The sequence below is a fragment of the Capra hircus genome, chromosome 16 (assembly GCF_001704415.2).
Source record: "Capra hircus breed San Clemente chromosome 16, ASM170441v1, whole genome shotgun sequence".
In the NCBI taxonomy this organism is placed as follows: Eukaryota; Metazoa; Chordata; class Mammalia; order Artiodactyla; family Bovidae; genus Capra; species Capra hircus.
The window spans coordinates 19,685,937-19,974,294 of record NC_030823.1 but is presented as its reverse complement, the minus strand read 5'-3'; the positions used below and the strand labels follow the sequence as shown (position 1 = coordinate 19,974,294).

The 288,358-nt window shown below is 38.9% G+C and overlaps 1 protein-coding gene across 1 annotated transcript; it reads right to left on the bottom strand.

Annotated features, from left to right (window-relative positions):
- SPATA17 (spermatogenesis associated 17) lies at window positions 83,433-286,524 on the bottom strand. The gene is made up of 10 exons (XM_018059937.1): window positions 286,469-286,524; window positions 283,837-283,926; window positions 281,889-281,970; window positions 267,083-267,133; window positions 244,786-244,889; window positions 206,358-206,481; window positions 167,414-167,617; window positions 162,552-162,700; window positions 138,600-138,735; window positions 83,433-83,513 (listed from the first exon to the last, which is right to left on the bottom strand). Exons 1-10 carry the CDS (start codon window positions 286,522-286,524, stop codon window positions 83,433-83,435), a joined length of 1,077 nt encoding a protein of 358 aa, XP_017915426.1.

Below are 288,358 nucleotides of genomic sequence, written 5' to 3'. Positions count from 1 at the left end.
AGAAAAGAATCTAAGGAAAAGTGGGTATATGTATATGTATAACTGGTTCACTTTGCATATGTCTGAAACTAACACAACATTGTAAATCAGCTATACACCATTACAATTTTAAAAAATAAAATTCTTTTCTCTCCCATGTTTCTTGATCCTGAATTCAGCAAAAATTTTGTTTTTCATTTTGTTCTAAAACCAGGGAAGGAGAAAAGTAAGAAGGGAAGAGAATTGTTCTAATCATCCAGCTATACCTTCCAAACTCTGGTTAAAGTGAACATTAAAAAAAAAAAAAAAAAACGCTTACACAGATGTAGTTCTTCTGATAAATCACTATTTAATCAGTCATAATTTCAAATTAAGTGCTGAATAAATGCCCTTTGTTTCATACTTAAACTGTCAGTGACTAACACAGGGAGGGCAGACTAGTGCCTATCATTAGAACAGGGAAAAATCAATACCATTTTTAATTAAAGGCAGGCTGAGCTGAGCTGTGAGACAAGCAAATCTCCTTGTCAGTTCATCTCCCCTTTAAACTCTTTCAGAAGTTCAGCTCAGAAGTGAAAAGACGGCCAAATGCAGGCACGGAGTGACACAGTGCCTTATGGCTGGAGGTGGGGGTGGGTGAGGCTGGAAGGGAGGCAGACAAAGAAAGAAAACAGAGGGAAACACGCAGACGTGTTTGCTTTTCCACCAGCCAGGCCCTTAGGGACCATCTTGCGTGTTGTATGCGTGCTTCGCTGCTCAGTCATGTCTGACTCTTCATGACCCCATGGACTGTAGCCCACCAGGCTCCTTTGTTCCTGGGACTCTCCAGGCAAGAGTACTGGAGAGGCATGCCATTCCCTCCTCCAGGGAGTCTTCCTGACTCAGGGACCGAACCTGGGTCTTCAGCATTACCGGCGGATTCCTTAACATCTGAGTCACTAGGGAACCCCAGGGACCATCTTTAGGTGTGATAAAACTGTGGATACTTCCATATGCTACGGAGATGATCTTTTTACTCGCAAGCTAGAAGAGAAATAAAAGACAGCCAAACAATTCTCATCAGTCATATTTTATTATGGTTTAGAGGCAGCACTTGGCATTTTTAAAATAATCCCATATCTATTACATTTTACAACTTTGGATGTTCTTCCTCTGTAGAGCAAGAGTCCAGCAAGAGAGAAACTGCAGTCTTGTCTCACTGAAGGCAGAAGTGACCCTCCATCCCTTTGGCTGTATTCTGTGTGTTAGAAGCAGGTCACCAGGGAGCCCACCTTCAAGAGGAGGGAATTACGCACAGTTATAAGGAAAAGGAAGGGGGTCATTGAAGACTTGCCCTGAAAGCTACCTTCCACAGACCCTGGTACAAGATAATTGCAATCTATCTGAAGAAAGAATACATGTAAATTAGAGCCATATAAGAAAAAGAAAAGATAACACTTAATCCTAAAAGATGATGGTGTGAAAGTGCTGCACTCAATATGCCAGCAAATTTGGAAAACTCAGCAGTAGCCACAGGACTGGTAAAGCTCAGTTTTCATTCCAATCCCAAAGAAAGGCAATGCCAAAGAATGTTCAAACTACTGCATAGTTGCACTCATCTCACACGCTAGCAAAGTAATGCTCAAAATTCTCCAAGTGAGGCTTTAACAGTACGTGAACTGTAACTTCCAGATGTTCAAACTGGGTTTAGAAAAGACAGAGGAACCAGAGATCAAATTGCCAACATCCGTTGGATCATAGAAAAAGCAAGAGAGTTCCAGGAAAACATCTACTTCTGCTTTATTGATTACACTGTGTGGATTACAACAAACTGTGGAAAATTCTTAAAGAGATGGGAATACCAGATCACCTTACCTGACTACTGAGAAATATGTATGCAGATCAAGAAGCAACAGTTAGAACTGGACATGGAACAACAGACTGGTTCCAAACTGGGAGAGGAATATGTCAAAGCTGTACATTGTGAAGCTGCTTATTTGACTTACATGCAGAGTACCTCATGTGAAATGCCAGGCTGGATGAAGCACAAGCTGGAATCAAGATTACTGGGAGAAATATCAATAACTTCACATATGCAGTTGACATTACCGTTATGGCAGAAATTGACAAGGAACTAAAGAGCCTCTTGATGAAAGTGAAAGAGGAGAGTGAAAAAGCTGGCTTAAAACTCAGCATGCAAAAAACTAAGATCATGGCATGTGGTCCTGTCACTTCACGGCAAATAGATGGGGAAACAATGGAAACAGTGACAGACTTAATCTTCTTGGGCTCCAAAATCACTGTAGATGGTGACTGCAGCCATGAAATTAAAAGATGCTTGCTCCTTGGAAGAAAAGCTATGACAAACATAGACAGTGCATTAAAAAACAGAGACATTACTTGGCCAACAAAGGTCCATCTAGTTAAAGCTATGGTTTTTCCCATAGTATGGATGTGAGAGTTGGGCCAAAAAGAAAGCTGAGCACCAAAGAATTGATGTTTTTGAATTATGGTGTTGGAGAACTCTTGAGAGTCTCTTGGACAGCAAGGAGATCAAACTAGTCAATCCTAAAGGAAATCAGTCCTGAATATTCATTGGAAGGACTGATGCTGAAGCTAAAGCTCCAATACTTTGGCCACTTGAGGCAAAGAACTGACTCCTTAGAAAAGACCCTGATGCTAGGAAGTGGGAGGAGAAGGGGATGACAGAGGATGAGATGGTTGGATGGCATCACCGACTCAATGGACATGAGTTTGAGTAAGCTCCAGGTATTGGTGATGGACAGGGAAGCCTGGTGTGCTGCAGTCCATGGGCTTGTAAAGAGTCAGACATGACTGAGTGACTGAACTGAACATTTAATCAAATTCTGAGAATTTCCCTAGTGGCTCAGGGGTAGACAATCTGCCTACCAGTGAAGAAGACACAGCTTTGATCCCTGCATTGGGAAGATCCCCTGGAGAAGGCAATGGCAACCAACTCCAGTAGTCTTTCCTGGGAAATTCCATGGAGAGAGAAGCCTGGCGGCCTAATAGTCAGAAGGGTCACAAAAGGGTCAGACATGACTTAGTAACTAAACAAGAACCATCAAATTCCCAAATAGGATTCAGTCAATGATTCTTGGGAGAGTCAGGAAAGATAAAAATGACAGGGAAAGTAAATAATAAAGGCTGATAGCACTTTGATAAAGGTTCAAGGATATTCAGAATCCTCATTTTCTTCTGGATAAGTCAGAGTGATTTTTCTAGAGGATGCTCAGGGGCCTCTCCCTAGTTTTCAGAGTTTTTCTCAGCTGCCTATTCACTTTCTGGTTATTTCTATTTTCTTCTTAGCCTGAGAAGTCCAGCTCTGCGTGCTTTACAGTCAATGCTTTTACCAATGAGGTTCTCTATGTTTTTTCTTTTTATTATTATTTTAAAATTTATTTGTATTTATTTTTGGCTGTGCTGGGTCTTCTTTGCTGTGCGGGCTTTTCTCTAGTTGCAGCAAGCAGAGGCTACTCCCTAGTTGTAATGCACGGCTTCTCATTGTGGTGGCTTCTCCTGTTGTGGAGCACAGGCTCCAGGGCACAAGGGCTTCAGAACTGCAGCTTGTGAGCTCAGCAATTGTGGCTCCTTGACACAGGCTCAATAGTCACGGTGCATAGGCTTAATTGCTCCACAGCACACAGTATCTTCCCAGACTAGGGACTGAACCTGTGTCTCCTGCATTAGCAGGCAGATTCTTTACCACTGAGCCATCAGGGAAGTCCTCTACATGATTTTATGTAATGAAACAAATACATCTCAAACTGGTTTAAGGATTACAAAAGGATCCAGGGGCAGTTTGTATAATTCAAAAGTCTAGAGATAAGTTAAAACATGGCCTAACCAAGAAACAGCTCCTGTTTCTAGAATTTTTTGAGCTCTGTCCTCCTTAATGTGTTGGCTTTATGTTTCGGCAGCTTCATCCTGGGGTTCAGATGGCTGCTGACAGCAACCAGGGCAACACATTCCTCAGTTCACATCCAGAAATCCTTGTTTGCTCGTCAGCCTGACTTGATGTATTGTTTTTGCATTAACCACTCATTTCTGCCCAGTTCCCAAAGTTTCTGTGAAACCCAACAAAAATTGGCCCTATTTACAGGTTAAATTAACACCTTCAAACAGAAAGAAATCCATTATGAAATCGACAAATCAGTAGCGCACTATTTGTTACTGTTAAACTGCTTTTTTTTAAAGGTGGTTGGGAATTTCAGGTTTGGAATTTCAGATCCAGGCAAGGGAACCCTCATCCCCACCTAGCCCTCAGCAGTCTAACATTCGCCACCTGTTCAGGAAGGGCTTTCTTCAAAATTTTCAAAGTCTAGCTCTCCTATCTGGGAGAGAAGAGGAGCCCAGAGCCCATGCAGGGACCTGCGTGTTTCTTCTCCCTCTGGGGCACTCTCTGATGAAAGTGAGACCTGTGAAACTTGTCAGCCAAAATGGTGATGACCTGCTGAGTGCAATGACCCTCACTCACAAAGGACACAAGGAGGAATTAAGGATTCCAGGCTGCAATGGGGGCTCTAGGCTGCAGGACAGATCTCCTGTGTGCTCCCTGCTGTCAGCAACCAGGATGGTTACCCACCTCCTTACAAGCTTCATGCCACATGCCAGGCAGTCCTGGGGTGGTCCTTGCCCAGCCAAACCAACAGGCTCTTCCAACAGCATGCCTTCTCCAGCCAATCTTCAAGAGAGAGACAGACAGAAAATATTCCTCGTGGGCATGGAATCAATCACTTTTCTCACAATGGCCAACGGGTGGCAGCGAGAAGGCAGGGGTGTGCTCATCACTGAGGAATACAGAAATGATAGCCAAAGGTTCAAGAGCAGTCGTGATCAGAAGATCTGTTCCTGTGTAAAATTCTGATTGCACAATCTCGCATAACCTGAAAATAAAACATTGTTCACGTTTTCCTGCCCACAGTTTATGTCTTGCATTCATGGTCATCCTTGGAAAAGCAAAGTAACAACCTCTATTCGAAAAGCAAAGTAACAACCTCTATTCTATTTGAGAGTCACCATTAACTGACATTCATGGATGGCACCATGGATGCTGGTATTGAATAAATGGTATCACGGAACTGCAGAAGCAAAAATGACCTGTATTGTTTCAAAACAAATAGATTCTGAAAAGTCATGGCATGATGAGTAATAACAGTATTGCTATGTTTTAGTAAATTAGCTCAAATGGAGCATTTGACAATAAGGAAACAAAGGGATGATTTCTGGGCTTGAACAGGAATTGATGATAACTTCACAGTAAGGAGAATCTCCATGGGCCCTGATTGAATGGTCAGCGACTGTGTAAGTGCCTCTTCCCTCTTCATTATTCTAAATCTTCATTGATAAACCACTATATCTCACCTGACTCATGAATTTTCTGGTCAAATTGTTTATATAGACAGAAACCCTATAAAATAAAACATTTGTCCCAGGTTCTATACACTTTAGGAACACCCTATATATCAGAGTGCTATCTCTGGAGTGGCTAGTTAGTTGCCATGGAATTTAATGTGATATAACATAATATATTATATTATATCTCAGGAAATGGCCACCTACTCCAGTATTCCTGCCTGGGAAATCCCAGGGACAGAGGAGTCTAGTTGGTCCCAATCCATGGGGTTGCAAATAGTCAGACAAAACTGAGCAACTGAAGATGCAAACACTCATGATATTATTCTGTTACATGATATTATATTCTATCCTAACATATTATGTCATATGATATTATATTATATCGTAGAATTTCTGAAGATTGTTCACCCAAATTATTAAACACACACATATATCTATATAGTTGTTGTTTAGTTGCTAAGTTGTGTCATACTCTTTTCTGACCCCATGGACTGTAGCTCTGCAGGCTCCCCAGTCTATGGGATTTTTTACAGGCAAGGATATTGGAGTAGGTTGCCATTTCCTAGTCCAGGGGAAATCCCAACCCAGGGATTGAATCTGCGTTTCCTACAGGCTCAACCACAAAATTCTTAATGCTACAGTGCTGGTATTTTACTGATCACAAATTCTAATTCCCAGTGCCTACACGATCATTAGAACTTCCTGGTAGACCCCATGATCTCCTTTCAATACCAGCTTTACCTGCCCATTCTTACATGTAGGTACCCCCTCTTCAACATACAGTAGTCTCTCCTTCTTATGTTGCCCCTTCCCTACACCTTTGCCATACTTTCCCTCAGCTCTCAGTTTCCCACCTTATTCAAATCCAACACTCTTTCAGGGATTGGCTCAAGTTCATCTTTTTTTTTTTTTTTTAATGTAAAACTTTGAATTGAGAAGTTGCAGTCCCCCTGAACAACCTAGAAATGGTGCTTTCTATTGGTTATACCAGTTCTGGGAAGATGAACCACAGAAGTGTGCCAATTCCTGTTCTGTCTTAGGGCTTTCTTTCTCGATTCCCTCTCACATTGCTCTCAGCAACTGCACAAAATTGATCGTCAGTATGTGTCTACTGACGTGTAGGTCAATGGATTGTCTGGACTTTTAGATGGGCCTTTGACCCAAGAGGTGATTGGGATCAACCACAATTATCTTCATGGAGTCGGGTGAAGAGACTGGGGATAAGATGTTATATGTGTGAATGTGTGAGTGAGTGAGAAGGAGGGGAGAGAGAGAGAACACATGTGGCCACTGGATAATATTGGGTTGGCTAAAAAGTTCATTCTGGCTTTTCCATAATATCTTATGGACAAATCTGAATGAACTTTATGGCCAACCCAATACTATCCAGCATTTGCTGATTTGTGAAGCGTGTCCCATTAATAGATACACAGTAAAAGAAGACCTACACACAAAAGCAAACTAACCAAAATAAACTTCCTCCTTGGATTTCTTATCATCTTTCCTCTGCAGTTATAGAATAAGATAATAGTTTCAGATAATGTCAATAGTAACTAGTTCCTAATTGTTTCAATTTTAAGATTAATTTCCATTAAGTTCAATCTGGCAATACTCTAGTGGTTTGATTTTCTGATGAGCACCAACTCTACTAGGAAAGGAATTTAGTATAGAGGTCTCAGGGATTATTTTCCACTTGATTGAAAGTTCTTTGAGAGTATGGCCATGTTATCCACTGTTTATTAGAGACTTTACTTTTTAAACCAGTTTTAGGTTTATCGCAAAGATAGTACAGAGCTTTCCTATATACCCAAGCATGGAATCTTCTCGATTATTAATGTCTTACATTAGGATGGTTCATTTGTGACAAATAATGGACCAATATTCATAAATTATTGTTAACTAAAGTCTGCAACCTAAAACTTGGCACTTACCGTCTGCCTCTAGAAGGATTAAATCACGAGCTACTGACTTTCAACACAACTGAAAGGTATTCAGGGTGGAGATTAGGAGAGAGGCACATGGTGCTCTGGGGAAAACCTGCAGAGAAGATTTTCTGATCCCAATTCTTGTATCTTCTCACATCTAGAAAAGCACCCAAATCACTGACAGACACATCGCCTGTTATTTTGCTGTTGTTGCTGCTTTGTTTTGAGCATTTTCTTAGTTTCTGGCACCTGTCATACAATTCTGTCTTCCTCCAACTTCTCAGTTAACTCTTATGTACCTGAACATAGCGTGTGCTGAATCATGGTGCTCTTTACTTTGCTGTCATATTTCCCTGTAGTTTAATTTGCAAAAACGAGAATGTTTCTGGCTATATCTCTTGTCAAGATACACATGCCACCAATTTTTTTGGCCAAATATGTTTACATTTCCCTTCCTGAACATTTCTCCTTCTCCATTTCAGTGGCTGACAAAGAAGTCTAGAGACATTTGGGCCAAATGTATTTACTTAAATAATGCAAAGGGCCTTCTGACATGTCAGAAGCATCAAAGCAAAACTCCCAAAGTTCAAATGACTCAAGGGCCAAGTCGGAGGCATGGACACTGATTTCTCTCCTCTCACTTTAGGCCTCCCTGTCCCATCTCTCACCACCAACAGGAAACAAGACATTGACCTGGGAGCTGGACAAGCAAAGCAAAGGACCCAGCATCAGTGTGGGTAGATGTATGAAATTTATGTCTTGGGTCAACACAATTCACCACTGCCTCCTCCTCCCAGTTCTCCTCAGCCCCCCTAGTCTTGCTTGAATACACAATGAATTTCCAGGGAGTGTTTTGCCTTTTGATCTCCTCACTGATCTAATGCAATTGTCCACCGGCAGAAGCGCTGTGAGGTGCAGAATAAAGTAATGAAGCTAATTTGATTTGCACTTCACCCCCACCCTTAAGATCTACATGTCTTTATTGTATTAGATTCCTAATGAGATTCTCTGTCTGCACTCCGGCAGGGACCCTGGAGCACAGTGGCTGTGGGAGGGGTTCCTCTTAGGAGATTTTTTTCCCCATTTACATCCCATCTTTAATGGATATGGACCTGCCGGCCCTGGAGTCAGCAGTTGATGGTGTTTTCCTTGCTGGACTCTCCTGGGTAGGAAGTAGGGGAAGTGGCCACTGCTACAGAGAAGAGTGGGCTTCACCCCTTCAATTCCAGGGGGAGAAGCAGGATGAAAAGTTAGTCCTGGGCTGAACAGCTCACAGCAAGAGCTCCAAGCAAACTTTCAGTCTCAAACCGCACTTCAGAAAGAGATTTACTCCTGGGATGGAAGCCCTCCCTCTTCTATGTTACCACCAGCACGATAAACAGTGAACAACAAAAAGAGCATTTCAAAGGGTCTTCCCCAGGGCACCAAATTCCCTGAGCCATTTCTGTTGCTCTTGAGGTGGTTCTGTGGATGCCATATGACTCCTGGCCAAAATCTGTCTGGAGAGGAACCATCTGAGCAAGACACACATTTGAAGCGTATTTAGGAGAACCCTGCCCCTCGTTCCTCCCCGCCACCCATGATGAGCTTTAAACCATTTCATGAATGTCTATTTCTCTAGCCTCTCTTTATATTCAGCAGGATTTTCTCAGTGCCATCAACATTACTCTTTTCCTCTTCTTCAGATCCAAAACGTTTGATTCACCTGTCTCAAATTATAACCTATGGCCAAGAACAGAGCGTGACGTCATTTTTTTTTTTTGCTTTTTTTAGTCGGAACACTGCTCTTGAACTGGCTGGCAACCTTGCTGGAAACTGATTTAATTAACAGAGCACACTTAATGATACAGTTTAGTGAATTATTTTAAGAGCTGAGGTGGGGGTGGGAGACACACATGGGTAATTCATCATTCACAAGTTTATTGTTCCAACATAAAAGGGTTTTGGATGGTTTCAGAGAAGTAGGGGGAAAAAAGAAACTGGAGTGCTGGCTAAAGAATCACTTTTTTAAAAGCAAACTTTGCTCGGTTTTGTCTTAGGCCTCTCTCGGATCCTTTTGAAGTCACGGGAGGAAAGGAGAAGGGAGGTGATTGGCATCAGGATGACTTTTCTTGGGCGGGAGTGGTTGGCGGGGGGAGTAGTTTATGTCTAATCTAAGGTCTTTAAGAAGAATCTATCAGCTTTGGTTTGGCTCTCAGTGGACAGGTGTCTGTATCATAGAAGCACCATACATAATTCACCACCAGAGAGCCCCAGAACTTAGCGAGAAGGCTAAATTACCTGTCACTTCCAGAGGAGGTGTTCCCTTCAGGTCAAGGTTGAAAGCTCTGGTAAACCCGTGTGCGGAAGCGCACAGCAGCCCCTGTTTAAACATCAACACCGTTTCTCAGTTGTGGGAAATGCAGGCTGGCTATTTACCCCTGAAATTTGCCCAGCTCCTTCCTGGGGCCAATTAACATCCGATCACTCTGAAATCAGATGGGAAAGAAGGAAGTGAGGTTGCTTATTTTAATGATCAGAGACCACTCTGTTTATGGCACATCGCTGAATGCCGTACTCTGTTCACAGAGGGCTGAGCTAGAACTTCCCGTGTGAGCCATTACCGCTTACACTGAATACAAAAACATCTCTTCATTACTGGGGGTAGGACACCGAGCCTAGTCCCAGGCAGACTCTGACTTCCGAACACAGTTCATGAAAGGCAGGTGCCATCTGGCTGTCATTAAGCTGCGGGTTGTGCCTCTCTCCTTGATTGACTAGTGAATTGACTCCTTGATTGACAGGTGAAGTGGAGCCGGATGGAGCCTGCGTTAGGGACACCAGGAGAGCTTGTGTTTCACCTCTGTAGTTTTAGGGTACCTGCTGGAGGCATCATGCATGCATGGTTTTCCCCTCAGATTTATCACCTGTATTTCAGGAACTTTGTTTTTGAGGCAAGAAATACAAATAAAAATATATTATAAAACATGGACCCACCACACAAGTTGGGCAGTTGGGGAGGAAGCTTATTTCCTGTAAGAAATATTTTCTAGGTTTAATTTTCAGGGCAGCAAAAGAAGGCTCATTGTATAGTATTTTGACCTTTTCTGTTACTTTAAAATGTTTTTATATTTATGAGGCAAATTTGTAGTTTCAATTAAGAGTTTAGTTGTTAAAGTTCACTTCTAGTAAGATAAAAGGGTGAATGCTCAAGATTTCTGAGGTGTTTTTATATAGAAGAATGTTTTGTTAATCAAATTAATAAAAATTGAATTTAAGCATCCACTCTGCAATACTCAAAAGCAAACTTTGCTCGGTATTTGGTAAGGCAAAGTTATTGTGTTTGTTAATGCTGGAAGGAGAAAAATCATAGTAACAAACTTTTTTTTAAAGGAAGAAGTAAAATGCAAGGCATTTTGGTGCCAGAAATATCAGATATTGCTTGATAAGCATTTGCTGGATTTTGTAATTGAGAACTATTTGCCCCAACTTTGAAAAATCTTTAGTGATTAAATTCAGATAGCTCTTAGCAGAGAAAATTTTCTTAGCTATATCTCAGTAAAAAATAGTGTTTTCAAATTGTGTGGGGGAAATTGTCATTTTAATTTGGTAAGCTCAGGAGAGGCAGAAATTAAAAACATTAATTAATTCAACAAATAGTATTTCCATGTTTTCTAGTGGTACAAATTAATACTCTCTTCACAATATTATTTTGGTATGATACACATAAAATTAATGACTTTAAGAGCTAGATCCTCACCCAGGGATCGCACCCAGGTCTCCTGCATTCCAGGCAGATGCTTTAACCTCTGAGTCACCAGGGAAGCCCAAGTCTTTAATAGACATGTCTAATTTAGAAAAATGAATTAAATATTAAAAAATTCTTGTTAACTTGATTTGAAAGTAAAAGCTCTTTTTTGTCATTTACATATACCATTTGTGTGAGTATATACTTTATACAGTTATACAGTATAAATTTTGTTTATATGCATATTCTAAGCTCTTGCTATATTTTTACTTCTAAACAATTCTGTATGTAACCAAATGAAAATCATTTTAATTAAAAATTTTCTGAAATCAAACATCCCTTCTATGCATATATGTATCTAGCTAGATAGATATGGCGCATATACGCTGCAGTTTCCTAGATTACCTCACAATAAAATCACTTCTGGGTATGGGCATACCTTTGATGTTGTTAATATGAAGTATTTGTAATGGGGATTATTACACAGGATCATCTCAGGAGGTAGGATATGAAAGAAGAAGTTTCTATTTCTATCATTTCAATACTAATTTCTCAGCTTAAAGTTAAATGTTTGGAAAAGCTCACTTGATGCTTCTTGTTGCAATTTCTGGGGGTTAGAGGGTAAGTATACAGCAGCTCAGATCTGCTTTCTGTTTTGCAAGGGTGCCTGCAGCTCCTTTGTTTGGAAAATGACTTGACTGGATCTCATAACTGAAAATACCGTCTGCATATACTGACAATACCCATATTTATATTTCCTCTGTGGATTTCCCCCCCTGAACTCCAAACTCATACATCCAACTATTTACCAGACATCTCCACTTGGAAGTCCACATTTCAAATGCAACAAATTAAAAAACAAACTCATATTGTGAACTTACTTTCTCTTCCAAACCTGTTCTTCCTATAGACTTCCCCACTATAGCTAACAGCAAACCCATCAATAGACAACATACAATATACAGCAAATAATATTTAGTTAGCATCGGTCCAACCTTGAGTCTTCCTTGATGCCTCTCTCACACTCTGCATCTTCAGTGATGGAATCCTGTTATCTTTAATTCCAGATCTGTCTAGAATCCCATCACTCTTCATCAGTTCTCTACTACCACCTCAGCCCAGGTCACCCCATCTCTTCATGGATTGTACTCATCTCCTGATTGGTTTCCCACTTTTGTTTAATACCCCCACACATATCATACATTCTGTTTTACAACAGCACCCAAACTGATCTCTTTTTGTTGGTGAGTCCAAGGTCATACTGCTCACCACATAATGGGCCAGGAAATTGAGAGATGAGTTATTGGGGCAAGAAGTAAAGATTCCATTTGGAAATCTAGCAGACTGAGAAAAGGGTGGACAAGTCCCAAAGAACCATTTCACCTGAGTTAGAATTCAGACTTCTCTTATACCAAAAGGGGAGGGCATGTGGTTAATTGCTGTAAACATCATCACATCAGAATCGTTTGTTATTGCAGCTATCCATGTAGGTCTGATCATGATGTTTCTGTAAACCTCCAACAAGACATGTTATTCTCTTTTCTGCAACTTTTTTTCTTTATATGAATGAAAAATTGTTATGCCTTTAAAGGTCAGAGCCTTGAGAATGAATTTTCCTGCATATTTCAAGCTAAAGGCAACATCCTTATCTTGTAGCAAAAGCAATAGAATACAGAGTTTAAAGTAAAAGAAACAGATCTAATATGGAGTAAGATTTGTTTTCCCCTATTAATTTTCAATGTAAATTAAGCTCATACTGCTCCTCTCCTCAAAACCCTCCAATAGCACTCCTCATGCAGAGTAGAGGCAAATCTCTACATTTGTCTAGAATCCTCACCAGACCCACCTCCCTTCCCCTCTGACCTCAGCTCCCACTGCTCTCCCTCCCAGCCCTCCAGGCCAGCCATCCCTTCTCTCCTTGGTTTGCACCGAACACAGCTCTCTCTCTGGACCTTCAAGCCTTTCTTCCATCTTCCCTAGCTAGATAGCTACAGAGCCCATCCTCTCATCTCCAAGATTTTGTTCAAATGTTATCTTCTCAGGGATGCCCCTTCTCTCACACTGTTCTCTGCTTTGCTTTGCTCTATAGCACTAACCATGATCTAACCTAACTTGGTTATTTTCCTTACTGTCTTCCCTCACTAGGATGCAAGCTCCCTGAATGCAGGTATTTTATTCATTCATTGCTCTGTCCCCAGGTCCTACCTGTGCCTGGAATATGACTGCTGATGTTGCTGAGTCACTAAGTCATGCCTGACTGTTTATGACTCCATTGACTGTAGCCCACTAGGTCTCTCTGTTCATGGGATTTCCCAGGCAAGAATACTGGAGTGGGTTCCCATTTCCCTCTTCAGGGGATCTTCCCAACCCAAGGATCAAACCCACGTCTCCTGCATTGGCAGGCAGATTCTTTACCGCTAAGCCACCAGGGAAGCCCTGGAATATGGTAACACTCAATAAATTATTGTTGAATGGATAAATGCATTTCCTTAAGCAAGTGTAAAACTGAGATCTGATTACTTCTATGGTGTATACTCTTTTGAATAGTATTTGAATATTTCTTTTTTAATGGACATAAAGTCAAGTCTGTTCTTTTTAGTATGCAGTTTTATGCATTTGGCAAATGCATATAGTCATGCAACCCCTGCCTCAATCAAAGTACAGAACAATTCTCTTATACTTCAAAAAAAAATCCTTCATGTTTTCTCTTACTAGTCAAACTTTTCCTCATCTTTAAACCCTGGCAACCATGGGTCTGCTCTTCATTCTATGGTTTTGCCTTTAGTAGAATGTTATATAAATGCAACCATACTGCATGTGGCCTTTTAGGTCTGGCTTCTTTCATTTAGCTTGCTACATTTGAACTTCAACCACGGCACTTTGAATATTGCTTGCTTGTTCCATTTCAGGATGAGTAGTACGAGAAGGCAATGGCACCCCACTCCAGTACTCTTGCCTGGAAAATCCCATGGACGGAGAAGCCTGGTGGGCTGCAGTCCATGGGGTCGCTGAGGGTCAGACAAAACCGAGCAACTTCACTTTCACTTTTCACTTTCATGCATTGGAGAAAGAGATGGCAACCCGCTCCAGTGTTCTTGCTTGGAGAATCCCAGGGACAGGGGAGCCTGGTGGGCTGCCAACTATGGGGTTACACAGAATCGGACATGACTGAAGTGACTTAGCAGCAGCAGCAGTACTCCAGTGTATGAATAAACCAGTTTGAGTTTTATGTATTTCCATGGGACCATGAGTAAAGGGACTACATCATCAAGTTCTATATCACAAAATCAGTTCTCTATGAGAAGACACAGACTTTTGTAAGGATTATAGAACTAAATTTAGTGCTTGCTTTAAAAACCAAGTATGGAAAAAGAGCTTAAGAAAATTAACAGTGATTTTCTTTGGTAAAAAACTTATTTTCTTTCTTCTAATTTTGTTGGTCTAGTGTTTTTTTAATAAAAGGCACAAACTGTTATAATATAAAACTGTACTTTTGAAAAAAGATGGTACATTTTTATAGATATTAAAGTATTCAGGGGATATGATTTGGAGAAATGAAAACATACACTGTTTCCTTCTAAGTGGTATCAAATAATCTCAGTCAGCTACACTTTTAAAGAGGAATGAGAAAAAAAAAAATGGGTTCAGCAAAAAGTTGACCGAACCCAAAGGAGATAAATGGATGTTCATTTTAAGATTAAATTTACGACTTTTTTCAGTAACAGTTTTATACCTTGCAATCAAGAACACTGCTGCTTCTTTAAGAAAGGAGGGTCTCCAAACAGTTTATGAAGTAATAGATCATATATAAATAGGTTGTTTGCTCTCGGTACAGATGCCATCATTACTAACTACTTTCAGGCTCTTTGAGAGCTAAATAATTCTGTAATGCATCATTGAACATTTAGTTGCTTCATAGCAGATGGTTTCAGGGGTCCATCTGCTCACAGCAATGTTTTCAACAAGCCCCCTTCACCTTCACCAAAAGGTTCGGAAGCATTAGAATATTCATTCTCCACTACAGGTGCGTTTCCTTGGTTCCCCTGAATTAAGGAAAGGAGCCACTGTCTCCTTTATCCTCCCCTTAAAAGGAGATGTTGCTTTGTGTAAGTGTAAGAAGTCTTACTGTGAGTGTCAGGGAAACAAGAGAAAGAGTATCTTGATTTAGAGAATTTTTAAACTCAGGTATCATGTTATAGACTAAGTTATGTGTGTGTGTGTGTGTGTGTGTGTGTGTGTGTGTGTGTGTGTGTGTTTGTGTGTGTGTACCAGCGCCAGTAAATATGTAGTGATTGCTTTCCTGGGCTGTGTTAAAAATGGATACTAGGCAGTGAACTTTGTTTCATTGTTTCTGCCCCTAATAAGTTCCTGTAGAGAATCAGCTGCTTTAGAATTTTCTGGGGGGATGGTACATTCTTCTGCCTTTGAGGCCATGGGGAAGTCCCTTAGGCAAGGTCAGGGTGAACACAGGAAATGCATAAAGGAGCTCTAGCTAAAACCATCTGGATAAGAACAAACTGAATATAATATCAGAATGCTGAGGCAATCTGGGAAGACGAGTTATGGGGACACAGCTAGTTTTATTCCAGAAATCCCAAATGCCCCATTACCTATGTGATCACTGACATTTGCAGTCAGACTGCTGGAGAAACAGAAGGGTGGCATGCAATGAATAAGACATGTTTTGCAGCTGCTCCCTAAATATGTAGGATTTTCTTTTCCAAATTGGAAAATACTAAGGAAAGGCAAAGTTGGTGGTAAGGAAACACAGAACATTAAGTAGAAGACTTTTAAAAGAGCACCAGAAAGTTAACAGTGCACTTAACGCCGATTGGGTCAATAGACAGTCCTGACCCAAATACACAGAACATGTGGATTCAACACCGTGAACTATGTAAATATCTTTCTGATCTTGAATCATTAGAAAGGTGTCACTTTATCACCCATTTGTCAGAAAAAAACAAACAAACAGTGAAGAGCCTGTTGTTTCAGAGAACTGTGTAAACGTAGAGAAGCATTCAGAGCCAAGAGTACTCTGTGTATTCTGTTCAAGTGGCTGTATTTTAATTTTCTTTCTAGAAGGAACAAATGGATTCAGTTTAAGAGATTAAAGAAAATTGTCGGAGCTTTCCAAGTCAAATTTCAGAGAACTGTTTGAAGGCAATTTAATTATCTATCCTCATTTTTAAGAATACAAAATATTAGAGAAAATAACCTTTGTCTTACTAAAATGAATGGTACTTGGTCTGTGCAATTATCCTTGGTGGAAGTTCTGGTCTTATATTCATCCATGTGTTGTTAACATTTATTAAGTACCTACTAGGTGCTTATAATTGGACAAGGTTTACAGAGGAGACTCTTGATTTCCAACCTTCCGGATCTTCCTGCTTTCTAAAATGAGGCTCCTCTGCTAAATGCTTGGTGTCACAGGTGAATGATTTATTACCAGCCTCAAGTCTGAAGGAGTGGCCTGTGTTGGAAAACCGGAGTTAGCACATGGCTGATATTGACGTCCATCTCATCTTGATGATCCTGTCAAGAATATCCACTGAAATTGACTTTGCCATCACTCCTACTTTTGCCATGAAAGCAGAAATACTACACTAGACATGCTTTCTGCGTGGTGAAACTTCAGAATTCAGTTAATTTAATCCAATGTTCTTTTCTAGGCATTCATTGAATACTAAAGCGTAGTATTAGCTGTTAGCTCTACGAGGAACCCAAATGAAGGCCAAGACCTGTTCCACACCCTCAAGTCATTTATAATCTGATTGGAGAATTAAGATAGACCTCCCTGAAACTGAAAGAAGCAACTGTAGGATGCGGTAAGGACTGGGGATATTCTAGACCGGAAAAAGGGGAAGGGCAGTGGAGGGCGGGTGGGAAAAGCATCCTCTTCTCATGTTGTCATGGACTCTGTCAAACATTTGACTTCTTTAGAGAAGAAAGGGGGCAGACAAAGAAGCTTGGGTTCACCTTAAGGAATTTGGGATTGAGTTTTTAAAATATAGAAGGAGCTGTTGATCAGTGTGTTTGATCTGTATGTAGGCAGAGCCCTAAGTGAATACACAAAGTCAGGAATACATGGAATGAAGTCAAGGAATAGTTGAGGGTGGAGAGAGGGACCTGGTTGAGGCTAAAGGGCCATATTTTAAAGAATCGGGAAAGAATTGGAATCTGAAAGTGGTTGGCCTTATATCATAATGATTGAATGTTGGGCACAGCTCAATATAGCACAACTGTTTGATACAGTCAAGACTGGCTGAGAGTCAGATCCATTCAGGTGGTGAGCAGAACACCAGGGGCCCTCGTTATAATCAGTGTTTATTACATAGTCTTTTAGTTTAAACAAAGAACACTGATCGCTAAGGATCTGAAATTAACACCTCAGAAAGCAGATTTGGTCTTAAAATATACAAATGTTATTTAAGGTTAGAAGGAGGGAAATCGTTTACTAGAAAACATTTTTAAGAAAGGGACAATCGATGAGTAGAGGGTTCACAGAGCCAGGCGATCCTTTTGTTTTTCAGATCAGAAAATAAATATACCAGCAAATGAATTTAACTCTTCCAAAAGGTTTGAAGGCAATAAAACCAGTGATATGAGTAGCAGAAGCATTCATTCATCAGCGTGGATTTAGATATGTCCAGACTTTCATCCAGTGATTTTAAGGGATATTAGAAATTGAGTGATCTAAAAAAAAATGATATTTTAATTAACTTTTAGATTGCTCTACCTACTTATCTAACTAAGGCCTATAGCTCTGTAGGGCTGGCAGTTCTGAAGAATAATGGCAGGAAACAGTGCCAAAGAAATGGTTTCATTTATTTAAAGCAGCTCAGTCCCATTTTGAAAAGAAAGCTTATGCAGGACTTCTGTCCACGAAAACAGCTCTAAAACAGGAGCTGCTTTAATTGATTCAGAGGAAACAAGCTTCAACCTTCACTGCCTACTCTTAGCTCCCTTCCCGCAGACATCTTCCCAGGAACCCCAGTGCCATCCAATAAGCACACCTGTATTTTCCTTTTATTCACCTTTGCCATAAAAGATTATATCTTGCATCATCTCTAGTAAAATATTCAGTCCAGGGCTATCATTAGCATTCAGTTTATTTGCAGAGTACAAAAAAGACATGACAAAAATGGCTTTTCCTTAAGTACTCTAAAATTAATATGTTTTCTTTACAACATTTGTATAATAATCCGAACATATGTATCTTTGTGCCAGTGAGAAAAACAAACAAGAAAGACACCGTTTTCCTTTTTGTTGTAAGTTGAGACAGAAGCCATTTAATTAAAGGCCATTGTGTAGAAATCCTATGTAAGCCAAGTGTATTTGTTTCCTAAAGCTGCTAGAAGGAAGTACCCACAAACTGGATAGCTTTAAAAAAACAGACATTTATTATCTCACAGAAGTTTGAGATCAAGGTATGAGCAACACTGATTCCTTCTGAGGGCTTTTGCAGGGGACTCTGCCCACGCTTCTCCCTTAGCTTCTGGTGGCAATCCTTGGCGTTTCCTTAGATTGTAGAGGCATCACCTCCTCTCTGCTTTCCTCTTCATTTAGCATTCACTTATGCATATCAGTCTCTGTGATCAAACTGTCCCTCTGGACATGAGGTGATGGGACTGGATGCCAAGATACTCATTTTTTGAATGTTGAGTTTTAAGCCAGCTTTTTCACTCTCCTCTTTCACTTTCATCAAGAGGCTCTTGAGTTCCAATTCACTTCCTGCCACAAGGGTGGTGTCATCTGCATATCTGAGCTTATTGATCTTTCTCCCAGCAATCTTGATTCCAGCTTGTGCTTCATCCAGCCTGGCATTTTGTATGATGTACTCTGCATAGAAGTTAAATAAGCAGGGTGACAATATACAGCCTTGACATACTCCTTTCCCGATTTGGAACCAGTCTGTTGTTCCACGTCCAGTTCTAACTGTTGCTTCCTGACCTGCATACAGATTTCTCAGGAGGCAGGTAAGGTGGTAAGTCCCATCTCTTTAAGAATTTTCCATTGTTTGCTGTGACCCACACAAAGATTTTGGCATAGTCAATGAACAGAAGTAGATGTTTTTCTGGAATTCTCTTGCTTTTTCTAGGATCCAGTGGTATTGGCAATCTGATCTCTGGTTCCTCTGCCTTTTCTAAATCCAGCTTGAACATCTGGAAGTTCTTGGTTCACATACTGTTGAAGCTTGACTTGAAGAATTTTGAGCATTACTTTGCTAGAGTGTGAGATGAGTGCAATTGTGTGGTAGTTTGAAAATTCTTTGGCATTGCCTTTCTTTGGGATTGGAATGATAACTGACATTTTCCAGTCCTGTGGCCACTGCTGAGTTTTCCAAATTTGCTGGCATATTGAGTGCAGCACTTTCATAGCATCACCTTTGAGGATTTAAATGGCTCAGCTGGAATTCTATCACCTCCACTAGCTTTTTCATAATGATGCTTCCTAAGGCCCAGTTGACTTCGGACTCCAGGATATCTTGCTCTAGGTGAGTGATCACACCATCATGGTTATCTGGGTCATGACAATCTTTTTTTGTATTTTTCTTCTGTGTATTCTTGCCACCTCTTTTTAATATCTTCTGCTTCTGTTAGGTCCATACCATTTCGGTCCTTTATTGTGCCCACCTATGCATGAATTATTCCCTTAGTATTTCTAATTTTCTTGAAAAGATCTCTAGTCTTTCCCATTCCATTGTTTTCCTCTAGTTCTTTGCACTTATCACTGAGGAAGACTTTCTTATCTCTCCTTGCTATTCTTTGGAATTCTGCATTCAGATGGATATATCTTTCCTTTTCTTCTTTGCCTTTAGCTTCTCTTCTTTTCTCAGTTATTTGTAAGACCTCCTCAGACAATCATTTTGTCTTTTTGCATTTCTTAACTCCAAATTAGCCTGAACATTTTTAAATGTTTTTTTCTTATAATTGTATAGTATTTTAGGATACTATATTATATATTTATATACACATACATATAATTTTTCCTATTTTTTAAATTGAAATATACTTGATTTATAATGTGTTAGTTTTAGGTGTATAGAAAAGTGATTCAGTTTATACATATATATTACCTTTTTTAGATTCTTTTCCATTATATGCTATTATAAGGTACTGAATATAATTCCCTTAGCTATGCAATATGTCCTTGTTGCTTATCTATTTTATATACAGTAGTGTGTATCTGGAGAAGGCAATGGCAACCCACTCCAGTACTCTTGCCTGGCAAATTCCATGGACAGAGGAGCCTGGTAGGCTGCAGTCCATGGGGTCACTAGGAGTTGGACAAGACTGAGCGACTTCACATTCAATTTTCACTTTCAAGCATTGGAGAAGGAAATGGCAACCCACTCCAGTGTTCTTGCCTGGAGGATCCCAGGGATGGGGGAGCCTGGTGGGCTGCCATCTATGGAGTCGAACAGAGTCGGACACAACAGAAGTGACTTAGCAGCAGCAGCAGCAGCAGCGGTATGTATCTGTTAATCCCAAACTCCTAATTTACCCCACCCTCCTCCCTTTCCCCTTTGGTAATCATAGTTTGTTTTCTGTGTCATCTTAACCTGACTCCATTTGCACTGACCCAATTTTCAAATAAGATCACAATGACCGATACTAAGGATTAGGACTTCAGCATACTTGGGAGTGTGGATACCATTCAACCCATAAGAAAGAGTTGTCTATTTCACTGCTTCTCTGTACATGCTGCTGCTGCTGCTGCTAAGTCGCTTCAGTTGTGTCCGACTCTGTGCGACCCCATAGACAGCAGCCCACCAGGCTCCTCTGTCTCTGGGATTCTCCAGGCAAGAATACTGGAGTGGGTTGCCATTTCCTTCTCCAATGCATCAAAGTGAAAAGTGAAAGGTAAGTCGCTCAGTCATGTCCGACTCTTCGCGACCCCATGGACTGCAGCCTACCAGGCTCCTCCATCCATGGGATTTTCCAGGCAAGATCACTGGAGTGGGGTGCCATTGCCTTTTCCGGATCACTATATATCCACATGCGAAGGGAGACGCAGGTGCCTGGTCACATAAGGTGGGACTTCCGGTGCCTAATTCAACAACAAACAGAAACGTGCTTATTTATCTAGAACATTCAGTTAACAAAAGATGCCCCACGGCGCTTACTAGGTTGGCTAACAGATAGTGAGTTGAGAAACACTTACAAAAATGAGAAACTGACGGAAATGAGCCTTAGACAAAGAGCTACAAACTATCGTGTACAGAATAAGCTACAAGGACAGATTGTACAACACCAGGAACATAGCCAATATTTTATAATAATCATAAGTGGAGTATAACCTTTAAAAATTGTGAATTGGTATACTGTCCTCCTGTAGCTTATATAATATTGTGAAGCTACTATACTTCAATTAAAAATTTAACTTAAAAAAATAAAAATTAAAAGATGAGAAGTTTATAGAAATGAGCCCTAGGATATGAAAATTTATAAAGTTCTTACCTATAAGGTGGCTATATTTTGCCACATAGAATTTTAGTTACTTATCACACAATGAAGCAAAGAGAAACCGTTGAAACCAAATGGAACTTAGTGCCCTGAAAAGCCCGCCATTGGCCAGCCCAAAATATGAGCGTGTGTGAATTAATCACAATTTCAAAACAATCTCTCCTCAACTTTGTTAAACAGAAGGTTTTCAAAAACCAAGGTCTCAAATAATAAGACAAAGTTGTACTTTCAAAGCTACAAAACATGTCATGGGCAAATGACATCATTATTATTGTTTGATTCAAAACCACATTGAGTTCCTAATCTGCAATTCTACTACCAAAGAAGAGTTTCAATTCCTCTCTTACCCAGGAGAAGCTAATTCACCTCTGGCCTCCCAAAAAGAAATGAGTCTTTGCAAATTTAGGACGATACTGGTGAGCTGGTGATCTGATTTGAAATCTTACTATTTCTCTGTTTCTAAAATGTGAGTGAAAGAAATGGAAAGCAGTATAGGCATTCGCATTGTAATTTGTATTAAGACACATGGATTTTAATTCTTACTCTGCAACCCTGTGTACCTCGCAGCTCTGTGTGGCTCTCTATGTAACCACAAAGCCAAATGAATGGTTTCAAAAAATATCCAGACAAGCAACCCTTAAACTACCAAGATGATATCTCCTCTACTTGTATTCTGCTGGTGGCAGTGATGGTAGCAGGGGTAACTTTTATGACATAATCTGGTGATAACATAAGAAAAAGAAAATCACGAAATGAAGATAACAGGTTTTCACAGTTGCTGCCAACACCCAAGTCACATCTGTTATAACCACCACTTCATTCTCAGTTACTAATGCAGGCACAAACAGAGAGGACTCGATCTTAAAATCAGGCTCAGAGAACTCTTTGTAGATGGTTTCCCTTGTGCTGCATATAAGGAGATCTAATTATATTTATGCTTCATTGATCAGTCTCACTTCTTTGGAATACATTGGCTGCAGATTTGAAGGTTGTTAGTGGAAAAAAATGCTCTTTAAATAAGAAAACATCACTGCCAACAAATGGCTGACCTACATTCACAAAATGACTAAATTACAGTGATTAAATCTGAGGCAATTTAAACATTGCTGTTACAATAGGAAAGTGAGCTTCTCCCCATGTTTATTTGGTGGGACTAGCTCATTTTAGCTTTTGACTCCATCTCTTTTCTCTCTAAAATTAGCAGGGCTTTGTTGTCTTAGAATAAGTAACAAAAAGGATGCTCACAGCTGAATTAAAACATTTTCTTCACTCAAAACAAAGTTTGATCCAGTCGGATGTGTGTGTACACTCCAAACTGCGAGAGATGATTGCCTGGCAAGCCTGCATGGACATTCAGGCAGTCATGTTTACTATTTGGAATATGTGGGTAAGTGGAGTCACTTGGTTTCTACCATCAGGCTTTGGATAATTCTGTAACTTCTTTCAGGGCCACAGTCAAAGGAACCTGCCTCTGGACCCTAAAGTAGGATTTAATCTCCTTTTAAAACCTTCTCCCCTCTCCCTGCTGCTTTTCATTTATGTTCAGAGAATGCCCAACAGGCTCTGACCGATGCCGCTTTTCTTAACGTTTGCAGTCGACCAGTATTAGTGCAGACGGAATCAGAGCCATTTCCTTTTCAGTCTGCAATGCCCCTGGTGCCAGACCAGCTGGAGAGGGTGACACGGGCGAGGTGCCGCTAATCTCAATGGCCCTTGGGTCTTCTCTCTAAAAGACATGGCAAGCAAACCTGCCAAACGCGATCTATAAAATGGTGCGGTGTCACTGCGGCAGAAAAGCACTCATGGTAGCATGTCTGCCACCATGATTTTTGAGATCACGTAAGACTTGGAAAAGCACCAGTGGCAAGAACATTTGCCACTCTGAATCACGGGTCCCCTTTTTACAATACGGTGGGGGAAGAACTAACAAAGCTTTTAATTCTTCTCTGCAAATGCATGCAGACAGAGGTCTAAGTCGGAACCATACAAAACGGATCATCTTAATTATTGTCTAAGTGGAGAGACAGGCAAGTCCAGGAGAAAGTCACTTTGGAGACCACTAAGGACCAGCTCTCTTTCCAAAAATAGTAGCAAAGATGAATTGTCTTCTTTATGATAGATACAATCCTTAGCTAGGTGAGGTAAATAGAAATCCTATAACTAATATGATAAAACCAAATGTGCTCTGAAAACCTCTGAACACCGCTGATCCTTAGAAATGGTCATCTCCCTCTTTATTTTTTTAAGTGATTGTTTCTATGAAATTAGGCTATTTTCATTATAAAAAGTATGAAAAACTTTAGCTATGCTTTAAAATATTAATTGCAGAACTGCTGTAGTTGTTTAACTATCCTAGGAGCTGTACCAAGTCTTGTTTCAAATAAGATAAAAGTAGGTGAATTTTGAAGTGAAGTCGCTCAGTCGTGTCCGACTCTTTGCGATCCTGTGGACTGTAGCCCACCAGGCTCCTCCGTCCATGGGATTCTCCAGGCAAGAATACTGGAGTGGGTTGCCATTACTCCATCAAAAAAGCATGCAAATATTTTCATGAATAACACTGTCACTCTCTTTTCTAAGATTCACTCATAAAATTGAAAGATTTTCATTTAAATAGCATCCCTTACACTAAATATAATAATGAACTTCTTTTCGCCTTTCTAGTGTGTTCACAAATTACTAAAAATGAAACATTATAAATGAATTCAAAGTAAAAAGTCATAGTTCATAACAATTACAAAATAAATTAAGTTTGGAATTATGAACTTTAAAGGAGTAATATTAGCTTTTACAAAATACTTTGTAATCTCATGAAAAAATTAACAAAAGAGAAATTGAGAAGATATAAATTAGTTTGTATTTTTAGTTATTCAAAGTTTGCTTTTTCATATAAAATAGTCCCTTTCTTGAATTACATGATCACTTTCAGAATTTCCAACTATGTTCACAAGAAAATCATGTTACATTTTATCCTTACTCTAGCTAGTTGAAAATTTTTTATAATTTACTTTGTGATAAGTTATTATTTTGTAATCACTCGATGTGATATTACAGAACAGAGTTGCCAGCCTCATAAAACCATTTCAATTGGAAATAATGCAATTTTGATTTGAACAAAATTTGAAAAATATTTTATAGTTAAGTTTTTTACTGTGCCTCTCGGCTCATTTACACAGAGTAGAATTTCTAAAAAGAAAGTGATAATCTTAATTAAACTACAGTACTATGTCAGTTACTTGAAATATACAGGATGCTGGCTTTAAAAAAGAAAGTTAGGATGACTTAAGGTTTCAAACACTTAAATGATGTGTAAGTGTGCTTTTTTCTTGAATGAATGCATTTAAAAGTTTGGACTCTTTATAGTAGTCAAGAAAGGATTTATTGCCCAGTTAATATAGGCGGCAGCCCTTGTGAGCAGGTGCTGGGGGAAAGGGGCGAGGACTGAGGGAGATCTGTTTTCATTTCCTTTTATTACTTGTGAAATGCTGTTCACCTTTAGTAGCCATCACTTTCGGTCTTAGATAGTTTGGCCCAACAACATCTGAAACCCCATAACCTCAATTTTTAAATGGTGTGCTTCTCTGGCCTAGTTGGGCTGTGACATTATTTCCTCTGCCTTCTGAGTTCAGAAAAATTACTTCGAGCAGGTCCTAGTCAAGTCGGGATTATTACATAATTGGAAGGAGCATGTTCCATTTTTCAGGAACCAGACGGTATTCTCGGGGTGCGTGTGTTTTCCTTCCTCTTCCCCCATTTATACATGTGCCCTGTGTTCCTTTTGGAGAAAGACAAGACTTCTCAGCACCCAGTTCGCTTCCCATTTAATGAAGTTGTTAAAGTAGCAAGACTGACAGGTTAATTATCCTTTATAAAAGGGGGACAAATTGAACTGTGTCTTTCCATCATTTTTTGATATATCAAGAAGCTCGGAGGTGCCCAGATGCGGCTCCGGTGAATAGCGCAGCTAATCCACTCGGCAACTCTTCGTTGACCCTGCTCTGCCCGCCGGGGCCTCCCTCCATCGCAGCTGGTTTTTGTTTCACATTCAACAGATTCCACTTTATTATAAATTCAGAAGGATTTTTTTCCCCCTTCTCTCTCCATATGTTGGCTGACAGCTCCCCTGAAATAACTGATGGCTAAATTTAAACTCTGATGAAAATTAACCCAAGTGTTAAATGCAAACAGGAGCTGCTTGGAAGAGAAAAGAGTTATCATGGTAGATGCCAAACAGTGGAAAATGTGTGTAAATTAATGGAGCCTCGCTGGTGACAAGCCGTCAGGCAGTTTGATGGCTCTTGCGAGTGTTTTAGTCCCACTGAAGTTGGCCAGAGGGCAGCACGGACAAGTCCTGCTTTTCAAAAAGACCGCGGGAAGCTTGACAGTAACGCTAACTAGATCATCGAAAGTTCATGGTCAAATAAGAGATTTTTTTTTTTTTTTCTGCAAAGCTTTGCACTAAACGGAGTTTGCAGACAAGAGAGCCAGGAGTGAGACATCAAACTGCAAGTGAAGCAAAATGATCAAAAGAGGGAAAGGAAACCAGGGAGAAGTGATTTTAAAAACCAACTGACGAATTTGCTGATTTTCGAGTTAATACTGAGAAATTGGTTTCCTTAACAGTCATCAGCATTTGACTTGAAACAGTTCCTGTTTAGAGAGCAATGCTTTGCTTACTTTAGGTGTTTTCACAGGAATTACATTCGTATGTCTCAATTTTTCGTTAAAATATGTAATTTTAGCAAAGTCTGTTGAAAAGAAATGAGAATCTAATAAAATAGAACTCTGTTTTGTATTAGGATGTATCTGCGACACTCACAAAAGTCTAAGGAAAACAAGTTCAGGTAGCCATCCATTTTTCCCCATGAATAAGGCAGTATTTTACTTCTCTAAACATATAACATTAATAATGTGCTCCTACGGCTTACTATTAGCAGGATAGAATGGCGAGGTCACCACACCATGAAGCAGAAAAACTGCTTTCAGTCCAGGCTTAATGTCTTAATAGTGATTAATGTCTTAATAGTGACCTGAATTGAGTGCACCTCAGTCTACCCATTTGTAAAATGGGAACAATAGTCACTATAACAAATAGAATTCAGAAGGTGAAACCTAACTTTTCACCAAATGAGCCACAGGACACTTGAATCAACCAAAGGCAAGCTTTTGGACATCAGAGAAGAATCCTGAGCATGGGAGAATGAAATGAATGCGAGATTTAGTCAGAAAAGTCTAGGCTCTGTTGCCGCCAGGCTGCTTGACCTTGGTCAATAGCAGAAAGGGGTGTCTAGCTCCCTCCCAGGTTATTGTGAGCGCTGAGCGTGCTAATGCGTGTAAAATGCCTCCTCTGTAAACTGTAATCTTCCATAAAGCTATTAGCTCTATTGTATTGCCCCTCCTTCTAAACTTGCCCATCAAAGGAAGGCAGAATTCAAAGCCCACCTTCCTCACCTCCTAGCTCTCCAAACTCCTTTGCTGTGTGTGCCTTCTTTCCCCAGAACTCAGCAGCCTGTGATTAGAAGGAGAAAATTTGGAAGACTGAAGTGGGTAGGAGGGAGGTCCATATATATATGTGTGTGTATATTTATATACACATACAGCTGATTGACTTTGTTGTACAGCAGAAACTAACACAACATTGTAAAGCAAATATACTCCAATACAAAGCAAATTAATTAAAAATATAAAAAAAGATTGAGGTTTTGAAGGGTCAGCACATCAGAAAGACAATGCAGTGTGGTAAGTGAAAATTTGAATTCCCAAAGCTGGTATGGGACAAGATACATATTTTTTTCCTATAACTTAATTCAGTTTGTATCTTGAATCTCTTATTCCTTTTTTATGGCAAGAAACTTGATCTCATAATTCCAGGTCAGCTCATCAGATTTGTTCATGTATAGATCATGGTCACTTTAGGTCCAAATTCAGGTAAGTTTAGGATTTTTTTTTTTTTGTCCTTCTTCCTCCTGTTCCTGGAGTTTTCACAGGGTTATGGCAGCCATACAGTAGAGTTGGGGTATCTGGTCAACATTTGGGATCTTCAGTTCAATGTTGTACTACACTGAGATGTAACTTGTCCCAGCTGTTTCTGTTTTTTTAAGTCTTTTTTTTTTTTTTTTTTTTTTTTTTTTTTTTTTTTTTTTTTTTTTTTTTTTTTATTTTATCTTTATTCTTACAGAATTTAAGTCTTTTTTTTAAAGAGTAGTTTTAGGTCATGGCAATACTGAAGGAAAGGTCCAGAGATTTCCCATAGACTTGCTGTCCCTACACAACATCCTCCACCAGGACGGAGCATTGCTGACAGTTGATGAACCTACCCTGACACATCATAATCACCCAGACTCCATAGTTTACCTTACGGTTCACTCTTGATATTGTACACCCTATGGATTTGGGCAAATATATGATGACATTTGAAGAAGGCAATGGCACCCCACTCCAGCACTCTCGCCTGGAAAATCCCATGGATGGAGGAGCCTGGTAGGCTGCAGTCCATGGGGTCGCGAAGAGTCAGACACGACTGAGCGACTTCCCTTTCACTTTTCACTTTCATGCACTGGAGATGGAAATGGCAATCCACTCCAGTGTTCTTGCCTGGAGAATCCCAGGGACGGGGAAGCCTGATGGGCTATAGTCCATGGGGTTGCAAAGAGTCAGAGTGACTGTAGCGACTTAAAATGCATGCATCATGACATTTATCTATCATTATGAAACCATTCAAGTACAAGAAGTCTCTGCATGACTTCCCTGGCGATTCAGTGGCTAAGGCTCCGTGCTCCCAGTGCAGGGGGCCAGGGTTTGAACCCTGGTCAGGGAACTAGATGCCACATGCCACAACTAAGGGTTCACATGCCACAATTAAGGGATCCTGTGTGCCACGACTAGGATCAGGCACAGGCAAATAAAGGAAATATTTTTAGAAAAGAATCCTCTGTGCTTCACCCGTTCATCTGCTCCCACCCCTAACTGTTTTTCAGGGGTGATATCTCCACATGGCATCTGTTGAAATAACATCTGATCTTTCCTGGCTGCCCCTGGCTGTGTCTTCTTTTTCAGCCTCTGCTCACGTTGTTTGCCTGTGCCCCTAGAGAACTACCAGCCTAGCTCAGCTTCTTCTGGGGCTAAAAGGGGATTAGGGAATTTTTGATGCTTTCCTGCTAGTGGCTGCAGAAGACCCCAGCCTCTCACTACTCCCTAGTAACACTTCAGCTAACACTATTCTAGTGCTCTGAGGCCATTCTGGTAGCAAGTTTCCTATACAAGACTCACTTCCTCTAGGGATCTAGATGGAAACTGAGTATTTACTCTATGCCTTCAGATCCCCGAACAGGGAATTATTACCAAAGAGGCTACTACCTTGCTTCTCCCAGGACACACACATGTCTCATTTCTCTGCTTCCCATTCTTCTCCTCTCCAGATGGAATTTCCACCCCCCACCCCCACCCCACCTTGGGTAAGCAAAAAAAAAAAATTAAACAAATTCTAAATCATCATATATCTTTCCCACCTTTTCCTATCTGATACTTGTTGTTGTTTTCTGTTGCTAAGTCATGTCTGATACTTAGATTGAGGCTTCTGAACAAACAAGAAAAGAATCTGGTGTCTTCATTCATGAGAGGTTTCTCATGCAGTGGTTGACCATCTTATCCTGCTGCTTACATTGGGGAAGGTCACAAGCAAGCAGATCAATTAAATATTTTATTTATAGGTTGAAGTTTTAATGTTTCTATGCCTGCATTAGACACAGGGGCGAGACTCTAGATGACATAGTATTGAATAAAGGTAAATAAGAACTGGTTATAGAGAGAACGGGTTGAAGACAGAAGGAAAGAAGATTAAGAAGTTAAGAAGACACAAAATTCTCCTTAAGACGAGTGTAGACTAAGCTGTGCAAGAGAAAGATAACCAGAGGGACTGAAACTTGTGTTAAGACAGTGGTGAATTTTAGTTACTGCATCTAAAATGGAAGCGTTCTGAGTATTTCAGGCAAAGTGGATTCCTGAAAATGGAGGGGAGGTAAGTCATGGAATGGATGAAGTCACTTAATGTGAGGTTATAAAGTTAGAAAGTTGGTAATCCTCTAGACTTTGAGTGTGTTTGATTTATCACCCAATTCCTATGGTACCAATTATACATGCCTTCAAAACTTGTCTTTTCTTGTGTAGTTAGTGTCATTTTATGAGTTAGGGAGCTATACAGTGTCGTGTCCCTTAGAGTTAGAAACCATGCCTTTTCTTGTTCCCCAGATAAAATTATAAGATATATCTATGAAGGTGAAGTCGCTCAGTCGAGTCTGACTCTTTGCGACCCCATGGACTGTAGCCTACCAGGCTCCTCCATCCGTGGGATTCTCCAGGCAAGAATATTGGAGTGGGTTGCCATTTCCTTCTCCAGGGGATCTTCCCAACCCAGGGACTGAACCCAGGTCTCCCGCATTGGAGGCAGATGCTTTAACCTCTGAGCCACCAGGAAAGCCCAGATATATCCATATCCATATCCATATTCATATCTATATCTGTATCCATATCTATCTATCTTGCCAGGGAGTAAAATAAACCATAAATATTACATTTCATGTTGCAACACACTGCATTTGGAGTGTCTATTTGCCCCGTATCCACTGCTTTGAAGTATCTATTTCCCCATGTAACAAAGTTAGACCATCCACTCAGAGCTGCCAGCCTGATCTTGCTTCCTTGAGTTTCTAAACCACTTCACCTCCCAGTAGAGCGGAAGTGTGCTCATAAGTGTTGTTGGCTTAGTCAAGTGAGAGCTAGGAAGGAAGTTTGTTGCTTGTTGTTGTTCAGTCACTAAGTTGTGTCCGACTCTTTGTGATCCCATGGACTGCAGCAGGCCAGGCTTCCCTGTCCATCACTTTATTTGCTGCTTGCCAGATCATTAATATATTCTTGCACTTGACAAAAGGGTTTTGAATTCATGGCTTTGTTGGATTATATATCCATTTCTCAGTTCAAAGGAAATGAACAAACTGAAGAGCTGATGAAAGGGGAAAAAAAAAACACCAAACACCACTAGTCTTCTGGTTATTTCACCTATCAGCAAATTCTATAGAGAAAGTCTTCTGTACAAAACAAGTTCTCAAAACAATTTTTATGGGGACTTCCCTGGTGGTCAAGCAGTTAAGACTCCATGCTTCCAAGGGACTTGGGTTCCATCCCAGGTCTGGCCCACATGCCACCTGGTGTAGCCAAAAAAAAATTATGTATGTGAAATATTTGACATCTCCTATTGTATCTTGCAATTTATAGGTAATTTTGCAGGACAGACCTGATCATCTACCCACATTGGGAGAGTTATAAAGTAATTCTTTTTTGAACTACGTAACGAAATGATGCATGGACAGATTTAAATGCCTTCTTTCATTCAGAGGCTCTCAAGACAAGAAGTTCCATAGTATGTCAAGGGCATTTCCTCATTCTGCAAATGGCCAGAAAGACATGTTTATTTTATGAAAGTGCTTCCCTCCACTTCTGGAGCCCTGCCTTGAATTAAAAGAGGCCAGAGTAGCACTTGGTTCTACATCCAAGAAGGCTTCTGGAGGACCGGGCAGCACGAGGGCGTGAGGGCTCTAGTGAGCGATTGTGGAAGAGGCCAGAGAGTGGTCCAGATGCCAGCAAGCCCCTGCAACCACGCCTCACTCCCCGGCCCACAGGAGCGATGGAAAGCTGTTGACATCTGACGGCCCTTCCAGCGGCCTCTGCCAAGAGAACGGGGAGAGCCTTCGGTCCACATCACAGCTTGCCCTGATTGGTCCTCTCGCTGGTCTCCCGGCGGCATCTGTGCGGCTGGCAGTGCGCGTAGAGCTGCGGTGGGGCAAGGAATGCAGCAGACCAGCGCTGACTCCGCCCTTTGAAAAACAGAAATCCGCATCGTCTACGTTTTTTTTTTTTTTAAATAAAGACTTTGTTTTTCTCATGGAGGGTCTTCATTGTCTCAAACTTCAAACTTGGTGATTCCCACCTTCTCTCAGAACACTGACTATCCATCGGTTTCTTGCAAACAGTGTAAATTTCTGCTTATAGATTCATTTCAGTTACTTGTGTGACCTCTGTATCTTGAGTGATAAAAATGTCATGTCTGGCTCATGTGAGATTCGAAATTCGGCGTCTGACTTGGATTCCCACCCCTTTCTGAGGAGGACTAAGAGGAAGTCAGTACTTCAGATGCTCACCAGGGCCGAGGTTGCTGAGTGGCTGTGAATTCTGCCCTCTTTTCCACCTGTGGGCATTTTCTGAGGACCCTGGACTGTGCATTTTCCCTTACAGACTTACAAGCCCACACATGCACACACCACCAGTCCTGGCTGCAGACGTGAGAAGATGGAAACCCACTTACTTGTGTTTTTGTTCTTTTCAAAAAAATTTTTATTTTATACTGGAGTATAGTTAATTCACTATGTTGTGTTAGTTCCAGGTATACAGCAAAATTATTAGTTATACATATATATATATATATATTTCCTCTTTTCCTGTATAGGTCACTAAGGAATATTGGGGCTTCCTTGGTAGCTCAGATGGTAAAGCATCTGCCTACAATGCGGGAGACCCAGGTTCAATCCCTGGGTGGGGAAGATCCCCTGGAGAAGGAAATGGCAACCCACTCTAGGAGTCTTGCCTGGAAAATTCCATGGACTGAGGAGCCTGGTAGGCTACAGTCCGTGGGGTCGCAAAGAGTCAGGCATGACTGAGCAACTTCACTTTCACTTTCACAAGGAATATTGAGTAGAATTCCCTGTGCTACACAATGGTTCTTTGATAATTATCTATTTTATATATAGTAATGTGTATATGTTAATCTCAAACTCCTAATTTATCCCTTCCCTCGGTCCAGTCTTCCCCTTTTAGTAACCCTAAGTTTATTTTCTATGTTTGTGGGTCTGGAACTGACTTACGACTAATTAGTCATACTATTGTCCATTTCTAGAAGGTCCATCCCATTCAGGGAACTTAATAAAATGAAAGTTAAATACATTATGCTACAGTACTCTTGCCTGGAAACTCCCATGGACGGAGGAGCCTGGTAGGTTGCAGTCCATGGGGTCGCTGAGAGTTGGACATGACTGAGCAACTTACCTTTCACTTTTCACTTTCATGCATTGGAGAAGGAAATGGCAACCCACTCCAGTGTTCTTGCCTGGAGAATCCCAGGGACGGGGGAGCCTGGTGGGCTGCCGTCTATGGGGTCGCACAGAGTCGAGCACGACTGAAGAGACTTAGCAGCAGCAGCAGCAACATAGTCATATAGTAGAATACCATGCAACCATTTAAAAAGAGCAGGTGGCTCAGTGGTAAAGAATCCTGCCAATGCAGGAACTGCAGGAGATGTGGGTTTGATCCCTGGGTAAGGAAGATCCTCTGGAGGTAGAAATGGCAACTCACTCCAGTATTATTGCCTGGAATATCCCATGGATAGAGGAGTCTGGGGAGCTATAGTCCATTGGGCCATGAAAGAGTTGGACACAACTTAGCCACTAAACAACAACAGTCGTAGTGGATTAAGGGTCTACCCTACTCTAAGATAAACTCATCTCAACCAATGACATCTGTAATGGTCCTATTTCCAAATAAGGTTGATAGGAGAGGTACTGGATGTTAAGATTTGAACATATGAATGTAGGGGGCTGGGGATGTAGTTCAAACCATAACAGTATCAATATCTGCCTGTGCTCCTAGCGCTGGATATGGTCATAACAGCAGACAAGGTCAGGGTTGGAGGGAGGACCTTTGAGTGTCCAGAGAATCCAGGCCAGAGAGGACCACCCTTGCATGGCCAGAGAGGGTCAACTACAGTGGCCTGAACATGTAGATCTGGGTGCTCCTTAAACCAGCTGTCCCTCCTTCCAGGGACATCAGGGTGAGAGAAAGCACAACAATAACTAAACTTCACAAACCACCCAGGGAGGCAGTAAGGAGGAGAAGCTGGTGAGTAGTTTACCATCCTTACAGGCATCACAATAACATCAGTATTGGGAAGGTGAACTAAATGAGGATGTGAACCGCTAACACATTGTTAGCTCACTGTTTCAATGCAGGCTGACATTTACTTTAAAAGTCATATAGAAGTGGTTAACAAATTTTATTACAACAATTTTTATAACAATTTTATTACAGAACTTCACGCAGCTGCTCTTCCCTGAAAAGGAGGCTCAAAGACACTGAGTGGATCTCAGACTGAGCCCTGAGATGCAGTGCTGGACAGTGGTTGAGGGTCTAAGTGACATAACCTTTTAGAGCCCACTGTCCTCACCTGTAAAAAGAGGATGACGGTAATTCAGTAACTCATGCATTGCTCCTTCTAGCCTATAGGGGAAAGAGCTGTGCAAAAATAGGAAAATATTCTAAAGGAAAAAGTTATCTAAACCAAGATCATTGAATTTGCAAGTTCTGGCTTTTTCCCCCTGAGCCCAGACATCTGTTGCACCTCAGTTTCTCCTTCTATCTGAATATTCTGAGGATTAATAGAGGCCAAAAGCCTTTCATTTTGGGATGGGAGATCATTTTGCAGAAACTGGTGTGCATATAAAGACATCCACCAGTATTTATACTTTACATGCGCTCCAAAAGGATTAAAGAAATGGGATAATTTCTATATAGTTCTTGTAAAAGGCAAAATGGAGCTGGTGTCTAGCAGCCTGGTCAGTTTCTCAAAGACCAGAGCCATTCCAAAGATGTTTAATAAATGGAAAGAACTGAGGCCACCTTAGGACTCAGCTTGAGTGCAGTACATTCACATCCACAGATCAGGAGTCAGGGACCAGGAAGGATTTTCTCACTAGATAAAAGCTGGAGAAGGTGTGGAGAAAAGGGAAACCTTTTACTCTCTTGGTAGGACTGTGAATTAGTCCAACTATTTGGAGAACAGTATGGGGGTTCCTTAAAAAAACAAAAAATAGAGTTACCATATGATCCAGCAATCCCATTCCTGGGCATCAGTTCAGTTGCTCAGTTGTGTCTGACTTTTTGCGACCCCATGGACTGCAGCATGTCAGGCTTCCTCACCAACTCCCGGAGTTTGCTCAAACTTCTATGTCCATCAAGTCAGTGATGCCATCCAACCATCTCATCCTCTGTTATCCCCCTTTCCTCCTGCCTTCAGTCTTTCCCAGCATCAGGGTCTTTTCCAATGAATCAGTTCTTCCTATCAGTTGGTCAAATTATTGGAGCTTCAGCTTCAGCATCAGTCCTTCCAATGAATATTCAGGACTGATTTCCTTTAGGATTGACTGATTGGATCTCCTTGCTGTCCAGGGACTCTCAACAGTCTTCTCCAATACCACAGTTCAAAAGCATCAATTCTTTGGCACTCAGATTTCTTTATAGTCCAACTCTCACATCCACATATGACTACTGGAAAAACCATAGCTTTGACTAGATGGACCTTTGACGACCAAGTAATGCCTCTGCTTTTTAATAAGCTGTCAAGGTTGGTCATAGCTTTTTTTTCCAAAGAGTAAGTATCTTTTAATTTCATGGCTGCAGTATTCACTATGGGCAGTGATATTGGAGCCCCCGAAAATAAAGTCTCTCACTGTCTCCATTGTTTCCCCATCTATTTGCCATGAAGTGATGGGACCTGATGCCATGATCTTCGTTTTCTGAATGTTGAATTTTAAGCCAGCTGTTTTCACTCTCTTCTTTCACTTTCATCAAGAGGTTCTTTAGTTCCTCTTTGCTTTTTGCCATAAGGGTGGTATCATCTGTGTATCTGAGGTTATTGATATTTCTCCCAGTGCTCTTGACTTCAGCTTGTGCTTCATCCAGCCTGACATTTTGCATGCTGTACTATGCATATAAGTTAAACAAGCAGGGTGACAATATAGAGCCTTGATGTACTCCTTTCCCAGTTTGGAACCAGTCCATCGTTCCATGTCTGGTTTTAACTGTTGCTTCTTGACCTGCGTACTCCTGGGGATATATCCAGAGAAAAACATGGTTCAAAAGGATACGCGCACTCCACTAATATAGCACTATTTACAGTATCCAGAATATGGAAGCAACCTAAATCTCCAGCAACAGATGAATCGGTAAAGAAGATGTGATACATATATACAATGAAATATTACTCAGCCATAAAAAAGAATGAAATTATGCCATTTACAGCAACAGGCATGGACCTGGAGATTATCCTACTAAGTAAGTCAGACAAAGACTAATACCATATAGTATTGTTTATATGCAGAATCTTTAAAAAAAATGATACAAATGAACTTATTGACAGAATAGAAACAGACTCACAGACTTAGAGAATGAACTTAGAGTTACAGGAGGAAGAGTAGGGGGAGAGATAGATTGGAAGTTTGGGATGGACATGTACATACTGCCATATTTAAAACAGATAACCAACAAGGACCTGCTGTATAGCAGTAGAGAATTCTGCTCAATATTCTGTAATAACCTAAATGGGGAAGCAATTTGAAAAAGAATAGATACATATACATATTTAACCAAATCACTTTGCTGTACACCTGAAACTAAATAACACATTATTGTTAATCAACTATACTCCAACATAAAATAAAAATTAAAAAAAAAAAAGATCATGCCAACACAATGAGGTTTGTACAAACTAATGTAATAGGAAGATAAGAAAATCTGGGGCCCATGATTTGGGGTGGGAGGGAGGAGGCAAAAAGAGAACCCAATCCAGGAATAAGGACACCCAAGAAGCCCAGCTGAGCCACTGAGGACTGGCCCTGGGCATTTTACATTTTATAACACTTCTGCTTTGTTCCTGGCGTTTGAAGCAACCCTATTTCACTGAGGTATTATGCAAACAAAATAAGATAATCAGAGCAAAGGTGTTACAAGATGTAAACGGCTCAGTTCCGTGGAAAGGAATGATTGTGGGTCTCTGGAAAGCCTTTTCCAGGCTTTCTATAATCAGCATGATGATTTGAAGGCCATGCTTAAATCTCTGCATCAAGCCCCACCTCCCTTCTCCTCTCCCTGCTTCCAACTATGTCGTCCCTGCAGTTTGGGCTGCATTTAATATTTTCAGGATGTTACATCCCAATCCTGGTATAAATTGAAGCCCAGGAATCCCATGCTGCGCCCCAGACTAGCATGTCATTGAAATCTCCCAGAAGGGAGCCCTCTGAGAAAGTATACAGACAGTACCAGAAACAATAGGGTAAGCAAGGTGGCCTCACCCCACCTAACATACCCCATCAGCTGACTAACGAGGTCAAGGAGACCTGACTCAGACTTGCCTGGTGGCCCTCACTCCTCATGCCCATCTTTTCCTCTTTTCTATAGAAGTCCATACCTTTGAAATACCAACCATTCTCTTTTGGATATTTGTTTTCTTTCTTTCTTTCTTTCTTTTTTTTTTCTCTTGAATACAGGTCTTGGGTGAAATCTTGGGAGACTACAGAAGGAGCAGAAAGTGGTTTCTGGCCCAGGGTAGATGAAGATGTGCTAAGGAGACCTAGTAGGCAAGGTAAAGCTGTGGAGGTATTGATGGAACATGCCCCCAACTTGTACCCTTGAGGAGAAAAAAGGGCAGAGACAGAATGATCCCTAGGAACCCGTGTCAAAAGCCATAGACAGCTGATGGAGTTTCCCCAACCCGGCACGGCCCTGGCACACTGGACTGATGGCTGCGTGTGACCTGCGAGCAAGAAGAAGAAATGGTGCAGCCCATGGAGGCCTTGTCAGCAGCAATCAGTATGGACCCATGACCGGAAGCTGAAGGGGAGAATGACGTCTCAGCAGAGAGCAGTGTTGACACTTGACGTGAGGACTAACGCCCCTCCATGGGAGGTCTAAGTCTCCTATGCTTAGTTAACTCCAGAGAAAGGGAGAATCTTGAGTGAAAGAATGTCTCCATCACTCCATCAGGGCATGACCAGAAAACAAAAACCAAATTCAGTTACAGAAAGAGAAAACTGGGGTGTCTTGCCTGCTTGGATTTGCAGACTGAGATTTATTCAGGGTAAATGAATGAATTTACCTCCCCTTCCTTCTTCTTTTATCTCCATCTCTAACTACAGTTTTGGGAAAAGGCAGATGTTGAGAACAGACCCAGGAAAGGAAACAGGCCTGGAGGCTAGGGCAGAGGAATACCGGTTGCCATGGGCAGACGATGCCAGTAGCCTGCATCCTGGGCTCGGTTTGCCCTTAAGTAGGTGGCGGTGTGTAAGGACCGTCCTGTGTGCTCCATCTGACTGCCCGGGCGACTGACACGCCACCTTTTCCTGGTGTCTCCAGCACACTGGGCTTCTCCACCTTGTTCCCCTCCTGGCCATCTGTTCCTGCTGCTCTGGCAGCCTCTCTGCTGTCCCCCCGCCGGGGCCTGTCTGGGCAGGAGGGTGTGAGGGCCTCTGATGAGGTGGGCCCCGGCCCCTCCATCACTCTGAGCCGCGAGGAAAGCACCAGCTGTCTGGCTTCATTTGCATTTTTCTCTCCCAAATAATGAAATTAGCCATGAGTTTCCTGAGGTGATGCAAGACGCAAATTTCGGCGAGATGTGTCAGTGCGTGATGGAGAGGGAAGGAGAAGGTCAGGGAAGCATTCTGATAACAAATTCGCAGCCCGCAAACAGAAAGGGAAAAACAATAACAAATTTCACTGGAGACATACCTTTTAGCTCCGAGGAAAATGGACCATTTTCGCTCTGAGAAAAGTTTGATGAGGCCTTTAAAAGGTAATTTTCCCCCCTCTGGGAGAAAGGCACAGACATTTTATGAACACACAGCAAAAGATGTCAGCCAAGGCTGAAGCAATTCTCAGTTACTGAACACTTCTTTGGCCACAGACAGCATTGTCTTACAATGACAACATTTGCTGATGTGCACCCGCCCAGCAGCCAGACAGGGCTGTCAAATATTGGTGAGGTGCAGAAGCTAGTTTCTCTAAACCACCATCCATGTGAACCCTTCTGATTACAGATAAGACAAGAGTCTCCTCACTGGGGATGAGGGCCTTCTGCAGGGTTCCTAAGTTTGTCATCTCCTTTTCATATTTTCAAGCTAATTAACTAGGTATCATCCCTGAGGAAAAATACAGTAACTCTTGGAGAAAGGTAGACAGATGTATAGATAGGTAGGAAGATAGATAGACAGATAGATAGATGGCTAGATAGAAAACAAATAGATGGTTAGACAGATGATATTAATAGATAGGTGATAAACAGAGATATAAAGCAAGTTTACGTACAAAGATCATTTAAGATTCCATTGGTAAATTCTCAAGAGTTCTTCAAACAGCCTTCTTTAAAGGCAGGGAAAATTGGACCACACGAACTCCTCAGACAGGTGGAGAAAAATTGAAATTCTTCACCCCAGTGAGATGCATTTATTCTTCTCACCTGGAATGAAATTTAAATCCATTCCAGAATTTAAAAGCCTTCCCATAATCCAGCCCCTGACATCTCTCTAACATCCTTCTCTACTACTTCTCATCCCCTCATTCATTCATTCATTTACTCATACAACAAATATTCTTGAGTCCTTTCTATGTTCTGGGCACCCTACTATGTACAGGGCGTATATCAATGAACACAATAAAGATTTCCGTTCTAGTGCGCAGGGGGTTGGGACCAACAACACATTACTATTTTAGGTTAGCTTAGAAGATGATGATTGCTATGGGGTTGGGGAATAAAGCAGAGTAAGAGAGAAAGGAAGTGTGTGTATGGGGGGCAAGATTTTAATTATAGTAGTTGAGAAGGTGACTTCTGAGCAAGGGCTGAAAATAAATGAAGGAGGGATCCATGAGGATATCAGAAGGGAGAAGCATGCAGGCAAAGGATGAAGCCAACTCAAGAGACTGGAAAAGGGTGGAAGGAGCTGGAAGCAACTGAAAGCAGGAATGAGGGGTAATGTGGAAGGCAGTGCGGCCCGAGCAGAGTGAGAAAAGGGACACAGAGGAGGAGAGGAAACCAAAGAGGCCCAGGGCCCAGAGTTTGGAGGGCTTCATGGCTATTGTTAGGACTCTGGTAAGGGGGCTCCAATCTGCCTTGATCTTCACATGCTCTTCTTCTGGGTCTCTATGAGTCCTTCCCCTTTTCATAAGGTTACCAGTCACTGGATTCAGGGTCCACCCTAAGGCCCTGTGGACTTATCCTCAATGAATTACATCTATAGAGACCCTATTTCCAAATTAGGTTACATTCTGAGGCCCTGATGGACATGAATTTCAGAGGGTGGGGTGGGAAATCCTATTTAGTCCACTGTGGACAGCCAACAAAGTTTCAGACAGGATGAATGAGCAATGTGAGAGAGAGAGAGGGATCAGAGATGATTCCCAGGAATCTAAACAGCTGGAAGCAGGAATTCTCCACTTACCCAGAGGGGAAGGTTAGAGGAGGAGCAGACTTTCAGTGAAGGTGGGGTAGCGTTTCCTCAGCTCATAGCGAGGTTAGACCCTTGGTCATCCAAGTGAAGATGTCAAGTCAGCAAGTAGATTTAACAGCTAGTCTTGATGCCTTCATGAATTTCCCATTACCATTTCATGTAGAATAATTGTTTGAAAATGCTTTATATTTTGGAAAACTGAAAGTACAAGATGTGTTTGGAATGCCCTGTAAGCCACTCTGGCCTCCACCACATCCAAAGACTGCCCAGTTTGCGTACATACTTCAGGTCTATCACCACTGAGCACTTTCAACTTCTGCCATTAACTGTCTGACTTTAGGCAAGTTATTAACTTTCATCTCAGTTTCCTTTTCCAGAAAAAGAGAAGAAAAGTATACTTATCTTAGAAGAGTGTTAAAATGGTAATAGATAAAATTATATATGTGAAGTGCTACCAGGAATTACATAAAACGTCTAGGATTACACTCTGGCACGAGGGAAACGTCGGCTTTTGCTGCACACAATGAATCCTTCATTGAGTCTGCTTCCGTCTTTTCTGAGTTGTTTTCAGGAGACTCTTTCTCCATGGATCCTCAGAATCTAAGTGCCTTAATAGCTGCCTATACTCTAGTCATGTGGTCTTTTCAAAAGGGGAGCAGATGAAGGGCCTGGCATAGATCAACTATCAGCATATACTCAAGAGATAAAATATGGTGGAGCAAATAGGCTACTCCTTGTTGATAATGATAAGCTATGACAAAACTGACAGCATATCAAAAAGCAGAGACATTACTTTGCCAACAAAGGTCCATCTAGTAAGAGCTATGGTTTTTCCAGTAGTCGTGTATGGATGTGAGAGTTGGACCATAAAGAAGGCTGAACACTGAAGAATTGATGCTCTTGAATTTTGGTACTGGAGAAGACTCTTGAGAGTCCCTTGGACTGCAAGGAGATCAAACCAGTCAATCCTAAAGGAAGTCAATCCTGAATATTTATGAGAAGGACTGATGCTGAAGCTGAAGCTGCAAAACTTTGGCCACCTGATGCGAGGAGCTGACAAACTGGAAAAGACCCTGATGCTGGGCAAGACTGAAGGAGGGAGAAGAAGGGGACGACAGAGGATGAGGTGGTTGGATGGCATCACCAACTCAATGGACATGAGGTTGAGCAAGCTCTGGGAGATGGTGAAGGGCAGGGAGGCCTGGTGTGTTGTAGTCCATGGGGTCTCAAAGAGTTGGACACAACTGAGCAACTGAACAACAAATAGTCTCTGGGACGCTCCTTTCCAATCCCAGGCCTGACTACCATCAAGCTTCTAACTAGTCTTTATCCCTCTGGGATTATCTTCTGACTGCCACTGGAAGAATCTCTTTGAAATAAAAACTTGACCATGCCATTCTCCCAAGTTATATATTTGAATGGCCTGCTCTTGCCATATGGCAGAGTCCATACTCAAGTCCTTCCCTCCACCACCAACTCACAACCTAAAACAAAGTTATATCAGAAAGCAAGTACATGAGTGTCACTGGCTCAATTATGTCACCTTCTGAGGCATAGTTGCCTTGTCTATAAAGCAGTGGTGACAAGCCTGACCTCACAGGGTTGCGATGAGGACCAGAAGTCAGTGAGAAAGACAGTGAGCACAGGGTCTGGTTGGGGAAGAGGCGTCTCTGTGGCAATAGCAGCCAGTAAGCAAAGGACAGTCTGAGTTCCTGCAGCATCATGATTTGACAATTAAATCCTGCTGTCCGGATGTCAGGACAGGGCATCAAATTCAAAAGTGAAAAGCTGAGTAATAAAATTACAGCTCGTGGATATGTGAAGGCACCTAAAACTCTGCAAGAATCAGTTAAATTAAAATAGAGAATCAGTGATATTTCAAAAATAGGATACATTGAACAACATCCTTCTGAAGAAGTCATATGCCCAAACACTAAAATAGGAGAAGCACAGATATGGGAGCTTCTGAACTAGTCTTACATCTCACTGCATATTCCGATTCCAGGCTGAAACTTTCCTACATGATCACACAGGAAAATTTTGCTTTAAATTTAATGTTTTCTTAGAGTTATTCTGAAAAAGAGATGTAAAATAATGAGTGATGATGTTCTGTTTGACTGAGACAAACTCTAATTTCTTCCAAGTTTCCTGCATGGGATGCTGACTGGACTCCTCTAATCCTTCATCCAGAGCAGGTGCTGAATGTAATCATCAGACAGGCAGTTGCCTGGGCTGTACCAGGGAGGATGCAAATATGTCGAGCAGGGAGTCAGGTCCTTCTCTGGGTTTCCCTTTCCTCTCTCTCCTCTCCTCCTGCCTCACTGTCATCACTGGCAAAGATGATTTCTTCTTGACAGCTCTTCATGTCAGTCACAAGTCTAGGTCAGACACTTATCAATTGACCCAGTGTTAAAGGTAGACACTCATTTCAGCATCTGTCAATAGCCTCTTTTGATTCATTTAGACCAGAGCCTGCATCCCTGTAGTGATTTATACCGACGCGTGCGTGGACTTTTAAAGACAGGGAAACATTTCCAGAACTCTAGGAATCTGCTGACGTGTATACCCACTGCTTCTGTTGCTTTCAAACAAAGAAAGTGAAAGAGTTAGTCACTCAGTCGTGTCTGACTCTTTGCGACCCCATGGACTATAGCCCACCAGGCTCCTCTGTCCATGGAATTCTCCAGGCAAGAACACTGGAGTGGGTTGCCATTTCCTTCAAACAACCAACCCTAGAGAAAAGGTGAGACCTGGGGAATAACAATACCTAAGACCTTCAAAGATCCTGACTACCGTGTCTGCCTCTGAAGCCGGACTCTCTCCAAGGCCAACATTCAAGTTTTCAAATGTTGTGTGGCCTGAGGTCTCACACCCATCAGGCTGGGGAGGTCTCCATCAAGTTAGCTGAGCTAATTCCTGAGTGACGAGGCTGTGGAGCTGCATTTCCAGGGGGCAGAGGCCGCAGTGAACCTCTACACTCCTTTGGAAAAGTGCCCGAAAATAAAGGACAAGGGGCCGGTGGGCCACATCCCCCAGGGCTAATCCAGCCTGCTCTTCCCTCTGATCTGGCAAAATATCAGGAGAACCTTCCCACTCGAGCTCAGGTGTCTTTCCCCCTCCTCACCCCCCTGGTTCCTAACGGGGATAATGCACATTTCTGTTTCCCAGGTGTTTGTCACAAAGCTGCCAATCCCTGCCTACTTGGGAGACAGGGAAAGAGATGAGAACATGTAAGAAATTCAGAGGGGCCGAGGAAATTTTCCTGACGTGCTCCTGCTGTGACACCACGGCAGTTGAAGAAGGCCTGTCATTGGGCTGTCAACCTTTAACCTCCCCCAGACATATTCTGAAATGATGTGAGAAGCATTGCTGTGCTGTATCACCAACCCCTTCCAGCTCTGCACGTCTGTCCTTGATGTCAGTCAAGAGTAGTTAACTGGTACCCACGGTGCCTTAAAAAAAAAAACCAACCCTCTGCGAAATATCAGTAATGACTTTAGTTAGGGAGACTAGCTCTTGTCAAGTAATGACTCTTTGACATAAGGTATTGTTTACCTAGGCAACGTTCTCTTACTTGCATTTTAATGAACCTAATTAATAATAAGTTAGGAGTCCTCAGCTATTTCTTCACAGCTGGACCATATGCACTAATTACACTGTGCCTACAAACCTAAAATAATCCATTTGGTCAGAAGAGATGGTTTAAATATTCAGAAAATCTTGATTCCTCTCTATTTTTGCTTCCACCCCCTTAAGGATGTCGGCTGTGATATCAAAGCGATCTGCAAATAATGAAGACCCATATCGCCTTGGAAAATGTAGGGTTTGTTTGTGTTGTGTGGGTGGAAGTTTTCATTGGTAGAAATTTCCAGAATTTGTGTGAACTGAGACCCTGGTTTCGTGCCTCCTATGTGTGCATGTTACGTGGAACAAACCAGAATAGCACTCAAGCGGAAGACTGAACATCAGTGGTAGTAGACAGCAATCTGCAAGAGGAACTATTTCACTCACAAAGCATAAATAAGGGACCTCCTTGGTGGTCCAGTGGTTAAGTCTCCAGGCTTCCAATCCAAGAGGTGTGGGTTCAATCCCTGCTTGGGGAGCTAAGATGCCACATGCTTCATGGTAAAAAAAATATATATATATATAAACAACAGAGTCAATATTGTATCAAATTCAATAAAGACTTAAAAAAAAAAGCATAAATAACACCCAATGGCCATTTTTGGAGCTTAGGAAAGTCTTTCCTGTGTTATATAAAGCATGTTTTTTATTGGCTTCCCTTAGTATTGTTTCTATTTAGCTTTTGCACGTTCCTGTGTAGAATCTTGGGAACTAAAATAAGTATTTGGAATTAGGGCAAAATGACAAATCCAAAGAAGGCAAAATGTCCGGCCACTTATATTTTCCAAGGATGGGACACCTCTGCTCCCCACATCCACCTAGCTAGCACAAGGTACCCCACTGACAACATTCCTCGGGAACATGCAAAAAACTTTACCATCTCCGAGTTCAGTCCTATTGGCAATCAGACACAGAGCTGCTGAAACTTCTGTGTGATGATCTGCCTCTTAGGGGCACAGTCACGGGGACTGTCGCAGGGATACGATGAGCTGAGGTTCAGCTGTTAAAGGAAAGATAATCTATGATATATCATTGATCACTTGAGCTCAGAGTCAGTTATTTTTTTCCCAAAATAAACCGTGCCATTCAGCTCTTAGGTACAGAAAGATCCTGGAGGGAGCAATGCTTCAGTGAAGGCATTGCTCAGAATGCCTACAGAGATTCTTCCAGAAGTCACACTGACAATTTAAAACATGAAGACCTCTAAGTACGTTAAGTGGAAGGGAGATTCCAACAAGAGGGCTGTATTAGGAGGCTTGGTTCTCTCAGAGTGACTTCCAGACTTCACCAGGTCCCCATCCACCCATGTTTTAACAAGACATAGTTCAAGGCAGTCAGAGACGATTCGAGCTAATTGGTTGATTCAGCAAGAAACCTGGGAAAAGGTGATGCTGAGGTTGTAAGGCATCAGGCTGGCAGGGTTAGCAGATGCTCTCCACAAAGAGCCTTGGAGTGGAGGTGCACCCTGCCAGGCACCATATGTGTGAGGGACGCGACGGTGAGCGCGGATGCCTGAGCGAAGGTGACAGACCGGCTCTCATTTGCACCGAAAGAAACTTCCCTTGGAGTAGACACAAGTGAAATAATGTCCACAAATTGGGCACCATTTTAGGCTGCTGGCCACTTGGCAGCATTTTCCCTGGTGCCACTTTCTCCAAGGAGGAAAAAAGCCTACACTCTTCACCGTGACAGGACACCTGCCTCTGTGTCCCCTGGGGCTCTCTGCAGCGTGCAGAGAGGCGATCACCGGGCATGTTTGTGGAGCATCCCGTAAGCACACACACATGTCTCCTGGAATCCTCACGGCTTCCCAGTTGAAGCAGAGGTGCCTTAGTGGACAGTGGAACGAGCACTCACATCTCACCCGCGCCACAGCCAGAGCTGGTTTCACTCTGCCTTCTGGGGTTTAAGACAGAGAAACTCGGGAACATATCATCACAAAGTGTTATATTGAAAAGTGCTCTTCCTTTCTCATGGGACAGGGGCCCTTCTCCGAGGATGTTTGCTGGGTCTCAATTATCACCTGCCGCAAGCTTCCCTTCCCTGCCTCTGCTGGGAACTTCTTTCCGTCTCTGCCCCTCTTGCCTGATCTTAGTTTCGTTTTTGTTGCGTGTGTGTGTGTTTTTTTAAAAACAATTTATAGATTTATTTATCTGGCTGTGTCAACTGTCTTAGTTGTGGCATGCAGGATCTTCGTTGAGTCATGCAAATCTGTCGTTACCATGCACAGACTCTCTAGCTGTGGAGCATGGGCTCTCTCCACTTGTGTCCTACAGGCTTAATTGCACCACAGCATGTGGGGTCTTTAGTTCCCTGATGAGGGATTGAACCCGTGTCCCATGCATTGCAAGATGGATTCTTAACCACTGGACCACCAGGGAAGTCCCCTGATCTTTGGTTTGAAAGCTGACTTTTTTGAGACCCCACCACATAAACACACACTCAGTTCTATCTCTTGAAAAATAGAAGATGCTTAAAAATCTTCTCCAGTGTCACACAAAAAATGTCATGTGAATGCCCACAGATGAATAGTGAGCAGCTATGTGGTTTTAAACACTGAGCTCAGCAAAGACCTCCAACAATTTGCTGGATGTGGCTTCCAAGTAGAAACCACTGTGGTCTTATTTATCCCCATCACAATCAGAAGACATGTTTCAAACTCCTACGTGACTGTAGAGGAAGCTGCTGCTGCAGCTGCCAAGTCACTTCAGTTGTGTCCGACTCTGTGTGACTCCATAGATGGCAGCCCACCAGGCTCCCCCATTCCTAGGATTCTCCAGGCAAGAACACTGGGTTGCCATTTCCTTCTCCAATGCAGGAAAGTGAAAAGTTGACCCTCACTGACCTCATGGACTGCAGCCTTCCAGGCTCCTCCATTCATGGGATTTTCCAGGCAAGAGTACTGGAGTGGGGTGCCATTGCCTTCTCCGGTAGAGGAAGCAGATGACAGCAAAGTTTCAGGAGCCCAGGAGATCTCTGACTTCCCTTGGGATGAAAGAGGCTTGCATGGGTAGTCAGTTGTTGGTCGTCTCAACAAGGACATTACCATCTGTTGTTGCAGGTGACTGGGCATCAGAAGCACCCCCTGAGCCATCATCTCACTGCTCAGCATTGACCTGTGTCATCTATGCTGTCCACCTCATTTAGGGTTACAAATTGCCATTCATTCGCAGATCCAAAGGCACCAACTGACTCTGCACAAGCAGAAAATGCTCATTTTATCAGTTTGATCCCCCAGTGTACTTTGCAGGATAGCAGCACAGTGAGAAATGAGTGGGTGCTGAATATTATTTACTGAGCTGAAAGTCAGGAAGTTAGAGCCCAGTTGGTATAGGTTCTAGCTAACCTCTTCACCGAGCCACACGGAGCAAATCCTTTGGCTTCGTTTCTTCACTGACAAAAACATTTTATTGAGCATCTATTATATGCCATGCCATAAATCACTGTCATCTGGTCACTCCTAGACCCTCTCTCGATGGACTAACTCTTAAAATATACAGTTGATTCTCATTATTTTTTGTTATGTTTCATAACGTCACCAGGAACTAGTGTTCTACATCTGTTAGATGGAATGCTATGTGTGTGTGTGTGTGCGCGCGCGCACGCGCTTCGGATGTCTGACTCTGCAACCCCATGAACTGTAGCCTGCCAGGTTCTTCTGTCCTTGGAATTTTCCAGGCAAGAATAGTGGACTGGGTTGACATTGCTTACTCCAGGGGATCTTTCTGACCCTGGGACTGAACCCGCATCTCCTGTGTCTCTTGCATTGGCAGGCAGATTCTTACCACTAGCACCACCTGGGGAGCCAGGAACACTCGTTACTATACAGCAAATATGGAATCTTTGCTTCTAGGGGAAATACAGGGTTCGGTTCCTGAGGGCCTATGACCACAACTTTTTCATCAACTGGCCAATACATAACCTTGTTTCATGTGTGTTTGTTTAAAGACACCGTCTTTAATATTGTTGATTCATAATACTACTGAATTTACAACCAAGAACACTATAACTCATATCTGAATGAAGCTTATGCAACACATGTATTTTCTACATGAGGTACATCACAGACAGCCTTCTTATACTTAGAAACACTGCACAGAATTTCAGCATGACACTTGGGATCCATTTTAAACGCAAAAAGCACAAGAATGTGGAAAAGGTGGCACTAAATAGACCATGAAAAGAACACTTGTTTATAGTACGTGGAATACAGGGGCAGAGCTGTCACTTCGTCCAAACGCAGGTGACACCAATTTTCATCCCTCTTGTGCATGTCCTTAAATGATCCCAAAATACTGCAAGAATTGATTTCAGGGTCACAAATAAATGTTAGCAAGTAGGCAAATTCACAAATACAGAATCTATACATAATGAGGACTGACTGTACTTTACATAAAAAGATATATAGAAAAAACCCATTGAGAGGCATTGTTGTTACAGGTCCTCAAAATGTAATTTCTGGGGGGAAGCAGTGCAAAACAGTATCATTTATGTCTGCACAAAAGGTAACATTTTCAGGGACAGAATTAAGTATGCTGGAGATTTGGGTTCAGTAATGTTCACTTGGATATCTGAGGCTATTGATTACTTGTCTAATTTGTATCATTTCTCTGGCTCCTTAGACAAATTGAGCTGTTTTGCCATCTGATCTGCCCTCAATTATGCATTTTACATTCTCATTCTTTCAGCTTCTCCCAATGCACGGAAGTCCCTAAGTTCACTGAAACCTGCCCTAGCTTTCTCAGGGTGGGACTGCTGGAGAAATTTGAACCCTCTGTCGTCCTGATGAATTGCACCTCATGGGCCTTGCCTGCCTGGAACTCTGGCACTTTCCTAGCTCAGAGGGTGGCCAGCTACAGGAGAGGGATGCATTCACCCTGGGTTGAGCTTTTTTAACTCTAATGTTAAATGATTCTATTTCTGCATCTGTGAAATGAGAGTAACGGTAACTCCCTGCCGTCCTCATGGGGCCGCTCTTATTAGGCTGGGGTAGGTTAGAGCATATTAGAGGTACTTACAAACTGTAAATAAATATTAAAATGATTGTAACTTATCTAGATCCTTTCTTGTCTTCTTCTTTTTGGTCTATGAGGCTTTGAACCCTTAGAAAAATAGCAAGCACTCTAATAACCCCATAACATTTTTTGTGTGTGTGTGTGAATGGTTCTAGCAAAATTGAAGTGAATATAAATCTTCTGACTAACCCGGAGGTTTGGAGATTTTTCCCTTTCTCGTGCCCATAAGTAATGAATATTGTCTGGGTCTTGACTTCGCTTTCCTTATTTGTCAAACAAGCTTTTAGGTCTCGGAAGTTAAAAGCAGTGCTCTTTTGGCAGCCACATCTCATGAAGCAACAATTCAAACGAAACATTTGTCACCAGTAAGCATTTATTAAGCACACAGTGTGCAAGACCTATGCCTTGTGCTGCCGCAGAGCGAAAAGAAATGCTAAGTCATGATCCTGAACTTTGAAGACAACATGTCAATAAAATATCTAGAGAAGAGTTGCATACGCTTCTTAGTGGCCAGGTGGCACAGTGTTGGAGAATACCCCTGCCAGTGTGGGAGACGCAAGAGACACGGGTTCAATCTCTGGGTCGGGAAGATCCCCTGGAGGAGGAAATGGCAACCCTCTCCAGTATTCTTGCCTGGAAAATCCCATGAATAGAAGAGCCTGGTGGGCTACAGACCATGGGGTTGCAAAGAGCTGGACTTGACCGTGTGACTAAGCATGCTAATTTTATTATTATTATTATTTTAATGATTTAGGCAAAGGCAACAATTGAAGCAAAGCTTTTGGTGCCTCGGAGAACCCTTGATAACTTTTCGTAGTGCAGATTTGTCAGCCAGTGACCCAACAAGCACACCTCCCTGACACTTGATGTCTAAGGATGCAAGGGAGGCTGGTGAAATGAAGGAGCGCAGCGTTAGAATCAAGCAGTCTTGGGTGGAACCCCAAACCTCCCACTAAGTTAAGTCTGAGCTCAGGTTAGCTACTCAACCTCACTGAGTAACTTCCTCACTTATAAAAATGGGAGTTGTTATATCTCTTTCAGTAGGTTTTATGAGAATTAGATACCATTTTGTACTCAAGCACTATGAGCCTACAAGATGACCAAATAAATATAGATTCCTTTCTCTCCACAAGCCCCAGTAGAACTATTTAGAGTGACTTTGTTTTCATGGTCACAATCACTCATCAAAATTTTTGTTAACAGGCCCCCTACTAAGTATTGGGGATAAAGATAAAATCATCTATACATTCTGTCCTAAAGAAGTTTGCAACCTAATGAATTTAATCAAAGACAAGTCACACTCACAGCAAACTGAATAAAACTTTATTTGGAGAGGAAAACGCCTCAGAAAGTCAATTTCAGAATCCCATGCTTTAATCTTCTCTCCACGGAGATAAGTGGTGATGGTGGGAGTTCTTCAGTACATTTATTGTTTTCCCATGGAGATTTTTTTCTAAAAAAATCTACTGAGTTCTGCCAGAAGAAACTCATGACATGTTGTAAGTTTAATTATGTTCAATTCATTAACACAATTAGAGCTGTGAACAAATTTATTGACACAGCCAGAATCACTTAGGAACAGGCGGTATGTCATAGATTAAAAAAACTTATTCTTTTAGGCCTCTAAACCCTGGGAATGAGAAATGGGAAATTCATCTTTCGTTCCTTGGAACAGTTCTAAGAGATCTGACCAGAGGTTGCCACTAATAATTCATGGCAAGAATCATTCACATTTTAAGAATGGTTCTTACGTCCCTTGGAACATAAATTGAATCTCCTTGAAATGCTATACTTATCATTTTAACATAATAAGTGATCCGAATGGGGAAGATTGGATGAATATGGATTTGATTTTAGCTTAACTGCGCTGGCCTCCCTTACAATCAGGAGATGAAGGTTCACTCCCGCTTCTCTAGTGAAGGCCAAAGAAACAGGAGGGGTTGAGAAGGACCTGGTGATCCACTGCCTTTCTTTCTGAATTAATCCTTTCCAGCTACAATTTTGTCCTGCTGCTGCAGCTGATTTGCACATACAAGTGGTAAAGGAACCTGGTGCACATGTATGAAGCAAAATTCACAAAGCAGGATTTTACAATTGAGGATAGTTTTAAGAATTTTCTTTTGAATGAGAGTCAATATGCCCATCTCCAGGCCAAGAATTTTTAAAGAAGCCTCAGTGAAGTAGTACATTTTTATCGCTATTTACTGATAAGAAGTTAAAGAAAAACTTTTTCCTTAAACACCATGAATAATCAGAAGTGTTTTCCCACCGGAACCATCTACTTCCCTGAACAATCCTTAGTTGGCATAACACTGTTGGAAGCTTGACTGTCAAAGAAAGTTTCATATGTATATTTTTGAGAACCAAGGCTAGGGCAGATACTTCACAAATACTCTACCTGAATCTACATCTACTTCCCAAGGCTTATTTGTGACACTAAAAAGTAAACAGATCTTCAGGTCATTTAGCTGACTGTCTGGGTTTGAAAACCACTCTGAAAGTGAAAGTCGGGTCTGACTCTTTGTGACCCCATGGACTATAGAGTCCATGGAATTCTCTAGGCCAGAATACTGGAGTGGGTAGCCTTTCCCTTCTCCAGGGGATCTTCCCAACCCAGGAATCAAACTGGGGTCTCCTGTATTGCAGGCAGATTCTTTACCAACTGAGTTATCAGGGAAGCCTGAAACGACTCGACCAACTTAGTAACTATGGAAGCTGACTTTGAGTGTGTTTCAAAGTGTTTTTGTGCCTTAGTTACTGTATCTGTAAAAATGTCCATGCTATCAAAATTGTGTCTCTCACCAATTTTTGTTTTCAGTTTAAATGAACTATGTGGAGAAACCTTAGAAGAACAAGCAATACTTTATAAATAAACATTTACAAAATGGTAGCAATTGTCATCCTGCACAGCCTCTCACCAGTCCCACCCCCTTCATGACAGAGGTTACAATTTCAATTGCCCTTTCCCCGGATCCTGGAACCCAGTGACCTAACAATGAACCTGGGATTCTTGTGTTACTTCCTAGATATTCTTTGTTATTTATCAGACAAATCCTTCCCACATACAGCTAGCTTATCATCTTTGAAAATAGGACATTTTTAATTTGAAAAATGTCTGCATTTTAGTCCCCTATTAATGCTGACATTTAGTGCCTTTTAAAAAAAGAGATAGGAAAGAGAATTGTGGCAGCAAATTTAGACATGTGGCCTTAGACACTCAGAGAGTCATGACCTGGACATCGCACTAAACATTCAGTAATAGGAATCTACATCCTCAGCAGAATCTGAGTGAAAGAACACACAGGAGATACCACTCATGGGGAGGCGGCAAGGCGTTATAGTTCAATTATAATATATTTTCGAATCTCATCAAATGGTGGGAAGTGGATGTTCTGTGAGATCAAAAATCAGCTGGCATCCTCTACGTGGCACCCAGCTGAAGCTGAATCTCAAATGCTGAAGATGAGTAAAATAGTTCAGGAGCAGACAGGTGCCGTCATATCAGAGAAAATTCTACCGAGATCAATAAAAATGATTAAGGGACTCAGAGAATTGATTTTTGAGAAAAGATTAAGAAAAATAAATGTGCTTTTTGACACATAGCCAAGGAGGAATATGATAACAGAGTCATCAAATGAGGTATATAAGATGCTGCGGAGAAGACATTCTCTAGGAATTCCCTGTGGGCTCCGAGGATACAGCCTTCCTCAAGAAGTGATGGGAAGCGCTGCCACCACCAGAAGTATGGATCACTCAAGTGGCCAGAAGCTTCTAGAAAGTTGGTGGCAGGCAGTAGAAGTGGACGAGATGGCCATACATGTCTTTTTATTTTCAGTGTGATTTTAGTAATTGGGGGGGGGGGAACAAGAGGACGCATGGTAGCAGAATTATAGATTCAACCAACCTTCCTATTTTTAGGTTGGTGCCATTCAAACTATCTCAGACCATATAGTTACAATCAGGAAATGGGAAATTAATTGTAGCCTACAACTTGCTGTATCTCTGCCTGTCATGGGTATGAACAAATCTGACTCCGTCTTAGATTTATTGTGTTGTCTGTGCTGAGTCATGGTGGCTGTACACCCTTTGTAAAAGAATGTTGTCTATAGCCTGAAATAGGGAGAACAGCCTATTCTCAAGGCTTTGACATTCAAGCCCATTCATATGGAGATAAAAATTGCAGAACAGAGAACAACATTATTTTCTTGGCGGCTTACAGGAAGTGACCTGACGCATGTGGACAGCTGCAATAACAAAGAATTCCTACACCAAGAAGTTTGCAACTACTAACTACACCCCTCCCTCACCTTGCCTTTAAAAGAGTTCTGCTGAAACCCTCTGAGGAGTTTGGGGTTTGGGGGACACAGGCCACCTTGCATGGCCCTGCAATAAGCCTTTCTCTCTGCCACACTCTGACGTTTTGGCTTGTTTGGCCTCGCTGTGCTGTGTGTTGGGTACACAAACTTGCATTCAGCAATATGCGCTTAAAACAAATACATTCATACTGTATGTGTACATATAAACACATCTGTAGTATAAATATATACATAAAAAACAGATAGGTACATGGTATACACACATAGGTATAAATGCAAATATATCAGTTGGAAGGATTGTGTTTAGTGATGTACCATCATTTCCAGAGCGAGTTGGATGATGATGGAGCCTCTTAGTGAATCACCTCTGTTCTTTGTTCTGGCAGTTTCCAGAAGTGGCTCCTATGCCAAGTGTGAATCATCTTTTTCTGGCACTGGGAAAGCTATTTTCAGCTGAGCCACATTGCAGGGTCATTATTCTTAAGGCTGCGTTATAGGGCATCAGAGGAAATGACATAATCCAACTCAATTCTCAAAAAGTAGCAAGAGGAGGCAGCTTCAGGCTACATCATCCCACCTATGTAATCTCCCCACAAAGTCACAAACTCCTAAATGCAGTCAACAGGAGAGAAAAATCTAACAGTAAATAGGGGGAAATGGCCTGAGATATGCCTTATTGGTATAAAACTTCATTCAGGTATTTATTATCATAATGAATGCATGTAATAATATACACAAAACAATATAATACATCTTATTCCTATTATAACAATATATACTCTATGTTTGGCTGCTATTTTTTACACCTTCCACACAGGGCATGAGACATTTAAATAATAGAATCATATTAAAATGGGTAGAGGATAAAATGATTGGAAAAGCACCAGGGGAAAACATTGACCTAGGTAATTTTGATGTAGCCTCCCATTCACTATGAGGCATTACTTAGATTTACTTTCCTCATTATTGGAAGAATGCAGGGGGTTAGCATGTCACCTTTCACTGCTCAAAAACTGAAAGGGAATTTGATTTTCCTCTCACGTGAACTCTGTGTTGGCCTCCATCAAACAGTTCTCTGCAGGCCTCTTACTGGTGCGATGCCTTGAAGAGAGCTTTGCCCCAACTCAGCGTAGATGAAGATTGGGCTAAGTGGCCATGGTTTTAGGGATGCTTGTGCCAAATGCATCAAAGCCAAAATTTAACCCTAGACTTACTCATGTCATTTTTTAAAAATGCAGATTCTTCTATGATATTTTTTACTTTTTCTTCAAGTGATGTTATCACTGACATGTTCTGCGCTGAAAAGATCTGAACAATACAGTTTGTAATTAACAGCGTGTGCTGAATTGATTCGGTCGTGTCCCACTCTTTGCGACCCCCTGGACTGTAGCCCACCAGGCTCCTCTGTCTACAGGATTCTCCAGGCAAGAATGCTAGAGTGGGTTGCCATGCCCTCCTCCAGGGGATCTTCCCAACGCTGGGATTGAATCTATGTCTCCTGTGGCTCCGGCATTGCAGGCAGATTCTTTACTGCTGAGCCACCAGGGAAACCCAATTAAACCGTAATGAAACAAAAATAGCCATTCCAATCTAAAGTAGCTGGTGGGAGATAAACACTGTTTATTCTGTGAATAAACAGAACTTGGAAGGCAGGTCAATGATATCCAAAGCAGGAATGAAATTTAGAGTTCCAGAATTTGAGTTTTCAGACAGGTTCTGAGCCCCTCATGGTTTTGTTGATTTTCGTTATTTCAGCTTTGCTGAATCACATTGACACTTGAGCTCTTAGGAAGAATTACCCATGGCTGGTATAGTTCTGAAAGTTTTCATTAGAGTTACATTCTTTAATTCTCTTCTTTCTCCTCTATTCTTCATCTTGCTTCATATTTGCTTCTCTCCACCCTCTATAAAATCTAAAGTGAAAGTGAAAGTTGCTCCGAGGTCTCCAACTCTTTGTGATACCGTGGACTGTAGCCTGCCAGGCTCCATTGTCCATGGAATTCTCCAGGCCAGAATACTGGAGTGGGCTGCCATTCCCTTCTCCAGGGGATCTTCCCAACCCAAGGATCGAACCCAAGTCTCCCGCATTGCAGGCAGATTCTTTACCAGCTGAGCCACCAGAGAAGCCCATAATATTGAAAGTGGAGAAAAAATGGATACAATTGGAATAGAATCTGTAGGTTAGGGAGAAAAAAATCTTGATTCCTCCCCCTACCCCACTTTTAATCCCTTCTATTGTGTTCGAAAAATCAAGTATTTGTAATAAAATATTACATGATTTATCTATGTATGTATGTATGTATTCATTTTAGCTACTTATTCAGGGACAATTTTTAGATTTATAGAAAAGCCACAGAAACAGTACAGAAAGTTCCGACACCACTCAGCTTTCTTGAATGTTAACATCTTACATCGCTGTGTATGTTTGTCAAAAGTAAGCAATTAGCACTGAAATAACACCACTGACTAAGCGACAGACTATTCGGATTTCACCAGCTTTCTTACTAATGTCCTTCTCTGCTCCAACTCGGGATACCACAGTGCTTTCATTTGTCATGTCTCCGTCGTCTCCTCTGGTCTGCGATAAGTTTCTTCGTCTTTTTATAACCTTGACAGTTTTAAAGGGTTCTGGTTAGGAGTTTTATAGAATGTTCCTCAATTTTATTTTGTAATAGGGTTAAAGGCTTGGGGGAAAATACCGGTGAAGTAAAGCACGCGTTATATCAGGGAGCGCATGTGAGCCATGTAATTACCGCAAGTGATGTTAATTTTAATTATTTGGTTGAGGTGGTGTCTGCCAGTTTTCTCCACTGTGAAGTTACATTTTTTCCCCCTTTCCATACTCTGTGTTTTGGAAGTGAGTTATTAAGTCCAGCCAACACAGGGAAGGGGAAATTCCTGGGGCTTCCTAGGTGTCTAGTGGTAAACAACCCACCTGCTAACACAGGAGACATCGAGAGGTGGGTTCAATTCCTGGGAAGGGGAAAGGGGAATTAAGCTTCCTCTCCTGGATGGGGGAATATCTTGGGGGAGGGGGTGGATAGCTACCCATGTTATTTCAGATGCTCCTAAAGGGAAGGTGTGTTTGTTCTTCCCTATTTGCATGTTTATATCAGTATACACTCATATTTAAGTATTATACTCCTTGGATTATAGTCCAATACCATAAATTGGATAATTTCTCCTCCAATCATTCTAGTTTTGTTTCCTAAAAGCTCTTTTCTCCTCAAGACTAGAATCAGCTATTTTAGCAAGTAGGTGAATTCACACACACAGAATCCATGAATAATGTGCATAGACTGTACTTGGAAGGTGCTTTGGAAAAGATGCTATAAAAGAGTAGTGTTGACTTAATGCCTGCCTTGAATAAGGCATCTAAATGGGGGCAAAAGAGTTAAACAAATACAACAGTCCCTTTCTTGTCCCTCAATTTTGCTTTGTGGGATTCTACATTCCTTACAATACCAAAAAGTGAAAAGTGAAAGTGAAAGTCACTCAGTTGTGTCCGATTCTTTGCGAGTCCATGGAATTCTCCAGGCCAGAATACTGGAGTGGGTAAACCTTTCCCCTCTCCAGGGCATCTTCCCAACCCAGGGATTGAACCCAGATCTCCCACATTGCAGGCTGATTCTTTACCAGCTGAGCCACAAGGGAAGCCCAAGAATACCGGAGTGGACCCAGGAATCGAGACCCAGGGGTCTCCTGCATTGCAATATGAATGTTTTCTAAACAATGAAAATTACAATTCACTCTATTGTTTACAATTGCGTTTTTAACATGGACACGTTGAAGCACTGCTTATCTTAACAGGCATCTGGTCCAATGAATCAAAGTTCACATCTTTGAGGAGTAAAGGCACTCAGAGCGTCCCCCAATCCCTGTCTCTGTAGTCACAGTCTTACTTTTTAGGGGACTTGCCACCACGATGCTGCAGCGGCCAGATGCACTCCCTTGGCCTTTGGAGCCAGGACGCCCCAGATCTTTTCTCTTCCCCTAAGCCCCAGAATTACATCTATTAGTCGTGGAGTGACTGGGGATGACGCGAACGCAACCGAAGTTGATTGATGGAGCACGGTGCATCTCTTAATTAAGCAGAAGCTCCTAATAAAAATGAACTTCCTGGATGATTTGTGGGGTCCTCTCCACACAGCCATATGTGCCTCACAGCAATAGGAAACAAGAGTGGCCCCCAGCTAGTACCAGCTGATAATGGAGACTGACATTTTGTTGCAAAAGGAGGAGATTTTCGTGGCCCCTTTGGTTTTGCGCAAGGAAAATTGAGAGTACTTCATATAACAAGTTGTTCGCTGTATTCCCTATCCTTTGGCCTAAGGGGAGTCTGCTTACTGACTACAAGGCTTGGAGAGGGATGGGGAAAGTAAGGGAGCAGGAGTGGGAGGTGGGGAAGGAGGTAAACTGGCTGGTATGCCCTTAGTTTGCTGCCTATTAAAGTTTCAACTAAAGTAGTCCATGCAAAGGGCACCCTGTTTGTCCTGAGAAAATTATTATTCCAGACAAACTCTCGAGTGTGGTCAGATTACATTAGTCCTCTCTTCTTCAAGGAGCACCTCCAATCTCTCTTCCCCTCTGACACCATCATAATTAAGCACCTGCCTGACACCGACAGGCACTCCTTCGACTAAGGCCCTGGCTGACACCAGCACAGGGGGCCGACGTCTGATGCACCGCCCTGCCCTTTGCTCCTGGCTGTTCTGAGGGTCTCCGCTGTCACATTTGGGTGCCCGCCCATTCCTGAAGCAGTCACCACTACGGGGAGGTCTTAGGAGGTGGACTCCGGGCGTCCGCATTCCCAGCCAGACCACCCCTGACACCCTGTGTCAAATTCCAGCCCTTCCCTCCAGCCCCTTCTTCCCAGTTAGCATCTTCCCCCTCCTGCTGCTGCATTTCACTTGTGCTTTGAGGTCTCTCCCACTGAAAAGTAAGCTCAGTGAGATCAGGAACTGGGTTTACTTTTGTTAATTGGAGTATAATTGCTTTACAAAGCTGTGTTAGTTTCTGCTGTACAATGAAGTGAATCAGCGATATGTATATATATATCCCCTCCCTCGTGACCTCCCTCCCACCCCCATCCCACCCCTCTAGCTCATCACAAAGCACCGAGCTGAGCTTCCTGTACTATAGAGCAGCTTCCCACTGGCCATCTATCACCAGGGAAGCGCAGTGTAGACGCGTCAACGCTTCTCTCCTACTTTGTCCTAACCTCCCTATCCCCTCCTCCTTCCACACGGCCATTTTCTATTTGTATCTCTATTCCTTCCCTGCAAATCTATCTCTACTCTTTATCCAGCTTATAGACAGTACCGTTGGCCCTCAGTACATATTAACTGAATGTAACAAATGATCTTTCCTAGAGTAATTCACCAAAGGTAAAGGATAAGTCTCTTTAGCTCACACTACTCAAGTCCTTATGAAAAAGGTCTTTTCATAAATGTCTTCGGTGCTAAACATGAGGACTTGACTTTCACTTGTGGTGGTTGCTAAATATTTAGATGAGTAAGCCCGCTGCTCCTGGGCTGTCAGGATGGAAACACATTTTGTTTTGTTTTTCCTTTCCAGATCTTTTCTTTGCAGTGAAATCTTCAGCAAAGTCCTCTATTGACTGTAGGGCAGAAAAGGTACCTGAAAACCAAAGCCATCACAATTTTTTTTTTTTCTTCCAACCTTGAGATCAGGCTACCATCTGGCTGCCCAGAACATTTGGTGTCTGGAAGAAATCTTGAGCCCGTGTTAATGTCAATGTTGTTTGGATTAAAGCTTTCTTTTCTTTTTTTTTTGTATAGTGGTGGCTAACAAACAATACATATTCATAAATGCTGATGAGATGGTAGGTCTGAGCTGACATGCTCTCCAGAGAGCAGATGGACAAGCGTGGGTTGGAGAATGAATGGATGGATAGCCATGAAGGCCTGTGTATTTCCAACAGGGATTACAAACCCTACTCTATGGACCAGAATTTTTTTTTTTTTTTTTTAACAAAGACTGTACTTCCTGCAGTGTACCTATAGTGAAGTTTCAGCCATTTTTGACTTTTGATGGACTATTTTTCATTTAAAAAATATATATTTTTTGGCAAAGGATTATACAACACAGTTCTCTTCAATATTTATGCCATAAAGGGCACTGTGTTAGAGGCCAGAAAAACAGTCATACAATGGGCCCGCCCTCTCAACTGAGAATCAAGTATTAAATTTTACTTGGGGCCCAGGCAAGGATTAAAGAGGATGCTCCAAGAATATTAGTAAAATATTTAGCTTCAGGGGGTTTGCAGTCTTGGCAGGAAGCTGAGGTTGAATTCAGAACAAGAGAACAATGGGAGAACAATCCAAATTGACCACTGCAGTTGGTTGTGTTATTTAAAATTCAGAGTTTGGAAAAGGAAAAGAAACTGTATCTATGACACTATGTACACAGGGCATTTTAGGAACTTTTCAAAAGGGTAAATTATTGGTCTGTGGTAGTCAGTACCTTCCACTCTAATCTAGGAAACAAGATGACCTAAACAGTCAAATATTTTTGCACAATTTACTCTATATTGCAAAAGTTATCAAACTACTTTTAATCCTTTTCTCCACTTATCTTGAAATCTTAAAAGAAGTGAAAAAAGATAAAGGGAAAATGAGTAGTGCTTCTAGACATGAAAGGTGACTGTATTTAGATTAAGTGGGTTAATAAGGCTAAGGAGAGAGAGACAAGAAACATACGTGAGAGAAAGATAATTGAAACAAAGTATTAAGTCAAAGCTTTTCATAGCTGTGCTTGCACTTCTAGTCATCCAGACTGACCCAGGCTCTAGTTTCAAAGATAGTGCTATTTAATATTTTTTAATTTAAACTTTTTATTTTCTTTTGGGGTATAGCTGATCAACAATATTGTGATAGTTACAGGTGGACAGCGAAGGGACTCAGCCATACATATACACGTATCCATTCTCCACCAAATTCTCCTCCCATCCAGCCTGCTGTATAACAGTGAGCAGGGTCCCCTGTGCTGTACAGGAGGTCCGTGTTGGTTATCCATTTAAAATATAGCAGAGTGTACATGCCCAGGTAGCTCGGGGTGTTTTCCATTTTAAACACCACTCTTTCTTATTTTCAACTGATTTCACTGTCAGTTTCTGGAGAACAGGGACAGGATTAATCTACTCCTACTCCTTTGAATAAGTGACTCTGTTCACAAAAATTGGGGACCTTCTCTTAACCATAAAGTTGATATCATTCAAATAAATCATTGGAATTTGGAAGTAGGGAACTTAGCAGTGAAATGGGCTCTAATTTCCAGCAGGAGCTGGGAAAGTGGGGCCCTGCCACCACAGAGGCTCAGGAGGGCCCATCTGTGCAGAAACCAACTCTGATTCCAGAAACCCTCCGAGTCTCCTTCTGTCCTTAACTTGGTCTCTAGAGTACATTTGCCATCTACGGGTCTGCAGAGTGGAGTGATTTCTAAGAGTGAATTAGAAAGTTGGCTTTTTGCAATAATTGTGTCGTGGATGAGTCTGGGGGAACAGTAGCTCTCTTTTCCAAGGCGAGTTCACCCCCTGGATAAGCAGAACACTGAGGCTCTCAACTTCTTATGGGGTGAGTCATGGTGCTGATGAAAGGTAGCGGCTCTTGGAGTCAGACAGTCCTGACTTGAGGTCTGGTTCCACCACTAACTAGATTCGGGATCTTGAACTCATTGCAAAAAGATTATTATGGGAATTGAAAGTGAGAAAGGTATAAAAAGCCTAATCTAAAAGCCCCTGTGTTATCGCAGATAATAGAGAATAGTTCCCTTCCTGTCTCAACCAAACAAGGAAAGGATAATCTAGAAAATCTTACAGGGACTACAGGAAGAAGCAGATGTTTTCTGAAAGGGGCCAGATGGTAAATATTTTAGGCTTCGTGGGCAATACATTCTCTGTCACGAGTACCCAGCTCTGCTATTGTCCTGCAAAAGTAGCTGTGGACAAGACATAATCGAAAAAGCTTGGCTCAGAAACCTTTACTTAGAAAAACTGGCAGCTGGCCAGATTTGCAAGCAGTGCTTCTGAAACTTGAATGAATGGGCCTCTGAACTCCCGAGGATCCTGTGAAAATGCCGAGTCTGATTCTGTAGTCTCCACAGGTACCTGATACCGCATCCCTAACAGTCTTCCGGGGGCACTGCTGATGCTGCCATTAATTGGACCAGGTGAGGACAACCTAGGACACTTTTCTGATCCTCAAACTATAGTGTTTATTTTATTCGGCTGGTTAAGTGGTGTGCTGTTTAAATCCTTCCAGGATGCTCTAACAGACATAACATACACTGGTGGCTTAAACAACAAATATTCGTTTCTCACGATTCTAGAGATTGAAAAGTCCAAGATCAAGGCACTGGCAGACTGTGTCTGCTGGGAGCTTGCTTCCTGGTTCATAGATGGCTGTCTTCCTGCTGTGTCTTCACATGGCGGAAAGAGTGAGGGAGTTTTCTGAGGTCTGTTTTATAAAGGCACTAACCCCATTCATGAGGGCTCCACCCTGATGGCCTAACCACCTCTCCAAAGACCCCATCTCCAAATACCATCATGTTGAAGAATAGGTTTCGACATATGAACCGGGGGCGGGGCGGTGGTGGTGAGGGACACATTCAGTCTGTAGCAGCTGACAACCTCTCAAAATTAGTCACCTAGCTCATATTAAGAATATATTTACCATGGGGTAGGAGGTGGGAGGGGGATTCAGGATTGGGAGCTTGTATACACCCGTGGTGGATTCATGTCAATGTATGGCAAAACCAATACAGTATCGTAAAGTAAAATAAAGTAAAAATAAAATTAAAAACAAAATAAGGATATATTTACCAGAACTCCCTGGTTGCCCAATGGTTAGGAATCCACCTGCCAACACAGGGGACATGGGTTTGATTCCTGGTCCAGGAAGATTCAACATGCCGCGGAGCAACTCAGTCTGTGAGCCGCAACTACTGAGCTCATGGACCACAGTTACTGCAGCCCATGAACCGAGAGCCTGGGGTCTGCAGCAAAAGAGAAGCCACGGCAGTGGGAAGCCCACGCACCGCAGCCAGGCCGTAGCCCCACTCACGGCAACTGGGACAAGCCGAGGAGCGGCGAGGAAGACCCAGCACAGCCGTAAATAAATTCATTAAAAAAGAAACAAAAAGTAAAGGGAACACTTCTCGACACATTAACAGAAGGATATATTTACCTTTTCTTCCTCCGTGCATCTTTGATGATCTATCTGTGTTTGAGTCTGGAACTAAAATCTTAGTGAATTTAATGCTAATTTTGCTTAGGCCCAAAGAGGTTCTTCCCCGGTTAGGTTCTGTGTCATTGTCTCTCTCTCTCATTTTCATAATAGATGAGATCTTAACTTAATGGGATCATTCTGCTGCTGCTGCTGCTTCTAAGTCGCTTCAGTCGTGTCTGACTCTGTGCGACCCCATAGATGGCAGCCCACCAGGCTCCCCGGTCCCTGGGATTCTCCAGGCAAGAACACTGGAGTGGGGTGCCATTTCCTTCTCCAATGCATGAAAGTGAAAAGTGAAAGGGAAGTCGCTCAGTCGTGTCCGACTGTTAGCGACCCCATGGACTGCAGCCCACCAGGCTCCTCTGTCCATGGGATTTTCCAGGCAAGAGTACTGGAGTGGGGTTCCATTGCCTTCTCCGAATGGGATCATTCTAGAATTATACAAACTGTGAATTGGCCTTTGCCTCCCACTTTCCAAGATGATGTTTAACGATACACTGTCCTTGCCTACTCCCAGAGTAATGATTTCCTATAACAGCCTCCTACAGCCCCTAAAGATGCCACTCTATAAAACCAGGGAAGGGGATACCAGTCAGCTGGAAGTGATGGCATGTAGTGGATGTTAATTGGCCTCCCCCAAAGTGGAATTGGGGCTTCCTGGTGACTCAGATGGTAAACAAAATATGCCCAAAATGCGGTAGACCTGGGTTTGATCCCTGGGTGCGGAAGATCTCCTGGAGAAGGGAATGGCTACCCACTCCAGCACTCTTGCCTGGGAAATCCCACTCCAGTACTCTTGCCTGGGAAATCCCACTCCAGTACTCTTGCCTGGGAAATCCCATGGACAGAGGAGCCTGGTGGGCTACAGACCACGGGGTTGCCAAGAGTTGGTCACGACTGAGCAACTAACACACATCACACAATGTGGAATCAAACTTACCTGCTCACCCAGGTACTGATTGCCTTGCTCTTTGAGTAGAGAATTTCCTTCTCTGAGGGTATGGCAATCACGGCTTTCAAATTCACCTTGGCTTCCTTGGAACAGAAATCCGATCCTGCTCAAAACATACCTCTAATGTTTTAGCATTTCTTATCCCAAATAACTTAAATACAATACTCCACAATTAATCCACCTTCAACCTCAGCTGAAACTGAAGTGGGAAGCACTGTAAATATGTCTGTTTACTGAAACATTCTATTCTGCTTTTGCAGCCTGATCTGCTGAGTTTATTTTGGATGTGGTTTAGCTTCCGAGCCTAGGAGAACAATAAGAACAACAAACCCAACATCTTCATAAGCTCAGATCTAAACTTGAACTCTGCAGAAAATTAAAGGAATTCACTTTCTGATTTTCCCCCCAGACCAGGAGATTCCATAAACCTTGCTAGCTTTTTTAGTTTTCATGTTCTTCTTAGTTAGCAAATTGTCCTCAAATTATTTTTGCTGCAAAATAAACTCATCTCCGTTTTTCCTCTTATTTTAAACAGCTGCTAAACACTACTTATCCAGCAGCAATTAGCCTGAACTAATCTTCACAGTCTCCTGAGGGACACTCATTTTCCAGAGATTTGGGTGGGGATATTAGGCCGAGTGCAAGGGCCAGAAGGGAGTGTGGCTTGAAAAAAATGCCATTTGTCTTTATTGATTCAAAGATAAAGAGAACTATCACTTTACTGTAAGAAAGACATTTAAAAAAATCTTTGCTTTGTATTGACAGTAGTCTTTAAAAGCTTACTCTACTACTGTGTTGCTTAACAAAAATAAATAAATGAATCAGTGTGGTCCTTTAGAGCTAGATTATCTTGGTCCATCTCGCCTTAGTTTATAGATGAAGGCAACAAGGCAAAGACCAAGGTCAAATGATGAATAGTAAAGGATTTACTCAGGATTGGCCACACTGTGCACACCTCAAGGAAAGTCCTGGGTCTTTCCAGACTTCTGAGAGGTAACCCATAAGCCCTTGGATTATTGCGCCCGGTGGGACTGCCCTCGTGTATCTGGGGACTTTGGGCCATGGCAGAAGTGCTATATGCTAACATAGCATCACTAAGCAAACACTTTATGTTGGAGATCTTGGGCCCTGCAGTTATCTGATTGACCACTAGAGAGGCTGGAGGTCAGCCACATCTATGAGACTGACCCCCTAGTAAAGACCCTGGACACCAAGGCTCAAGTGAGCTTCCCTGATGGGCAGTGTGTGTACTGCCACATATCGTTACCGGGAAAAATAAGTGCTATCCTTATGACTCCACTGGGAAAGGACAACTAGAAGCTTGTTCCTGGTGTCATGTGGACACTGACCTATGATCATTTAGGGACAATTTCAAACCAGGGCAGGGGGTGTGCCTGTATTTAGAGATAGGAATGTGAAGAGCTGGATGGATTCACCAGCATGTTATAAATATATGCATATTGTATTTAACTTACATACACATATTTGGGTGAAGCTATCATCTATACTGGTGATACAGATGTGAACTTTGTCAAATGGTTGGAGGTGCTAGTAGAGGGTAATGTTCCCGAGCAGTCATTCAGGTACGAGCATCAGAAAGAACCCTTCACAGATGAAAGAACACTATCCCAAGTATAGGAGAGCTGCATTAAAGTATGTATTCTGCCAGTTATCATTTCATGACATTTCAGCTCCCACTTCCTTGCCCAGCCTGTAGGCTGTCTGCCTTTGTCAGCTGTCTGATGGGATGTTAAGTGTTGTCAGAAGAGGGCAATAGACAGTCATAGGGAGGAAGGGCCTTGCTTCCTGGCTTCATAGGCAGGTTCCTAGAGTGGGGGCTGCTCCTCCAACGTGGGTGACTTCTCCAGCACTGGTTCCTGTGGCCCTCCAGCCTCGGGCTTCCACAGCACATGCTACCGCTTCAGTGCCAAACTCCTATAATACATGTCGGCGTGTGCTGTGCTCCGTCGTGTCTGACTCTTTGCGACCCCAGGGACTGTAGACCACCAGGCTCTTCTGTCCATGAAATTTTCCAGGCAAGAATACTGGAGTGGGTAGCCACTCCCTTCTCCAGGGAACCTTCCAGACCCAGGGATCAAGCCCACGTCTTTTGTGTCTCCTGGATTGGCAGGCAGATTCTTTACGACTAGCACCACCTGGGAAGCCCCCTGTGGTATGAAGTGAAATGATAGTTGCTCAGTCATGTTTGACTCCTTGTGACTCCATGGAATGTAGCCCGCCAGGCCCCTCTGTCCACGGGATTCTCCAGGCAAGAATACTGGAGTGGGTAGCCACTCCCTTCTCCAGAGGAATCTTCCTGACCCAGATCCCTGACCCAGATCCCTGACCCAGTGGGTCTCCTAGATTGCAGGAAGATTCCTTACTGTTTGAGCTGCCTGGAAAGCCCCCTATGGTATAGGTGGCATCTTCAGCATCTGACTCCTGAAGGATGGGCAGTTTGGCCTCAACAGTATGGGCAGCTTTCTGAGCACCCAGCTCTTGCACCACAATCTTTCCAGTGTCTGGCCCTCGTAGAGTGTGGCAGCCAGCAGCACCGCCAGGAACCCTCACACCCCACGGCAGTTTTGCAGTCAGAGCAGCTCCAGAGAGCCACCTCCTGTGAAGAGCTTTCCCCAGCACCCTGAAGGGTAGACTTACAGCAACTTTCTGCTGGTTTCGAATGCTGAGCCAGAGTCAAGTCCTCCAAAAGCCCCAGCAGCCAGTTTCTCTTCCTCGCTGCTGCTGCTGCTGCTAAGTTGCTTCAGTCGTGTCCGACTCTGTGCGACCCCATAGATGGCAGCCCACCAGGCTCCCCTGTCCCTGGGATCCTCCAGGCAAGAACACTGGAGTGGGTTGCCATTTCCTTCTCCAATGCAGGAAAGTGAAAAGTGGAAGTGAAGACTCAGTCGTGTCCGACTGTTAGCGATCCCATGGACTGCAGCCCACCAGGCTCCTCCATCCATGGGATTTTCCAGGCAAGAGTACTGGAGTGGGGTGCCATTGCCTTCTCCGTTCTCTTCCTTAGATTTAGTGTATTAACCATGGGGCGAATGGCTGCTTTTTTGTCTGTTATTTCCTATATTCTTTAGAGTTCTTTGTACCTCTTACTGGGCTTCCCAGGAGGCTCAGTGGTAAAGAATCTGCCTTCCAATGCAGGAGTCGCAGGAGACACGGGTTTGATACCTGGCTCAGGAAGACCCCTTGGAGGAGGAAATGGCAACTCACTCCAGTATTCTTGCCTAGAGAACCCCACGGACAGTGGAATCTGGTGGGCTACAGTCCACGGGGTTGCAAAGAGTCAGACATAACCGAGCGACTGAGCAGGCACACACATGCAAATACTGCTGACGAGCCCACCCTTGGCACTTCAGTCTTACATTATGGTTACTATTTTTCTATGTGAAACTCACGTTCCAACTGCTACATGGTTTTGTATCCTGATTAGACCCTGACTAATACCTTCTGGTGTCTATGAGTTATTGCAAAGTAACTTATATCAGAGGGATTAGGGATTGCATAATTGTTTTTACTTTTTCCTATGAAATAAAGTAGCCATGTAATCTGTAAATTTTGTTTCCCTTGCCAAGCCTGCTATTAAAAATGCTCCTCTCAATGATAGGTCAGATTTATTGATGTATTACCACAGAGCTCTATTCAGAAAGCTCCTTCAAATCCATGGCTTTCACTAAGCACAGCACCAAAGCCAAAATGACTTCACTGTACAAGCCTCTTTTGGGAGCATTATATCAGAGAGCATGTAAAGCTTTGGGAAAGTGATCTCATTCAATCTCCTTTCTCCTTTTAATCACTCTCAGCTTACCAAAGTCTAAAAGAACTTTCAATGCCCTTTTCCATCTTCTGCCTCTGCGGGGCTGTCATCTTGGGCCTTTTTGAGCAAAGACAGGGTGAAAAAAAGGTGTCTAAATTCAACCTCTCAAAACATGACAGGGAGATTAGACACTTGAAAAATCTTCAGATTTCCTTGACAACTGTAATAAAGGTCTGAAGAAGAAGAAACAGCAGGAATGATGTGGTCACGTCCCCCAAAGCATCCTAAATATTAGTGAGTTTACAAGACCCCGTGCCTTAGAGACTCGTAGGGGCTGAAAGGTAGTTACATCCCACAGAGGCAGAAACAGACGACCTCTTCTAGACCTTGGGTTATTTGGAAATCTCCTTAAATGGGTTTAAATATTGTTTACTTATAAACTGCTATTGAATAGACAGCCTGTTTGATCAGATGCTTTAAATGATCTAAAGCCTTTTTGGAAGACTTATTTAATGAGGAAAAATGAATGCCAGGTTTAGAACATATTCCATAATTTACTACTGTGAATGATTTTGAAGTAAATATGTTTACTGTTAGAGATCCCAGGGTGATAGCTAGTTTTCTCTCTTTCAGTAACCTGTACTGATGCTAGCTTAGGCTGACAGCATGTCTGCATGCTTTATATTTGGCTGCATCATAATGCTCCATGGGCGTCTCAGGTGGCTCAGTGGTATGCAGGAGACGCAGGAGATGCAGGTTCAATCCTTGGGTTAGGAAGATCCCCTGGAGAAGGGAATGGCAACCCACGCCACTATTCTTGCCTATAGAATCCCATGGACAGAAGAGCTTGGCAGTCCATTGGGTCACAAAGAATCAGACACAACTTAGCAAAATGAACAAAAACATGGGATAACAGTGGTATGTTTGTAAACTTCATGCCTTTGAAGTCATCTTCCCATCCATTCATTCTTGTACGCATTCATTTGTGATTCATTTGCTTTTTAAAAATAGATATATTTTAAAATATTTTATATATTTACATAATGGAACCCTGTCAGGGTCCACTGTTTTCAAATGTTCTCTTAAGAGGATGTAAAACAAAAAACAAAAAACATAACTGAGCTTGAGTTACTAAAAATGGTATTTAAATAATGACTTGACTTGCAATGACTTGGGTGAAACCAGCCTGTAGCTTTGGATATTTCCATTCTGCTCTGGGTTGGTTTTAGAGTTTGTACCATGGGGACAACATATATTTTTTTCCTAATTCTTGTAGTGAAACACCTCTCTAAGCTCCTTGTCACACCAAGCATATCATTAGATTTGCTTTTTAAAGTGAATTTTGGATAATGAAACACCAGTGGACTTAAGAGAAGTTTGTGTCTGCTCCAATTTTTCTGTACCCAAGTAAAAAAATATTCCTGAGACTTAATATATCATATATGAGTTCTGCTGGATTTATCTGGTGGCAGTTTTAGATGTCTGAGAATAAATGCAAAACCACAAGCAAGCAATGGTCATTTGGCCAACCACTTGAGAATATATTCCTGATTCAGTTTTGCGACTCAAAGAATACGGGATATAAATCTGCTCCTTATTTTCAGAATGAACTCACTGCTTCAGTCCTTCCACATTGTTGGCTTTAATTAGCGTTTCTAATCAATCATCTCTGTGTATTGTTCCACGTCCAGAAGTCCATATTAATAACACGTCTGCTTACTTTATAAGAATTTGGTGAGAAGTTTAATTTCAGGATGTGACTCCATCTGGCCTTGCCAACTGTAGAACTATGGAGGGATGAGTTGGTAGTAAAGGGAACACCATCTGTTTCTGAGAATTTACTTGATCTCTGGCATGATGAACAGGAACTCAATTGCAAGACTGAAGAGCCAAGATGGAAAACAGAAAAGTGAAGAGTTTATTGGGTCTTCTGTGTTATTAGGAGCACAATTTTCACAAGATGGATCAACATCATAACCAATGAGCAAAAGGTTTACATTATTCAGCAAGTCACTTGGAAGAAATCACATTCCATATATTAATATTTGTCTTTTCTGTCTTCCTCTTTGCTAACAACCAGTTGTTAAAAGGAACTATATACATATATATATACACACACACACATATATATATATACATATTTCTTTAAAATAATAACCTGTTGATCCATTAGCATTGAATCAATCAGGCACATACAATGCAACTTGAATCAAATGTTTAGCTAGTTAGCTCCATCTATCGTGGTGCTATGTTAATAATCCCAAAGTCCTAAACCTCACTTTTTACAATCAAGTAATGTTACACAGGAAGGGATTTCATTTCATAACCAGAACTGCATTCTTATCCTTAGCTAAGGAGCTCAGAGATGCCATGAAATAGAGATGATGCAACCATCACATTTAGTCAAGAGGACTTCTAAGTTCAGGTCCTAGTTATGATGACCTAGCTGAATTATGGACTTGCCTCGTAGCTCAACTGGTAAAGAATCTGCCTGCAATGCAGGGTACCTGGGTTCGGTCACTGGGTTGGGAAGATCTCCTGAAGGAGGGCATGGCAATCCACTCCAGTATTCTTGCCTGGAGAATCTCCATGGACAGAGGAGCCTGGCGGGCTGAAGTCCATGGAATCACAGAGTCAGACATCACTGAGCAACTAAGCACAGCACAGCACAGCTGAATTATAGCCACGAACAGAAGCACATTACAAAAATCACTGAGAATGGTTTGGTTACTGGATGAAACTGGAAGCAATTGAAAGCATCAGTGATAAAGAAAATCAATTCAAATGAGCTTTTTCTCTCTAACCATCTGACATCATCTTCATGGATAGTGTTTGAAGGTGATGATACAGGCCTCTTTGAACTCTCTATTCCTCAGGCCTCTGTGACAGTCTACATTAGTCCACTTTTTTTCCTTTACATTCTCTTCTATCCTCTATTCCTAGGCTTCCTTTTTAACTACTTTGGTGAACTAATTCCCTGTCAGTAATTCAGACTTAATCTATATCCCGATTGATGCCTAAATCTATATTTTTGGTCCTGACTTTTCACCAGAACCACCACTTCATAACTTCACATTCTATAAGACATTTTCACTGAAATATCATATACTCACTTCAAAGTAAATTTATGACAGACTTAATCATCTTCCCTCCTAAACCAGGCCCTTTAGCAAGATTTACATGGTACCAACACTCTTTGAGTCAACAGGACTCTTTATCAAGAATTCTTACCCATTTTGCCACCAAGGCCTTCTTTCAAGCCAACTGGAGTTTTTTTCCCCCTCACTGGAAGATTTGCTTAGGTAATAGTTCTTCCATTCTTATTAAGCAAAGGCATTTCAGCCATCGTTCTAAGTAAACAAACTCTTGTTATAGTCATTTCTAGCCATAAGCAACGATACTTGATGTTTATTTGGTCTGGGCCACCAGCAAGCATATATGGAATATATAGACCAAGTGGGGAGAAATTGAGCACTTTGTTATTGTTTGAAGGCAACTTGACTATTAAAAAAAAATAAAATAAAACCTAACAAGTTTAACACTGATTTATCACAGATAGGCCCTGTATTTTCACACCCTAACTTCTTCCCAGAAACTTGCACCCAGAGAAAGAGCCACAAACTTGTATTCATAATTATCCATCCATAAATTGCAAAGGCTTCCTGGTGCTGACAGATGGAGAAATATGTACTCTGGGTGGCCTCTCTGAAGTTTGGCAGCAGATAAGCATGATCTCATGCAACAAAGAGAGAACATTCTCCAGTTCTCTTGGCAGAAGGTGACGATGAGTGTAAAAGGAGATTAAGCTTCTAAGCAATATCTTCTTCTAAAAACCTTCTTTCAGTATTTCATAAAGAAATAGCTCTCCTAATTGAAACCTGCTGTGAACAGAAAGCATATATAGCTGTCAAGGGAGGATATTCTGGATTGTGGGTGTTTGACACAAGCTGTGAAATATACGGACTTGAGTAAAAATGAATAGAAACTAATTAATCCTTTCTTAAACTAAGCCAAACAAAAGCTCTGACATAATGTTTACAGATACCACTCAGTCATTCACTTTTACTGCCTTCTTCTCTTAATAATCTAGCACCGAGAGTCTTGCCAAATGTGGATATTTTGCTTCCAATGATCTGCTCAGAAACAGTTATTTTTAATGGAATCTGCATCATCAAGGGCACGGTTGACATCCTACATAATTCCTTAATTTAATTCGAAGGAAACACTGACATCAACCTTGGACCAGTACCCAAACTACAGTGTGTTCAAATTAATAAAGAGCTTTAATCCACTCTTCAACTTCGTCTTCACTGAATTTTATCATATTGAAACCAAAATCTCAACAATAACAAATAGGGTTAAATTCATGGTTCAATTCACATTCCAAAGGCTTCCCAGGTTATTCAGTGGTAAAGATTCTGCCTTCCAATGCAGGAGACACGGGTTCAATCCCTGGGTCAGGAAGATCCCCTGGAGGAGGAAATGGCAACCCACTCCAGTATTCTCGCTGGGATAACCTCATGGACAGAGGAGCCTGGAATCTCTGAGAGTTGGGCACAGTTGAAGCGATTTAGCACAGCACACAGCACATTCCAATTCAAATGGAATAGAGGCTGTGTGGGGAACCCAGTGGAGAAGGATTCTGAGCTCTGGTCAGTAGAAATGAAGACTGTGATTAGCAATGTCTGCCATGGAGAGAGAATAGTAGAGACAAACTGAGGATGAAGTTCTGGAACCTACGGATATTTAAGAAGAAAAGAAATCTCAGGTGAGTCATGGTATCTTTTCCAAACGCCTGAAGGACAGCATATGAACAAGAAACTCAATTCATTCTAAAGCACTGAATTAGTACCGATACACGAAGTCTTAGACTTCAGATAACAAAGAAATCTTACATAATTTAAAAAGCCTAGAATGAAACATACTCTCTTGAGAGGCAGAGGTATTCTCAAGACTTAGGAATACTCAAGCAGGGATATGTATATCTTAAAAACAATCCCAGCAGGTGTGAGAAGTTAGAATCAATAATTTTTAGGAAATTTACCACAGGCCATCAAACCTCAAGCAATAAAAAAAAGAAAAAATCACCTTCAAGAGCAGGGTTACTTGTACTGAGCTAAAAATAAAGAAAAACATCTAACAAGTTCAGGTAAATATGTTTACTTCTTCCACTGAAATTTCATTCCAATTTGAGGCAATGTCTACACCCTGTCATAGTATTTTAAAATATTTTTTTTAATTAAAAAAAAACATTGAAACTGGACATCTTTTAAAATCTCAGAATTCAAGATCCTGGTACTTCCCTCATGGTCCAGTGGTTAAGACTTCACCTTCCAATAAAGGGGTTGTGGGTTCAGTCTCTGGTCAAGGAGCGAAGACGCCACATGCCTCAAAGCCAAAAACAACAACAACAACAAGAAAACAGAATATGAAACAGAAGCAATATTGTAACAAATGCAATAAAGACTTTCAAAATGGTCTACATTTAAAAAAATCTTTTAAAAAAGATTCGAATGTGTAAATATGGATATACCTGAATTAACAGTCCTTGCCAAAATGTAACTTATCAAAGGCCTTGGTAGCATAGATTTGAAACCAGTTGGTTGCCCTGGAAGGTTAACTATATGATCAGTTAGTGTCCCATCAGCAATCAGGGTCTCTGCCACAGAGTGAAGGAGATGGGGAGAAAATCACACAAGACAGAGATGAAAGCTGTGTAGTCAGAAGAAAAAAGCCTTCTTGATTATGCTGTGGACTTTCTGAAGTCTTTAATTCTCCCTCTAGCCCATCTTCAAACTGGCATGTGGGACGTACTGTAGATGGATGGTGATGCTCATCAGGAGAAGCACACACATATATCTTGTGGGTTGATTTTTTTATTTGCCAGCTCAAGAGAAGCAGGGAGATTTATTTGGAAGGATGGTAATGAAGGTGGGAAGGCACTAGTTAGACTGCAGTTTCTGTTCCCAACATGTTATTCTCACTTTTTTTCTCTTTTTGGTGCTGAGCTGGTCTCTTTATTTTTGCTTATTTTTCTTTAAAGGGAGGATATTCTGGTATAATAAGCCAGTGACTTGAGAGAGAAAGATGTGGGACCGTAGAATTCCCATGTGTAATTTTTGTCAAGCTACTTCAAGTGTTTTAATTGCATTCTTCATTTTTATCCTACACACATGTCCTTACACATAATTATGGACTGTTTGAAATGATTGTTTTCTTTATTCCCAAAATGAGAGTTCATGTTCCTTTTCTTGCTGTCTTGCTTTTGCCCTGCCTTATAAAATGAAGTCACTCGCTGCAATGAAAAAACAAAACAACAACACAACACTTTCTTCCTTCATAACAGCGGCACAAGGAAATGGGCTGGTTTTGCTGAATCTTAAAAAGTACAGCAAAAGAGATCACCATCACCCCCTTGATCTGCGCCAAAGAGTGGAACTGTTCACTAAGAGGAAGGAGAAGATTGATATATGCTCTCGGTTCCAGGATGCTGTTTCCTGTGGAAGAAACAAAGGCATGGTCTCTGGAGGACTGTTGGCAACCACCACGAGGGGTGCCGTTCCAAAATAACAGCTAAGAGCCTGAGCTGATCACTTGTACTAGGCCTGAGTCCAATCCCAATTTTGCTATTTTCCATATGACATTTGTTTAGTTACCTGTTCTGGCTTAATTTCATCTGAATATGGGGATAACAAATCCTACTCTTATGGCTTTGGAAATATTAATTAGAATAATTTGAACATTTGAACTACGCCATGCAAATGATGCGTATTGAACATCACTGATTTTCAATGTAAATATTGAGTCAAATAGCCAGATACATAAGTACATCAAAACACATCTTGAATACCTGAAATCAACTGTAGAAGGTTGAAATTTAGTAAAATAAATTTTTGATTATATAGGTGATTGTTATTTACTTTCTCATTTACCCTTAAGGTTTACATCTCTCTGTCAAGGCTTGTCTCTTATTTTTCTTATTTTCGCAGTTGAATATTATCAAAATGTAAGGTCAGGGATTTTTGAATGTAAAATGCTCTATTTCTTATGTGTGTTTGTAGCTTGAGTAATGAAAGCTAAAATGAAAATACAATTACATATGGGTTTTCACTTTATGAGATTACCCTGAACATTTTGTACATGTATGAAATTTAAGTCCTAATAATGTGGCACAATAAGTCCCATGTCAAAAGACAGGTATGTATCAAATTTTCTTTGAACTTGTGAATGCACCTACCTCTGAAAATAACTACATTATTTATTGTGGTTAGGTGTCCAAGGCTAGTCCAAAAAATCCAATCCAACACACATCCCAATTTCTCTAAAACGGGAACAAAACTTTAGAAACAAAGGACCAAGTTTCATAGTTGTTTCTATGAGAAAAAAAAAAAAAAGAGATTGGAGACTCAAAGTCGTGTAAGAGAAATAGAAATACATCTTCCAGCTGCCCTACTCCCATTTTTATTCTAAGCAACTGGTGGTGACTTCTGAGCCTTTCGCAGGGTGATAGCAGGAGAAGATTTAAGATGGGAAGTCAGTTAGAGGGAGAGGAGAAAGCTAGGGATGACAGGAAAATATGGGCATGGAAAGCAGTAGCTGTGTGTCCTTGTTTCAAGCTGTCACCCTTTTTTCTTTTCAGTTATCCTCAGGGAGTGCTCTAGCAATAAAAATAATAATAACGACGATCATTTATTGAGACACTTGCTGAATTAGAGGCATAGTCTTAAGTGATTTTAACACGTAATCAGTCCTCTTAATAACCCTGAGAAGAAAGTATTGTTCTTATAGATGAGAAAACTGAGGTTTAGAGAGGTTAGGAAATGATGCCAAGATCATGCAGAGCCAAGTGACAGAGCCAACCGGCAACAGCCATTGCTGCTGCTGCTGCTAAGCCGCTTCAGTCGTGTCCGACTCTGTGTGACCCCATAGATGGCAGCCCACCAGGCTCCCCCGTCCCTGGGATTCTCCAGGCAAGAACACTGGAGTGGGTTGCCATTGCCTTCTCCAATGCATGAAAGTGAAGAGTGAAAGTGAGGTCGCTCAGTCATGTCCGACTCTTAGCGACCCCATGGACTGCAGCCTACCAGGCTCCTCAGTCCATGGGATTTTCCAGGCAAGAGTACTGGAGTGGGGTGCCATTGCCTTCTCCGGCAACAGCCATTAGAGCTGCCCAAACTGCCAACAAAGGGAAGAACCCGGGTCTGGTTGCACTTTATACGATTTTCACAGTGTTTTGACAACTGAAATCTTCGTCAACACCTAAAGTAGCGAATTTTACTGGAAATATGTCCAGCTCCTCTTGTATTGGGTCTGCCTTCTCACAGGTGGGGCCGGGGAGTAGCTGCCATCTTCAGAGAGAATGGTGTCTGCCTCCCACCCCCTTCCACTCTTACAGGGGTTCCCTTGTACGGAACAAGTTATTTTTCTCTTGATGCTTTAAAGATTCTCTGTTTTTAACATCTGATTATAAATGTGTCTTGCTGTAGATCTCTTTGGGCTCATCTTATTTGAACTCCCTGGGCTTCCTGGATCTTCTTCCAGAAAGGTCAGGGAAGTTTTCAGCCATTATTTACTCAAATAAGTTTTCCGCCTCTTTCTGTCTCTCTTCTCCTTCTGAGACCCCTATAATGTGAAAGCTGTTCCTCTTCATGTTGTCCCATAGGTCCCTTGGGTTATCTTCACTTTTAAAATTATTTTTCTCTTTTTTTACTTTGTCTGTTTGTTTAGTTCCATTGCACTGACTTCCAGGTCACTCATTCTTTTTCTGCTTCCTCTGGGCAGCTGTTGAATTCCTCTGCTGCTGCTGCTACTAAGTCACTTCAGTCATGTCCGACTCTGTGTGACCCCATAGACAGCAGCCCACCAGGCTTCCCTGTCCCTGGGATTCTCCTGGCAAGAACACTGGAGTGGGTTGCCATTTCTTTCTCCAATGCATGAAAGTGAAAAGTGAGAGTGAAGTCGTTCAGTCATGTCCAACTCTTAGCGACCCCATGGACTGCAGCCCACCAGGCTCCTCTGTCCATGGGATTTTCCAGGTAAGAGTACTGGAGTGGGATGCCATTGCCTTCTCTGTTGAATTCCTCTAGTATTTTTCAATTCAGCTATTATATTTAGTTTTGTGACTTTCATTTGATATTTATTATCCTTTCTATCCCTTTGTTGAAGTTCCCTCCAAGTTCATTCACTCTTTCCCTGAGATTGGTTAGCATCTTTACGACCAGAATTTTGGACTCTTTATCAAGTAGGTAATATCTCTATTTTTAAGGCTTTTCCCCCTCCTAGGTTTTATCTTGTTCGTTTGTTTTTCATTGCATATATTCATTGCTTATGAAACATATAGTGACTCAAGATGCTCTTAAAAAAATATTTACTTTGGCTTCTGGACAACGGTTAATGGAAGTGCTAATTGCCTTAATCTACTGTGTGATAAAGTTGAAGACAGGTTTCCATCTTTGGGATGATGTTACAGACTGAATGTGACTTCTACTCCCTCCAATTCATATGTTGAAGCCCTCTCCTTAATGTGAATGCACTTAAAGAAAGAAACTTTAAGCAGGTAATTAAGTTTAAGTGAGGTCTTAAAGATGCAGCCCTAAACCAATAAGAACTGGTGTTCTTAATAGAAGAGGAAGAGATTTGGTGTGTGCATGTGCAGCCAGGAAAGGCCAAGCAAGGATACAGCAAGAGAGCAGTCTGCAAGCCAGGAAGAGATGCCTACCAGAAATAAACCATGCTGACGTTTTTATCTTGAACTTTATGCCTCCAGTACTCTGAGAAGTTGTTGAAGCCACGCAGTCTGTGCTATTCTGTTATGGCTACCTGAGCAAACTAACACAGATGATGACGTATATTTTGTCTGCTCTAACACTAGGACAGAACTTCACCCCATTCTGAATGCTCTCAAGGTAGCCTTTGAACATCCACAGTGCTCTTGATGTGCTAATAGTCAATATTCATACAAAGTTAATTTTGGTGAGTAAGATGGGTGATGGAGTTACAACCAGTTTTAATCAAACACTAGGTCTTGCTAATTTCCTTGAGTAGCTCATATTGGGAATGCAGGAAAGAAAGTATATATAAGTGGATGAATTGATAGTTAAGTAGTTTTTCAGAAGAAACAGACTGCTTCCCCCAGTTATATTCTCTAATAAGATGCCATATCTCATTCTTCTTTCTCTTCAATGTGAAGTCATATTTCGTTCATCTGGATACCTCTATAGTTATCAGAAATGTAAGTATGGGGTAGGCAGGGGTGTGGGATGATGAAAAATGAATATATTACATAGATTGGCTACAGAGCACTTGAATCATTCAAGAGTTTCGGTATCAGTGAGACAGATAAAACTGGCATTGTGAATCATGAAATACTTTGCAGGAATTCTTTTTCTTGGGTGTAGTGTTATAACACGAGAGAGAGAGAGAGAGAAGGATAGGGAGGAAGGTAGGTCACTACATGCGAAACTTGCAGACTGGAGCAGGCAATTCACAATTTTCTATTACCCACAATTTTGCTTCTGAATTTCCAGGACAAGGTAACTTTGGAGCACTAACGCTATACAATAGCTCATAATCTAATGCTGAAAGTTATTTTAAAAGAATGGATTTCCTGAATATTGTGAGTACAAGTAGCACAATTATAATAAGATTCCAGTCTCCTAAGATTATTAGAAAAGAACAGGAATTATGGATTCCATTACAATAAAGTAATAAATCCTATAAAAAAAAGAAAAAAAAATAATCGAGGTAGAGTGAAACTAGGCTTAGTAAAGTTAGAAACCATCACAACAAGAGGCCAAGTTATATACTCCCCACTTACCAATAACATCCTGTTTTTTTCTTTCATCAGTCGCTTCTAGAGTAAATGGAATTTGAGAGCTGAATCATCCATTTTGTCATCTGGTACAAATTCAGTGCAGGCTTCCCAGGTGGCACTAGTGGTAAGGAACCTCCCTGCCAGTGCAGGAGACATTAGAGACGTGACCCTGGGTCAGGAAGCTCCCCTGGAGGAGGGCATGGCAACCCTCTCCAGTATTCTTGCCTGGAGAATCCCATGGACAGAGGAGCCTGACAGGCTACAGTCAGTGGGGCCGCGAACAGTCAGACACGATGAAGCAACTTGGCATACATGCACGCACAGACTCAATGCATAAAATTTCAAAGGACTCTGATCTGTTCTGAATCAAGCTACTTCTACTCACACTTGTTACACTTCACAGCATAAAATAATTCATAACACCCAATAACATATTTTTCTATCCTACTTCTATTCCCCTATCCCCAAATGTAGAGAATCCCTCCTTGCAATAAATGTCTTATTTTTTAAAGTTTGTTATTATTACTTATTCGAGTTTTCTACAAACCTGCACTTATTATAATTCCCAACATATTGACCAAATGTGGCTCTAAATGAATGGTAATTGTTTTTTAAAAGAAAAGGGTTGATAATGCTTTTTATTTAAAATGAATCTTTTTGCAGATGTTTCTGTTGTTTGGTTGCTAAATCATGTCTGACTCTTTGCAGCTCTATGGACTGCAGCACACCAGGCTTCCCTGTCCTTCATTATCTCCCAGAGTTTGTTCAGATGCGTGTCCATTGAGTCACTGATGCTACCTAGCCATCTCATCCTCTGCCACTTCCTTCTCCTTTTGCCTTCAATCTTTCCCAGCATCAAGGTTTTTTCCAATGAGTCAGTTCTTCACATCAGGTGGCCAAAGTACTGGAGTTTCAGCTTCAGCATCAGTCCTTCCAATGAATATTCAGGACTGATTTCCTTTAGGATGGACTGGTTTGCTCTTCTTGCAGCCCAAGGGACTCTGAAGAGTCTTCTCCAGCACAATTTGAAAGCCATCAGTTCCTTGGCACTCAGCCTTCTTTACATCCAACTCTCACATCCATACACGACTACTGGAAAAACCGTAGCTTTGACTATATGGACCTTTGCTGGCAAACTGATGTCTTTGCTTCTTAATCCTCTTCATATAAAATGTCACAAATTATAAGCTCTTATACAATACTTCATAAAACCAAACAGTTTAAAAAATTCTAGCTTAGACTGTCATAATGAGAAGGGCAATGCTATAGACTGAATCATAAGACTTGTCATGTAACTTTGAAGTAGGCAATGTTCAGACTTTTTCTAATTCTAGCAATTCTCTTACAAGTTCATGCTAAGGTCAGAACTAACAAATATTGGCCCAGGATCTACAAAATACCTAGCAGATTGTTAATTGTTATTAAAGAGTCAACGGGTTAGGAGGAATACTCTAAAGTTTCATAATCTAATGAGTCAGATACTTGTTTTTCAGTCAGCAGTCACATACTAAGTGAAGACGATGAGCTGGATAGACACTCACAAGCAGATGCTCTCTGTTCAGCAAAGAGCTGCAAATGTCTTTTGTATCTGAGGGCGTCTACATATCTGCTCCAGGCTCACTGGTCTATGTCTATGTGTCTCAATCTCAACATCCCAGGAGGGTTCTAACTGGTCTGACAAATCGCTGTTTCCCTCAGAGCATAGCCTTCATACCAAACTACTTTAAACCACTCATTCTTCAAACCATTTATCACTCACTCTTCATGCTAGCTGCCCTTTTTCTTGGGCTCCCAACACTGGCTCACCACTTGAGACTAGGGCAATGGAGTCAGGCCATTTCAGTGGAACCATTTATGGTACTTTTGGTCACCAGGGGTTATGGTTGTGACTGACATTCTCAGAGGTAAAAGACCCACTACTATATATATATATATATATATATATATACATATATATATATATATATAGGTATGTATGTATGTATTTTTTTTTCCTCACTGGAGTGAATTCATGAGTAGTCAGCTATAAAATATTACATTTATTGAATCATAATAATTATGGTTTAAGTGTATTTTCTGTAGGATCCTCATTTGTATTTTCCTTTTAGACTTGGAAAGTTTTCAGAGATGGTTCCAATTAAGGGGACAGGAGAGAACAGAGAGAGAGAGAGACAGAAGGGAGAGAGAGAGAGAGAATGGGAAACACTTCAGAGGCTGAGAGATTTGAGTCAAGGTTATTCAGGCGCCATCAAAGTAGAATCCAGGATTCCATGCAGTGGGGTCTTCTATTCAATGCACTTCACACCATAATCTCATTTTTACATTTTGTCTTGTTGTCTAAAATCAAAACAGCAAAATCGAAAGAATAAAAATAACAGGAGTTCTCAAATTCTCTATTTAAATACTCCTCACTTAGAGGTAAGCTCAGTTAAGGGTCTGAGCTTAACTGGTCTGACTTGCTTCTAACCCTGCTAGAATCACCCTTTTCCCTGATCTCTGTCTACACCTCTGTAGGTCCTGGTCAACAGTATGGATGGTGTGTGCCATTAGTCTCAGGGAGCATTCAGCCAGCCTGCCTCAGTCATACAGGAACTACAGCAGAATGTCTTCCTAGAGGTAAGTGGTTTGTTATATAATCTTTAGTCAAAGGATAAAAACACTACAGATATTTTGATTTTTGTTTTTTCTTTATTGCCAGTTCACTATGACCAAACTGAAAAGGCTTATGAATTCACATAGTGCCAACCTGAATGGCCAGGTGCAGTAACTTTTCTTGTTGAAATAAAAATTTAACCCCAACAGGCACATATGTAGCTTCTACACCTGATTCTTACTCTCCCCTCTTGTATCATCCTTTTTCCTTACACAGCTGCTGAGACCTTATTTCCTTTGGAAAAAAAAAATGGGATTTCACCCTTTTCCCAATTCAGGTACCAACTAAACTTCTTTTTCTTAGTGATTTGAGTCAAGCCCATGCCAAATTCTTATGAATAGAGGAACCAAGTACACTGCTTTTCACACATAACAAATAATTCCATTAAAATTCATCCCATATGGCCTCACAATTGCACTTTTTAGCAGAATGATAGCCTGGGCCAAAGCCCATCACAAAAAAAAGACATGAGAAAAGTGAAAAGCTCATCATGCCAGAAAACTCACACTGATGTTGGACTAACCAATGAGTTCATCTTATGGTGCTAATTTTTCTCCATTCTAACCTTTAAAGAGACGCTTCCACCTGGAAAGATGACTGGAGCTTAAAAGACAGTGGAGTGAGCTGATGGGATACAGCACCTTCTGACTTAGACAAAGGTGCCTTTTGAAAACTATCAAAGTTTCCAAAAGTAAGTGGTTACACAGAACAATTAAAGAAATTAAATGGAATCATCCTAATCAGGGAGTAGATTTTAAAATATACGTGCAATATATGTGTGTTTAAAATCTAACTCACTCTGAGCAATTTCAGAGGCTGAAGTCTTACTGCATTAATCATAATGGTTAGGTGTAGGCTCTGCTCATCCTAAACTCAGAGATGCTAAAAGGAAGGGAGATTAATCTGATAAGGCAACAGTACTTCTAATCGGACTGATGGGAAAGTGTAATATGGGTGCATGAGATGAGACAATGTTGGGTGAATTATAGAGAAGTGATGAACTACCTTGAAGCTGAAGCAATCAAATAGATAGCTCTCACAATTACCAAGGCATCTTTATTCAACACTTCGGGACAAGTATTCCCAACTCAGCCTTCTTTACAAAGAGCAGAAGCACTTTGCTGTATTTGGTGAAATGAAATCTTAATAGAAGAGCATCGGCTAAAGCTGCTACCCATCACTTACCAAAATTAAATGCTAAATATTAATTTCCTTTCTAAAGGAGGAGATGACATTTTGATATTATTTTCAATTTACAAAATAGTTAAAAATCCCAGAGAAGAGTGAATGAACAGTTTTTAAAAATGTCTCTCACATATTTGTGCATTGCGCACTTTTTTTAATTAAAAGGAATGTGAAACATTTGTTGCTCATCCTTGTCTTATAAATAATTTAGCAAGCCATTATTTTGTCTTCAGAAGAAAAAAGATAATTGTCTCTAAATTATTATGATTGAGTAGAATAAAGTCGAGATATCTTTGTAATTGGTAGGGAAGAACAAGCAGTTCTTCTGGAGTGTTTTGTTTTACAATTTGCTCCTGTCTGACTAGATAAAAATTTCGAAAAATGAGACCATAAAGAAATATCCCCCTAAAAGCTACCCCTAATCTCACTCTCAAGAGATAACTACCATTAACAGTTTTGTCTTACACAAATGCATACATACATATGTAATATATAAATAAGCACATGCAAATATGTTATATACATATATATACCCATTATATATATGTGTGTGTGTACACATACATGCATGCACATACATACATATTTAATGAAATCAGACTACACAGTTATCTTGGAATCCAGCTTTCTTTTCTTAAAAATATATCGTAGGTATTTTTCAAATTAATAGGGAAAGATCTATGTTAACGTATTTAACATTGTCACAGTATTACATTTTATGTGTCTATCATTTAACTTAACATACTAGTAAATGCTTCCCCGGTGGCTCAGATGGTAACGAATTTGCCTGGAATGCAGGAGACCTGGGTTCGGTCCCTGGGTTGGGAAGATCCCCTGGAGAAGGGAAAAGCTACCCACTCCAGTATTCTGGCCTGGAGAATTCCATGGTCAGAGGAGCCTGGTAGGCTACAGTCCATGGGGTCGCAAAGAGTCAGACATGACTGAGCAACTTCACTCACATACTAGTGAATATTCAAGTTGTTTTCAACCTTGCCACTATGAACAGGATACATCTTTGATTTAAAACCTGAAGTCATACAAATATGAAAAATTTTATTTAGGCTACTTCATGCTGTGAAACATGAATACTAGATAAATACTCTAATGGGTAATGATACTTTATAAACCTTGAAACTGTAATCCCACTTGGCATTATATGTATGTTTTTCTATTAGCTCAGAATATTTCACATTTCCCCTTGTGTATTCCTTTGGAAGAGTCACAGAGTGGTTACTGCTCTCTGCATTTAACTATTGACTTCCAGTTGAAGCACCCAGTTATAAATGGGAGAGAGGCAACACTAACTAAATCTGAGGAACATAGTTGCTTGTATCTATTTTGTGTTCTTTCCAACAGACCGCAGCCTTCCCAGCTGTTCTTGGTGTGGGAGGACCCTGGGGAATTAACTAGCCTGATTCCGCATTTCTGTCTCTTTGCCTTCAACTGTAGTGCTCTATTCTGTCTTCATCCAATATCTCCTTTAACTTTGGCTGAAAATGTCAGAATACCTCTGATCAGGCTTCCTTTGATTGTAATCACTTCTCTACTCTGAAACGCCTTAGTAATTAAATGCAGTATTCATTGAGAGTTTATTTTGTGATCTTGAATTTTATGTGGCGATCTCTGTTCTCTAGCCTGCAAACTTTGCTCATCAGAGACCCAAGATGCTATTTACTTGAAATTCCCTAAAGGTACCTCGCAATTTAAATAACACATATTGAATACAGAATTTTAAACAATACTGTACCATAGAGTAATGAGAAATATTTTAGGCTGTGGATACCATCAATACTTTCTCGTTATATTATGTAAAACTATTTATCTACTGTTTTAATTAATTTAAAGAGGAAGGTACTTCAGGTGTTAGTTCTACTCTGAGTTTATTTTGAAGAGATCTGAAATATAAAATCCATGATTTTCAAATGTTGGAAACCATTAGACTAGCATGAAAGAAATATATGGAGCTATATTTCATAAATTATAGTAGTGTGGTGTTTTAAATGCTTCATAGTTAAGTCAATCTCATTTGATTTTTTATATTATTTACTATAGTAGTTTTGAAGTACCTTTTAGCAAAAATGCATACCTTTATACAATTTGTCCAGCTTTTGAATACATTTTTCCATACTTTGAGAAGAGATCAAATGATGGCAATACAGTTTGGAAATCCTAGGAGGAAAAAAATCAACAATTACCAAATAAGTCTTAACTGATTTACAGTATTTTGTTATGATTTATATTATATTAAATTGCTAGATAGATATCATCTAACTACACAGCAAACCTCCCATCACATCCTAAAAAAACAAAAACAAAAACAAAATAAGTAGTTATTTTTTATTAGTTGAAAGCCAGATACCTGAAGCTTTCTTAAGCACATAGTTTTGTTCTGTTTTAAGTTTTTAAGACTGCATGGATCACAACAAACTGTGGAAAATTCTTAACAAGATGGGAATACTAGACCACCTTACCTGTCTCCTGAGACCTGTGTGCAGGTCAAGAAGCAACAGGTAGAACTGAACACTGAACAACTGACTGGTTCAAAACTGGGAAAGAAGTATGACAAGGCAGTATATTGTCACCCTATTTAACTTATATGCAGAGTACATCAGATGAAATGCCGGGCTCGAAGTATCACAAGCTGGAATCAAGATTGCCAGGAGAAATATCAACAACCTCAGATATGCAGATGATACCATTATAATGGTCGGAAGCAAAGAGGAACTAAAGGGCCTCGTGATGAAGGTGAAAGAAGAGAGTGAAAAAGCTGGCTTAAAACTCAACAGTCATAAAACTAAGATCATGGCATCCAGTGCCATCACCTCATGGCAAACAGAAGGAGAAAAAATGGAAACAGGGACAGATTTTATTTTCTTGGGCTCCAAAATCACTGTAGATGGTGACTGCAGCCATGAAATTAAAAGATGCTAGCTAGCTCCTTGGAAGGAAAGCTATGACAAGCATAGAGAATGCATTAAAAAGCAGAGGTATCACTTTGCCAACAAAGGTCCATATAGTCAAAGCTATGGTTTTTCTAGTAGTGAGGAAAAAATGTGAAAATGTTAGTCACTCAGTTGTGTCTGACTCTGTGACCCTATGGGCTGTAGCCTGCCAGGCTCCTCTGTCCACGGAATTCTCTAGGCAAGAATACTGGAGTGGGTAGCCATTCCCTACTCCAGAGGATCTTTCCAACCCAGGGATCAAACCCAGTCTTCTAAATTGCAGGCAGATTCTTTGCCATCTGAGCCACCAGGGAAGCCCATGGATATGAGAGCTGGACCATAAAGAAGACTGAGCACTGAAGAATTGATGCTTTCTAACTATGGTGCTACAGAAGACTCTTGAGAGTCCCTTGGACAGCAAGGAGATTAAACCAGTCAATCCTAAAGGAAATCAACCCTGAATATTCATTGGAAGGACTGATGCTGAAGCTGAAGCTCCAATACTTTGGCTAGCTGATATAAAGAGCTGATTTACTAGAAAAGATCTTAATGCTGGGAAAGATTGAGGGCAGGAGGAGAAGGGAGTGACAGAGGATGAGACGGTTGGACAGCATTACAGACTCAGTGGACATAAGTTTGAGTATCCTCTGGGAGATAGTGAAGGACAGGGAAGCCTGGCGTGCTGCAGTCCATTGGGTCACAAAGAGCTGGACATGATTTAGTGACTAAACAACAACAGCCAAATAACAATGTTGTGATAGTTTCACAAGCACAACAAAGTGACTCAGCCATACATATACACGTATCCATTCTCCACCAAATTTCCCTCCCATTCAGGCTGCCACATAACATTGAGGAGAGTCCCCTGTACAGTAGGACCTTGTTCATTATCCATTTTAATGTAGCAGTATGTACATGTCCATACCAAACTCCCTAACTATCCCTTCCAGTAATCATAAGTTCATTCTCTAAGCCTGTGAGTCAAATACATAGTTTTTAAGAGTTGTAGATGACAGCCTGGAGAAGTTCTGAGCAACACAATGGCATGGGCCCCTGTTTGCCTAGAGCTCACAGGCTACATGTTTTACCTTGACCTTGACAATGGTGGATTTAGCTCCTTTGGTGACACAATTTTTCTTCTGCATTTCCCCTCAATGAATTGTCTCTAGCAAAACCTTTGTTTACTGAACATGTTACTTCTAAGTCTTTATACTTAGAGATGCCTCCACCTCAACAGCTTTATCTCTGTATCCTCATGGTTCATTCTTCCCTTTCATCACATCCCTGTTCAAAGAGACCTTTCATGACTACCTGCACATAAAATAATACCCCTGAAACTCTCTATTATTTTAATGGTTCTATTTTCTTCATAGCTATTGCTACTCTTTAATACCGTATGTTTATTTTGTGTCCTCCATGAGATTATAAGCTTCATACAGGTAAGTGCCCTGTTTTGTGCAAAACAGTATTTGCTGACTGAATGAATGAAAAGGGAAGGGTGTTACATCCAAATACTTAAAACAGAGGGACACTTGTGGTAAGTATCACAGAACTGATGCACACAAATGCTGAAGAAGTGCGGGAGGAAGAGAGGACAAATCATTTTTTGTTGAGTAATCAAAGAAGCAGCATTTGACTGAGAACAGAAACGAATGCTTTTCAGGTACGTTAAACTGGCAGTCATCAGAGAGGTAAAACCCTAAATCGACAGTGGATTTTGTAAGTAAGTGGTCAGACCATATAAAAGCATATGCTTCTCCTTTGCAAAGGATGTTTATCCTCAATGGAAATGATTTGGGATAATTTTATTTAAGAAAATCTCAGAAGGAAGGACCTCTGCCCAGGGTCGACCTCTTTAGAGGGTTCCTGCATTATAAACACACAGAAAATAAATGTATTGGAGAATATGCAGGAACCTTTGTCACTGCTGATCTGGCTCTCCCCTCTGGTACAATAGAGCCCCAACTCTTAAGTATCGACTTCTATGAATAACGCTATTCAGGCCCCAGGGAAAAGCCCCACATCTGTTGCTTTGTGTTTATGGAACAAAGCGTCTAAGCCCAAGTGACATGAAGGACAAGAGGTTGTAACAGACACTGCTTTAGAGTATGAAAAAAATCTGCGTGACAAAAATGCTTAAGTAAAAGACAAATTCATTAGTTTGAGCAAAATCCTTCCTTTTGGACAGCATGAATGCAACAGAACTTTATATAATGAAGTATTATATTCTTGGGGTGCTGAAATCCATACTCTGGCTTCCTTTCTATTTGATACTGTGATTCTAGGGGCACTCAGTAATCGACGCAGCATTTGCAAGAGTTGCACATGACATAGAGGGTGTATTTTGAGATAGTTAAGTAATTCATATTACTTTTAAACTTGAATGTCTGAAGGTAGGCCTATGTGTGAAGCATTACTGTGATTTTTTACTGTTGGCAATGATGAATCCTGAAGACGAGGATAATGAACAGCTTGTTTTATAAATATTTGTCTGCAACAATAATCTAGGTTTCAAGACAGTAAATGAAAAGGTTAGTTTTGTGCAAATGATCTTAGTTGAAACTTTTGATCATGTTAGCTATGTTTTTAATATGTATTTTTATAACTGTATTTATATATTTAGTTTTGGCTGTGCTGGGTCTTCCTTGCTGCACAGGCTTTTCTCTGGTTTCGGAGAGTAGGGGCTACTCTCGAGTTGCGGTGATTGGGCTTCACATTGCGGTGGCCTCTCTTGTTGTGGAGCGCAGGCTCTCGGGCGTGTGGGCTTCTGTAGCTGTAGCACATGGGCTCAGCAGCTGCAGTCCCAGGGCTCTAGAGCTCAGGCTCAATAGCTGTGGTTCACAGGCTTGGCTGCTCTGCGGCATGTGGGATCTTCCAGGACCAGGGATCGCACCCATGTTGCCTTCACTGGCAGGTAGATTCTTTATCACTGAGCCACCAGGGAAGCCACAGCTGTTTTTTATTTTATTATAATAAACAATTTTTGTTATTTTAAATTTTTATTTCTATTTTTTTCTCTTTTAAAAAAATGAAATATAATTGATTTATAATACTCTATCAGTTTTAGGTGTACAGCATAGTGATTCAGTATTTATATAGATCATACTTCATCAAAAGTTATTATAAGACACTGACTATAATTCCCTGTGCTATACAATATATCCTGTTGCTTATCTGTTTAACAACAGTATTTAGTATCTGTTAGTTCTATACCCCTAATTTTCCCCTCTCTCCTTCCCTCTCCCCTTTGGCAACCAGTAGCTGTTTTCTACATCTGTAAGTCTGTTTTTGTTTTGCATATACTTTTTTTGTATTATTTTTAGTTTATGCATATAAATGATACCACATAGTGTTTGTCTTTTACTGTCTGATATCCACTAGAAATTTATTTCTACATGAAATGAACAACATTAGAGAATAAATAAATGAAGGGAAAGATCTTAATTAAATAACAGCCTTGTTCAAAATAATAACAACAAAATATAATCAGTGATTATAGCTTACGGATAAGATAAACAAATGACAACAATATTATAAGGAATGGGAGGGAGGAGCTGGGAATAATCTGTTAAAAGGCAGTTGAACTGTCCATGAAATAATATAGTGTTATTTGAAAGTAGATTTGGATTAGTCATAAATGTATATTCCAAACTCTAGAGTAACCACTAAAAAATTTTTTTTAAAGAAGTAGAATTGATGTGCTAAAAGGAGAAAAAAACGAAATCATATAAATGCTAAATTAAAACTAGCAAAGCCAGAAAGAGTGGAAGGCAAAACCAAAACAAAAAACCAACAAAGAACAAGGTAATGAATGGAAAACAGATATAAATATGTAGATTTTAATCCAATTATATTATATCACTTTAAGTGTGATTTTAAACATACTAATAAATAGTATATTTAAATAAACTAATAAAAGGCAGAGACTGTGGATACGAAAACAAGACCCAACTATCTAGTGGGTACATGAAACCTGTGTGCTGTGCTTAGTCACTCAGTCATGTCTGACTCTTTGTGACCCTTTGGACTGCAGCCCACCAGGCTCTTCTGTCCATGGGATTTTTCAGGCAAGAATACTGGAGTGGGTTGCCATTTCCATCTGAGCCATCACGGAAGCCCATATGAAACCTACTTTAAATTGAAAAAAAAAAAACAGATTAAAAGTGAAGGGATGGAGAAAGATATACCATCTAACATTAATTAAAAGAAAGTTGAAGTAGACACATTAATTTCAGACAAAACAGACTTCACGACAAGGAGAATTATCTGGAATAAAGACAGGCATTAGATGATAAAGGGGTCAGTTCTGTAAGAAGACATAACTGTCCTTAATGTGTATGTACCTAACAACAGAGCATCAAAATATAGGAAGTAAAAACAAATAGAACTGCAAGAAACGATAGACAAATTCACTACTGTAAAGCAGTCTTCAATACCCCTTTATAAACAACCGGCAGATCCAGCAGGCAGAATGTCAGTAAGGATACGACTGAACTGAACAGCACTGTCGCTCAACTGGATGTAACTGGCATTTATAGACTTCTTCATCCAACAATGACCACACACTCTTCTCAAGCTCTCATGGAATATTCCCCCAGATATACCACGTCCTGAGCCATAAATCGTACCTCAACAATTTCAAAACAGTAGACATCATACGAAGTATGCTTTTAGACCATGATGAAATTAAACTGAAAATTAATAACAAAAAGACAGTGTAAAATTTCTGAGTATATTTGGAGATTAAATAACATACTACTAAATAGTATATAGTCAAAGAAAAAAAGGTCAAGAAAAAAATATTTTGAGTTAAAACTAAAATACAACCTGTCAAAATTTGTGGGATGCAGCAAAAGCAGTGTCTAGAGGGAAATTTATAACAATGAAGTCATATAGTAGAAAAGATGAAAGATCTGGAGTCATTAGTCTAAGCTTCCACTTGGAAACTAGAAACTAGTTTCTAGGAAACTGGGAAAAGCGTAGATTGAATCCAAAGTGCCAAAGAAAATAAAATCAGAGTCGAATTTGAAAACAGGAAATCAATAGAAAAAAATCAGCAAAACAAAAACTAGTTCTTTCAACAAGTGACAAATACCTAGTCAGGTTAAGAAAAAAGAAAGAAGATACGACTTACAAATATTAGAAATGAAAGCTGAACCATCACTACTGATCCCACAACATTAAGAGGATAATTAAGGAAATTTATGAACAACTCTGTTCGTACATTTGATAACAGGTGAAATGGACCAGTCAAGGAAGTCACAGGCTACCAAAACTCAAACAGGAGAAATAATCGGAATAGGTCTATATTTATTTGTAAAAAATGAATAAATAATTAAAAACTTTCCAAAACAGGCCCAGATGATTTCACTGGTGAATGATACCAAAGAAGGAATGATACCAATTCTTTATAATTCTTTTCAGAATACAGAAGCATGGGAAGCACTTTCTAATTCATTCTGCTTCATCATCTATAAAATGGAGATATCTTGCAGGATTGGTATGAGGATTAAATAGCATAAAACACTTGGCACTTGCCATTAGTTTCTTCCTCTGCCTTTCATTCAAGGGTAAAAATCTATTCATATTCTATCCAGCATGTGCTTTTAAAAGTTAAATAAACTCCATCTACACATATGAGAGACTGATTATGGTACAATAATGTAGTGAAACAGGACTAAAAGAGTTTTGATCATATCTTCCATCAGTAAAAATATTTTAAGCATCCTCAATATATTTTGCTTATCTGTTTGAAATTATATATGTGTAAATATAATATGAGATAGACATACAAATGAGATAAAAATAAATAGAAGCTGTAATATTTTCTTCCCTCATTCCTTTGGATATTTTTGTGTACTTAGTTCTGGGTCCTTCTAATATAATGAGTGAGGCAATAACGAATTCTGTGTTATACTTTAACCTGTATGTTGCACTAACATTTGAACATCTACAGTGTGTCAGCACCCTGCTACACAGCTTCCAACTAATGGTAAACCAAAGGGCTTCCCTGGTGGCTTGGCAGTAAAGAATACGCCTGCAATGTAAGAGACCTGGGTTCAATCCCTGAGTCTGGAAGATCCCCTGGAGAAAGAAATGGTAACCCACTCCAGTATTCTCGCCTGGGAAATCCCACGGACAGAGGAGCCTGGCAGGCTAAAGTCCATGGGGTTACAAAGAGTCAGACATGACTTTGCAACTAAACAACAACAATGGTAACCAAAATTTAGTTCTGTCTTCCCGGGATCCCTCACGGGGAAGTGGGAGAGTCAGACAATAGGCATTGAGAGTTTTGTAGATAAATAAGAACTGACTCTTCAAGTACCTGTACTTTATATCCTGTAATAGAAAATCTTTCACAAATTCTTTATCATTCTTATTTTATTTGAAACCCTACTTTCTTGTGAAAGTGAAAGTCTCTCAGTCCTATCTGACTCTTTGTGACCACATGGACTATAGAGTCCATCGAATTCTCCAGGCCAGAATACTGGAGTGGGTAGCCTTTCCCTTCTCCAGGGGATCTTCCCAACCCAGGGATCAAACCCAGGTCTCCTGCATTTCAGGCAGATTCTTTACCAGCTGAGCCACAAAGGAAGCCCACTTTCTTATCTGGCCCTATTGAACCAATGACTGTTACCTCTGATATAGAAAGAGCTGGATTCGCCATTAAGACAGCTTTGTTCAATCTTTAAGTCATGTTCAACTCTTTGTGACCCCACGGACTGCAGCACGCCAGGTTTCCCTGTCCTTCACTATCTCCCAGAGTTTGCTCAAACTCGTGTCCATTGAGTCGGTGATGCCATCCAACCAGCTTTGGTTTCAGAAAAAATCAGGTGCTGTTTATAATATGCCTCAAATATATAAAACAGACCACCCTGCCCTGGGAAACTATTTATTAGTTCAAGAAAACACCAGCACAACACTTGTACATTGTCACTTTTGAAATGGGGGGTGAGGGACAGCTTTTCTGAAAAATAACCTCATCAAGGAAAAACACTGGGGATGTAATTCTAAATCCTGCCACAGCCCTTGCTTGCCAGAGCAGACAGCTTTTGCCATTAGGATGCCCAGCCAAACACAAATAATCCACTGCCAAAATGAGCTCCTTGGGACAATTTAGGACTCTTTGGAAGTGAACGGCTCTTTGAGCTGGAATGCAGCCCAGGTCCATTTTCAAACCCAAGTCAAAATGACAAAGAGCAAATTTCCTGGGCCACTCACCCTCAAAGTGTTAAGATTACTTTAGGTTGGCAGCTGTGCTGTTTATCTAGTTATTTAAGGCTTTTCATCAGATACTCACAACCAGCTTCAATGTTGGTAAGCAGGGCAGAGCTGATACACTAAAGTAGAAAAAACCTCCAAGATTAAAAGGGAAGGATGGAAACCAAAGGTTATGCACACATTGGTCAGCTTAAAATATTCTTTTTACATATTCATATTCCAAAGATTTTCCTTAGAGCTAAACACGCACACACACACACACACACACACACACACACACACACACACACACACAGAAAAAAGGAGAATGGCAAGAACTTTCAGCTGACTAGTCAATACAGGAAAATAGTTCCTGAAAGAGACCACAGTTAAGTCTGGGTAGTACTTGGGATTTTCCACAGTCTATAAACAAGAGTTCATTGGCAGGTTGAAAGATCACCCAGAATTATTCCTGCATGATCAAACCATGCTCTCAGGACACGCAGAGAAATCTGTGATGGCCCGAACATCTCCACTGTTTTAACAAAGAACATACGCGCAAAGGCTAAGAGTTGTAAGAGTTACTCTTTTTTTTTTTTTTTTTCTGTCCACTATGAGTTTTCAGGAAGACATCCCAAAGCAGTCTCTATTACTGTGCTCTTTTCAGCTCCCTAGATTTAGGATTTAATAAGTATTCATTCAATTAAATCATTTGTATATGTTTCCAAACAGCTTTTAGCTGAGTTGACAATACATCTATCTGAACCTAGAAAGGTAACCAAGTTCATCTGTCTGTTATGTCATGCTCAGAGTCTCACCGAGGGTATTTGCAAGGGTTCTTTGAGAACTTTAGGAGTTCTGTTCTGAGGCAGGTTCGTTTTGGAGCTAAGCTGCCAGGGTGCTTGTTTTCTCATTTGAAAGACATAGATGAAATGATATAAAAATAATGACAGCCCACTCACAGGGCTGTTATTAGGATTACAAGAGTGCATAGGTAGGTTTAAAGATCCCTGTCATGTCTGACTCTTTGCGACCCCATAGACTGTAGCTTGCTAGGCTCCTCTGTTCATGGAATTCTCCAGGCAAGAATACTGGAGTGGGTTGCCATTTCCTTCTCCATTAGGATTACATGAGTTCATATTTACAAAGCAATTAAAACAGTGTCTGGTATATAGCAAGTACTCAGTATTAGCTATCTTCAGATAAGAAACTCCTAAAAACCCTTTAACTTTTATAAAAAGTAGTTGTGGAAAAATAACCCTAAACAGTTGCTTATTCAAAGGTCGTTTATATTTGGCTTCAGTGTGCATATTCTTATTTATAAGTAGGTGGATCTAAACTCTAAAGTTGTACATTTGAGTTACTTTTAATCCTTTTTCCATTTTTATATGTTTCTTTTCCTTAACAGTTTTATCTTGTTCTTATTTAGGTCACGCTCCTTTCCCACCTATAGAGTCTTGATTATAAATGCAGAAGTGGGAAATGGTAGGCCAATATGTAAGCTGAAGGACCAATAATGGGATTTCTTGTTCGACTTTTCCATTGTGTTATGGTGTATATGGATTACAGCCACAGTAAAAGAGACACAAGACAGAAAGATATGCAAAAAGTAATAGGCCTAGATGAAGAAATATGGATGTACAGATAAAATGTGGCCTTAACCGTTTAATTTCAACTATAAACAATAAGAACGTCATCTAAATAAAGCCACTGAAATGGAACACCCAACTGGAGACAATGTTGTAGTTAGAATCATCTGTAGCCTGTAAGTTGTTTTAATAACAGAGCTCATGAATGATATCAGGGTAGGAGGTTCCAGTAAGATAACTTTCAAACACAAAGGTAGCCCGTTTTAAGTAGTGAAGTGCAAGTAAGTGTCCGACTCTTTGCAACCTCATGGACTATAGCTTGCCAGGCTCCTCTGTCCATGGAATTCTTGAGGCAAGAATACTAGAGGGGGCAGCCACTCCCTTCTCCAGGGGATCGGAAGTAGAAGGAACCTAAAGGAGAAGGAATGCTTCCACTTTCAATAGAAGGAACGCTATACGGGACTGGCTCTAAAGGGAATGTTTGGGCTTACACCCAGTTAGTGTGCTGGAGAACATGCTGCAAAAACCTTCCAAGATGATATCACAATGGCTTCCAGAGAACCACTTAAGTGGGGAATACAACTGAAACCAGAATTGGGACATTATATGTCTAAACTAAGGGCTTCCCTTGAGGCTCAGCTGGTAAAGATTCTGCCTGTAATGTGGGAGTCCTGGGTTCATTCCCTGGGTTGGAAACATCCCTTGGGAACAGGCTACCCACTCCAGTATTCTGGCCTGGAGAATCCCATGGACTCTACAGTCACTTGGGATTGCAAAGAGTCAGACACGACTGAGTGACTTTCACTTTCTAAATTCTAAGAGTTTTTGTAGGAATGGAACTGAGTACCTGTCTCTAAGTAACTAGACATTCTAAGAAAATTTTCAACAGTGGAAATAATTTCTGAAAGACAGGACACACTGTGTTCACAGTTCTACTCCAAAGTTTTGGGGTTGTTTTGGTTATTATGTCCTATCTGACTCTTTTGCAACCCCGTGGACTGTAGCCTGCCAGGCTCCTCTGTCCATGGGATCCTCCAGGCGAGAATATTGGAGTGGGTTGCCATTCCCTTCTCCAGGGGACCTTCCCAACGCAGGGATCCAACCCACATCTCCTGCATTGCAGGCGGATTCTTTACCGCTAAGCCCCCGTGAAAGCCACTCCGAGGGTTTAGCTGGTACAAAATAGGGGCTTGAAAAGTATTACTTGACTGAAGGAATGACTGAATGATGGATAAACAGACTTTGGCCCTGGGGAAATCAGGCACCGTGGCCTGGTTGTATATGAACAGAGCTCCACTAATTCACTTCAACAGACACTGTCTCATATCCCAGTGCTGGAGTCACGCAGTGTGAATGGACACCGCCCCAGCTCCCAAGGCTTAGGCGTGCAAGAGTCAGCCAGTGAACGGGGCCTCGCCCATAACTTCTCATTTCCACTCATGCATTTACACCCCTTGAGAAGCACTGTCCAAGAGACATTTGGAGAAATAAAGAAGACTATTAATAATGATTACCTATTTCTCTCATTGATTCCACAAATGGTGTCTCATGTCAAAAAAGTAATTAGCTAGGAAAAATTCACATAGAAATAATTCTTGATTCATCGTCTGGGGAAGTGGCAGCTGGAAAATTTTTTTTAAGATAGCAATAACTAACTTTAGTCAAGGTCCAGTGTTTGTTTGTTTTTTCTTTAATTGTGGGATCCAGTGAGAAAACAGTGATCCTACTCCAAGAGGAGTACTAAGAGAAAATATTTTTTCCTCCACTTTTCTTGAAATTGTTCTCATCTAAATTTTTGTGATGGAATTTATTATTATTTCTTGGTTAGCTGGAGGGGGAGGACTCGGCATCACTTGTGTTGTTCATTTTCTAATTACCTCCTGAAAAAGCAAACATCCTGAAACAATACAATGAGTAATTTAAAAGGCATAGCTAGCTAAAATGAAGGGTAATTTTCTACTTATTTTAATGACTTTGAAAATACAAATTGTAGCCTTGAAATAAACTAGCAATCAGATCTTAAAATAAAAAAAGTAATATTGCCTTGCCTTCATAAAAGCCAGTTTATCTCCTGTATACCATTTTCATCAAACAGGGTTTTCTACTTGTAGGTTTATTCTTTTACTGTGAGAAAGTGTGTGATAATGTGGGGTAGAAAAATCAAGAAATTAGTCTCACAGCAGGCAGTCTGCTAACAACACCATTTTCATCTTATCCTTCAAGCAGTGGCAGAAAACATATTAATTGCAGTTTAATTTATGACCAAATATTTTATTTTAATTATACTTAATTTTTGTCAAGCTATAAAAATGTCAAGAGTTCTGACACAGTTTTTTTCTTACAAGATTTTTTAAATGAAAGAATTAAAATCAAATGCTGTTTCTGAAAGAAATTATGAAAGATTTCTAATTACTGCTTATGTTCTTGAAAAATTGCTAATCTACTAGCCCCAAAATAACATCAGGGAACATGTGAACTTGACACTTTATTACTCAATATTTGTAATTCTTAATAATATACACTCATCATGAATATGGTGGAATTCTCACAGGAAGATTTTTTTTTTTTTTGTAATTATAGGATATATCACTAACTGTCATTGAATGGTGAATTTTCTTCATAGAAATGTTTTTGTGAATTCCTCTCAAGAAAACTAAGATGAAAATAAATGAAACTGATTGCTGCTGATACACCACATTGAAGTAAAGGATATTTACCATTAACAGAAGTGGAAAGAAAAATGTCAAACCACCAAAGCTGAACAGTATTAATTATATTCAGAAAATATTTATTAAGCTCTTACTAGGTGCAAATCCTACCCAAACATTAAGCCTCATATAAAAATGCCACCTCCTCCTGGAAATCCTTGCCTCTTAAGATGCAAATTACATCTGCCAGGCACTGAATGCTTTTGGTGCATAAACACATCTTTCTCACAACCCTCTTATATTCTCTGTTTTGTGACAGTGACTCTGCTCCACATTTCATCTCCCCACTAGATGATAAAGTTTCTGGGGGTAGGACCCAGGCTGTCTGTGTTTATATCCTCCATCTAACACACCCAAAAATACTTGAAAATGAAAACCTACCAGTATTAATACAATGTTCTGGGTATTATGTTTTGGGAAGTAACATTATGACTTCAAAAGCCTCTCTATACAATTTGTGTAACCTGTATCATTTGAAAATATTCAGACGACTTCTAGTTTTAAAATGGCGGAGTACTGAATTTCTTGCCTTATTTTACATTTTCAGAAATGGTACCCCCAAACACAGAGAGCTATACAAATCTACAAAACTACATCTTTCATGAAATCAGGAGACAACAAAGACTTCAAATTGTAACTTATGTTGAGAAACAGATAAAGGGTGGTGAAAGTGAACGGTTAGTCAGTCAGTCGTGTCTGACTCTGCAATCAGTGGACTGTAGCCCTCTGTCCATGGAATTCTCCAGGCAAGAATACTGGAGTGGGTAGCCATTCCCATCTCCAGGGGATCTTCCCAACCCAGGGACTGAACCAGAGTCTCCTGCCTTGCAGCCACATTCTTTACCGTCTAAGTCACCAGGGAAGCTCCATGAAGGGTGGTATCAGACCTAAAAGGAATAGGGAACAGACACACTTTCTGTCTGGAGAGGGGGATATCCTTGCAATGCCATCCTAGTCTTCCTTCCTATACCTGGACCCTTCAGGCACTGAAATCATCAGACATCTCAGAAGGCAAAGGGGAAGCACAGGCTTGGCTGAAAGTCTCCATATGGAACACTTAACTATTATTAACATTTTTTCAACAAATATTAATTTAATACTGTACTAATTATTTCTTGATACTTAAAGAATGGCCACAAATCCAGAGGCTAAAATCAACACACATATATTATCTCTCAGTTTCTGTGGGCCAAGAATGTGGATATGGCTTAACTCAGTCTCTCTCCCCAGGTTCCCCCTAAGGAACCTCCCTTCCTTTCTCCTCCTGGGTTCAGATGGTTTGTTTTCTGAGGGAAAACATTGAAAAACAAAAACAGAAGCATTCAGGGATAGTAGAGGACAAGGGTGAGGCACTGTATTGAGATGTAAGCAGAAGTCTTCATACTGAATGGTGAGAACACCCTTCTACTCCCTAGCCTGTTCCTAGCTCCCGACTCCCAAGCACTCTTGGCAGGGATTCAGTTCAGTTCAGTTCAGTTCAGTCGCTCAGTCGTGTCCGACTCTTTGCGACCCCACGAATCGCAGCACACCAGGCCTCCCTGTCCATCACCAACTCCCGAGTTCACTCAGACTCATGTCCATCGAGTCAGTGATGCCATCCAGCCATCTCATCCTCTGTCGTCTCCTTCTCCTCCTGCCCCCAATCCCTCCCAGCATTAAAGTCATTTCCAGTGAGTCAACTCTTTGCATGAGGTGGCCAAAGTACTGGAGTTTCAGCTTTAGCATCATTCCTTCCAAAGAAATCCCAGGGTTGACCTCCTTCAGAATGGACTGGTTGGATCTCCTTGCAGTCCAAGGGACTCTCAAGAGTCTTCTCCAACACCACAGTTCAAAAGCATCAATTCTTCGGCGCTCAGTCTTCTTCACAGTCCAACTCTCACATCCATACACGACTACTGGAAAAACCATAGCCTTGACTAGATGGACCTTAGTCAGCAAAGTAATGTCTCTGCTTTTGAATATGCTATCTAGGTTGGTCATAACTTTCCTTCCAAGGAGTAAGCGTCTTTTAATTCCATGGCTGCGATCACCATCTGCAGTGATTTTGGAGCCCCGAAAAATAAAGTCTGACACTGTTTCCACTGTTTCCCCATCGATTTCCCATGAAGTGATGGGACCGGATGCCATGATCTTCGTTTTCTGAATGTTGAGCTTTAAGCCAACTTTTTCACTCTCCTCTTTCACTTTCATCAAGAGGCTTTTGAGTTCCTCTTCACTTTCTGCCATAAGGGTGGTGTCATCTGCATGTCTGAGGTTATTGATATTTCTCCCGGAAATCTTGATTCCAGCTTCCGTTTCTTCCAGTCCAGCGTTTGAGAACTGTTACTGGGAAAACTATATGGCCATAAGTATTGGCCCCTCCACAGATGGTCACCTCTACAGTGAAAGCCAATTCAGTGCCTCATTTTTAAATATGAATGAACAGCCAAAGATCAAAAGATGTTTGAGAAAAGCCTCCAACCTAAAAGACAGAAAGACCAACAACAACTAAACAATTTAGGTGAGCTTCAGACAATGGAAGAAGAACCAAATATTGCTAAAATCTAAAACATACATTGTAAAAGACATTAATCAGAAAGGATATTGCATCCATTAAGCAAGTATAGGATGCTGGTTTTTTAAATTAAAAAGATTAGTGAATTAATAATGTGAAAGCAGAAAAAACAAGTTGATAGAAAAAATTTTGAATTTAATACCAAGGAACTCTCCCAGAAAGTAAAACAAAAGGACAATAAAATGAAAATGGGAGATACAAGATTTTTTTTAAAAAAGTTAAGGGTAAAGGTAGAAAATTTGATCTCTGACTACAGGAGCTACAATAAAAAGAATCTGAGAAAACAAAGAGAAAAGAATTGGAAAAGAATGCAGGAAAAATTCCCCAAAGCAGAAAGACAGAAGGCAATGGCTTAAAATAAAGATATCTTTCAACTTAAAAATTCTATGTCTAATCAATATCAATTATGTGTGGGATTGAATTTTCAGAAATAAAAATTATACTGAGAGGCTGTTATAGGGCATGGGGAAATCTGACAAGAGGTATGAAGAAAAGTGAAAGGGGGAGAAGGCAATGATTAACGCCAGGAAAAATAAGAGTTGTACAAGTAGAAAATATCTTAGAACACTTCTTCGTTTAAACAATCTTTCCATAGTCAAAAAAGTAAAGTTTGATAATTTGCTGACTCAAAACTTACAGTTACATTCCAAGAAAACATGGAGATGATGGCATGAAACAGCCAAATTATCATCTTCTATAGTTGAAGGTGAGTGACTATCATCTAAAACTGATAGAGATAGCATATTATTTAGCTAGAAGATTAAAGAATTGAAAGTGGTGATCTCTAGAAAGAAGGACTAAACATGAAGAATGGGAGGAGTGGGTCAGGAGTATTCCAGACATTGCATTATAAATGTCTATTTTACTTGAATTATGTACATGTTTTACTTTGATTTAAAGTTAAAACAGCTAGTGCACCAAAGTGTTTACTTTTCTCTTAGAATTTAGTTTCCTTTCTACTTGGACAATTATTTATCAACTCCATTCTTCTCAGCCATTGCTGCTCCATTATGATCAATTACATATAATACCTAACTATATTTATCCTAAAAAGCTAAAGGTATGATTTCTCATTTTTTTTTTTTGCCATATTGCCCTTTCTGAGCATTTTAACAATGCTTGCCATAAGCAAGTCTATATAAGAAAGCATACTAAAATGCAGATGAGGTAGTCAATGGAAATTAATGTATTTTATAATGCCAACTCCCTTTACAAGCTTTGGGAAAAATTATATACACATTTACTAGTCTATGTACAATACTTAATGCCTATATTTGAACTAAAATTATTAAAGATGATGATCTATTTAGTGTCCTTTTCCCCAACCTAATCAAATTAAGAAAGCAATGTGAATTTCCTCACAAGCTATTTCATACTCAGATGCCCTTGAACTTTACAGGGTCTGGACAGAAAAACATGTGCAGGTAAAATACTTTGGTATTCAAAATACTAAGAAATATTTATTTGCTTTTGCCATACAAAGTACAATTTATAACAGAACACTTACATATAACTCCTAATTTATTTAAAGTTTACAAGTTAAAGATTTTCATTTATAAAACTGGCATATAATACATAAAAGAATTTATTCTCAATATTTAACACATTGTTTCATTATTTTTGAATAAGATAAAATTAAAGATTGAGAAGATAGAAAAATTTAAATAATTATAGCCTTTGATTATACTGTTGGCATCATCATGCAACACAAGAGAAGAAAATCTTTTGAATAAAGTTAAATTCAACTGTCTATTATTGTTCTGACTTACAGAACTTCTGTTCTGCAAATAAGAATTTATCAGAAACAAAGTGAAATCAAGTATTTCTCACCATGGCCAATATATACTAACTGCTGATTAGTTAATATCTCTTTTGAAATTGTACTTTTAAAGCTAAACCATTAACATATGTTCTATTCACAGTACATAAATTATATAAAGTTGATACTTATAAACAATAAACTCAGATCTGTTGTGTAGGTAACTATTCTTATGAAAGTGAAAGTCGCTTAGTCGTGTCCAACTCTTTGAGACTCCATGGATTGAATTCTTGAGTCCAGAATCCTGGAGTGGGTAGCCATTCCCTTCTCCAGGGGATCCTCCCAACCCAGGAATTGAACCAGGGTCTCCTGCATTGCAGGGGGATTCTTTACCAGCTGAGCTACCAGGGCAGCCCACTATTCATACAATGTTGGTCAAATTATTATTCTATTTCACAAATCATTTTTTATTAGAAATATAAAATAGATTTAGCGTAAGAAAGGATAAAACAAGTATAAATCTATTAAGCATTCACAACCTTAAGTTTGAAGTAGTACAGGTTTGGTTTTGATGTAAACAGGCTAAAATAGTTTACTGTGGTATTAAAATGTCTTGCATCCATTAGCAACTTGATGGTTAATATGAATTATTAATAGAAAACATCTCAGAATTAAGCTTGATAGAGTAAAAGAGTTCCAAACAAATCAAAATCTTTCAGAGGTAATTCATACTGTCTTTTTAACAAATAATAGCCAGAATGGTCTTGACTTTATTCAGTGTTATTAAGTAAAAATTTGACAAGTATGTATTCACTTTTCTTAGGAAAACAAAGGCAAAGTAAGAATTGTTTTATATTGAAAAGTTACATAAGAACTCCACTTTATCATAGATATAATATTAACAATCTCAAAAATGACAGAATGATCTCTATTTCCAAGGCAAACCATTCAATATCACAGTAATCCAAGTCTATGCCCCTACCAGTAATGCTGAAGAAGCTGAAGTTGAATGGTTCTATGAAGACCTACAAGACTTTCTAGAACTAACACCCAAAAAAGATGTTCTTTTAATTATAAGGGACTGGAATGCAAAAGGAGGAAGTCAAGAGCTACCCAGAGTAACAGGCAAATTTGGCCTTGGCGTACAAAACAAAGCAGGTCAAAGGTTAGCAGGGTTTTGCCAAGAGAATGCACTGGTCATAGCAAACACCCTCTTCCAAAAACACAAGAGAAGGCTCTACACATGGACATCACCAGATGGTCAACACCAAAATCAGATTGATTATATTCTTTGCAGCCAAAGATGGAGAAGCTCTATATAGTCAGCAAAAACAAGACTGGGAGCTGACTGTGGTCCAATCACAAACTCATTGCCAAATTTAGGCTTAAATTGAAGAAAGTAGGAGAAACCACTAGACCATTCAGGTATGACCTAAATCAAATCCCTTACAGTTATACAGTGGAAATGACAAACAGATTCAAGGGATTAGATCTGATAGACAGAGTGCCTGAAAAACCTTGGATGAATTTTCATGACATTGTACAGGAGGCAGTGATCAAGATCATCCCCAAGATAAAGGAAGTGCAAAAAGGCAAAATGGTTGTCTGAGGAGGCCTTATAAATAGCTGAGAAAAGAAGAGAAGCTAAGCTAAAGGCAAAGGAGAAAAGGAAAGATATATTCATTTGAATGCAGAGTTTGAAAGAATAGCAAGGAGAGATAAGAAAGCCTTCCTCAATGATCAATGCAAAGGAATAGAGGAAAACAATAGAATGGGAAAGACTAGAGATCTCTTCAAAAAAATTAGAGATACCAGGGGAACATTTCATGCAAAGATGGGCACAATAAAGGACAGAAATAGTATGGACCTAACAGAAGCAGAAGATATTAAGAAGAGGTGGGTGGCAAGAATACACAGGAGGACTATACAAAAAAGATCTTTCCAGATAACAGAATCACTGCAGATGGTGACTGCAGCCATGAAATTAGAAGACGCTTACTCCTTGGAAGAAAAGTTATGACCAACCTAGATAGCATATTCAAAAGCAGAGACATTACTTTGCTGACTAAGGTCCGTCTAGTCAAGGTTATGGTTTTTCCTGTGGTCATGTATGGCTGTCAGAGTTGGACTGTGAAGAAGGCTGAGCGCCGAAGAATTGATGCTTTTGAACTGTGGTGTCGGAGAAGACTCTTGAGAGTCCCTTGGACTGCAAGGAGATCCAACCAGTCCATTCTGAAGGAGATCATCCCTGGGATTTCTTTGGAAGGAATGATGCTAAAGCTGAAACTCCAGTACTTTGGCCACCTCATGCAAAGAGTTGACTCACTGGAAACGACTGATGCTGGGAGGGACTGGGGGCAGGAGAAGAAGGGGACAACAGAGGATGAGATGGCTGGATGATATCACGGACTCATGGACATGAGTCTGAGTGAACTCCGGGAGATGGTGATGAACAGGGAGGCCTGGCGTACTGCGATTCATGGGGCAGCAAAGAGTCAGACATGACTGAGCGACTGAACTGAACTGCTGAACCATGATGGTGTGATCATTCACCTAGAACCAGACATCCTGGAATGTGAAGTCAAGTGGGCCTTAGGAAGCATCCCTAGGAACAAAGCTAGTGGAGGCGATGGAATTCTAGTTCAGTTTGGCTTAGTTTAGTTCAGTCTCTCAGTAGTGTCCGACTCTTTGTGACCATGGACTGCAGTACGCCAGGCCTTCCTGTCTATCGCCAACTCCTGGAGTTTACTCAAACTCATGGAATTTCAGCTGAGCTATTTCAAATCCTAAAAGATGATGCTGTGAAAGTACTGCACTTAATATGCCAGCAAATCTGGAAATTTCAGAAGTGGCCACAGAACTGGAAAAGGTCAGTTTTCATTCCAATCCCCAAGAAAGGCAATGCCAAAGAATGTTCAAACTACCACACAATTGCACTCATCTCACGTACTAGCAAAGTAACGCTCAACATTTTCCAAGCGAGACTTCAATAGGATATGAACTGTGAATTTCCAGATGTTCAAGCTGGATTTAGAAAAGGAAGAGAAACCAGAGATCAAATTGCCAACATCTGTTGGATCATTGAAAAAGCATGAGAGTTCCAGAAAAACATCTTTTGTTTTATTGACTATGCCAAAGCCTTTCACTGTGTGAATCACAACAAACTGTGGAAAATTTTTCAAGAGATGGGAATATTGGACCACCTGACCACCTGAGAAATCTGTCTGGAGGTCAAGAACCAACAGTTAGAACTGTACATGGAACAGACTGGTTCCAAATCCAGAAATGAGCACGTCAAGGCTGTATATTGTCACCCTGCTTATTTAACTTCTATGCAGAGTACATCAAGCAAAATGCTGGGCTGGAGGAAGCACAAGCTGGAATCAAGTTTGCTGGGAGAAATACCAATAACCTCAGATACATAGATGATACCACCCTTACTGGAAAGAGCAGAGTGAAAAAGTTAGCTTAAAGCTCAACATTCAGAAAACAAAGATCATGGCATCTGGTCTCATCACTTCATGGCAGATAGATGGGGAAACAATGGAAACAGTGAGAGACACTATCTTTCAGGACTCCAAAATCACTGCAGATGGTGATCGCAGCCGTGAAATTAAAAGACACTTGCTCCTTGGAAGGAAAGCTATGACCAACCTAGATAGAATAACAAAAAGCAGAGACATTACTTTACCAACAAATATCCGTCTAGTCAAAGCTATGGTTTTTCCAGTGGTCCTGTATGGATGTGAGAGTTGGACTATAAAGAAAGCTGAGTGCTGAAGAATTGATGCTTTTGAACTGTGGTGTTGGAGAAGACTCTTGAGAGTCCCTTGGACTGCAAGGAAATACAACCAGTCCATCCTAAAGGAAATCAGTCCTGAATATTCATTGGAAGGACTGATGCTGAAGCTGAAACTCCAATACTTTGGCCACCTGATGCAAAGAACAGACTCATTGGAAAAGACTCTGATGCTGGGAAAGATTGAAGGCATGAGAAGAAGGGGACGACAGAGGATGAGATGGTTGGATGGCATCACTGACGAGATGGACATGATTTTGAGTAGGCTCTGGGAATTGGTGATGGACAGGGAAGCTTGGAATGCTGAAGTCCATGGGGTCGCAAAGAGCTGGACATGACTAGTGACTGAACTGAACTGAATATTAATATGCTAGACTGAAATGATTATGAGTAGGAGCTATCTTTTATGCAAATATTCTTTACTTAGCAATTTAGCTTTGGATATTAATGCATGATACTTTATACATTTCTTATGCTGACATGTTTAGCTAATACAGATTATGATATGAATGTTAGTCATCATTAATAATATTTCTAGAAACCTATTAGTTTCCAAGAGCTTGGAAATTAATGGTTAAGTATTTTAATTCATTTTTTCTGCTTCCAACCATATGGTTAGGGCCTATTCAAATTTTCAAACTGTTATTATGATTTAGTAGGTGTTAACCTCACATGTTCCATTAAGTTCCTATCCATCATGGGGGCTAGTTAATTAGCCTAAAGAAAAAAATTCCACTTTCAAGAAATCTTGTGGTTAGAGCCCTAAGAAAAATCCTTTTCATTTCTACCATCAATAGTACATGGAAGAATTGGTTAGATGCGGGAAGAAAATTGCAAACAAAAACTACTAATGTCCACATTCGGGATTGGAAGTGAAAGTCATCATGAAGGGATCTGAAGCTCAGATAGACAGACCAGCCATGTCTGTTGAAGATTTCAAATATCAGATAAAATTCTCAGTCCCAGTAAATTTCACTAGAACTCCTCCTTACTTATTTTTGACTTTACCTCAAGAATTAAATTTGGATTGCTTTTCAGGTCATTTTCTTTTTAAATCAAAGGATATGTTTCTCTTTTCAAGAGAGTCAGGATAATGAATGGAGGACACAAAATTGCTGAGCTACAGAAACAAAGGCTAGGCTTTATATGGAGACTCACTGCAGTCAAGACCTCTAGGCTATGTGTGGAAAATGACTAAACAGTAACCCCAGTTACAAAAAAAATTGGAGACCAGAAAGGGGAGCTCTCAGATCCTGCAATTACAGCAGAGCCCAACAGGAAGAAAGAAGACCCTTCCTCTTTTCTGGCAAGGACTCGGTCAATGAAAAGGTATGGGCGCTTTGTCTACTGCAGCCCTCCCTCCTTCCTTTGCCCTCTATAGAAGCATTCTCCTCTCTGTGCCATGGGTGGACTTGCACGTGGCTCACCATTTTTTGTAGACCCTGAATTGCAATTCTTTGCTGATCCCAAATAAACCCATCTTTGCTGGAAAATATCTGGCAGTCTATTTGCCTCAGGTTAACACATGCAAAGAAGAGTTGTAAGAGGCAATCCCAGGTTAGAACTTTAAGTTTTCATCTCTTCCTTTATTAGTATTGGAGATCTAGGGAATGAGTTCAAGAGAATTGGGCCGCCTTCTAACTGAAACTTGGAAAGAGGCCTTGATTCAAAGAGATACAAGAACCAAATCCACCAACTCCTTATGTTGGTAAACAATGAATGTGTTGGTAAACAATGAATGAACAGGAAAAGGATCATGTTGATGCTCAGTTGTTAAGTCGTGTTTGACTCTTCTGCAACCCCAGGAACTATAGCCCACCAGGGTCCTCTGTCCATGGGATTTCCCAGACAAGAATACTAGACTGGGTTGCAATTTCCTCCCCCAGGGAATCTTCCTGACCCAGGGGTTGAACCCTCATCTCTTGCATTGCAGGCAGATTTTTTTTTTTTTAACCATGGAGCTACATGGGAAGCCCAGGAGGGGGGGAAATGGCAAAAGACTGTGGTAAGAAAAACAGAGTTGGATGAAAAGCAGGTGTCTGAAAGCCATCAATTACAGCAACCTGAAGAAAATTTAAGTGTTGGAAAATATTTGCAAACTTCAACCAACTCCTAAAAAATACAGATTCTGTAATATAGAGCCAAAGACAAAAGGATAAAGAGGCTGAAATAACAGGACCAGATATCCATAAAAACAACTAAGTCAGAGATATTAGGTGACGAGAGTAAATAAACTAAGATTACAGTAGCAGAATTAAAATTCACTTTAGAGGTAATAATTGGCTATTCAAAGTTGAAGGGATGGTAAAAGTTGTATTTTAGAATAAGGAAAATAATTTTTTTTAAAAAAAGCACCCCATGGGTGTACACAAACACACACACAAAGAATCACTCTTGTCTCAGATACTTATTTTGTAACAGTAATTGATAGAGATCATAAACTAATATTTATAGAGTTAAGAGGAAAAGGCTGTGAGCCCAGTATCTTATATATACGCTGTCACTTTATAAATGGAAGCAATAGAAAGGCATTCTTAGCTAGTGTATTAATTAGGATTAGATTTGGCTGTAACTGTTAGAAAGCCCCCAATTAACAATGACTTAAACAAGAGAGAGTTTTCTTTCTCATTTACACAAAAGTGCAGGGTTGGTGTGATACTCCACAGTGAAAGGGACCCAGCACTCTTTTATATGATGGCTCTATCTTTCATGGCCATGTTGATCCAAGGATTAAAGTATGACTGAAGATGTCAATCTCCAGAAGGAAGAAATGAAAAGAATGACACTTTTCTTTAAAAACACAAAGGGAGGCAGTCTACCATGAGACCTACAAATCTTGCTGAATGTGCTGAAATCACAAAGTCTGGATAATTCTTTTACCCAGTGTGAGGGTTACTTCTCAGTATTAGGAATATGCAGCTGTCCACCCTGAGAAATTATACCTCAGTATATACATGCAGTCCTGCAAAGCACCTGATCTCCCTCTAGAGAAGTCTTGCTTATTGCTTCCCATGAAAGCGGTAGATTTCACGCACATGGGGTTTCCTCCTGTGGCGCACTAGACGAGCACGTGCAGGCACTGCGGGGTTCTCTGTATCACCTGTGGGACCTGAGGCTCGGAGAACTAGCACAATTATGCTAAATTCCTTCTCCGCACTTGCTGTGAGGAGCAGTCTGTGACCTAGGAGGTTTGTGCCTTTTACATTTTATGCAGATCAAATCAGTCAATCCTAAAGGCAATCAACCCTAAATATTCATTGGAAGGACTGATGCTGAAGCTGAAGCTCCAATACTTTGGCCACCTGATGTGAACAGCTGACTCACTGGAAAAGACCCTGATGCTGGGAAAGATTGAGGGCAGGAGGAGAAGGGGACAACAGAGGATGAGATGGTTGGATGGCATCACCAATCAATGGACATGAGTTTGAGCAAACTCTGGGAGATGGTGAAGGACAGGGGAGCCTGGGAGCTGCAGTCCACGGGGCTGCAAAGAGATGGACATGACTTAACCCCTGAACAACGACAAACGGAATTTTATCAGACTAGTTTATTAGCTTGCATAGATCTTCTTTGATGAGAGTTCTGCTTTTAGCTATCTTGCACACCATCAGACTTTTTTATGTAGGGAAAGTTCTGAAAATAATTCCTAGAGCAGAGCCCGTACTTTTACTTACTTTCCATTTTCCAGTATCTAGTATCAGGACTATAATTAGCTTTAAGAGGTGGCTGATAAATGCAGCTTCAATCTCATACAATCATATACCCAGCTATAAATCAGAGGTTCTGTTAGTACCTAATAGGGGTCAGCAAACTACAGCCCACTTTCTGATCCCAAACCAGCCTACTTTCTAATTTTTCATAAAGTTTTATTGGAACACAGTCAAGCCCATTCTTTCATGTATTGTCTGTGGTTGTTTTGTGCTGTAAATGCAGACTAGAGTAGTGGTAACATAGACCATGTGCCCTTCAAAACCTAAGATATTTGTCATTTGGCTCTTAAAGTAATACTGAAATCAGTAATAGCAATATGATATAGATATCATAAGTAAGGACATAGAAGATGACTTGAACAATCTTCAAGTCATGGTAAATATGTTGTACCCAACAATTGCAGAAAGTATATCTTTTTTAATATACTTGGAACATTGACCAAAATTGACCAAATCTTGGACCATAAAGCAACTCTCAACAAATTTTAGAAGATTAAATTCAGGGAATGGTCTTTGACCACAGGTAAGTTGTTAAATTATTCATATTTGTATAAAGATTATTTAATTTGCATAAATAATTATATAATTATTAAATTGCAAATTAAAAAAACTAGAAAATCTCCAAATGTTAAATAATTCAACTATATGTAAATAAAGCATGGGTCAAAATAAAAAATATTTTTAAATTTGTGATGAAAACTTGTGAGATGTCACAAAATCCATGTTTTGAAACTTAAGGCCTTATGGGACTATATTATATATATATTTCTTCATGTTATATCAAAGGACATAGCCTATGAATTTTAATGCCTTTGCTTTATTGAATTGTCTTAAATATTGAGGCAGTACTCTGCACATTGTGGGTGCTCAATAGTTGCTTTGATGAACTTTCAACATTAAAACAAGTCTTAATTATTTAGAAATTATAGTCATGCCTGAGAAATAACTGATTCCCTTTTATAGATAAGGTAAAAGCCTATATGCAAGGTTTTCTGAGTTGAAGTACAGATTTATGCAGAGTGATTTAACTGGGAATATAGATATCTTTGGTTTAATGCTTCAAAATGCTTGGCTCAGTGCAAAATGTAGACATCTTATAAAACAATGCTGGATGATAAACAAGAGTGATCCTCCCCTAGCAATAAACTAACATCACGTATTAATTTCATAGAAACTCTTGGTGGAATTTAGTCACATAACCACCAACTATGATTTTCCTACATTGTATTATACATACATTTGGGAAAATGATATACATAGGTATGCTTTATTACTACCTTTAGCAGGATTGGAACAATATATCAACTTTTATTCTGGTGGTCCTTTTATTAGCTTCTTACCACTTGATCAGCTGATATCACTAATAATAAATTTTTTTTTACAAACTAGAGTTTGCAAGTCCTGTCTTGAGACTATAATATTTCAAAAAACAGTCTAAGCTTTAGGGAAAAAACCAATTACAGAAAAGGCATTAAAAATGCCAAGCACCGGGCAGAAGCAATTCTGGATTAGTTTAAAAAAGTGATTGATGAAACCCTAATCCAAGCTGAAGGAACAGTTTCACGACAAGCTGTGACCATTCCACACACTTCATTAGCTGCCATAATTAGCCTGGTGTTTCAATTTGTTAGAACTGGTGGGGACAATTTTCCTCAGAATGCAAACATCAAAAAACAGGGTCCCTCAGACTTCAGAAGAGGCTGATGAGAGGCTTTTCTAGTCTCTGTTAACTAAAAGATTAATTATTGCTGATGGGAGGCTGTGCTGTGATTGTCACTCTGTCTATGTGCATTACTTTTAGCATTAGAAGAAAGATATGGTTGACACCACACCACTCAATCAAGTAGCTTCACATTAGAGCACAAAGTCGGTTTTAATATCCAGAGTATTTTTGATTGATTTTTCTTCCTGTTTTCTGGGTCCAAGACTCACGCCTATTTACTTATATCAGGATTTGAAAATAGCCTCTAAAATATTGAAAATTTTGGTTCATGTACTTTGTCTCAAGTCATGCCTTCTTTTCCGAACCATAGATCAGCTCGAGAAATGGTTGCATATAGTTCTACAATTGTATAGTGACAACTTTTAAGTGTGTTTATAAATTCTCTAAGATTACATATGTTTTAACCAACGCATTTTGTTGTTGCTATTGTTTAGTCACTAAGTCGTGTCTGAGTCTTTTGTGGCCCCATCAACTGTAGCTCACTAGGCTTCTCTGTCTATGGGATTTCCTAGGCAAGAGTATTGGAGTGGGTTGCATTTCCTAACCAACTTATAAAGCCATGTTAATTTTACCTATCTTTATAAAAATAGCACTATAATCTTGTTCCTGGTTTAAAGAAATATACTGATTTCCCACAAAATAAATTCATGAAATCAAATTAAAAGAGTGGTAGGAATAGGACTACTATTTCATTTATGCAGAACAAAAGTGATTTCTTTTGGTTCTTTGGCCATGGGCAAAGCTGATCCAGAGTCAAGAGTCTACACCTACACTGTCATTAAAAACTTCACCAAAGCCTTAGTTTAATCCCTTGGCATTATTATTTAATTATTTACAGTAAGATAAATTGATGCTTTTGAACTGTGGTTTGGAGAAGACTCTTGAGAGTCCCTTGGACTGCAAGGAGATCCAACCAGTGCATCCTAAAGGAAATCAGTCCTGAACATTCATTGGAAGGACAGATGTTGAAGCTGAAGCTCTAATACTTTGGCCATCTGATGCAGAGAACTGACTTATTGGAAAAGACCATGATGCTGGGAAAGATTGAAGGCCAAGGAGAAGGGGATGACAGAGGATGAGATGGTTGGATGACATCGCTGATTCAATGGACATGAGTTTGAGTAAACTCCAGGAGTTGGTGATGGACAGGGAGGCCTGGCACGCTGCAGTCCATGGGGTTACAAAGAGTCAGACACGACTGAGCAACTGAACTGAACTGAACTGAATTATATGTAAAACCCCCAAATTTCTACTTCATGTACTTTTTCTTTTAGATTCACTTCTTAGACCTAAAATGAGTGAACTGGGAGGAATGATTTAGTAGTTTAGTGGGGTGTGGAGGAAGCAACTAACGCCAAAGAACCTACTGGTATTTTCAAATCCACTACATTGTAGTGAAAAAGTTTGAAAGTGAAAAAGCACAACAACATCAGATAAAAATGCTTGCTTGAGTTTCCAGAACCAAATTCTCCACAGGTTCCATTAAAATGAAGTTCCTTGTTAGGCTAAATATTTGCTTAGCTATGTCATTTAGACCTGCACAGTCCAATAGAAATACAATGTGGCCATGTATGCCATTTATGTCTAGTAGCCATATTAGAAATAATAACAAGATACAGGTGAAATTAATTATACGGCAATAAAATAATTTAAGCTAATATGTCTAAACAGTATACCTATGCCATTAAAATATGAATATTTTATTCATAAAAATATGAATATTTTACCTTTTTTGCACTACATCTTTGAAATCCAGGGTCTTTTAGACTTACAGCACATCTCAAATTAGAGAAGCTACATTTCAAGTGCTTAACAGCTACACAGCTATCATATTGAACAATATAAATTTACAGCTTGTGGGGCTTACTCTCTCAGAGAGTAGCTCTGCTCTTTAGTGAACAGAGCAATTCTGGAGTTCTATGGAATTACACACACAACACGTAGATCTATATGAACAGAAGCAATAGCAGCTGAATCAGTTCTTTACAGTGAAGAGTAAAAGTCCTTCTAACTTAATCAATGCACACTGCTGAAATGCATATAGATTATAAGAATTCTAACAATCAGTGAAGATAATGTAAGACTTAAGAAACCAACAGGCCATGCAGATGACAGAGATCCAGAACAGACACACACAAGGCCATAGAGATAATGCCCATTACTTGGGTAGGGATGTATGATTATAATAAGATCCACACTGGAATGAGAGCTGAAATTCTGCCAGCATGCATCAGTATGGGTATACTTGTTACTAACACATTTTAGAAGTGCTTTCACTGTTTTCTTATCTGTTAGTAAATGGTTACAAACCCAGGCACTACCTCAAACCTCCTTCAAAATCCAGCAGTTAAATAGTTACTATATGCCCCAGCAGAAAGCCATAGGATTATTGTCCATTTTGATTGTTGAATGTCTGTGAAGTATAGCTAGAAAATAAATTCATTATTACTCATGCCTATAATACATACACAATTACCTAAGCATATTGAACACAATTATTTATCCAGTAAATCTGTGGCTAATTTAGCCTTATTGTTGTTTTTGATCTACTCATCAAATTGCTTTTAAAAATTTTTTTAATTGGAGGGAAATTGCTTCTCTTTAAAACCTCAGAAAATATATTCAGAAACAAAATATCTAAATTTAGTAGCTCTAAACAGTCACAAAAGCCATAAGGAAACTAATCTCAGTGGAGTCTGCCAAGCCATTTGCTACTCAAAAGCTATTACAAAGATTATTTCTTTTGGGGTATTGCTGTGTGGAGAAGCTTTTACTTCCATAATTCTAAATCTCTATTATTTAGACTTGATTTAATTTTTAAACAGTGGAGGATATACCCAAAATAACACCTTAATAATAACTTAATATAATATTAAGTTATATTAATATAACAATATTATTGTCATACATAATATTAAAAATTGTGTTGAAGCATTCTTAATATCGTACCATAAAGAGACAGAGTCTTGAGGTTTAGATTATAAAACAGCACAGTAAATCAACAACCTCTAAAGCAGTGAAGTTGTCACCATTAAAAACATGAAGTAAATACAGCTGAGCACTTCTGCCATTTGTGAAAGTACTTCAGAGGATGGGGCTCTTAGTCACAAAAATGGGTTGATTAGAGAAGTTAGAAATTAACCAAGCTGTTATTGGCTCCATCCAAAGACTTTGCCTGGAATCATCTCCTAATGCACACATGAAGCCACATAGTACAGGGGAGAAATCATGTAGCATGAGAACAAGCACTATTGATCTACAACTTAGAATATAAAAGAAAAGAAATACTTCATCCTCTCCCAAATAGTTGATATTTTCTAACAAGTCACAGAGTAAATCACTGAGGCCACATTTCCTTTCTGTGACCCAAGATGTTTCTGAGAGCAATCAACTGATGAATCTGATCCAGTATGTTCCTACTGACATAATGACAGAAAAAATTCTGTGAGTCCTTTTCAGAAACCAGGTAGACTGCTTCCCGTCTTCAAGATGATTAACATTTCTTTTGTTGAGCATAACTTCAATTGGAAGGGAAATCTAAAGCTTCACGACTAGATACTCTATTTGCAATCTTTGGAAACATATCTTATTTTACTATTTGATGAAAAGAGTTCCACGTATCCCCTCGATCACTTCCTACATGAGCATGAATTACTGCCAAAGATGCTACCTCCAAATCTGGACATGGAGGAATCTATACTCCTTTTCAGCAGTCAACTTCAGAGGATTTTCATGAGAAAATGCAAACAGGATAGAAAATAAACTGTCCTGAAGACAAAGAGTTGACTTTAAGTAGATGCTTCAAAATATCTGAGAGAAATAGGAAGCCCTGCTTAAAGCAATATGATAAAGGAATACAGTAGGTTTGTAATTACTTAGGTAATTGAATTATTATTATTATTCAGCACATTACTGCCATAATATGTATGGTGCTGGAAAGTCATGGCTTCTTTAGAACACACCTTTTCTCTGGAAAATAAGATTAAAGGAAGATAATTATGCCTACCCTCTAATTCCAGATGAAGTACTTTCGCAGGCTGAAGTGGAAAATGAGAATTTATTTCTGTATAGGGAGAAATCTCTGAATACCCATGAACAATACAAATTTCTGTTGAAGTTCACTTCTGCTTCAGTGTCCCTAAAATGACACATGGATCCATGGCTTTTGGTTGTCGCAGAGTATGTCAATAAGGCAGACTCCAAAACACATAACCTCAATGGCTGAAGGACAAAAGGAGTTGAAATGACATGAGTTCAATCTCTAGAATCTCTATAGATTCTTAGAAAGCTTTCATATTCTTTTCCTTCAACCTTTGTTCTCTGACAGAGCAAATTATTAGCATTCTGATTCCATTTGCTACATATACCTAGGTAAATTATTTTTAACATTTGTTGCCATCAGAACAAAAAGTTTAAATCAAATTAATTTCAAAGATAAAAGCACTGCCATACTAAAAATCTACCCTAACATTTCAATGTTTTAACTCAAGTATTAATGAAAATATAGTTGTGTTTTTATTGAAATTTACTTCTATAAAGTTCATTTCTTTACTTGAAAATGTTATGTTCATTTCCACATTTTTATAAAATACACATTTGAGAGTAACAGTTGTAAACAAAACTTTAGTTTCACTTATTCTGTGAAGGAAATAGGTTTTCAATGAAACAAGATGGCATGCAAGTGTTGTGTACACTGTATATTTGTACTTTCTTCTGGAAAGAAGGTCCATAGCTTCAGTTAGATTCTCTGGAGTCAGAGATCAAAAAGGGTGCCAATATTAGTTTGAAGCCTTAACATCATTTCTGAATAATGTAGGAGTCTCCAGAATTAAACTAAAAACCTGCTTTGCTATTCTTTATTTTATTTATTTTTTATAGAAACATAGTTGATGTGCAGTATTATGTTAGTTTCAGGTGTACTACATAGTAATTTGACATTTGGATAAATTATTAAATAATCACTGTGATAAGTCTACCAACCATCTGTCCCCATACAAAGTTACTACAATATTATTGATCATATTCCTTATGATACATTATGTCTCTGTGGCTCATTTATTTTATAACTGGAGGTTTTTTATTTCTTAATCCCCTTCACCTGCTTTGCCCTGGATTAATATGGCAGTTTTATTTTTGATTTTTTGAATTAAAAACAAATTTCCATAGTGATTGCACCAATTTACAAGCCCACCAGGGTTCTCTTTTCTCCAAGTTCTCACCAGCACTCGTTATTTGTTATCCTGTTGATGACAGTCATTCTGCCAGGTGTGAGGTGGTATCTTAGTGTGATTTTAATTTTCAAGTCATTTCCCTGATGATCAGTGAGCATCTCATGTGTCTGTTAGCCATCTATATGTTCTCGTTGGAAAAATATCTATTCAGGTCCTCTGCCCAATTTTAAATCAGATTGTTTTTCTGATGTTGAGTTGTATGCGTTCTTTGTATATTTTGGATACTAATCCCTTACTGGATATATCATTTGCAAATATCTTCTCCCATTCAGTAGGCTGTCTTTTTGTTTGGTTGATAATTTCCTTCACTGTGCAAAAACTTTTTAAATTTGATGTAGTGCCATTTGCTTACCTTTTCATTTGTTTTCTTTGTTTGAGGAAACAGATTAAAAAAATATGGCTAAGACTGTACAAAAGTGAAGTCGTTCAGCCATGTCCTCTGACTCTTTGTGACCCCATGGACTGTAGCCCACCAGGTTCCTCCGTCCATGGGATTTCCCAGGTAAGACTACTGGAGTGGGTTGCCATTTCCTTCTCCAGGAGATCTTCGTGACCCAGGGACTGAACCCGGGTCTCCCACATGTGGGCAGACACTTTACCACAAAAAGCATACATTAAAAGAATCATATGCCATGCTCAGGTAGGATTTATTCCAGGGATGCATGGATGATTCAATATTTACAATTCAATCAATGTGATACATCATATCAAGAAATTGAAGAATAAAAATCATATGATCATATCAATAGAAGTGCCTTTATTCAACATAAGCCATAGCAATCAGAGAAGAAAAAGAAACAGAGGAAACCCAAATTAGAAAGAAGGAAAACTTTCAGTGTTTTCAGGTGACATGATACCACATACAGAAAATTGTGAAAATGCTACCAAAATACTAATAGAACTAATAAATGAATTCAATAAAGTTTTATAACACAAAATTAATAAACAGAAATCTTGCATTTCTATACAGTAATAACAAACTTTCAGAGAAATTAAGAAAATAATCCCATTTACAATTACATGAAAGAGAATAAAATATTGAGAATAAATCTAACCAAAATGTTAAGAAACTTGCACTCTGAAAACTATAATACACTGATAAAAGATATTGAAGACAACACAAACAAGTAGAAAGATATACTGTGCTCATGGACTGGAAGAATTATTATTGTTCAAATGGTCAAAGTACCCAAAGTAACTGACAGAGTCAGTGCAATCTCCATCAAAATACCAAAGGCATTTTTCAAAGAACTAAAACAAATAATTTAAAAATTTGCATGGAAACACAAAAGACCCTGAGTAGCCAAAGCAATCTTGAGAAAGAACAAAACTGGAGGTATCACACTTCCTGACTTCTATACTGAAAGCTACAGTAATCAGAAGAGTATGTTATTGTCACAAAAGGAGACATACAGATATAAAGAACAGAGAATTCACAAATAAGCCATGCTTATATGGTAAATTAATCTATGACAAAGAAAAAAAGAATATGCAATGGGGAAAAGAGAGCCTCTTCAATTAATGGTATTGGCAAAACTGGACAGCTACATGTGAAAGAATAACATTTGTATCTCACACCATATACAAAAATACAAAATGGATTAAAGAGTTAAATGTAAGACCAAAAACTACAAATTCTACTCTATGTTTTACATCAAACTTCCCACATAAAATAAGTACAAGAAATGAGATTAGCAAAATTATTTCTTACGAAAGAAAATAAAACCAAATGATTCAGTGGGGAAAAAGATAGTGACTTGACTTACATTAGTCATCTTTGGAGTGTAGGTAATCAGGACTTGAGCACAAATGGCCAAGTCAACAATCATGTAACATACACTTGTAATGGATTCTTTGCCTTGCATTATTCTTGTTAATTATACTTCCATAGAGAAAATCATTATAACATAGAACATCATTATATGTAAGTTTCAAAAAAGAGAGCCGGTTCTTCATTTATTTCCCTTTCCCATCTCATCTAATGATGCCTTTCCTGAATGTGGGTGTGTGTTCATAGTTGTGAAGAAAAGAACTAGTGAGCTCAACAGGGCAAAGACAAACCTTGAGTACATGCTGCAGACATATTCAGTTAATGTGTTCATAGCTAACTCTTTGACTATAACTTTAAAAATAAATATGTAAATAAAGTAAAATAAAAATAAATATACTGTCATCCCCTATGGTTCACAATACATGATAATGATGAAAATAGTTATTTACCTAAATTTTGGTTTACCTACCAAAATTTAAACACGTATACATTCTGTTTCAGTTCAGTTCAGTTCAGTCGCTCAGTCATGTCCGACTCTTTGCAACCCCATGAATCACAGCACACCAGGCCTCCCTGTCCATCACCAACTCCCGGAGTTCACTCAGACTCACGTCCATCGAGTCAGTGATGCCATCCAGCCATCTCATCCTCTGTCGTCGCCTTCTCCTCCTGCCCCCAATCCCTCCCAGCATCAGTCTTTTCCAGTGAGTCAACTCTTCGCATGAGATGGCCAAAGTACTGGAGTTTCAGCTTCAGCATCATTTCTTCCAAAGAAATCCCAGGGCTGATCTCCTTCAGAATGGACTGGTTGGATCTCCTTGCAATCCAAGGGACTCTCAAGAGTTTTCTCCAGGGGGGTGGTCCTAAGATGGTGGAGGAATAGGATGGGGAGACCACTTTCTCCCCCACAAATTTGTCAAAAGAACATTTCAGTGCTGAGTAAATTCCACAATACAACTTCTGAATGCCGGCAGAGGATATCAGGCACCCAGAAAAGCAGCTCATTGTCTTCAAAAACAGGTAGGAAAAAATATAAAAGACAAAAAAAGAGGCAACAGAGGTAGGGACGGAGCTCCGTCCCAGGAAGGGAGTCTTAAAAAGAGAGAAGTTTCCAAAAACCAGGAAACACTCTCACTGCCGAGTCTGTGGAGAGCCTTGGAAGCACAGAGGGCAACATAACAGGGAGGAAAAATAAATAAATAATTAAAACCCACAGTTTACAAGCCCAATGGTAACTCCCCCAGCAGAGAAGCAGCGCAGATGCCTGCATCCGCCACTAGCAAGGCGGGGCTGGGCAGGGAGGCGCGGGCTGCATTGCTTAGAGTAAGGATTGGGCCTGAATGCCCCAAGTGTAACCAGAGCAAACTAACTTGGGCTAGCAAACCAGACTGTGGGGTAGCTACCACGCAAAAAGCTCTAACATAAGACACCGCCAGGACCATGCACAGAACAAAGGATGGAAGAGAATTAGCTGGCTGCAGACCATCCCCCTCCAGTGACAGGCAGCCAGAGCCGGAAGGGCCAGAAGGGGGCAATCGCAGCCCCAGAAGGACATTACCCACCAAACTGCAAGCAGGCTCCTTTGCTAACTAAGCCTTCTTGGGGCTCTGGACGGTCACCATCCGCATGAGAAGGGGCGCCAGCGGTACACCCAGAAAACCGAGCAACAGGGACAGGAGAGGCGGTAAGTCGCAGCGACTGCGCTCGCCAAACACCCGAGCTACTGGGACCTGGGAAGGGCGCAAAACGCAGGCCCAACCGAGTCTGCGCCTCTGGGGACTACCCGAGTGCCTGAGCCTGAGCGGCTTAGACCAGGGATGTGCATGCAGCCCAGGGCTGGCCTCAGACGGTCCCCAGCGGAGCAACCCAGAGCCTGAGCTCTGTGCGCTGCGAGTGGGGGCAGGCCCAGTGTGGCTGAGACACTGCGAGCACACGCCAGTGTTATTTGTCTGCAGAGTCCCTCCCTCCCCACAGCGCGACTGAACAAGCGAGCCTAGAAAAAGTGTTCACCACCACTCGCCTTGTGTCAGGGCAGAAATCAGACACTGAAGAGACCAGCAAACAGAAGAAGCTAAAACAGAGGGAACCACCTTGGAAGTGACAGGTGCAATAGATTAAAACCCAGTCGTTAGTACTGACTACATAGGAAGGGGCCTATAGATCTTGAGAAATATAAGCTGGACCAAGGAACTATCCGAAAATGAACTGACCCCACACTGCCCACAACAACACCAGAGAAAGTCCCAGATATACCTTTACTATTTTTAGATTCATTCTTTTTTTTTTTTGGTTGTTTTTTCTTCTTTTCTTCTTTTTTTTTTTAACATTTTTAAAATTTTAAGTCCTCTATTTCTCCATTAATTTTCATTTTTATAACCTACAATTACTTTAAAAAGACCCTATTTTTAAAGCAAACTTCATATATATATTTTTTTCTTTTTAATAATTCTTGTGACTTTTTTTCCTACTTCTTCTTTTCTTTAATATTGTATTTTTGAAAATCCAACCTCTACTCTAGATTTTTAATCTTTGCGTTTTGGTATTTGTAATCAATTTTGTACCTTCAAAAACCCAATCTTCAGTACCCATTTTTATATGAGAGCGAGATTACTGGCTTGACTGCTCTCTCCTCCTTTGGACTCTCCTTTTTCTCCACCAGGTCGCCTCTGTCTCCTCCCTCCCCCTTCTCTTCTCTACCCAACTCTGTGAATCTCTGTGTGTTCCAGATGGTGGAGAACACTTAGGGAACTGATTACTGGCTGGATCTCTCTCCTTTTCATTCCCCTCTTTTATCCTCCTGGCCACCTCTGTCTCCTTCCTCCCTCTCCTCTTCTCTGTATAACTCCATGAACATCTCTGAGGGGTCCAGACTGTGGAGCGCACACAAGGAAGTGATTACTGGCTACTTTGCTTGCTCTTCTTTTGATACCACCTCATCTCATTTGGGTCACCTCTAACTCCCCCTCCCTCTTCTCTTCTCCATGTAACTCTGTGAACCTCTCTGGGTGTCCAAACACTGTGGAGAAACTTTTCATCTTTAACGTAGATGTTTTTATCAATGGTGTGGTATAGAAGGAGAAGTCTTGAGACTACTGTAAAAATAAAACTGAAAACCAGAAGCAGGAGGCTTAAGTCCAAATCCTGAGAACATCAGAGAACTCCTGACTCCAGGAAACATTAATCAATAGAAGCCCATCAAACGCCTCCATACCTACACTGAAACCAAGCACCACCCAAGGGCCAACAAGTTCCAGAGCAAGACATACCACACAAATTCTCCAGCAACACAGGAACACAGCCCTGAGCTTCAATATACAGGCAGCTCAAAGTTATTCCAAAACCATTGACATCTCATAACTCATTACTGGACACTTCATTGCACTCCAGAGACAGGAAATCCAGCTCCACCCACCAGAACTCCAACACAAGCTTCCCTAACCAAGAAACTTTGACAAGCCACTGATACAACCCCATCCACAGCGAGGAAACTCCACAATAAAGAGAACTCCACAAACTGCCAGAATACAGAAAGGCCACCCCAAACGCAGCAATATAAACAAGATGAAGAGACAGAGGAATACTCAGCAGGTAAAGGAACAGGATAAATGCCCACCAAACCAAACAAAAGAGGAAGAGATAGGGAATCTACCTGATAAAGAATTCTAAATAATGACAGTGAAAATGATCCAAAATCCTGAAATCAAAATGGAATCACAGGTAAATAGCCTGGAGACAAGGATTGAGAAGATGCAAGAAAGGTTTAACAAGGACCTAGAAGAAATAAAAAAGAGTCAGTATATAATGAATAATGCAATAAATGAGATCAGAAACACTTTGGAGGCAACAAATAGTAGAATAATGGAGGCAGAAGATAGGATTAGTGAAATAGAAGATAGAATGGTAGAAATACATGAATCAGAGAGGAAACAAGAAAAACGAATTAAAAGAAATGAGGACAATCTCAGAGACCTCCAGGACAATATGAAACACTCCAACATTCAAATCATAGGAGTCCCAGTAGAAGAAGACAAAAAGAAAGACCATGAGAACATACTTGAGGAGGTAATAGTTGAAAACTTTCCTAAAATGGGGAAGGAAATAATCACCCAAGTCCAAGAAACCCAGAGTCCCAAACAGGATAAACCCAAGGTGAAACACCCCAAGACACATATTAATCAAATTAACAAAGATCAAACACAAAGAACAAATATTAAAAGCAGCAAGGGAAAAACAACAAATAACACACAAGGGGATTCCCACAAGGATAACAGCTGATCTTTCAATATAAACTCTTCAGGCCAAGAGGGAATGGCAAGACATACTTAAAATGATGAAAGAAAATAACCTACAGCCCAGATTACTGTACCCAGCAAGGATCTCATTCAAATATGAAGGAGAAATCAAAAGCTTTACAGACAAGCAAAAGCTGAGAGAATTCAGCACCACCAAACCAGCTCTCCAACAAATGCTAAAGGATACTCTCTGGACAGGAAATACAAAAAGGGTGTATAAACCTGAACCCAAAACAATAAAGTAAATGGCAACAAGATCATACTTATCAATAATTACCTTAAACATAAATGGGTTGAATGCCCCAACCAAAAGACAAAGACTGGCTGAATGGATACAAAAACAAGACCCTTATATATGTTGTCTACAAGAGACCCATCTCAAAACAAGGGACACATACAGACTGGAAGTGAAGGGCTGGAAAAAGATATTCCATGCAAATAGAGACCAAAAGAAAGGAGGAGTAGCTATACTCATATCAGATAAAATAGACTTTCAAACAAAGGCTGTGAAAAGAGACAAAGAGGGACACTACATAATGATCAAAGGATCAATCCAAGAAGATATAACAATTATAATTATATATGCACCCAATATAGGAGCACCACAATATGTAAGACAAATGCTAACAAGTATGAAAGGGGAAATTAACAAACACAATAATAGTTGGAGACTTTAATACCCCACTCACACCTATGGATAGATCAACTAAACAGAAAATTAACAAAGAAACACAAACTTTAAATGATACAATAGACCAGTTAGACCTAATTGATATCTATAGAACATTTCACCCCAAAACAATGAATTTCACCTTTTTCTCAAGTGCTCACGGAACCTTCTCCAGGATAGATCAGATCCTGGGCCATAAATCTAGCCTTGATAAATTAAAAAAAACCTGAAATCATTCCAAGCATCTTTTCTGACCATAATGCAGTAAGATTAGATCAATTACAGGAGAAAAACTATTAAAAATTCCAACATATGGAGACTGAACAACACTCTCCTGAATAACCAACAAATCACAGAAAAAATCTAAATATGCATCGAAACAAATGAAAATGAAAACACAACAACTCAAAACCTGTGGGACACTATAAAAGCAGTGCTAAGGGGAAAGTTCATAGCAATACAGGCATACCTCAAGAAACAAGAAAAAAGTCAAATAAATAACCTAACTCTACACCTAAAGCAACTAGAAAAGGAAGAAATGGATAACCCCAGAGTTAGTAGAAGGAAAGAAATCTTAAAAATTAGGGCAGAAATAAATGCAAAAGAAACAAAAGAGACCATAGCAAAAGTCAACAAAGCCAAAAGCTGGTTCTTTGAAAGGATAAATAAAACTGACAAACCTTTAGCCAGACTCATCAAGAAACAAAGGGAGAAAAATCAATTCAATAACATTAGAAATGAAAATGGAGAGATCACAACAGACAACACAGAAATACAAAGGATCATAAGAGACTACTATCAGCAATTATATTCCAATAAAATGGACAACGTGGAAGAAATGGACAAATTCTTAGAAAAGTACAACTTTCCAAAACTGAACCAAGAAGAAATAGAAAATCTTAACAGACCCATCACAAGCACGGAAATTGAAACTGTAATCAGAAATCTTCCAGCAAACAAAAGCCCAGGTTCAGAGGGCTTCACAGCTGAATTCTAACAAAAATTTAGAGAAAAGCTAACACCTATCTTACTCAAACTCTTCCAGAAAATTGCAGAGGAAGGTAAACTTCCAAACTCATTCTATGAGGCTACCATCACCCTAATACCAAAACCTGACAAAGATGCCACAAGAAAAGAAAACTACAGGCCAGTATCACTGATGAACATAGATGCAAAAATCCTTCACAAAATTCTAGCAATCAGAATCCAACAACAATCTTAAAAAGATCATACACCATGACCAAGTGGGCTTTATCCCAGGGATGCAAGGATTCTTCAATATCCGCAAATCAATCGATGAAATTCATCACATTAACAAACTGAAAAATAAAAGCCATATGATTATCTCAATAGATGCAGAGAAAGCCTTTGACAAAATTCAACATCCATTTTGTGGCTCAGAGATTAAAGTGTCTGCCTCCAATGTGGGAGACCTAGGTTCAATCCCTGGGTCAGGAAGATCCCTTGGAGAAGGAAATGGCAATCCACTCCAGTATTCTTGCCTGGAGAATCCCATGGATGGAGAAGCCTAGTAGGTTACAGTCCATGGGGTCGCAAAGAGTCGGACACGACTGAGTGACTTCACCTCATCTTATGATAAAAACTCTCCAGAAACCAGGCATAGAAGGAACATACCTCAACATAATAAAAGCTATATATGACAAACCCACAGCAAACATTATCCTCAATGGTGAAAAATTGAAAGCATTTCCCCTAAAGTCAGGAACAAGACAAAGGTGCCCACTTTCACTGCTACTATTCAACATAGTTCTGGAAGTTTTGGCCATAGCAATCAGAGCAGAAAAAGAAATAAAAGGAATCCAAATTGGAAAAGAAGAAGTAAAACTCTCACTGTTTGCAGATGATGTGATCCTCTATGTAGAAAACCCTAAAGACTCCACCAGAAAATTACTAGAGCTCATCAGTGAGTATAGTAAAGTTGCAGAATATAAAATCAACACACAGAAATCCCTTGCATTCCTATACACTAATAATGAGAAAGTAGAAAAAGAAATTAAGGAAACAATTCCATTCACCATTGCAACGAAAAGAATAAAATACTTAGGAATATATCTACCTAAAGAAACTAAAGACCTATATATAGAAAACTATAAAACACTGGTGAAAGATATCAAAGAGGACTCTAATAGATGGAGAAATATACCATGTTCATGGATCAGAAGAATCAATATAGCGAAAATGAGTATACTACCCAAAGATTCAATGCAATCCCTATCAAGCTACCAGCGGTATTTTTCACAGAGCTAGAAGAAATAATTTCACAATTTGTGTGGAAATACAAAAAACCTTGAATAGCCAAAGCAATCTTAAGAAAGAAGAATGGAACTGGAGGAATAAACCTGCCTAACTTCAGGCTCTACTACAAAGCCACAGTCATCAAGACAGTATGGTACTGGCACAGACAGAAATACAGATCAATGGAACAAAATAGAAAGCCCAGAGATAAATCCACACACCTATGGACACCTTATCTTCGACAAAGGAGGCAAGAATATACAATGGAGTAAAGACAATCTCTTTAACAAGTGGTGCTGGGAAAACTGGTCAACCACTTGTAAAAGAATGAAACTAGATCACTTTCTAACACTGCACACAAAAATAAACTCAAAATGGATTAAAGATCTAAACGTAAGACCAGAAACTATAAAACTCCTAGAGGAGAACATAGGCAAAACACTTTCCGACATAAATCACAGCAGGATCCTCTATGACCCACCTCCCAGAATACTGGAAATAAAAGCAAAAATAAACAAATGGGATCTAATTAAAATTAAAAGCTTCTGCACAACGAAGGAAACTATAAGCAAGGTGAAAAGACAGCCTTCCGAATGGGAGAAAATAATAGCAAATGAAGCAACTGACAAACAACTAATCTCAAAAATATACAAGCAACTCCTGCAGCTCAATTCCAGAAAAATAAACGATCCAATCAAAAAATGGGCCAAAGAACTAAACAGACATTTCTCCAAAGAAGATATACAGATGGCTAGCAAACACATGAAAAGATGCTCAACATCACTCATTATCAGAGAAATGCAAATTAAGACCACAGTGAGGTACCACTTCACACCAGTTAGAATGGCTGCGATCCAAAAGTCTACAAGCAATAAATGCTGGAGAGGGTGTGAAGAAAAGGGAACCCTCTTACACTGTTGGTGGGAATGCAAACTAGTACAGCCACTATGGAGAACAGTGTGGAGATTCCTTAAAAAACTGGAAATAGAACTGCCTTATGACCCAGAAATCCCACTGCTGGGCATACACACCAAGGAAACCAGAATTGAAAGAGACATGTGTACCCCAATGTTCATCGCAGCACTGTTTATAATAGCCAGGACATGGAAACAACCTAGATGTCCATCAGCAGATGAATGGATAAGAAAGCTGTGGTACATATACACAATGGAGTATTACTCAGCCCTTAAAAAGAATACATTTGAAGCAGTTCTAATGAGGTGGATGAAACTGGAGCCGATTATACAGAGTGAAATTAGCCAGAAAGAAAAACACCAATACAGTATACTAGCACATATATATGGAATTTAGAAAGATGATAACGATAACCCTGTATGCGAGACAGCAAAAGAGACACAGATGTATAGAACAGACTTTTGGACTCTGTGGGAGAGAGAGAGGGTGGGATGATTTGGGAGAATGGCATTGAAACATGCATAATATCATGTAAGAAATGAATTGCCAGTCTAGGTTCTACACAGGATACAGGATGCTTGGGGCTGGTGCACTGGGATGACCCAGAGAGATGGTATGGGGAGGTAGGTGGGAGTGGGGGTTCAGGATTGGGAACTCATGTACACCCATGGCGGATTCATGTTGATGTATGGCAAAACCAATACAGTATTGTAAAGTAAAATAAAGTAAATTAAAACACACACACACACACACACACACACACACACACACACACACACACACAGTCTTCTCCAACACCGAGCTCAAAAGCATCAATTCTTTGGTGCTCAGCTTTCTTCACAGTCCAACTCTCACATCCATACATGACCACTGGAAAAACCACAGCCTTGACTAGACAGACCTTTGTTGGCAAAGTAATGTCTCTGCTTTTGAATATGCTATCTAGGTTGGTCATAACTTTTCTTCCAAGGAGTAAGTGTCGTTTAATTTCATGGCTGCAGTCACCATCTGCAGTGATTTTGGAGCCCAAAAAAATAAAGTCTGACACTGTTTCCATATATAAAAGATAGGAGATATTTGAAAAAGAGCATCTTTCTTTGTTTTCTAATAATAGATTTTACAAGAGCAGTATTTTAAGCTATACTGCACCCTACAAATACAAAGAAGCTTTCTGGAAAGTACACTTTATTTTTATTTTAGCATGTCATCAAAAATAAACCCTTCAATCTACCACTGATTATTTTAATGCTACTAAGTCATACATTTATATGTTACATTCTGAGATGATTTTCTTCATAGAACACCAAACACTTAACATTTGATATCTGAAAATATTCCCAATCTGACAAATTCATGCAACTTCAGATCCTTTGTTATTTGGGGCATTTACACCTATTGTAGATCAGTAACATGAGAGAAAGTTAAAGCATGGGAAATGTTATCAGTAATGTTTGGGGATAAAAAGCAAAAGTATATGTGTTAGCTACCAAGATATCTAATATATTTTCTCAACATCTTTTTCTAGGGCACTTTTAGAATTTTTATTTTGAAATTTAAGTAATACATGCCATGAATATGGAAACTTACTTTCAAAACTAAGTACACTAAAATTTTACATATAGCATTTTGAACACTTAATTATGCTATTAGTACTGGAAAGTATATTCATGCTTGCAGATTAGATTGCTTCCACCCTCACACACTATTTATTTGATATCAAAACATAAATGACAGATATTTCTGAATTCAATTAGAAAAACAATATGTAGTGTCTCAAGAATCAAGGCAAACCTTCAAAGAAGTACAACTCCAATTCGAATACTTTTTTAAAAAAATAGAATTCTGAAAAAAATACCTCAAATTTTTCATGGTTTATAAGCTTTCACAATATAAATGAGTTTCTATGGAGTATGCTCACAAAATGGAAGTCATTTTCTTAACATATTATATACATGACATAAAGTGAAGGAAACACATTTACAGTGAATGCTAGTGCTCTTCATTATTTCTACAAGAAATGCCAACATGGCATTAGGTTACTGAGCTGCCAAGAGACTTGCACAGACACCCTTCCAATCCAGTCTTCTCATGACAAATAATTAGACAAATAACAAAAACACATTCAGAAAGAATATATAATAAAACAAATAAAATACTGACTATATACACAAAAATTGTATTTTATTTACCATAAGAAAATTTTGGACTAGGATGTAACTTTTATATCATGACTTAATTCTTAAAATATCAAAACTTGCCAGTCATACATAACTTCACTTGGGAGAGTCAATGTCATTGGGGAAAATCTTTCCTAAGGAAGAGAGGGAGAAAACTAGGATGGCTCCCCATTATTTGGCAAAAGTTGAGTGACTGCCTGAGTGAAAGGAATTTAAGAGAAACCAGGTGTCAGGGAGAAAATGCAGAGTTCTGCACTAGCTATAATAAGTGTGAGTTCTCTTTGGATAAGCAGAGAAAATAACTGAAAAAGTAATACAGCAACATTTTTTTTCTCTAATGCTGCTTACAGACAAGTTACATGATTAAATGAGGAAGGTAGAGAGAGCAAGCCATTTATAATACAACAGACAAATGACGATGCATTGCTAGTTAGACAACATAATAAGTACCATCTAATTTTCTCTTTAAAATCCATTTATTCTTCAAAACCCTAGATCATCATCAAGGGACTACATTTTCCAACTGAGGGATTACAGAGGAGGAAAATTATGCTTTATTAAATATTCCAATTTTTGTGAGCAAAATCTTTGCAAATTGCTCTTGGAATAGATGTAATAAAAAAGTTAAGGTCAACACTTGTATCTTTACAACCATCATGTGAAATATTTTCACAACTTTTGTACCTCAGAGTCTTTCATTGATATCCTTTAAGTCAGTTGCTGCCCAGATTATCAAGTTATCATTTTTAGTCATCTGAAATTTCGGTTGTTAATATGTTAACATGCTAACAGATGTAAAATTTTCCCTAATAGTTTACAACCTTATCATAACCACCTAAAAAGTAACTCAGAAATTAATCCAGAGTTAATGATACAGATATCAATCTGGCACTTCTATAATAGAATTCACAAACTGTAGCCTTCTCAAAAGAAGTCTGGGAGTATGGTTTCCAGCATCTTGTTAGGATAAATATGAATGTCTAAATAATTAAATGAAGAATGCTTTTAGGATAAATTATATTGCATTTAGGTATAATTTGGAAAATATGCAGTTAAAATATGTTAAGAGAAATTAAATCCCCAACAATAATTTTCACAATGGAACAATTTCTTCAAATGAATTCTCAAGCAGGAAATCTGGTCTGTGAAATTCACGAGTAGAGTTCCATGCTCTCCTTGGCACACATTACGTAAGTGATATGTAGTGATAAGGAAACACACAATTAAGAGAAGTATTTGACTTCTCCTTTATTTCTGTGGTATGTGTTGCTGTTGGTTCCCTTTGCCATTTTATAAGACTTAAAGACATTTTTTAAGCACCAACTTGGAAATTTACCAAAATTTTTTTCAAAATACTATTTTATAGTGGTGTAAAGTCAATTCAAAGATACAAAAAAAATATAAAATGTTATCCGTAAGTTTAAAATCATCTTAATGGAAGCTTTCACATATTTGTCTTAGTGTAACACAAGTTAGATGTTCGATAAACTTCAATATTTAATTTGTATAATATTAAAACATGTAGTATAGGAAATTAATTTAAATTAATAAAAACAAATTAATCTTTTAATTATCTAGGACTCGGTCAATTTATTAATGTTAGTTTACTATTACTTTCTTCTCTTGGGTTTCCCTGGTAGCTCAGCTGGTAAAGAATCCACCTGCAATGCAACAGATCCCGGCTTGATTCCTGGGTTGGGAAGATCTGCTGGAGAAGGAAATAACTACCCACTCCAGTATTCTGGCCAGGAGAATTCCATGGACTGAATAGAGTCAGACACAACTGAAGCAACTTTCACTTTCTTTTCTTAACTAATCTTTATTGGAGTACTGTTGCTTTACAATGTTGTGTTAGTTTCTACTGTACAGCAAAGTGAATCAGCTATACATATATCCCCTCTTTTTTGGATTTCCTTCCCATTTCAGTCAGCACAGAACACTGAGTAGAGTTCCCTGAGCACTGATACTATCCCTGAAGTGTTGGATAGCACCTTACCCACAGTAGCGCTTGTTTCAAAATTGGAGATAATCCCTTAAAACCCTGATACTTGCTTTATCAACTAAGTTGATGTCACATTCTACATCCTTAGTCATTTCAATAATTCTACATACCACCTTCATCAGGAGTAGTTCTCATCTCCAGAAACCACTTTCTTTACTCAGCCCTTAGAGGAAACTCCTTATTCATTCAAGTTTTATCAAGAGGTGGCAGCAATTTAGTCTTCAGGCTCCACTTCTTCAGGCTCCACTTCTAAGGCTAGTTCTCTTGCTACCTGAAGTGACTTCCTGCACCAAAGTCTTGAACCCCTCAAAGGTATCCACAGAGCTGGAATCAATTTTTGCCAAGCTCTTGTTAATGTTGATATATAAACTTCTTCCCATGAGTCAAAAATGTTCTTAATGGCTCCTAGAATGGTGAATCCTTTCCAGAATGTTTTCAATTGACATTGCGCAGATCCATCAGAGGAATCACTATCTATGGCAGGGATAGCCATACAAAATGTATTTCCTGAATAATAAAACTTGAAAGTCAAAATTACTCAGTTCATGGGCTGCAGAATGAATGTTGTGTTAGCAGGCATGAAAATGATATTAATCTCATTGTACATTTCTGTCAGATCTTTTATATGACCAGGTACGTTGTCAATGAGCAGTAATTCTTTATTCAATATACTGTTAACATTTATATCTCATCATCCCATGGAATACAGTCACAACATGAAAACTTCTTGGGGGCTCCTCTGTGCTGATCATGTCATATTTCAGCCAAGAAAGGTCCAAGTAGTTTGGTTTCTGATCCCCCTGTATAACCACTCTCAACTCACCACTGCCAATTAAACCCCTTCCAACTACTACAAAACAATAAGACTTTTTTCAAAATAAAACCACTACTGATTTTCAAAGAAAAAATCCCACCATTGGATATGAAAAGAACATTACCAGGATTTAGTTTCCTTTCTCGATGGATAAATTTATGATCATATGAGGTAGGAAAAACTACTTTCAATGAATCCTCTGGTTATTAGAGTTTGGGTGTCATACAAAGTGATGAGTAAAGTATGTCTCTGTGTTTCAGTGAGCAGCAATATTTTGAAAGGGATTTTTTTTTTCTGAGAAGTAGGCCTCAAGAGTGGGCTTAAACTACTCAGTAAACCATGCTGTGAACAGATGTGCTGTCAACCAGGCTTTGCTGTTCCATCTACAGAGCACAGGCCAAGTTGACTTAGCATAATTCTTAATGGTCCTAGGATTTTCAGACTGATGAACGAACACTGGCTTCAACTCTATCACTGACTGCATTAGCACCTAACAAGAGAGTCTACCTGACTTTTGAAACTCAGAAACAGGCAGTGACTTCTCCTCTCAAGCTATGAAAGTCCCCTGTGGCATTTTCTTCCACTATAAGTCTGTCTTATTTACACTGAAATTTTGTTGCTTAGTGTAGCCATCCTTATTATTGTAGAGCGATCTTCTTGACAACTTGCTGCAGCTTCTGTTAATACATTAGCACTTGGCGGCTTCACCTTGCACTTTTATGTTATGGATATGGCTTTTTCCTTTAGACTTCATGAACCAATCTCTGCTACCTACAAACTTTTCTTCTGCAGCTTTCTTACTTCTCTCAGCCTTCATAGAACTGAAGAGAGTTAGGAGATTGCTCTGGATTAGGCTTTGGCTTAAGGGAATGCTGTGGCAGTTTGATCCTCTATCCCGATTAGTAAAACATTCTCCATATAGGCCATAAGGCTGTTTCTGTATGAACTAGAACAGCACTTTTAATTTCTTTCAAGAACTTTTCCTCTGCATTCACAACTTGGCTAACTGGTTCATGAGGCCTAGGTTTCAGCCTATCTTGGCTTTAGACATGCTTTCCTCATTAAGCTTAACCATTTCTTGCTTTTGATTTAAAGTGAGAAACCTATGATTCTTCCTTTAGAACATTTAGAGACCATTGTAAGGTTATTAATTGACTTGATTTCAATATTTTTGTGTCTCAAGGAATAGGGATGCCAGAGGACAGGGAGAGAAATAGGGGAATGACCAGTCAGTGGAGCAATCAGAACACACACAACATTTATCAATTAAGTTCATTGTCTTACCTTAGCATGGTTTCTGGTGCCCCAACACAAGAAAATAGTAACATCAAAAATCACTCATCATAGAATAACCATAAATACATAGTAATAATAATAATAAAGTTTGAAATATGGTGATATTTACCAAAATGTGACACAGAAACACGAAGTGAGCAAATGCTACTGGAAAAATGGAGCTGATAAAAACTTGTTCAATGAAGGGTTGCCACAAGCCTTCAATTTGTTTTTTTTTTTTAAATGCAATATCCAAGAAGTGTGATGTGGCAAAGTACAATATAATGAGCTACGCCTACAGCTTTTACTATAACGTCAATATGTGAAAATAGGGCTATTAATGGTTAAATTTTAAATGATACAGAGAGTATTGGAGATTTAGAAGATCATTATAACATAAGTGGTCAAAATACATTAATGAAACAGAAAGTTTAAAAGATCATAAATACAATAACAGCTAAATGTACAGTATTTACTTTGTTGGGTATTTTTCTAAGTAATTAATACGAGTTCCTAATTCAGTCATCATAACATAACATCATAAACCAACAGTCATCCATAACAGTTTAAGGAAGGTAAAATAGTTCCCCTTTCCAAAGATGAGAAAACTCAGATACAGGGAATTTAAATAAACTGCTCAAAATCAGGCACATAAGCAGTCATTTGAAACTAGAAAATCTGATGCCAGAATAGTCTGATCGAGCTGGTGTCTTTATTACAAGAGGGAGGGACACCAACCACAGCACTCTCGCTGCCTGGATGCACACCGAAGACGCCGTGAGGACACCATGGGAGGAGTGCCAGCAAGCGAGGCCTCACCAGAAACCAACCCTGAGAGCACTTTGATCTTGGACTTCTGGCCCCCTGGATTGTGAAAAAACAAATACAACCCACCAGGTCTGTGGTATTTTGTCATGGCAACCTGAGCGGACTAACATAGTAACAAAAGTACATATGAAGAACACAAAAGACTCTATGACAGCAAGAGTGTGTTAGAAAATGAATGGAAAAAAAAAAAGAGCTTTTCACAATCACAATAAAATATAAGTTTCTTAGGAATAAGTCTAATAATAAACATGTAGAATCCATATGAGAAAACAACTTCTATTGAGAGATGTGTGCTCTTGGATAAGAAAGTTGAACTTCATTAAAATCAAGGAAATGCTAACTAATACATAACATCACATCTATCCAATCAGCAAAAAATTTTAAGGTTGACAGTAATAAATAATGGAAGGACTACTGTAGTATCACTGTTGTAAACTAAATGTGAACAGTTCTTTGTAAAATATAATCTTATGGAACAAATTTGAAAATGTATTCAATATATATCCTATAATCAGTAATACATTTCTCTCATGTGAACTAGGAGATTTATAAAGGAATCAACATAATAGTCACATCAAAATCATTGATTAGAGCAGCTGCAAGTAATGCATATTTTTCTCCAATAAATGGATAAATTGTGGCAACTCATGCGTGGAATACTTTACAGCAGTGGAAAAAATTAAATGCAAGTAAAGGGCTTCCCTTGTGGCTCAGCTGGTAAAGAATCTGCTGCAAGGTGGGAGACCTGGGTTCAATCCATGGGTTGGGAAGATGCCCTGGAGAAGGGAAAGGCTACCCACTCCAGTATTCTGGCCTGGAGAATCCCATGGTCTGTATAGTCCATGAGGTTGCAAAGAGTCGGACACGACTGAGCGACTTTCACTTTGACTATACATGGTAAGAGGGCTTACCAGGTGGTGCTAGTGGTAAAGAACCCGCCTCCTAATGCAGGGGACATAAAACATGGGTTCAGTCCCTGGGTGGAGAAGATTCCCTGGAGGAGGGCATGGCCATCCACTCCAGGATTCTTGCTTGGAGAATCCAAAGGACAGCAAAACCTTCTGCAGTCCATAGGGTCACAAAGAATCAGACACGACTGAAGCAACTTAGCATGCATGCATGCATACACAGTAAGTGCGTGGTTTGAAAAATACACGTGATTTGACTTACACATTTATACAAATACATTTATATAAAATGCCTAAGATATGCAAAACTAGCTATTGCTCAGGAATACAAATATATAATAAAAGCATAAAAGCAAAGGAAGTACTTAAAATTCAGGATAGCAGATCTCTGTCGTTGGAAACAGAAAAGATGGAACCATTGAGAGTACCACACAAGACTTCTAAATAACAGGAAAGTCTTCTCTCTAAGCCAGGTAAAGATTTCATTAATTTATTATTTTATAAATAATATTCTGGTATTCTGTATCATCTTGACACATAATAAAGACATTTTTTAAATGTACAAACTATTATGTATAAAATAAGCTATACAATTATATTGTACAACACAGGAAAAATAGCCAATATTCTACAATAACTATAAAAGAGCACAACCTTTAAAAACTGTGAGTCACTATGCTCTACACTTATAACTTGTATAATACTGTACATCAACTACAACTTTTAAAAAAAGCCTTAAAAGCCAAAAATAAATTCAACAGAATAAAACATATATATAATATACAAAAGTTTGGTGCATTAAAGAACAGCGTTAATAGAAAATAATAAAGATTCTGCAAAAATTTCACAGCAAATTAAAAGCGAACTAAATGAAGTACATAATAATAGAACCAATCCCCTTTAAAATAATTCCACAGAATTAACCATTTGTTATTATATCTAGCAAAAATATTTCCAATATTTGAGATAAAGTATCAGTACTTTCAGAAAACTGGAGGTTTCAAGAAACCTATGACCTAAAAATTCTAGATAAAAGATGTTAAGATCTTTTTAAGGCATAAATGACCTGGGGAAAGATTAAGGGGATTCCTTGGAAGAAAGAACTGACAAGAAAGTGCATCCCAGTGAGCGAGATAGTCAGCTTATGTCACATGGTATACACACATCCATAGAGGTCCAGAGTCTGGGCATAATATGGCACATGGTCAAGAAATAGACATCTGGGCTTTGGGTACAGCAAGAGGTTAGACCAGAGAACATGGTATAAAATCCAGCATTCCTGAAAAATAATATTTTCAGTAGATGAAAAGCAGATTCTTTACCGCTGAGTCACCAGGGAAGCCCACTTAGGTTAATAATTACAGACTAACATGGTCAGTACTAATCTACTGAAAATCTTGGAAACATCACTGCACATATTGATATCATATTTATTCATGAGTTAAAATTAAAATCAGAAACTCTCGAACTCATTTTTAAGACTATAATTGAAAATTTCCACACAATGTGACAAACCTATCTGAAACAAAATATTGATGAAAAAGCTAAGGAAGTGTAAATTTATACATCTCAACACTACATATCCAAACTATTCTATAGGTTAAACACTATTTTTCAATATCGTATAACACAATAGTGGTTCTGTCCTAAAGGCATAATAAACTAGAGTATATGCAAAAATGTATGCATATTCAAATGCACAATACTTTATAATAAAAAATTGTATAAGCTTATATTTTCCCTGATGGTTGCTGACCTCTGGAATTCAGGTATAAGGATAATCAGAGGGAGAACGCTGAAGAACTTTAGTCCCAGATATATCGTCAGAGAGACAGAAAAAGCTTTTAAACTGAATATTTGATTATTGAAGACCATCCTCCTAAGCAAAATATTTTCCCTCAATTACACTTAATTATTTAATTGTTTACATTTACTAATGAAACGAAACAACACAAAACAAACAACTGTCGGGGGCTGTTTTCAGCAGACACATAATCATCCATCAGCGTGTACAGAAAGATTCTTAAAATTATATGAAGCTGGTCTGTTTAAAGAGAAAGGCATATTTTATCCCAATCAATGCATAAGAGTAAAATTATCCATAACTGAGGCATGTTTCTCTGATGTACAGTTCAGCTGTAATGATCCCCACACACTGCTCTTGCACATCAATTATGATAATCATAATCACGGTCGTTGAGCTGGGTGTTCATTATTATCAGGATGCTGGTGACAGCAGATTCAATCACCGGGTGCTATGGGCAAGCAGTCACAGTCCCACCCAAGTTTCTGCAGACAGCGACGTGCCACATTAAATCTATGATGTGTTCCACATCCCACTCCATTCCAAACGCCGTCGACGGTAAAGGTCAACTTTATGTTCTGTGCAATATGCTTAGGCTCTCTAAATTAATTCTTTGGAGTACTAGATATTTTTATGCTTTGTAGCTTATAAAATTCTGTTTAGGACCAAAATGCATGTGAAAATAACACAAAAGGTCTGATCTACTGCTGTAATTCACCTATAATAAGGCATAGGAGGAGAAGCTCTGTCAACATGAACCATCTTAAAAGTCTCTTCTTGAATTTTGCGAATATGGGAAAACATGAAGTGGTTCTATTATAGTCAGTTGTCCAAAATGCATATGAAACTCATTCTTATTCAGATAAAGGCCTGAGACTATCATTTCTGCTTCAGTAAATATGAACATGTTCAGATGTTTTGACAATCAAAAGAATGTTTTCAGTAGACAATTTTTTCTTGGCCAACTCTTTTAGACCTAGTCAGATAGATGAAATTAATGGTGACTAATAGATTCTACTTATTTAATTTCATTTCTTTTTCAGATATTGAGATCAGCACAACAAAGAATTTATAAATACAAAGTCTTTAGGTGAACTTAAAAAAAGTTCAACCATTTAAGACACAGACCTAGAATCTAACAATTAACTTGGAGCATTTTACAGTTAGATAAAAGAAATATGAGTAAGTTATATGATATATATACATTATTGATTTCCATAAATTCAAAAAATGATATATATTATTTTTCACTACTGATTTTCGTACTGTCAGGAAAATTATATTATTTGCTCTTAATCTGCTGACTTTGTGATGTCTTTCTGTACTGTTCATGTTAATAGCATTAAAATAAAACAAAAATATTAAATACTATTTATTAACTGATTTAATGTGAATATGATTAGAGAAAGAAAACATTTTACTTTTCTCTCAATGTACACCCTTTATCTTAGTTGTATAACAAATGGCCTGACAGTTACAACCTCCATACTTAAAGAAAACAAAAGAGAAAAAAATTCTCCAGGCAGACAAACTTAAAACATGATGCAAAGAGTGGAGAAGAGGAACCAAATATATTTGTTTCTTAATTTCAGTAAATCTAATGCTTTCAACTAAATCTTATGTGTATTTAAATGTTTGTAAATAGCCCATCTCCCAATAGAAGCAGCATAAAACTACACTAGTCTTTTCCCTCTTCAACATTTCGAACTTAACAACTCACTAAAACAATCCTTCATCTACTAATAATGAATAAGTTGTGGTCTCATGTCTCCAAAATCAATAAACAAAGTTTTATATAAAATAAAGAAAAATCTGCGGGCTTCTAATCATTTATTGGGCACAAATTCACCCAGATCACTGAGCAGCAAGTCAAAACATAACATATTTTCATAGAAACAATAGAATGGCTACCTTTGTACTTTGTAGAATCTATTGGCTACACAGGAATAATTTGTCAATTTAATAAGGTTATTTTAAGAGATCAGAGGAAGTGGAAAAGAAGGAAATGAGGAATAAAATTAAATTTGCATTTAATATCTTTCTATGTGATTTTGTGCAAGTGGACTAATGATTTATTAAGACATAAGGAATCTCTACACTTTCTTAGTTTTCAGGATCTAAAAGAATGATTATTTGTCATTAACTTTTCAAGTATGTGTACTTTCTAAAAGTATACAGAGGCAACAATATTCCTCCAAAAGAACAAAATAAACTTTTTTTTTTAGTGAATATCCAACAGTCTCTATAACTTGATTAACCTAATGAGATGAATGCATAGTCTTGGAATATGTCAAACATATGAATAAACCTATGGCATAAAACCCAAAAGAACCGTATTATTTTAGGAAAGAAACACTGGCACAAGGATTTTTCTTATACTGAAGTAGTGCAGTGTCTTAAGGTAAGTCATTTACAATTTAAGGAAACGAAATGAGATTTTCCTTGAATTAAATAGAATGGTGACGGCTTAACAACAAAAAAATAAAATTCACGTCAAATAGAAAAATGAGAGTAGATCACATTATGTACATTCAAAATACAAAATTAAAAGGTTTAAAAATCATATTTACCCTATATTCTGAATGGCTGCATATTAGGTAAAAAACAAATGCCTAGCATAGTCTTGGTATGGATTTTTAATGTAATAATATTATTATCAACTTTCAGGTTTATCAGTCAGTGGACCAGATTGAACTACTCATTGTACATATTCCTTATGCCATGGAATGACTGTTTAGTGTTCTAGAAGACTATTTAAAACAACAACAACAACAAAACAAAAAGACTTAGCAGCTACAAAAGAAAAAGCGACTTCCTAAGGAATCCAAGCACGAGTTCCTTTTGACAATGCCATTATTTACAATGTCCTTAAAAAAGAACTTTTCTTAGAATTTGGTAAAGAAAGATCTCATTTCCCTTAAAGGTCTAACATGTTTCTTTCACTTGAGCAGTGAGGATGCCTCTGCAACTTTTGTTCTCTGCATCTTAGATACCAACAGGTTGCATTTCCTAAGTCTCTGACCACCACAGTCACGTGCAAGCATGCTCATTGCTCAGTCATGTGAGGCTCTTTGCAGCTCCAAGGACTGCAGCCCGCCTAGATGCTTTGTCCATGGGATTCTCCAGGCAAGTATACTGGAGTGGGTTGCCATGCCCTCCTCCCAGTCCTCCTTTATTTTGTGGGCATAGATGCTCTTCTCATCTAAGATTGTTTCCCCGTGTTTAAATTTCTAGAATATGGCCTACAGTGTATTTGCCACTTGATAAGGTGCCCTCAGGGTCTTTCCTGGTGGCTCAGCAGTAAAGAATCCACCTGCAATGCAGGATACATGTGTTCGATCCCTGGATTGGGAAGATCCCCTGAAGAAGGGCATGGCAACCCACTCCAGTATTCTTGCCTGGAGAATTCCATGAACAGAAGAGCCTGGCGGGCTATAGATCATAGGGTTGCAAAGGGTCGGACATGACTGAAGCAACTTAGCACGCACGCACGTAAGCAGGTGTCTTAAATCCTTTTGGTAGGAGACTGTAAATGAATAAATCCTCATTGACAGACTACTAATAGAAACAATAGGCGTGGTAGTGTATGGAACTCAGTAGCTCTAGGCCCTTTCCAGAATATAATTTCCTGCTCTACTTTGTCTGTATAATTTTGATATAAGTTTGAGTTTCTAATTGCTAGACAATAGGTTAAAAACCTAGTAAGAACTTTCCTTGTTACCTCCTATTGTGTAAGACATGTAGGTAGGTGTTTTCCCATTTTAGAACTTTTAATTTAAGTGCAAGCAATTATAATTCTGGAATTCAAAAGTAAATATTTATCTGCTTTTTCCTTTTCTATGTCAAATATATAGATAGGATATCACATATATCTCCCCTTCCTTCCTTCCTTCTTCCCTCCTACCCTCCCCTCCTTCCTTTTCCCCTTCCTTTCTTCTTCCTTCTTTCCTACATACCTATCTACATATACATGGAGGTTGAAAGAAAGCAAGAAAGCACTGATCTCTATGCCTGAGAGTTAGCTTAACACTATTCCACAGATTCAGACTTGACCCTAATTGGCTTTGCCAAAGCTAATGATCCATGCCATTGACCACAGGGTGGCCGAACCATAAAACACAAAAACACAACAACAAAAAAAAATCCACAAAAAAACTTAAACCTCTTACTGACACAGTAAGCTGCACTATCTTCCTATAAAATAGTTAAAAATAATTCTGTAACCATGAGGGTGTTAGTTGTAATGAGAGTATATTTGCTATAATCAGCGTCCATTTTTAGCCTTTTCAAAGAAACATTATTTTCTTTTTAATGTTGCATCGACTCACCTTGTTACAGATCCATCTCTTAGGATTTTCATCTCGGAAATGTTGAGTTCCATAAGCATCAGGACCATATTTGCTTGATAAATGCATTGTCGGGACGTATTTTTTGTTTTTGTGATAGGAAGAAAATGGCAAAAACCTGAAAGAACATTAAGGTCATCATCTTAATTTGATTTGTAGAGACATTTGATTTAAAAAAAAGAATTTAAAGGAGTCATAAATTATAGGGAAAATAACACATGGCTTGGAATCAGAATACCAGGTCTTCACTTCAATCTTGGCCACTGACTATCTCTGTTACTAACTTCTATGTATCTTCATTTCCTATTCCACAAATGGAGACACTAAAATTTTACAGAATTTTGTGGGTCTCAAATATTTGCTAAATATAGAGAATGTTAATTAATTAATTAATTGTGCCAAGTAACTCAAAACTCATCAGATAAGTAAAAATGCCCTTAATAAGATGGTACTCCCCAAATGTAAAGGATGCCTACTATTGCAACTCTCATTGAAATGGGCTTTCTTCACATCTTAACTTCCCAAATAATAAAGGCATTCTTGGTACAGAGTATGGATAAAGAAGCTTTTGAGTCAGTCAGACCTATATTTGCATCTTAGCTTTGGCCCTGCTATCTATGTTCCCTCATGCTATGGAGTAAACTGGAAGGAAAGTGTTAGTTGCTCAGTCACATCTAACTGTTTGAGAATCCATGAACTGTAGCCCACTAGGCTCTTCTATCTATGGGATTTTTTTCCAGGAAAGAATATGGAGTGGGTCATCACTCACTTCTTCAGGGGCTCTTCCTGACCCAGGGATCAAACCCAGGTCTCCTGCATTGCAGGTAGATTCTTTACCATTTGAGCCATAAATGAACAACTTAATATACACAAAACTTAACATGGTGCTGAAAACAATGAGTAAGTATTCAATAAATAATGGTATTGCAAAAGTAGAAGTAGCTTATTGTTATAGCTCTCAGTATCTGCACCACTATCACCATCACCATCATCATTATCATCATTAGTTTTAATGTTATTTTGATCAACATAAAAATAAAAATTTTAAACTCTCACAGAACATCTAAGATCATGATACATTTATAGTGTAACCTGATGAATTGTTTAACGCCTCATCAAAACCTTCTGAAATAAGAGTAAAGGGATTTTTTTTTTAAGTTATAAGTTCATAGGAAAGAGGACAAAAGAGAAAAAAACAGAAGAGGAAAATGCTAACAAATATTTGGCAGGTGGAATGCAGATAGAAAAGTCGAGTTCCAAAAGAGGAAGAGGCCAAAGAGAAATTATGCCATTAGTCCTGCAGAATCCTGGAAGATTCTGGAAACTACTGCAATGGGTGAGAGTGAAGAATAAAGCTGAAAACAGGTGAGAAACCTATGCAAACCCCCAGGTTTCTCTCCCAATTCATATATTCATAAAAAGAGTGTATTCTCATAAATATTATATCAGAAAGCTCTGGGCTGAGGCAAGCAGGCCAGAGTGAGGCACCAAATGAAATATATGAATTCTAATTCAAAGATTATTCACTGAACTCTCCCCTTGCTCCTCTTGAAGTGACCTGGCAGCTTGACTAATAGATTTCAGAAGACTAACTGTTTCTTCTCAAAAGATACTGAGAGTTCCCAGTTCAACAACTTCAAATATCAACATTTGGAAATTCCTTAATTAAAAGGTCATATCCCAGTGTCTATCAGTCAAATAAGCCACTCTCACACACAAATACACTTTTTAATCCGATGGTTAGAGTTTCTTTTTTAATGTGAATTTATGAATGGATTGTCATTTGGGGAAACTACCAAGATGGAGGGCTTTCCTAGTGGCTCAGATGGTAAAGAATCTGCCTGCAATGCAAGAGACTTGGGTTCGATCCCCGAATTGGGAAGATCCCCTAGAGAAGGGAATGGCATCCCACTCCAGTATCCTTGTCTGGAGAATCCCACGACAGAGGATCCTAGTGGGCTATAGTCCATGGGATCACAAAGAGTCAGACACAACTGAGCAACTAACATCAAGATGGAAGAAAAACTCATATATAAATATAAGAGATAATCTACATGGTAAATGAAACCATACAACATCTCTGGTCATATGACCAGATTAAAGATTAAAATAAAAAAAAAAAAAAAAAAAAAAAAAAGAGATAATCTAGAAGAAACATATAATATAGGAAAGAGGAGTAAACATCAGAAAATTTTAATTAATATAATCAAAGGAGACATGGTATCAATAATATTAGAGCTAGATCCTGTTTTAAATACAAGAAACTTTTAGAGGGAAAAAAGCAAGCGCTGGGAAGTAAGTATTTAATTTACAACTAAATTAAATATTCTGCCAAGAAAAATACTTTGAAATTCAGACACAGAAAAAATGAAATTGAGGTTAAACAAATTTTGGCGCAGATGTTGATATTTTCACATATATTATCTTATGTGATTTATTATAATCTTATATTATCTTATTTAATTAAGACAAGGAAAGGGCCTTTATAAAAATCCCCAATTCAATTGAAATTTCTCCCATTATATTCCTGAATTTGTTTAAAAAATAAGCTTAGAAAATGTGTTATTTCATCGTTTCACACCTCTCTACAATTTCTTTTTAATGTTTATTAAGAAATTCCTTTTAAATATTTTTCCTAAGAAAATACCCTCTACATCTATTTAAGATAAAAAATAAACAGAACACAGAGCTTTGAATATACAAAATTACACAAGCATGTATTATATATGCCCTTGGGAAAAGAGCTCTCATGTAAGACAGATTATGGTCCTTCCAGTGCTAATTTGCACATGGGATGGACAACACTCACACAAAAAATTAATGTGGCCCCAATGTCCCTTAGTATACAGAGGGGGTGCTGTGAGCCGGCTGCTGCACTTACACTTTTTATCACTTCTGAATTGCATTTTAATAGTACATTTTTCTTTTGTGTCTGGGAAAAATTTGCTTTCTCAAGAGACTGGATGGCTGAAAAGATAAGGCTCAAAGACTAGGTATTTCCCTGCACATGAATTAATTTTAATTCCATTGAGCCATAATGTTTCATTAGAGAAACAGGTAGTGCATATTAAGTGCACATGTGTATGTGTATATCTGTATATATAATGAAACTATTTAGACTTATTGTATAAATAATATTTAAAATCTATCTTCAAATTCAGAAGAAATTATTTAAGCCTCAGATAGGTTGCTCTATAAAAGTACAAACAGCTATGAAAACCCTAAAAATAAATTGAGCTTTCAATCAAAAGTTTAGACAATGATTAATTTTACTTTTAAAATGGTATCTTTTAACTGTTTTAAATATATATTCAGATGTGCTTTATTCTTGCAGAGAGTACTTTTCAATTAACTGAACATTATATTAAAGAAGAAGGTGTTATGGGTTTGCCTATTAATTTTTATAATTTCCTCAAAGACACAGATCTGGCAGAAATTCTTAAATTCAATGTGGAGATACAGTGGTATATACAAATAAGTCATTACTTGAGAGTCTGCAGAGTTAGAAAAGAATTGGTAGAGGTCTCAGGAAGCAAAAATTAAAATTAATCAACATATACAAACTAGTGGAGAAGGAAATGGCAACTCACTCCAGTACTCTTGCCTGAAGAATCCCATGGACAAAGGAGCCTGGTGGGCTACAGTCCATGGGGTCGCAAAGAGTTGGACATGACTGAGCGACTAACACACACATACAAAATAGATGGAAGTGAGTTAGAGAATGCAAACGGTTGCTGAAGAAACTGAAAGGGGCTCAGCATAACTAGAAAATTGAGTTCTTTATGAAGGAAGCAAAGGAGAGCATGATCAGTTTTATAGCAGAGATGAGATGGCCCTAGGAGACTATGTATAGAAATATATTACAGATCTTTATAAATTGTGAAACATTTTCCTCCATATATATTGATTGCCCAAAAGAGTAGTTATCCAAGTCATGATGAACCCTCACTTAGGTAAATCATTTCAAACTGGGCATGGAGATAATGATTCATAGATAGCGAGACACATAGCTGGGGAACAAGCCTCAAACATCTGTTCAGGTTTCAAACATGTCCTAGAGAAGCCTTCTTTCTGTTAAAGGGTGACTAATGAAACATATGTATTAAGCTCAAAGCAGGATTAAGGGTACTTTATTACAAGTTAGGAATTTGACTCCAGATAACATTAAATTGTCCAATGAGTTAAGATCACAATAAATTCTCCACTGCATTATGCAAAGCATGTGAATTAAGCCTTCTCGCCTGGGCTAGAGGCAGGAAAAAAGAACCAACTAGACCAAGTTTGAATGCAGAGTGCATTTGGAATGCAGAGTTTCAAAGAACAGCAAGGCGAGATAAGACAGCCTTCCTCAGAGATCAGTGCAAAGAAACAGAGAAAAACAATGGAATGGGAAAGACTAGAGATCTCTTCAAGAAAATCAGAGATATCAAAGAAACACTTCATACAAATATGGGCACAATAAAGGACAGAAATAGTATGCACCTAACAGAAGCAGAAGATATTAAGAAAAGGAGGCAAGAATACACAGAAGAACTGTAAAAAAAAGATCTCAATGACCCAAATAATCATGATGGTGTGATCACTCACCTAGAGCCAGACATCCTGGAATGTGAAGTCAAGTGGGCCTTAGGAAGCATCACTACGAACAAAGCTAGTAGCGGTGATTGAATTCCAGCTGTGGTATTTCAAATCTTAAAAGATGATGCTGGGAAAGTACTGCAGTCAATATGCCAGCAAATTTGGAAAACTCAGCAGTGCCCACAGGACTGGAAAAGGTCAGTTTTCATTCCAATCCCAAAGAAAGGCAATGCCAAAGAATGCTCAAACTACTGCGCAATTGCACTCACCTCACACGCTAGTAAAGTAATGCTCAAAATTCTCCAAGCCAAGCTTCAACAGTATGTGAACCAAGAACTTCCAGATGTTCAAGCTGGTTTTAGAAAAGGCAGAGGACCCAGAGATCAAATAGCCAACATCCATTGGATCATCAAAAAGCAAGAGAGTTCCAGAAAAACATCTACTTCTGCTTTCTTGACTATGCCAAAGCCTTTGACTGTGTGGATCACAACAAACTGTGGAAAAATCTTCAAGAGATGGGACTACCAGACCACCTGACCTGCCTCCTGAGAAATCTGTATGCAGGTCAAGAAGCAGCAGTAGAATCAGACATGGAACAACAGACTGGTTCCAAAATAGGAAAGGAGTACGTCAAGGTTGTATATTGTCACCCTGCTAATTTAACTTATATGCAGAGTACATCAAGCAAAATGCCAGCGTGGATTAAGCACAGGCTGAAATCAAGATTGCCATGAGAAATATCAACAACCTCAGATACTCAGATGACACTGCTCTTATGACAGAAAGCAAAGAAGAATGAAAGAGCCTCTTGATGGAAGTGAAAGAGGAGAATGAAAAAGTTGGTTTAAAACTCAACATTCAGGAAACTAAGATCATGGCATACGGTCCCACCACTTCATGGCAAATAGACGGGGAAACAATGGAAACAGACAGACTTTATTTTCTTGGTCAAAATCACTGCAGATATTGACTGCAGCCATGAAATTAAAAGATGCTTGCTCCTTGGAAGAAAAGCTATGACCAACCTAGACAGCATATTAAAAACGAGAGACATTACTTTGCTGACAAAAGTCTGTCTAGTCAAAGCTATGGTTTTTCCAGTTGTCATGTATGGATGTGAGAGGTGGACCATAATGAAAGCTGAGCACCGAAGAATTGATGCTTTTGAACTGTAGTGCTAGAGACGACTTCTTGAGAGTTCCTTGAACTGCAAGGAGATCCAACCAGTCCATCCTAAAGGAAATCAGTCTTGAATACTCATTGGAAGGACTGATGCTGAAGCTGAAACTCCAATATTTTGGCCACCTGATGAGAATAACTGACTCATTTGAAAAGACCCTGAGGCTGGGAAAGATTTAAGGCAAGAGGAGAAGGGAATGACAGAGGATGAGATGATTGGATGGCATCACTAACTTGATGGACATGAGTTTGAGCAAGCTCCGTGCGTTGTTAATCGACAGGGAAGCCTGGCGTGCTGCAGTCCATGGGGTCGCAAATAGTCAGACATGACTAAGTGACTGAACTGAACTGAACTGAGAGCAAGTTTGTCCCTACATTTGTAATCTGACTTGTCCTGAGTCTCATTAGCTAGCAAAAATCAGAGATGTGATGAGAGGTATGATGAGTGACAGGGCAGATGTTCCCCTGGGGAGAAGAGCCTTTCTCTTTAACCACTTGTCAAAAGGGTAAAAGAAGGGATGGTCAAAGATTCTCCCCACTGAGAGCAACGTCAGGCCAGCACTTGAGTAATGGGGTATACTAATAGGTCAGGAGAAACTCTGGAGAGAGGTAGCCCTCACGGAATGTGATCCTGGGTGGGACCAGTCCCCCAAAAGAGCAGCATTCGCCCTCCCTGAGCTGAAGGGGGTGGAGATGGGGCAGAAGCGGAGGCAAGGAAGCCAAAGGGAGATGTCCACTTTCCCTAGAGGCAGCTCCTTATAACACAGAAATGAATATTCAATTCTGGGGCTGTATTATCAGTTAAGCAAATAATCAATAGTAAATACTAGGGGACTTGATTCATAGTTAATTCAATCCACTATTGTGCCTTGTTCAGTCATGTCCAACACTTTGCGACCCCATGGACTATAAACCACCCAGCTCTTCTGTCCATGGATTTCCCCAGCAAGAATCCTGGAGTGGGCTGCATTTCCTCCTCTGGGGATCTTCTCAACCCAGGGATTGAACTCATGTCTCCTGTGTCTCCTCCACTGGCAAGCAGAGCCTTTACCTGCTGAGCCATTGAGAAAGCCCACCAGATATGTCTTAATTGTTCAATAGTACTGTGTTCAGACACTGAGTATAAAAAGGTGAATCAGCAGAAGCCTCACCCTAAGACCCTTAAAATCTAATGAGGGAAAGAGCAAATAGCTGTACCAGTATACAAGGGGAGAAAAACAAAATTTCATGATAAAACAAAAACAAAAGAGTATAGGAACAGAAAGCACTGGGAAAATATCTAACCTGTTCTTTAACAAATGGGTCAGAGTTCACTAGGCAGAAATGAAAACCGAAAAAGAGGATGCAAAAGTCATAGACTAGTATGGGTATAGGCTCAGAGGCAAAACTTGGAACCCACATGTGGGGTCTTGGATGTATGTAGTTCATTGGCCTTGAAAATAGGAATGATGCTCTTCATAGGGTGCTTATACTGGCTCCTCTCAGAACAGGTAAAGCTTCTGCAGCCTTATCTCATTTTCCTTAATATCCCTGTGGAATACTGTCCTCAGTTACTTTATCCTTTGCTTACAGATTCTATCACCAAGTTCTGTAACCATCTCTAGGGCTCTGTGTGGCCCTCTCTATGAGGGCAGACTTGCCCACAGCATGTTGAAGGCTGATCCACACTGGGGACAGAGGAAGGGTAACCCATTCCTCTCTCTCAAAACTATGCTGCTCATTAATACCAGTTTTCTAGAACCTATCTTCAGGGAAGGAATGGAGTTGCAGATATTGGGAACGAACTTGTGGACCCAGTAGAGGAAGGAAAGAGTGGGACAAACAGAGGAAGAAGCATCGACATACCCACATTACCGTGTGTAACTAGATAGCTGGCAAGAAGTTACTGTATGGCACAGGGAGCCCAGCTCGATGTCCTGTGATGACCTAAAGCGGTGAGATGGGGGGAGGGGAGAAAGGTTCAAGAGGTGGGGACATATGTATAATTATGACTGATGTGTGTTGTTGCATGGCAGAAACAAACATAACATTGCAAAGTAATTTTCCTCCAAATAAAAAATAAATGTAAAAAACACTATGTAGCTAAATTGGAAGCCTTGTGATCTTTTGATATCAGATGTCTGACATTTTCCTTCCTTTTATTGGAGGTTTCTTACTAATGAACTCTAAAGTGAATACAGGATACTTCAATCCTTCACTCTCTTCATTTGGAAAAAAATAAACAAAAATAAATACTTTTCCATCATCACAGATTGTGTAAAAAATGATTTCATCTTCAAATCTGGAAACCTCCTACACTTCATAGTCAATAAAATATAATGAGATGCTAGCTTAGCAAATATAGTCGTATGAATTATACTGTCTTCATGTTTGACTAATTGAATTTCGTAGACTCCAAGGATAGTTTACTTCTATCTTAACAGTGATTCTAAGATGCTATTGTTTTTTAACTAAAAAATGACCAAAGAATCAGAAAAATCAATTGTCAGTTTTATCGTATATGCTACAGAGTGGGAAATATGGCGATTATTTTCTTATTGTTCTTACAGGGGAACCATAGAACATGCTGCAGAAATCACAAGCTGCATTAATAAAGATCTTGGTCAATGAGCAGCCTGACTTGTTCCATCATTGACAACACTGGGAGGGCAGACAGGCCTAAACAGGATACAAGAGTCAGTGCTGGGGTTCACCACAGGATCTCTGCTGCAAGGTCTGCTGAAAGGTCTATCTAAAACACTTGCAAAAGGAGAAGCTGGATTAAGAGTTTTGTAATGTTCAAAATAGGGCAGTTATTTAATTGTGTGGTACATAAAAAAAGAGAATAAAAGGGAAAAAAATCCACTATAGTCTAATTAACAGAAAGGAATTCCCTTAATTCCAGAGGCAATTCCCTTTGGTCTACAAAACTTAATTTGACAAGTAAGAATGCCTAGGTATAAAAGTTTGCAAAGAGCTGATGAAAGAATTAGGAGAGAAAATATGAACAAGGCAAGTCAATTTAATCTAATAAACTAATCAACAAACAAAAATTTCCATGTTATCATAAAAGTACAGCTGCTCAAATATTACATATTCTATTAGACTCTAGTATTTTAATCATTATTGTAATATAGAAAATAGCAAATTTAATGTTTTGAGGGCTGAGTTACAGCCAGTTCATTTCTGATCTCATTGTCAGATAACTTAGTTCTCATTAACCAACTGTAGGAATTTTTTATAAGGTAAAGCATTTTTAAAAGCCACTCAATTGGAAATATACAATTATTTACATCAATTGTATATGAACTAGGATGAGATATGTTTTAAATTGGTAGTATGTATAACTGACAATAAATATTGACTAGATATAATGAATTAATAGTGAATATATAAAATTTCATGATACATGTAAGTGAAATCATTGTTCCGTACACCTTAAACTTCCATAGTGCTGTATGACATATCTCAATAAAACTGGAAAAAATGAATACTGAATAATCTTAGCTCTTGCAAAAATATCAGGTTAACAGTCCCATTCATATGATAGGGTTATAGAATACTGAATATCTCCTTTTTACTTTATAACATAGAATAATATGAGTTTGAGAATGAATTTAGCAATAAATATATCTTTTTATAATCTTTAATATGAGAAATAAAGTGTTTCAATGTCTGTATTCATAATATAAATGTCCAGATAAACCTAATATATATAGCTCATTAATACCAACAGAGGGATTTCAAAAACATCGTCTATTAACCTATCAAGATGTTTTACCTAGTAGAGTTTCAGTTGAAGAGATGTTTGTAAAATGAGTAACAACTTGAAATAGGAATTAGGCAGACCATTTATGGATGAAGACAGCTTTCAGTGAGATTTTAATGTAACCATTGCTATAAGCATTTAATATATAAAGTGTTTCATACTTAGAGTAAAATTCATAATAGAAATTGAAAACTCATAAACTATTCAAGTAGTAGTATCAATAACATAAATTTCTCCCCCAGGTGGTGATATAATATTTAAATATAAAAAATGCAAATGGCTAGACTATCTGTTCAGCTAGATAGTGAGCTTGTATTACAAACTTCTAAATTTAAATGGGAAGACCTATTTTGCCCTTCTCGTTGTAGTTTTCTTATCTTAAGAGGACTAGCATTCCCTGGATATATTATTGTTATTATTAACACTCTCCAGGCACACTGATTCAATAACTTCATTACATCTGTGCAACTTTCTGAAACATATTTTACAGAGTTGACTTTACTTTCCTCTAGTTAACTGTGGAAAACTTAACCAAAAAAAGAAAAGACTCTACTAAAGAGATACTGAATTTAAATGCCCCAGCTACATAGTATTCACACAGGCTCTTCTTTTAAGAGGCAATTTACAACATTAAATGTTTTAAGTTCAGATATTTTCAGGACTTGTACAATTGATATTAAAAAATATATAATTAAGCAGAGAAATAAGACTGTGAGAAACACTTGTACAAACTATCCTTAAGAAAGTCTAAGAATGAAATAAACTGCCACTAAAAAGAAAACTCAGCAGTGGCCACAGGACTGGAAAAGGTCAGTTTTCATTCAAATTCCAAAGAAAGGCAATGGCAAAGAATGTCAAACTACTGCACAATTGCACTCATCTCACATGCTAGTAAAGTGATGCTCAAAATTCTCCAAGCCAGGCTTCAGCAATACGTGAACCATGAACTTCCAGATGTTCAAGCTGGTTTTAGAAAAAGCAGAGGAACCAGAGATCAAATTCCTAACATCGCTGGATCATCAAAAAAGCAAGAGAGTTCCAGAAAAACATCTATTTTTGCTTTATTGACTATGCCAAAGCCTTTGACTCTGTGGATCACAATAAACTGTGAAAAATTCTGAAAGAGATGGGAATACCAGACCACCTGACCTGCCTCTTGAGAAATCTGTATGCAGGTCAGGAAGCAACAGTTAGAACTGGACATGGAACAACAGACTGGTTCCAAATAGGAAAAGGAGTATGTCAAGGCTGTATATTGTCACCTGCTTATTTAACTTATATGCAGAGTACATCATGAGAAACGCTGGACTGGAAGAAACACAAGCTGGAATCAAGATTGCCAGGGGGAAGTATCAATAACCTCAGACATGCAGATGACACCACCCTTATGGCAGAAAGTGAAGAGGAACTAACAAGCCTCTTGATGAAAGTGAAAGAGGAGAGTGAAAATGTTGGCTTAAAGCTCAACATTCAGAAAACGAAGATCATGGCATCTGGTCCCATCACTTTATGGGAAATAGATGGGGAAACAGTGGAAACTGTCAGACTTTATTTTTTTGGGCTCCAAAATCACTGCAGATGGTGACTGCAGCCATGAAATTAAAAGACGCTTACTCCTTGGAAGAAAAGTTATGACCAACCTAGATAGCATATTCAAAAGCAGAGACATTACTTTGCTGACTAAGGTCCGTCTAGTTAAGGCCATGGTTTTTCCTGTGGTCATGTATGGATGTGAGAGTTGGACTGTGAAGAAAGCTGAGCACCAAAGAATTGATGCTTTTGAACTGTGGTGTTGGAGAAGACTCTTGAGAGTCCCTTGGACTGCAAGGAGATCCAACCAGTCCATTCTGAAGGAGATCAACCCTGGGATTTATTTGGAGGAAATGATGCTAAAGCTGAAACTCCAGTACTTTGGCCACCTCATGAGAAGAGTTGACTCATTGGAAAAGACTCTGATGCTGGGAGGGATTGGGGGCAGGAGGAGAAGGGGACAACAGAGGATGAGATGGCTGGATGGCATCACTGACTCAATGGACGTGAGTTTGAGTGAACTCCGGGAGTTGGTAATGGACCGGGAGGCCTGGCGTGCTGCGATTCATGGGGTCACAAAGAGTCGGACATGACTGAGCGACTGAACTGAACTGAAAAAGAAAAACTTGCTAAGAAAAAATCAAATGTTCTTTGTTGAGTTATATCAGAGCAGCATATTCCAAACCAGTCAGTGGATAAAGGGATTCCATGGCTAACTGTGCTATCAACTCTATGAAGCCAGGACACCTCTGCTATGTTTTTCATTGCCTCGTTCTTGGCATCTAACACAGTGTCTGGCACATATTAGGCTGCAGTAATATTTGAGGAATCAATGAGTGATTGAGTTTGCAAAATGCTATGTAGTATATGTCCCCTCTTAGAAGTTTACACTAAATAAAAATATATTTAAGACTGGAAAGCCATGTAAATGCCAAAAAAAAAAGTTTAACTATTTCAAACATAATTTCTCCCAAGTTTATTTGATAGGATACTCATTAATATTTTTCAGACTAGAGTTCAAGAGGCAAAGTTTGGAAAATGCTGTTCTGGGTAAGAAAAAGAAAAAAGAAAGAAAAGGCTGCCCTAATACTGGGACTGCTGGTATAGTGCTAATAAAGATTAAAGAGCAGTCACACTTGACTTCATTTCCTCTTGCTTGATTTATCTTTTAATGAGAATGATTTTGGTGATCAGATGGATTAAAACAAAACAAATAAAACTAGTTCAAGCTCAAGTCCAATATGTAAAAAAAAAAAATAATAATGCTTGACAAAGCTAAGTGTACAGCATAAATCTTGGGCTCTTTCTTGAGGACCTTATCATCTAGAACAAGGGTCTCCAATGTCTATGTCTGGAAAGGCCAGGGAGTAATACACATTAACAAAAACTAAGAGTGCAAACTTTAATCAGTCATTGCCATGTGAGACCGGGGGCCTGCTGTTTCTAGATCTCCTAATTTTTAATAAAAGCCAGAAAATCTGGACTTTTAAAAGATATAATTACCATTTTAAATTACTTTTTAATCAATATAACTTTTTGAAAATTGCAGGGTCCAACTATTACACTCTTGGAAGCTTTACTCAACTGACAAGTTTGTAGTTAACGATCTCTCTTCAGAATTTATAAATGAGCATCTCCTTTGTCAATGACTTCCGAGGCTCTAACCAAGATACACTGCATCTCAAATTAGACTCAATCATCATTAATTATTCTTTGAAAATTGTGAATGTACTAAAGATATACAAAAGTGTATTTAGAAGCAGAACAATTTATATTCTATGATATAAAGGTGGGCTTCAATGGATGTTAGTTTCAGCATGATTCTAAAATGGAGTATTTAAATAGGGGTTAAAATTAAATTCTACAAAAGTGGTGCCAATATATTTATCTATATGACACTAATACTATTTCATCTTAATGAAAATAAAGGAGATCAAACCAGTTAATCTTAAAGGAAATATTCATTAGAAGCACTGATGCTTAAACTGAAGCTCCAATACTTTGGCCACCTGATGTGAAGAGCCAACCTATTGGAAAAGACCCTGATGCTGGGAAAGATTGAAGGCAGGAGGAGAAGGGGATGACAGAGGATGAGATGGTTGGATGGCATCACCGAGTCAATAGACAAGAGTTTGAGCAAGCACCGGGAGATGGTGAAGGACAGGGATGCCTGGCGTGCTGCAGTCCATGAGTTCACAAAGAGTCGGATATGACTGAGCGAATGAACAACAAAATTTCATTTGATATTCTATATTTTGATATTCTAAAATTTAAAATTAAATGTAAATTTAAAATATTTCATATATGTATGCTTGCACCTGACTCTGCAACCCCATGGGCTGTAGCCCACCAGGCTCCTCTGTCCATGTAATTTTACAGGCAACAATACTGGAGTGGGTTCCCATTTCCTCATCCAGGGGATATTCCCAATCCAGGGATCAAACTCATGTCTCATCCAGTCCTTGGAGTGAATTCTCTTTTCCTTTAATTTGTAAAATATCTCCTGGAATTTTTCTTTGCTTGCACCATTTCCTGACTGACTCATTTTCTGCCATACCTTGAATTAATGGTTCTTACCTTAACTAGAACCATGCATTAGAATCAGTTGGGTGTGCATTTCAAACCCATATGCCTGCTGAGTCAAAATATCTGTGATTGAGACTATGGAATGCATATATATATAATTTTAAGCTTCAAGGTGATACAGGTAAGCAACCTAATTAAGAATCACTGCCCTAACATTAAAGCAATTCCCAGGAATCTGTACTAAATCTTTTCCCTCTGTAGTCTCTCCTCTCCCTAGAAGATGCTTCCCCACCAAGATTTTAACTGTCACCTCTGATCATTTCTAAATTTTTATCTCTAGAGACAGTGTTTTTCTTTAACTCAAGATCAGTATTTTCAAATGCTTACAAAGAATATCTACCTAGATATAGAACAGGCACCTCAAATAGATCTGCCCACAAATTAATCTCATATGCCAAACCTCCACCCTATCATGCCAACAGAGCTTCTTACTTTTTTTTTTTAAGTAAGGATATCACTATCACTATCTGACCAGTCACCTCACTCAGAAGTAAAGGTACTAGAGGACCTCTTGCCTCTGCACTCCTCAACCTGAGAAGATCTTTGCTCATGGCTACACTTTCATAAGACACTGTATTTATAACGTGGCACACTGTCTCCACCCACAGTTGTCATCCATTCATAAGTTAATTGAATATTTCCATTAACTTAACATATATTTGTTAAACATTAATTGTGTTTTAAGCCTACAACCGGTGTGGGACAGTTTGATGATATGAATTGAGCAAAACAGATTCTCTTTCAGGAAATTTGAAGTGAAAAGCTGAATTAGCTGTGGATTCTAGAGCTGGAAGGTTATACTGAATCAGGCCTGGAGTGGCCAAGAAAACTAAGGGCAAACTGAAGATTTATGGAAAAAAACTAAGGCCACAGATAAAGCCAGCCAGTAGAAAGAAGACAGCAAGCAGAAATACAGGGAAAAGTGGAGATGCCACTAGAGAGAGAAAATGATGCCCTTGCAGCCCTAAGGGGTCCCCTTAGTCCAGTTTGTCTTTGGTTTCCATGAGACTCTTTGATGCATCTTTTAAATACATCCTTAACTTCTTGAATCATCTTGAATGTATCTTTCTTCATTGCACTGAGGAAAGCCCTAAGATGCATCTATGCCCCTGACCACACCATCCACACCATATCATGTTGGTCCCCGTTTCTGGTTTAGGGTTTATAGGATTCCACCTGTAAATCAGTTTGTGAGCCTTTCTCTTCCCTCTACTATCACTGTCCTTGTTCCTGGGCAAGTCTTCTTTATTTCAAAACTAGACTGAGGCAGTGGTACCCTAGATGCTAGGACTCCCATTTCTTTACCATGGACATAGCTAGCAGAGTGATATCTCTAAGATAACTGACCTTTTCACTCCATTGGTTAAAACACTGTGATGCGTTTACACCATGTTTTATATAGTAAAGTCCAGACACTTTATCATGGTACATGTGACCCTTTATACTCTGGCTCCATCTCTACCTTCCCTCTCATCTCTGCCACTTTGCATAAAGTACCAAAGCTCTGAGCTAAGCATCACTAGCTGCCTCAGAAGGCAAACTGAAACCCACATGAGCTCTGCGCTTGTTGACAGAGAGACGGCTTTGTCCAGGCCACGCCCTTCATGTCACCTTCCTTGCTCTGCCTGGCATACTTCTGTTGAGCCTTCAAGTCTCTTCTGACTCTCAACGCACTTTTGAACTCTAAATTGAACTAGGAAAGTCTGGGATGTATAAATGCCATTCCCATATAGGAATGCCAGTATGTCACAGGATGACAGCCTTTCTTTTACAAAAGCAATTCCACATACCTTGTAAACTGACCGAAACCTAAGTGGCAAAACTTTACTTAGCATATGTTAGCTATCGCAGTAGGAGGAATTCTTACAAAATGATACAATCTAACTAAAAAGACTAAAAATGTGTTTTTATGATTTGTCTGATTGCATATATCGAAAGTGTATGCAAGATTTTCACAATACCAGTAAAAGTCTTCCAAGTTACCACCATTAATGCCAACGTCATAAATATTAAAATTCTTAGACTTAGGTGTCTATAAGAGCAGAATTTTAGGATTCTGTGGTCCGTTATTTAAAAAGCCATCTTTTTCAAGGAAACAGTGGACATCAAGAGAGCATATTTCTCACTGTAGAGTTGAAGTAATAAAGGACTCTTTTGTAGACAAATTCTAGAACTTCTTAATTATACACAGGCTTATTATCTGTATCCCCAGTGTTATAAAGCACCAGCACTTCATTAGAAAAATTAAGCTGGAAAAATGAAGGCAGCACTTTGTAAATTTCCACTGGAAATTAGCTGGGAGAGGCAGAGAAATACTGGATCAAAAGAGGGTAATCACGCTTAACCGTGCCCTAGAGCACCCGCATGTATAATACGATTTGCACAGTAACTACCTCTCCTATTGCTGCTTGTTTGGAGTATTCTGTGTTAATGGGGTTAGCTAATTTAGTATTTTAACTTAAAAAGGCTCTACTGATTAATAAATGTTGCACACTGTGCTAGTAATTAAAATAAATGGAAGAGTTACAAATAAAAGTTGAATTGTTAAGAAAACATTATCTGAAAATGTATGATAATCCCTATTTATCATAATACAATAACAGTTCAGAAAGTATGCAAATTGTAAAAGGCTAAAGTGTTGCAAAATCACACAAGTCAAAAAAGTTTTGAGATGCGTTAAATTTTCTTATCCTCAGTGTTAGTGATAAATAATACAGCCATATCTCATCTATGTATACACCATGGTTTTTAAATGTCCTTTAAAAAAAAAAAGTTTAGTTCACTACTGTTCACCTACTCTGAATAATGAAGGTAGCAAAATATGCTACCCCCAAATAGGCCACTTTGGCCGAGGATTATTTTGAACTAAAACCGCTTAAAAACAATTGGTACAAGAAAAGCGAACTTACTTTCTCTTTTTCCCCTAAAACCAGATTACATTCCCACATAAAAGATGCCCTTCCTAAACCAAGAGGAAAGAAACATTCCTATCACCAGACATGTGAGGTCATAATGTAGAGAATTCTGTACAAACAGACCTTGTTAAATAACTTTTATGTTCCTTTGGAATCCCCATATATTTTTGCTATTTTTCACAATTACTTCTCATTGCTCAACTCAATATGAAAGGACATAAGGTTTGCCACTTCTTTGGGTATTCATTTTCTTTATGAAGGCTATTGTAAAACTTCTATTAAATAAATCTGTATGCTTTTCTCCTTTTAATCTGATTTATGCCAATTAAATTCTTGGGCCCCATTGAAGATCCTAAGTGGACAGAAGCAAAGTTTTGCCTCTTCTACAAAAATTATCAGAAAATTGATACCTTTTATTTTTCACTGGACTGTCTGTACTCAGGCTCTTATGAAAGGCTACACAAGTTTAAAATATAATATTCTGGGAATTCCTTGGTGGTCCAGTGGTTAGGACTCTGAGCTTTCACTGTCAAGGGCCTGAGTTCAATCCTAGTCAGGGAACTAAGATCTAACATGATGTGGCCCAAAATATAGATAGATAGATAGATAGATGAATAATTGAGTAGCTATTCCCTTCTCCAGGGGATCTTCCTGATCTAGGGATCGAACTCAGTTCTCCTGCAATGAAGGTAGATTCTTTATCATCTAAGCCATCAGGAAAGCCCAATATATATATTATCCTTACAATATGATTAAATCTTGAACTTCTCTTCATAGGAAAACTCAAGCCACAGTCATATCTTTCTTTAATCCTCTAAGTGTCTGCAGAAGAAACTTGGATCCTTGGGGATCTAAGGATTTCCGTCAAATTTAGCTCAGGTTTGTAATTAATCTAAACACCAAAGTCTGATCTAGCAAGCTACCTCCTTGATTTGAAGGACACTTGTATTAGTTTTATATTTCTGCTGTAAGAAGTTACCATCACAGACTGAGTGGCTTTAAGAGTATAAATTTATCATCTGAAATCTCTGGAGGCCAGATGTCTGGGGTGGGTCTAACTAAAACTCAAGGCAAGGCATGGGAGGGCTGCATCCTTTCTGGAGGCTCTAGGGGAGAGGCCATGTCTTCACCTTCCCCAGCTTTTAGAGGCCACCAGCATCTCTTGGTGGTGGTCTCTTCCTCCATCTTCAAAGCTAGCAAAGATGACTTATCCATCTCACATTGCCTCACTCAGATCTTTCTCATAGTCAAATCTCTACTTTTGAGAACCTTTGTGATGACACTGGGCCCTCTGGATAATCCAGGATAATCTCTCCAACTTTAAATCCTGAATCATATCCACAGTCCCCTTTATCATAGGTAGCATATTCACAGGTTCCTGGGATTAGGATGTGGTCTCTGTATGAGGTCAATATTCTGTCTACCAGAGCAGAGACTGGCACCAACTTCCACAGCAATGTCTTAACTCCACTCCATGTTGGATATAGTTGTAGTCTGCATAATTACTGTCTCCTGTATTAAGCCAGGATATTTACAATTAATAGAAGGTATTAACATATAGGACTTTCAGTTCAGTTCAGCTGCTCAGTCATGTCCAACTCTTTGTGACCCCATGAATCACAGCATACCAGGCCTCCCTGTCCATCACCAACTCCCAGAGTTCACTCAGACTCACGTCCATCGAGTCAGTGATGCCATCCAGCCATCTCATCCTCTGTCGCCCTCTTCTCCTCCTGCCTCCAATCCCTCCCGGCATCAGAGTCTTTTCCAACGAGTCAACTCTTTGCATGAGGTGGCCAAGGACCTTCGCACCACTCATAAGTCTTTAGTGAAGTTGGTATCAGCCTACATCACCTGATTCATGACCGCTCCATTCCATCTCTGCTGTCTTAGTGGGTAAATTAAACACTGCTCCAGTGCTGTGGCCTTCCATTTCTTCCATCTCTTAATAATGACTTCTTTCCCTACTTCATCTAGGTAACTTGCATGGTCCCATTTTACAACTGAAAATAATCCTCTAAATGCTCTGCGAAAAACCCTAAGTCAAATATGCATTGCTCTTTCCACTCTTTTTATTATTTTAAAAAATATTTATTTATGTATTATTTTTGGCTGCATTGGGTTTTGGTTGCAGGATGCAGGATCTTTGCTGTGGCATGTGGGATCTTTCACGAGGGCTCTCTAGTTGTGGTACACAGGCTCAGTAGTTTGATCCCTGATCACGGATCAAACCCATGCCCCTTTCATTGGAAAGTGGATTCTTATCATTGGACCACCAGGCAAGTCCCTGCACTTTTTAAAAAGTAAATAAACAATTCTTTCTTATGATTTTAAGTGTATTTGAACGGACTTAGTAAACCAAGGGAGGTAGGAAACCTCTTCATGGAAACAGAAGAGGGCATGGATATAAAGATGAATGGTAACAGTCCAATAGCTCTGGACAGAGAGTTTCTTAGAGAATGTGGTGGCAGATTAGCTAGAGAAATAAGCCTAGATCCGATCCTGAAGGGCTTTGAGTCTTGCAAAAAAGAATTAAGATTTATCCTGGATTAAAAAAAAAAAAGGCCACAAAAGAGCATTTCGGGGAATAATACCTTGCTGAATTTTCCCTAGTGTGGTTGTGGTAGATGCACTGAATGGGCAGACCAGATGGGATTTATAGCATTTAAAAAAGAAATTACAAGTCCTAAACCAAATCAATAGTGGAAAGGAAAAGAGGGGCTGGATTTGAGAGATACATAAAAGGTAAAACAGATAGGATTTGGGAACGAATAGAATTCTGGAGAGGGGTAACAAGGTAACTCACAAGTCTCTACTTGGGTAGAGAGGTGGTGCTGCAATACACTCTTAAGACAAGAAGAAGCAGGCCAACGTGGGGTCTACTGAGTTTGGGACACCTGGAGGAGATGCAAACGAAGATGGCAGTTGAAAATATAAATAAGGAAGGTAGGAGAAAGATTTTTGAGACTTGAGGGTGGAAACCATGGTCACATGGTTATAGTTGAAGTCTCTTAAATGGAAGCAATCACTCAGAGAGATTATGTACAGAAAGGAGAAGGAAGTAAAGAGAAAGAGTTGACTGGAGAATCCTGCCTTCACCTTGGTTCTACCTCTCACCAGAACTGCAGTATTATCCTAGCGGGCTTCCTTCCCTCCAGCATATTTCTTCTCAAATACATCTGTCTCACAGTCAATAAATTCATATTATTTTCATAACATCCTCTTACTCAGAAGCCTTAAATAGTTCTCTATTATCTATGGATAAACCCTCAAATCCTTGGCCCTAAAGCCTCCTAAAATTTTCCTTACTATGCTTCCCACATAAAAATGAGTTCCTGTCATGAATCAGCCATGGGTATACATGTCAATGTATGGCAAAAAAACCCACCACAATATTGTAAAGTAACTATCCTTTGATTAAAATAAATTAATTTTAAAAAATGAGTTTCTGTCAAATTGGTCTTCTCATTTTTTCCCATACCATCAACCTACTTTTTATCTACTTTCTCATCTTTTCTCTGTCAAAATTTTAACCATTTCTTTACGAAGAACCCATTCAGTTCCTTTTCTGTGAAGAACACCTTCCTAGATTATCAGAGGATGAGTAAATTCTACATTTAAAAAAATATCATGGCACTTTCTGTCATATGCTTGATGATTTTCAAGTGCTTACTTCTTTAGAACTTCATTAGGTTTTTCAGTTCAGTTTAAAGCTAGAAGCACAGAAGTTTCATGAGAGTAGAGACTTGGTTTATTTAATTCAGTGATATACTCCGAGAGCCTAGAACTATTCCTGATATGCAAACATTTGTCATCAATAAATACTCCTTTACATGTCTTATGCTATCTGAGCAATTATTTACTAATTCTTATTTAATTTCTTGGCTTCATAAAAATGATACGTGAATAAGGCATAACATAATCTTCTAGAAGGCATGAGAAAAATAGAGTTTGTTTAGTAATAAGAACAAATAAAGTTTTTAAATGACTTCCCAAAAAAAACCCTCCATACTCTATATGTACAATATTATTGTCCCACTTTCTATGTTTATTTTAAAGAATATATTAAAGAATGTGACCTTAATTGAAAATACAGTCTTTGGGGTTTTATAAGATGAGATCATACTGGAGTTGGGAGGGCCCTTAATTCAGTATGACTGGTGTCTTTACCAAAAGGGGAAATATGGACAGACACATACATAGGAAAAACACCTATGTGAAGAAGGTGGGAGAGATTGGGGTGCTGTTTCTACTGATACAAGCCAAGGATCACCAAAGATTACCAGCCATCACCAAAAGCTAAGGGAGAGACTGGGACAGAAGAAATCACCCCTGCTGAGAACTGGATCCAGGACTTTGGCCTCCAGAACTGTGATACAGTAAATTTCTGTTGTTTAAGCCATCTAGTTTATAGTAGTTTGTTACGGCAGCCCTAGCAAACTAGAAGCCTAATGAGAAATCTTCTATGACTGATCGATAAGAGCTCTGCTTGTGGTCTTCCTTAACTTCTGGTTCGTAGGGCAAGTAGATGAGATCCAGCCTATCGATGCAATCTGTGATTTCCTATCCATATAGTTTGATGTCTTAGACACAAAACTATTAGGCTTGGAGTAGACATAAAACATGATGATAATTATCTTCTATTAAGTCTCTCATGTGTTCTTGGCATACTTGTTATCTCATTCAATCCTCATTACAATGTTTAAAGATAACATTTATCTCCCCATTTTATAGACAGGGAAATAGAGGCTCAGATTGGCCAAGTTACTTACCCAAGATTATATACTACTGTTGTGTAATGGAGTCAAGATTTGAGCTCATACAGATCTAGTCCCAAAACCTATCTTTCTACTTTCACCACAGTGCAATTTTCACAATGATATGAAAATGAAACAGTTAAGTCCTATATCAAGTCCTCTGATATAATGCTACTTTTTGAATCCCTAAGATTGGAAATGGAAAGTTCCATTTTCCCAGTTTGCATAGAGGGTTCCCAGTTTAAGGTTCTTGGATGACAAAGGCATCAATTGGTAATGTGGCGGGGGGCAGGGGGCGAGGAAGGATTCTCTGCATTAAAAAAAAAAAAAAAAAAAAACCTATGCATCTCTGTGATAAAAGTAGACTTTTGGCCTAATTTCTATCACAGAATTATTATCTTAAAGACTTAAAACCTAAATTTCTAACATTTCTTTTGTCTCACAAGATACAATTAAGTTATGCAGAATGGTTTCAAAAGAAGCTACAAAACAATAGTTTCAGTTCTCTGAAGCTGAAGTTTGCTCAGGCATGTCTGACTCTTTTGAACCCCATGTACTGTAGCCCACTAGGCTCCTCCCTCCAGGTTCCTCTTGCTTAGAATTTTCCAAGCAAGAATACTGAAGTTCTCTGAAAAAGTGGACTATTCATAGGCTGGTTGTTAAAACCCATTACTAAGGCTTTTTGCTTAAAATATGTTAACTTCAAATCGATAAGTAATTTCTTTAATATTCCCAACTTAGTTTGTCCCTGATTGGTTGGTTATCCTAAAAGCACTTTTCAATCTGGAAGTTTCAGAGTAAATGGTCACTAGCAACACTACAGAGGTTGAAAATGTTTACAAGTATTCCACAGAAAGTACAAGCTGAGCACCTTTCTTTGGGGATGGCATTGATATCTGCTCTTTCTAGGTTTATCAAGGAAAATACTAAGAAACATATACTGCAATATGTTTGATATACATTGATTTCTGTAGAAATATCAGTATGGTTGGGTTTCCCAGGTGGCTCAGTGGTAAAGAATCTGCCTGCCAATGCAGGAGACGCAAGAGACATCAGTCTGATCCCTAGGTTTAGAAGATCCCCTGGAGAAGGAAATGGCAACCCACTCCAGTATTCTTGTCTGGGAAATCCCATGGACAGAGGAGCCTGGCAGGCTATGGTTTATAGGGTCACAAAGAGCCAAACATGACTTAGCAACTAAAACAACAATATGTGTGGTCAGTAGTTATTTGTTTGAGAAGTTAATGTTATTTCATAAACCTTGGCATCACTGAAAATAGAAAATAATTCTGAATAATATAACTAGATATTCATCACTAAATTGCATATTTTGCTTGGCTGAGTCTGAGGAGCATTAATCTTCTATAATCTCTTTACTAAAAGAAATCTACCACCCCAAAATAATTGTGGGAAAAGTATTTATTATTTTTTATTCATTATATGTTGGGTAATAATCAATTATTGAAAGAATCTGCTGAATGCTCTACAGCTTATATCTCACTTCAAGTAATCACTATAAAATGAAAAACTTTATGAAAATTACTTGAGATGTTTGCCACTTTTATCATTCATATCAGTTTATTCAAAATTATTTAGTTTTTAAGAGTCTCTTCAGAAATGCATGATTAAAATAAAGCATGTTATATATTCTTTCTGACTGACAAAACTATCCAAAATCCACTGTGCTGGATAAGAGGCAATTCTAGTTTCTTTATAAGTCAAAGCATACTTAGTAATATATTTTGGAATTATTATTATATAAATTATTATATAACATGTAAAATGATTAGTACATATTATATAAATAAGCAACTGCAGTATGTATTATGTAGTTAACTTATGTAATTATTTATAATACATTATATTAAGTTATAATAATTAAAATAATTTAAATTACAATAGTATAATAATTGTCTTTTATTATTTATTATATATAATGGTAAATTATTATTATAAGATATTACAAAGATAATTTCAAGATACTTTATAGAATAATATATTTAAATTGTCTTTTTATAAATTCCCTATAACTACTGATGACAAATGCCTGAAGTGTGAGGAAGTACTTTGGAGAAAGATGTATGAATTGAGACACAAATCAATGATACTAATATAATCATTTAAAATTGCATATGCTCTTAGATCACCCTTTATCTTTCTCAATCATCTTCCTCAATATAAGGAAACTAAACACTTAACAATGCACCTGACTTATTAAAATAACAGTGTCATATCAATGTATCAAAATAAAATTTAGTTCACTTTAAGAAAAATGTTTTTGTTCTGTTGGATCTAATTTTAGAAGCATCAGAAATATGAATAGTTTCACTGGATAATAAAGGAAATTATCTTTACAGATATATGGAAAGTGATAACTTATCCCCTTAAAATGCCGTTCAATCTTTTCTTTTTTCCTCTGAGTAATATATACGTACTTGTGTAATATGTATGTGTATAGAATTAACATCATCATCAATACCAACCTTATCTAAAACACTTATATATCAAAAACTGGATGTCTCTGAATAGGTTGGGGTGGTTTCATCTTTAACACAAATAAAATGTTAGCAAATAGAAAATAATTTTTAAAACTTAAGGGACCAAATATGGTACAGTTACTTTTCTTAAGCTAAGGACCTACATATTGTCATTCACATTTCGTGCCCATTCCTGCTTCTGGAGCTGTGCTCTGGCCTCTGTTAGCCCATCGATGGGTTCAGCCACCCGTAGTGTCGGTTCCAGAGGCTTGTAGCGCTGTTCCAAAACTTCCGAGATGTCGCGGAATGGTCCCTGACAAGACAGGAGGACGTAAATATTTTATGATTTATGATCAAGCCTACTGAATATCTACAAAGAAAAGCAAGTAGCATTTACTAAATTATTCTTAAACAAGAACTACTTGTCTGAATTAGAAAACACATGAGGGATGGGCATCACATCCTCAAGAAACGTTCAGACAAGTTCAAGTGATTATATTAAAAATGTTTGAAATTAGGCGGAATTTCCCCTACTTACAAGTTTTCATACAAGAATTAGTTAACTTGCAGTTATAAAAGTTGCTTTGTTTTCTAATTTTAAAAAGCCCATTTCTTATAATTTAAAAAGAATTCATTCCCTTTTTGAGTAAGAAAAATACTAGGAAAGATTCTTGGGCCCAGCTTTCAAACAGATAGAAAAGGATGGCAAGTTTGTTTGTTTGTTTTTTTAAATGAAGTTTTTAGGTGAATACAAAATCTTACATTTGGTGGCCTCCCTCCAAATAAGGAAGGGCCATATTTTAAAGCATTTTAAGTGTTTTTATATAAAATTCTAAATTTTATTGCTTAATAATTGTTCTGTTGGATCTAATTTTAGAAGCATCAGAAATATGAATAATTTCACTGGATAATGAAGGAAATTATCTTCATAGATGCATGGAAAGTGGTTATGTACCCCCTTAAAATAACCTTAAATAATTTTATTTAGTCACAAATAAAATATTTGTGATTTATCATTTAATGGGACAAATATATAGCAAAGTCCTTGAACTGCAATGGTATGAAGTGGTTTATAGCATATTGCACCTTTAAATTAGCAGTTACTTACAGTAGTTACTAGAAGCTACTGGTTGTCTAGTTAGTATCATATGAAACACACTACAAAACAGAAGCAGGTCAAGATTGTGCAATCAATTACATTTTGTTTTTGCTACCATTGTTGTGCAGAAGTGATATAAAATGGACAAAGATTTCTAATCATATCCCTTATCCTTAAAGATCTCTTCTTTAAATAGGTTATCACTAACAAGACACAGCTGGAGTTACTGCAAGCACTGAGTGAAGACTGTGGGGCTAATAAAAAGAAATGATTCACGCCTCATTTATGTTCACTTATGTTTTACATTAATAGAAACCAATAATAGGAACCAGTTACCATAAAAGTCATGGACCGTAAATAACACAAATGGCAAATAAGTATCATCTAGTACTTTTCACAGCTGGACAGGAGGATTGCTATATTTGAAAGTAGTTAATGGATTTTTATTGGAACTTTAGTTTTTAAAGATACAGTAACATGATGACAAGTTCACAATTAAGAACTCAAATAAAGGTATTGTTTAGATTTTTAATCCTCCACTTGACAAATGTGTGATTTGAACAGTATTTGGTTGTGCTGTGATTTGAACTATATTTGGTTGTGATTCGAACAATATTTGGTTGTGCTCTCAGGGGCAAATTACTTCTCTAGACCCTTTCTCTTCAAATGTTGAGATGGAATAATAACTATCTCACAAAATTGCTCTTGAGATAATGCAAGACCATGTAAGTAACACTCAGCATTGTACTTAGAACATATTAATAATAAATACACTAAAACTATAATCCTAGCTTAATTATTATTATTTTACTACTTCTAGTTTGGAGAGAAGTTTGAAAAAGATTTTGAACAATGGTAGCATCTAATATATAAGCAAAAAGCCAAGGCTATGACTTTGAAAGAACTGGTGTTCACAAGGGGTAAAGTCTTCTTGGTGGTCAACTCCTGCCTTCTGACCTTTGTTGATGTATCAGTACAATGTATACCCATTTGTAGGCCTATTCCACTACTTGTTCTGGAACTTGCTCTTCCTGACAAGATTAGGAACTAAAACAGGAGAAATTTTACTTAAGCAGCAAAATTTAGAATAAAAATAGACCCATTCTTCTTTTCTCATTCACTAGAATCTTCAGGACCACAGTCCTTAATAATGTCCATCTTTCTATGTGTTTTGGTGCCTGGTTCATACATTTATATCTTAGACAATTAATACCTTGCCCTTTGAGCTTAATAGAATACTTTCCTGGTTAGCAAACTTGACAGCTACTGTCAAGGGTCTCTTGTGCCAAGGCTTCCACTGACTTGTGTTTTTGTTGACAGGCTTTTAGACCTCAAGGGATCACTTGTACGAATCATACCTGGAGTGAGATGGCATCCCAAATTTCAGACAAAACTTCAAACGTCAGCTCTTCTCATTGTACTCGTTTTCAAATACTGATTCCTAGAATGTGTAGACCATTCAGGATTCAACCTGAACCTGCAAGTCTTCTTGGACTCTTAGCTATAACTCTCCAATATTTGAGGATGTGAGTCCAATTATAAGTCAAATAAAGTCTTCCATATTTTTTAACAACTCACATTACTTATAGTCATCTTATATGTATAAACTTTTCTCAAAGCTTAAATAATAGGGAAAAAATTTAACTTATTATTGTCTCACACATCTAATAAATTCACCTCACAAGTACAGACAGACTGTCAGAGTGTAAATATTATTATTTGGACTGTAGCATATATAATCTCATATGTCCCCAGTCACACGTGTATATTTTTATTATAGGTAAGTACAGGAAATTGGTTTCCCATCCTGTGAAAACAGGACAGGAAATAAGAGGAGGTAGTAAGAAAGGAAGGGAGTAAGAAGAAGTCAAAGGTGATAAGAGAGAGGGTGGGAAGAGAAGATGAGTGAAGAAAGAAAGTAAAAGGAAAATAAGAGAAAGCAGGAAAAAAAGGAAAAGAATGTATGATGGGGATGGGGCAGAGAATCAGGAGTAAGAAGGAAGGAGATGGGGAAAGAAGGAAAGGGAAAGGAAATTACTAGCAGGGGTAATTATTTTGTTGTATGTTAGATAAATGTATTCTATGATTATGTGCACATATGATTATGTGCACACCTATATATGTATATGTGTATGTACATACACATATATAAAATAAAATCTTCCATACAGATGTGTATTCCTTATATATATGAATGTATATCTTTATGTAAATGTATACATATTTTATTACATTATGTAAATGTATACATATATATCTTCATATATATACCACTGCAGTACAGTAAGAAATATTTGGTCTTTGTCCCTGGTTCCTGGCATAGAGTTCCTAAAATCTTTGCAATTTCCCAATGACAGGAGAATCTTTTGCTGCTCGTGGCAAGATTACACCTAAGTTTATGCTAATAAGATGATTTAGGCTAGAGCCCCTAAGTCTCTCCGCCTTAGGATGAGACCGGTCACCAGGGAGACCAAGTGATCAGAAGATGGGCACTTCCAGCCCCACCTGTGATCTCGAGGGATTGAGGGAAGGGAGCACTGTAGAGACTGAACAAGGAGAGACAGAGAGGAAAACAACAACCATGGGAGTGACCTTGGTAGCGGATCTCCCCACCCTCCTCTCCTTCCACCCACTGCGGAGCTCTGATACAAAATTACAGCCCCAGCTGACACCTTGACTGCAGCTTCATGAGAGGTCTTCAGTCAGAGGCACTCACCCAAGCTCTACCTGCAACGCTGACCCACAGAAACTGAGAAAAGAAATGTGTGTTGGTTGATGCCATCAGACTTTGGAGCAACTTGTTATACAGCAATAGATACACAGGGGCAAGTCTGTGTGCGAAGCTAGTCAGTAGCAGTTCTTGAAGCCTGGCTGCATGAACCAAAGTCAGTCCATTTCTGGGTGGATGCTTCCTGGAGGATGCTTCCTGGAGGCAGTTGTCTAGTCCAGTTTAAATAGGGATGGGGGCGGGGAACAGCAACAGAAGTGTTGTTCTCTGGGATTTTCAGGACAGTGACAATCATCAAAACTCACCCCACTCCACCCTTTAGCCCAAGAAAGTCATGGATTCATCCTGCTATATCCTAATCCATAGTGAAGATTTTTTTTTTGTCTTTGCTTGAATTTCGCATTTTTTGGGCCCCCCCTCTAATTCTCCAAGTTATACTTTTTCAGTGACTCCCATCCAAATTAGGTTGATAAGTGTATATGATTACACGAACCATCAGGCTTCCCCGGTGGCTCAGCAGTAAAGAATCCACCTGGAACGTAGAAGAGGCGGGAGACATGGATTTGATTCCTGGGTCAGGAACATCCCCTGGAGGAGAGCATGGCAACCCACTCCAGTGTTCTTGCCTGGAGAAACCCATGGACAGAGGAGTTTGGCGGGTTCCAGTCCATAGGGTTGCATAGAGCCGGCCACAACTGAGGCAACTTGGTACACACAACATGTACAAGAACCACCAGGTGAGAGGCTGATAATATATAAGATTTTTCTAGCAACAACAGGTTATAACAAATGCCATTACCACAATATTGTTACATAAAAAAGATACATCCTAGCCCCAAATTCTATGTGTTATTTTCATAGAACAATAAAATTCAGTACCAAGGAAACATTTGAATATTTGTTTGGTATATATTTAAAATGCACTTCATTTTTATTATTGAAAATTAGATTTGGGGGGGATTATCTGGCAGTCTGGGACTCAGTGCTATCACTGCCAAGGGCCCAGGTTCAATCCCTGATCAGGGAATAAGATCCCACAAGCTGCACGTCATGGCCAAAAAAAAAAAAAAAATAGATTCAGTAAAGAATAATTTCTGTTTCTATTTACAAAGACAAAACAAAACACAATAACTTAAAAAAAAAAAAAAACAGAAAGAATACAATCACTGGGACAATTTTGATGCAAGATTAATGCGTACCTGACAGCGTTTCCTGTCAATAGGGGGCAGAATTCCGGACCGAGGAAAGGACCGGGCGCTGGTGCAAGCGAGCCAGTCGCTAAGGCAGACGGACTGCTCCCGCTTCACTTCAGGGCGACGATGTGTTAGAGGCTTCGCCTTCTGCAGCCTCAGTTCCCAAGGGTCAGGATCTTTTCTGAACGGTGAATTATATATTCCTGGAATCTAAAGCAGAACCACATCATTTTGGTTTTATCTTTAATTTTCACATAAAATAAAGGGAAGATAAAGTTGTCCCAGACAAATTTGACTATTTTAAACTATATAAGAGGTGGACTTCAGATTCATCTAAGTGAAAGAAAGAAGTGTTAGTCACTCAGTAGCTCAGTTGCTCAGTGTGGGACTTGTTGCGACCCCACCATGCTTCTCTGTCCATGGGATTCTCCAGGCAAGAATATTGGAGTGGATTGCCAGTCCATTTCCAGGGGATCTTCCTGACCTAGGGATCAAACCCAGGTCTCTTGCATTGCAGGCAGATTCTTCACCCTCTGAACCACAGGGAAGTCCAATTTGTCTAAGGAGATTACAAAAGACCCTTTGTCTCCAGGCCAACAGTTTTGGAACCATTCATGGTTGAAAACTAAATACACTAAGAACAACTGAGCCATAGTTTCTGCCACACATGACATATTTGACATAATTGTACCTGAGGAAAAAATAACAGAAGGACCTTAAGGCATTCATGTTGTTTTCTAACCATTAACCATGTATATGTATATTTAACCATCTCTAGAAGTCATAGATTCACACACAAACTCAAATATATAACGTTTGAACCAGTTTCAGGTACAAAGTATGAACTTAATAAATATTTGATTATTTGAATGATTATTCATTATACAATCTAACTAATTGTAGTCATTTTAAGTTCTTTAAAATAATAATCTAAATGGTATATATATATATAAAATACATGTGCATGTACATATGTGTGTATATATGTGTGTGTGTTTATGTATATAATCATTCAAATAACAGCCTATACTTTTTCATTATTGGAATATAATTGCTTTACAATATTGCATTAGTTTCTGCTGTACAACAAAGTGGATCAGCTGTATGTATGCATCCTTTATTTAATGAGTTGTATCCATGTGGTTCTATAATGTAACATTGCCCTTGTTGTTTTATGACTGGCCTTGTCACACTATGCATCAAAATAGTCAAGACTTATTTAATACAGTTCCTGTTATGCAATAGTGGTTCCATAGATGTACATGGAATAAAGGTTAAATTCAAGTTTGTAGTCCATTTGCTGAAAATTCAATGATGTTTGAATACACAAACCATATAGAACTACAGTTTTTACTCCTTTTGTACATACAAATGCATATTCATGAAGAAAACCTATATTTTAAAGGACAGAATGACTTGTTTGGTTGTTCTGTAGACATTCAATATAAAGAAAGTATCCATTTAGCCTGTTTTTCCTAAAAATGTGCTTTTCTCTTATGCCACTATCAGATTCATAAATATTTCTAGTTGTTATATTTACCTCTTTAGAATAAACAGCTCTAAAGTATTATGATTAACTACAGTAGTTGCCTTTGAAGAGCTATCCTGGGGAATAGGATATTTTTGTATTTCATAAGATAAAATGTATTTTATTTTATATTTCCAGTCTAATTCCTCAGTAAGTATTAACCTCTGTGTCTGTGTGTGTGTTCAGCTGTGTCCACATGGACTATAGCCATGCTAGGCAAACCCATGGACTATGGAGTGGTTGCCTTTCCCTTCTCCAGGGGATCTTCCCAACCCAGGGATTGAACCCAGGTCTCCCACATTGCAGGCGGATTCTTTACCAGCTGAGCCACAAGGGAAGCCTAAGAATACTGGAGTGGGTGAGTGAAAGTGAAAGTGAAGTCGCTCAGTCGTGTCCGACTCTGCGATCCCATGGACTGTAGCCCACCAGGCTTCTCCATCCATGGGATTCTCCAGGCAAGAATACTGGAGTGGGTTGCCATTTCCTTCTCTAGGGGATCTTCCTGACCCAGGGATCGAACCCAGGTCTCAAACCCAGGTCCCCAACCCAGGTCCCCCACATTGCAGGCAGATGCTTTAACCTCTTAGCCACCAGGGAAGCCCACTGGAGTGGGTAGCCTATCTGGGTAGCCTATCTCTTTTCCAGGGGATCTTCCCAACCCAGGAACTGAACTGGGGTCTCCTGCATTGCAGGTGGATTCTTTACCAGCTGAGCTATCAGGGAAGACCTATTCATAAGATAAAATATACCAACTGAGCTATCAGGGAAGATCTATTTCATGAGATAAAATATATTTTATTTCATATTTTATATTTCCAGGCTAACTCCTCAGTAAGTATTAACCTCTCCATGTGTGTGTTCAGTTGTGTCCACATGGACTATAGCCATGCCAGGTGAACCCATGGATTATAGCCCACCAGGCTCTCTGTCCATGGAGATTTCCAGGCAAGAATACTGGAGTGGGTTGCCATTTTCGACTCCAGGGGATCTTCCTGACCCAAGGATTGAAACTGGATCTCCTGAATAAACATGAAGATGATTACCACTAGTGCCACCTGGAAAGCCCACATTCAAGTTCAAGTTCAAGTTCAGGGATTCAGTCGTGTCCAACTCTTTGCAACACCATGAACTGCAGCACACCAGGCCACCCTGTCCATCACCAACTCCTGGAGTTCACTCAAACTCATGTCCATCGAGTCAGTGATGCCATCCAGCCATCTCATCCTCTGTTGTCCCCTTCTCCTCCTGCCCCCAATCCCTCCCAGCATCAGAGTCTTTTCCAATGAGTCAACTCTTCGCATGAGGTGGCCAAAGTACTGGAGTTTCAGCTTTAGCATCATTCCTTCCAAAGAAATCCCAGGGCTGATCTCCTTTAGAATGCACTGGCTGGATCTTCTTGCAGTCCAAGGGACTCTCAAGAGTCTTCTCCAACACCACAGTTCAAAAGCATCAATTCTTTGGTGCTCAGCTTTCTTCACAGACCAACTCTCACATCCATACATGACTACTGGAAAAACCATAGCCTTGATTAGATGGACCTTTGTTGGCAAAGTAATGTCTCTGCTTTTGAACATCCTATCTAGGTTGGTCATAACTTTCCTTCCAAGGAGTAAGCGTCCTTTAATTTCATGGCTGCAATCACCATCTGCAGTGATTTTAGAGCCCCCCAAAATAAAGTCTGAAGCTCATATTAAAGTGAAGTCAGTAAGAATTAAAGATTTTAAAATTTAAAAAATAAAAAACTAAAAATAAATAAATAAATAAATAAAGTGAAGTCACTTAGTCGTGTCCAACTCTTTGCGACCCCATGGACTGTAGCCTATCAGGCTCCTCCGTCCATGGGATTTTCCAGGCAAGAGTGCTGGAGTGGATTGCCATTTCCTTCTCCAGGGAATCTCCCCCACCCAGGAACAGAACCCGGGTCTCCCGCATTGCAGGCAGAGGCTTTACCATCTAAGCCACCAGGGATGCCGAAGCCCATATTAACCTCTATCTAATTTTGAACTGTAGTGTTGGAGAAAACTCTTGAGAGTCCCTTGGACTGCAAGGAGATCCAACCAATCCATTCTAAAGGAGATCAGCCCTGGGTGTTCTCTGGAAAGAATGATGCTAAAGCTGAAACTCCAATACTTTGGCCACCCGATACAAAGAACTGACTCATTGGAAAAGACTATGATGCTGGGAAAGATTAAAGGCAGGAGGAGAAGGGGACAACAGAGGATGAGATGGTTATATGGCATCACTGACTTGATGGACATGAGTTTGAGCAAGCTCCGGGAGTTGGTAATGGATGGAAAACCCTGGCGTGTTGCAGTCCATGGGGTCGCAAAGAGTCATATATGACTGAGCTGACTAACTAATACCACAGGAAGGGAATTATCAAGCCATGATAATTTCCCACAGATTGATTTGTCAAGGTATCAGCCAGTGTATTCAGAAAAGGACAGAGAGAGAGCCAAGGAGTGGTACATGAACTCTGGCAAACTCTGTGAGATGGTGAAGGACAGAGAAGCCTGGCATGCTGCAGTCCATTGGGTTGCAAAGAGTTGGACATGACTTGGTGACAAACAACAACGTGAGTATCAACTCAGACTAGATTTCAAGTCCTATCCCCAATGCTTCCTTAGTTGCTTGGGGATAAGTCTATCATAGTGCCTATCACATTGTTTCATAATTATCTTTGTGGGTGTTGGTCTTCCCTAAGCAAGCAGCTGAAGCACACGGACTCTGTTTTAGGTATTTTTGCTTCTCCAGATGCTGGGAGGGATTGGGGGCAGGAGGAGAAGGGGACAACAGAGGATGAGATGGCTGGATGGCATCACCGACTCGATGCACATGAATTTGGGTGAACTCCGGGAGGCGGTGATGGAGGGGGAGGCCTGGCATGCTGCGATTCATGGGGTCGCAAAGAGTTGGACATGACTGAGCGACTTGAAAAAGTTGGCTTAAAAATCAGCGTTTAGAAAGTGAAGATCATGGCATTTTGTCCCATCACTTCATGGGAAATAGATGGGGAAACAGTGTCAGAGTTTATTTTGGGGGGCTCCAAAATCACTGCAGATGGTGACTGCAGCCATGAAATTAAAAGACGCTTACTCCTTGGAAGGAAAGTTATGACCAACCTAGATAGGATGTTCAAAAGCAGAGACATTGCTTTGCCAACAAAGGTCCACCTAGTCAAGGCTATGGTTTTTCCAGTGGTTATGTATGGATGTGAGAGTTGGACTGTGAAGAAGGCTGAGCACCGAAGAATGATGCTTTTGAACTGTGGTGTTGGAGAAGACTCTTGAGAGTCCCTTGGACTGCAAGGCGATCCAACCAGTCCATTCTGAAGGAGATCAGCCCTGGGATTTCTTTGGAAGGAATGATGCTAAAGCTGAAACTCCAGTACTTTGGCCACCTCATGCGAAGAGTTGACTCATTGGAAAAGACTCTGATGCTGGGAGGGATTGGGGGCAGGAGGAAAAGGGGACAACAGAGGATGAGATGGCTGGATGGCATCACCGACTCGATGGATGAGTTTGAGTGAACTCCAGGAGTTGGTGATGGACAGGGAGGCCTGGTGTGCTGCAATTCATGGGGTTGCAAAGAGTCAGACACAACTGAGTGACTGGATTGAACTGAACTGAACTGAACTGAACTGAGGGCCTACCAAAGTGCTTGACACTCAAAAAATGAATGCTAAATGCTTATAGAGAAAAACAATGCACTGTTCAGAAAGGCCCATCTATTTTACTTTTACTTCCCCAAGCCACATAAATATCTTAGTAAAATTTGACTTTATTTCAAAATCTTACTGACTTCTTTTAAAGTTTTAGATTATATCCTTCCACTTTTCTTAACACGTAGGTTTCACTTTGCTTTTGAATGCACTGTGATCTAGAACCAAATTATTCTGGACCTATTGAGTCACCTCCAACTCAATTTTTCCTATGCTAAGGAAAAGTTAATGTAAGTATATTTACCTATTTTAAAAATGTTTTGAATTGACTCTTCTTTGAGAATTTTCCCCTATTAATTCATACAAGAAAGAAAGTATTGAAAACATTATAGGCATTGTATAAGCCATTTTTTATGACATGTTAACATATTCTTACTATAATACTAAATACAGAACAAGGTGGACGCATAAGCAGATATTTTTAATGATGCTAATATAAGAAAATCTATACACACACATATTCAAAGTAGCTTTCAGTAGATAGTAACTTTCAAGTGGATGGTAATTTTAATATGATTTTTTGGGTGATTTTCTAAGATGAGACTATATAGCAATCGTAATGAGAAATAATAAATATTATACTATTATATTTGATATAATAGTATAAAAAGACTAAATAGACTAAAAGACTAGTCTGACATAAAGCAGAATTAAATCTTCATAGTTTATGAAAGACATACAAGAAAATAGAATTCTGTTTTGTGATGATCTGATTAACTGAAGTCTGTTAGCTTATCATTTCCATAATCTTACAGATTAAAATTGAAAAATGCATACAATGTAACTAGATTATAATTTATCATTTAAAAAATCTATCTACCTGAATAACAGCAACCCACTGTTAACTTTACCCCATTAGAAATCTTTGATCTCCTTCACATTTGCATGCACATGTATACATAGGCTAGATGGGAAATGCAAATAGATCGGTAGACATGATAGCTTTCTTAAATTATATTTTGCAACCTATATGGAGACCTCCTCATGTGTATTCTTTTTGCAATTTCAATCATATATAGATGAAAAATATATTTTAATTGAATGGAAAATGTATCATTTAAAATCTTCAAGATGTCAGTATTTTAGAAATTAATTTAATACATTTGCCTAACTTTTGTCAATGAAAATGGTCCACCCCCCAATCCTATAGCAAGCAGATACCCTATTTATATTAATACAGTATTCATTTAATTATTATTTTCTTTAAGTAAATAAAACAGCCTTAACTACTGTCTCAATGGCTATATTTCATTAATTTGCAAGCCACTTTGTAACTAAGGGTTTGTTGTGGATTTTTTAAAAAATTATTACTATGAGTCACAGTAATAAGTAAAAAGTTAATCCTCAGGGACTATGACATATTTTTTCGTTTTCACATTTTTCACAACTTAGAAGGGCTACTGCCAAGCTTGCTTTGGGGACTTCATTTTCAGCAATAATTTTCTAGAGTGACCAACACTATGGGGAAATCTGTGCTAACTGTTTGAAAAAAAAAAAAGAAGCCTACAACTGAGTTATTTGCAGTACTGTCATGCTAACATTCAACTCAATAAGACCCAAGAAATCTCAGGAGAGGACGCTGCTAATAGCTTCTTACTGACCTCCCTGGATCAGGCCTGGCTGCTGACTGGTGGCCCAGTGGTGAATACGGCAAATGAGGTGTGAAAGCGCTGATTTTTTTTTTTTTTTAAGGCTATGATTCTGACTCGTCAAAAGGAAAGGAAAAAAAGGCAATGAGTTATATAATAGATATATATTTTTCTTGAATTTCCCCCTTCAGACCCTCCATCATGGGAACTTAAGCATGACCTGGAATATTAATTATGTCAGGTTGAACAACGAGCAAATGTACCATTTGTTACCCAGTCACCCTTAGCATTACATTAATATTTTGAACCATTCCATATTTTTAACAATCTATCAGTTGGCTCTCCTCAGTTTCTATCCTCACACCAAAGTATTCTAAGGGAAAGTACTTTAAAAATGCAATTGATTTGAAAGCAAATGGATATAGTTGTTATATTTGGCACATCTACTGCTGTATTTCATGAAGAATGTTTTTATGGTCATTTTCCACTCATACGCTGACCTTTATTTTGTAATTGCCTGGAGGAAGCCATAGTCTAATTTTTTTCTCTTCTCCTTGTTATTGAGGTTTACTTTTAAAACCAGTTTCTGAAAAATAAAAAGAATTTTAAACCAGACCACATACACCTATAATTCCCATAGCACAGATACTAGTGCTTCAATTTCAGATTTTATCAGATGAGAAACAATGATTTCTCATGATTTCAAAAGTGAGTGAAATCGCTCAGTCGTGTCTGACTCTTTGCAACCCCATGAACTATAGCCTGCCAGCCTCCTCCATCCATGGAATTTTCCAGGCAAGAATACTGAAGTGGGTTGCCATTTCCTTCAAAGTAACTGCTTATTCCAGGAATGAAGTACTCTACAGGGTAGGTGGGAGTATTTAACTTTTACTTCTGCAAATGATAATTACATAGCAAACAGGAGCCACTGATTGCCATAAAAAGAAACAAAATTTAAAAGTATTTTTCATATATACAATACTATATATAAAATAGGCAAATAATGAGGAGCTACCTTATAGCACAGTATACTCAATTAAAAATTTTTTTTTATTGAAGTATAGTTGATATACAATGCTGTGTTAGTTTCAAATATACAGTAAAGTGGTTCAGTTATACATACATATGTGTATTCTTTTTCAGATTCTTTTCCCTTATTGTTTATTGTAAAATACTGAATGTAGTTCTCCTCAATATCTTGTAAGAACCTATAATGGAGAAGTATCTGAAAAAGAATATATATAATATATGTATGTATAACCAATCACTTTGCTGTACACTTGATACGAACAAAACATTGTAAATTTTATTATACTTCAATTTAAAAAAGATATTAAAAGAGTATTTTCCTGCCCCATTAGTTAGATTCTGTGAATACCATGAGAGATGAGCTGTTCTAAATGGAGGACTGTCTAAAATTTGCGTGGGTTCTAAGTTTCTATAAAATATGATTTTAAAAAATAATGCTAGGCAAGCACACAGAAGAGTAGTAAAGGTCTCTAATAACTGGAAAAGTGGAAGTGGGCCAGGGAACTGTGAATGAAATATCTGCCGGGGTAGGGACTACTGAATCAACACTGACCAATGCACTTCATCATAATTATCGGGACATACTAGTGCCAGGGGATTTATAAAACTCCCACTCAGCAAACAATTGCTCTGCCATTAAGAGATAGTCAAGAGTGTTAACAATGTCACAGGCCAGCATTTAGTAAGATATTCTACATTCAATTACTCTTGCTGAGAATGAAAAGGAAACATGGTCATTTCTCAGATACAGACAGTAGTCATGTTAACCCTCAACACAGCACTGCAGAAGGAATAACAATTTCATGGAAACATTAGGGATTCACAGAGAATCCCTGATTTGGAATCGTTCTTACCTATTCAAGGCAATATTTTTTTAAAAAAATTTTACTGACTACAAATGCTTTTTCTCATCTTTCACTCTATGAAGAAATAAAATGTTTAAATGTCTTCAGTCAAAAGAAAGAGGGGTCATGCCATGTTAAATGCAAATCCCAGGTATAGCTGGCTTTATTAGTTAACAAATGGTTTTTGTGAATCATTAGGATACCCTAGTCATTATTATCATATGTTAAAAATATTCTCATGAAATGTTGATTTAAATGAAGAAATTTTAATAAGAAAACATTTTATATATATTAATTCAGTTCAATAAATATTGAGCATCCACTAACTTTACCTGTGGTGGATTCATGTCAATGTATGGCAAAACCAATACAGTACTGTAAAGTAAAATAAAGTAAAAATAAAAATTAAAAAATATATAAAATACAATACAATACAATAAAAAAAAAAATAGAAACACTTTGCTGGATCTCGGGTGGGTACAGAGATGAATAAAAAGTGATCACTCCCATCAAGCTGTTCTTGGGTGGAGGAGGTGGGAGGGATTAGGAAAACAATTTTGTTACTGATAACAACATAACTAGCCTGTGGTAAGTATCCTCTAATAACTTGTATAAGAAGTATACACCGAAGGTTATGGTAAAGGTATGTATCATATAGAAAACCCTATGGAAAGAGGATCTGAATTTGTTCTAAAGATGAGTAGAATTTTCACAATAATAAAAGGAAAAAAGGTAGTCCAGGCTGAGGGAATGGTAAAAATAAAGACACGGAAAAAACATAGGGGACATGTTCAATGAACATTACTTTGGCCAATTTATGCAGGAAACCATAGTCAGAAACGAGCCTGTGAAGATAAATCAGAACCAAATTCCAGAAGGCTGCAAGATTGCACTTAATACTACATCGAATGGGAATCTCTTGATTTTTGCATTCTCCTTTAGAAAGCAACCTCAGGGGGAAGTATGAAGCAGGACCTACTGGCACACAAAGCCTACAGAAACAGACCCAGTGGGAACAGAGGCAAAAAAAAAAAAACACAGTTTAAAGAGACAGAGTAAGCATCAAAACCAGATTCTAACATGGCAAGGATATTGGAATTTTCAGACCAGGAATTTCAAACAATTGTGATTAATAAGTGAAGGGATTGAACACACAGTAGGTAGTATGCAGGAACAGATGGGTAATGCTGGCAGAGATAGGGAAATTCTAAGTAGGAATCAAAAAGAAATGCCAGTGAGCAAAAACATTATAACAGAGATGAAGAATGCCTTGATGGATTTATTTGTCGACTAGGCAAGGCTGAGGAAAGAGTTCTGACCTAGAGCATATTTCAGGAGAAACTTCAGAAAGCAAAAGAAGAAAAAAGGAAGGAAAGAAAGGAACAGACGGATTATTTGAAGAAACAATGACTGAGGATTTCCCCCACATTAATGTCAGACACCAAATCACATATCCAAGAAGCTCAGAGAACACCAAGCAGGATAAATGCCAAACAAAATGAACCAAAAAACCCTCAAAACCCTACACCTAGGTGGGTGTATCATATTCACATTTCAATAAAATCAAAGATAAAAAAAAAAAACCTTATAAAAAGCAGAGCGGATAAACATCTCACTTAACAGAGGAGCAAAGATAAGAATTACATCCAGTTTTTCCTCAAAAACCACACTTGGCAAGATGAGCATGGAGTAGAATACGCAACACAGAGTGAGCCCTCATTATGGAGTTTGGGTGATAACAATGTGACACCACCCTTATGGCAGAAAGTGAAGAGGAACTAAAGAGCCTCATGACAGTGAAAGAGGAGAGTGAAAAAGTTGGCTTAAAGCTCAGCATTCAAAAACCTAAGATCATGGCATCCGGGCCCATCACTTCATGGCAGATAGATGGGGAAATGAAGCAGTGAGAGACTTGACTTTCTTGGGCTCCAAAATCACTGCAGGTGGTGACTGCAGCCATGGTATTAAAAGATGCTTGCTCCTTGGAAGAAAAGCTATGATCAACCTAGACAGCATATTAAAAAGCAGAGACATTACTTTACCAACAAAGGTCCATCTAGTCAAAGCTATGGTTTTTCTAGTGGTCATGTATGGATGTGAGAGTTGGACTATAAACAAAGCTGAGCGTCGAATAACTGACGTTTTTTAAGTGTGTTGTTGGAGAAGACTCTTGAGAGTCCCTTGGACTGCAAGGATATCCAACCAATCCATCCTAAAGGAAATCAGTCCTGAATATTCATTGGAAGGACTGATGCTGAAGCTGAAACTCCAATACTTTGGCTACCTGATGTGAAGAATTGACTCACTGGAAAAGACCCTGATGCTGGGAAAGATTGAAGGCTGGAGGAGAAGGGGATGACAGAGGATGAGATGGTTGGATGGCATCACCAACTCTATGGACATGAGTCTGAGTAGGCTCCGGGGGTTGGTGATGGACAGGGAGGCCTGGAGTGCTGCAGTCCATGGGGTCGCAAAGAATTGGACACGACTGAGCGACTGAATTGAACTGATGTGGGAGGGGTAGAGAGTACAGTCATCCCTTGGTGTCCTTAGAGGATTGGTTCCAAGATCTGCCTCCCCAATCCTGCAGATATCAAAGTTCAAGAATGCTCTGATCCGTTATATAAAATGGTGGAGTATTTGCATATAAGCTGCACACATACACATTCATATGTCAGATCATCTCTACAGTACTTACAATGCCTAACACAGTGTAAATGCTATGTAAACAGTTGCCTGTGCACAAAATTCAAGTTTTGCTTTTTATGAACTTTCAGGCAGTTTGAGACTTGAATTCATGGTTGGTTGAATCTACAGATGCAGATTCTGAGGATATGGAGGACTGATTTTATACGGCAACTTCTGGCTCAAATTTGCTATGAACATAACATTGCTCAAAAAAAAAATGCCTATTTTTAAAAAGTTGAATACGTGCTTCACATATAATACAACAATCCCATTCCTGGGAATCCACACAAGGGATATGAAAATATATGTCCACACAAAGACTTGCATGCAAATGTTTATAGTAGCATTATTCATAGATGTCAAAAACTGGATGTAATCCAAATATTTATCAATAGGCTAATAAATTAACAGAATGTAGTTATCCACTCAATAATAAAAAGAAATATATATATATGCTGTCACATGGAAGAATCTCCAAAACGTTATGAAAAATGAAAAATAAAGGAAGTTCCATGCAATACCACATATTGTATATTGTGTTTGTATAAAACACCCAGAAAAGTCAAAAGTAGGTAAAGAAATGTGTAGAGCCATGAGGAACATGAAAATCCTTCTGCTTGATTTTGCTGCAAGCCTAAAACTGCCCTAAAACAAAGCCTATTAGAAAAAAAAAAGGTAAATGGTATCATCAGCTCTCAATATCTTAAGGCGAAAACCTGAGAAACATCCTTGATGATCAGTGATCTTCCCTCATTGCTTATAGCCACTCCACCAACAAATTCTATTAATTCTTCTTTCAAAATATATATCCAATCTGTAAACTTCTATTAATATCCGTGGCCACCACCCTTATCTAACTTCAAACTTATATTTAGTCTCCCTCCATCTGCTCTGTTTTGAACCCCTGTTACCCTCTACAGGGAAACCAGAGTAAAATTACAAATTTAGAAATTGTTTTTGTCTCTAAAATGCTATATATGGCTTTTCAGTGCACCTAAGAAAACCTAACAAAGTCCTAACAAAGTCCTTTTTTCGGTTCCAACCTCATTTCAGCCACTCTTCCCATCCCTCACCACATGCCATCCACACTGGCTTGCTTTTATTTCCTCAAAGCACGCCAGGCTCTTCCATGACTCAAATTCATCAAAAATGTTTTTCTTCTTATCTGCTTACTTGCCTGGCCAAACTATACTCATCCTTAAAAATTCACATTAAATAGTACTCCTTTGGAAAGACTTGGGCTTTCACACACATTGTCCTACTATATCCTTTCTCTCAAAGTTCCCTGTTCATTTTCTTCATGGCACTTATCACTTTTAATTTTACACATATATGACTATTTGTTCTTGAATGTCTGTCTCCCCACCTATTAGAATTTAAGCTCCATAAAGAACAACATCCATTTTCTTGGCATTTGTATACTCAAGTTTGTAGTTCTCAACTCTGGCTAAATGTCAAATTCATTTGGAGAGTTCGAAAAATACTAATGTCCAAGCCCTACCCTAGACCAATTCAAGTGGCATCTTTGAAGCACATGTCCAGGTATTCGTTTAGTTTTGTTTTTAAAAAAGAGTTGAGAACCCTGACTCATTACCTTTCTCAATACCTGGCTCCGAGCAGACCATCAAGTCATGTTAATCTGCATAAGTGACATAAGACCAGAAGTCTGTGAAGGAGGTGAAGCTTGCTTACCCAGAGGGAAGAACAGAAACTGGTGGGAACAGAAGAGTGACATGGACAGAGAGCACTTTATGGAAACAGAGGCAAAAAACACGGATAACAGGTTAATCAAGAAGAATATAACGGAGTGTAGAGTTGCGGGAAAATCTTGCCTTTAGAACCCGGGCAGAGAATTAGCAAGAAGAGCAGTTATGTGGGAATATTCACCTCTGTTTGGCAGACATTAGGACTGAGTTTCCCACAAAGCATTCAGGTTGAAAGGTCTAATGTGTTGTCATCAGAGTAGGTCTGGAACTTAAGCGAGTGGTCACAGCCAGCAACCAGAGTGTTTCCTGAATGAAAAATGGCTGGAGGTGTGAAAATGGATGGAGTCACTGAGGGAGAGCAGAGAGGCTGAGGGAATTTTTTCCAAGGAAGAAGTCGTAGTGTGTATTTATAAGAAGTAAAAGGGGGAAGAGAAGCTCAGGAAGTGAAGGGCACTGGAAAGAGTGAACGGCGGGGGTTGGAGGGCTTGGGCATGACGTGAGGGAGAAGATGGCTTCATGGAGGAGGTCACCAGGGTCAGATGCCAGGGAGGGTGGAACGGCATAAGGACAGACACCGCACACCTGGAGAGGTAACTGGAAGGTGACAGCTGACCTCTGCAGAAGCAGAGTCTGTTCTTGTGGCAGAAACATCGTGACTCATTGAATGTGAGGAGGAAAAAAGAAGAGGAGGCTGGTTTGAGGTTTCCAAAATACAGCATTATCATGATGACTCAGAAAACCTTGGGACTAAAAGAATATCTTCCTCCTCCCCAGTCAGGATTCTCCTTTAACCGTATTGCATTATCAAAAGATTTTCTGAGAAAGATTTCCTGTAAAAGATTTCCTGGGAAATCTTGCCCATTATACGATTCCTTTCTCTCTTTATCTCTAAATGTTACTCGTCCCTGCAAAAACTGATCAAAGTTTCTTGTTTTCTTCCTTAGGCATTTCTCTAGACCTGTTCCATCCCCCAATCTGTAGCAAGGCGCACCCACCATCACCCCCACCACCCCTATGACCCCCAGTTTGGCTTCCTTAACGTTTTCTTCTGTCTACTAGCTTGGCAGGTTCTCCAGACTTGGCTTTGATTCCTCTCTTTCAATTTCAGTCACAGCCTCGATAGTTTAGAAAACAAATACAAAATAGTGAAATTACCTGTTAACATGGACAGAAGGCCATCCTGGAAGAGACCGTCGTGGGCAGGGGGGGTGGGGGGGGTGGTGGTGCAGGTGGGGGCGGGCAGGGAGGATGCCCAGTGTCGAGCAGGATCTTGAAAGAAAAGATGGGATTTGTTTGGTGTGTAAAATGGGGAGAAGTCATTCCCAGCAAACAATAACACAAACACAACATACAAAGGAAGAGAATCTTAAATAACTTTGATATTAAAAAGCTATAAATAGTCCCATATAATAACAGAATAAACAAGATACACAGGAATTACTGGAAAAAAGTGAGAAGAAATGATCAAAGAGTGGGAGGAAAAGCTGACCATATTGTCACCAAGGCAGAGGAGGCCACAAGATCACTGGAGTGATGGGCAGCATGCAGACCTCTGAGAGGTCCTATGGATTTACATCTTAGAGATTCCTGGGTGACTAGATCAAGAGTTATTCTCAGTAGAGCAGTGAAAGTGGACACCCCATTCACAGTGATCTGGAAACTCCCCACTGTGACTCCTCTGATAAACAATTGCCACACATTCTGAACTGGCTTCTTACACACAGGAATGAAACCTGGATCCCCTAAGGAAAATAGAGGAAACACAGCAAAAGATGTTTTTGTGATCACCATCCCTTTAGTTACACACCTTTTTTTACTCTGTTTGGAAACCCCATGTTTTCTCTTGCATGGGGCTTCTCTGGTGGCTCAGACGGTAAAGCGTCTGCCTGCAATGCGGGAGACCCAGGTTCGATTCCTGGGTCGGGAAGATCCCCTGGAGAAGGAAATGGCAATCCACTCCAGAACTCTTGCCTGGAAAATCCCATGGACGGAGGAGCCTGATAGGCTACAGTCTATGGGGTCGCAAAGAGTCGGACACGACTGAGCGACTTCACTTCTCTTGCTTGGTTCTTCAACAGAGGATTTGGTTTGAAGATGATTCCACAGTTTGGGGCTAAAAGGTGACTTCCAAGAAATTAGTAGCTAAAATAAAAATGCTTGGCATTATAGAAACAGGCAAGTAAATGAAAATTTTCTTCTGTTAAAGAAAATGTACCAATGGAATGGAGCATTTGTCAAGCATCATTTCCAGTGTTCTATAGGACTCTGCAAAAAAAACCTGACATCCCATGAGTCATTGAAGAAGGGTTATTTCTTAAGGAAACAAGATAAATTAATTTTAAACTTTATCAAAGTCTTATCAAAATTTTTAATTTTATCCATGCTTCTTGGCCGTAGAACACTATGTTGCCTTAATCTGGTTGGCTACAATCTTGTGTCCAGATCCTAAAGGCCACCTCGTTTTCAGACCACTATGTTCTCACACAGTTCTGTTCTGAAGACCTGTGGGTGGCTTCTTGGATGGAAATTATGAACTAGTACCTACCAGATATCAGTTATACCTGCCACTTTGTGACAACTGAGCTCTGTGATAATGATTTTTGTACTTTTCTGTACGTTTCCAAGAAATAAAAATTTTATTTTAGCTTTTTAAAGTTATCTTTTTGCTTTCCTATTTTTGCTCTGGTCTCCTCAATGGTAAGGATCCTAGAAAATTCCATCCCATACGATTCATGACCCTATTATCTTTTATTACTACTTTAACTACAAGCCCCTCTGGTGGTAATATAATTTGATAACATAATTTTTTCAAAAGAACTTGGCCAATTAACATTTTGATCAAGAAACTGACCTATTCTCAAACAAATAACAGTCTGGTCTCTGTTTTGGGTGATGTACTACTGGGTTGTTTTACAAGTTTGTATGCGTTTTGGGGTTTTTTTCCTTCAAAATTTGAGGAAAGAGTACTACCCTTGTACTTTTTAATCCATAATTCACTTCCTCTCTATAATCTCACTGTACTAGCTGAAATAAAAAATAGGCACAGCAACTTAAATTTCTCCACAATAGGATATAGTTGGATCAAGCAGCTGTCTGGTTTTTGGTGAAACTGAGTTTGCCCAAAGAGTTTTCTGCTAAATTAATCACGGCTCTCCTTTACATTGCTGGTATATCCATCCTCAACTACCCTGTTACTCTTCCTCATTCCCTTGCCTAGAATCTTTTCAACCTTGGCATGTGGAACCCATCTCCTGTCTGTGCTAACCCACTCAGCTATGGCCTCAAACTTTTCAATAAATACATTTTCTACCTTTTATAAAAATTACAACTGAAGCTGCCTTCTCGTCTAGAGCACCATTTCCCTTGCAGCCCTCCTGAGCAAAGCATTCAGATGCAGTACTTCCCTGGATCGCAGTGACCAGGGATAGATTTGCATCATCTCAGTGCCCCAATGTCACTTTCAAATCATGCTGCGTCTACCTTCTCGCAGTCTGAATATCTCTTCTTTTGTCCTTCCTTATGGTTATTATATACAGACTCGCTGGGCATTCCTCCATATTCATGATAGCCTTTGGCATGTCATTCAGGCTTCCCTTCTACTTTGCGTTCTGGCAAAATTTTAAGTGATTTTCATGTATAGACAGGCAACCATTCCAACAGTGATCTTCACAGTTCTTCGACTCCTTCACCCTCACTGACCTTCACCCTGATACAGCGTTAGCCGTGCCCTACATATCGTCGTCATCCAAGTCTGCTCTGTGTTAATAATTCAATAAGCTTAGACACAAACATCTCATCCTCTTAACTTTCTAGTCCCCTAGATCCCACATTCTTAGTTAACCATAAGATCGATTCCCAAAAGATCTCAAGTGGAGTGATCTCTCAAGTTTTTCCTAATCTATTACCTCTTCTTGCCCTCACTTTTTTCCCCTAGTAATCTGAATCACATGGTTGGTTATTTTAATGACTCAGGTTCCAACATCCACCATCCTAGCCATGCCCCAAACCATAATCCATTCAACTATGCAGTAAAACTTACTGGTTAATTAATTAAATCTGAATTCCCAACTCTATCTTTCACTTCTTCTGTGATCCTAGCCTTTATTACTTAAACTCACTGTAACATGGGTACTGTGCTAAGCCACTTCAGTCATGTTTGACTCTGTGGGATGTCATGGACTGTAGCCCACCAGGCTCCTCTGTCCATGAGATTCTCCAGGCAAGAATACTATAGTGGGTTGCCATTTCCTCCTCCAAGGGATCTTCCCAACCCAGGGATTGAACCCAGGGCTCTTACACTGCAGGCAGATTCTTTACTGTCTGAGCCACCAGGGAAGCCTCTGAAATAACAGAAGTACCCCATCATGTCATGTGTGTGCGTGTGTGCTCTGGTGCTTATTGCTCAGTCGTGTCCTCCTCTTGTGACCCCATAGACTGTAGCCTGCCAGGCTTCTCTGTCCATAGGATTCTCCAGGCGAGAATACTGAAGTGGGCTGCCACTTCCTTCTCTAGGGGATCTTCCTGACCCAGGAATCGAACCCAGGTCTCCTGTACTGCAGGCAGACTCTTTACTGATGGAGCTATGAGGGAAGCCCCATTAGGTCATTAGTAAGTTTAAATATGTTAATATAGCTAAAGCACTTTGAAAAGTGCCCAGGACATAGGATTTACTTAATAAATGCTAACTTTTTAAAAGAGGCTGTACCATGTACTCATTGTGAATGTGAACCCTGGTCTAGACCATTACACGCTAACACTGACCTTAGGTCCTTAATTTCTCTGTGCATCATCAATGAATTGGGGATAACTGTCTACCTTATAGAGTGGTAATGAGAATTAAGAGAGGTAATTCATATAAAACAATTAGAATACTTAGCTCATAGTAGGCCTTCAATGACTGTTAAGTGTTGTTACTGTTATTCTCCATGTTTACTAGCTCAGGCTGCTGATAACTGCTGGAATAAATCATATAACCAGGCAGACTGGAGACACTACCTATTCGTGGACTTCAAATCAAGCTGTCCCTCAGAGCCCCTATCTGTCTCTGAATCTTCTCAAGATGATTTTAGAAGATCAACTAGGATTTTGAAGTTCTCAAAATGCAAATTTGCTTCAACTTTCAATCATCCCTACAAAAATATCCATATATGATCGTACACTTGTTTCATTCCTTCTGACTTACAGGGTTAAATTCTCCTTCCATCTATTACTGCCTTCAACTTTTATGCTTGTCAACACATCGTCTCCCACCTTTATTGGGTCCATGCTTACTTAGTTATTTCATCTCTCCTGTAAACTTTCAATCCAGCTCTCACTGCTAATAAAACTAATACTATTGATTTCCATCTATTCTTTTCTCAACTTGTTCTGAACTCAAGTAGGCATAACTGGGTTTAAATATCGGGCTCTTTATCACCTTTCTTTCCCTTCGTTGCCAATTTTCTGTCCTGACCATTCCATAATGGTTCTTGGCAAATACTGTGCCTCACTTCTACCATTAACTATACTATCTGTGACCCCATGGACTGTAGCCTGCCAAGTGCCTCTGGAATTCTCCAGGTCAGAATACTGGAGGGGGTAGCCGTTCCCTTCTCCAGGGCATCTTCCCAACCCAGGGACTGAATCCAGGTCTCCCACATTGCAGGTGGATTCTTTACCATATGAGTCACCAGGGAAGCCCAAGAATACTGGAGTGGGTAGCCTATCCCTTCTCCAGTAGGTCAGCTGAACCCAGCAATAGAATCAAGGTCTCCTGCATTGTAGAAGGATTCTTTACCAGCTTAGCTAAGAGGGAAGACTCTTACTGAATATATCAATAACTGTATCTTCAGTATTATCATTTGGGACATTGTTATGTCTCAGTTCTTTCACTGACATGAGCATTCATCATGAATGAAACATTCATTCATTCATCATGAATGAAACATAATGAAAGAAACATTACTAGTCAGATCGACAGTGAGGTGTCAAAGACATTTGTGTTCTTAGAGCTATCTCTTGACCTCAAATAATATGATCACAAAACAATGTGTAACTCCATGTAGAATAGGATTTCCGTTGTTTCAGAATTTCACCTGATGCCTCAGAGATGAAAATACTTAATAGACAAGTACCCAGCCTGACTCTTCTCTTTTCTTAACAAAGCATATACGTTGCCTAAAAGCTACCCAGAAGTGCCCCTTGTCTTCTTGTGAGAGGATCTTGCATCTTAGACTTATGCCTTCTACCTCCTGGTGTTTAAAGGAATTGATTAGCTAATTCACACAGGGATTAAAGGTAATGATGCTGAATATGTTGTCTACTATTGTTGTTGTGTTTGAGACCCCATGGACTATAGCCTGCCAGGATCCTCTGTCCATGGGATTTCCTAGGCAAGAATATCAGAATAGGTTGCATTTCCATCTCCAGGAGATCTTCCCAATCCAGGGATTGAACCTGCAATGTCCTGCATTGGCAGGCAGATTCTTAATCACTGAGCCATCAGGGAAGCCCATGTTGTCTACTAGATACGTTCAAATAAATAGAACTTCAAAGATATGATTTCAGCCATCATCCAGGAAAATGTTCTTGAAATAGGACCTTTCTCAGCTGCCTTCAAAACTATAACATAAAGAGAAAGTGTGGTGTTGAAGGCAGCCAGATCTGAGTATGAAATTTATCTCCATGCTATCTAGTTGTAAAACCTGGTTTGATTTGGGACAAATTAAGCCTTTAAAATTGTTAGTTTACCCTATGCATTTTCATTTTATATAGAATTTCCCCTTTAAAATACATAATATATTTTAGCAATATAAAAATCAGTTACTAAAAATTTTTACAGCTTGCAAAATAATTATTTTAAATAGTTTTTTAATGCAAAGAAGAACTAGTGAATAACTGAGATGGAGATAAAAGTGTCCTTTCTTATTTTGAATCTGAAATTATTATAAATCAGAATTATGACATGTATATAAGCCATTCATTTATTAGTCAATCGACATTACTTATGAACCTGCTTTGGTATTGGGGATGTTAAAACAACATGATTGCTCTCTTTTATAAGTTCATCTACTTTAGGCCAAAGTAGATGTAACCATAACACCAGTGGTAAATGTTGAAACACAGAGGGGGAAAAAAGAAACAACTCTGCCTTGGAAGGTTAGGGAAAGCTCAACGATAATTCTGACATTATTTCAATAACAGCTGACAGAGAAGTTGCTTTTGAGATGGCTATATAATTAAGAATGTAAGCAAAATAAATAGAATCATTTTAGTGATGTGAGTTCAATAGTAAAACAGAAGATCATAAGGCAACATATGAACATAGAGCATAAATACAAATAATTAATAGGAGTAAAACAAAATTATATTATCTTAATGTGCATATTCAAAAGCAGAGACATTACTTTGCCGACTAAGGTTCGTCTAGTCAAGGCTATGGTTTTTCCTGTGGTCGTGTATGGATGTGAGAGTTGGACTATGAAGAAGGCTGAGCACCGAAGAATTGATGCTTTTGAACTGTGGTGTTGGAGAAGACTCTTGAGAGTCCCTTGGACTGCAAGGAGATCCAACCAGTCCATTCTGAAGGAGATCAGCCCTGGGATTTCTTTGGAAGGAATGATGCTAAAGCTGAAACTCCAGTACTTTGGCCACCTCATGTGAAGAGTTGACTCACTGGGAAAAGACTGATGCTGGGAGGGATTGGGGGCAGCAACTGGTTCCAAATAGGAAAAGGAGTACGTCAGGTTATATATCATCACCCTGCTTATTTAACTTATATGCAGAGTACATCATGAGAAATGCTGGGCTGGATGAAGCACAAGCTGGAATTAAGATTGTCAGGAGAAATATTAATGACCTCAGATATGCAGAGGACATCACCCTTATGGCAAAAAGTGAAGAACTAAAGAGCCTCTTGATGAAAGTGTAAGAGGAGAGTGAAAAAGTTGGCTTAAAGCTCAACATTCAGAAAACGAAGATCATGGCATCCAGTCCCATCACTTCATGGCAAATAGATGGAGAAACAGTGGAAACAGTGGCTAACTTTAATTTTGGGGACTCCAAAATCACTGCAGATGGTGATTGCAGCCATGAAATTAAAAGATGCTTACTCCTTGGAAGGAAAGTTATGACTAACCTAGGTAGCATATTAAAAAGCAGAGACATTACTTTGTCAACAAAGGTCCGTCTAGTCAAGGCTATGGTTTCTTCAGTGGTCATGTATGGATGTGAGAGTTGGACTATAACGAAAGTTCAGTGCTGAAGAGTTGACGCTTTTGAGCTGTAGTGTTGGAGAAGACTCTTGAGAGTCCCTTGGACTGCAGGGAGATCCAACCAGTCCATCCTAAAGGAGATCAGTCCTGGGTGTTCATTGGCAGGACTGATGTTGAAGCTGAAGCTCCAATATTTTGGCCACCTCATGGAAGAGTTGACTCATTTGAAAAGACCTTAATGTTGGGAAAGATTGAAGGCAGGAGGAGAAGGGGACAACCGAGGATGAGACGGTTGGATAGCATCACCGACTCAATGGACATGAGTTTGGGTAAACTCCGGGAGTTGGTAACGGACAGGGAGGCCTGGCGTGCTGCAGTTCATGGGGTCGCAAAGAGTAGGACATGACTGAGCGACTGAACTGACTGAACTGCATGATCACAGTTCATTTCAAATGGATATTAGAACTGAAATTCGCCTGCAATGCCTGAGACCTGGGTTCAATCCCTGGATTGGGCAGATCCCCTGGAGGAGGGCATGGCAACCCACTCCAGTATTCTTGCCTGGAGAATCCCCAGGGACAGAGGAGCCAGCTCGGCTACAGTCCATGAGGTTGCAAACAGTCAGACACAACTGAGCCACTAAGCACAGCACATGTATGGCAAAACCAATACAATATTGTAAAGTAATCAACCTCCAATTAAAATAAATTTAAAAAAAGTAATAGTGGATTCATGTCAATGTATGGCAAAATCAATACAGTATTGTAAAGCAAAATAAAGTAAAAATTAAAATTAAAAAAAAGTAAATGGAAAACTAAATCCAAATAAATTTAAGGAAAAAAAATTAAAATTCAACTCATTAGTGAGACAAACTAATAAACATCTTGAAAACATAACTTTTCTCAAAACTAAGAAAGATTATATCATTTTGGCAAATCTTTCAGTATAGTAATAGCTAATTAAGATATGCAGTTTATTTATTTTAGGTCCAATGGATAGTCACAGATTAAGATTTAAAGATAAATTCTTCCCCTTTCCTCCTTGCTCCACATCTTCCTTCCATTTTCTCATCCTTTATTTTACTGTCTGTTGTGATACTGTGTGGATAACATAACTCACTTTTTGACTGAAATACTTCCAACTGTCAAGGCTTACAGTAGATAGAAACAGTAATTGACAAGACTATTGGTTACACAGGAAACTTGCCACTTTATACTAAAATTCTTAAAATCATGCTCTACACAGCAAAATGAAACATTTTATATATATTTAAAAATAAACGATTGCAATTCCTCTTTGTTTTTTGTGACTATATTAAAAACACATACTACTGAGAACACTTTCTGTGTCTTTTAAAATATTTATCTAATTTATTCTGCATAGAATCTTAAGGTCATAGATAATTTCTTGTGTTGGGCTATGCATGCTGTGCTCAATCACTTCAGTCCTGGCCGACTGTTTGTGACCCCATGGACTTGAGCTTGCCAGGCTCCTCTGTCCACTGGATTTCCCAGTCAAGAATACTGGAGTGGGTTGCCATTTCCTTCTCCAGGGGATCTTCCCAACCCAGGGTTTGAACCCCTATCTCCTGTGTCTCCCACACTGCAGGAGGAGTCTTTACTGCTGAGCCATCAGGGAATATTGGACTCTACCTTAACTTAAACTCAAAAGTTAACAAATATGCATGTCCTTAAAAGTGATCTTGACCAAATTAGCTACATTAGACAATGATTGAGTATCTTAACCACTGACTTAGTGAAGAGTTCATTTTAAGGAAACGTTTGAAAGTATAGTTTCTCTCCCTATGTTCCTACTTTTAATACAAAGTGTGTTTGATTATGAGCTTCTTTGGTGGCTCAGAGGTTAAATCATCTGCCTGCAATGCAGGAGACCTGGGTTCGATCCCTGTGTTTGATTGTTGGATATAAAGGCTGGGGAAAGAGGTATGGAGGAAGAGTAAAGGAGAAAAGAGAAGGGAAGAAAGGAGATGAACTTAACCAAAGCCTGAGATTTTACAATTTGGCCACCAGATACTTAGTTGAAAGACATCTAAAGTTTTCCAATCCAGAAGAGGGAGATAAATAGGGAGAGCAGGGCTTATCTACATATAGTTATTCTTCTGGTCTTGCAGAAGAGCTAGGATGAATCATGAGCTAACAAATTCCACTTCTTCATTGTGTATCAGTTATAACAGCATCTAACTTAGAACTGGTCTTAATCTAAAGTATCTATGAAAGTGAAGTGAAAGTCTACTGCTAAGTCGCATCTGACTCTGTAATCTCATGGACTGCAGTCCGCCAGAATCCTCTATCCATGGGATTTCCCAGGCAAGAATACTGGAATGGGTTGCCGCTTCCTACGCTAGGGGATCTTCCCTACCCAGGGATCAAACTCATGTCTCCTGCTTGGCAGGCAGATTCTCTATCACTGAGCCACCAGTAAAGCCCATAAAGTATTTATGATGTATCCTAAAAACAGAAGAATAGTCAAAATAAGAGGAATAAATCTTCAAATCTACAAGGTATTACAGACCCAGTTATTTCATCAGATCTAGTTAAAGCAATGGTATTAATTTCCTTGGATTTCTAGATTTGGGGTTTCATTATATGATTAATAAAATTAGTGATATCGAAAGGAATCACCCCAAACTCAGTCTTGTCTAATCAATGAAGAAATGGATAGAACTGATTGCAATTAACTTACTAGCAACATTAACTGTATACAAAACCAACAGAAATAAGTACATAGTAGTTAGCTGTAAATTATTTTCCATAAAAGATTTATATACAATGCAATTTAAAGTCTGGCGTGCTGGGAACAAGGATAAGTGGAGAAACATTTTACACTGAGGAAATGGGAATTAACTTCTGTGAAACATTTTGTCCTAATTATTTTCTGACTTGAATTTTCTCTTAAAACTGTATTGGATACCATTTCTAAGTAAAAAACAGACACACATATATGTACATGTTATATATAATTATCTATAATATATATCTATCCATGCATATAAAATTACTGGAAGAATATAAACCAATTTTTAACAGTGGTTATCTTTGGGATGGTATAATATGAACAAATTTATTCTTCTGCTTTTATCCTTGTATTACCAGGTTTTGGTACTGAATATATTTTAAGATTGTGATTAGAGAATAGTCCCAATAAACATTAGTTAAATGTTATTTTTTTAAAAAAACAGTATTGAAAATTTTATATGAGTCTGAATTTGTATGTTTGTATACATACATATTGGGCCTCCCAATATGTATGTATATAGCTCAGTTGGTAAATCATCTGCCTGCAATGCAGGAGACCAGGGTTCGATTCCTGGGTCCAGAAGATCCCCTGGAGAAGGAAAAGGCAATCTACTCCAGTATTCTTGCCTGGAGAATCCCATGGACAGAGAAGCCTGACAGGCTACAGTCCACAGGATCACAGGAGTTGGACGTGACTTAGCGACTAAACCACCAAACACACATATACATATAAATACACAATATACATATGTATATAATTTATTTTTTAATATCTAATGAGAACTCTCTCTGTTCCATAACCCAATACATTAAAAACTTACCAATGTACTAGATGGAAGTAAATGGATCCTGAGTTTATAAAATAAAATGTAAAAGAAATAAGAGAGAGCCAAAGAAAATCAGGTGCTTCAATTTTAAAAACAGGACTAAAATAATTTAATTTATTTAAATGTCTGAATGCTAGATTGGCTATCTGATTAAGCAGATGATTATTTAAAGCACATTAAAATAAAAGTTAAATCTTATGTGAGCAAGATTAACCGGAGCAGCAGGGTTTGCATACAGTACAAAAATGAAGTCCAACCGCAGGTGAAATAAGAGTGAAATTGATGAGCATAACCTTTGGGCCCCTCGTTTATGGTAGGCCCTCTCCAAGACAAAGGGAGGGACCCTGGCAATGTGCTCACATGGTTGTGTTTTTTGGCAAAATTTGATAAAAATAAAACAATCAGTTAATTCCACTGACTCTCTATATTCTGCCTTATCCTTTATCATGCCCTGGTTGGGTGGCACGAGAGTAGCTATAGACATGTTCTGGATCAAGCTAGAAAGAAGGCAGTCATATACTTAAGTTTAGTTGGATATATTTGCATATATTGGAGAAGGAAATGGCAATCCACTCCAGTATTATTGTCTGGAGAAGTCCAAGAACAGAGGTGGCCTGGCAGGCTACATTCCATGAGGTTGGAAAGAGTTGGACACGACTGACTGACTAACACTTTCAATTTCATATATTTAAGTTTAGTTGGATATATTTACATATATATTTGTGGATTATTTTTTTTCTGGTACTTCCAAGTATACTTAAAATTTGTTAGTGATCCCAATATAGGAATAACTTTCAGGAATGTTCCTGCAACTCACTGTGCAGATTCACCAGGCATCACAAATAAAGACGCAGATCTAGAGACTGCAAGGCAACACAAACTTCCTAAGGTGTGTGGCTCTGAAAGTATGTGGGTAGTGGATAAGAAACAGGGTTTCAAAAGGGGTATAAACTGCCAGAAACTGGACCATGGAAAATCATTGTAAAATTCGCATGTGTGATAAATGGAGAATTTGATTCTCATCATTTACCTTATAAATGGAAGTTCTCCCATTTCAAAACTGAGCTCAATAATGCAGCATGAGCAAATAGAAATACATCATTTAACTTGTTTTGTAGTAATAAGAAATTTAGGTCAACATTCCTAGAGAAAAGAGTGAATAAAATTTTCCTTCTCACTCTAGAAAATATAACAAAATTACTGTCAAAAGAAGCAATGAAAGAGTATGAGGCCAAAATACAGAGAACACATACTATAGAGCAGTCAGGCAGTTAGTAAAACTACTGTTCTGTTTTGAGATTTTGAATTCTGGTATTGTACACATTAACACCTGAGATGTATATGAAATGATGTTTGCTCACTAAAAAAGTATTCCTCTTCTTGTATTTGTAACTGTACACTATCTTTTTTTGCATCTGTAACTATTACTTTTAACTTACATATACTATTGGCCCTGAAGAAGTCTTCATACAAACCCAAGGATTTCCTGAAATGAAACACTCTTTGCACTCCCTGGTACTTTCCCTGCAGTTACAAACACCATTCACCTTCAGAGACACAACAAACCCATGTATCACAGAAAACACAGGAGAATCAAGACCCATCATCTAAAGACTCATGTTGCTCCAGAGATGTGGCTGTCATCAACAAGTAAACACCTCATGAAATTGTATGAAGCGAAATGAAAGTGTCAGTCACTTAGTTGTGTCCTACTATTTGTGACCCCATGGACCATAGCCTGCCAGGCTTCTCTGTCCGTGGAATTCTCCAGGCAAGAATACTGGAGCGGGTTGCCATTTCCTTCTCCAGGGGATCTTCCCAAACCAGGGATCGAATTAAGGTCTCCTGAATTGCAGGGAGGTTCTTTACCATTTGACCATACTATCTTCTTAAACCATACTATAGTATTTACCATACTATCTTCTTAAACGTGGATCCCCAAATTGTATAAGCTTCAAGCCCCACAACACATAAATCCACCCCAGTTCACATGTACAGGAGAGATTTATAGGATATTTGCTAAAGAGAAAAAAGAAAATCTTTTAAAAAAACAGTATATTGAAAAGAAAAAATTATAAATAATTAAAGCAGCTAGGTACTTTTCTACTTAAGAAGTCTTTAATTTAGCTTAATTTTTGCTTCTACCCATATTTTTGCCTCTGTTTCTTAGATGTGGGTGGTTTGATAATGGCAAGGACACAAGAGTGGAAAAGGGACTCATTTTGGGGACACAACAAGATATTTTCTTTCACCACTTCATCTGTCTCTTCAAAGAGTTCTGATAATGGATAATTTTATCCCTTTCACATATTACAGGATAATAAAAACTATAATGTTAAAGAGGAAGGAAATAAAATGTAAAAGTTAATAGCTAATTCATTCTTCATGGTAGTTCAGTCCTTGGCCTTTTCTGAACAGAGACTGCCAACAGTAACAAATTATATTACGATTTTGTGATGTAGACAGTTCACTTGGGACCAGGAACAAATGACCAAACTTAAGACCTGCCTCTTAAACCACAAATCCAAAGATCATAGGTCAAATCTTTATTCACTACATAATCTTCCCGAAAGAATGTATCTGCCAAGTGTCCAGGGAAAAATGAATACCAAACAATGGCATTTCAGTCACCAGTAAGATAACTGCTACTTTATAGAATATCGTGAGGATAAACAGAATAAAACTGCTTTGTGCTACACACAGGAGGGCACCATAGAAATGTACACGACGTTCTGGCTTGCTTTACTCTTTCATGTGCAGGACCTGATGCTTTCTAAGGCCCACCTGACTTCACATTCCAGGATGTCTGGCTCTAGGTGAGTGATCACACCATCGTGATTATCTGGGTCATGAAGATCTTTTTTGTACATTTCTTCTGTGTATTCTTGCCACCTCTTCTTAATATCTTCTGCTTCTGTTAGGTCCATACCATTTCTGTATGGTAACAAAAGCTAGTGGAGGTGAAGGAATTCCAGTGGAGCTATTACAAATCCTGAAAGATGATGCTGTGAAAGTGGTACACTCAATATGCAGCAAATTTGGAAAACTTACCAGTGGCCACAGGACTGGAAAAGGTCAGTTTTCATTCCAATCCCAAAGAAAGGCAATGGCAAAGAATGCTCAAACTACTGCACAATTGCACTTATCTCATATGCTAGTAAAGTAATGCTCAAAATTCTCCAAGCCAGGCTTCAGCAATACGTGAACCGTGAACTTCCAGATGTTCAAGCTGGTTTTAGAAAAAAGGCAGAGGAACCAAGATCAAATTGCCAACATCCGCTGGATCATGGAAAAAGCAAGAAAGTGCCTGAAAAACATCTATTTCTGCTTTATTGACTATGCCAAAGCCTGTGATTCTGTGGATCACAATAAACTGTGGAAAATTCTTCAAGAGATGGGAATACCAGATCACCTGACCTGCCGCTTGAGAAACGTGTATCAGTTCAGGAAGCAACAGTTAGAACTGGACATGGAACAACAGACTGGCTCCAAATAGGAAAAGGAGTATGTCAAGGCTGTATATTGTCACCCTGCTTATTTAACTTCTACGCAGAGTACATCATGAGAAACGCTGGGCTGGAGGAAGCACAAGCTGGAATCAAGATTGTCAGGAGAAATGCCAATAACCTCAGATATGCAGATGACACCACCTTTATGGCAGAAAGTGAAGAGAAACTAAAGAGCCTCTTGATAAAAGTGAAAGAGGAGAGTGAAAAAGTTGGCTTAAAGCTCAACATTCAGAAAACGAAGATCATGGTATCTGGTCCCATCACTTCAGGAGAAATAGATGGGGAAACAGTGTCAGACTTTAACTTTTTGGGCTCCAAAATCACTGCAGATGGTGACTGCATCCATGAAATTAAAAGATGCTTACTCCTTGGAAGGAAAGTTATGACCAACCTAGATAGCATATTCAAAAGCAGAGACATTGCTTTGCCAACAAAGGTCCGTTTAATCAAGGCTATGGTTTTTCCAGTGGTCATGTATGGATGTGAGAGTTGGACTGTGAAGAAAGCTGAGTGCCGAGATGCTTTTGAACTGTGGTGTTGGAGAAGACTCTTGAGAGTCCCTTGGACTGCAAGGAGATCCAACCAGTGCATTCTGAAGGAGATCAGTCCTGGGTGTTCTTTGGAAGGAATGATGCTAAGCTGAAACTCCAGTACTTTGGCCACCTCATGCGAAGAGTTGACTCATTCGAAAAGACACTGATGCTGGGAGGCATTGGGGGCGGGAGGAGACGGGGACGACAGAGGATGAGATAGCTGGATGGCATCACTGACTCGATGGATGATGAGTCTTGAGCTGAACTCCGGGAGCTGGTGATGGACAGGGAGGCCTGGCGTGCTGCAATTGATGGGGTCGCAAAGAGTTGGACATGACTGAGCGACTGAAGTGAACTGAACTGATGCAGGACTAGTTTTTCTCTATCTTTGTACATGAACTCACTTAGAATCAGTTTCTTATAATACTAAGCCATTTCAGAGAGAGGGTAAAAAGAGAGTGCAATGAATTGTGCGTAACTCAAGGAGCAGTACATAATCATAATGCTGGTGATTTCAAGAAGGATAACTGGATGGTCATAAACCTAGAGAGAGAGGGAGAGACAGAGATAGAGATCAACCTAGAGAGAGAGGGAGAGACAGAGATAGAGATCAACCTAGAAACTGGGAATGAACAAAATTAATGTTTTGAAGTGAAAGAATTGGTTTTATAAGGATCAAGAGGTCTAAAATGAGCCCAAGAGAATTTCTTACAGGGGTATGTTTTAATATCACCCTTGAGTTTCCCAACCATTGCATGTTGTACACCTTTGTCTAAGGACAATGCCTTATGAGGTGACTCCCCAAAGGCACTTTCCAAACACATTATGTATGTGAAGACACATCACACACATACACATATACAGAGGCAGGTGCACACTGAAACACAGCAATTCATCTGTTATTTCCTCACCTCAAATTAAAAGCAAGCAATCACATAAAAAATGATGGGGGGAAGGGAGTTGCTCAGTTATGTCTGACTTTGCGACCCCACAGACTATACAGTCCATGGAATTCTCCAGGCCAGAATACTGGAGTGGGTAACCATTCACTTCTTCAGAGGATCTTCCCAACCCAGGGAATGAACCCAGTCTCCCAACCTGCAGGCAGATGTTTTACCATCTGAGAAACCAGGGAAGCAGTCACATATTAAATATTTAACATATATCTTCCCACTTATGATACTGGAAACATAGAGTTGAAAGCAATAAATGATTTGGAGGCGTTACTATATTTCTTAATTTATGCATTCTTTCATCTTCTAAGATTTGTCTTATAAAGATGTTGTACATGTCAACAGACTACCACTTAACTTCTGGCATATCAGATTTAATTTTTAAAATGAAGATATTTTCCTTCTGTATACAAATAAGATTTCATGCAATTTTAAAGGCAAAGTAGCTGAAACCATTTGTTTCTCTAAAAAATGTAGTAATTAAAAGTAAAGTTTTGTCAATATTAATTAGACTATGGTGCCTTTTTAAAGGATCATAAATAACTGAAAGTCATTCTCAGCATTGATAAGATAATTTTAACTGCCCATTAAAGGAAAAACATTAAAAATCTATTATATACGATGACATGAAAGATATTTCCACAAAACATGTATTTAATTAAGTGTATAATTTTAATTAAGCATATATTTTTTTCATTTTAGTTATAATTTGAATATGTATAAACTATTAAATTCCATAACTAAAATAAAATGTGGAAAAAGTGAGTGTCAGTGACTCAGTCATGTCTGATTCTTTGTGATGCCATGGAGTGTAGCCCCCCAGGTTCCTTTGTCCATTGAATTTTCCTGGCAAGAATACTGGAGTGGGTAGCCATTCTCTTCTCCAGGGCATCTTCCCAACCCAGGGACTGAACCTAGGTCTCCTGCATTGCAGGCAGATTCTTTACCATCTGAGCCACCAGGGAAGCCCAAAATAAAATATGCCTAATTTTAATATACTGAGTTGTAAATATATTTTGTATTTATTTATCCTTTTATTGGCATATTAAATTTTTTTAAAGGGTAATATTTTCAGGAAACTATTTCAGGAAAGTAATATAATCAGGAAACTATTAATGTCTATAATTTTATATAATAATTTATATTTCTAAATATTAATTTTTCTCAATAGACCTTGAGTTTTACATTGTATCTATAACTTTGCTGACCTCTAGGAAGATCCTTAAAAATCTGGCAACACTTCAAAGGCAGTATCTTATAATAACTCCAACAATAGTCCTTTGCATATATCTACCAGTAGGTGGAGCAGACAACATAATTTATTATCCAAGAACAAGGACAAGGGAATGAAAATCTGTTTATTTGGAATAAAACAAATTTGCAAAGGAGATTTTCTTCAAAGGAAATATGTCCTATATGTGTTAGATTCAGTTTGACTGGTTACTGAATCAAAATAAATAACTTTATTAAATAATCAATCTTTGCAGAAAGATAAATTAAATTTACAAATGTAAGCAGTGTTTGCATTTTACTTACTCAAATCAACTAAAATTAGCTTTCTTTTCATAAAACTTTTACAGAGACAGAGATTTTTTTGATGTGTTCATTTAATAAGGGCACTAAATCCAATCCTGTGTTACAGGTGATGAGGTGCATAACAAACAGTATTTTCTGGGAAATATAATTGACTAATCCTATTATGTCTGTAGCAACAAATTAACCTTATTACTACTAGTAAATGGTGATTGATTATTTATGCAAATAAGTTACCATGTTCAGTTTTCTCATTGAAATAAACATATACAAAAGGTGCTTTAGTATGACTTGAACTTTTTAATTAATAAAACCCTGAGGGGTCTATTAATTCACTCATTGTAATATTAGTTATTTACCTGAGTAATTCCTATTAGTGTTAATACATTTGCTTGCATAAAGATGTGATAATTATTACCATTAAAAATCAGTAATAGATTTTGGAACTATTTTAAGATGTATATTAGATTTGTAGTAGAAATATGCTTAAAACTGACTTTAAAACTATGCTGGCAGTATGAATACATCAGTATATCAGCATAATTATCTTAAAATTAATACATTAAGTAACACATGACTTCATTTATTATCTATACATGAATTCACAAATACAATTTTAGTTTACAAAATTCTTCACATTTTCTGAAGCATGGTCTGAATGTTTTATTTCAACTCATCTAAAGTAAGCTATAGAATTATGAAATTAATATGAAAATTAGTATTCTAGAAATTACATTAATGTCATTCCTAAATTCTTGAAATCACTAATAAAATATTGTCTTTCTCCTGGCTAAAAATACGATCAGAAGACCTCAACAAAACTTCTCTTATCCTCCTATACTCTTATAAAAGTTATTTAGGTTTGAATATTTTTTCAGTAAATTTTCAAATATCTGAACAAATTGAGAGTTAAAATTCACACAAGCCTTTAAAAATAATTTATATTTTGCTTTTATTTTGTACTTAAATGTGTATTTAATATAATTTGAAAACAAAACTCTGAAAACAGACAGTGCAATTAATCTATAAACATTTGACTTGGGAATATTTTTCTTTCTGCAGCTTCACTTCTTCCCAATAGCCAAGTAATCTTGAAAAACATCATTAACAATACTTGAAAGTGAAATATTATGCCTTTCATTCTCTGAGTCTTGCTTAGGTTTGGAAAAGTATGTAAACATTTTTATTAAAATAAAAAAGTAAATGGAATCAACAAAATCATAAACATAAGATGTTAATTTCAGCGAGACTACCTATATAAGCTGAATCAGAAAGTTGGCAATTTCCTTCTACCCCTTCCAAAGAGACTGAAATTGGAGGGAATTCTTGTAGTTAAGGGGTATATATTATACATTTATATGACCTGATCCTAGTCCTAGCATAGTATCAGAATGATTGTAGGTACAAATAATACATTATTTGGAGTAACTGATGAATTTTAAAGTTAAGATTTATATTCACTATATTTAGTAAATAGTGTTGCATATTTTTGTGAAGGTGAAGCTGATTTATAATTGTACCTGTAATATCAGTTTTACAATTCAACTTTTTAATTCATGATGAAAAGCACCTATTTAAAGCTAAGGAAAGCAAATTTGGTGGATATAAGGAATAAAACACTTAAAATTTCCAGTACCATCCTGTTGAAAGTGAAAGTCGCTCAGTCATGTCCAACTCTTTGCAACCCCATGGACTATACAGTCCATGGAATTCTCCAGGCCAGAATACTGGAGTAGGTAGCCTTCTCCAGTTGGTACAACTAATCCCCTGACCAGAGTAAACAGATGAGACCAGGATGATGCCACTATTCTGTCAGGGAAGAAAGAAAAGGAAAGAAGAGAGAGAGAAAAGAGAAGGAAAGAAAGGAAGCTGGAAGCTTGCCTTAGGATCAAAAGTGCGTCTAACAAAAGTGTGTCTATAGTTTCAGAGGACTGTCCTTTTATTTTCAGTTCAGTTCAGTTCAGTTCAGTCGCTCAGTTGTGTCTGACTCCCCACAACCCCATGAATCACAGCATGCCAGGCCTCCCTGTCCATCACCAACTCCTGGAGTTCACCCAAACTCATGTGCATCGAGTCAGTGATGCCATCCAGCCATCTCAGCCCCTGTCGTCCCCTTCTCCTCCTGCCCCCAATCCCTCCCAGCATCAGGGTCTTTTCCAATGAGTCACCTCTTCACAGGAGGTGGCCAAAGTATTGGAGTTTCAGCCTCAGCATCAGTCCTTCCAATGAACACCCAGGACTGGTCTCCTTTAGGATGGACTGGTTGGATCTCCTTGCAGTCCAAGGGACTCTCAAGAGTCTTCTCCAACACCACAGTTCAAAAGCATCGATTCTTCAGCGCTCAGCTTTCTTCACAGTCCAACTCTCATATCCATACATGACCACTGGAAAAACCATAACCTTGACTAGACGGACCTTTGTTGGCAAAGTAATGTCTCTGCTTTTGAATATGCTATCTAGGTTGGTCATAACTTTTCTTCCAAGGAGTAAGCATCTTTTAATTTCATGGCTGCAGTCACCATCTGCAGTGATTTTGGAGCCAAAAAAATAAAGTCAGCCACTCTTTCCCCTGTTTCCCCATCTATTTCCCATGAAGTAACTTGTGATCAAATATTAAAGATCAGTATGACAAAATATATTAACTTGCAAGATTCAAATGAAAATTCCTGACATGTTTACATTATTCCTCTCTTAGGGAGGTGATTTAAAAACATCGTTTCCCTGTATTGCCCTCAGGTCAGTGAAGCCAGGTATGAAATGTAGAGGTAGGCGGCATCATTATGAAGATTTCAACTAATTTTCTTCAATAATTAAAGGAAAGCAAAGAAAGGAAATGAGAAAATGAGAGTTTTCAACAGCTAAGACAAACAGAAGAAAGTCAAAGTGTAGAGTCTTAGTTTATCCTTGACAGCTTAAATTCTAATACGATTGTTATCATTTACTGAATGTTCTCTAAGGGCCTGGAAACATTTTAAACATATTAAATTTAACCCTCACAACGTTCTTTCAAGGTGCAGAGTGAAACAGAGGCTCAGACAATTCTAGGTAACCTCCCAGTGATTCCTCTTTGAGGCTATGGTACAGTAGAAAGAGTGTGGGCATTTATATCAGACAAAGCTGAGCAGGGCAGCCAAGCTCTCAGGGTAAGAATCATTTCATTGGATGCCAGGAAGTTCTAGGGACAAGTGATCACTAAACTGAAGTTTATATACACAGATATTACTAGCAGTCAGCATGGGATAAACAAAGAGAAAAATGAGATACAGCATTGTTGGCTTGTATTGTTAACACAAACACAATAGTAATTTCTTTGAAAATTCATAAAGGTCCACGAGTCAAGTTACCTGGTCAAGTTTGTGAAATGATTTGTTAAACCAGGCACTTAATTTAAAACTGAAAAAAAATAAATACTTTTAAAAGTAACATGTATAAAATATCTACCATATTCTCTGACACATGGTAGGCACACCATGGATATATGCTATTGTATTATTTTTATTAGTAAAACAACTAAGCCTTTATGGTCTTTCCAATTTATTACATTATATACCCAATGACTAAACAACTCTGGATAAAATGGAATTAACAGATGCTTCAATTAAATCCCACTTCATCATTTTTAAAATTGCTTTCTCTATCACACTACTAATCATAAGTATAAACCACACAGAACTCAGATTAAGAAACTTTATAAGTATAAAAGGAATTCAAAATTTTCAAAAGAAAGAAACTGTCACCAAGAATGAGCACTAGGTTTAAAGAATTACAGGATATATTTATAGCTGCCCTTCAGTCAGTTCAGTTCCGTCACTCAATCGTGTCCGACTCTTTGCAACCCCATGAATTGCAGTACGCCAGGCCTCCCTGTCCATCACCAACTCCCAGAGTTCGCTCAGACTCACATCCATCAAGTCAGTGATGCCATCCAGCCATCTCATCCTCTGTTGTCCCCTTCTCCTCCTGCCCCCAACCCCTCCCAGCATCAGTGTTTTCCAATGAGTCAACTCTTAGCAGGAGGTGGCCAAAGTATTGGAGTTTCAGCTTTAGCATCATTCCTTCCAAAGAAATCCCAGGGCTGATCTCCTTCAGAATGGGCTGGTTGGATCGCCTTGTAGTCCAAGGGACTCTCAAGAGTCTTCTCCAACACCACAGTTCAAAAGCATCAATTCTTTGGTGCTCAGCTTTCTTCACAGTCCAACTCTTGCATCCATATATGACCACTGGAAAAACCATAGCCTTGATTAAACGGACCTTTGTTGGCAAAGTAATATCTCTGCTTTTCAATATGCTATCTAGGTTGGTCATAACTTTTCTTCCAAGGAGTAAGCATCTTTTAATTTCATGGCTGCAATCACCATCTGCAGTGATTTTGGAGCCCCAAAAGATAAAGTCTGACACTGTTTCCACAGTTTCCCCATCTATTTGCCATGAAGTGATGGGACCAACCAGATGCCATGATCTTCATTTTTTGAATGTTGAGCTTTAAGCCAACTTTTCACTCTCCTCTTTCACTTTCATCAAGAGGCTTGTTAGTTCCTCTTCACTTTCTGCCATAAGGGTGGTATCATCTGCATATCTGAGGTTATTGATATTTCTCCCGGCAATCTTGATTCCAGCTTGTGCTTCCTCCAGCCCAGCGTTTCTCATGATGTACTCTGCATAGAAGTTAAATAAGCAGGGTGACAATATACAGCCTTGACATACTCCTTTTCTTATTTGGAACCAGTCCGTTGTTCCATGTCCAGTTCTAACTGTTGCTTCCTAACCTGCATACAGGTTTCTGAAGAGGCAGGTCAGGTGGTCTGGTATTCCCATCTCTTGAAGAATTTTCCACAGTTTATCGTGATCCACACAGTCAAAGGCTTTGGCATAGTCAATAAAACAGAAATAGGTATTTTTCTGGAACTCTCTTGCTTTTTCCATGATCCAGCCAATGTTGGCAATTTGATCTCTGGTTCCTCTGCCTCTTCTAAAACCAGCTTGAACATCTGGAAGTTCATGGTTCGCGTATTGCTGAAGCCTGGCTTGGAGAATTTTGAGCATTACTTTACTAGCATGTGAGATGAGTGCAATTGTATGGTAGTTTGAGCATTCTTTGGCATTGCCTTTCTTTGGGATTGGAATGAAAACTAAACTTTTCCAGTCCTATGGCCACTGCTGAGTTTTCCATATTTGCTGGCATATTGAGTACAGCACTTTCACAGCATCATCTTTCAGGATTTGAAATAGTTCCACTGGAATTCCATCAGCTCCACTAGCTTTGTTTGTAGTGATACTTTCTAAGGCCCACTTGACTTCACATTCCAGGATATCTGGCTCTAGGTGAATGATCACACCATCGTGACTATCTTGGTTGTGAAGATCTTTTTTGTACTGTTCTTCTGTGTATTCTTGCCACCTCTTCTTACTATCTTCTGCTTCTGTTAGGTCCAGACCATTTCTGTCCTTTATCGAGCTCATCTTTGCATGAAATTTTCCCTTGGTATCCCTAATTTCCCTGAAGAGATCTCTAGTCTTTCCCATTCTGTTCTTTTCCTCTATTTCTTTGCACTGATCACTGAAGAAAGCTTTCTTATCTCTTCTTGCTATTCTTTGGAACTCTGCATTCAGATGCTTATAATCTTTCCTTTTCTCCTTTGCTTTTTGCTTCTCTTCTTTTCACAGCTATTGTAAGGCCTCCCCAGACAGCCAGTTTGCTTTTTTGCGTTTCTTTTCCATGGGGATGGTCTTCATCCTTGTCTCCTGTACAATGTCACAAACCTCATTCCATAGTTCATCAGGCACTCTATCTCTCTCAGATCTAGTCCCTTAAATCTATTTCTCACCTCCACTGTATAATCATAAGGGATTTGATTTAGGTCATACCTGAATGGTCTAGTGGTTTTCCCTACTTTCTTCAATTTAAGTCTGAATTTGGCAATAAGGAGCTCATGATCTGAGCCACAGTCAGCTCCCAGTAAGTTTTTGCTGACTGTATAGAGCTTCTCCATCTTTGGCTGCAAAGAATATATTCAATCTGATTTCGGTAGCTGCCCTTAGTCTCAACAAAATTGAAATTACCATTAGTAATTAACATTTGAAAAAAAAGTTTTGCTAAAAAGATTTGGAATTCTGTATCTTTAAAATGTAGCCCACTAATCACACAACTAAAATGTTTACATTGCTATGGATTTTAAAATAAAAATTGAAAATACTTTTACTTTTTAGTTTTCAAATTATCTTTAAATTAGTACCTGGGTATTTAGAGTGGAAAGACCTCAGTCTGAACACCAGAGCTATTACTACTAATTTTGTGTCTATGGCCAGTCACAAAATTATCTGAATTTCAGTTTCCTTGCCTGTTAAACAAAGACAATTCAGCTATTCAAATCAAAGTAAATATTAAGATAGTAATCATTACTGAAAGTATTGTTATTTAGACTACCAAATAGAAGCCAGAAGTACAAGAGACCTGTGTTCCAAATGTACACAGCCAGCTCAGTATTTACTATGGTTTTGAACTTAGATACCTCTAAGGAAGACATTCAGTCTTAAATTCACTCTCTCCCACTGGGATAGGACTGGCTTTCCCTGTCTGAAGAGATTTTCATATGCAACTCAGCAAGAACCCTAAAATTGGGCTTGAAGTCTAGGAGAAAGAATAAAACCGAAGAAATTGCTAGTTTCCAGCCTCAAGCTCCCATTGGGCTTTCCCTATGGCTCAGCAGTAAAGAATCCGCCTGCAGTGCAGGAGATGCTGGAGACTTGGATTTGATCCCTATCAGGAAGATGCCCAGGAGAAGGAAATTTCAACCCACTCCACTATTCTTGCCTGAAAAATCCCATGGATAGAGGAACCCAGTAGGTTACAGTCCATGGGGCTGCAAAAGAGTCAGATATGACTGAATGAGCACAGCTTTAAGCTTAAGTAACAAAACACTTTTCAATCCCTAAATTCATGCTTTTTTAAACAGCAACAATCTTATTCTTTGTGAGCAAAATATTCTACATGCAGTGTATATTTTCTTAGTAACCATGAGATCTGAGGCACTGAAACCTACCCACATATCAGAAAAGAAACATCTTAATATTCCAAATTCCACATGTACATCTCTATACGAATATACAACTGCTCATGCAGTTTGGTTAAAAGCTATACCTGAAAACTTGCATCAGAATTTAGAAAGGATGGTTTTAATCTCAACATTGGCTCAGGTCACAGAAACAACATGAAAGCGACCTCAACTTAATAACTTCTTAGCTCTTGATCAATTCACAACACAACCGTGAGCCACTCAGTCTGCCTTTGGAAACGGATGTTATGCCCTTGATGGTGGACTTGGACCTTTCTACCAGCCTGGCCCAGCTGCCTCCATGAAGCTGCTGTCACAGGGCAGCCGGGGTGCCTGCGTGCACCTATAGAGCAGCACAGAATTGAACTTGAAGTAGTGTCTTTGCGGTATCTTTTCAACGAGTCATGTCCCATTCAGCCTGCTAGTTTATCTCTGTCAGGCTGGGGGCCCCAGTGGCTTCCGCGAGCTGTCAGGGACAGGTAGACCAACCTGCTTTGTGCTGAGGAGGTAATGCATCTTTCGAGCCTGGTAATCTCTTTCTTTCTCCTCCCTTTCGAGGTCTGCCTTCTTCTCTTCCCTTTCTTTCATCTCTGCAAACTCTTCCAGGGCCTCCCTGCAGCGAAAGTTTGCAGTTATTTGTGATACGAAAGATACGCTAACCTTTTAATTCTTTCACTGATGAGAATCAAGTCAGTTTTTGAGGGGCAACCTTCCTCCACATTCATCAAAATCAGTGGAGTAATCGATCTTACCAGCACATTTGAAATGAATCTTTGCAATCCTTAAAAAGCATTTAAATGATCTTTCAGTGGTGAAATTTTGAAAATCAAATATCTACATATTAAAATCAGTTCAGTAGCTAATAGACTATATTAAATGCAAAGTAAGTTAATTAGTGTGCTATCATTTTCCTTGGCTGAAGATTAACCATTTAGACTTAAAACATCTAAACTACTGATTTCCTTTAAATTTGGTATTTACAAAGCTCTAGTTGTTTATTTTACATACTTATGGGCTAATTTTAAAAATATGATAGAGTTTTAAACATATACTTAATTTAGTCTAAATTTACTTCAGTTAAACAGTTCAAATATTATCAACAATAATACATGTACTATCTTGTCTTTGAAAGGCTGACATTTTATTCAGTTATACCAATAATTAGAATAGAAGTCAAACTGTGTACATAAAAGTTCACAGCATTCTAAGTGTAACAAATCCCATTAAAATAATGAAACTTTTCATCATTTATATACGTGTATATAAGAAATTTAAACACATAATTAGCTCTTAAAATATACTATGTGAAAAATACCTACTAAATAGAATAATAATATCAAACTATGGGAGAATAATCCTTTATATTTCAAAGAACAAGTTTAACACTCACATTAAAATAATGTTTTGAAATTGTACTTTTTTTTTTTTTAATATGTAACATACTGTCTAGTTCTGTAAGTAAAATTTTAAGTAAATCTTCTAGGCACATGCCTCAAAGATAGCAGGGAAAGTAGAGAAGAGAATTCCAAAAATTAAAAAAAAAAAAAGGGTCCTGTTCCTACTGCAATGACTAGAAATATTTTTGTTGCAATTTTCTGTTAAAGGCTACTAATACAATACTTCATACAAGGTTACTTATGAAACACACTGACGTTTAAAAATCACCATGCCCTGCTATTGCAGCAGAGCTATTTTTTCCAACATAAGATTAAATTGCAAAATAAATGAATTACTTGGAGTGGCATGGCCCTCATTTTGCCACCCTTCTCTTGAAAATTGCTTATTAATATGAAAAAAGGAGTCAGAAAATAGCCTGTTTTACTTTATGCATAGTATTTTGGGGGCTTCTGTACCCACAGAGCGAGGCTGGCTGCACATTTAGATTGTGCTGGCAAGCTGGTACAATGACCTTTCTGACCTGCATCTCAAGGCTATTATTAATCGCTAAGTAACCTGGTAAAGCCAAACAAATTTGTTTCCATTGAAAGGATCTCTATCTGTGTCTGAGAATTTGTTCTGTACCAAACAAACCTCATTAACTGTGTCCATTTTTGACAAAGAACCAGGAGTTAGAGGGATTGGTGACCTTTCTTTGTCCTTAGGTACACATTTCAAGGCAGTTACATATGAATAACTGAGAATTTTTACCAGGAAAAATAACAATCAGGTGTTACATTAAAAAATGAGCACATCATTAATTTTCATCTTTACTTTTGATATTATGTTAAAAATAAATATCTCTTCTATAATTTCTCTTATAAGTCTTTAAGAGAATTTAAAATAGCCAATGAACTGCCACTATTAGGATAATTACTCAAATATGCATGATCTGATTTTATGTTACCCCAAAGATAAGCACAGCAATATTCTGAATGATCACAAAAATTAAAAAAAAATCTATAAAAAAGTTTGTGTTCTGTAAGTAATTTAATGAATATGAAGAGATCTAACATAAAAAAAAACCATAAAATTGAACACATACACAAACAGGTAAGGTACAAAGAAGTAAATAGGACTTGGATACAAAATCAGCAGTGGAAATTATTTAAAGAAGTAAAAACAGTTCATCTTCAGGTTATGGAAACATAAAATTAAAACAATCTGTGTATACTCGAGAAGCTTGACAAGGAGAGTTAAAACTGAGAGGAACGTAAGAGAATGTTAGTTTGCAGTATATAAACACGGAGTAAATCCAGAAGGAACTGGAAAACCCTACAAAAAAACCCCAAGAAATTTGAAAAATCCTAGAAAAAGTAATTGAGGGTAATCTCAAATCACAAAATTAATTTAATAAATCCATACAATTACTGAAAAAAATCAGTCTTATGCTGATTTATTGCTCTACTTGAACAAGTACAGTCGTATTGAAAACCTCCATTATATTCATGTTAAATATTCTTTGTTAAATAACTAAGTAGGAAGAGCTGATTAAATTATTTATCCTTGATACACAGGTTTTTTCTTATAGCAATAGAGATGAATATATGGCTCGGTGTAAAGAATGCAATAGAAAATCATGATCCCATTAAAGATCAAAAGCTGGAAACCACTGTAGCTAGGGTTCCTACAAAAATATAAAATTCACCTATTTTTTCAATCCAGCAGTTTTTAAAATGCTTGTTAAACAATTACAAATTTTTCCAAATAGCTTCAAACTGTTATGAATATGTTTTTACATTTCAGGTATATAGTCTAATTTCTATCTGAAAAAAGAATGCCCTGTTGTTCAAACATGGAAATACGTAAAGAGGTGAAATGAGCCAATCTGAATAATAAATCAGTTAATGGCAGAAATGGAACTAGAACGCCTAGATTTAAATGGCAACCCACTCCAGTATTCTTGCCTGGAGAATCCCAGGGACGGGGGAGCCTGGTGGGCTGCCGTCTACGGGGTTGCACAGAGTCGGACACGACTGAAGCGACTTAGCAGCAGCAGCAGATTTGCAGACCCTCTAACCTTATATTTGATTGTAGTCGTCCTAATACAAGAAATACTATACAGGAGATATTTTTATTGAATGAACCACACATATTTTCTTTCATCTTATGATCTTGTTTACTACTGTATAGTTAATGAAACTTGGATAAGTCCCAAGACTTTCTCCACCAGTTTTTATATGTACAAACATTTTGAGATATTTGTAAAAATAAAGGCAAAAATTACTGACACTATCTACAGCTTTACATATTTGAATACATTTTGCTAATGATATCTATAATGATAATAAAATATTTACATAGTCTAACATGAAAATAATAATAAAAATAGTAATAGCCACTTGGAAGCAATACAGCACGGCAGTTAACCAACACAGACTCTGAAATGACACCTGGCTATAAAATTTCTCCTGGGCTACTTACTAGCTGTTAATCTTGAGCCTTAATATCCTCATCTGTAAAATGCAAATATATTATCAGTCTCAGGATCTTCTCCATCAAGCCACTGTGATGATGGAATTGATTAATCTCTGTTAAAGTGCTCAAGGTAACAACTAGCACACAGTAAGATGTTACATTAGAGAATGTTTCCTGTAATCGGGGTACTTGCTTTATCTACTCCACTGAATAGGAATCTTTTATGCTTTTTAAAATCTCCTCAGTGAGCTCCTCCTTTCTCTCTCCACACTAGTGTGCACCTTATGGATAAAATTCCATGAGGGAGAGCACAGAGTCTGGCTTCCTACAAAGCAGGAAGCATGGGACAAACCTTGAACAGTGGGAAGCGAGGGACAAAGATTCATGCAGAGAAATTTCTCCCTTTTTCCTGCCTTACCTGTACTGCTTTAAGAGGTCTCCTTGCAAACTGGGAGAAATCCTGTATGGTTAAAAACAGCAGGTACACCTGCTGTGCTGGGTTGAGTCAGTCGGGCATGTGATGTGAAGCAGTGGTCTGGGACTGAAGCAGTCTTCCTGTGGTCTTCCTTTTGGTCCTCACTAAAGGACCAAAGCACCCAATACAGCTGCCCTGAGTGTTAGTGGCAGACAGCTTGAGCTAAATACATTCCACTGGAGAAAAGCTGCTGCCCCATCCCAGGTTTTGCCACCCTCTACCACAGCTTGCACCCAATAGCTGGTGACGGAAGGAATACAGAGGCCTCTGTGTCAATCTGGCACTACCTTCAAGGCCCATCTGAATCCCAGAGCTTCCTGAGATTGATGGAGACTTCTGATGCAGGTCAGCGTCTCCCTCTGCTTTCCTCTTCCACTCCCTTCAAAATGTTGTTCCCCAAATGCCCCCCAACAACACTCATGAGCCAAATCACTGTCTCACAGTCTGTTTCTGAGACACTACACTCTTTCTAAAACACTTCACTCTCCCTTTCCTCACCCTCACACTGCCCTGGACTAGAACCACCCAAATAAAGGATCAGTAGTTTAATCTTTGACTTACATTTTGTTTCCAAGAGCTTCCTGGCTAAGACATCTGTGTGCTCATTCAGTTATGATTGACTCTTTTTTTTACCCCATGGACTGTAAACCACCAGGCTCCTCTGTCCATGGAATTTTCCAGGAAAGCATACTGGAGTGGGTTGCCATTTCCTCCTCCAGGGGATCTTTCTGACCCAAGGATCAAACCTGCGTCTCTTGCGTCTTCTGTATTGACAGGTGGATTCTTTACCACTGAGCCACCTGGGAAGCCCTTTAAGATATCTACATACCTCATTTAATCCTTCCACAGTCCTGTGAGGCAGATATCACTCCTCCCATTTTGTAGATTAGGAAAGGAGATTCACAGAGATGAGATCTCTGCCCAAATGCTCAAACTAGAAAGTGGCAGAGTCAGAATTTGAATCTAGGTCTGAGCAAAATCCACATCTTTAAGCACAATACTATATTCATATCATACATTTTGCCCAATCCAATATTTTATTTAGATATTGATAAACTTTTTTTTTCTGAGATGGTAACTTTGATGGTAGCAAAAAAAATCCATATTAGTTTTCCAAAGTTCACAAAAGGGAAAAGCTCATCTGTTTTGAAAAAGTTTAAATTAATTGCAACTCTTCTTCATCATCAGGTGATAGCATTAATAACTGGGGAGTTAACCCTGAATATTCACTGGAAGGACTGATGCTGAGGCTGAAGTTGCAATACTTTGGTCACCTGATGGGGAGAGCTGACTCACTGGAAAAGAACCTGATGCTGGGAAAGATTGAAGACAGGAGGAGAAGGAGCAACAGAGGATGAGATGGTTGGATGACATCACCAACTCAATGGATATGAGCTTGAGCAAACTCAGGAAGATAGCGAAGGACAGGAGAGCCTGGCATACTGTAGTCATGGGGTCGCAAAGAGCTGGACACAACTTCGCAAATGAACAGCAACAAAGTGACAATGGAATACACAAACTTCTGCATTTGCAGCCACACATGTCCTCGCTTCTTAACACACATTTCCCACTTGCTACTCTTTGAGTGTGTAAAGAATGCTAATGTACATCATTGTTGTTGTTTAGCCACTAATTTGTATCCGACCTTTTGGCAACCCTTTGACTATTGCCCACTGGCAAGGATACTGGAGTGGTTGCCATTTCCTTCTTCAGGGGATTTCCCCGACCCAGGGATCAAATTCGCACCTCATGCATTGGCAGGTGAATTTTTTACCACTGAGCCACAAGGGAAGTCCAATGTACATCATACTGGTGTATAAAAAAAGACTGAAACTGAAAAGATGCTTAAGAGCTAATCAGCCCAACACAACTAACAGACCAAGCAAACCACAAGGCCTTTCGGGAAGAGCCCTGCTTCTCTCTCCACCTCACTTCACACCACATCCTCCTGCCACTACTACGCCTTAGTCGCCGCGGCCTTATTTATTTCCCAGCAAACAATTTACCCAGTGACCCTAATTTCATTTCCTAGCCAACAGCTTACCTCAGGACTTTCACTTATACTCTGTTTTCTGCTTTGAACTCCCTTTACAGCAAGCTGAATTTTCTCCCATTGGTGTTCCTACTCATAATGCCATAATTTAGTTTTTTTCCTCTATAGAATTTAACATTGTTAATTATGTCTTCATGGATAAATTTGCTTATTATCTTTGATCTGAAGAGAAGCCACAGTATTTGCTTATTTAATGTACCTCACTCATCAGACTGCAAATTTTGTAAAGACTGTCCATTTTGTCCATGTCTATTTGAATGAATAAATAGATAGATTTTACAAAGATAGTCTTAGACAGTAGAGCCATTATGCTGGATATAATTAATGTTGTAAAGAATTTACCCTATTGTCTCCATATAAGTATGGAAGTTGTCATCGTATGAGTGATGCCTGAAACCTGAGGGAAGTGATTACAAAAACAGGTACATGAGCCGGCTCAATTCTAAGCCCAGATGAAAGCTTCCTGTCAAGTAATCACACATGTTTTCTTGCATTGCACATTCTCTTTCTCTTCTCACAATGACTTGTCCTTTCAAAAGTGTTTCTTGATTTTTTTCTAAGGTCTGAACCAAAGAAGAACAACACACTTACATAAACTATTGAAGAAAATAAAGCACTCTGCTCAAAATTGTTTTCAGAAAGAAATAATATTTATATAGGATGAAAAGTATCCAAACTCATAATTAGAATTTGGGAATTAGCCCTTTCTATATACTACTGATTAAATTATTCAATATTTGTTCAGCAGACTCATGTAATACTTTTTTTACCCTAATAAAAATGATTAAGATGGCCATCTATGCCATTCAGAAGAGAGCAATATATTTTTCTATTCTGCTTCATTGTCCTATTCATTTCAAAATATGTACCAAAAAATTTTGTCCTTATAATTTTTCTCCTCTCTTCTAGTCCAGAACAAGAACAATTTCTCCCCCCGCAAAAAAAAAAAAACCACCCAAAAATCCACCCTTTCCTCTAAAAAGGTTTGACGATTCCCTTAATAATTACTACTCTCTAGCTGCTCCTGCTCTCATAATCCCTTGCCTTTCTTTTCAATGTCTACTATGTTCTATAGCATATTATACCTATAAACACGCATCACTTCTGTATTCCCCCACCACATGCTAAGGTTAGGGTTAAGATGTACTCATTGATGTGCCCCTCCCAAAATAGTTGGCCTAATATCTAGTGTAAATTAGGTGAGTCTCCTCTTTATTTATTTCTCAGCTGACTACTAGTACATTTCATCACTTCTGATGGTTTAATTAGAAGAGGGAAGAAACCACAGTGACAAAGCCTCTATCAGGGAAGGGAGGGGAGAACCTGGACTCTGGCTCTTTGCCAAAGACAGTGGGTGGTTCTCAGGATGTGATTCCCTGAACAGCAGCATTGACTTCATCTGGGGACTGCTAGCAATGCACACTCTCAGGCTTCAGCCCAGACTGATTCAGTCAGAAATTCTGGAGGGTAGCACCATGAGTCAGCCTCTTGCCTGTTAAAATCTGAGAAGCATGAGTGTACAGACATGACAATGTAAGCTCTGTTAGAAAGTAAGATGATTCGATTCTACTCATGAAGACATCATGAAGAGATACAATTATATTCAGTTAATGATCTTAATATGAGTATCACCATATTATCTAAAGCACTATGAAGTACTACAAGAGATATGTATATATATACATTACAGTTCAGTTCAGTTCAGTTCAGTTCAGTTCAGTTCATCCGCTCAGTCGTATCTGACTCTTTGTGACCCCATGAATCGCAGCACGCCAGGCCTCCCTGTCCATCACCAACTCCTGGAGTTCACTCACACTCACGTCCATCGAGTCAGTGATGCCATCCAGCCATCTCATCCTCTGTTGTCCCCTTCTCCTCCTGCCCCCAATCCCTCCCAGCATCAGGGTCTTTTCCAATGAGTCAACTCTTCGCATGAGGTGGCCAAAGTACTGGAGTTTCAGCTTTAGCATCAGTCCTTCCAATAAACACCCAGGACTGATCTCCTTTAGGATGGACTGGTTGGATCTCCTTGCAGTCCAAGGGACTCTCAAGAGTCTCCTCCAACACCATAGTTCAAAAGCATCAATTCTTCAGCGCTCAGCTTTCTTCACAGTCCAACTCTCATGTCCATACATGACCACTGGAAAAACCATAGCCTTGACTAGACGGACCTTTGTTGGCAAACTAATGCCTCTGCTTTTCAATATGCTATCTAGGTCGGTCATAACTTTTCTTCCAAGGAGTAAGCGTCTTTTAATTTCATGGCTGCAGTCACCATCTGCAGTGATTTTGGAGCCCAAAAAAATAAAGTCAGCCACTGTTTCCACTGTTTCCCCATCTATTGCTTCACTTTCAGGCAGTCAAATCATTTAAATCACTTATGCTATCTACCTGGCTACCTGAGCCCTGGAATGTTGGACAGGTGTTGTTAATTTCATTAGGGTATCATTTTCAAAAGGGGAAATACACTTTAAAAGTAAGCACTCCACAGTACATAGTCCTTGATACTCAAGCACTCAGGCTGCTACTGAACACTACACCTTACTCTGAAATCTAGAGTCAAGAGTTTCATATTTTGAAAAGATTTAGAAAAGTGCTCTCATAAAACACTTCTCAGTTACTCTTGAAAATCCTTTGTTTGCAATATAGATCAATTTCTCTTCAAAACGTTTAAGCTACTTTAGGAGTTAGTATCATGAAGGAAATTAACCCTCATTTGCTTATTCACTGAGGCAGTCATAAGTATGTTTAAAATAATAAAAGAAATGTACATGTAGCAAGTCCAGTCCCTGCCTTCAAGTAGCTTGCAAATAAAATAGCTGACAACCAACTAGCCTATAGACAGAATAAGTCTATGGAGAAATACATAAACGATTCTTGAGTTCAGCGAGCTCACCTCTGATTAGAGGGGTTGGAAAAGGCACTGTGGTCAGGAACTGAACAATGAGCAGGCTTTCACTAAAGAGAGTGAGCTGCGGTGGAGAGGAGTGGTAATGAAATGAGGCTGGATTCCCTGGTGGCTCAGATGGTAAAGTGTCTGTCTACAATGAGGGAGACCCGGGTTTGATCCCTGGGTCGGGAAGATCCCCTGGAGAAGGAAATGGCAATCCACTCCAGTACTATTGCCTGGAAAATCCCATGGACAGAGGAGCTTGGTCCATGGGGTCGCAAAGAGTTGGACACAACTGAGCAACTTCACTTTCACTTTCATGCACAAGAAACTCCAGCTTTCTTTGGTAGACTTGGGCCATCAACAGCAAGCAGGGGGTGGGATAATGCACTTTAGAGCAGAAGAAAGCCTTCCTGACCAAGGGAGAATAGGCTCTCTAAGGGTAATGCTAGCAAATTTGTACTCTATAGACTAGATATTTTGAGGATGAAAGAAACTAAAAGAGAAGATAATGGTCAATGTTATAAAATTACAATACCATGACTTCACTCTGATCATAAAAAGGGAGCATCCAATTGCTCCATTATTTCATTTGCCTACTTTGGTTGATTTTAAAAAGCAGTAAGACTCCATTCAAAAATCATTCATGAAAATAAATTTTTTTTCTTCTTCTGGCTCTTTTGAATAGACTTAGTTGAAATGACATTTTTATACAGTATTCTTTCTAAAAAATATGCACATATATCACTGTAAAATTATTTTCTTTTTACTATTCTGAATAACTTCTATAAAAGGAAGTAAATTTTTATGTAATATATATGATGGCCAATAATTGAGAGTAACATTGAGCTAAGTACAACAATAGGCATAATAATAGGTATATTGACTTAGTGCATCATTTTCAGGAGCTCCAAGTGCTTCACAGGCTTTAATTCTTCACAACATCTCACTGAGTTTGGAAAATGGGCAGGTATCATGAACAAGGTTCCTGCTCTTTGTGGAATGAAGCGACTTTACAGATGGTGTCTTTGAGACACAGCATGGGGGCTTTCCTGCAAAAAGGTAGATCGAGGCACAATATATTCTCTGTCCCTTGAGAGTGTATCATCACAGTGAATCAGCAGCCATGGACAATGAGGACCAAGCTAGTGAAGTTTTGTTTTAGGTAGAGGTCAGAGTTGAGTAGCTAAAGTTCCCATTTCATATGAGAATACCTGCAAGATCTTATTTACTTTGTGATTACTCCAAAATCACACATTGTCTCTCAATGAAATGTGTTAACTTCATTTTAAAGCAAAAATAATTGCAGCCGCTTTTGCATGCAATCCACTCAACACAGATGAGGGATGTCTCTAAACTAATCTTGATGCTATCATAAAGCAGTGACTGACCAAAGGATGACAACAACTGTTTCAAAGCAGTATATCACATGTAACTCCAGTAAATTATCTAATGAGTTTGAGAAAACTATTAATTGACCAATGAATTTATGACTGATCTTAGGTATCACTTTTGTATGAATGCTAAACAGAATCTTATCCTATGTACCATTAGGGAGGGTAAGAAAAGATTACAAAATACTAGTAGAAAGAATGGAGACAGAGAGAAAGAAACTGGGTAATTTTCTCTCTCAATTCTCTTCAGTGTCACTCTTGAGAAAGGAAATAGATTAAAAGGGAAACAAGAAGGGAAAAAGCTTAGAAGCATTACAAAGCAGGGACAAAAGAAGTATTTTTTAAAAAGTGATGATTTTTTTGATTCACTGCTTTTGTAGTATGATACCAACTGCCTATATTTCCACTTTATCACAAAATGTCTATTATATATATATATGTATTATTTATACCTCTCTCTTTAGACACATACACTCTAGGAATTCTTATTCTACAATAATATTTTAACTAAGATACATGTTAACAATTTTTTCAAAGATTCAAGATTTTATGTATTATAACTATTTCAGAATACAATGCATTTATTTGGGGTATGAATTGACTCTAAAATATAATCCTAATGTTCATACTTGACAGATTTCTAGGACTTCTAAGTCATCTTTTCTTATGGAACCCTTAAAAGGAAGATAATACAACAGATTACATTGATCAGATTTGTATTTTATCATTCAGGCAGCAGTAGGAATGAGGAATGAGAACAGAGGGCTTGAAAAATAAGTGAAAGAGCTTGGTCATCAATTGAATGGAGAAAATCATCTTGAGTATGAATCTCACATTTCTGGCTTGGGCACTGAGATGAAAAACAGTCCAATTCACCATAAGAAGAAGAGATTTGGAGGGGGAATTATTACTTCACATATAAACATGCTTAATTTGAGATGTCTGTGGATCTCCAAGTGTGGATGCAGTGTTGGCTGGCATTTGAGTAAATGTTCATGATAATCAGAACATTCTGGGCTGGAGAATATTCAGATTTATAAATCATCAGAATACACGTGGAAACAGAAGTCACTAAAGTGGAGGAGATTGTCCAGAGGATAAAGAGTAAAAAGATAAGTACATCAAAGAGAGAATACTGATATTCAAGATCAGGCAAATCAAGGTGAGTACATAAAAGAAGGGCTTCGCCACCGACTCAGTGGTAAAGAATTCACCTGCAATGCAGGAGCTGCAGGTTCATTCCCTAGGCTGGGAGGATCCCCTGGAGAAGGAAATGGTGATCCATTTCAGTATTTTTACCCGAAAAGCCCCATGAACAGAGAAGCCTGAAGGGCTACAGTCCACAGGGTCGCAAACAGTCGAACACAATCAGCGACTAAAACAACAACAACCACACAAAAGAAATTAGACATGAAACAATCAGAAAGAGCAATGAAGACAGGAGCGAGTGGCATCAGAGAATGCAAGGTATAAGAAAGCTTAGAGGAGAAAGTGATCAGCAGTGTCACGTGCTCCAAAGACATCAAATAATGTGAAGGCCAAATAGCCCACTGGATGGTATTTTCAATAAGCTTTTAGCAATAGACCCATTTTCTTGATGCTGCTGCTGCTGCTGCTAAGTTGCTTCAGTTATGTCCGACTCTGCAACCCCATAGATGACAGCCCACCAGGCTCCCCCGTCCCTGGGATTCTCCAGGCAAGAACACTGGAGTGGGTTGCCATTTCTTTCTCCAATGCATGAAAGTGAAAAGTAAAAGTGAAGTCGCTCAGTCGTATCCAACTCTTCATGACCCTATGGACTGCAACCTACCAGGCTCCTCCATCCATGGGATTTTCCAGGCAAGAGTTCTGGAGTGGGTAGCCATTGTGATAGACTTTCACAGTAACCTAAATATATCTTCAAGTATGAGTGAAAACGTATATTAACAAGATATGAAGTACCCAAATCTGATTTTCACTACATGAAGTTACTCTCAGCCAGCAATATGAAAAGGAACTGTCTTGCACCTGCCTCCTGTCAAAGGATCAGCTAGGATAAGTGAGAGAAAAGAACTGCCAATCCATTCGTTCCTCAAAGTGGGACAACCAAGAGGCTAAGTTCACAAACCAGCTTTCAAATGAGTACAGTTTACTGCTACATTCTGGCTTCTTTCCCCCTTGCCCCAGTGCCCCCAAGATATCACCACAAAAAAAGAGAGACTTGAAATTCACAGAGCTTTTTTTTGTTAAAAAAAAAAAAAAAGTTTACAGAAGCCACTGTTTACTACATTATTCAGTGTCTCCTCTTGAAGATTCATATATGAAATTTCTAGAAACTTCTAGAAAAGCTGTTTCTTACATATACAGCAAAAGCTGTTTCTTACATATACAGCAATATTTTCTCCATTCTGACAATGGGACATACTTAACTAACTTTATCTATCCTCAGATCAGTCATACTATTAGAATTGTCATTCTGTATTTTCCTTTACCATGGTTCTTTTTTACTCATAAATATCTTTTGTACATTGCTTGAAATCCATTGTATAAAGAGTTAAATTTGAAAAATGTTTAAAAAATCTGTATATGTAGATATACATAGCAAAATTATACCCAATATAATAAGCTTTTTCTTTTTATTAAATCTATCTCAGGAATAGAGTTATTTTTTCCTTTTTATATACTTTGCTTTAAAAATGTTTTGAAATAGCAAATTGTTAAAGATAATGCCTTCTTGTTAACAATAAAAAGACTGATCAAATAGTTGATATCATCATTTCATAGTTTAAGGTGATTATATGGATTATGTTTTTAATTACTAATTATGGATAAGTAGTAGTTTTAAAAGGAAAGATTACACATGTATTTTAAGTTAGACACTGTAGTATGTTATTATCTAAATTCTACCAAATTAATTGCTATAATCATTGTACATTCATATATAAAGTGATTATACAGAAGAAAAAGTCATGTGCATAGTTAACATTACAGACTAATTTTGTCCTTGAAAAGTAAAATGTTATTTTCTTTACATGTTAAGCTAGCTCTTACTAAAAGAACCTGTCATCTAGATAAAATTCGATAAAGCCAAACTGCTATCATTTAGTTGGTTGAGATCAGAATATTATATTTTTAAATACAGTTTATTGAAACATTATCTTTTGGTAATCATATTTATTCTCCTTATTTACACAATATCTATGGTGTGCCACTATGTCCTTGAAATCGGGAACAGGGACACCCTACTATGAAAAAGTGGCCTCACTGCTGGAGTTCATAAATTTTGTTCAGCTTTGGATGAGTTCAAAGAATTGCCATGTAAGAAAAGCCTTACAGAGGGAATTTATCTGATTATGGCAGTAATAATTACCCAGCTGTTTATTGCAGATAGAGAAATAATTCATGTAGGCAATAGGCCGTGGTGGCAATGACACTCTGCATTTAGTAAATATGCAAACTGTTCACTTCTAATTAACCAAGCTAGAGGATGCCCTTATTAAATGTATAAACTAAAAGTGCCTTCCTGACAAGTGATGAATTGTTACATTGCACAAACTCTTGCCACAGAATTATTGGAGTGAACTTGGGGCTTAACTTCATTAAGAGATCTTGTGGGATAGTTAAATGAGGATGGACAGCATAACAAGGCTCACCTGACAGCCAACGATATGTTAGAGTCGAATGGAGCTGCTCCTTTTCGTCTTACCTACTTAACTGCTCAGATTCACGAGAGATGAATTGTGAGACTGCCTAGTTCATTTGAGTTCAAATACTAAAAATAAGTGTAATGACACAACAGCCCATTTGTAAAGGCTGCCTGACAGTTTACCTACCAAATGAGTCTATGAAACAGCCTCATTTTACAATTCAAATATCTTGCATTTATCAACAATGGAAAATCTACCACTCCTTTCATTAACTCAAAATAATTGGTTTCATAAAATAAGTGGTTTTATTGACTAGCTTTAATATAAAATATATTTCAAGAAGGAAATCAATTTGACCATGAATGGGTTTTATTTTATTTTACCAAATAATTATGAGATAGTTTAGTGTCTATATTCCACTCTTAGCCTTACTTTAAAGTAACTATTCATTCTTTAACAAATGTCTATACAAATATTTCCATCCTAATTAAGGATCTTATGAAAAATCATACTTAGAGGAAAGTTGTAGCAAAACTAAGCTATCTCTAGCTGAAGTATAGAACAGGTGATAATATCTACCTCACAGGTTTATTGTGAAAATGGAAGGAGATAATGAGGATCAAGGTTTAGCACAATACTTGGTATACTGTAAGTGATCAATATTTCTTGCGCCTGTGTGCATGTTAAGTCACTCAGTTGTGTCTGACTCTTTGTGATCCCATATTCGACGTACACTTGATTTGTGTACTGTGTGCTCTCTCAGTCGTGTACGACTCTTTGCAACCCCACGGACTGTAGCCTGCCAGGCTCCTCTGTTCATGGGATTCTCCAGGCAAGAATACTAGAGAGGGTTGCCATTTCCTTCTCCAGGGGATCTTCCCCACCCAGGGATAGATCCCATGTCTCTTGCATCTCCTGCATCAGCAGGCAGATTTTTCACCACTGCACCATAATGTGTCTGGAATCATAGGGTTGCAAAGAGTTGGAAATGACTGAGCAATTAACGCTAACATAATGTGCTTGAGTGACAATACTTCTATTTGATTGAAAGATTGATCCCTAGTGTTTTCAATGGGAGGTTCGTGCTGAGGTCTAAGACTGTTTTCAATGGGAGGTTCGTGCTGAGGCCTAAGACTCTACACTTGCTCTTTCATCTGCATCCCAGAGCCTCTGAGAATATAAAATGTGTGAATTGGCCTTTCAGATGATATCAGAATATTATTGTAAATGCTTACTTAATTATACACTTACTGTAGAACATGAAACAATATATGCAAGAATGAACCAATTTGCAAAGCAGAAATAGAGGCACAAACAGAGAGAGAGTGTGGGCGTGGGGCGGGGGGCGGGTGGTGCTGGTTAGGAGTTGGAAATTGACATGTATACACTTTTATGTGTGAGATGAGTGGCTGGTAAGAGCCTACTGTATAGCATGGGGTGAGGGGAACGTACAATCTGTTTGTAGGACATATATTAAGTTAACCTTTAAAATACATTCCAATATACAGTAGGTACAGACAAATACTGTTTGACTCCATTTATCCTAGGTACCTGGAATGGTAAAATTCATAGAACTGGAAAAGCACATCGGCAGATGCCAGGGGCTAGGGGACAGGGAGAGGTAATGGGAACTCAGTGTTTAAGGGACACAGAGTTTCAGTTTAGGAAGGCGAAAAATTTGAGATGGATAATGCTGAGAGGTAAGCAACAATGTGGTGTATTTAGTACTATTGAACTGTACAGTTAAATGTGGTTAAAGTAGTATGTTTTATATTATGTGACTTTTACCACAATAAAAAAAAAGTTTTTAAAAAGAAGCATGATGGACGGTAACAATGACCCTATATGAGAGACAGCAAAAGAGACACAGATGTAAAGAACAGACTTTTGGACTCTGTGGGAGAAGGCGAGGGCGGGATGATCTGAGAGAATAGCACGTATATTACCATATGTGAAATAGATCGCCAGTCCAGATTTGATGCATGAGACAGGGTGCTCAGGGTGGGTGCACTGAGATGATCCTGAGGGATGGGCTGGGGAGGGAGGTAGGAGGGGGGTTCAGGATGGGGAACACATGGCTGATTCGTGTCAATATATGGCAAAACCCACTACAATATTGTAAAGTAATTAACCCCCAATTAAAATAAATTAATTTTTTTTAAAAGTAAAAAGAAGCATTATGTATTTTAAGAGAATCAGACTTTGCTACTATTGAGAGTCTAATATGGATCCTCCAGACTTATACCACATAACAAATATTTAAGTACTATAGTAGAATATATGATCCTATCTTCAAAATATTTATTCATTCACACATTTACTTATACATAGACATATTATTCAGTGAATACTCTATGTTAAAAACTCCAGGAAATGGAAAAATGGTCAATATTACTATAAAGATAAAACTTTCATATCTTAATAGAGAATACTAGAATCATGGGTTAAAATAAAACTGCTTTAATTAACAAAGAACCATGTATATGAATAATCAAAAAGCGGTTTATAAAGGCATTATACATGCAAAACAATTTAGGTTCCACAGCTTGAAGAAAGAATATGATTGAAAAAAAGTAAAGAAATGACAATAAATGCAAGTAGTAAGTGCTTGCTAAAATAATTACGTGTGGTTTTCTGGGCCTCCCAGGTGGCTCAGTGGTAAATAATCTGCCTGCCAATGCAGGAGACGTGGGTTCAATTCCTGAGTTGGAAAGATCCCCTAGAGAAGGAGATGGCAACCCACTCCAGTGTTTTGCCTGGAAAATTCCCCGGACAGAGGAGCCTGGTGGGCTTTAAGGGTCATAAAGAGTCTAACACAACTGAGTAACTGAGCACCCACAAGCACACACATGGCCTTCTAGGAAGACAGTAAATGTATGCTCCTTTGCCTTTCTGAAATCAGCCAAATGAACAAACAGAAACAAAAATATATGGGAAAAAAACAAGGAACAGTCAAAGTCCCGTTATAAACTCAAGAGACTAACTAGGAATTGAATAAATGGAGAATATCTGTCATATTCAATTGAATTTTAAAGTACAAACTCAGGGTATTTCCCTTAATCACAAAGTAGTATGAATGAACAGGTGGAGAACCTAGTAACTTTCACCAGCAAGAAGGATGAAGACAGGGGACTGAATGAGTGGGATGTAAGACTGAGAGAGAGAATTTGAGGCCAATAATTTCCCCTGACGCTGGGAAAGACTGAAGGCAAAAGGAGAAGAGGGCAGCAGAGGATGAGATGGTTAAACAGCATCACTGACTCAGTGGGCATGAATTTGAACAAACTTTTGGAGATAGTGAAGGACAGGGAAGCATGGTGTGCTGCAGTCCATGGGGTCACAAAGAGGTGGAAGAGCTGATGGCAAAACTGGGCTGGAGGAGAATGGGGAAAAGTAGCCCGGGAGCTGCTGAATAAAGTAAACCAAAGAAAGATAAAACAGCCCACGAGTGATGGAACTTCACCCTAGTCTTGACTCATGACCTCAGTTTCCACAGGAGGTCAGAAGACTGGGAGGACAGTGGCAAAAGCGCCACTGCCCACAGCTCCAGCTCACTCTCCGCCCCTCATTGGATGGGTGAGTGAATGTATGAGAAACAAACCATTAACATTACTCAAGTGACTTGAGAATTTGAGATCCAATTACAGTTACCAGTGAGATATAAAATTACTAGGTCAAATATGTGGTTTTTAGTCACTAAGTCATGTCTGACTCTTTGCTACTCCATCCCAAGCCAGAATACTGGAGTGGGTTGGGGATACAACCCAGGTCTCCTGCACTGAAGGCATATTCTTTATCAACTGAGCCAAATATATTGCTTTTCTATATGTAAAAAAGAAATACTTAGAAAAAGAAAATGTCATTAGCAAATAGAACAGAAAAATGTGAAATTCTTAGAAATACAATTATAAAATTAGCAAAAAGTATGTAGCCTCTGTATAACAAAATCTTATTAATAAATGTTTTTTTTAAAAAAATCCACAAAAATGAAGAATGAGGCATTCTCATTCCTCATTCTTTGGCAGGAAAACTCAAACTATAAAAATATTTTTCCTTACACTACTTAAAAAATATTTTCCCCATACTACTTACATTTTCCCTATACTACTTAAACCCATTTAAGATCCTAATTTGATATTTTTGAAACATGCCAACACGACTCAGTATTCAGTTGGGTAAAAATTAATCAAAAATAGCCACAACTGAAAAATAAAAGTAATTTATAGCTACTTAAGCCATGTAATACTATACAGATTATAAAGAGAGACAGAAATCAGATGGCATTGATAGCCAAGAAATAAGCCTGAGTACATGTGAAGACTTTTAATACATGATAAGATACACTTAAGAGTGAGAGATAAATGAATTACTGAATAAATGCTACTGGAATAACTGGTTAGTCATTAAAAAAAATCTTAAGCTGGATTTCAAACTGCTTATATCAAGTAGATTCCATATGGATTCAACATTAAAAGAATGACAAAAGAAACCTAAGGGACAAAAGAAACTCTAAAATATCAAAAGAAATATGAGTAACTACTTTTAAATTCATGCAAACTAAAAATAAGAAATGAAATTATTGAAAAAAGCAACCAGAAAGAATTTAAAGCCAGTATATTTCAAAATCTCCATAAATATGGAAAGACCACAGCAAACAAGGTTAGATAATTGCATCACTGGCATCTGGTCTGATCACTTCATGGGAAATAGATGGGGGAACAGTGGAAACAGTGTCAGACTTTATTTTTTTGGGCTCCAAAATCACTGCAGATGGTGACTGCAGCCATGAAATTAAAAGATGCTTACTCCTTGGAAGGAAAGTTATGACCAACCTAGATAGCATATTCAAAAGCAGAGACATTACTTTGCCAACAAAGGTCCGTCTAGTCAAGGCCATGGTTTCTCCAGTAGTCATGTATGGATGTGAGAGTTGGACTGTGAAGAAAGCTGAGTGCTGAAGAATTGATGCTTTTGAACTGTGGTGTTGGAGAAGACTCTTGAGAGTCCCTTGGACTGCAAGGAGATTCAACCAGTCCATCCTAAAGGAGATCAGCCCTGGGTGTTCTTTGGAAGGAATGATGTTAAAGCTGAAACGCCAGTACTTTGGCCACCTCATGGGAAGAGTTGACTCATTGGAAAAAACTCTGATGCTGGGAGGCATTGAGGGCAGGAGGAGAAGGGGAGGACAGAGAATGAGATGGCTGGATGGCATCACTGACTCGATGGACGTGAATTTGAGTGAACTTTAGGAGTTGGTGATGGACAAGGAGGCCTGGCGTGCTGCGATTCATGGGGTCTCAAAGAGTTGGACACGACTGAGCAACTGAACTGAAATGACCTGAACTGAACTGAATGACAAAAGGTTTGTTTCCGTAGCATTCACAGGGATTTTTCACATCCATATGAATAATAACAATAATACAATGAAATAGGCAGATGGAACAAATATAAACAGGCAATTCATCAAATAATTCAAATGGCCAATATATATTTGAATTCCTAAAAATAAAAAAAGTCAGATAAAATTTAGATAGAATTGTTCACTTTATTAAACTGGCAGTGATCAGTTTTAAAAAGTCAATCTCCAGTACTGGCAAAAGAAACAGAAACTTCTATGTACTGTTTTAGAAGTATAAATTGATACTTTTTGCACGGAGAATTAGCTAATATGCATCAAACTATAAATGTTTAAAATTTCATAAAGTCCCACTTACAGAACTATGTAGGAAAAAAAAAAAGATAACAGTACAAATATACCAAACACCCATGTAGAGGAATGTTCTATTAAATGGCCACCAATAAGGAAAAATTTTCCTAAAAATATTATGGTAAAATATCATATACATATACACACACTATAGGCGTTCAAAATTTTGACACAAATTTGTATCTATTGACACAGATGCTACTTGTTATAGTGAGGGGATATTACCCACCCGCCTTGTTTTTTTCATAGGAGAGATGTTTAATCTGATTAGAGGATAGCCCAGCCTACCGGAAGAGCAGGTCCCACCTTAGAATGAGGAAAAGATGAGCTGGGGGAAGACTGGAAGAAGGGAGAATGACAAGTCTGTCCCTTCCAACCCAAGGGGCTGTGGACAGAAGGGCCTGTAGGAGAGGGGTCAGAACCGAGTGACCCGTGCCTGAACTCTGAACTCCAGGTCAAAGCCTTGAAGGCAGAGAAGAAGGTTTGGCAGATTGAGCAGGATGCCAAAGATAAGTGTAGTTTTCCTGCCTCCTGTTTGGGATCCTGGAAGGATCTCTGTTGTACAAGGCAGCCCAAGAAAAGAAGGGGTAGCTCCAGGCCAGGAAAGGGGATTAAATAGCGTGGTCAGGTAGGAAGGGTTTGCTTAACACTGGGGCAAGTCTTCCTTGGTTCCTATATTATGTTGAGTGGTCCCCAACCTTTTTGACACCTGAGACTCATTTCATGGAAGATAATTTTTCCATGGACTGAGGGAGGGAAGGAATGGTTTAGGGACCCCAATTCAAGTGTATAACATTTATCGTGCAGTTTATTTCTACTATTACATCAGCTCCACCTCAGATCATCAAGCATTAGATCTCAGAGGCTGGGGACCTCTGCAAGGAGAAGGAAGTTCATACATATACTTTTAGGGACAAGAAAGATCTACACTGAGAGCCAGGGGTCAAGTCATAAGGACCACAATGGCACAAATACAAACAACCTTGAATCAGAGTCTGCAGGGTAGCTAGCCTTGGCCAAAGTATCATTTGAAGCCTGTGGAAGATCTCAGAGAGACTGATAGAAACAGATGATGCAGGGTCAGGTCAGCTAAGCAAAACCATTAGAACTAAATCAAGCTATTGATTGGTTACATCAAATTGCAGGTTTTAGTTGCACATACCAGCAGAACGGGCTTCCTTGGTGGCTCAGACTGAAAAGAATCTGCCTGCAATGCAGGAGACCCGGGTTCCATCCCTGGGTCAGGAGGATCCCCTGGAGAAGTGAATGGTTACCCACACAAGTATTCTTGCCTGGAAGACCCCATGGACAGAGGAGCCTGGCAGACATAACTGAGAGACTAACACTCACTTTTCTTCACCAGCAGAACACCTAGCAACAAGACAGATAACCGCAGAGCTTCAGACACCTGCTACTGCTACCTGAAGATAAGTCAGGTAGGGCCACAAGGTAATACAAGTCCCTTATATGCCCATAAAACATGTTGGAGAGGATGAGGAAGAACTCAAGAAATTATGAAAAACTGACACCTTAAAAGATTCTTTACACTATTGGGCCAAATGTGACTTTGTTACCTGCTCCCACCTATCCAAATGCTGGGGCATCCCCAATGACTAAATGGTAAAGAATCCACCTGCAATGCTGGAGACACGGGTTAGATCCCTGAGTCATAAAGAGACCCTGGAGAAGGAAATGGCCATCCATTCCAGTAATCTTGCTGGGAAATCCCATGGACAGAGGAGCCTGGCAGGCTACAGTCCATGGGGTTACAAAGAGTCAGACATGTCTGAAGCAACTGAGCATGCACACAATCCAAACGCTAGAAGGATGGAATGGAGTTGAAAAAATTCATAGACAATATTAAAGTTAAAGAAATAAAAAGTTGTTATATATCATGATATAGCTGAGTATGATTTCATTTAAAATAAAAACAATGGCTAAATTCACATCATATTATAAAGATGAATTTTGTAAATCTAAATATATATCTTTTTAGTAACATTTATACACTTACATATCACTAAATATTCTTTTATACCATACAAATTATAAATACATATATATTTAATTATGTTGAAGTATGATCATCATAGTCTTTTTCTATCACTGGTAAGATGGCTGCTGCTGCCTCAGTCATTCCGTGCACATTCCACAGAAAAGGAAAAAAAAAAATGGAAGGAGGATTAGCTTGTCTCATGGGAAGAACTAAGTTATCTTGCCACTCTTAGCCAAAAGTTTTAGAAAACCTAAATAATAACAGAAGTTGCCAATGTTGGACTGCAAGGGTTAGAATAATCAAATCTATGGAATTTTCCATAGGTCACCTCACTGCAAAGTCAACATTTATGTCCATTATCAATTTTTTGCCTCTCAGCTTGAAATCTATCATTCTTTGATTGATTTGTAAAATTGGCTCTTTGGATCCATAAGCATTTTCCTTTAGCTGGCTAGCACACCATTAGCTTGAAAATAGAGGGTACTGGATGGCTATTTCAAGGCATAGCAGAGGCAGGAGTTTCTCTTCTTGGTTCCAATACGCACCTGCTTCATTGCCTCCCTGGCATGACTGCCAGCACCAGGCAGGGCATGGTGGTGCCCATCCAGCGGTGCCCAACCTCTAGTGGGCTTTAGCTTATCTGTCCCTGTCCATGAGCAAAGCAATGGGCAGTGTTCTGCTCATCTGGCCCCAGCTCACCAACTACAAAACAGCTCTGGTCTGTGATATCTCAGTTCAGTTCTGGTGCTTAGTCATATCCAACACTTCGCAACATCATGGACTGCAATACACAAGGCTTCCCTGTCCATCAGCAACTCTTGGAGCTTACTCAAACTCATGTCCATTGAGTTGGTGATGCCATCCAGCCATTTCTCCCTCTGTCATCCCGTTCTCTTCCTGCCTTCAATCATTCCCAGCATCAGGGACTTTTCAAACGAGTCAGTTCTTCACATCAGGTGGCCAAAGTACTGTACTGGAGTTTCAGCTTCAGCATCAGTCCTTCCAGTGAATATTCAGGACTGATTTCCTTTAGGATGGGCTGGTTGGATCTCCTTGAAGTCCAAGGGACTTTCAAGAGTCTTCAACACCACAGTTCAAAAGCATCAATTCTTCGGTACTCAGCTTTCTTTATAGTCCAACTCTCACATCCATACATGATTACTGGAAAAACCAAAGCATTGACTAGACGGACCTTGGTTGGCAAAGTAATGTCTCTGCTTTTGAATATGCTGTCTAGGTTGGTCATAACTTTTTTTCCAAAGAAACAAGCATCTTTTAATTTCATGGTTGCAGTCACCATCTGCAGTGATTTTGGAGCCCCCAAAAATAAAGTCTGCCACTATTTCCATTGTTTCCCCATCTATTTGCCATGAAGTGATGAGACCAGATACCATGATCTTAGTTTTATGAATGTTGAGTTTTAAGCCAGCTTTTTCACTCTCGTCTTTCACTTTCCTCAAGAGGCTTTTTAGTTCCTCTTCACTTTCTGCCATAAAGGTGGTGTCATCTGCATATCTGAGGTTATTGATATTTCTCCCAGCAATCTTGATTCCAGCTTGCGCTTCATCCAGTCCAGCATTTTTCATGATGTACTCTGCATATAAGTTAAATAAGCAGCCTTGACGTACTCCTTTTCCTATTTGGAACCAGTCTGTTGTTCCATGTCCAGTTCTAACTGTTGCTTCTTGACCTGCATACAGATTTCTCAGGAGGCAATTCAGGTGGTCTGGTATTCCCATCTCTCAAAGAATTTCCCACAGTTTGTTGTGATCCACACAAAGGCTTTGACATAGTCAGTAAAGCCGAAGTAGATGTTTTTCTGGAAATCTCTTGCTTTTTCAATGACATCTCAGAAAACTCCACAGTTGAGTGGGCTGCTGCCTCATCCTCTCCAATGAAGTATGAATCTCATCATTAATGGGGGAGGGTGCCTCTTCCAGAAACATTCCTTCTTACAATACCCTTCTTTAAGCCTAGAGATGGCAATTTCTCTCAATATTTACTATTTTTGTTGTCTTTAGAGTGCTCTTTTACCCTGTTAATGTTACTCACCTTGTATCAGTTATTACATCTTAATATTAAAAGTATCCACTTACAATACACCCAGCACTCAACAATGGAGGAGGAAAGGAATAAACCAAACAGAAACTCCCCATTAGGAAAAAAGGGGGAAAGATGGCAGTTACTGAAAGTGAAAGTGAAGTCACTCAGTCGTGTCCGACTCTTTGCAACCCCATGGACACCAGGCTCCTCCGTCCATGAGATTTTCTAGGCAAGGGTACTGGAATGGGTTGCTATTTCCTTCTCCAGGGAATCTTCCCGACCCAGGGATCGAACCCAGGTCTCCCGCATTGTAGACAGACACTTCACCCTCTGAGCCACTGTTACTGACCCATAGCAAATATCAAATATGCTACACAGCTTCGGTTTGAGGGGTGGATTCTTGAGGAGACAAACAGTGTTCCTGGTCCAGCATTTTCCATGACCACAAGTGAGATGGGCTTTGGACAGGATGACCATTCTATGCAAGTTCAGGCCTTATGATTGCCTGAGGGTAGCTATGCTGCAGCTGGCCAGGCTGAGATTTTTCTAGAAACAAATACTCTTGACAACAGAGTAGGCTTTGGGTTTTTTGCTTCTGGTCATTTCCATGCACAAATAACCAAAACCAAGGATCTTATCTATATGTAGTTTTCAAGCCCAGGGACTTATAATCTTAGATACTGGCTTCTATGGACACACAATCTTTCAGCAGCCAGCGTGTTAATTCATCCAAAGCAACAGATTTGGGCGGGAAGATGGCAGTTTGCTAATCTGCCAAATTTTTCTAACTTGGGTTTTATTCTTTAAAGGTTTGGTTTGGCTGGTTTAGTCTGATCCTGGCAATTTTGACACACTAATACTTTGTGATTCTGTTTCCTTCTTTTTTTTTTTTTTCTATTTCTCTTTCATGGTGTCTTGTTTTTCATGGTACTTTCACTGTGCATGGCATTACATTCAAAAAGTGGTTTGTAAGAATAATTTTAGGCCTAGAATTATGGGATCTTCTCTCCAAGAGGCTTTTCATGTGCTTCTGTCTTGGGTCACTATTAGTCTAGGACCTCCTAAGTTCAAATATAAGACTTGAGGTTTCTTGAATCATTCAGGTAAATGGCAGTTTGACCTCAAATCTCTTATTAGGCTAATTTATTTCCATTGTTACTTACTTAGTTTAAGGTTATGGCTTTTGGGGATTCTGGATGAAAGAATAGGAGGAAGTTAATCTGAATTTCTATACTGGCTGGCCCTGACTTAGAATTTGGTTTCCTCCTGATCATGCAAGGCTACCCAAAGGTTGTTCTTTCAAACAGATTAGGTGCCTTTAAGGCAAAAGCATTTCTGAATGCAGACTTATATCTCATCTTCTCCTATTTTTGGCCAGTCAGTTATTTTCTTTGTTAACAGTTCTTTGATGCTTAGATGTCATCATGAAGATGGTTGGTCTGAATTATCAGCCATTATCAGACAAGATGATATCCTCAGTCTGATCTTTGCCTTGAGCTCGCATACTTGCCGAGCCTTAGATTTGTCTCCCACTCCAGTACTCTTGCCTGGAAAATCCCATGGACGGAGGAGCCTGGTGGGCTGCAGCCCATGGGGTTGCTAAGAGTCGGACACGACTGAGTGAGCTTCACTTTCACTTTTCACTTTCCTGCATTGGAGAAGGAAATGGCAATCCACTCCAGTGTTCTTGCCTGGAGAATCCCAGGGACAGGGGAGCCTGGTGGGCTGCCATCTATGGGGTCGCACAGAGTCGGACATGACTGAAGTGACTTAGCAGCAGATTTGTCTCCAGCCATGCCCCTAAACTTCATGTTGCACTCAGTCGAATATGACTCTTTTGCAGTCCCATAGATTGTAGCCTGCCAGGCTCCTCTGTCCATTGGATTCTCCAGGCAAACATACTGGAGTTGATTGCTAGCTCCTCCTCCAGAGGATCATCCTGACCAAGTGATCAAACATGTGTCTCCTGTGTCTCTTGCACTGGCAAGAGGGTTCTTTACCACTGAGCACTTGTGAAGCCCTTCAACTTCACAGCCACTGCCTATAAACACTTCAGTTTGAGATATGGAAGCAGCTGGATTTTTCAGTACCACAAAGTTCCAAATGATAAAACTTTCATTAAATATACACTGTGTACAAAGAGCACTTCCCTTGGGAAAGCAGTATTACCTTCTATCTCCGCTTATAGGTTGCCTGCGACTACAAGTCCAAGTTCACCTTTTTTTTTGCTTTTCATATGAATTTGCTAAAGGAGGCTAAGAGGACGCAGCAGACACCAATATTCTGAAATGCACCTATCTCAGCTAATGTCAAAGACTCAATTGTTAATAATCTATAGCAGGGGTCCCCAATCCCCAGGCCACGGAATGGTACATGTCCATGGCCTGTTAGCAACAAGGCTGCACAGCAGGGGGTGAGCAGCAGGCAAGTGAGAGAAGCTGCATCTGTGTTTACAGTTGCTTCTCATCACTTCCATTACTGCCTGAGCTCTGCCTTCTGTCAGATCAGTGGCAGCATTAGATTCTCATAGAAGCACGACTGTGAGCTGTACATGGGAGGGATCTAGGTGGCGCATTCCTTGTGAGAATCTAATGCCTGATGATCTGAGGTGGAGCTGAGGTGGTGATGCTAGCACTGGGGGGCGGTTGCCCCTGTCTCCCATTATCCCCAGGTGGGACTGTCTAGTTGCAAGAAAACAAGCTCAGGGCTCCCACTGATTCTGCATTATGGTAAGTTGTGTAATTATTTCATTATATGTCACAATGTAATAATAATAATAGAAGTAGAGTGCATAATAAATGCAATGCACTTGAATCATCCCCAAACCATCCTCACCTACCTGGTCCATGGAAAAACTGTCTTCAACGAAACCAGTCCCTCGTGCCAAAAAAGGTTGGGGACCACTGATCTATCACACACAGTTGATTAGATGGGTTCTGGAAAAATACTTTACACTACATAATAATGGTTTCTAATCTTACACTCAATTACCTCCAATAGTCAAATTCCCATTTTAACTGGTTACTTTTAGCACTTCACCTCATTGGTCATGACCAAGTCACATGGTAACTCCACTGCAAGGAAGTCTAAGAAAGTGAGTTTTTAGTCTTTTAGTCTCAAGAGGAGAGAAGGTGGTTTATAAGAAGTTTGGAATACATTTTAAGTGAGCCTAGTTCTGCTATATGGCACAGTTGAAATATAACTGATATAACTTGTAATAATTCAAAAGAACAAAGAGGCAGTATGTTTTGACTAGGGATTTGGGGACTGACATGTACACACTGCTATATTTAAAACAGATAACCAACAAGGACTTACTATATAGCACAGGGAACTCTGTTCAATACTCTGTAATAACCTAAATAAGAAAAGAATTTTTAAAAGCGCAGACTCATGTATGCTGCTGCTGCTGCTAAGTTGCTTCAGTCATGTCCGACTCTGTGCAACCCCATAGACGGCAGACTCATGTATGTGTGTGTGTGTGTGTGTGTGTATATATATATCAGAATCACTTTACTTTATACCTGAAACTAACACAACATTGTTTATCAATTCTACTCCAATAAAATTTTAAAATATTTTTTAAAAAATATTAGGCATATGAACTTATCCGACCTACTAAAACCCTGGGTTTTAGTGTTTCACCTTTAAAATAGAGTAGTTCAGTTTAGTCACTCTGTCATGTCTGACTTTGTGACCCCACAGACTGCAGCACGCCAGGCTTCCCTGTCCATCACCAACTCCCGGAGTTTACTCAAACTCATGTCCATAGAGTTGGTGATGTCACCCAACCATCTCATCCTCTGTCATCCCCTTCTCCTCCTGCCTTCAATTTTTCCCAGCATCAGGGTCTTTTCTAATGAGTCAGTTCTTCTCATCAGGTAGCGAAAGTACTGGAGCTTCAGCTTCAGTATCAGTCTTTCCAAAGAATATTCAGGACTGATTTCCTTTAGGATGGACTGGTTGGATCTCCTTGCAGTCCAAGGGACTCTCAAATCAAGGTCTTCTCCAACACCACAGTTCAAAAGCATCAATTCTTCGGCACTCAACTTTCTTTATAGTCCAGCTCTCACATCCATACATGAGTAGTGAAAGTGAAAGTGAAGTCGCTCAGTCGTGTCCGACTCTTTGCCACCAGTGGACTGTAACCCACCAAGCTCCTCCATCCATGGGATTCTCCAGGCAAGAATACTGGAGTGGGTTGCCATTTCCTTCTCCAGGGGATCTTCCCGACCCAGGGATTGAACCCAGGTCTCCCACATTGCAGGCAGACGCTTTAACCTTTGCACCACCAGGGAAGCCCACAGTTCAAGACACCACAGTTAAAAAGCATCAATTCTTTGGTGCTCAGCTTTTTTTATAGTTCAACTCTCACATCCATACATGCCCACTGGAAAACCCATAACCTTGACTAGACGGAGCTTTGTTGGCAAAGTAATGTCTCTGCTTTTTAATATGCTGTCTAGGTTGGTTATAACTTTCCTTCCAAGGAATAAAGTGAAAGTGAAGTCACTCAGTCTTGTGCAACTCTTAGCGAACCCCTGAACTGCAGCCTACCAGGCTCCTCTGTCCATGGGATTTTCCAGGCAAGAGTACTGGAGTGGGTCGCCAGTTCCTTACTCCAAGGAGTAAGCGTCTTCTAATTTTATGGCTGCAGTAACCATCTGCAGTGATTTTGGAGGCCAGAAAAATAAAGTCAGCCACCGTTTCCTCATCTATTTGCCAGGAAATGATGGGACCGGGTGCCATGATCTTAGTTTTCTGAATGTTTAGCTTTAAGCCAACTTTTTTACTCTCCTCTTTCAATTTCATCAAGAGGCTTTTTACTTCCTCTTCACTTTCTGACATAAGAGTGGTGTCATCTGCATATCTGAGATTATTGATATTTCTCCTGACAATCTTGATTCCAGCTTGTGCTTCTTCCAGCCCAGCATTTCTCACGATGTACTCTGCATAGAAGTTAACTAAGCAGGGTGACAATATACAGCCTTGACGCACTCCTTTTCCTATTTGGAACCAGTCTGTTGTTCCATGTCCAGTTCTAACTGTTGCTTCCTGACCTGCATACAGGTTTCTCAAGAGGCAGGTCAGGTGGTCTCATATTCCAGTCTGTCTCAGAATCTTCCACAGTGTATTGTGATCCACACAGTCAAAGGCTTTGGCATAGTCAATAAAGCAGAAATAGATGTTTTTCTGGAACTCTCTTGCTTTTTCGATGATCCAGCGGATGTTGACAATTTGATCGCTGGTTCCTCTGCCTTTTCTAAAACCAGCGTGATCATCTGGAAGTTCACGGTTCACGTTTGCTGAAGCCTGGCTTGGAGAATGTTGAGGATTACTTTATTAGTGTGTGCTGCTTAGTGCAGCTAAGTCACTTCAGTCGTGTCCGACTCTGTGCGACCCCATAGACGGCAGCCCACGAGGCTCCGCTGTCCCTGGGATTCTCCAGGCAAGAACACTGGAGTGGGTTGCCATTTCCTTCTCTAATGCATGAAAGTGAAAAGTGAAAGTGAAGGCGCTCAGTCGTCCGATTCTTCGCGACCCCATGTACTGCAGCCCACCAGGTTCTTCCGCCCATGAGATTTTCCAGGCAAGAGTACTGGAGTGGGGTGCCATTGCCTTCGCCAGTGTGTGAGATGAGTGCAATTGTGCAGTAGTTTTGAGCATTCTTTGGCATTGCCTTTCTTTGGGATTAGAATGAAAACTGACCTTTTTCAGTCAATCTTATTGTTATTTACTAAATACACATAAATATGATTCTTGCCTGGAGAATCCCAGGGACGGGGGAGCCTGGTAGGCTGCCGTCTATGGGGTCGCACAGAGTCAGACACGACTTAAGCGACTTAGCAGCAGCAGCAGCAGCATGATATATCAACAGCCAGAAATTTTTGATGAATCTTATAAAGTATTTCTTTCATTTATGTTTGCAACATTTAAGCAGCTACTCAGTTATAATGACTTTTGTCTATACTGTACATGTCTTTAAAGAGGAAGTTATTATTATCAAGCATGTATGGCATATTGATAGAGTAGACAGACTCCAGATTCTTAGTGTGTTCATTAGTAGTTTCCCCACTTAATATTAATTCTGACTTTCTAATAAAGTTAGTGAAAGTTCTGGAGAATCCATATGTGACAGCAAAAGGGGGGCAAATACCAACACTACCTTAACTGATATTTTCACTTTAGGAGTTCTGGCTTTGATTCTGGGGGCCTACACTTGTTATTGGTCTGAAAGGACAGGCTGATTTTCTTCGTGTTTGTATTTCTCTGTTAATTAAAGCACAACTGAAAATGTGCTGCCAGACTAGTTTTAAAAAGCCTTCAACTTCAAAGTAGCAGAAATCTAGTACTGTGCTTCCTTGATGCAGAATGTTAAGCAATCTCAATGTTCTTCAGTTTTGTCATTAGCATAATGCATTTGTAGACTCTGTATGATTTCCTGCCAGAGTCAGATCACTCAAAGACAATCAGGGTGGCCATACTGGGGTTTACAGATAACCATTATAAGGATGAGAAACTATGTTCAAATCTTCTGAATTCAGTTTCCTAAACACTAGATGCACATTTATAAAAATCACTCAAGGTTTTGTTTTTTGGCTTTATCCTTGAAAACAAATTCAAATCAGCAGATTACATGGATAATATTTAACACAAATATTGATATAAATATTATGAAACAGAGAGGAACTGTCAATTTTAAGATCTAAGAGAATTTCTTAGAGTTCAACAGGAAGTTGTTCACACAAAAAGAACAGCAAAGGACCAAGGACAGAAAGTCAGAGTGTAATAAACTCAGTTAAGCATGTGGCTGTATGGATTCCAGATTAACCAAGGGGACCGAGAAAACAGGCCAGTTAATGCCAGTTTGGAAGAGCAGCCTAGGAACCTTGGAAGCGCTGGAGGGTATTCTCATCAACGTCTTGTTTCATCAGCCCCACCCAGATCAGAAAAAGCTGATAGGCTTTTAATAGCCTTAGAAAGAAAGTGAAGTCACTCAGTCATCTCCGACTCTTCGTGACCCCATGGACTGTAGCCCACCAGGCTTCTCCATCCATGGAATTTTCCAGGCATGAGTACTGGAGTGGGTTGCCATTTCCTTCTCCAGGGGATCTTCCTGACCCAGGGATTGAACCCGGGTCTCCCGGGTTGCAGGCAGATGCTTTACCATCTGAGCCTACAGGGACTCTCCCACCCAATCTGGCATTTTGGTAAGTGTATCAATGAATATAGGACATGACTGAGCAACTGAACTGACTGACTGATCAATGAATATAAGAATCTTAAATATAATATTAAAATTGGAATAATGGTCATATTAATGATAAATACATTAGTCATTCTTCTCCAGTACTAGTGATTTGTGGGGGTGTTGCCACTCTGAGACAACCTTTTCTAGCTCTGGGAAAACAAAACAACCTTTATGCTTCAGGAATATACAAGTTATTTCAAAAGTATCTTTTAGTATTACAAATTTTTTTAAAATTTCATGATAGTTAGGTTAGAGCACTATTAACTTTTAGATAAATTAAGGATTTAAAATACATAACTATGATATAATGTGTATATACAAAATCTTTATTTATACCTATTATTATATCTGTCTTAGTCATGGTAAATGATACTTTAATACAATATACTTTCCTATGAACGCCTTATGCTTTAGATTAGTCTTATTTAAATTTCCCTAGCATTTTTATGGAATTAAAAGTGCTTTGAGTTTTGTGGCAAATATATAGATTTGTTTCCTTCTAAACATATTTATTATCATATGAAGCAAATGATCTCAGATTTAAAAGGAGATTGGGAATCTTCTAGCTTGTCATCAAATGCAGAGATTTTTTTCTACACAAATGTGCACCTGGCACTTAAGATGAATCCTTCTGTTGGAATATTTTGTATCTCACAAGTCAGTAAGTCAGTCTATTATTGAGTAGTATCTAATTATTGGAAATATCTTTTTCATGTTGAATGCAAATCTATTCATTTTTATATAATTTTTATTTATTTATTTATGGCTGCACTGGGTCTTCATTGTTGCACACAGGCTTTCTACCCACTTTTTCTTAAATTTTTCCTTTTTGATAAATGTACTACATGACGGTTCTTTAAAATTTGTAGGCTGACATTATGCCTTCCTTTAGATATAATGTTCTCCAGTCTCAGAACTCCAACTCTTGATGATTTCTAAATCCCTTAGATTCCTGGTTGCTTTCTGTTGGATGCAGATTTTGGGGTCAACATTCAACATACATAGCGGCATCCAGAATTAAACACTATGCATCAAACATAGTCCAACTGAGAAACTTTTCTAAGATTTTTCTATAATTTTATTCATTTTGTGTATATCCAAATAGTATAATATACTGAAAAGAACACCATTTATGAGGCCATAAGATCTAGAATCCCATCTCAGTTCTGCTATGATTTAGCAACTCAAACTTGAGGTACACAGCCACAATGGTCACACACTTTTGTGTGTGTTTTTAACATGTATGTGCAGAGAATGGTGGCATCCTGGTTTCAATCACTTGGGTCAGGGGTCCCCAACTCCCAGGCCATGGACTCGTAATGGTGGAGCTACATCTGTTGCTTCCCATGACTTTCTCCCCATCGCTTGCATTACCACCTGAACTACTCTTCCCTCAACCCCTGTACCTCCATCCCTGGAAAAATTGTCTTCCAAGAAATTGGTCTCTCGTACCAGAAAGGCTGGAGACTGCTGTCCTAGGTAAGGGACCAAAAGTGTGCTCTCTGAAAAAATGAGAGAAAAGGCATAGGATTCAGAGTGGTCATTAGCAGGTGTGAAGTAAAGGCCACTCTTCTACAGTTCACTCAAATGCAGCTATAGCTTTGTCTCCCTTGATAGAGTATCAGAAATTTCTTCTTTGGGGAAAGTAACTAGCCTAAAAGAAGGACCTCTACACACTGGCATTTGAGTATCACCCCCAACCCCACACCACATTGAAATGGGACAGCTTTCTTGTAAAAGCAAGTGAAGCCTGCCAGTCAACAAGATCTGTACATGTATGTCCATAAACTGGCACTCCAGTTTCCCACGAGCATGTGTAAACTAATAGGGGAAGATTGCCGATTGCATAAAGAAAGGCTCCAACATAGAAGAGAAGATGAAAATAACCAGTTAAAAGAACAACACCCTGGAGAAAATCAATAACACAGAGACTGCATAAAAGTGCACCTCTGAACTTGAATTATTCTCTGTGCTGATTATTTTTCACTGCCGCACCTCCAATGCATTCTACATACTTCTGTGCCCTGCCCTGGGACCAAGTCCTGCAAACTGTATCACTTTGGCAGGTTTCCAGATGGGTTAAGTTGTTTGTTTGTTTGTTTCTGGGGTTTTCTTTGGCTGTACCATGCGGCATGTGGAACTTCCCCACCTAAGGACTGAACCCTCACCCTCTGAACTGGAAGCATGGAGTCTTAACCAGTGAACAACCAAGGAAGTCCTTCCAGATGGGTTTAGTCTGACAAAACACTAGTGTTCAGGAGGAAGAAGTTAGTGGTATTTCTTCTTCATTTCCCTCTCTCTCTTGGTGAGGAGAGGCAATAGCTGAATTCCTGGAAATAACTGAATTTCTCTGCAAGTAATAAAAAGGTCATGGCCAGGGGTAGGAGCTATAAACTTCTCCTTGGCTCTCACTATAACCATTAAAGCTACTTCTTCCTTTAATTCTTCCACCCTGGCAGTAGCAAAGTCTCACTGTGGGTGCACTCTGGAGCCTAAAACTTTTCTGAGCCTTCACCTTGTTCACATCTCTGCAAGTTCCCTCTTTTTCTTCTTCTTCTTCTTCTTTTTTTTTTAGCAGTTTGAGAGATTTAATCTTGCTTTTTGTTTTATTGGAGTATAGTTGCTTTACAATATTGTGTTAGTTTCTGCTGTACAATGAAGTGAATGAGCTATATTTTTAACACTATGTGAGGAATAAATCCTGAGGTGAATTTTGCCTCCTGCCAAGACTCAATGTGCCCCAGTATTTTAGAGAAATATGAGATATTTTATTAATAAAATAAGAACTGAGAAATATGATATATTTTATTACTTAAAACAGAATGCTACAAAAAAGAAATGAACATACTAGTAGAAATATTTCATGAAAGTTAAAAAACTATGGCTAAAATATTCATCAAAATTTCATTAGAAGGGTAGGAAGGAAATCTCTCATAAAAATAGAATGGGAGAGGTAGAGGCCCAGGGTGAAGGAGGGGACAGAGAAGTTTAAGAGACTCAATGCGTAACTCTTGTAGGTTCAACATCCAGCCAATAAGAACCACATGAAGACAGAATAAAAGAAAACAGAAACAAGAAAATGAACACAGAAAAAAGTTAAGAAAATCAACATGCTGAAAAACTAATTTCTTTTGATGTATCACAAATTTATATTTAAAACAGACCTATTGCTGTGCACTATTAGCAACCAACAAGTACACTGAAGCATTAAAGTTGGGAGAATATATTATTTTTAGCTTGAATTTCAAAAAAAGTCAGTTTCTGTACTTGAAGTTAATAATGTTTTATTAATGCTACCAATCTGTAACTCTGTTGCTAATTTTTAATTTCATTATGTAATTTTCTCATTCATAACCTGGGGCAATTTTTGCATATACAGCTAGATATTATAAAGAAACATGTCTACCAAATGCAAATTCAGCCTTAAATTAATCAATTCCATTTATCTTTGTGATAGGTCCACCTTGGTTATAAAAGTATGTTCTTGTATATGTACAAATATATTTATTTTTTTACTATTAACTATAAAATAGTTAAACTATTTCTACTAATGAAAGAGCAGATGAAGTTAAGTCCAGTGTTGTCTGGTCTTGAATTGTGTAACACAATTCAAATGCAAAACATATTTTGATACAGACTATATTTTACCAATTTATTTTCTGTAAATGATTTTACCTTGCCCCAAAACAGAGGAATGCATTTGAAATCCAGAAACTACACATTTTAATGCTTGCTGGTTTAAGTAATTGGGCTATATCATAATTGCTTTGATGCAATAGCCAAGTCTAAAATATAATCTTGAAAACGCATCACATAAAAATATTGCCCTAAGTAAATGTAAAGTAACTTTTGTCCTAGGCAAATGCTGAAAATCAGTATGCTGACTGAACAAATACCACATGCAAGTCACTGTATACGGAAAGTATCCTCTAAAGTGGTTTCCTACAGTCCCCATTCCGGAATTCATCCTTTGTGCAGTCCTCCTCCTTGAGTGGGATGAACCTAGTCTCTTGGTTTAAATGAACAGGAACACAGCATAAGTGATGAGATGTCCCTTCTGACATTAGGTTATCAAAAGAGCATGGCTCTCATCTTGGCTATTTCTCCTGTTCTCTTATTCACTTGCTCTGAGGGAAGCCAATTTCCAAGTTATAAGCTGTCCTATGGAGAGAGAGGTCCACAGAGCAAGAAACAGGGATGCCAGTGGCCAGCAGGCAGAGGAATTGAGGCCCATGTGAGTGAACTTGGAAGTGGATCATTCCCCAGTTGAACCTCCATATGAGACCCCAGCTCTGGCTGGGAATAAGAGGGTAACCTCATGAGAGCTGAGGCCTAGAGTAAAGTCCCTCTCAGATTCCTGCTGGACAAAATGATGAGGTCCATGAATGTGTACTGTTTTAAGTTGCTTCGGGTGGAATTTGTTGTGATGGAAAAGGGTAAAGTTCTGATTCCAATGATTTTCTATGAAAAATAGAATAAAGTTACAATCCTCCCCCAAACGTTGCATATTCTCCTGTGAAAAAGAAGAAAACTTTCTCTCAGCAAAATTAACATCCTGATTGGTGATTTTAAAACTTACCAGACTATTTAAATGTATTATGAACAATGCAATTGAACGTGCATGCCAAAACACAGTTATAATCATGCCACTGCTCTTCTTAAAAAGGAAGTCCACTCCAATCTTCAATGTGGCCTAAAATGCCCTAGTGTGGTATGGTCCCTTCTATATTTATCCCTACCCAATCCTTCCATTATGCTCCATGAACTAACCTCAGTCAAATGTCATGTATTAATATCATAACTTCTACACAAACTTCAGGGCTTAGGTTCATGGCCTCTGAGAAGCAACCTGAATCCCCAGCTTCCATTCCACTGGTGTAGTGACCTACACCAAACACTTCTGCCACGGATGTTCCTCTGTTCTACACAATGCCACATTTTTACTGCATTTATAAAATTATTGATGTAACAGAAAGGAAAAATACTGTGATTTACAATAAAAAGTTAACGATATATTTTCATCTTTGAGATAGAGTAAGATTATCTCTACTCACTTCTCTCTTAAACTTCTATAAAATAAAAAAAGGCAATAAGAAATACAAAATACAATTTTATCATCAATAAAATCAGGAAGCACTTGTAATAATACATGTATATGAAGAAGTGCCAGCAAGAATAGTGAAAATTCATCTAGGATTGGAAATATTATAGAGATAAGATACTTAAAGATGCAGACATCAGACAGATGGGCCAGGTGCAAAATTCTTAAGACTAGGTGGCATATCCTGATGAGAAAAATAGCACTGCCCACCTTACCCAAGAGAACAAGACTGTGGAGCAAAGTGTGGCTATGGCTAATTCCATGAACTAGACCAGAGACAAGCAGAGGAGGTAGGACTAAGTGACGAGAGGCACAGAAATGCCATCTATGCCACAGATCTCGAAGAAAAGAGGGTTTAAACGCAATCAGCAGTCCTATAACTCCCAATCACTGTCAACTTAAAATGAACAGAAAAGCTAAGCCAGTTTACATACACGGAGATACATATCATGTAGGGCTGTACTGTGAGCCACAGGGACCTCTCACCCTTCCTAGACCACGGCCTTGGCCCTTCCCCTACACTATCTTTTTACCATACCCATTTCCAGATAAAAATAACAATGATGACAGCAACAACAAAGAAGCTATAAATATTCTTTCAATAAATACAAGAACAAAGAGGGGGTAAATGATTAGGAAACTAATCACTGATGGAAAATATACACCTAAAAACATGCGGCCTCTGAGGTAGGAATGGTGAGGGACAAAGATGGTGGGGGACAAAGAGGTCTGGGGTGCCACAGTCCATGGAGTCACAAAGAGTCGGTCACGACTTGGTAACTGAACAACAATAACTAAGGCAGAAATAAAATAAGTCAGTATTATGATACAGAATATGAGGCTAAACTAAATTGCCATCATGGATGCACCAGACTCTCTAGTGACTAGAGACATTCTCTGTAAAATGAGGAACAAAACAAGGATAAATTGAAATATCTACTGAACAGAAGAAACAGGCCTTTCTAAAATCACCTTCCACATATTTGTCTCTTTGAGGATCTTCTCCCATTCAGGGATAGGACTTGTGTGAAGCAAACAAGACCTGCTTCAAAAATACATTTAAGGATACACTTACAGGGTTGAGAAAGTGCAAGATTGGCACCTCGTGACCTTGACAGTAAATGCCTCCTTAATCCTGGGTGCCTTAAGATTGAGGCAAGATCCCCTTGCCTCATTCAGGCCCAGTACTGCTCAAATTCTCCCTCTTGCATTTTCCACTAGCTCTTTTCTCCTGACAAGCTCAAGTATGCCATTTACAGATAGCCAGCTCATCTCTAGAATCTGGACTTCTTAGATAGAAATTAAGGGGCTTCCCTGGTGGCTCAGGCAGTCAAGAATCCACCTGCAATGCAGGAGACCTGGATTCAATTCCTGCATCGGAAAGATACCTGGAGAAGGGAATGGCAACCCACTCCAGTATTCTTGCCTAGAGAATTCCACAGACAGAGGAGCCTGGCAGGCTACAGTCAATGGGGTCACAAAGAGTTGGACATGACTGAGTGACTTACACACAGGAAGAAATTAAATATCAGCCCCTGTGGCCCACATGTTTCCAAGTTCTCTCATTAACTAAACCCTATTCCAACCTTCCCAAATCTTTATTGCTGCTTCCAAAGATATCAATTTTACAAATTCCCCATACTTAATCTTCAAAGACCAGACCCTTTTATACCCACATATATGGAAGAAAGTTAAAATTTGGGAAGAGAGTTTCCAGATTTTTCTTCTGATATATATGATTGTAAGGTATCAGACAACATCTTTGTCTTAACAACTTAATATTGACTGTTTTCTCTAGTCTAAAAAATATTAAGAGTAAAATGAGATAATGTATGTGAAAACTGAAAGTAAAACTACTACATAAATGCCAACTATGATTCATCACTATTTCCTTTTTACCTAAATCTATTATAAACGTATGTCACTTCTAAGTTACTAGAATGGGGCAATATTATAAGAAGAAAAGACTGGCTATTTTTGAAGAAATGTGAAAACTTACTACGCAGAACTTTGGTAAAGATGATTGAACAGTGTTACAATAACTTAAAACCTATAGAAGACATCGTCCTAAGGCCTAAATTCAGGTGTTTTCTATGTGCTTAAAGAAATGAAAACTGACAGTAAAGCAGTCCATTTTAATGTGTTCCGTAATATATTCTTTGAGAGGCAAGTTCTTGACACTGAACATGTTTTGAGGATTGTCGTACATAAGGCTTCATCTATGTAATTATTTACGGATAAATCCATTTCAAAAGGAGGTAATTTTACTAAGCTATTTGCATAGTACAAGACAGGCCTGCTATACACATAGACATGTAATTTACAGTCAAAAGTACAAGATATTTAAAAATACAACAGCCATAAATGGATAAGATAAAAAGAAAAAAATCTCTATCTCATCAATAAATTTGTGCCTAAAATATCACTTAGCTTTAAAGAAACTATTCCTAAGTCTGATAATGATCCACACCCACAGAGTAACCTTTCTAAAATGTCACTAATGGACTGGTGATCATTCTACTCACCTAATTGCATCGTTGGTCTCAGAAACAGCTTTCAGGTACTCCTTCAAATAATAATAATTAAAGCAGTATTTCCGGATCTTATACCCCCGCCATCGCCTCTGAATCTATTGGTGTAAATAAAAAGATAAAATATGTCAGTGAACATTTTCAGAAAAAAAAAAAATTAATAGTTCTTCAAAATCAAGTTAATGATGAATGATGATTAAATCTTATCAAATAAATTCTTAGGCTTTTCTACTATTGTAAAGAATCCACCTGCAGTGTAGGGAGACCTGGGTTCAATCCCTGGGTTGAGAAGATACCCTGGACAAATGTATGACAACCCCCTCCAGTATTCTTGCCTGGAGAATCCCCATAGACAGAGGAGCCTGGCGAGCTGCAGTCCATGGAGTCACAGTCGGCCATGACTGAGACGCACACACACAAATGTAACAGTTTGTTGTGTAGTTGCTAATTGTGTTTCTTTTTCGACCCCATGGACTGTAGCCCATCAGGCTCCTCTGTCCATGGGATTTCCAGGCAAGAATAATGGAATGGGTTGCCATTTCCTTTTCCAATAACAGTATATATAGTTGCAAATATAGGTTTATGCATATATTTATAATAAAATATTATAAAGACAAAAACATACTCAAGGTTACTATAATTTATTTTATAACATTTATAGTGGTTTTAAAAATACTGGGTGTGAAATTAAGTATTGAAAGATCAAAACTTTGCTTTACTGATTCCTACCACTTTCACTTCCTCACCAGATGGATTTTTTATTTTTTTAATAACCAACTGGCTGGAAGATTGTATTTTGTCTCATTGAAATCAATGTTTTTAATGGACTTTTTAAATACAGTTGTATCAAAATCTTTAAAGAAAATGTTTTCTTGTACCTTCATCTGCTGTTAAGTCGCTTCAGTCCTGTCCGACTCTGTGTGACCCCATGGACTGCAGCCTACCAGGCTCCTCCGTCCATGGGATTTTCCAGGCAAGAGTACTGGAGTGGGTCGCCATTGCCTTTTCCTGTACCTTCATCATCACATTTTAATTCTTCTTTAACTACATCACTGCAAATGGTGACTGCAGCCGTGAAATTAAAAGACACTTGCTCTTTGGAAGAAAAGTTATGACCAACCTAGTCAGCATATTAAAAAGCAGAGACATTACTTTGCCAACAAAGATCCATCTAGTCAAAGCTATGGTTTTTCCAGTAGTTGTGTATGGATGTGAGAGTTGGATTGTAAAGAAAGCTGAGAGCAGAAGAATTGATGCTTTTGAGCTGTGGTGTTGGAGAAGACTCTTGAGAGTCCCTTGGACTGCAAGGAGATCCAAACAGATCATCCTAAAGGAAATTACTCCTGAATATTCATTGGAAGGACTGATGCTGAAGCTGAAACTCCAATTCTTTGGCTACCTGATGCAAAGAACTGACTCACTGGAAAAGACCCGGATGCTGGGGATGATTGAAGGCAGGAGGAGAAGGGGACAACAGAGGTTGAGATGGTTAGATGGCATCACCAAATCAATGGACATGAGTTTGTGTAAACTCTGGGACTTGGCAATAGACAGGGAGGCCTGGTGCGCTGCAGTCCATGGGGTCACAAAGAGTCGGACATGATTGAGTGACTTAACTGAGCTAAACAATGACAATATTTAACATTTATTGAGTTATTATTATATGTGGGGCACTATTCTAAGGATTTTGCTTGTATTTACACATTTAATCTTCAGACCATTCCTATGAGATAAATAGAGAAGGAAACGGCAACCCACTCCAGTATTCTTGCCTGGAGAATCCCATGGGTAGAGGAGCCTGGCAGGCTACAGTCCATGAGGTTGAAAAAGAGTCAGACATGACTGAGTGACTGAACAACAATGAGATAAGTACTCTCTTCACTTTATTTATAGATGAGAAACTGCTAAAAGGAAAATATGCAGTTTTCCCATAATTATACAGCTATTATAATTGTACAGTTTTCCCATAATTATACAGCTATCAGTGATGGATTTAAGAATCAAATTAGAACTTCAGGGGGCCTGTTCTCTAAACCATTGCAATACAGAACTGTGAACAAGGGGAACTGCAATTTTCAATGAACAAATATTTGTTTAAAGTATCTAGATTTTTAGATATGAGGAATGTTGCTATCTAAAGAACATACTTATTAAATGGGCTACTAAATGTCTTCAAAGCCCCAATAATCATAGGAAAAATCACTCACTTTAAGCTTTATGTTTGCTAATATAACTGCTATTAGAAAAACTCAAAACAAAACTTTAATATGTAGATCCTAATTTTGTGGAAAACCGAAAGTCTGTAGTACAAAATACCTCAACCTCTTTAAAGGAGTAGAAGAAGAAGAAATAGAAAAAATTAGAAAAAAATGTTGACTTCGCCTTGCATAAAGACTCAACTTCATTCTTTAAAATTTTTAAGTAATTTGCATATATTTATAAATTATTCACACACTCCAATATTTTGGCCACCTGATACAAAGAGCCATCTAATTGGAAAAGATCCTGTTGCTGGGAAAGATTGAGGGCAGGAGGAGAAGGGGGTGACAGAGGATGAGATGGTTGGATGGCATCACCGACTCCATGGACATGAGTTTAAGCAAACTCCCTGGTGGCTCAGATGGTTAAGCATCTGCCCGCAATGCGGGAGTCCTGGGTTCAACCCCTGGCTAGGGAAGATCCCCTGGAGAAGGAAATGGCAACCCACTCCAGTACTCAGGCCATGGAAAATTCCATGGATGGAGAGGCCTGATGGGCTACAGTCCATGGGGTCACAAAGAGTTGGACATGACTGAGTGACTTCACTTTCTGGAAGATAATGAAGGACGGGGAAGCCTGGCACACTGCACTCCATGGGGTCACAGAGTTGGACATGACTTAGTGACTTAATAACACACATGATGAATAATATTCTTTGGATATGAAGTCCTTCCAATGTTTTGCACAGTTAGCTGGGCTAGGAACACACATCTTTAAACATCTCTTTTTTTTTCCATAAGAAAAAGTGACTAATAAGAGACTGAACTTTAGTCCACTGAGTTTTATCCAAAAAGCCTAAGGTTTTTAAGCTAAATATGTTGAGTTTAAAATCTTTATAACTTGAATGCTGAATCTATATGAATAAACAGGGAAAAAATGTCTTACTTGAATTGTGATCCCCTTATTTTCTCTGTTTTAAAATATGGCCAGTTAAAAAGTATTTTACAATCTGAAATATTAAATGTGAAGACTTTGAAGAAATGTTTAGTCAACCACCTAGTATAAGAATGACTAAAATAATTGAAGAGATGCTAAACCACTTATTGTTCATACTGTAAGAACAATTAAATAGAGAAATTAGTTCTGGAAAGTAAAACTAAGTAGAGTTATAAGCTAGCGTAACAATGCTAGCATAACAGTGCCTTTCTAAATATTTTTCAAATGATCTTATTTTAGAGCTTTATTCTCTAAATTAAGAAAAATTAATTTTTCTAGAGTTCTATTTTACCGTCTGAGCCACCAGGGAAGCCCAGTTTAGAAACTATCTTCCTCTAATTTGACAAACATCATATTATGGCTGGCAAAGAAATGGAAGGGATTGATACAAAAAGCATTTCCCTAATGAAAAAGAATAATCTATTGGAATACATATACATATATAAATCATACATGCAAATAATGACTATTTTCCTGGCTTATTTAACTTAATCATTACAGTATCATTCTGAGGTGGAGATTATCATTAGCTTTCTTTGATAGAAGAGGAAATTGATGCTTAGAGAGCTTAAATAAATGCCTGAGGTTATACATTAATAGCTGGTTGGATGGCTTCACATGAATCTCAGCTTACTTTTATTGCATATACAGTAATAATTATATTAAACACAGGAATACTTACAAACAAAAGCGCTGATAGACTATCCATCATCAGCAATAGAAATGACTCAGGAAGCATGGAAAAATATTAGGATATCAAACAGTGTTAAGGGGTGGACTACCTACTACGTAGAAACACCATTAAATTCTAAATAAGATTAGATGTCAGAAAACATAAAAGGTGCATGCTGAAGTCCTGAGAAGGAAAGATGGTGGTTTATGTTTAGGTCATGGCAGAGTAGTGGGGAGAAGCTAAAAGGGCTTCACTTGGAGAGAAGCTGAAAGGACAGAGTCTGCAGCTGGCTGAAAAATCTGTGCCCATAGCCAGAGAACTAAAGGAAGCCCCTGGGATGGACTCCTTCCCACTCCACAGGGAGCAACCCCCAGAAACAGCACCAGCCACATCCACAGAGTCCACAAATGCACTCTCAGAGAGTCTCGTAATGCCCTAAGTCCCTAGACATCCACCCAAAATCACGCTACAATTCCTTTCTAGATATTATGCTAACTGCCTTAATTTTCATGGTATCCTTGTGAATAGGGCACGATCTCCATGTTAAAAATAAAGAAACTGAGGTTAAGTAACGTGATCGAGGTCACAGCATCACCAGTAAAACAGTAAATGGCAGAACTGGGATACAAACTCTGCTCTGTCTTATTCCAGAGACCAGGCTCTTTCCACTAAAATATCTGATGAAGGCACTGTATAAAGAGAAAGAGTGTGCACATGTCCTTTCATTTAATATGCATTGTATTTTTTTTTTTTACATTAGAGGAAGTCCAGTTTAACCAATATTTATTTAATGGACATGAGTTTGAGCAAACACCAGGAGATGGTAAAGAACAGTGAAGCCTGGCATGCTGCAGTCCATGGGGTCAAAAAGAGTCAGACACGACTTACTGACTGAACAACAATTGATATAAGATATAATATAGCTGGGGTTCCACTATACTTCTTGCTATAGGAACAAATATCATCTTAAATTTTGCCTAAATTTCCTGTTGCTATCCCAGTACTAGTGAATAGCCTTGGAGAAGGCAATGGCACCCCACTCCAGTACTCTTGCCTGGAAAATCCCATGGACGGAGGAGCCTGGTAGGCTGCAGCCCATGGGGTTGCTAAGAGTCAGACACGACTGAGCGACTTCATTTTCACTTTTCACTTTCATGCACTGGAGAAGGAAATGGCAATCCACTCCAGTATTTTTGCCTAGAGAATCCCAGGGATGGGGGAGCCTGGTGGGCTGCCGTCTATGGGGTCGCACAGAGTCGGACACGACTGAAGCGACTTAGCAGTGAATAGATTTGATTTTTTAAAAAACAAAATATTTTCAAGAGGCAAGATGATTTTTGATAATGTTCTTCTTAATTTCAAGGTGAGTGGGTTACAGTTTTCCAAAAAAGGGCTAGTGTTCATGTCCTTCAAAGTAATTAGCAACTTTCAGAAGTGATAGGTATAAAACAATTATTGTCATTGATCAGCTCTGAATAGATAATTTTAAACAAAGTCACTGCATGCTCAGCAGATTACAGCTTGTTAACCGCCAAGTTCTAAATGACCTCTTAAGCTAGTCAAATCAATGATGCATATTCCTCATTAAGTAACATCAAAATGTAAGTGGTCTTATAAATAATGTTTATTTTAAGCACTAAAATAAATGGCAAAACCTTGATATATCAAAAGCCATCTGTTCATAGAAAATATTTTCCCTCCATTGGGTTTATTATTATTCCTCAAAATTCATAGTAATCTTAATGTTGTCAAAAGAGAGAAAAAACATTTTCACACCTAAAATTAAAATCAAAATATGAAAGACAAATTCACTGATGATAACCTGCCTAGGACTAAAGCTCTAGTTGTACATGAGAGCATGTTAACAGGACTCTCATTCATAACATTACTTTTACTTATTTGAATGTTGAACAGTCTGAAAAGACTATACAGTGGGAACAAAAAAGTGGGTTTACCAAATTTTGAAAGACGGGGTGTTTAAAACTAGTAATATCAAAGTTTTCATTCTCAATGTCACCATATTATCATGTCAATATGTAGAAAAATAGACATGTTTTTAAACTAGAAATATATTTTTAACTAGATGTTTTTAGCTATCTGGAGATTTTGGATAATTATTTCATATGCAGTTTCTTCTCTTTAATATTCTGTTTCCCTACTCTACTGGTCTTTGTACTTCTTTTCTCTACAAATTTCTTTAATCATTTCACCAAGACATTGATACCAGAAGTAGTAGGAGGGAGAAAGAAATAATTTTTTGCATGGGGATGGAACATTTAAATCTGCCTACCATCCAGCAAAAGCTAGGATTTATCTAGAGGATCCCTTCCCCTCATTCCTTAGGCCGATATTTTGGGATAGATTCTTCCATGTGAATAACACTGTGTCTTACTTGCTTTGTATTCTTAGAACCCAACATATAATATAGTAAGTAGGAGAACATCAGGGCTTCCCTGGTTGCTCAATAATAAAAAAATTTTCTGCCAATGCAGGGGTCATGGCTTCCAACCTTAGTCCAGGAAGATATGATATGCTGAAGGACAACTAAGCCCATGCCCACAACCGTTGAGCCAGTGCTCTAGAGTCTGTGAGTCACAGCAACTGAGCCCATGGACAGCAATTACTGAAGCCCATGTGCCTTGAGCCCATCCTCCACAACAAGAGAAACCATTGCAATGAGAAACTGGCACCGCACAACTAGAAGTAGCCTCCCCTCGCCACAACAGGAAAAGGCCCGTATGCAGCCACAAAGACCCAGTGTAGCTATAAAGAAAATAAACAAGTAAATTTTTTTTTAAACAGAGAATCAGTATTTTCTCCCTGAATTATTTTATCTATTTATCTCTATCTGATTTTGGAGTCATTATTCTAAACATAAATACTTCATAGAAGTATAAATATGAAAGCAGGGTTATAAATAGTTTAGGAGATTGAGATGGATCCTTATATATCTGATATATATTTAACCATTTTCTGATTAAAGCCACAGAATATAAACTTTCCTTATATTTTTTCCTACTTTAGACACAAAAAGGAAACAAAAGAAAAAGGTCAATTGATGCTTTGAGTTAGATTTTTGTAAACAAAAATTTTTATTACATAAAAGAACCAATAAATTTATGGTTATTTTGAAAATTAATTGTTTTAATTTATCTTTAAGTCTAGTGGCCCTCTTATTATTACAGCTCTTACTTTTCTTACAGTGAGGATTTCTATCTGAACTAAAATGTGTTAAGGCACTAATTTCAAGTGAAATCATTTAAATCAACTGCAACAATAAAGGTTCAGATGCCCATGAACACCATTAAGAAAGTATATGTGGTTGATTGAGGACAAGGACAAGGTTTCCAGGGTAAAAGAAATTCTACCTTAAACAATTATTTATATCTGTAGTTCTTTAAAACTTACTAAGTTTTAGATTATTACCAGTTTTCATTCCTCACAGATCTTTGAAAGCAAGAGGGAAAAGTCTAATGGAACATACTTTTGAAGAGAGATCTCCAAGATACTACACATTAGCACTTCTTACAATCTGCATGCATATGAGATTATTCTGGTTGTCCAAGGAGAGACAGACAGACAAATGAGAACTCAAGATGTATCAGATGACCCAAAGGAGGCTTTTCAAAGGTATTGCAAGGAACCAACAACGCTCAGTTTGCCTTTGCTAACTTCCAAAGTCTGTGCCAAGAGGAGAGTGAAAAAGTTGGCTTAAAGCTCAACATTCAGAAAATGAAGATCATGGCATCTGATCCCATCACTTCATGGGAAATAGATGGGGAAACAATGGAAACAGTGTCAGACTTTATTTTGTTGGGCTCCAAAATCACTGCAGATGGTGACTGCAGCCATGAAATTAAAAGACGCTTACTCCTTGGAAGAAAAGTTATGACCAACCTAGACAGCACATTCAAAAGCAGAGACATTACTTTGCCGACTAAGGTCTGTTTAGTCAAGGCTATGGTTTTTCCTGTGGTCATGTATGGATGTGAGAGTTGGACTGTGAAGAAAGCTGAGCGTCAAAGAATTGATGCTTTTGAACTGTGGTGTTGGAGAAGACTCTTGAGAGTCCCTTGGACTGCAAGGAGATCCAACCAGTCCATTCTGAAGGAGATCAGCCCTGGGATTTCTTTGGAAGGAATGATGCTAAAGCTGAAACTCCAGTACTTTGGCCACCTCATGGGAAGAGTTAACTCATTGGAGAAGACTTTGATGCTGGGAGGGATTGGGGGCAGGAGGAGAAGGGGACGACCGAGGATGAGATGGCTGGATGGCATCACGGACTCAACGAACGTGAATCTGAGTGAACTCTGGGAGTTGGTGATGGACAGGGAGGCCTGGCGTGCTGCGATTCATGGGGTCGCAAAGAGTCAGACACTACGAAGCGACTGAACTGAACTGAACTGAAAGTCTGTGCCAGACTATGGCTCCTCATTAAGCTGAGTTTATTGAAGACCAGTATAGTCTAAGAGTTAATGGATAAGAGAGAGAGCTGCAGTTGAAGAATAGCAGTCCCGATAACTATTTGGTGGGGCTTCTAAAGTTTTAACAAAGTTGGAATCCTCTGTTACTTAATTTTTCAGAGTCCAAAACAGACAAGGTGGAGGTTCAAATACAACCAAATTACAATTTTTGGATCACAAAAATCTATGTGATCTGCATCTTGCAACATCTTATACAGAAATTCATTTTAAATTGTATCAAGAATGGTATTTAATCTGGGGTTATGATGGATGTCAAATTCTGTGTTAACAATAGCAATATGTGAAGACTGCAGCTCAAATATTCACTTATAAGGTGAGGTTTTTCATACTAAGCCATCCAATTCAGCCTACAAGGGGAAGTACGTGACACTGAACTGGGATGTCTCAACATAGTTTTCTACAAATTATCACTAAATTTAGAATTCCCTGAATGGAAGGTGCTACCGTAAAAACATTCATGAATTATCAGGGGAAGGGGTTCAGTTTACCAGAGTGAAAGTAATAAAATTTCCCTAAGAGCTTGGTCTAGGGTTCATATAATAGCTCTCATCCAGATTTTTGAAGAAAGGGGAGGAAGACTAGAAGCAAAGGCAAGACTATAAGTGGCTAGATATAACAGGAATGTGGGTACCAAACCTCCTGGGTTCAGCTCCTAACACTGTCACTAGCTATGTGATGTTGGGGAGGATATCTTTCCAATTTCCCATCTTCCAAAGTGGAATTATAATGATATCCAGAGAGTTGGTCAGAAAGTGAAGAGGAACTAAAGAGGATCTTGATGAAGCTGAAAGAGGAGAGTGAAAAAGCTGGCTTGAAACTCAACATTAAAAAAAAAGAAGATCCTGGCATCTAGTCCCATTCAGTCAGTTCAGTTCAGTCGCTCAGTCGTATCTGACTCTTGGTGACCCAATGGACTGCAGCACACCAGGCCTCCCTGTCCATCACCCAATCCTGGAGTTTATTCAAACTCATGTCCATTGAGTTGGTGATGCCATCCAACCACCTCATCCTCTGCTGTCCCCTTCTCCTCCTGTCTTCAATCATCTCCAGCATCAGGGTCTTTTCAAGTGACTCAGTTCTTCACATCAGGTGGCCAAAGTACTGGAGTTTCAGCTTCAGTATCAGTCCTTCCTATGAATATTCAGGACTGATTTCCTTTAGGATGGACTGGTTGGATCTCCTTGCAGTCCAAGGAACTCTCAAGAGTCTTTTCCAAGACCACAGTTCAAAAGCACCAATTCTTCAGCACTCAGAATCTTTATACCCAACTCTCACATCCATACGTGACTATTGGAAAAACCATAGCTTTGACTAGATGGACCTTGGTTGGCAAAGTAATGTCTCTGCTTTTAATATGCTGTCGAGGTTGCTTATAACTTTCCTGCCAAGAAGTAAGCGTCCTTTAATTTCATGGCTGCAGTCACCATCTACAGTTATTTTGGAGCCCCCCAAAATAAAATCTGACACTGTTTCCAATGTTTCCCCATCTATTTCCCAAGAAGTGATGGGACCAGATGCTGTGATTTTCGTTTTCTGAATGTTGAGTCTTAAGCCAACATTTTCACTCTCCTCTTTCACTTTCATCAAGAGGTGTTTTAGTTCTTCAATTTCTGCCATAAGGGTGGTGTCATCTGCATATCTGAGGTTATTGAGATTCCTCCCGGCAATCTTGATTCCAGCTTGTGCTTCTTCCAGCCCAGCATTTCTCATGATGTACTCTGCATAGAAGTTAAATAAGCAGGATGACAATATACAGCCTTAATGTACTCTTCTTCCTATTTGGAACCAGTCTGTTGTTTCATGTCCAGTTCTAACTGTTGCTTCCTGACCTGCATACAGATTTCTCAAGAGGCAGGTCAGGTGGTCTGGTATTCCCATCTCTTTCAGAATTTTCCACAGTTTATCGGGATCCACACAGTCAAAGGGTTTGGCATAGTCAATAAAGCAGAAATAGATGTTTTTCTGGAACTCTCTTGCTTTTTCCATGATCCAGCCAATGTTGGCAATTTGACCTCTGGTTCCTCTGCCTTTTCTAAAACCAGCTTGAACATTTGGAAGTTCGCGGTTCACGTATTGCTGAAGCCTGGCTTGGAGAATTTTGAGCATTACTTTATAGTGTGTGAGATGAGTCCATTGTGCACTAGTTTGAGTGTTCTTTGCCATTGCCTTTCTTTGGGACCGGAATGAAAACTGACCTTTTCCAGTCCTGTGGCCATTGCTGAGTTTTCCACATTTGCTGGCATATTGAACGCAGCACTTTCACAGCATCATGTTTTAGGATTTGAAATAGCTCAAATGGAATTCTATCACCTCTACTAGCTTTGTTCGTAGTGATGCTTCCTAAGGCCCACTTGACTTCACATTCCAGGATGTCTGGCTCTAGGTAAGTGATCAAACCACAGTGATTATCTGGGTCATGAAGATCTTTTTTGTACAGTTCTTCTGTGTATTCTTGCCACCTCTTCTCAATATCTTCTGGTTCTGTTAGGTCCATACCATTTCTGTCCTTTATTGAGCCAATCTTTGCATGAAATGTCCCTTGGTATCTCTAATTTTCTTGAAGAGATCTCTAGTCTTTCCATTCTATTGTTTCCCTCTATTTCTTTCTACTGATCACGAGGAAGGTTTTCTTATCTCTTCTTGCTATTCTTTTGAACTCTGTATTCAGATGCTTGTATCTTTCCTTTTCTCCTTTGCTTTTCACTTCTCTTCTTTTCACAGCTATTTGTAAGGCCTCCCCAGACAGCCATTTTGCTTTTTTGCATTTCTTTTTCTTGGGAATGGTCTTGATCCCTGTCTCCTGTACAATGTCATGAACCTCCATCCATAGTTCATCAGGCACTCTATCTATCAGATGTAGCCCCTTAAATCTATTTCTCACTGCCACTACATAATCATAAGGGATTTGATTTAGGTCATACCTGAATGGTCTAGTGGTTTTCTCTACTTTCTTCACTTGAAGTCTGAATTTGGCAATAAGGAGTTCATGATCTGAGCCACAGTCAGCTCCTGATCATGTTTTTGCTGACTGTATAGAGCTTCTCCATCTTTGGCTGCAAAGAATATAATCAATCTGATTTCGGTGTTGACCATCTGGTGATGTCCATGTGTAGAGTCTTCTCTTGTGTTGTTGGAAGAGGGTGTTTGCTATGACCAGTGTGTTCTCTTGGCAAAACTCTATTAGCCTTTGCCCTGCTTCATTCTGTACTCCATCACCAAATCTGCCTGTTACTCCTGGTGTTTCTTAACTTCCTACTATTGCACTCCAGTCCCCTATAATGAAAAGGATATCTTTTTTGGGTGTTAGTTCTAAAAAGTCTTGTAGGTCTTCATAGAACTGTTCAACTTCAGCTTATTTTACATTACTGGTCGGGGCATAGACTTGTATTACCATGGTATTGAATGGTTTGCCTTGGAAATGAACAGAGATCATTCTGTGGTTTTTGAAATTGCATCCAAGTACTGCATTTTGAACTCTTTTGTTGCCTATGATGGCTACTCCATTTCTTCCAAGGGATTCTTGCCCACAGTAGTAGATATAATGGTCATCTGAGTTAAATTCACCCATTCCAGTCCATTTTAGTTCTCTGATTCCTAGAATGTCGACGTTCACTCTTGCCATCTCCTGTTTGATCACTTCCAATTTGCCTCAGTTAATGAACCTAACATTCCACGTTCCTATGCAATATTGCTCTTTACAGCATCAGACCTTGCTTCCATCACCAGTCTCATCCACAGCTGGGTGTTGTTTTTGCTTTGGCTCCATCTCTTCATTCTTTTTGGAGTTATTTCTCCACTGATCTCCAGTAGCATATTGGTGACCTACCAACCTGGGGAGTTCATCTTTCAGTGTCCTATCTTTTTGCCTTTTCATACTGTTCATGTGGTTCTCAAGGCAAGAATACTGAAGTGGTTTGCCATTCCCTTTCCTAGTGAACCACATTTTGTCAGTGGTCCCATTCAGTTCAGTTCAGTTCAGTTCAGTTCAGTTGCTCAGTCGTGTCCGACTGCTTGCAACCCCATGAATCGCAGCAGGCCAGGCCTCCCTGTCCATCATCAACTCCCGGAGTTCACTCAGACTCATGTCCACTGAGTCAGTGATCCCATCCAGCCATCTCATCCTCTGTCGTCCCCTTCTCCTCCTGCCCCCAATCCCTCCCAGCATCAGAGTCTTTTCCAATGAGTCAACTCTTCGCATAAGGTAGCCAAAGTACTTCATGGCAAATAGATCAGGAAACAATGGAAATAGTGACAGACTTGATTTTCTTGGGCTCCAAAATCACTGCAGATGGTGACTACAGCCATGAAATTAAAAGACACTTGCTCCTTGGAAGAAAAGTTATGACAAACGTAGGCAGAATATTAAAAAGCTGAGATATTACTTTGCCAACAAAGGTCCATCTAGTCAAAGCTATGGTTTTTCCAGTAGTCATGTATGGATATGGCAGTCGGACCATAAAGAAGGCTAAATGCTGAAGAATTGATGCTTTGGGACTATGGTATTGGAGAAGACTCTTGAGAGTCCCTTGGACTGCAGGAGATCAAACCAATCAATTCCTTTAGTCAACCCTAAAGGAAATCAATACTGGACATTCATTGGAAGGTCTAATGCTAAAGCTGAAGCTCCAATACTTTGGCCACCTGATGTGATGAGAAAACTCATTAGAAAATAAGACCCTGATGCTGGGAAAGACTGAAGGCAGGAGAAGGGGACAACAGAGGATCAGATGGTTGGATGGCATCACTGGCTAAATGGACGTGAGTTTGAGCAGGCTCTGGGAGTTGGTGATGGACAGGAAAGCCTGGTGTGCTGCTATGTCCTTGCAAAGAGTTAGACACAACCAAGCAACTGAAAAAAAGAAAAGAGAGTTGATCATTTCAGGAAATAGTTTAAAATATTTAAAATACTTAGGTGCCTGGAGAGCAGTAACTGGTAGGCAATTGCCAAGTCTTAATGTTGCGCAGTGGTAAAGAATCCGCCTGTCAATGTGAGAGCCACAGGAGACGTGGGTTCAATCCCTGGGTCAGGAAGGTCCCCTGAAAAAGGAAATGGCAACCCATTCCAGTATTCTCTCCTAGAAAATTCCATGGACATGGAGCCCAGTGGGCTACAATCCATAGTGTCACAAACAGTCAGACAGAACTAAGTGACTGAGCATACGTGCACATCATTATTATTTACCAATGGTTCTCATTTACTAAGATTTGGGAATATGTGGTATTGCAAGCTCTTTCCTCAGAGACATATAGCTCTCACTGGCAGTTGGTTTGACTAAAGTATACCCAAGTTATCTACTATATCCATTCATGCTCGGGTAGTAAGTATGAGAATCTGGAACCATTCTATTGCAGAAATGGGGACTCAAAGACACAGTTGAGGCTAAATGGATGTATCCCTAGAAATGGAAGAATTATCTATATGTGCCATTTCATACAATAGGCTTCCCTCTAGATGGGTTTAGCGAGTAAACAAAAGCTACAGAGAAGCAAAAAATTCTGGATGTCACAAACTATAAATCAAAGTACTGGAGAAAAAGGACAAGTAAAAGACCTTTAGGACAGATGAAACAATTCCACTAAATAGCACTTTTTTTAAAACTACATGTGGGTATTTTTAAGTGGTGTTTCTACACATAAAGTAATATTGCTGTTCATCTTTATATTAGTACTATTATTAGAACACTGATTCTCTGAGTCGCCTGTTTGGAGGGTCTGAGGTGACACCCTAATGCTTAAGTCAAGGTTCACTAGCATCTGAAATGGAGGGTCAATTCTATAGTCTGTGAAAAGATACACTATCATACATGTAGATGAACCAGAGAGAGAAAGAAGTTGAGCAAAGGAATCAACTCAGACATTTGCATAAGATACTAAAAGCTGTTCAGAGAGCAAGAACTGAAAAAGAAAATGTTGGAGGACAAATCTGAATGAGACCCACAGTGGAGTAGACGAGATGCTGGAGGAAATGCAGAACCCTAATCTGGAGTAAATTCAAATTAAAGACCAGAAAGGCAATAAAGTGGCGCATGGAGAAACACGAGGAATAGGGCCCTGGGAGCTAAGATAAAAATTTACTGACCAAGTTATTGCTGTATTAATTGACTGTCACTGGCCAAGCTGCAAATCAGCAGCAGGGGTTTTGTACAGGCACAGTGTGGGTGCTAATAGCAGGAGATATCATAGCAGACCTCCTCCAAGCCTGTAAGTCTTATAACACTTTGGCAAGGTCCCAAAGCTCATGAGACTTTCCATTCACATTTGAATTACACTGACCAAATATTACCTTCCTCTGTGCAGTTTACCTACACCACCTAGCCTAATCAAGCACTCAAAAAAGCCTTAAAGATCTCCCAGTAAGGGCTTAAATAATTTCCAACAAGGCCACCAAGGGACTTATACATGATTTTTTGTCTTTTAAAGAGTACTTGAAGCAAACAGTTTTTGTTTTTGTTTTTACTCCTTGTTTAAAAAAACATGAGCCAATATTCATTGATTTATTCAGGCCATTTATTTAAACACCTAGTATAAGCCAGGAACTGTAGATTCAAAGACTAAGAAGATAGGATCCAGGCCCCAAGGGATGTACAGTGTGTGGGGAGTGGATACAGGCCTGTAAATTAGTAAGGATGATAAACTGTTACAGGTTCTATAACAGAAGTATGTTGATGGTAAAACAGGGACATAAGAAAAGAGAGTGATCAATTCTACATGGGTAGGGGGATCGTAAAGTCTTTAGAGAAAAGGTGACCCTTTAAAAAATAAATGCAGCAAATTGAGATATGAATAACTATGTCATTAACAATCACATATATATAATTTATTCTTCATTATACAAAAATGACATCTATTTAGGAATGGATAAGCCACAAATGAAAATTTTGAATTCCTTCTCTTTTCAGAAATGCTCCACTGGCCTCTCACAATTGAATATAATTTGTCATGCTTGGAGTCAATAGTCAATACATAATTTGCAATTGACTCAGTATATGAAGCAGAGTAAGACAAAAGTTTTTTTTTTTTTAATTTTCTACTATATGATTTAGGTGCATATATGAAAATAAACCTGTATGAGTATTATTGGCCATATATATTTTCTGTAGTTATCAGTTACTCTTAGAAATTCTTCCTCCTGTACACTTACTGTCACCCATATTTAAATTATTTAAAGGGTAACTCTTTTGAGCAAAATTATTTGGTAGCTTATAAACTGAAAAGGCAGAGTTGTAGAGATTAGAAGTAAAACTTCAGCTGCTGGTATCCAGTTAGGGTTGTAAGCTTCGGATGTGTACAACATAGAAGGTACGTGGACCACACGTTGGTCTCTTTAGCCTCTCACTCCCACAGAGAGCAAAATTTTCCGAGCACTGTCTTGCAAAGAAATCCACTTACAAATAGATGTGCCCATGTCCACTTACAAATAAGTTCAGTTCTGGCCATGTGATCGTCTCATGCTAAAAATAAATCTTTGTTAGGCAGTCACACCAGCCTCTATGCAAGTGAGCCTTAGTCCTGATTCCTCGTTACCAAGTTACCAAATTGACTCATCCAAATCTCTGAAGGAAGTCTTTGAACGTCTTTGCAGAGAGGAGTTTCTATTTCAGATTTCCCACAGTAGTATTTACACACTCTGCAGAGCCTCGCAAGAATTCCTCAGTGTCTTCAGTGGATCATTTCACCCTCTACGTAATGCTCAAGTTTTCCTTCCTTTCACTTAATGATCACTGCATTCCCACCTTTACTCTTATCTCCTGGAATGTGTCAAAAAAAAAAAAAAGAAAATCTGGACATAGCCAGGAGAGACTTGACTTGAAAGAATTACTGCAAGAAACTGGGGGTGAATGACTCCTGCAGGAGATGGAGGTGGACTATTGAGACACGGAGACTCTTTGGCCATAACAATTGCAAGCATGGCGGAAATTAGGCAAAAAGAGTTTTTCTTTTATAAGAAGGTGTGAACATGGCTGGGAAGAACCTGATATGGGCAAGTGGAAATGAAAGGGTGGCATAATCAGATAGCAGATCAGAGAATGCTTTACCCCAAAGCCCATTTTTACGAGGAGGAACTAATGAGACTCCATGTGCTGACTTTAGTCAAGGGCCCTGGGAGAACGGGAGAAGCTTACCCACAGCTTGGTTAATGAACCTGTTTTTTTCCAGTTGATCACTGGGGACAAACAGTTCAGCTAATCAGTTGTGAGGTGAAGGAGCAATTTGGGGACTGTGTCTGGCTTTGTTATGAGTGAACAAGGGAGCATCTGTACCTCTTATCTAAGTCATGTGGGAAAGGGTGTTTTTTTTTTTTGGTTTTGTTTTTTTTTTTTGCAGTAAGCTGCTTCTGAAACACAAGAGTTGGGGGGCAGGGGGGCAGGTGCATTCAAGTTTGCTGTTTTCTAAGATCACAGGAACAAGGCACAGTTCAATATCTTCCACTGATATTAATCAAAGAAAAGGTGAGACTGGGCAATGAATGCTATCAGGAGTAACTGAACAGGATACTATGGGGCCTTCATGGAAAAGAACCTCACCCCATGTCCACCAACTGCCTCTTATTTATAGAAAAACTCTAGTTTTCTAGGCCGTCCCTGAATTTTGAAAGAGTACATTTAATCAGAGAAGTGAGAAAATGCAGAAAGAAAGGAAAATGGTCAATGGTCAAGTAAGATATTAATAATAATTGTTTAGCCACTAAACAAAGTCAAAGAACTTTAGCTCCTCCTCTAGGATTATAGCTAATATTCCAAGCCGTGCCCTTGGCTGTTTTGCAGATGCTGAAACCCCCACCAGGTGGAAAAAGTGAACTGTATACTGCCCACAAGCATGGAGACCCCAGACCCACAGACCCGCTGGACCTGGAAAGTTTTCTTGACTCCCAATTACCTCACCAATAACCAGAAGAATGTCCAGGCAGAAGAATGTCCATGAGCTGACCATCCTCCCCATAATTCCCCACCCTCACACTGTCCTTAAAAACCTTTCCCTGAAAGCCTTCAGGAAGTTTGGGCCTTTTAAGCACTAGCTGCCTGGACTCCTTGCTTGGTTCCTGCAGTAAACACTGTACCTTCCTTTACCACAACCTGGTGTCAGTAGATTAGCTTCACTATCTGGGGGCAAGTGGACCCAAGTTTGGTTTGGTAACATTAGGAAATACAGATTTTAGTATGATGTTCAGTTCAGTTCAGTTCAGTAGCTCAGTCGTGTCTGACTCTTTGCGACCCCATGAATCGCAGCACGCCAGGCCTCCCTGTCCATCACCAACTCCCGGAGTTCACCCAAACTCACGTCCATCGAGTCAGTGATGCCATCCAGCCATCTCATCCTCTGTCGTTCCCTTCTCCTCCTGCCCCTAGTCCCTCCCAGCATCAGAGACTTTTCCAATGAGTCAACTCTTCTCATGAGGTAGCCAAAGTACTGGAGTTTCAGCTTTAGCATCAGTCCTTCCAAAGAACACCCAGGACTGATCTCCTTCAGAATGGACTGGTTGGATCTCCTTGAAGTCCAAGGGACTCTCAAGAGTCTTCTCCAACACCACTGTTCAAAAACATCAATTCTTCTGTGCTCAGCCTTCTTCACAGTCCAACTCTCACATCCATACATGACCACTGGAAAAACCACAGCCTTGACTAGATGGACCTTTGTTGGCAAAGTAATGTCTCTGCTTTTGAATATGCTATCTAGGTTGGTCATAACTTTCCTTCCAAGGGGTAAGAATCTTTTAATTTCATGGCTTCAATCATCATCTATAGTGACTTGGAGCCCCCCAAAATAAAGTCTGACACTGTTTCCATTGTTTCCCTATCTATTTCCCATGAAGTGATGGGACCAGATGCCATGATCTTCATTTTCTGAATGTTGAGCTTTAAGCCGACATTTTCACCCTCCTCTTTCACTTTCATAAGAGGCTTTTCAGTTCCTCTTCACTTTCTGCCATAAGGGTGGTGTCATCTGCATGTCTGAGGTTATTGATATTTCTCCCTGCAATCTTGATTGCAGCTTGTGCTTCTTCCAGCCCAGTGTTTCTCATGATGTACCCTACATAGAAGTTAAATCAGCAGGGTCACAATATATAGCCTTGACGTACTCCTTTTCCTATTTGGAACCAGTCTGTTGTTCCATGTCCAGTTCTAACTGTTGCTTCCTGACCTGCATACAGGTTTCTCAAGAGGCAGGTCAGGTGGTCTGGTATTCCCATATCTTTTAGAATTGTCCACAGTTGGTTGTGATCCACACTGTCAAAGGCTTTGGCATAGTCAGTAAAGCAGAAATATACGTTTTTCTGGAACTCTCTTGGTTTTTCCATGATCCAGTGGATGTTGGCAATTTGATCTCTGGTTCTTCTGCCTTTTCTAAAACCAGCTTGAACATCTGGAATTTCACGGTTCACATATTGCCAAAGCCTGGTTTGGAGAATTTTGAGCATTACTTTACTAGCATGTGAGATGAGTGCAATTGTGTGGTAGTTTGAGCATTCTTTGGCATTGCCTTTCTTTGGGATTGGTATGAAAACTGACCTTTCCTAGTCCTGTGGCCACTGCTGAGTTTTCCAAATTTGCTGGCATATTGAGTGCAGCACTTTCACAGCATCATCTTTTAGGATTTGAAATAGTTCCACTGGAATTCCATCAGCTCCACTAGCTTTGTTCGTAGTGATGCTTTCTAAGGCTCACTTGACTTCACAGTCCAGGATGTCTGGCTCTAGGTGAATGATCACACCATCGTGATTATCTTGGTTGTGAAGGTCTTTTTTGTACAGTTCTTCTGTGTATTCGTGCCGCCTCTTCTTAATATCTTCTGCTTCACTTAGGTCCATACCATTTCCGGCCCTTATCGAGCCCATCTTTGCATGAAATGTTCCCTTGGTATCTCTAATTTTCTTGAAGAAATCTCTAGTCTTTCCCATTCTGTTCTTTTCCTCTATTTCTTTGCATTGATCACTGAGGAAGGCTTTCTTATCTCTTCTTGCTATTCTTTGGAACTCTGCATTCAGATGCTTATATCTTTCCTTTTCTCCTTTGCTTTTTGCTTCTCTTCTTTTCACAGCTATTTGTAAGGCCTCCCCAGACAGCCATTTTGCCTTTTTGCAGTTCTTTTCCATGGGGATGGTCTTAATCCCTGTCTCCTGTACAGTGTCAGGAACCTCCGTCCATAGTTCATCAGGCATTCTATCTATCAGATCTAGTCCCTTAAATCTACTTCTCACTTCCACTGTATAATCATAAGGGATTTGATTTAGGTCATACCTGAATGGTCTAGTGGTTTTCCCTACTTTCTTCAATTTAAGTCTGAATTTGGCAATAAGGAGTTCATGATCTGAGCCACAGTCAGCTCCCGGTCTTGTTTTTTGTATAGAGCTTCTCCATCTTTGGCTGCAAGGAATATAATCAATCTGATTTCGGTGTTGACCATCTGGTGTTCAGTTCAGTTCAGTTCAGTCGCTCAGTCGTGTCCGACTCTTTGTGACCCCATGTATTGCAGCACTCCAGGCCTCCCTGTCCATTATCATCTCCCGGAGTTCACTCAGACTCATGTCCATCGAGTCCATGATGCCATCCAGCCATCTCATCCTCGGTCGTCCCCTTCTCCTCCTGCCCCCAATCCCTCCCAGCATCAGTCTGTTCCAATGAGTCAACTCTTCGCATCAGGTGGCCAAAGTACTGGAGCTTCGGCTTTAGTATCATTCCTTCCAAAGAAATCCCAGAGACGATCTCCTTCAGAATTTTGGATCTCCTTGCAGTCCAAGGGACTCTCAAGAGTCTTCTCCAACACCACAGTTCAAAAGCATCAATTCTTCGGTGCTCAGCCTTCTCCACAGTCCAACTCTCACATCCATATATGACCCCAGGAAAAACCATAGCCTTGACTAGACGTAATCGGCAAAGCAATGTCTCTGCTTTTGAATTACTATCTAGATTGGTCATAACTTTTCTTCCAAGGAGTAAGCGTCTTTTAATTTCCTGGCTGCAGTCACCATCTGCAGTGATTTTGGAGCCCAAAAAATAAAGTCTGACAGTGTTTCTACTGTTTCCCCATCTATTTCCCATGAAGTGATGGGACCGGATGCCATGATCTTCGTTTTCTTAATGTTGAGCTTTAAGCCAACATTTTCACTCTCCTCTTTCACTTTCATCAAGAGGCTTTTTAGCTCCTCTTCACTTTCTGCCATAAAGGAGGTGTCATCTGCATATCTGAGGTTATTGATATTTCTCCCGGCAATCTTGATTCCAGCTTGTGCTTTCTCCAGCCCAGCGTTTCTCATGATGTGCTCTGCATAGACGTTAAACCAGCAGGGGGACAGAATGACTCAGAACGCTGCCTTCTGCGTGCTTTGGACTGGTGTGGGTTTCTTAGACATGCCTGTTGCTGCTGTTGTTGTTTAGTTGCTCAGTTGTGTCGGATTCTCTTGTGACCCCATGGACTGTAGCCTGCCGGATTCTTCTGTCCATGGCATTTCCCAGGCAAGAATACTGGAGTGGATTGCCATTTCCTTCTCCAGGGGATCTTCCTGACCCAGGGACTGAATCTGCGTCTTCTGCATTTCTGGCAGATTCTTTACTACTGACTGCCTGGGAGGCCCTAGACATGCCTAGTCAAGGTAAAAGGAATCTTACCGATTCCAGTCAGATGTGAATTCAATACAAAATTTGGGGCTAAATAATAAACACAAGAATGTGTTTTTCTAGCCCTGACTCCTGTGCCTCTGTCTCTGGGAACCTTTGAGCCTCCCATCATCATTTGCTTTAGATTCTCTGTTATCTATTGCTTTTTACTTTATAGGCGTATCTAACAAAGGTGCATAAAAAAGAAAAAAACAATCTAACATTATTTTAAGCTCAGAAGTTAAGCCTTTAGCAAAACTGTACAGAGAATTAGGCTCTCCTAAATTCCCAGACTCAAGCATTCCTGTTAAAAGAGGAAAACCATTACTGTATTTCTAAGAGAGGTAAATATAGCCCTGTGCACCTAGAGTTTCTCTTCTGGCTCAGGAGAAGCAACAACAACAAAATCTACTTTTTCCTCTTCTTTTTTTCCCCCTTAAACTACGGAAACACAGAGAGGTAGACAGATATTGGAGATCGCCCCTGGGCTGGGCTCCCATACAGTCACACTTGCAATAGAAAGCCCTTTCCCAAAGCAGTATAAGTCATCAAAATAATGCAAATTTAACTGCCTTAGTACAATACAGGACTTTCAGAGAGAATTTGCAGATCTTGCTTCACCCAAAATAAAATCCATTATGAGTAGAAACAAGAATTAATAGATCAATGAAAGAGAATATGAGAAGGTAAAATTAAAACATGGGTTTTAAGGACATTAATGAAATTCACCTAAGTAATTTCCCCATTTATAACAGCTTCACAACTAAACTATTATCATACTGTCTGATACAAAAGAAATAATACTTTTGCTGTGGCTCTTCCCCAAATCTGTACAGAAACCAAGGAAGCTTCATAATCACAAAATTCAGCTTCTTATTAGGCAAGTAACACATAAAAATGAACACAGAAATGACAGAAATAAAACGTCTAAGCTGGAAACTGACTTTATTACTGTGAAATCATATGAATAATTTCTAATTGATTTGTATTGGGCAGGAACCTTACATTCCAGAAGCATGCTTGTCTATTTATCACAATATTCTATATGACATATGGAAACTAATACATTGCTTCATTAATATTTACAGTCTTTCTCTAGTCATGGCTCAGAGATATTTAACATTCTAAAACATAAGCATTGATAATTAAGTGTTTTACATTTTACTCTAATTTTTAATACTGCCAAGACTATTTAGTATAACTAACTTTTTAACTATGTACTCTTTTCTCTCTTTACCATTAGCATATCAATCAAATTTGCATTATTCTGGTTTGCTCATTTTATTAAAAGCGAATTCAGGGCACAATTGACTTTTCATTTGTTTAACAAGTGAAGAAATATTTACCCTGACAGCCATTGCATTGTAGAGATTCATCTTCATAGTGTAATATGCTAACTGTGAATCAAGAAAAAAAAAGATAGCATATATTTTAGTTTTACACAAAGACAATGCAGCCTATTTTTACATATAAAACATAAGAATCTTTATACATAATACATACTAAGAGTCCTAGGCTTAGAAAAATGAAATCAAACTTTGTATTGAAGAGATAGGCTTCCTAATACATAATGCAGGCTTAACCAGAAAAATCTATGGTAGTCAAACTAGGAGCTAATGGAGATATATGATCATAAAATGCTCTCCGCTGAGTTTGATAATCAATGGTGCTCTACTGAGAATAGAATAACAAAGCAGAAATATTCACAAGTGCTGGTGACACGTAGTATTGTATGATTTATTCACTGGGGTTCTTTTAGCCAAAACTCACAGAAACATAAAAGGAATTCATATTTCAAGACGTCTGGTTTAATGAAAAATTCAAAGAAATGCTGTCTTCAGTCGAAATCGTTCAAGGATATGGATGCAGTGATGGAACAAAATTGTGCCTTCCAACCATCTGTACAAAATGTTATGTACTTAGCTGCCTCCTGAGTAATCCTTGGGAATTTTCTTTTATTTAATATTCATTTTAACACCATAAAATCATAAATACAATGATATCATGTTATAGCAAATCCCCTGATATAATGAAGACTTCCTAAAGCCTTGGTTTCTTTCTGGTACAGACACATTTATCTATTCATATACAAATCTCTGTGACAGTAAATATTTAGCAACAGAGCTTATTTCAATGAAAATATTGCTTTAAATAAAACTTTCACATCTGTTCTTTCCATTAAAAAGATATAATTAACATAATTCATGACAGTACAATAAACATTGAAATACATTTATTTTTCCACACAAAATATAGCTTCATCCATTTTTATTTAATCAATACTGATCAGAATAATAGAACTTGAGCCTGGATAATAGTTGTGAGGTTTCAGCAAAAATCAGAGGTAAGTGTCCTACCCTTTCATATAGGGGTTTTCTCCCCTGCAACAAACAGGAATTCATATAAAAGGGTTTCACTGTAATTAGTATTGTTTGAATTGCCTGATCTGATCCAAAGCAAATTGTCTGTGGAGAGCAGCAGGGCTGGATTATTTATCAACAGTCTGAGCAATTAGGAAACAGTTGGCTGCAATATGTTATTTACAAATGAACACAATGATGTTCCTTCATTTTAAATTCTCTTTCTTCCTTATAGCAGGCATGGCATAATTCCTGGTGTTTGAGGTGAATTTAAAATATTTACTTAAATATAGCATTTCCACAGGGCAAATATAGCCATTAAATATTTTTATACAAAAGAAACACATTGGAAGCTTTATGTTTGAAAAAGTTGGGTTCAGAAATGATATTATTTATCTTTTTTCATGCTCTTCTTCAGTTAGCAGCAGGGAGCTTTCAAGCCACAGCCCTGAGTTCAATTCCTAACCTTGCTCTTACCCGCTGGGTAGCTTGAACATGGTACTTGAAGTCTCCCAGTCTCGATTTCTATCCTCATAAAATGATACATCACCTACTTCACGGAGTTGTTGTGAAGAATAAAATGAGATAAAGTATTTAAGGCGCAAAGCTGATGGTCATTAGGAAAGGGATTGTCACGGTTATACATTTTGTGGCTCAAAGTATATAATTTAACTACAAGTAAAATTCCAAAGAGGCTTCCCTTGTAGCTCAGTCGGTAAAGAATCTGCCTGCAGTGCAGGAGACCCAGGTTCAATCCCTGGTTTGGGAATATCCCCTGGAGAAAGAAACGGCAACCCATTCCAGTATCCTTGCCTGGAAAAATCTCATGGACAGAGGAGCCTGGTGGGCTGCAGTCCATGGGGTCACAAAGAGTCAGGCATGACTGAGCGACTAACACGTACTTACTTAAAATTCAAAAAGGTATAAGAAGTTAAATTTTATTCCGAATGAAGAAGAGAGAAATGTTTGAACCTAAAGTTTAACTGGTGGCTCAGAGGTTAAAGCGTCTGCCTCCAATGCGGGAGACCCGGGTTCGATCCCTGGGTCGGGAAGATCCCCTGGAGAAGGAAATGGCAACCCACTCCTGTATGCTTGCCTGGAGAATCCCATGGACTGAGGAGCCTGGTGGGCTGCAGTCCACGGGGTCACAAAGAGTCGGACACGACTGAATGACTTTACTTACCTAAAGTTTAACTAATTTTATATTTAAAAGGTAGAAAAGTACTTTGATTCTAAATTATCATTCTTATATGAAGCCCAGATTGATGTTACATTTATTCTCAATTTTTAGCCCAGATGCTTGAGATGAAACACAGCATTTGAACACTGAATTAACCACTTGTTCACTATATTGGCTTTGTTATGTCACCTAGCTCAATTTTTACAAGGCTTCTAAAATTTTTTCTGGAAGTCGTTTTCCTTTAAAAGCAATTTTCTGAGTGCTTAATATCCATGTGGACCTTTCAGACAGGGCTACTATTTGATGGGAATGGATCTGTGATATTGATGGGAGCATATTTCGTATTTGAGTTTCTTTTTTTTCTATCAGGTGAATTACAGCGTGGAGTGAGGGTGGGGATAAATGAGAAACACTCTCTTACAGGTAAGTGATATTCAAAACTCATCATATCAGGTCCCAATTTTGTTCTCCAATTATCTCTCACCATTGTCGTTTTGTAGTCGCTAAGTCATGTCTGACTCTTTGCAACCCCATGGAGCCCTCCAGGCTCCTCTGTCCTTGGGACTCTCCAGGCAAGAATACTTGAGGGGGTTGCCATGTCCTCCTCCAGGGGATCTTCTTGACTCAGGGATGGTACCCAGGTCTCCTGCACTGGTGGGCAGATATTTACCACTGAGCCACAGGGAAGCCCATCTCTCACCAGGCCACTCCTTGAAACCTCAATCTGATAAAATTATTATCTTTTCTTCACTTCCACACTCACACTACTCCCTTTGCCTGAAACATCTTATCATTCTTTTCTAACTGATCAAATTCTCTGTTTTTCTTGCAAGCATTTACAGGAGAAACCACCTTTTCTCCCCTACTCCAAGAAGCAGCTGGCATTCTCTCAGCTCCAGTGGATACCTACCTGCAAAGCTGTTCAGACCAGGAGGAAGTACTCCTGGAAAAACCACAACCACAACAAAAACCCAAAGAAAAAACAAACAAAAAAATCTCTGTTAACTCTCAAACTTATTACATTTGTTGTTTTCCCTCCATTTTTGGAGTTGTCAATCCTCCTTGGGTACACGCTTCCTTTCCTCCATGTCGCCTCCCTGCCCTGCTCCAATAAACCAAGCAAAAGATCTTACTCTTTACAACTCCAGCTGTTACCTTGAGACTTTTCAAATCCATGTATCCACAACACACACAAATACTTGTTCTCACAACTGCCCCTCTTTCTCAGTCCCAATGCTGTCCACTTACTTTCATAGCCATGTTCCAGACTCTGGGAACTAGATATGTTCCACCTCTTAAGTCTTAAACTCAGCAAATTCTCCTCCTTAAATCCCCGATGCCTTAATTTCTAATAAAGGTTTTTTCCATCTAGTTTAGACAGACCTAGGACAGGTACTTCCTCTTCCTCAGTTTCAAGTTTCTTTTTCACATATTTTTATATACAACAGCTATATTGATATTTTGCTACATAAACATACCATAAATTAAACCATCTTTTCTGTTACTGTTGAGCCTTTAGGTTGGAGGCCAGGAAAATCTGAGTTTCAAATGCTCGATCATTTTCAAAAACAGAAAGTAATGCATATTTATAATAAATTTAAGTGATGTGTGTGTATATGTGTGTGTTTGTATGTTCTGTTGTGTCCGACTCTTTTGTGACCCCATGGGCTGTAGCCCACAAGGCTCCTCTGTCCATGGGATTTCCCAGCCAAGAATACTGGAGTGGGTTGTCATTTCCTCCTCCAGGCGATCTTCCTGACTCAGGGATCAAACCCACATCTTCTGCGTCTCCAGCACTGGCAGGCTGGTTCTTTACCACTGAGTACCCGAGAAGCCTCAATTTGAATAATGCATCTACATAAACCTGACCAGATCAACCGGCTTTATTTGCTAGGCCAGGCAATACAGTGGGACTATCTGCAGCAAAGAGATGACACTGGAAATTTGAGAAGCCATGCACATATGGATAACAGATCTGGGGAGCCTGTGCCTTTGTTATTTTCCACATCAGCGCCATCCTCATTTTATAATTTTGAGTATGATCATTAAAATGATTTATTATCAAATAATCGTGAGTATTTTGTGCATATGCTTTTCCTTGTTCACTGGCCACTGATAGCAATACGGTTATTATCAACAGCTGATTGTTAAAATAACCTTTCTTCTTCCACCACACACAAAAAATTAAAAGCCAATTATATTGCTTCTCAAAGTTAATATATCTTTAAAAGCAAGTAAACTAAACTTATATTCATATAATTATAATGAAAATGTTAGTAAAGTTTTAAATTAATATTAGGAAGTCAGAGTCTTAAGTTATCCGGTCTTTCATATTTAAAATGCCAGATCCTGAGGGGGAAAAATAGATTATGTTTCAGCTTTCTGCTCTAACATTAAAGAGAGATAAATGTTGCCTTAATGTATAACTGACTTGAAAGCCCAGATTTGTAAAATGAGTTAGGCTATATATGGTACTTTCATTCATCTAATGAAAAGAAATAAAATATCTGTACAAGCAACCATGTCAATCTCACCAGTTTTAAAAATAATGACCAAAATTTTATGCATTTTTACTATCTATTAAAAAACAAACCTGCTGGTATTTATCATGACATCACATAATGAGAGTCGACAGTAGATGATATCCTTTGTTCCATTTAAAGCTAACAGAATTTTTCTATTTTTACTTTTCTAAATATTAATCAAATACAAAAACTTCGTAAGAAGAACAGTAAAATGATAAGAAGTATATACGGATTGTGAGCGTTTGGGCAATAACATTATTTTTATAATTTGGAAGATAATCTATTTTTTAATGAAGTTATTTTTATAAATTAAATGGTTCTATCATAGGTTAGTAATATTACTTTAACAAAAAGTTATAATCAAGTTCTGTTAATATGGTGGCCATATATGTTATTTACTGAATGAGCTCAATTTAAAAACATAACATTGAGCTGTTTAAATCTATAGTTTTATATATATATATATACACACATATATTTATCTCATGACAATGTATATAGAATTACTCATGTATATTAGGATAGCTGCTTTCAGAGTGTATACTTGATATTAAACACAATATAAACTATGTAATGGCAGAATATGGGTGGGCTTCCTATAGGTGGCACTAGTGGTAAAGAACCCACCTGCTCAATGCAGGAGACATAAGACATGCGGGTTCGATCCCTGGGTCAGGAAGATCCCCTGGAGGGGGACACGGCATCCTACTCCATTACACTTGCCTAAGAATCCCATGGACAGAGGAGCCTGGAAGGCTACAGTCTACAGAGCTGCAAACAGTTGAACACAACTGAAGTGACTTAGCAGGAATGGTAAGAGGAAATTGAAAAGGATAACAAGATGTATACAGTTGTCCTGTATAGGTTATATTGGTGAATTCACTCAGATAACACTCAAAGTGCTAGTTTTCCAAAAGAGACAGATGATATATTTCAACATTATTCTGGTACTATCATCTACAGAAATGACTGTATTCATGTCACCATTTATGAAACAAAACAAGGAGTGGTAAAGACGGGCTACTTAGAACGTTATGCAGTTGAAAACAAGAAGGGCACCAAAACAGTAGGACCAGTCGAGTACCCAGTGGGATGAGCAGGCTGCAGGGAAGCCACAGCAGGAATCCAGCAGGCCTGAGCACACACACCGGGTGACTGGAAATCCACTGTTAACGGAAAAGAAGAGTCAGAGCACATCCTTATCAACAGGGAAGATTTTCAAGGTTATGAATCAATAGTCCTCAGTTCTCCAGATGGACAAATTTGGGTTATGCGGCCAGATAAAGCATTATAAAAGTCAGCAGGAAGACCTGAAATGGAGATTGAAAATTAAAATAAACAAAATAAGCTGTCATCCAGGAAGGAAAAAGGAATCAAATCACAAAGGAAAATTGAAACGGTTCTGTTATGTCGGGTCAGTGAGGGAATGATAGTGGAGAATGCATAACACTTCAGGACTGGATAAGTCAGCTGGTGTTCCTTTGAAAATTATTTAAAAGCTGGATGGAAATATTTTGGTATAGTAGAATTTTAAGGGAGAATTTTAAGGTTCTGTCTAAAAATACAAAACCCATCTAAAATAGAGATCCTAGGATTTCTGACTTTCCACAATTTACTTTCCGTTTGACCTTTGCCACATGTGAGACTGTTGATAACTCCAAGATTTCTAACAGGTTTCTCCTTTGGTTCCTGTGATATTGTGTCTCTGCTTTTCTGTTTATTATCTACCTATAATTCCCTTCCTCTACCTAAATCCTACTAATGCATTCCATAAGCCTCAATTCTTGGCCCTCTGCTCTACTGTTCAGATACTTTTCCATCAGGTAGAAAATCCTGCCATCTTATACTGATGGCTCTAAAACCTTTATCTCCAGTTCTGACTCTTCAGCTAAAAGTTCTCTTTAATAAGCATTTGTTCAGTGCTAATTATAATGTGCCAGCCACTCTGCTGAGAGATAGCAAAGTCGCCTTACAAGATACCACCACATGGAGGTGTCCTAACATCATCAGAGACTCAAAATCTCAGAATTTCATTTTGTAAAAGCTTCACTGAATGTCCAACTCAGAATGTTTTCTTATCAACATCCATGCTTTTGTTGTCATTACAATCATTAATCAGCTTTGCTGAGAAAAAAAAGAAAGAATGCAGCCATTTCAGTAGCTTATAAAACAAAATGCTTATTTCTCACTCACATTACCTGTGGGCTAAGCTTCCCTGTGGCTATGGTCCACAACACATGGCTTAGCCCAAAACCAATGCAATGGGGAGGAATCACTCCTTTACAAGGAAGGGGATAGGGAAGAATTTTTGGCACACATGAATACTACCCACCTGCTGTGTTGGCCATAGTGAGGTCTCCAACTTATGTCCCTATGAGTAATTACTTTATCCAGTTAGCAAAAGATTCTGCAGGCTTTCTATATAACATTTACTGTGATCGTTTGAGATATAATAACTAGAACAGTCATTGCCTCTCAGGAGGTCCCAGTCAAATGAGAGACGTCAGTAAACAACCAGATCACAGTGACACGAACACCTACAGGAGCAAAGCCTGAGGAAGGCACACCTCCTACCATTCCACGCTCAACCTCAGGAGATCAGGGAAGGATAATCTTTCAGTAAAGTCCTGAGGCATGAGTAGGCATTCAGACCAATAGGAAGCAGTCAGAGTGAAGAAGGGCATCCAGGCAAAGTAAATAGCATTTGCAAGAAGCCTGTAGGGCACAGCATAACTTAGCAACGGCAAATGGTTTATTTACAATGTTATGTTAGTTTTAGGTGTGCGGCAAGGTGCATCAGGTATGCATACCCATATATCCACTCTTTGTTTAGATTGTTTTTCCCATAAATAGGTCATTAGAGAGTATTAAAGTAGAGTTCTCTGTGCTATACAGCAGGTTCTTATTAGTTATCTCTTTTATATATAGTAGTGAATAGAGTATATTTGTACAGATGTAGCAAGAAGTAAGGGTAAATAAGAAGGGATCATGAGACAATGAAAATCCACCATGTCATGTCAAAGAGTGTGAATTTTACAGTGTTCTACGATGAGGACTGTAGGCATGGGAGTAAAATTACTCTTGATTCCTAGTTTAGGTCGGAATCAAGAGACTTTTCTGAGGGACAATGCCAAGCAGTTGATGACTGAAAGGAGACAGAAGGTGGGGAAAAGAGTGTGGCGAAGAGTCGAGAATGAGATTGGATTTCTGGCTGAATGGCTGTGCCATTTACTTGAATAAAGGTATACAGAAGGAGGAATAACTTTGGAGTGCCTCAGGGACCTCCAGAAAAAGATTTCTAGAAGGTAGGTAGCATAGGCAATGGCACCCCACTCCAGTACTCTTGCTTGTAAAATCCCATGGGTGGAGGAGCCTGGTGGGCTGCAGTCCATGGGGTCGCGAAGAGTCGGACACGACTGAGCGACTTCACTTTCACTTTTAACTTTCATGCATTGGAGAAGGAAATGGCAACCCACTCCAGTGTTCTTGCCTGGAGAATCCCAGGGATGGGGATTCTCAGTCCCCGGTGGGCTGCCGTCTATGGGGTCGCACAGAGTCGGACACGACTGAAGCGACTTAGCAGCAGTAGCAGCAGCAGCATATGGATATACAGGGATCAAAAACTGGGAACTTTAGTCCCATCTTTTAAACTCCTTGAGTCTCCATGTCTTTATCTATAAAAAGAAGATAGAACACCTGCATTTTCTACTTGACAGACTATTACTGGAAAATATGAAGCAATGAGTGTAAAACGTTTTTAAACAAGAAAGGCCCTTAAAAGTATAGGAAATTATTTGATAAAAGTCACATTCAGCTCCTACCAATGTTCTGCTAGTCCTCAACCTCTCTCCCGCCACCTATATCGACATCCTCACCATTTCCTGTTACACCATGCACAGTCCCAGTTTCAAACCTTCATTCACGTGGTTCCTAATTGAAATATCCTTGCCTCTCCCCAACCTATAGTTTCCTGATCCCCAGAGGTTCAGCATAAATCTCACCACTTTGACCTTCAGAGATAACATTAACTTCCTACCTGAGTGCTTATTATCTGCCTGTGTGTGTTTGGTGGGGGAGTACCTTTTAAATTGACTTGCCTTTTTAATTAATTTTCTGTATTTAATAGATAATATATTCACATTGTTTAAAATTCAAAACCTACCAAAGGGTTTACAGTAAAAAGTCTATTTCTTATGCTTAGTCCTGAAGTACTCGGTTCTCTTCTCCTCCAGGCAATTAATATCATTTTCCTGTGATCCTTCCTTAGAAAAGCAAATTAAAATCAGTGTCTTTCAGATCATGCCCTCCTGGCTCAGATGACAACAGAGGCCACAAGGAAAGAGACCAACCAATTCTGCTTCCAGTTTCCAAAATAGCTGTACTGTTTGCACCTGTTTTTAGCATACGGGGATTAAAAAGTTTGCTAAATTTTAGTTAAGGGGGAGTTCTATTACAAAAGTTTTAAAATCACTAGTTATAGCATTCATTTTATAACCTAATATATAGTATATGGCATTATTAGTATTATTGTATGCAGCTGTTAGGCAAAAAAAATTATGCAGAATAAATTTAGAAATGGTGGTTTAAAGATAGCTGATATAGGACTATATGTGTGACAATGTATACTAATGTGCGTGACAGGATAATTAACATAGATTCAAACACTATCCATAATTCATGCCCCACTCCCAACTCACAAGAGTAGCAGGTCCTTTTATGCATTTTTGCTTCAGTCAGTTCATATGTGACTGTCCATCCCCAGCTTTGCTCCCCTAAAACCTGAGCTCTGAGAAATCATAGTGATGGGGTGGGGAACATTAATGGGAGAAACATGGACAGAAAAAGAGAAATAATGAAGAAAATATTCCACATGCCTGGGAAAGAGTGGGGCATTAACTTCTTGTAATAATACAACATTTGGCATTCCTTTGCTCCTGAAAAAGTGAAAGAAATTGTTAGTCATTCGGTCATGTCTGACTCTGCAACCCCATGGACTGTAGCCCGCCAGGCTCCTCTGTCCATGGGATTCTCCAGGCAAGAACCCTGGGGTGGGGTGCCATCCCCTTCTCCAGGAGATCTTCCCGATCCAGGTGTCAAATGTGGGTCTTCAGCACAGCAGGCAGATTCTTTACCATCTGAGCCACCAGGGAAGTCTGGGATGTGGCTAAAACTCTAGGGATAAACTTGGTGGCATCTATGGAGGAAACGGGATTCTGAACACCAGGGAAGATACCAGCTCTGGCAAAAATTCCCTTTCCCTTTACGTGGCGGAATTGTCATGGAGTCCTCGAAGGATGAATCCTGAAGGACTGAATACATAAGCCTGGACAATAGATATCTTATGAATGAAGATTGGACAAAGGTGAGGATTTCTGCTCTGGTGGCACTACTTAAGTCTCACAGGACCTCTGTATAAACCCGAGAAGGGAAATCTTCAATAATGATTGAGACTGAACTGCCTACCTACCTCTTCAGGTAAGGGTTTTGGAAGCAAATCAAATTGGGTTTGAACTTTTCTCCACTTACCTCTAACTATGTATCCTTGGGGAAGAAACCATCTCTGGGCCTAAAACTATAAAATGGTGATATTATTCACAGGACTGGCATAGACTTTAGTTGGTATTGTTGTTGTTTAATTGCTAAGTCATGTCTGACTCTTGGGACCCCATGGACTGTAGCATGCTAGGCGCCTCTTCCGTGGGATTTTCTAGGCAAGAATACTGGAGTGGATTCACATTTCCTTTCCCAGGGATTTTTCTGACCCAGGGATTGAACCCATGTCTCCTGCTTGGCAGGTGGATTCTTCACCACTGAGCCACCTGGGGAGCCCTTAGTTGAGGTACACGTTCAGTTCAGTCCCTCAGTTGTGTCCAACTCTTTGCGACCCCATGAATCACAGCACGCCAGGCCTCCCTGTCCATCACCAACTCCTAGAGTTCACTCAGACTCACGTCCATCGAGTCAGTGATGCCATCCAGCCATCTCATCCTCTCTTGTCCCCTTCTGCTCCTGTCCCCAATCCCTCCCAGCATCAGAGTCTTTTCCAATGAGTCAACTCTTCGCATGAGGTGGCCAAAGTCCTGGACTTTCAGCTTTAGCATCATTCCTTCCAAAGAAATCCCAGGGCTGATCTCCATCAGAATGGACTGGTTGGATCTCCTTGCAGTCCGAGGGACTCTCAAGAGTCTTCTCCAACACCACAGTTCAAAAGCATCAATCCTTCGGCACTCAGCCTTCTTCACAGTCCAACTCTCACATCCATACATGACTACTGGAAAAACCATAGCCTTGACTAGACGGACCTTAGTTGGCAAAGTAATGTCTCTGCTTTTCAATATGCTATCTAGGTTGGTCATAACTTTTCTTCCAAGGAGTAAGCGTCTTTTAATTTCATGGCTGCAGTCACCATCTGCAGTGATTTTGGAGCCCCCCAAAATAACGTCTGACACTGTTTCCACTGTTTTCCCATCTATTTGCCATGAAGTGATGGGACCAGATGCCATGATCTTCATTTTCTGAATGTTGAGCTTTAAGCCAACATTTTCACTCTCCTCTTTCACTTTCATCAACAGGCTTTTCAGTTCTTCTTCAATTTCTGTCATAAGGGTGGTATCATCTGCATATCTGAGGTGATTGATATTTCTCCCGGCAATCTTGATTGCAGCTTGTGTTTCTTCCAGTCCAGCGTTTCTCATGATGTACTCTGCATAGAAGTTAAATCAGCAGGTTGACAATATATAGCCTTGACGTACTCCTTTTCCTATTTGGAACCAGCCTGTTGTTCCATGTCCAGTTCTAACTGTTGCTTCCTGACCTGCATATAGGTTTCTCAAGAGACAGGTCAGGTGGTCTGGTATTTCCATCTCTTTCAGAATTTTCCACAGTGTATCGTGATCCACACAGTCAAAGGCTTTGGCATAGTCAATAAAGCAGAAATAGATGTTTTTCTGAAACTCTCTTGCTTTTTTGATGATCCAGCAGATGTTGGCAGTTTGATCTCTGGTTCCTCTGCCTTTTCTAAAACCAGCTTGAACATCAGGGAGTTCACGGTTCACGTATTGCTGAAGCCTGGCTTGGAGAATTTTGAGCATTACTTTACTAGCATGTGAGATGAGTGCAATTGTGCGGTAGTTTGAGCATTCTTAAGTATATAAAATGCTTAGTACAATATTTCACTCTCACTAGTCAGCCAGTAAATGGTAGCTATTTTAATCTCATTTAGTAATTATATGCCAAGATCAGATTATGTTATTTACTGAGATATTTATGTTAGGTACTGTGCACACAATGGCAAAAACAGGTAAATAAGTAAAATAGATATGTTCAAAAACACCGTACAGGTTAACAGATTTAAAAACCATCAAGAACCAATTTAACTGAGGAAAATTTCCATTTTTTTTCAAGAACCCACAGATAATTAGATCCAAATCTGGAGAATAACTTGGTGATCATGCTGAGTGACATTCTTTGTGATTCAGTCGAGACCCTAAAGTAACAAGACAAATTTTCTTGGGTGGCTCATTACTTGAACTTTTAAAGATATTTTTTTCAGCAACTCCAATATCATTAGAACAAATATAGATTCCAAAGTTGAATATTTTGACAACAGTCACTGAAATGTATACATTTTCATATGCTTGATTAAAAGGAGATGTCAATCATTCATAACCATCTGGATGGTGACTTGTGAGTAGAAATAGCAGCATGAAAATTAAGTCGGTAATGTTCAAGGAATGCCATACGTATAAGTATACGCTACAGCCTTGTCTACACAAAGACATAGATCTCATGATGAATGATAATAAATAATGAGGCTAAAGGCGCTCATCATTCCATAGAAAACAACTTAATTTTTGATCATTCTGTTTAAGTAACCTGACTCTATTAAAAATTGATTTGCAGGCGCTCTGACTCACCAAATCTGGAAAAATTTGAGCAGCAAACCAATTAGTGATAATTTATTATAATCCATTAAACAAAATAGGAACTCATGAGTTAAAATTGTTACAAACAAATGAATGAATGAATAAAGAGGAAAAAGTCTCTTTCTTATACGAAAATGCCAACAAGAAAATGTGGAAGAAATGACAAGGTTAGGAAAATCACTATTTGACAAATTTAATAATTCTTACTCTAGTACGAATCATAATGACATGGTAAATCTAGAATAAAAAATTTTGGTGATGAAGAAGATATATACCCAGTCTTAAAACACTGCCTCTTAAGACAAAAATAGCAAATCTATAAGTGTGAGAGAGACTACCTTAAATTATCAAATTTAGCATCAACTGCCATGAGACAAACTGACATCATATGGTTCCTAATATGATGTATTGACATGTATTGTAATATAAAATGTATAACCTCACTAACAATGAAGAAACATAAACCAAAACTGAGGAATAATATAAAAAATAATTATTCTATACTCTTCAAGAATAAAGGTCATGAAAAGCATAGATAGACCAAACACATTAAAGGTAACTATGGAGAAACAACAACTAAATACAATGTGAGACACTGGTTTATTCCCTGGAAAAGATGTGTTTGCTATAAGTTAAATCATTAGGACAATCAGTGAAATATGAATAGAATCTAAAGAACAGACAATTGATTTGTACAGATGTCAGTTTCCTGATTTTGATCATTTTAATATGGTTATGTAGAAAATATCCACTGATGAATTGAGAGGTAAGGGGCACTTTCTATAACTTTGTTTAAATGATTCAAAACAGCAGTGGAAAAAAACACAAAAATACAAATAGAGAGGTAAAAGAAAATTATATAGTATATTTGTACACTTGAATATAAGAATATAGGAGAATTAAGAATAATTCTTAGGAGATGATAGGAGAAATTAAGGATATAGGAGAAATTAAGACTATAGGAAAATTCCTTGTCCTATTTTTGCAACATTTCTATAAATGTGAAATTATTTCAAAATTTAAAAATCACTTTGTAAGTAGCCTTAAATGATGTAAGAGATTAGTGTTCTAGACAAGAAAACCCAGGCTAACAATTCACGACATTAATGAGATATCCTTTTTTTTGTTGCAGACATGTAAGTGAGCTATTCAACCAGGTAAATAAAAAGAATAAAATTTTCCTTGGTATTAGTGGATTCTTAAAATCTGAAGTGACATATATTAATTAACTGGGAATATATAGTATTAAACTGGAACTTAAGAGAATTATAGTATTTAGAGAATCTATCACTAAAATAGGTTCCCCAGTACGGACATCAGATCTACTCTATAAAAACATCACAGTGATTTTAAACCTAGCTGTGAGAGAGATCCAATACTTGTAAAAAATTGTGCCAGCGTCTTTCTTCTAACTTCATTTAAATGCCTCTAATAAAGAATAAATTAAGAAAAAATTTAAACTATTATAGTGGAAAGCATAACAAATCGGAAAATTAGTGAAGGAGGAGAATGATTAGAAACCTCCTCATTTTATATAAAAAAATTATTTTTCCTAATTTCTAAAATCTCTGAACTGAAGTGTAAGTTGACATGTTATCTCATACTTCTGCAAGTCTATTGGTGGGTATAGATGATTGTGTTATGCTATGTTTATTAAGGTAAATCTTCAAAATCTCCCAAGAGTCAATCAAAGGGAACGATAAGGAGCACAGAGAGAAACTGCTTTACATTTTTCCTTTGCAGAATTAATTTGGGGCACTTTAACCAATGTTTACTAACTGTTTGGTGAGCCAGAGATTAGTCTAAATGTTGGTGGACTAAAAATGAACAAGCTAGAATGCTTACTCTGAAAAACCTCACCATCTAGAAAATGGAAAGGATCTTTAACAAATAAGTACATACAAATACATATGCTATAAAGAGTACTTTAACAAAAATAAAATATCTGATATAGTTTGGGTACAAAGAAGTTAGTCATCAATTTTTCACAGAAAAATCAGGAACGTCTTCTCAGAAGTCTCATTCTAAAAATTAAGCTCAATTTTGTTCTCCTACAAATATTATCAGTAACTCTAAAACTACTATAAATGTGACCAGTGTGAATAAATTACAATAAATTATATAATCCAAATGCTAACATATATAAATTTCAGAATATTTACCTTCACAATTGCTTGATATTGTTGTCTGCCTAAGTAACCTCTCCATTGTTTCTGAATAATTGTTGCTACTCTGTGTAAATACCTAGGTAGAAAATATGCTTATTAGTATGCTTTCATTGAAACAATGATATATTTTCAATTTCTGCCTAGAACATTCCTTTCCACATATTCAAGAAATCAAATTCAAAGACAAGTTTATGCGTACTTTTAAAGACAGTATGGAGTTTCTCGAAAAAACTAAAAATATAACTACCATATGATCCAGCAATCCATCCCCGCGTATATATCTGAAGAAAACAACAACACTAATTTTAAAAGATAAATGCACCCTAATATTCATAGCAGTATTACTTGCAATTACCAAGATATGGAAGCAACTTATGTGTTCATCAAAAGATGAATGGATAGAGAAGATACTATATATTTTACATACAAACACACACACACTACAATATTGCTCAGCTATAAAAAAGAATGAAATTTTGCCATTTCCAACAACATGGCTGGAACTGGAGAGTATTATGCTTAGGGAAATTAGTAAGACAGAGAAAGCCTAATACTATATATTATCACTTATACATAGAATCTAAAAAGTAAAACAAGCTAGCGAAAGTTAAAAATAAAAGCAAAAGAAGAATTTCAGACATAGAGAATGAACTAATCAGTGGGGAGAGGGAAGGGGGGAAATAGACAGAGGTAGGGAATTAAGAGGGAATACTATGTATAAAATGGATAAGCTACAGAGATATACTACAGCACAGGGAATATACTCAATGTTTTATAACCACGTGCTGTGCTTAGTTGCTCAGTTGTGTGTGACTCTGCGAACCCTGCCAGGCTCCTTTGTCCAAGGGGATTCTCCAGCAAGAATACTGGAATGGGATGCCGTGCCCTCCTCTAGGGGATCTTCCCAACCCAGGGATCGAATGCAACTTTCCCACATTGAAGGTGGATTCTTCACCTTCTGAGCCACCAGGATGGAATATAATCTATAAAAATTGTGCATCACTATGAAACTAATTGAGTAAATTACTTAAAAAAATAAATCAAAGTAAATTAAGAAGAAGAATATAATGAAAGACTATAACACAGGCCATAGTGACATGTTGAGAAATAAGCCAGGCAATATTGATGTGAATCACTACAAGTACTTTGAAATAATTCCTGAAGTCAAGAAACACTTTCCTTTTTCATACTCATGTTCCTCAGTCTATCCCAAGTAATGTCATTTTAGTCTGTTGAATTAAAAAATACTCTGCTGTCATGTTCCTATTTGGCATAGTGGCCAAAAGAGAAACTTCATCTTCCTCCTTTTACTTCCATGTCTGGCTCCTACTAGTTAATATAAGAAAGACTACAGTATAACCCCTAGCTCACCAGCTGACTTATAATGGACTAGTCATATTCTTTCTCCACCTCACCAAGGGCAATATTTTTCAGAACTGATGAGAAACTGAAGGAAATTTGAGCACTGAAGAACAAGTGGAAAGAGTTAAGATAGGGATCAACTTTGGTCTCTCTGTACTCAGAATGGTATCATTTTGGCACCATTTGTCTTTATTTACCAACATGTTGGAGAGGATTGGAATAGTCTCTGTTTTGTTTCATTTTGCTCTGTTTTTCTTTCCTACCAGTCAATAAATTCATTGCTATAAAAATACAGGTTCAGTCATTTGTCACATCCTATGGAACCTGCAGAAAATAATCTGATCAAGTATACTTAAAACATTGAGAATTTTCCAGCGATATGGTCAACATCATTTAGTATTTTGATACATAAGAAACAAGGAGCAAAAAGAGCTATGTCTTTAAAGGACATCATATAAGTTATTAACTTCATTACAAGTAAAAAAAAATATTTGCAATGAGAACTACATGAATAAATTACATTTTGTAAGGAGTATATTTTTATGGTATATCTGAGGTTTCCATGGAAAAATCAATATACCTGATATATGCTCGAACTTGACATCCTCGAAACCAGCTCTGAATTTTAACTGCTGCATCATTCTCCTTTGTTCGAAATACATCCACAACACTAAAAACAAATTTTTTTAAGCATTTCATTAGTAACTAATATAATTATAAAGCAAATCAACCTGTTAAACTTAATTTTTAACTTATTCCAAAAGGATAATCATAATTCAAATGTTGTTTTAAATGAAATTAAAATGCTAAATTGGAGAAGGAAATGGCAACTCACTCCAGCATTCTTGCCTGGAGAATCCCACGGACAGTGAAGCTTAGTGGCCTACAGTCCATGGAGTCGCAAAGAGTCGGACATGACTGAAGCTACTTAGTACAAAATGCTAAATAAAGAAAATATTTCAGAAACAATGAGCTATGTTTAAAAAATTAACCTTTCTCTGAGACACCACGTGCTTTCAATAGCTTCACTTTTTTTATTTTTATAATCATCTATTTGCAACTAATTAATTTGCCAGTGGTATTTATAAGGAAATTTAGAAAGCAATGTGCTATTTTGTCATTATTTTTAAACATAATTATTTGAATTTATTTTTTTAAATGCCAATACACATATCATGCAAGATTAAAATCCTCACATATTTCACTCACTGCATAAGGTAAATGAATTGCCTCTAAGTAAAATGAATTCATCATTTTGCCTATTGTAGATAGAGTTCTGAGAAGGTCTACTTCAATTATGGAGTCAGGGAGCAGGGTCATAGGCCTCATAAAGAGACAAGAAATTCAGTCTTTAGATTTTACTGACTTACAAGGAAGAAAAAGTTTTACTCAAGACAGATCTCCATATTAATTTTTCAGTCATTACAATTCTCTCCCCATCCCCATTTGATAAGGTCCTATTGCTTATGGAAATTACTATGAAACACAGAGTAATTTCTCTCCTGTAACATTGGCTGGCAAAAATTTAGCACTCTCTGTCTACTGAATAAATAAAGAATTGCTAGTCATTAACTTTTCACTTGTTAAAAAATTCTCTCAAGAATTCTCTCAAGATTATTTTTCATTTTCATTGCTAGATTAAATATATAGATTTTATTGAAAATGAAAGTGTTAATCGGTCAGTCGTGTATGACTCTTTGGGACCCCATGGACTGTAGCTCACCAGGCTCCTCTGTCCATTGGATTCTCCAGGCAAGAATACTGGAGTGGGTAGCCATTCCCTTCTCCAGGAGATCTTCCTGACCCAGGGATCAAACCTGGGTCTTCTGCATTGCAGGTGGATTCTTTACCATCTGAGCCACCAGAGAAGCCCAATAAACTCAGACAATTAGAACAAAAACAGAATGGAAAAAAGAATACTTCAAAAATACTATGAAGTTGACTGAGAAAAAAAAATGGCAATTAAACCATCAGTGACAAAGAGTTAAAGAAACAAGCAGAAGGATTATCTGTCTACTAGATAACCAGGAAGTAGAGTTATCTAGACAGACTAATTGAAAAGGATTTACAAAAGCAGGGAGAAGAACAAAAATTATGCATCAAGTCAGTGACCCAGATGTTGAAAATAGTAGTGAAAAATTATACAAATCAGTATAAGGGTTAGTAGAAGTAAAGCATAAACTGTAAAACATACACAAGAGAATAGCCACTTTATCAGATCAAGAAAGGCATCGAGATAAGACAACTGTTGTTGTTGATGCTGTTGTTGTTTAGTCACTAAGTCGTGTCCAACTCTTTGTGACCCTCATGGACTGTAGCTCTCCAGGCTCCTTGGTCCAAGGGATTTCCCAGGCAAGAATACTGGAGTGGGTTGCCATTTTCTTCTCCAGGGGATCTTCCCAAGCCAAGGTTAGAACCTCCATCTCCTTGCAATAAAATTTACTGGACATAATTGTGTGGTGACATGTTAGATAATTAGGAGTAGGAGAAAAGAAAGTTTGGCTCCAGAGACATAATGGATATAATTCTTTTTTTTTTGGCCACACAATATGTGGGATCCTAGCTCCCCAATCGGCAATCAAACCTGTGCCCTCTGCATTAGAAGCACGGAGTCTTAACCACTGAACCAACAGGAAGTCCCAAAGAATGTCATTCCTAACACCCAACTTTTGTCTTCCAGAGCTGCTTCCTCTAGGGGACTGCATGCCACCTGCTGCACTGAATCTCTGTGAAGAATGCCACTTGCAAACTCCCTGACTATATCTTTCAGGGTATGGACATCTACTCCATTTTAGGATGATGGAGCTGCTGAGGACTCAACAGGAGCCCGCATGCTCTTAGAAACTTGAAGCCTGGGGTGATTATGGGTAAAAGACAGCCAGATGTCTGAACAACTCTGTTAAAAGAAATAAAGAGAACAATAATATCCTGTGCATGCTAAGTTGCTTCAGTCGTGTCTGACTCTTTGCGGCCCTAAGATCTACAGCCCTCCAGGCTCCTCTGTCCATGAGATTCTCCAGGCAAGAATACTGGAGCAGGATGCCATGTCCTCCTCCAAAGAATCTTCCAGACTCAGGGATCAAACCTGCATCTTTTGTGTCTCCTACAATGGCAGGTGGGTTCTTTACCATTAGCGCCACCTGGGAAGCCCAATAATATCTTAAATAAACTAATACATCATGTGCCAGCACTATTCCAACCGTTTTACATACCACTGAGTTAACTCATACATAATTCCTTTCAACACCTCAATGGAGTAAATAAGCATGCTCATTTGACAGAGGAAGATACTGAGACAGAGGTAAGTGTAGTGATATGCCCAAGGTCACATGTTGGTTGGTGTCAGAGTCAAATGTTGATTCTAGGCAATCTGGCTCTTGAGACGGCATTCTTACCCATCACTTTCCCTAAAGGTGAAGAGGAATGATGAGAACAGGAGAAAGGAGGGAAGAAAAAGGAATAAAGAGAAGAAAGAAAAGGCGAGAGGCAAAAATGCATGTGAGCCTTTTCCAAATATAATATTGAAATTTCGTGACATAAAATATCACCAATCTCCTTAAAATTGTAAAATAAAAGATGAAGATGTGAAAAAACACCAACAAAAACCAAAAATTACTCACTATACTAACTACCATGAGAACGCAGTGCAATAGCTTGCTCCCTGGAAGAAAAGCAATGACGAGTCTAGACAGCATACTAAAAAGCAGAGACATTATTTTGCTGACAAAGGTCCATATAGTCAAAGCTATCGTTTTTTCAGTAATCCTGTACAGATGTGAGAGTTGGACCATAAAGAAGACTGGACGCTGAAGAACTGATGCTTTCAAACCGTAATGCTGGAGAAGACTCTTGAGAGTCCCTTGGACTGCAAGAAGATCAAACCAGTCAAACCTAAAGGAAATCAAGTATTCATTGTATTCATTGGAAGGACTAATGCTGAAGCTCCAATACTTTTGCCACCTGATGAGAAGAGCTGACTCATTGGAAAAGACTGATGCTGGGAAAGAATGATGGCAAGAGGAGAAGGGGTGACAGAGGATAAGATGATTGAACGGCATCATTGACTCAATAGGCATGAGTTTGAGCAAACTTCAAGAGACAGTGAAGGACAGGGAAGCCTGGCATGCTGCAGTCCATGGGGTTGCAAAGTGTCGGACATGACTGAGCAACTCAACAACAACAAGGCACTCATGTATGTGGCCAAAAAGAAACAATTTGGTCTTTGAACACATACAGAAAACTTTCACCTACACAAGTTCAAAGTCACAAAACTTCAGAAATGTTTGTTAGAGCTGCACACAGATACACATTGTAGTAAAATTACAATGGAATGGTGAAAATACAGATCTCAGAACAGACATGGAGCAATTTCTAAGACCTGTCGTGTCTTCATACACTGGGAATTCCATAACGGGAAAACTAAAGACCTTGTGCTATTGTTACTACATTTGAAAGAAAGAAAAAAAAGAAGAAACTGAAAAAAAATCAATACAATTGAAGAGCAGCAAAAGACAGCCAATTTACAGAAAAGAAAATACAAGCAACTTTCACTTTTAGAAGCCCTTGACCTGGGTTCTAGGTATATTTTCACTTTGAGACCTATATATAACAAACTCATCTTGTAAATGCCAGTGTATATTTCAGGAAAAATTATATTGAAACAAACACTTCCTTAGAGTTTTGGAAAACGTTCTTTTAGTCAAAAAGCTGAAGGTAGGCATTGATGAATGGTTTCCAATGTTAAATTTTACTGTGAAATGTCATCACTTTTCCAAAAAACATAAGCATATTATATTTTGTTCTGAACAGTGAAGTAGTTAATGTTACTTCCACAAAATATGTTAATTTTCTGTTCCTTTAAGGCAATGTGAAAGAGGAAGTATTACCTTTATATACAAAGCTATTTATTCATAGAATTTTGGTACAACATACATAGAAAAACACATAAAAGATTGAAGTAACAAATGGCATTGAAGTGTCTTTAATAAAGTGAATTTAGAAAACCGTTTTTTTTTTTTCTTTATTTTACTTTATAATACTGTATTGGTTTTGCCATACATTGACATGAATCCACCACGGGTGTACATGCGATCCCAAACATG

Coding starts and splice junctions, on each gene's coding strand:
- SPATA17 (XM_018059937.1), bottom strand. CDS start 286,524: ATGCTTATTTACTCCATTGAGGTGTTGAAAGGAATTATGTATGAGTTA. Junction 281,971..283,836: donor CAAGTTCGAGCATATATCAG/GTATATTGATTT, acceptor TTTTCTACCTAG/GTATTTACACAGAGTAGCAA. Junction 167,618..206,357: donor ACCTCCTCAGCACAAAGCAG/GTTGGTCTACCT, acceptor GTTCTGCTTTAG/ATTCCAGGAATATATAATTC.